The 288,358-nt window shown below is 41.7% G+C and overlaps 1 protein-coding gene across 8 annotated transcripts; it reads right to left on the reverse strand.

The window, feature by feature from the left end:
• Window positions 1-11,375: 11,375 nt before the first annotated feature.
• Window positions 11,376-124,903, reverse strand: ATP11B (ATPase phospholipid transporting 11B (putative)). 8 transcript variants are annotated; one of them, XM_048863072.2, is made up of 32 exons: window positions 124,613-124,903; window positions 90,342-90,458; window positions 89,318-89,407; window positions 86,757-86,837; window positions 79,357-79,464; window positions 79,028-79,156; window positions 77,840-77,943; window positions 76,335-76,382; window positions 73,592-73,656; window positions 72,985-73,066; window positions 70,550-70,700; window positions 67,716-67,913; window positions 67,289-67,447; window positions 66,853-67,028; window positions 65,741-65,809; window positions 64,619-64,692; window positions 64,430-64,533; window positions 61,926-62,107; window positions 60,757-60,960; window positions 60,324-60,477; window positions 54,347-54,449; window positions 51,627-51,772; window positions 45,151-45,210; window positions 39,688-39,815; window positions 35,857-35,995; window positions 32,382-32,405; window positions 30,974-31,039; window positions 30,326-30,429; window positions 28,967-29,132; window positions 23,020-23,105; window positions 16,334-16,467; window positions 11,376-12,527 (listed from the first exon to the last, which is right to left on the reverse strand). In XM_048863072.2, the coding sequence occupies exons 1-31, from the start codon at window positions 124,637-124,639 to the stop codon at window positions 16,365-16,367; spliced, it is 3,447 nt and encodes a 1,148-aa protein (XP_048719029.1). In that variant the 5' UTR covers window positions 124,640-124,903; the 3' UTR covers window positions 11,376-12,527; window positions 16,334-16,364. The 8 variants fall into 8 exon arrangements, with proteins under 8 accessions (XP_048719029.1, XP_048719026.1, XP_048719028.1 ...); XM_048863075.2 differs by lacking the exon at window positions 11,376-12,527 and adding an exon at window positions 19,871-19,996 and having other exon boundaries at window positions 16,336-16,467; XM_048863069.2 differs by lacking the exon at window positions 23,020-23,105.
• Between the last annotated feature and the right edge of the window lie 163,455 nt (window positions 124,904-288,358).

Genomic DNA, 288,358 nt, shown 5'->3' on the forward strand with positions numbered 1-288,358 from the left:
GCATGTGCCAGAGTGCACGGCTTTAACTTCAAGCGTTTTCACGTTGAAGTGTGTTACAGACAAGGCCTTTTCTCGCATGCTTACGTTCCTCATTAGCCCATTCATCTCCTAACTTTGTTTGAACTCACTACTACTAGTAGTAGTAGAACTCACAGTAGTACCTGCTAATCAAGGATCAGGGACCCATGGTGCTAGCCACAATACAGATACAGTAAAAAGAGTATCTCTACCCCCAAAGATCTTGCAGTCTACACCACTTTAAATGCTGAGCTCCCAGGCTGCCTTTGGGCTGTTCAACACAGATTCCACTGTGGTTCTGGGGAGCAGTGTAGACGGCATCGCACTCGTAATCACTTTGATGAAGTTGACTTGTTTTCCTGCTCCTGGATCTTTAAATATATTTTGGACAGTATGAAGCATTTCTACCCCGGGGAGCTAGACAATGGTTTTCCTGGGTGGGACTTTGTGTGGGTGTGTTGTGATCAGACCCACTCAAATAATTAGTAGCTAATATGGAGATGTCTGTAATCCTGTGTCTGGAAAAGTCTCTAGTGCGTGAATAGGGGAGCTACTTCTCCGGCCCTCCTCCTCGGGGAAGTGTCCAGAGCTTTAGGTTAAGTGACATTGTCTAGGGTGCTCTATTGTCTAGCAAAGTCCCATACAGTCATGTCCTGGGTTGAAATATCATGACTAAGGGCTTGTCTACACTGGCACTTCACAGCGTTGCAAATTTCTCGCTCAGGGGAGTGAAAAAACACCCCCCTGAGAGCAGCAAGTTTTGTGCACTGTAAAGCGCCCGTGTAGACAGGGCCCCAGCCCTGGGAGCTATTCCCTTGGGGGAGGTGGCTCTCTCCCAGCACTCGGCTATGACTACCCAAGCCATGTTGAAGTGCTTCCGCGGCAGCCCTTCCCCCTTGCCAGTGTAGACTAGCCCTAAGGCTGCCTGAGTTGCTCAGGTGGCCCCCGGACCCCAGCACACCAGCTGCTGCAGAAGTCACAGAAAGTCATGGAGTCCGTGACCTCCATGAAAAACACAAAGCCTTAATCATGAACACAGTTGATTTTCAAATAGTCTAAAGATTGATTGAAGACGAGCTAGAACATGCAGTGCCTCTGATGTGGGGGAAGGTAATTTTTTTTTCTTCAGTTCTACAACTGTTGCAGTATAGCTGGATTTATGTACGTCCAGCATTTGCTAGCTGGTTGGCTTCCTGACGTGGGGCTCTTAGAGATGTTTTTCTTCCTCTTCTCCCTGCTGGGGTTCTTCTCTTGATGCTGGGCTATAGACCTATAACTCTTCCCCTTGGGGTGCTATACAGGGCCAACCAACAGGTGCAGGGATTGCCTCAATCAGTCATATTGAAGACAAAGAAGTGATGCTGGAGAAGAGTGCGTGTGCATGGGGGAGGGGGAAGAGGGGATCTGAAACTATAGGTCTCTACCTTTGCTTTGCTAAAGTTTTACTGTCAAAAGGAGTTAAAGCTGAGTAAAAATGATGAGAGTTTCTGCCTTATTCTACCATTTGCTAAACAAGAGGGGAGCCATAGCTCAGTGGTTTGCTGGAGCATTGGTCTGCTACCCCCAGGGTTGTGAGTTCAATCCTTGAGGGGGCTATTTAGGGTGCAGGGGCAGGGGCCTGGACTAGATGACCTCCTGATATTCTGTGATGCCGAAGAGGAAGGAGCAAGGTGGTCTCCCCTTCAAGGAGGGTGCAGAAGGGCTAGGACACAGAGCTGAGGGAGAAAGCTTGGCGTAGACATCTCCCAGTTGAACATTCTTCCCCATGCTTCACAATGTTTTCACATTTCACAAGGTACTCACAGATCATGTACCTCCTCCCATTCCATATGTCACGGGGTAGAGGGGGAAAGGGAAATACTTGAATGTTGATGCCCAGTCAAGCAAGAGCCTGCCATCGATGTTGGACTATGAGCCATCCTTCCACCTTGAGGCATGCTTAAAGACCAAACCGTATATACCTTGAGCACACTATTCTCACCGTGGTAAGATACTAGTAAACTGGCCATTTTGTATTGCCTCACGCAGATGCTACGTGCTGTAGTTTCCTGAAAAATCAAGTTTTAAAGCACGGTCTAACTCCCACAGCAAAAAGTTTCCCATACTGATGAGTCAGTAAGAGCGAGGCCCAAAGAAAATGAAAAACTGAGGGGCAAGAATGAGAGACGGTACAAAGTCTTCTTTCATTAAAGACAGTCTTTCTACTGCCTTAGTATCACTTGTCCTGCCTCACAGCACTGTTATTTCTCTAGCCAACCCCCTCACCCCCAATTCGTACACAGCTAATGGGACGCTTTCACAAAAGACTACAGTGAGCCGGCCAGCCTAACCTAACCCAACACAAGTTTGTGACTCCCTGCCATGTGGCCCGCAGCATCCTATGCATTTTCCCTCTACCCCCTCAGAGCTGCTCGTGCTGTCGCATGGGACATGCCATGCCAGCCGTGGCTGGCTTCCACTACACCTGAAAGTAAAGGCTGAGGGGAAAAGGGCTGACAAAGCGCAGACAAGTGGGTCAGCCAAGAGCTGGCCTGGGGCACTCTGCCCATGCTGTCTTTGACCACCTGGGGACACGAACATGGTGGAGGGTCTGAGCCGCCTCCCTCTTGCTGCGCATGTGCAGACTATGTTGGTGGCCTCAGGGCCCTTTCAGCTGGCCCGACTATTGTAAAATACACTTCTTGGCAGCCTTTGAAGGGGAAAAAAAATGCCCTGTGTGTCCCGGCTGGCCCTGCAGCAACCTTAGCCCTGGGTACAGGGATAACTAGAGTCTTTGTGGGCCCCCCCCCCCCGGACTCTCCATTTGACCTGGGGCAGTGACATGAGCTGGGGGGCAGCTCTTGGGCACCCCTGCCCAGGACAGGTGGAGGGTCTGGGGTGCCAACAGTTGCCGCGGCTCCCACTACAACCTAGATTGCCCATAATGTCCCACTTCTGGCCAGGACGGTCCCCTTTTTAAGCTTTGCCCTGACCTCTGAACTTTTTTTTGGTGGAAGTGGGCAGCTGTCCCGTTTGTGCAAAGGAGACAAATGCCCACTTTAGCCAAAATGAGGTGGGGGAGTGGCATGGCTCAGGCCCGCTCCCTCTGAGGGAGGCTGGTGTTGGGTAAAGGTGCCAGCCAGTGGCTCTGGGGGGGGGGGGGGGGGGGGGAGAGGGTGGTTGGTCCAGTGCTGGGGGGGGGAATGTGCTCACCACCAGGCTGGGAGGCTTAGTCCGGAGCGGTGGGTGGCGCTTCAGACGGAAGAGGAGGGCAGAGGGGCCACCTCTGCCCGCCCCCCGGCAGAGCCCCTTTCCTCCTCCAGGTATTAGGTTAACCCCCCCCTTCCCCGCAAGCCTCTGTAGGGAAGGCAGGTAGTGCACGAACTCCGGTGGCAATTCCAGACCGGGGTGGGTAATCGCTGCCTGTGTAAGACAGAGCCCCCAGGATCTGGTCACCCTAGTGCCGGCATGGGAGCCCAGCAATGCCTCTCTTCCCCACCTCCCATGCCCGGCTGTTGCAATCTTAGGTGGGTACTATGGTCTGCTCTGGGCTTGGCCTGTGGGGAAGGGACAGCTAGGGCAAAGCTTTGCTCTCAGGCAGGGGCAGCATTTGATGGCACAGGGCTTAAGGCCATATGCATGGTAAGGGACCAAAGACCTGTGTGACCACTTCCTCTGCTCCCTGCCCAAGCCCCAGCACCCTTGTTTCAGGAGCTCACGTACAGTGCTACCCCAGCAGCTTCACGCCGAGGGGTTACTTAGTGCCAGCCAGCTGTGCGCTGCCCTGTGTGCAGGGGAAAGCAGACCCATGACCTTAGAGGAGCAGCACCCCCCCCCCCCGGCTCCTGGGCTGTTTTGATGCATGCCCGTCTCAACCTTCTGCTTACCCGCAGCATGACCCTGTCCCTTTCCCACCCCGCCTCATTCCTCTACTTCAGACCTTTCCTCTCCCTTTTCTTCCTCACAGTGCCCTCCCTTTCGCTCTCTCAGTAACATATCCCTTACTGGGATCTCACCCTTAAAAATCACCCCCCCCCTTCACCATCCCCCAGGCTCCCACCTCAACAAACCAGGCCCGTCTGTCACTGCTTCTTGGCTGCAGTCACCCCCCTCTTCAGTTTGTCTATTTAGACCATAAGCTGTTCCCAGCCACGTCAATCACTTACAGGGCTCTTCTGCAGAGCTGCTGCTGCACTGGGTTTCCCACTTCTACTTGGGCCTGCTCTGTACTATTGCAATACAAACAAACAACAGGCTGGCCTCCGGAGCCGTATCAGCGCTGAATGCACCTTCGCAGGGGAGATCTCATCTCTCCCACTTCTAATATTGGCTCCCTCCGTCTTCCCTGGTTTCAGAGTAGCAGCTGTGTTAGTCTGTATTCGCAAAAAGAAAAGGAGTACTTGTGGCACCTTAGAGACTGACCAATTTATCTGAGCATAAGCTTTCGTGAGCTACAGCTCACTTCATCGGTTTGAGAGCGTGTGGCACAAGCTGTCAGCATAGGCTGGTCTGTGGATTGTAATGGATTTTTTACCTTCAGTCCTTTTGGTACGATGTCCATCTGTTTGCATTTGGAAAGGAAGATGATGTCTGTCTGTATCTGTACAAGTTTTTTCGTGCAGTTGATAGATTTCCACTCCATACGGCTAAATGCAGTGCCTTGCCCAATGACAGGTTTCAGAGTAACAGCCGCGTTAGAGTGAGCTGTAGCTCACGAAAGCTTATGCTCAAATAAATTGGTTAGTCTCTAAGGTGCCACAAGTCCTCCTGTTCTTTTTTCAGTCTTCCCTGTGAGCTTTAGGGTTTTGTTCACTCTGGAGCAGCCTCTCTCCCAAGGTGGGGTGTGTGTGTGTGGACATCTCCCATTCACTTAACAGCTCAAATGTTGCCATTGGTAATTTGTGTCACATGTGGCCCTGAAGTCTCCTCTCTCTCTCTCTCCAGTTCATTACCATCCAATTTACTACCTCTACTGCTATCTTTATCCACCCCTTTACCTATGCTGCTGGCCTTACCCATACTTCTCCCCTTTATAAAATGAAAGCACATCCTACTTGGATATACCAAGGTTCAAAAGTTTAGGGCACCTGCTCATTAGTATTTGGGTAAGGGAAAAACCCTCACCCTCATTGAGATGGAAGAGTTTATGATTTTTTTTTTTGTCTTTGGTGTATAGTAAGATGCTATTTACATGCAATTCATAGGCTGCCACTTTCACCATTTAGCTCTATTAACATTACAGAAGAACTAGGCTATATTTTGAAGACGCCCTCAGCAGACAATTTCCTCTGCTTTGTTTAAAAAAATGAAGTGCTGGCATTTCCAGAAATTGCAAAATTTATAATACTGTCCAGAGTGGCACCTGCATAATTTGCTTTTATTGAGAGCCTTGCCTACTGTAATGTATCACCAATTCAGGCTCTAATTCACAGTTGGCTTGTTTGCTTTATAAGCCCACCATGTGACTTCATCTAAGCCATCTTGAGTGGTCATCTAGCACTGGTTTTCTCTGTTCCGTTGCACAAGGATTGCAAATAAAGCTTCACCTTCGTTACTCCTGTCAGCTGGAACAGTTTTCATGGATCTCCTCTTCTCCTTCTACGCATCTTAAAATTCAACCTGAAATCAAAGTTTCTATAGGATATACAGTTCTTGAGCAGAGGGATAATTTGCATGAAAGATGCAATACAAAATAAGGCTGAAGTGCACAGCATGTTCTTATTTGAAAGGGTAGGAGATGCCAAGGGACAAAGGAGCTGTTAAATTTTTAATGCAGCCCAGGAGAGTTTTTGAAGTTTTGAGTCCGCTTGCACACTATAAGAAACTTCAGGGAAAGTTTCAGTACAAGAAAACAAAACAATCAAATCAAACTCAACAAAAGCAGCTGCTCTGCTAAATGTAAACTTGTCTTGAAGATAAAGTTAATACAAAATTAATACCAGAGTTTGCAGATGACTTTACTTACTCTAGAATGCTGGCAACAACAAAAAGGACTCAGCTATCAGACAACAAAACTTCTCTTTGTTACAATTCTTGGATGCTGATTTGTGGCTACCAGAAAAATTAGCAGCTCCAAGGTGAAGGATGTACTGAAGATTCCGTTTGCTGTAGGTGCACCAATAGGCTGTTGAGGGATTAAAAACTCCCAAATGTAGACAAGAGAGGACGCTATGGAGCATTAAGATTTTAAAGTAACTTTCACAATAGCTCAAAGGCAATTTAAAGACAGAACTGTGGTTATGAAATCATGCTCATAAATGGTGTAGTATAAATGCATTAAAATATACATAATTCAAAGCTAATTACACAATTAAAAACAAACCAACCCAGCTAAAAGTGAAAGTTTTATTTAATAAATATAATTTCCATGAACTATTTAAAAACAACTTCACTAACAGAACTGTACATTTAACCCCCTGTATTAACTCTGCTGTCAAGCAGGACATTAGAGGCAGCACAGTGTTTGAGGTCTGAAATTTTTTGTACTAATTATCGCTAGTTTCCAGTTGTTAATGCCCATTTCTGTCTAACCGCAGCAATCGCAACACAGCAGCTAGTACTTCTTGCGTGAGTATCATTCAAGTTTTTCCCCCCAAAACAAGCAGCACTTGATCATGCTTTTCTTAAGGGGGGGGGGGGAGTTTATTCACTGTTTCTACATGTGCATAAGAATTGAAGCATTTAATGGGACCATAATTAAGCATTTTTCTTAAAAATATACTCTTTGGTGTAGTAATGACATTTTATTTATACCTGAAAGTCTCATTTTTAAAGTATTCTGCACATATATATTTAAGAAGCATGGGCAACGTATTACGATTTATCCCACGGCCAAGATAAGAAAAATACAATCAACCAGGCTCCTTTGACATACGAAACAATTTCCTTTAAAAATGTTGACTATAAAGAATGGTATTTGCTATTACATTAGATCATGTTTAGACACATTTAAAGAGAGTCTTTTAAATAATTCTGTGTTATAATTAGCAATATTTTTAGGGTGCTCTCAAATACCTTTTTGTACTATATAATCAGATGCCTTTTTGCCCCAAGCCCGTCAGACTTTATTTAAGTTCCATGCATTTATACATACTGGAAACAAACAAACAAACGTCATGTCTATGGTAATGTCAATTGTCTACAATTACTGCAAAACCACTTGCATTATACCATGGTAATAGCTACAGCTAGGTGAATATTTCAAGGAAGTGATGGAGAACATGCGAGTGAAAAGCATGGATTAATGTGGATAGCACCTGGGGTGTATTTTTCATTTGACTGCCTTTGCAATCTGTATGAATGATATTTAGCTGCAGGAATGTTTCCGTGGAAAATGAAAAGACTTGCAAGTACTTTTGTGAATGTGTTTGCAAGAAGATCAGTGGCAGTTGTTTTCACACAGCTATATTAAAATCTCCAATTTCCCTTTCCCTGTTCATGAAAGTTAAGTAACCCAAAAAAGGGAGAAGAAACCAGATAAGTGACTGAGGTGATAAATCACACACCTTAGAAAACAAACAGTAGAAGCAAGGAATTTGCAAACCAGCCGTAGACTGAAATGTTTGCATAAAACACTAATCTGTAAATTGTCTGTCCGTAGATAATTTGTGACGGGAAAAGGGATAACTTAGTCAACTTTTTCATTATGAATGGATCACCCAACTCTAGGAATGTAACTCCATTAGAAACTATGGTGATCATACGATAATGCAGTAACAATTAGTTACTATGGGTTAACTTTTGTTAAATAGCCACATTACTACTGTATATTGTAAAATGAGAAACTAATATAGCAAGATAGAGGATTCTCCTGAACAAATGATTTTGGTAGCATACATGGTAAGTAATTCTGAATACTGCACTTCACAAATACAACTGGAGTACATAAAGCCTAATCTTAAAAGAGAGTTTGTCAGCCAATCAAAATTTCTATGGACTATCCTTGTTTACCAATAGCTTTATGATGCGAGATTTCTCGTACTAGAAATGAGACTTTTCACACACACAACAGTTTTATCCGATTGTAAAAATAAGGGTTTGAAAGAATTACCAATTATTTCTAGTAAGGAGTGACAGTTGGGTCGTTTGTATTGTAAATTGTGTAATCGGTTTTAAATAACCATTTTCCACCAGCAAATGAGATCATTTTGAAACGATAAAGTTTTCAACATTTGCTCTCTTCACTTATGTGGCCTCCCTCTATAATATTATATTTAAATGGATATTTTAAGTAATATTTATATTTTAGCTTGAAGTGTTTTTAATGTAAGCAGACTTATGTCATTTCCAGTTCCCAGTCTCTACACGGTATGCTTTAGACACCAAATGTTGCATGAAAGAATATATGCTCTTGAAAAATTGACTTTTTCCCATACCAGGTATTAAGATCCGCTGAGAATTCTATCTAGTTTTAAAAGGTGGCTATGGAAGTGCTCTCTTCCATCCAGGATATCAAAAATACTGCACAGTAAAATAAGAATGAAAATAATATCACTTGTGTTACTGTGAGTTAAGAATGTTTGGAGCAGCCTTTATTGCACTAAAAGGAAAATCCAGAAGGAATCCTTTGCATGTGCCTTCATTTTGTGGATTTCAAGAATAAAGGTAACTCTACACACATCTCTATACTGTACATTCTTTTTCCTCGTGTTCTCAATCAGAAAGATCAATAGTTACAGTTGGATAATTGAAGACGACAGACTTGGTTAACTTTGCTTTGTGAAAAATTCCACATACTAGCGAATCTAGAACTAGCATATCGCATATACTGTAACAGTTAGAGGTATATACAAAAACAACTTTTCTTGAGTAAAACCAATTCTATATTATTTGTGGTACATTACAAAATATTGTTGTTTTTCCTCCTAAGCATTCATTAGATAAAAATTCTGTATTCTATGCAAACCAATTACATATTTCCATTAATGAGAAATAAGCATTACTGAAATTTTTTTTCTCCAAATAGAGAAGTGTACCTGGGGTAGACATATAAATTCTTAAGCTCTTCCTGAATTGCTTAAATACATATTTCTTCAGTAACCTTAGACACACTGATAAGGGAGGGGAAGCAGGAAGAGGTGGAAGGTTTAATAAACCATAATGGAGGTAAATTACTCTTCAAAAATAAACATTTTGCTTGCTTGGCACAAATGTATTCAACCTTTTATTCATACCACAAAAGTCAAAACATTATATGTGTGGTATGGAATTGTTGTAAATGCTTGGAGCAGGGTTATTTTTCAAAGCATTCCCCCCCCCCTTTTTTTTTACCATTTACCATAATTTAGATTTCAAAACATGACATACTAATCACAAGAACTAATGAAAAACTATATGGCAACACTGAAAACCATTGAGGGCTGGCTAAGGAATGAATGACCTTGACAGACACAGCTACTTTTGAAAAGTGAAGCAGAATGGCTTAACACACAAAGGTAACAGTTGCAAACAACAGATACCTGAGGAGAAGTTGTTTAGAAAATGTGGCCTAAGATTATTTCACAGATAACCATGGCATAAATTTTTTGGGCGTTTCAGGAACAGAAACCACTGACAAAACCCGTGCTAGTATTTAACTCAGACTTCCAAGTATATGTATACAATTGAAAATTGATAAATCCGCCAGTTGCTAAAGAATTTAAACTTTAATTTTTAACGGTTAAGTTTCTAGTCCTTATTGTTGCAAAAATGAAGATTCAAGATGTGAACCAAAATGCTGCATTGCTGGGAAAGCCATGAACAGCAGCAGAGATAGGCACTGGAGTTAGCAGTGAGGATGACCTAAAAATCTGAGAACAGCAGTGGAGACATCTTAACACTTCTTCCCCTATAGTTCACAGAATCCAGGAAAGCTGGGAAGGAGGAGAATAATGGAGACCAATCTCTCTCTTGCAGCAGCCCATGCCCCATAGTGTAGAGGACTTCTAAGGCTGTGTCTACACTATGAAAAAAAAAAAATCAATCATGTAATTCACTGCTAATGCAGCTGTACAGGTGATAGCAATAATGGAAGCTGTAGTGTAGACAGGGGCAGGCACTTAGATCATTGTGTTGTCCACCTTACACACAGGCCCCCCGACAGCAATTCCGGGCCCCAGGGCAGAACGGTCAATAGGCCCCCAGGCCTGGTGGGGTGTCGCCACATGGGCGCGGAGCCGGACCATGTGCGGCAGCTGGTGCACACACGCACAAGCTGCAGTCTGCCTGACATTTGGGTGGTGCTGTGTCTGGGCTGGCTGGGGCCCAGCGAGCTGCCGGGCACGCTCTTCCAGCAGGGCCAGGGCTTCCACATGCTCGCCCACCTTCGCCGGTACCACCCTGCACACACCTAGGAGCCCTGTGGCCCACTGGGTCAATTGCCCCCTTTCCCCCCCCACCTGCCTACACACCTTGTCTACACTACCTTGGATTAGGTAAGAAAGTCTGTGCCCACTGCCTATGCTACAGCATTCGCCTTTGCCACCGCTGGTAGATCATTACAGGTCTGAGTTTTGCCAGTGCGGATGCAGCTTTCCAACACCTCCTTCTCCTTTTCAGGGGGGCAGAAATTTTGTTTATGGGACTTAGCAGCCAGAGGCTGATTTAAAACAGGGGTTCTCAACCTTTTTCTTGCTGAGGCCCCCCTCAACATGCTATGAAAATGCCAGGGCCTGGTGGGGGTGGGAGCAGAGGGCTCTAAGCCAGTGGGGGACCCTGGGGCATGGGCATAGTTGTACTTCTATATGGGGGGTGGGGGGGGGCAAGGGCTGGCAGGGCTTGAGCCAGCTCCGCACAGCATGGTCCTGTGCCACCTCCACCCCCAACTCCCTCAGGAGACCACCCAGCCTGTCTGGGCTGTGGGCGGACGGGAACAAAAAATATAACTCAAAGGGGGGACTCAGTTCAAAAGTTTGAAAATCGCTTAGGGTGCAGGGAGGGGGTAGCTAGGGGCTGTGTTTGGGCAGGGGATAGCTCAGGGTGCAGGCAGGGGGATAGCTAAAGGCTGTGTATGGGCACAAGGGGCTCCCAGTGCAGCTCCCAGGTTAAGCCGGGGGTGGGGGGGAGGGGAGAGTGCACAGGGGCTCCCAGCTTCAGCCCTGCCACTGCTCCTGGGTTCTGGGGGGAGGTTTGCGAGCTTCAGCCCTGCGCCGCTCCTGGCTTCAGTGCTGGGGCCCAGGGCACCAGGTTTCTAGCAACATCCTATTGAGAAGTATCCCATGTATCTCACTGATGGATACCCTGCATCTTTCTTCTTTGTATCTCTCTACTGCCAGTAGATTCAGTCCTACTGCTAGTCTCTCTCTCTTTCTCTCTCTCACACACACACACACGTATTCACAAAAATTCCTACCCAACCCAAGAACTCAGACACATTTATAGCAGAAAATGTAGCTGCAAAATTTATAATTCTGTCCAAAGTAGCATCTCTGCACTTTGTTTTTATTGAGATAATTGTATATCAAACCATTGCCATCAATGTGTCAGATCCTTCAGATATATGAAGATAATGCTTAATTAAATCTTCAAAGTACAGTATGAACAAATATAAATATATTAAAAATAAAACATGCAACCCCGCAACAATGTTAAAAGGATTAAACCCTTAAAATTTTCAATACATATGCTAATGAGACAACTGTACAATCCATTCAACATGCTTTCCACCTATTTTTCCATGTCAGGATCAATAATAGTTATTAAAACATGTAGGATGTAATGGTTATGGACGAGAATGACTGGCTCTTAAATATTACCTGTAAAGAACATGAGATTCTTATTATACCTGAAGGGTGCACAATGCTATGCTTTTGTCACCACTTTGAAAAGGGCTGTGTCATATTTTACTAGTATATTGCCATTTGTACACCAGTACAGATATGCGGATGGTATTTCCATCTCTTAACAGCTAATCCACCAGCTCAGGTTTTTTTAAAGTGATATATTAATTAATTGACTTGCCCAGGGAAAAAACAAGAGTTTTGTTTATTTGTAAACTAAGAAGTTAGCATAACAAGAAGCTTCAATACAAATTTAGAATAAAAAAATTTTCTTCCCCCCAAGGGCGGGGGGGGGGGAAATCAGCTTAATTTACAAAATCAGACTTCAAAATAAGCTCATACCTTCAAATCAATTACTTGGGAACAGAAACATTTGGTCATTGCCTCACCTTGAGATTTCAAATAAAATGTCAAACACAGGATTCCAACCTGTTAGCACGAAGAGGAAATGGGCAGAGAAAAAGCATACAAATATTTGGTTATAAGATTAGAAAAATGTAGTGGAAGAGATTATCCTTCACATGTATGTTTTGCTATGCTACAAGACAGACCACGAGGTTTGTATTTAGATGTTTTTGTTGTGCTAGCACATTTTCTAGGACAGAGGATAATACAGCACTGAACTCATGCATAACCTATTATAAATATGTAAGCACCATATGGCTTCCACCAGGCACTAACAAATGTTCTTGTTAACAAGTGGGTGAGTCCATTGTGGAGAGAGTCAAGATGCTTCTGTCGTTGGTATAGTAGGGATCCGATGAGCTCCATGATCTACAGTAACAATAAAAGAAAAGTTTGGCTGACTAGGAACCTATAATTTTAGGTGAGAGGAGAAAAGGTCTAAGAGCATAAAGCAAATTATTCCTTTCTTTAAAACTGTAGTCCGTTAATTCCATCCTGACACCCGCAATTCCTTCAAACCCTCAAAAATATGCTGTAGCAACTATTTCTTGAATTTTCTGAACAGACTATTTATTTTAAAAATTCACTATACCATGACTAAAAAGATATTTAATCTGCTATAAATTTAAATTATATGGGGCTTCTAGGCTTTTTGAGGTAACTTCAATATTATATATGTAAATCAGGCAGAGTGAATACTACATTTTATTTTTGGCATAGTAAGATCATTCTAACAAATCCTCTCAGTACACAAATAGCTAATTGCAGTATGCTAATATATTGGTGTTTTATTTAAATATTTTAATACTGATGCTGTGAGCAACTTAACTTGGAACAAACTTCATCTAATAGTTTAACTATAGCCATTAAGATGTATTTTACCATTGGCTGTACTAGATTTAAACTAAAATGTATGATAAGTGAAAAAAATATCCAAACTATCATTGCCTTTTGATCTACCAATGTTTTTCACCTAAGAGTAAGTTATTTCCCTAGATGAATAAATCCTATATATAGGCCACTGCTTTGGCAGGATTGTTAAAGTCAACATATTAGATTAAAAGTTGAAAATAAAGGGTAAGAAGGAAGAGGGCCATAAAGTGGAAACAATTTATGCTCCAAAGCCCACCTCTGTCAGAAATCTGCTGTTTCTCCAAAATAGTACACACATGTACCTTGACAAGTGTATTGGCTAATGACAAGTCCAGATCATTCAGTAATGGGTTCTACCATAAGAACTTATGTGATATCCAGAATTTTTAATATTCTATTGGCTGATGAGTAGACAGACAGTTTAATGGAAGAGAGACAGACAGAAATGCATTTTACTGATTTGCAAGAAACATGCAATCTTTCAATTTTATTTTAAATGAATGAAACAATGAAAAATGTATTTTGATTATATTTTAAAAAAACAATAAAACTGCAGTACTTTATGCCAGTTGCCCTCTACTCCAAGCATTTGTACACCTTGAGATCAAAAGAAATGGCTCCCATCCAAAATTTGATAGCATGTCTAATTTCATATCCCATTATCATATTTGACAGAATATTAGGTGCACATATTGTATATAAACACAAGCTATCTATATCAACAGAATTGGAAAAGTGCTTTTCATTACAAAGCACTACAAAGCACTTTTACAAGCTACATATATACAGGTATCACTTAATTCATCAATGATATTCAGCTACCTCTGGGATGGAATAGAACAGTTGGTTCACACCACCAGTAACATTATACAATAGTTATTACATTCGAGATTGCATGCATCTTCTAAAAGACAATAGCTATTTAGTAAAATCTAAATTGCATTTGTACCCAAGCCTCATCTAAGCTTAATACTGAGCAGTAAATATATTTTGGGATTAAAAGTACTTAACTGTACCTTCAGTATTTCACAGCTGGTAGAACTGTTTTATGTGACTTACATAATTAGTATGTTCAACAAAAGTATTCAGCAACTTTCACGTACTGCAAGGGAAGTGAGGGGAAGAACGTAAATACATCCTCCAACCACTTTTAGACTAGATTTTAAATAGAAATGCTGAAGGGAAGGAGCTGGAGTCACTCAGAAGACAAACAGGTAATAAATAAAGCAAGCAGATTCTTTTTCAGTTACTGTCATAAGGTGAAACTGAAAGGGCTGTGAAGTGAGCCACTTCAATATAAACCCTGGAGCTGCAGCAGCAACCATGGAACTCCTAAAGCCCTTTGACTAGCACCTAGATTGTTTTGCATAGTCATTTGTTTGAAGCCATGTTCATTCTAATGCTTTAACAACTCTCTTTCAGGCCCTAAAATTATTCAGTCAGACGGTACAGTCGTTAGGAAAAAAAAGATGACAAGCGTTAACAGACAAGTAACCTGAGAAATAGCACAATATTGAAAAAGTGCTTTATATTCTGTCAAATATGATATTTTATTTTTATTATTAATAGATCTCACTGAAGGAGGAGGGAGGAAATTGTAAAAAAAATCTAGATGCCTAGCAGAATGAAAAAATAATTATACCTACCTTTATGAGATCCTGCACAATAAACAAATTTTTGGCCAAAAACCGTATCACTTATTAGGTGACATCAGAACAAAGAAAGCAGCATGGAAAATAAAAGTTTCTAATTTGCAACACATAGTTTTCATTTGTTACAGAAGATAACAGTAAGTGAAAATATACCTAAAGGAACCACTACAGAAATGTTGATTTTAGACCAATTAAATGCTCATCTTGTAGTTTAAAAATTCTATTCAACTGTTTATTTTACACATCATGCCTGCTTACTATACAGCAAGAGTTTTGATTTAAAAAAATTTACTTGATCATAAACAGTTCCTTCTTATACACAAGATATTTTTGCATAATTATACCCTAGATTTATGGAAATAACGAACAAAATTTCATAAGCAAGCCAGAATAAAGAAGATGATTAGAATCACAGACACTGTTAACACAAGAATTTTAAAACTGAAAATGTACCACATACCAAGTCAACACCTAAAGGTAAAATCATAACTGACAATGCATGTCAGTATAAATTCCCCATAGAAGATTTTATTTTGTATGAATGATATCACATCCTTTAACTTGAAAAGAGACAGCTGTTCACATATTAAAGGAAACCCCATGTAAATGTGAGAAGTGCAATTTTTTTCCAGATTTGGCTTTTGAATAATGGAGGACTATGATATCATTCAGCAAAAGACAGACTATGATGTACAAAAGGTTTTTTATTTTTACCCCCAAATACCTCCATATTTGTTACCTAGTTCTCTGAGTTTTTTTGAAATGGGGAGATGTGAAAGTGTTCACTTCAGTAGATCTCAAAATCACTTTCTAAATTTCTTTCACGGCTATGTTTGTTGCAAGATGTCAGCATTACTTGTTACAAATATTTCTGATAATTCTTATGTTTTTCTTCCACCAATGTGTGTTTTAGTGTATGTAATTCAAGATGATGTTTAGCACATATTTTTAAATGGCACCCATGATTTTGCTGACATTTTTGATACAAACAGAAAAATCCTTAAAACTAAGTCAACTTGAAGGCTTTGTTTTGTAAATTAGCTGGTTTCTAGAAATAGAGTATAAAAGTTATATTACAAAAAAATATTTAATTTTAGTAACCACCAATGGATGAAAAGTCTAAAGACTTTCCTTTTAATGATGGAGTTATTGTCTGGGGGAAATACGACCATTTTGTATATCTTTAGAAGTAACTCAAGCTAATCTAGGACTATTTGGAGGACATACATTAAGTATCAAAGGAAAAGCCTTTTGACTTTACAAATAACACTTGATTTGTGAAGGCAAAAAGCTGGATCAGGAAAACAATCAGCACAGTGAGGTTTGTTCTTCTAAACAGAAGGATGTACAAACCCAGAGAAAATACCATATATACACAACACAAGATCTCATACTAGAAAGACCAAACAAAAAGTTTGAAGAGAGTTCTGTTTCTTGAAAAACCGTTTTCTTCCTTTTTCTAACGAAAGCACTCCCGGTAAGCAAGAAATGGATCTTTTAGGATCAAAAAAGCCTATAAAGAATAACATTTCCTGTTTAATTACGCAAAACCTGCAACTGGTTTGCTAGACATCAATAGCTGCAGGCTCATCAGGTTCCAGTTTATAGGAGAATCGTCTGCAGCAAAGGCTATTGAGAGAAATTCCACACCTGCTGACCCGGGTTGGACTACATCTTCCCATTAGTCGTTCCAACATTCTTCTAACAGATGCACATGCTGTTTCCCCATCTGAGAAGCAGCACATGGAGTCCAAGCAGTTGATACCTGAACCTGTCTCAGTAAGCTGGAGTGAAAAAAGAGAGAAGAATTAGTATTTGTGGATTCTTGTGACAAAAGTGTCCTGCTATCACAGGCAATGCTTAAATAAGGCTAGATTTTAAATTTCAATAGTGTTAATAGAATATGTTTCTATTTTATAGGAAAATCATAATGATACCTTAGATTAGAAAGATTGCTTTCTCCATGTGAAACATACAGATGGAGATCTAGATGCTCTTCGGTGTGGCCAAGGTTTGAACAAATAAATGGCTTATTGAACAAATGGCAATTGTTTAACATTGACCCCACACAAGCACCCAGCAAATAAAAATATGTCCAGTTCCCACCACCGTTGTAACCTGGCTGACAAATCATCTGCTATAATGCTCTACCTGTAATACGCTTATAGGGGCAGATCATCAGTTAGTAGAAACTGTCACATCAATGGAACTATGACAATTTACACTAGCTCAAGATCTGTCCCCATTCAAAATATCTTCCCCCTCCCCAATAATAATTAAAAAAAGGGTTTAGAATAAGTGAGACTGGGGATGTGGCAACCTGCCTAAAAGTAACAGTTTTAACAATTCAAAAAGAACTGCAGAACGCAGTTTTCTGAAGGAAGTCAGGTTCCATGACTCGCAATAGACTTACTATTTTAGGCTAACATTAAATCATGAACAAAAATGTCAGGAGTACATTTTTCTACCTACCCTTCTTGTCTTATTTACATAACTCTGAAATTTTATCCCAGGTTACCATTTATGATGCCAGATAAACCTCCCTTTACAAAATCCAGTATATGGATTGGAATTTGGGAATGCCATTATTAAAGCTTGTGATACAGAGTTGAATTAACCTCTCACTTTTGGAGGGGAAAGGTTGTCTACAGATTTTTATCTGAATTTAAACACAGAATTAACATCAATCATATTCACGTAAGAATAAGGAAAAGCTGAACGTTAGTATAACTATGAATGAACACAACAAGGTTTATTAGTATGCATAAAACAGACTAAAATAAACTGAAAGAGGTTACACTGAGAGTTTAGGAAGATGTTTTTATTACAAATCACCTATTAACAAATTCCTTCACACTACACTTCATCCGAGTATTTTTCCACTGCAGCACACATAAAATTCCAAATATTTAGCACTGCAGAAAAACTGGAGCGAGAGTATTTTGAATGCATTTCTGCTTACCTCTCCCTTCTAAAAGGGTATACAAATCTATTGAGGGTGGTGATGGGGGAAGCTACCTACATAACCCAAATTAAACTATTTGTTAAGCAGTTATACAAATTCAGTGAGGGGGGAAGAACACATTAACTGTATTAGTCACTTAACATCACAGATGCAATGCAATGAGATGAATAATATACAGAAGTGTACCTCCTGACTGGACGATATGTATCGGTTATTCTGAGGCTCCAAAAATTTCAAAAAGGACATTCAAATATTTACAAATTTATGTTGCTCACTTTAGATATAGAAATTAACAGAAGTTAGCAGGAGTTGAGGACAGAGAACCTCTCAGAAGGTGCTTCAGTAAATCACAGGAGAGGGGCTTTAAAAAGTCTCATGAAAGAGATTAAGAGCTGAGATTTCTACTTATAATTGGCTCAAAGTTAAAGGCAAATTGTCTCTCTCATAGAAATTATTGGAAAACATTATATACTATCTGATCACACATGAAAGAGCTCCATTATTACTTATTCATGCATGATACATGTCCCTTTTCTCACTACACTCATGGAGGCATAGGTACCTATATTTTTGTCTCAGTCTCTCCGGAAACAGGTCTTTTATTAGCAATAGATTCATACAACCCCTAATTTTGGGTCAGTGGCAAGCTAACTTCACATTCTATAATCTTGATCTTTATATACAGAATTGATTCTTCCCTTAATATATACTGTATGAAGCAGAACCTGGCCTCTGCGGTATTCTGGGGCCATAAAGTTGACTTCACCAATCAGCTGAGGGAATATCCAGGTGGTGCAGAGCTATGGCCTCCTTAGCCCCTGGCAGAGGGTGCATGTTGGGGAAGTAGTCAGGGTGCAATTGCGCTCTAATGATCCCTAGCTGGCATAATGGCTGGGTATCACTGGAGAATGTTACAAGCTGACACAAAGAGGGAGCAGCCAAGCGGCTGCACAAATTTGCACCTGTGGGATGAAACAGCTGGCACCAGAATTTGGTAGGAAGGGTTGTATAAAAGGTGCATAAAACTATCTTGGTCTCCCTCAATGCCAGAATCCTATGCTCTGTCTGTGCAATCTTTAATTTATAATGCACCCGTATTTCTGAACTGCCTATAATACCTATAAAAAAAGCAATGACTGCAATGGAAAGGGGGGATTTTTGAAAAACAGGCAAAAATAAAATAAAAAAAATCTATTTAAGATGAAAATATTTGATTTCTAATGAGCTTAAAATCAATTTTGCCTTCAGTTTCTGTGCAATACAATAGTGGCTTAATAAGGAGTCAATGTTTTACCATGACTTAAAAGGGTTAATACCACCTATTTGAAAATAGTGACCTTCCAAAATCCGGTATGTAGATAAATGCAAAGAATTAATATTTGCTATTTTAAATCCACAGACCTCCCACTTTAAAGACTAAAAACGGAGTGGAAGCATTATAAGTAGTACTTCCAGAGTAAATAGTGAACATCAGAGATCTCTCTGCAATCCCAAATCCACACCTTCCTTATGTCAGCTGTACCAACTAGCTCTTAGTAACATCAAAAGTAATATTAGGAGTGTAAAGGAGACAATAGAAAAAGAAACTCAATATGATGGCACTGGCTGCCTGGTTTGGGATCCATTCTCTTTATATCCCTTTCCTGAATAAGGATTTTAACTTTAATACAGAATGTCCCCTCACTGCCTATATCTCCTCTAGCCTTCCTCTCCAATTTTATATCTGTGCAAAATTTGATCATAGTTGGGTGTGACACCAAACTAAGACCTGACAAAAACAGGTAAGACAACAATGCAGAATGCTGTGAGGTGGACAGTACTGAGCACAGATAGATTTAAAACAAAAAAGTCTCTGGCAATCCTAAGTGTATCCCTGACTGGGCTGCAACTGGCAGGAAGAGCCATTGCTTAAAGATTGACATATGCAGAGAAAAAACTGAGAACACTAATCTCCAGGCTGCAAAGAAGTTTTGAAAAGGTATGGTTTAGGGCTAAGGATCTTAAATCATTGTAATGCAAATGTTTTCCAGGGGAATGGATAACTTTAATGGAATGAATCAAGAAAAAAATTAAATACTATGTATTACAATTAGTGATTCAATCCGTTAAGCCCAAACAAAAAACATGCCATCATGTAAGTTTCCTTGTAAATATCACAAGTATGGGAATTTCAAAGATGATTCCAAGACTGACTATACATAAGGGTACAGTGGGAGTACTACCTAGTGAATGCAAGCACTGTCCTGCTGGCTAGATGGATCAGCTAGCAGTTGCCTATTGTCCTCCCCTCTGTGCCTGCTTTCAGCAAAGTCATATGCTGAGCTGACTGAACCCTTATCCTCTTCCATCTAGAAGGACAGAAAAGCAACAAATCTTATAAAACACCACAATCAGTTTAATTCAAAACAGTAATCTTTAAACCAATCTTTAATCTACTGACTTGTTCTTGATAGAACAGTGCACATTTGCTTATGCAGGAAGAGATGATCACTTTCTCAAGTTATCAAAGTTATACAAATCACAAATTATTTATTGATGCACATCAGCCCACAGAGTATAGTTTGTCAACAAATTAAAGGCTTACAAAGAATGTAGATGAGTAATTTTCAATTCTGACCCCTTCCTCCCCCAAATAAAGGTCTAAAACTAGCGCTTTTGTCCAAAGGGTCTTTCCAATTCTTTTCCCATTTTGTTGGGTCTTCTGTATGCCAAATGACACCTGCAGGTTTTAGTTCAACAAAGCACTTATATCTCATTGAAGCATATGCTTATGTGCTCTGCTAAAAAGAAATGGATTTAAGTATGTGCTTAAAGTTAAGCAAATGCTTAAGCAGTGCTTCGCTGAAGCCAGGCCCTAGATACCAATATAATCTATGCTATGTAAATAGCTAAAATAGATTATGAGATGGTTATTGCAACACCACAATGAAGCTTTAAAGTAGGTTCCCATTATGAGCCCCATTTTTACCTTCTCCTAGTCACCCCAACAAGAGACTGATTCCCCTGAAATTTCAAATGCCACATCTCATCCTTGGTTAGTTTTTCTAGAAAGTTTTGCAAAATTTAGAAAAAAGGCATTTTGAAGTTTGCCAGGGAGACTTTTGAAATGCCACTTTAAAAAAAAAAAAAAAAAATTTTCCTAAGCTTTTTGCTCAGTTGTACCTCCAAAATGATGGTCTACAAACACCAGATAATTTTTGTTATTTGTATTGTGGCAGCCCACAGGGGCCCCAGTCATGGATCAGGGCCCAATTGTGGTAGGCCTCGTACAAACAAAAAACAAAAAGATCGTCCCTGCCACCAAAGAGCATACAATCTAAGTTTGTCATGCTAAGAAGAGATGCCGTGGTGACCCTTAGTGTGTGTGTGGCGGGGCACTGAAGGGTGAGGAAAAGGCTGGTTTACCAGTGGAATTACAACATATATACAACAATATGTACAATACAAATTTAATAGAAATTGACCTGCTCCTGGCCCCAGGCTTTGCTGCAGCAGCTACTGACCAGAGGCAGACATAATGGTGAATAGGAAAACAAGGATCAGACAGGAGTCAGAAAAACAGTAGCAGTTCAGGTCATTAAAACCTGAGGCTACAGAGGCATACTCTTGTAGTCTTGCAATGGAGGGCTTTAGGAAAGGTAGAAGTGCATGGAGATAGGGGAGAAAACAAGGGGCAACAGCAAAATTGTTTCAGGAGGGTGGGGACAGAGTCATGGAAGGACAGAGCTTTATCCACATTAATAAAAAGTGTTAACATTTAATTCCTAGATTTAAAACTTCACGCATTAGCATTCCGTGTGGATAAAAAAGTCTTTCCTGTCCCTTAGATTCCTCTTCTGCTGTACAAAATCTTAATTTGCCACCCAACTAGAATGTCCCCACTACACACAACTTTCATGTACAGGGTGAAGTCTATAGGAGAGAAGCCACATAGAAGAACTCTTAAGACCTGCTGATGCCTGCGCTACTCATATGGACCATATATACTAACTTACTTTGAACTTTTGCCACCACATTCAAAACACAGGGACATTCCTAAACAAAAACTCTGTTAAAAAAAAAAAAAGCTAGAAAGTGCCAACTTACCTTCCTTCAGAAGTTAATTTTGTACTGAATTTCAACAAGATTAACTCCCTATGATATTCAGAAATCTGAGTTGCAGACTTCCTGGTATTCCTGCTAGAGTGAGTCGTATTACAAGTACCATCACATGGTAATAATGGGAAAGAATGGAATTGTTATTTGAAATTTCTCTTTGTGGTGATGTCACTCACCCGGGCAGACGAACCACAGAGTCTGCAACTGAGATTTCTCAGGTTTTTAAGTGTTAACTGTGGCAATTCTTTGTTTAAAATATAGCATTCATTACCTTGGCATAAGTCACTTTACTCTCTTTTCCCCCCTATTTTGAAGGATGTACATCCATTCCATCAATGTAGGTCCCATGGATGTCCTAGTCCTGATTTACAGGCACCATCCCAGACTTAGACAATCAAATACTATATGAACAAAACTGTGTTTTTAATTTTTTGTTGCTGCAAAAGTTGTATAAGGCTGGGATGAAGGTTTGGCCCTTAATCTTTATTGCAAGCTAAAACATTTATTTTTGTGCATGTTTTATTCTTTCAAAATGTCAAATTGCAGTCCTATAGCATTGCACTCTCTGAGACTGAGTGCATTATAAAAGTTCCAGCATCTTAGTACTTTACCTAGACAACAGACAGGCAAACTTCAGTCTTTTTGAATATTTCATACAATTTACACCCAAATATCTTAAGAGACACAGACATCCATAAGACATTGAAAATAAACATTCACTTGATAGATGCATTAAACTAAAGCAAGAGTCTTAGTTGATGCACAAATGTATATTTACACCCAAGCAAAAGACATGTTCTATGCTCTTATGGCACAAGCGAAAGCAAATTAAAACGGGCGAACAACTGGCAAGAAACTGCTGCCTAAAATACAAAGACCTTTCTGTTGTGGTCTTATGAAGCTGTATTTATCCAACATGCAGAAAGCACTGTTAATTTTGACTACACAAAGCAAGAGCACTGGAACCATGCTAGAAACTGGGGTTATTTTAAAAATGGATGCAAGAAAGACTAGAACTGTGTTCTCCAAATTGAGCATCATGCTAGGGATTTTCTCCTATAAGACTGTCTAGTACATGCTACTTATGAGAAGCAATTGGCCTGAAAAAACACCGAGCAAAGCCAAGAAAGATGCCAAATAGAATGAATCTCCACTATAGATACTGCCTCTCATCCCACGTTAATATTCATGCCTCTTCCCATTTCTCTCAATGCTGGTTAGTTGACCTTCAACATGCATAAGAGTTGATGAGGAATTGTCCCTCCTACTCTACCTAATTCTGCTCAGCTGATTCCTTGCCCTGGATAATGGCTGCAGCGCAATGAACTCATCACTTAAAGCAACTCTGTTGGAGTACATCTATAAGTGGACAGAGAAGGGATGGAACATACAAGTCAGTAAGTAACAGTATTTTTCTAAGAGAAAGATACAGGACAGGATTTTAAAAGACATTCTGTTATTTACTGGAATATACTTCATACACAGAACACACATGAAATGGATACTTGCAAGATTGTTCCCGGCACCAACATCATTTATTTTTCACCGTTGCCATGTTTAAAAAGTGTCCCTTAACTTTCATAATGGGCGAAAAAAATCCTGGAAATACTTGGGGCATACTTCTCCAGCTGTCCTTAGACTCTCCTGACACCCCATTAATATTTTAATTTCTGCTGTTTACCAAAAGATGTATATTTTGACTGGGATTGTCCCCCCACAGTAGCCATTTCTTCCTATGTGATCCCACATAGAGTTATAAATGCAAAAGCTCAAAGCAATTACTTCCATGTCATTTGACAGAAGCCAAACACAGAATTATGATTTCATTGTAGTATCAGGCAGAAAATCCTGGAACATGGCAAAAAGTTATACACATGCAGAGTACACCTGGGGGGGGAAGTCATGATTGTCCCACTATGAAAGCCCAGTGTAAAGCCATACTACATATTTTGCTAAGTTTTTAATTAAATAGGCTTTCAAAATGCAGTAAAACTAAGAGTTTCTTATACAGTAGTTCCCGATTACAATACCTTAACATTTACTTTTAAGACAGCTTTTAGAAACAGTGTATATTATTTTTCAGCTATTTCTCTCATGCAGAAGTTTATCAGATCTTACATGACGTCTAAACAATTAACTACATGCAGAAAATAATTGGTCTTTGGGGAATGATTATTTTGATGATACTAGTATTTATAATTTCCAAAGTAAACTATTATCTCTGTTTAAAAAGATGGAGACAATCTGTTGACTCATTTTCAGAGTTACCAGGACAATTATTATCCCTTGCATACCAAGTTAAGAAAATGTACTTTAAGCTTGCTTATTTCTTCTCCCAGTGAAATATTTTAGAATTTAAAGGTGAAAGACAGCAGGTGATGAAAGCCCTACAGCTCCATTTTTAAAAATTTGTGATTACTGCATATAATCTATTTCCTTGTCCTGACCTAAAACTAGTTTTACTTTGCTGTATCACATAGAGTCTCAGTTATTGGGAGCTAAGTTGTTTTTAAAAGATGCAAGTACACAGGAATTAATTCAGCCACGTGTAAGATGCAGTTGTACTGAGAAAAGTGAGTTTACAATGGAAATGTGGAGTTCCACTTATTCTCTCAATAGCTTCCATACAAAATTTGCTTAGTTTTAAAAACAACAACACTTTTTCTAGTTGTCATCCCTACCAAGTCAACGTGAGATCTGAAAGTCAAACCGGGTTATTTTCTTTGCTTTGAGATCCACAGTAAAAACATTCTGTAATTGGAATTTATTTAACAAACATAGTGATGTACAAACCTGAAACAATCCCATACCGCACCCTTTAATGATAATACAGCTAACTAAAATAAGTAGAAAAAAAATGGTCACCCTTTTACTCATGTTTAGTTCCTTACTCCATAGTAACTCCCATTGATTTCATGATCTCAGACTAGTCCCAAGAACTTGCTCTTAAAGAGTGGCAAAATCTGAACCTTAGATTGCAACTGTTGAAAGAGGTGAGTATATGTATGAATGTATGCAGGAGAAAACCCATGAAATAGTAAGGTCCCGTGTTTGCAAGTTTACTTTTCTGACTATAACTACACCTCTAAAGACACACATGCACACACACAAAAAGCAGCTAGATAGTCATTAAGTTGTTACCACCATTAAAAATTACAGAACAGTTAATGGATTTTATTGCAAAGTTTAGCTGATGGTCTAATGCAGTTGATACCAGAGTTGGGGTTTCCCAGCAAGAGGTACTCCTGCAGAACACAGTGGCACTAATGCAGATGCTGCCAAACTGCCCAGTACTAATGGAGAAAGAGAAATACAATGCACTAACCAAAACACATACCTAGACTATCACAGGAAAAATGTGAGATAGTATCATACTTCTCTCTTAGGTAACATGACAGGCCAGGCCCATAAGCATGCAATCACAATGGCAACAAACATCTTACTGAAAGATTAAGTGAGATTAAAAATAGATTTATTATAATGAAAGGAAATCAGAAGCTACGAACTTCATAAGAGGAGAAAAAAGACATAAGCAGAAATCTATGGCTAGCTGAGTTAAGGAAAATAAGTTTTTTGTTTTGTTTTTTGTGTGTGTATAATGTCTGTTAGGAACTAAAGGAATCCTGTAACAATGTAACTGGTGCATTACTAGATGGAAGTGGTAGAAGTGCCAATAATGCAGAAAGCAGAAGCGTTCAATAAATATTTCTGTTCTGTATTTGGGAAAAAGCCAGATGATGTTGTCATTTGCTGATGAAATATTTTCCATTCCAATAGTAACTGAAGTGGATGTTAAATAGCAGCTACTCAAGTCAGACATTTTAAAACCAGCAGGTCCAAATAACTTGTATCCAAGAGTTCTCTAGACCATTACGGTTGATTTTTATTAAGTCTTAGAATGCTGGCTACGTCTCACAGCACTGGAATAAAGTTAATGTGGTGCCAATATTTTAAAAGGGTCAATGCGACAGCCTGGATAACTATAGGCCTGTGACATCGATCCTAGACAAAATAATGGAGTGGCTGATACAGGACTTGATTAATCAAGAATTAAAGGAGGGCAATATAATTAATGCCAGTCAACACAGGTTTATTGAAAATAGATCTTGTCTAACTAACTTGATTTTTTTAATGAGATTACAAGTTTGGTTGATAAAGATAATAGTGCTCATGTAATATACTTAAACTTCTGTAAGGCATTTGACTTGGTATCGAGACATTTTGAGTAAGAAACCAGAATGATACCAAATCAACATGGAACAGATTAAATGGACTAAAAAACTGGCTAAGAAATAAGTCTCAAAAATGTAATTGTAAATAGAGAATCATCAACAAGTAGGTGTGAATCCATTAGGGTTTTGCAGGGTTCAGTTCTTGTCCCTACACTATTCAACATTTTTATCAATGACATGGAAGAAAATAAAATTGTTACTGATACAGTCTGCAGATGAAAAAAAATTAGGGGAGTGTAAATAAAGACGACCTGTCGCTGATACAAAGTGATCTGGATCACTTGGTAAGCTGGAAGCAAGCAACTAATGTGTGTTTTAATATGGCCAAATGTAAAGTCATACATCTAGGAACAAAGAACTTAGGCCATACTTACAAGATAGGGGACTTTCCTGGAAAGCAAGGAGACTAAAAAAGATTTGGAGGTCATGGTGGATAATCAGCTGAACATGAGCTGGCTAATGTGATTCCTGGATGCAGAAACAGGGGAATCTCAAGTAGGAGTAGAGAGGTTATTTTACCTCTGTATTTTGCACTGGTGCAACTACTGCTGGAATGCTATGTCCAGTTCTGGCATTCACAATTCAAGGATGTTGAGAAATCGTAGAGCGTTAAGAGAAGAGCCACTAGAATGATTAAAGGACTGGAAAACATATCTTACAGTGAAAGAATCACGGAGCTCAGTTCAATCTATTAAGTTTATCAAAGAAAAGATTAAGGGGTGACTAGATCAATCTATCAGTACTTACATGGGGAACACAAATTTGACAACAGAGGGTACCTCAATATATCAGACAAAGGTATAACAAGATCCACTGGCTGGAAGCTGGACAAATTCAGACAAGAAATATGGTGCAAATTGTTAACAATGACAGTAATTAACCATTGGAACAACTTACCAATGGCTAGTGGATTCTCCAGGACTGGAAATTTCTAAATAAAGATAGGATGTTTTTCTAAAAGATGCTCTAGTTCAAATGGGGATTAATTCGGGAAGTCCTATGATCTGTTATTCAGCAAGTCAGACTATATGACAACGGTGGTCCCTTCTAGCATTATAATACAGTTTTATTAAACTCAATAACCTTTAGTCAAATAGTCTATATAAGGCATAAGTCATAACCAAGATTTTATGGAACCCTATTTATATTATGGAGAATGTTTTATCAGCATATAATAGAGAAGTATGTATTTCGGTATAGTAATCTTAATGAATATTTGCTATAAAACTATTTTGCCAAACTACATGCTAGTGAAATCATTTAAACTATTGCACATCATTACATTGTAGCAGCCACTCAAAGGCAATAATATCTCCAGAGACTTTGTTCAGCCTCAGAAAACAACAAGAGTAAATTTCGCAACTAACCTTAAAGCAGCGCACCTCTTTACAAAACATGTATCCTGGCATGCTTTTACAAACGTCGATGCTAAAGACTGAACAGTTTGTGTTCCAGCAAGTCTGTAGGTTCGCTTTATTCAGAAATGGTTTATTAGTTCTAGTACAAAAGTTACCATCCTTTGCAAGAGTAAAATCCTTACTTGTACTTGGATCTCATGATAGCATTAAATAGGTTTACATAATTTAAATTAAATTACCTTTTCATAAGAACATGAGAATGGCCATACTGGGTCAGACCAAAGGTCCATCCAGCCCAGTATCCTGTCTGCCGACAGTGGCCAATACTAGGTGTTCCAGAGGGAATGAACACTACAGGCAATCATCAAGTGATCCATTCCCTGTTGCTCATTCCCAGCCTCTGGCAAACGGAAGCTAGGGACACCATGCCTGCCTATCCTGGCTAATAGCCATTGATTTTATGAATTTATCTAGTTCTTTTTTGAACCCTATCATACTCTTGGCCTTCACAACATCTCCTGGCAAAGGGTTCCACAGGTTGACTTTGTGTTGTGTGAAGAAATACTTCCTTCTGTTGTTTTAAACCTTCTACCTATTAATTTAATTTGGTGACCCCTAGTTCTTATGTTATGAGAAGGAGTAAATAACATTTCCTTATTTGCTTTCTCCACACCAGTCATGATTTTATAAACCTCAATCATATGCCCCCTTAGTCATCTCTTTTCCAAGCTGAAAAGTCCAAGTCTTATTAATCTCGCCTCATACGGAAGCTGTTTCATACTCAATCATTTCTGTTGCCCTTCTCTGAACCATTTCCAATTCCAATATATCTTTTTTGAGATGGGGCGATCACATCTGCATGCAGTATTCAAGATGTGGGCGTACTATGGATTTATATAGAGGCAATATATTTTTTGTCTGATTATCTATCCCTTTCTTAATGATTCCCAACATTCTGTTTGCTTTTTTGACTGCTACTGCATGTTGAGTGGATGTTTTCGAGAACTATCCACAATGACACCAAGATCTCTTTCTTGAGTGGTAACAGCTAATTTAGACCCCATCATTTTATATGTATATTTGGGATTATGTTTTCCAATGTACATTACTTTGCATTTATCAACATTGAATTTCATCTGCTATTTTGTTGCCCAGTCACCTAGTTTTGAGAGATCCTTTTGTAGCTCTTTGCAGACTGCCTGGGACTTAACTACCTTGAGTAGTTTTGGATCGTCTGCATCTAAAAATTTTCCCACCTCACTGTTTACCCCTTTTCCAGATCATTTATGAATATGTTGAATAGGACTGGTCCCACTACAGAGCCCTGGGGGACACCACTATTTACCTCTCTCCATTCTGAAAACTGACCATTTATTCCTACCCTTTGTTTCCTATCTTTTAACCAGTTACCAAACCATGAGAGGACCTTCCCCCTTATCCCATGACAGCTTTCAAATGAAAGCACTATTTTACATACTGAAGCATCACAGCCATTTAAATTCTTGCAGAGGAAGTGATATTTTGACATTTATTCAGAGGAGGATTATTTGGTTATCCGATTACAGGATTGAATTTAATAAAGTTCTTCTTTTAATTATTGACCATGTTCTATATAAAAACATAACGTTACCTGAGCTTTTTCAGTACTTGTTGGTTGTAGATGTCTGCACAGCACTTTCTTCACAACATCAAGAAACAAACAAGTGACAACTATGATGATTATGGCAAACCAAACGGAACCACTTGACAGCAACTGAACAAATACAAAGTACATGTCCTGCGTATGCAAAAATGGCCTGAAAAATCAGAGAAGGATAATTAGAGGAAAATATTAGAAGTACAAATTAAACAAAACTAATTTGCTAAATTCATCTCTGTTTTATGGTATCCACCACAAGAAGTCAGAGTATAGGACCCCAGCACCGGTAAGTCCACTGAGGGGAGTCTAGTAATTGAAAGTGGCATAGGGCAGCTAAAAAGTGAATGGTGTGGGCTGGAGAAGAGTGTGGCTAGGGAAGTTTGGGGATGTGCTGTTTTAATTAATCCCTGCCGCAGCCTCTATAAGAGAAAGGGCTCCTTTGGAGCTCCTGGAATACCTTAAGGCTGCCCCTTAAGAAACATTGCCTCCCCATGTGTCATGGATTTCCCACAGCTGTGTAAGGTTCCATATTGATACAGCTATATGCAATTTGCACATCCCTGTAGAACCAGAAATGAGAACAGTGCAGGATTTTTAAAAGGGACATGATTAACAAGAGTAGTCTTTACAGTATTCTGATTAGTAGTCTTTACAGTACTCTGATAGTCTTTACAGTATTCAACATTATGTAGAAATTATAAAGCCTTAAATTCTATGAAGAACTAATTGGGAAATATTTAATTAGTTCATCTTCCATATTAGATACAGTGAGCCTTGCATTGTGCAGCATGGTGAAGTGAAAATTTGTATTGACCAAGAAAATGGTCCAAATTTTTCAGCATTCGCATGTATGGAAATGGGTGCCAGAAGCTTCTTCAGAAAGAGGTAGATGGCCTTCGAGAGAATGGCATCCATGGAATATTGTAGCAGGCAAAAAAGAGTCTCCAGAAACAGTATGAGGATGCTGAGATTTAGAAAACACAGTCATTCTAAGGGAAAAATTTGGGTTGTTACACAAAATGACTACAGTTTCACTTAACCAGAAAACTAGTAAACTTAGAAAAAACAAAGAATTTCAAGAGTTCTAAAATGCATAAAGATGTGTCTGCTTCAGATGAGGGATAAATACATGCAAGGCTGCAAAGTTACACACTATATGTTAGGAGTAACAGGCTCTAGGTCTGAAGAAAAGGGCAAAAATCCATTGCTGGGATTGGCATTTCCTTTCCTGTTTTAAATGTATGAAGAAATTAATAGCTATAGTGCAGGATCTATCAAACACTAAAAGCAATGTTCTACTTTATCTTCCTGTTTTATGCACATACACAAACAAACGGAAAAATCACTCACCAGATAATTCCCCCATAAAACAAGGAAAATAGAAAATAAAATACAATGGAGCCCCACGTAACAAAATGATTTATCCAAGTCCAGAAATGGGTCTCTAAAGCCATCTAAAAAACAAAGAACATGTTTAGAAAATTAATCTACGTTGTTTTACTTCATTAATATGAAAAGAGAACATTACTTTCAAATTATTTGGATTTACTTTCAAACTTAATCAGTAAACATCGTTCAAGACACACGAAGCTATGAACTGAATCTTTTTAAGCCATGACTGAAACTAACCCTAATGCCCTCTTTACCTCCTGTTTCCTTGAGAGACAAAAATTATTTACCACTCTTCATAAGTATCAAAACCAACTTTAAACTGACAAATTATTCTGTAAAAAGAAAAGGAGTACTTGTGGCACCTTAGAGACTAACCAATTTATTTGAGCGTGAGCTACCGCTCACTTCATCGGATGCATACCCGATGAAGTGAGCTGTAGCTCACGAAAGCTCATGCTCAAATAAATTGGTTAGTCTCTAAGGTGCCACAAGTACTCCTTTTCTTTTTGCGAATACAGACTAACACGGCTGTTACTCTGAAACCTGAAATTATTCTGTATTTGCCTACATTTCCCAAAATGGAGAGTAAATATTATACTACTGTACCTTCACTGTAACAGTTATAACCATAACAGTAAAGACCAAAGTACCGAAAGTCCAGTTTCCAAACATCTAAATAAAATACAAAAACAGAAGTCATTGCACAAAATCATTTTATAGCAGTTGTAATAAATTATAGCTATTTGAAACCAGCTACACTAATGAAACCTGTGATTGTTCACTAAGTATAGTTAGTAGAGCAAGAAGGGTAAAGCACAAACCACAAGCAAAGAAAAAATATAATTCCTATTAAGAGTCACAAAATGTACACCCCACTAGTAAGGAATCTTTTTCCTTACCACCACAAATCTACAGCAGAAGATGACAAAACCAAACCAAAAATGAGATGGTAGGAAAATGAAGTTATTAATCAACCAATTATGTGTGAATATCCAGCTAGCCATGACTATCAATGGGAAGGTATTCCACTTTAGTGTAAAAGCAGTAACTCCTCAATTACGAAGTTTAAACATTAAAGGTTATTTTTAAAATGCAGCATCATTGGAAGGTTTAGTTTTTCCAAACCACAATCTTCATAATTCAAAAATAATGGTGCTGTTATGTTCTTCAAAGAGAACATTAAGAAGAGAGACACTTTTTTCCTCGAAGGCTGATAAAATGAAAACTTAATCCCAACCCTAAAATACTTCTAAAGAATCTACCGCTTTCATCATCCCGTCCCAATATACTAAATTATCAGACCTTGGAACAAATTCTCCAACGTCAAAATCCCAGCTCTAACAATAGGTGAGGATGCTGTGTTTGTTTCAACTGTGTACCCACATGCTTCACAAACACATATCACCCTTCTACTTTGCCTGCCTGTACTATTCTCGTGAACAAGCAGGTACTGAAACTGAAGAGACTCTGCAGCACCTAAAGGCTATGGTGACTGACACTCTAAATACCTTAAGACAGAGAACAGAATTCTTGTCAATTTCACTTCTTTACCATTCATTAGAAGTAGGCAAGCATGGATAGTGCAGGAAGACACTACCTGCAGATATGCAACCAAATTCATCACTTTGGAATTTGATAGTTTAGTTCACCAACTAGAAAGCTAGGATTAACATGGTTGCAGCCCTTGTCATAGAGAACTGATTTTAAAAACAAAACCCCCCCTCAAGTGGACCCCCCTACACCCAGTGCCTTGCTATATGAGGAAGAAAAATAAACTTTCAGCTCGGTAACCATGAGATTAAACTACTGCTATTATGAGTGGCCCATGAAAAAAAGTGTCTTAATTTACACTACCCTTGATGGCTGTATAGCTGCAATGCAAAAAATTAACAAATTCTTGCCACCATTTTTATTTTTGAAAGTATTTAGAGAGTAGATGCTGCATCCTTTAATTTTGTGAAATACCAGATACAATATTTTGTATCACCTTCTCTTCTTCTAACATAAATCTTACCATTTGCCTGTTAGGTTTCAATATCTGACGACATGCACAGCATGAAAAAAGGGGGGAAAAAGTAGAACTAAAAAATCAAGTTGAAGTACAGCGTGTCATGACGTAAGGCTATTAAACCTCAAAACACACATTTACATACTCTGCTCTAGAAGCTAACCATATGTTGTATCTATACGAAGTAAATTGTTCCGTTTGGTGCTGTGAAAGTCTACCATTAAGTCTGTACTTAGGCACTTAGATGTACCAGAACCAATAACTGCTCGGAAATGGATTGATCCAGTGGGGAAAAGCTATACTGAAAAACTTTTTCCATTCAATAAAATTCAACAAAAGCAAGGTCTCTATGAATGCACAAGCAGAAAGTCATATGGTCTTTACTATGTTACACGAGAGGAGAAAATACATCTCAATTAGTAAAGATATTTTGCTCAGAGGTTCAACTATTTTAATGCCTCTGTCAAACATCTCATAAGTGGATGGGTACTCTAGCTAGCTGTATTATCACCACTAACTTTTCAGCCTGCACCCTATCTAAATTCTGCTCTCTCTAAACAGAATTTAGCAATTGTTTCACGTTCTCTCTGACTTTAGCCACACAAAATATTTTTGGCCATTGTCCATTCACCAGAAAATATGTATCATTTGCTTAGGAAGCTGGGGTAGAGCTCACATTCTTACAATAAGGCATCTTTAAGACTATGGGAACATTCAATAACTTTAACAGATGTCTTTTTTCTAGCACCTGACTGCCATAAATGGAAGCTATGGAGGGAAGTTTTACTGAGGTCTGAGCAAGAATGAATGAGAAGTCTATGGCAGACATATACAGAATATAACAGATTGACAATTCCTGCCATCAGTGGCAGCACTCATTTGGAAGACCTAAAAAACCTGCCATACTGCAAGATAAAAGAATATGACTGTATGCACTGAAATTCATTTATTTTACAAAGTATATATGTGAAAGGTGCTCAGTTACAGCCTCACAGACTGAAATCTTCTTTCTTCATAGAACAGGTAGCATGTGGATAGTGGAAATGTGAGTTTCCCCACATCATCACAGAAAGAGACCACCAACTTATTTCACATTGGCCACTGGATGGAAAAAGGTCACTGAGATGGGGAGAATTTGAATCGGTGACATAGAGAAGAGATCTATATTCCATTACAAATTTACTAAGTCGAACAGTCCTCTTTGCTGAAGTTATTTGCTGCAGGGAAAAAAAAAAATCTAACTTCTAGGATAGGACTTAGTTCTCCTGTTATTTGGCATTCGACAATTAAGGTACTCAAGGCATGAATCTCACTGAGGACAAGGTAGTAGGTAATTAAACGTAAGAAATGCCTAATTTGTGCAGCCACCTGTAAAAAAAAACACTACTTTCTGATGCTAAATGCTAGTCCCACAGAAGCAGCAGTTGCCCATTAGTATCAAACACACTGCAAGTTGAGTAATGATGGAGGTAAAGGGACAATGGCCAGTTGACCCTGGACAGATTCTAGAAGAATCTGGTTTTGTTTTTCTTGTTTTGGTCTAGCAGTAAAAAAGAAATCCCAAGAATTGATGTGTTAGTGTCCTGTAATTTAAAAAGGTTAAAGATTAAATACTACTAATTCTACTAAAACAAAAGTTTTAGTCTTCCTGACATATTTTCACTTTTAAGTATTGAAAACTAGACTCTCTTATTCCATTTCATGACCCTGAAGGAGAGTTCATCATTGATACCACAGTCACTTCTTTGCTGAAGATTTAATGTTATTGGAAAACAAACTATTTACACTTCACGCATATAAATTTAACGACAGACTATCAAATCTGTCAAAATGATTTATAAAAGACTAGCTAGAACAGTGAATAAAGAGTTTGAAAAATTGTTTAAATCACCAAACCAGTCTAAAATTTCATTATTTACACAGAACCAAAAGGAGTCCTGTTAGACATTCAGGCCAGAAAGGACCATCATTATCTAGTCTGACCGCCTGCACATTGCAGGCCACAGAACCTTGCCCACCCACTCCTGTAATAGACTCAAAAGCTCTGGCTGAGTTACTGAAGTGCTCAAATCATGATTTAAAGACTTCAAGTTACAGAGATGTTAAACGATGACATTTTGAATCCTAATATGTTGGTTCCGCAACAACTTCAAAAGAAGCCTTTCAGCACATACTTGAGGGGGACAATTTTTTTGGAATAAAGATATACAATTATGCAGAATTACTCTGACAATTAAGAGTTGCACAGGGTTTTTTATTCATTATCTTAATAAATATCAAAATAGGCATACTACATAATTACATTTCAGAGCATACTAAAGGATTGCTCAACATTTTGTTAGTGGCTAAGACAGAAATGCTCATCTGGAAGGATCTCTCTTTTAATGCTTGAATTTCTGTACTTCCGAGAGTGGAGGTATTTATATAATGCTCTGTCATCTTTAGTCATAATTCACTGGTAGTTCAAACACATTTTATTACAGGTTTTCATGTGATATAAAAACTCAGTAATCCATTTAATTTTTCTGTGGGTTTTTGTATGTTTGGGCTTTTATGAACATTTGCTTTATAGAGCAGAACTTCAGAGTTACGAACTGAGCAGTCAACCACACACCTCACTTGGAATGGAAGTATGCAATCAGGCAACAAGAGAGACCCCCTCCTCCCCCCACAAAAAAGCAGCCAATACAGTACATTACTGTTTTAAACGTAAACTACTAAAAAAAATAAAGGGAAAGTTTAAAAAAAGACTTGACAAGGTAAGGAAACTTTCTGTGCTTGTTTCATTTAAATTAAGATAGTTAAAAGCAGCATTTTTCTTCTGCATAGTAAAGTTTCAATGCTGTATTAAGTCAATGTTTAACTGTAAACTTTTGAAAGAACCATAACATTTTTGTTCAGAGTTATGAACATTTCAGAATTACAATCAACCTCCATTCCCAAAGTGTTCATAACTCTGTGATTCTACTGTCACTGGCTTATATAAAGGGAAAGTTAGGTAACCAGAAAGTGTACAGATGTTCAGTAATTAGATAGAACAGCAATGGTTTTTCATAATCACTATCCAAAGATTCAACATTTCAATTATTTACTATATTAGAAATAAAGCAGATAGAATCTAATCCATTAGCAGGGATCTTTCTAGGATATCAGTTTATTTTGGACAAACATTCAGGTATTAGCCAAGGAGCAACAGATCATCATATGAATGATCTGTTCTGCTGCATTTACTTCACTTTAATTTCAGGATCTTTTACTGCCTATAAGGGAATAATGGTAAAGCACATTTTGTATTTATTCAGCGTAGAAGGTATTCTTAAGGTCTAGAAAAAAGAAGTCTACTGGTTTACTGTTTACATTTACTGAATTCAGTGTGACTTTTGCACTGCTAGAATACACTAATTTTACAGAAACCGTGCAGAGTATATTAAATTAAAAAAATCACTGAATACACTGTCTTGCTATTTGTGAACTATTTTACCTGGCCATTTCCCAGCAGAGAAGTGTCTTCTCCCATCAGAAGATATGAGCCGTAGAAGAAAACAAATGCATGGGAGAACCCCAAAATGGTCCAGTAAAGAAACGGTTTAAAGCCCAAGAGTGCATTTTTCCTAATGTCTCTGTGGAAATAAAACAAATTTTAGATTTCAAATTTTCTCCAAATAACCGATCAGCTAGCTACTGAAACTGCAATTTACTCAAAACAATAACATTCATTCTCTAACTTTGCTGAGATGCATTTTTAAAAAATGCAAAGAAATAAAACAATTATTTAAGGGACAGGTAACTGGAAACCTTGAAACCACTGATAGGATTTATTTCCCATCTAGGCAAGAACCTCTAAATCACCTTTACAAACATCCTTGTGAGTGGACTATTATTTTTATCTCAATTTTATGGGAAAACGTAGGCAGAAAGGTTAAATGATATGCTTCAGGCCATAAGAGAAATCAGTGGGAGCTCTCTCACTCCGAGTACCCCGCTTTAACCACTTAGCATTTTTAAAAAAAGTTGGTCTCAGCCCATTTTCTAGTGGACAGGTGTCCAATTAAAAAGTTGCTAACAGGAATGTCAGTGACAATTGTACCTGAATGGCAGACAACGAAGTTCCTCCTTCCCCGGGGTGGCAGGATCTGCCTCCTAGGCCCTGTAACCTTACTATCAAATATTGGCTAAAAGATTTTTTAATCTGCATTGTATTTTCTTTATGGGTACTTATATGCTCCCATTACTGTAGAATCTGAGCATCTATTTTGTCTATATACTTTTATTTCACTTATTACTTGATACAAATAAAAAACGCCACAAAATAAAATTTGACAGATGGTTCTACTTAAAACATCTTTGGAGATGACATGAGTGAATTTAGTTTTCGCTACAGTACATTTTTCTGTCTCCAATACGCAAAACTACCTTCAATAAGTAAATATAATTTAGAAAGTGTCAGCTGATCATTAGAAGCTAAAGGGACTAAGCACCACCAACAATAACACAACTGTGTAATGCGGTTAGTGTGCCGAAGAATGAAGTACCACATGTTTCCACTAGGCGAATTCTAGTCCACAAGCACAAACTGCAGAGAGCAGAGGAATGAGGCACATAGTAACAACTAGATTTGAGGGGGTAGGCTGAGATTGAGAGACAACAGGAAGAGAGTCACACAAGGATAAACACTGTTTTCTCCCAAACTGCCCTTCACTGCAAGGATTGCCACCTGCAGCCCCACCACTGATTTTAGATGTGAGCCGACAATGATTGAGAAGAGGAGGTTACTTACCTGTAACTAGGGATTCTTCAAGACATGTGGTCCCTATCTGAATTGCACTGAGGGCACTTTACATCCGGAGCATCTGAAAGTAGTAGTGTCCGTTGGTCCGTGCATGTGCTTTTGCTTCGCCTCATGGTTTTGTCCAAGGTGATAAAAGATGGGGCGGACCAATCGTGTCTCCAGTTCCTTCACCAACACAAATCCAACAGATCCGCAGCAGAGGGGAAAGAGGGCAGGATGTGGAATATAGAAATGGACCGCACATCTCAAAGAACTTCCAGTTATAGGTAAGTAACCTCCTCGTCTTCAAGTGATGGTCCCTATTCTATTCCACCTCGGGTGACTAACAAGCAGTACCTAATTTGGAGAAGGGTGTGAGGATGAGGATGGAATGGTTGAGTGGAGGACAGCTGTGCTGAACGAAGCATTCACTGCAGAGTTCTACACCAAGGCGTAACATATAGTGAAGGTATGTACCAAACTCCACGTGGCCTCCCTACATATTCTCTAAGTGGCACATTGTGGAGGGTGGCCATGGTGGATGCCAGGGCTCTCATGGAATGGGCCCTCACCCTGAGGAGCGGAGACAGTACTGACAACTGATAGCATAGTATAATGCACCCAGAAATCCATCTGGAAATTCTCTGTGTGCTTGGCCCTTAACTCTCTCTGCTATTGCAACAAACAATCTAGAGGACTTTCTGATCAATCTTGTCCTCTGCAGGTAAAGGCCAAACCCATCGTACGTCAAAGGAGTGAAGTTGTCGTTCCTCTTCTGAGGCATGAGGCTTTGGGAAGAAAGCAGGCAAGCGGATGGTTGGCTTTGGGAAGAAAGCACGCAAGGCTGAGATGAAACAGAGATGAAGTTTGGTAGCAACTCAGGATATAGGCACAGGGAGACTTTGTTTTTATGGGAAGTGGTGAAAGGGGAGTCCACCATCATGGCCCCAAGTTCCTCTACCCTTCTCACTGAAGTGATAGCCACAAGGAAGGTGACTTTCATGGAAAGAAGGGACATAGAGCATGAACCCAGCGGCTCAAAAGATTGTTTCATCAGTGTCAACAGGACAAAGTTGAGGTCCCATTGGGGAGCAATAGGTTGTACAGGTGGAAACGTTCAGAGGAGGCCTTTCCACAACCTAGTAGTTAACAGATGTGTAAATAGGAAGTATCCTTCCCTGGGGGGATGGAAGGTGCTGACTGCCACTAGGTGGACCTTCAGAGAGTTATGGGCAAGCCCTGATATCTTTAAGGATAGGAAGTAATTCAAAAGAAGGGGAATCTCCACTTCCTCTGGGGAAAGCACCTTCGGTTCGGCCAAGGAGGCAAAGCGTTTGTACTTGGCCGGGTAGAAATGCCTAGTGGACTCTTTCCTTCTGCTCGATGTCCTGCACTTCCGACAAGCACTCTTGTTCTAGAGCAGATTCCCGCATCCAAATACCATGCTCTGAGTTTAGGTGTTTGTGGATCGGGATGTCTGATGCTGCCACTGTGTCATGTTAGCAGCTCAGGGAAAGTGGGAATAGGAAGTGGGGCACGAGCTGACATGCAGAGAAGGTTGGAAAACCAGAATCGTCTTGGCCAGAATGGAATGATCAGGATGACTGTGGCTCTTTCCTGCCTGATATTGTGGAGTGTTAGTGGCAGGAGTGGTAAAGGAGGCCAGGCGCAGTTAATTTGGTCCGACCAACGGAGTAACGGGTACAGCTTGGGAAAGACTGGCAGATACCGCACCTGGATGAAATGTGGGCTTCTCTCAAGGAGTAGAGGCAGCACAGATGTTCGTCGCTAATCGAGAAGGCAGGCAGGCAGGAGGCACAGATTTTAAATCCATGAGTCTTTGGCATAATCCAGTACCCACATGTGGGTATGTGGGTGGGAAGGGTAACCAGTAAACAGATTCCCCCAAAGTCTCAGTTCTACTCGAAAACACTACTAAAAAGCTAAAACTATGTTAAAACAGTAAAATCAGCAAATAGTACAAGAAAATCAAATGATATACAACTCTACACTTTTTAAGGTGTGTCACACACGAGAGGACACCAGTAGTTCCAACTTGGACGATGCGATGGTGAGAAGAATCTGGAGATGCAGTCGGTCCGCCCCACCCTTTATCACCTCAGACAAAACCATGAGGAGAAGCAAGAACACATGCACGAACCAATGGACACTTCTGCTTTCAGATTCTCTGGCTCCGGATGCATGGCTCGCATGTGTGAACCCTCAGTAGAATACAATAGGGACCACCATCATTCGAAGAAGAGTTCAGTCTTTTCAAATCTTAACATGGGAATGGATATAACAGATGTGGCTGTTGAATCACAAAACTATTTTTGGAAACTAATCTAATATTGGAAACGTCATTTTTACAAGTTTTTCTTGAAGGCTGTTAAGTTATACAAATACTGGGGAATCTAAGCAAATGCAGTAATTTTAGCACATTAAGCTATAACTACAGAAGACATCACTTTATTTTACTTTATTAGTAAGTTTTACTACTGACATTCTACTAGGTCCACATTTAGTTACAAAGGGTATGCATACCTATAGAGTGTTGGCTTGCTCTGTAACACATGAGGGTGAACATGCTGTTCAAAAAGACTGTACATCAGAATAGGCAAAGAAGTGAAACTAATGTTGTATAAAGTCAGGTACACACTGTCATAGAGCGTCTGTAAATGGAAGTACACTTAATTAGTTTAAGTTTTTAAATACAAAAATGGAAAGAGTGACATGTTTCAGAACAGATATATAAAAGCAACAGTAGCAGCAAATCCACCTAATCTCATGTGAATTTGCACTATTTAAATCTGTTTTAATATACAGTGTATACATGAAAGTGCATTCCACTGTGTGTTAAATCCTATTACAATTATTTTTTATTTGTATTACTGTAGCACCGAGGAGTTCCTGTTATGGACTAGGACCCCATTGTGATAGATACTGTGCAAACAGAACAAAAACTCAGTCCCCTACCCCGAAGAATTAATAATTTAAGCAAGTTCTAGCTTGGACATTTGTGATCATTCTTTCCTATGCAAATGTGAAGTAATCTTCCAAGTTCAGGCAGGTCTATACTTAAAAACGCTTCAGTGGCGCCTCTGCACTGGTGCAGTTGCACCGATGTAGTGCTTGAGTGAAGACGGCGCTACGCCGAAGGGAGAACTTCTCCAATCAGCATAGCTGAGCTGCCTCCATGAGAGGCGGTAGCTATGTTGCTCAGAGAAACCCTCCCATCAAAACAGTGCTGTCTACTCTGGAGGTTAGATCAGCATGACGTTGTATGGAATCTGGGGAACACTTTAGGATATTATGAATACCAATATTGTAAAATTGCAATGAGTTATGCCAGATATGCCATGTAAGATATCTGCAAAGATGTTACAATTTGCCAGATATGATAATCTCATTTGTGTGTTTTGTATCACCTTTGTATTTTGGGTTATGGATAGAAGAACATAAGAACGGCCATACTGGGTCAGACCAAAGGTCCATCTAGCCCAGTATCCTGTCTTCCGACAGTGGCCAATGCCAGGTGCTCCAGCGGGAATGGACAGAACAGGTAATCACCAAGAGATCTATCCCCTGTCCCAGCTTCTGGCAAACAGAGGCTAGGGACACTATCCCTGCCCATCCTGGCTAATAGCCATTGATGGACATATCCTCCATCAATGTATCTAGGTCTTTTTTGAACCCTATTATAGTCTTTGCCTTCACAACATTCTCTGGCAAGAAGTTCCACAGATTGACTGTGCATTATCTGCCACAAGTACTCCTTGTTTTTTTTTGCTGATACAGACTAACATGGCTACCACTCTGATTCCGTTTGTTTTAAACCTGCTGCTTATTAATTTCATATGGTGACCCCTAGTTCTTGTATTATGAGGAATAAATAACATTTCCTTATTTGCTTTCTCCACACCAGTCATGATTTTATAGACTTCTATCATATGCCCCCTTAGTCGTCTCTTTTCCAAGCTGAAAAGTCTTATTAATCTCTCCTCATATGGCAGCTGTTCCATACCCCTAATCATTTTTGTTGCCCTTCTCTGAACCATTTCCAATTCCAATATATCTTTTTTGAGATGGGGCGACCACATCTGCATGCAGTATTCAAGATGTGGGTGTATGATGGATTTATATAGAGGCAATATGATATTTTCTGTCTTATTACCTATTTAATTACCTTATTACCTATTACCTGCCACTGCACATTGAGTGGACGTTTTCAAAGAACTATCCACAATGGCTCCAAGATCTCTTCTTTGAGTGTTAACAGCTAATTTAGACCCCACCATTTTATATGTATAGTTGGGATTATGTTTTCCAATGTGCATTACTTCGCATTTATCAACACTGAATTTCATCTGCTATTTTGTTGCCGAGTCACCTAGTTTTGAGAGATCCTTTTGTAGCTCTTTGCAGTCTGCCTGGGACTTAACTATCTTGAGTAGTTTTGTATCATCTGCAAATTTTGCCACCTCACTGTTTACTCCTTTTTCCAGATCTTTTATGAGTATGTTGTATAGGTCTGGTCCCAATACAGACCCCTAGGGGACACCACTATTTACCTCTCTCCATCCTGAAAACTGACCATTTATTCCTACCCTTTGTTTCCTATTTTTTAACCAGTTACCAATCCATGAGAGAACTTTCCCTCTTATCCCATGACTGCTTACTTCGCTTAAGAGCCTTTAGTGAGGGCTTTCTGAAAATCTACATACACTATATCCACTGGATCCCCCTTGTCCACATGGTTGTTGACCCCCTCAAAGAATTCTAGTAGACTGGTGAGGCATGATTTCCGTTTACAAAAACCATGTTGACTATTCCCCCCAAAAACAATGTGCATCTATGTGTCTGACAATTTTGTTCTTTACTGTAGTTTCAAACAGTTTGCCTGGTACTGAAGTCAGGCTTACCGGCCTGCAATTGCCGGGACCACTTCTGGAGCCCTTTTTAAATATTGGTGTCACCTTAGCTATCTTCCAGTCATTTGGTACAGAAGCGGATTTAAATGATAGCTTACAGACTGTTAGTAGTCTTGCAATTTCACATCTGAGTTCCTTCAGAACTCTTGGGTGAATACCATTTGGTCCTGGTGACTTATTACTGTTTAGCTTATCAATTTTTTCTAAAACCTCTTCTAATAACACCTCAATCTGGGATAGTTCCTCAGATTTGTCACCTAAAAAGAATGGCTCAGGTTTGGAAATATCCCTCACATCCTCAACTGTGAAGACCAACGCAAAGAATTCATTTAGTTTCTCCGCTATGTCCTTATTGTCCTTGAGTGCTCCTTTAGCATCTTGATCGTCCAGTGGCCCCACTAGCAGCCTATTTAGCAGGCTTCCTGCTTCTGATGTACTTAACATTTGTTTTGCTATTACTTTTTGAGTCTTTGGACTTCCTAATTATATTTTTACACTTCATTTGGCAGAGTTTATGCTACTTTCTATTTTCCTCACTAGGATTTAACTTCCACTTTTTAAAGGATGTTTTGCCTCTCACTGCTTCTTTTACTTTGTTGTTTAGCCACAGTGGCTCTTTTCTGGTTCTCTTACTACTTTTTTTTTCATTTGGGGTATACATTTAAGTGGATATGTATGTATGTCTGTATTACAAAACTTGTGCTATGCTTCTGGGTGACATCCCCAGACAATTTGGCATCAGCACTGCATAGCCTGCTTGATGGCACATTAAGGACCATCAGCTATACAACTGACCCATTGAGAGAAGGCAAGGGATACACCTTATGACTCAGCAAGGCATGCCTATGGACAGAACTCTAAGGCTTCCTCGAGCCATGTGCTAGGCAGCTTGTGTTTGTGACAAAGGAAGCACACGCCGCATGGCAAAAGACTATAAAAGGCAGCTGCATCTTCTCCACTTTGTCTTCAGTCCTGCTTCTTACCTCTGGAGTAACTTTTCTACAAATGAAGCTCTAAACAAAGGACTGAATGACCCATCCAAGCTGTTGATGTGCTCCAGAGGGACTTTCAAGCCAGCAAACTCACCAATACTACTAGGAACCTGATATATGGACTTTGAAGTCTTTGTATGTATATGACTGTTTTACCATTTAACAACTCTCTTCTTGTTCTTTCTTTATAATAAATCTTTAGTTTTAGACACTAAAGGATTGGCTGACAATGTGGTATTTTGGGTAAGATCCAAACCTATACTGAGCTGGTAAAGTAGCTGACCCTTTGGGGTCAGCAGAACATTTTGTATATGTGAGCAGAGTTTTTAAAATAACATCTCACTGTACGGGACCTATGTATTAACTGGGAACCGGAGAACTGGAATGCAATAAGGGGGCTGTGCGATTTCTTTTTTTGCTTCTTGATAACCAGTGTGGGGATCAGAAGCACAGTTTGTGACTGGTTGGGAGGTTTAATTTCAGTGTTATCCACCAGTCTTGGGAGTATCTGCGCTCCCTTTTGAAGCCTGCCCTGCCCTTCGCATTTCCAGTGCGGGCTGCCCCAAGTCAGTATAACTGTGTCGCTCAGGTTTGTGGATTTTTCACATCCGAGTAACGCAGTTATACCAATGTAAGTTTATAGTGTAGACCTGGCCTTAGTCTTCAGGATACTAAGGGATGGTGTTTTCAGAATAGAATTTATACTCCCAAGAGGGAACAAGAGAGATTTTTAGCTCTCCTTTGATTCCGTGCCGGGGGGGGGGCGGAGAGGAGGATGAGGATGTGTGTTTTCCCACAATCTCTGATTTGTAACATGACTGGCTTTGACAGATATCCAAACAATCTAATCAAAGATTTGTAAAGTTGAAGACTGTGTGAAACTGGCATAATCTGAAGATTAAATTTACACACAAACTACATGTAAGCAATAAAAGCAGGGACATTCAAATGCAAAAACCAATTACCTAAACAAATCTTGGTGCATAAAGTAAACCATTACATTTTTTAAAAGCCTTATGATTATGTACTAGATATTGGAAGAAAAAAAACAAACAGGCTACTTATGATGTTAACAATAAAATCTGCTATTTGTGCAGGAACTGATGTCAGAGGTGGTGCAGAGCAGACAATGAGACCTCCATCACTGGCCCAGTTTTCTGATCTTCAGCCACTAGTGCCTAATTCTGCTCCACACTGTCCTCCAGACCACTTTCCCATGAGATGAAATCTGCATGGCCCAAAGCTTTAAAAGTTCAGATCCCCAACCTCTAGCAACTGCTATTTTATAAACTCCGTACAGCTATATAATAATTTACAACAGATAAACAGAAGTGACTTAATTGGGGTGGAAAACAGTAACTCACTGACATAATGAACTTTTTAGATTTGTTCTAGAAAATTACCTTGCTTTTTACTGACCATTAACATTAAAATGGAGGCTGGCTATTTTTAAGGTAATACTTAAATGCGTTGTTCACTTGAAGTCAATCATTTGTACAGCAGAAGCTGATTTGTCCATAATGCGGGAAAGGCACTACAAAGAGTTAAAAATGCCCTCAAAAAATGAGATATTTTGGTCAGAGAAAATGGGTTGTCAATAGTGTAATTTTATTCATTCCACAATTATGTTCTCTTTAGACATGGGAAAAACAAGCTCATCAATTCAGTTTAAAGAAGTGACAAACTTTGGAGGTGAAAGAGAAAAATAAAATATCCATGAAGTTGCTCTACTGATTCATACAGTTATTGTGGGAAAGTAGCTGTCACACAGCAGACACTTTTTCTGAAGAGAAAGCTATTTTTTTTTTTTGAAGTGCCATGTTAAGAAACAGGTGGCTGATTATTTTTAAAAGCCAGACATTTTTGATAAAGGAAATAAAATCATATCATTTAATATATTTTTGCATATCTGAAAAAGAATAAAGCAACAAGCTAAAGAATATGCAATTTACAAAAAGAAAAATTCCTACTCAGCTGCCAAATCGTACGAAGTTTCTGCAGAAAGTTTACTGCTTTCCTCCCCATTTATCTAGTCATTTAACATCCCCTCCCATATACAAAGAAGTTAAACATCAAATACTTACTTGTTGTGAAAACAAACAAAAAAACTGATATAAAAATTGTGGTGTAATAAAGCATACATTCTGAAAAACAAAAATGAAAAGGATTGTTAGTCCTAGAATGTATATGCCCCCAACACTCAGACCTGAAAAAAATGACTTCTATGAAGCGGGCATTCCACTTTGGAAAGCAAAGTAATAAGCTTCACCCTGCACCAGATCTTGTTTTTGAATTAAGGTTCAATTTAAACATAATCATCTTACTATCTACTATTCTCACAGTTATCACCTAAGATTCAATATATTTATGAGAATAATTTACACCAATATAAACACCTTTCCCACTGATATAACTGTGTCCAGACTCAGTGGTTGTATTGCTTTAACTATAGGAAAAAAGGTTTAGAAAACCCAGCCTACAAGGAAAGGTTAAAAAAAACTGGGCATGCTTACTTCTGAGAAAAGACGACTTAGGGGGGACCTGATGATACTCTTCAAATATGTTAAGGGCTGTTATAAAGAGGACTGTGATAAATTGTTCTCCATATCCATTTAAGGTAGGACAAGTAGTAATGGGCTTAATCTGCAGCCAGGGAGATTTAGGTTAAATATTAGGAAAAAAACCTTTCTAACTCTAAGGGTACTACTCTAAGGGTAGTTAAGCTCTGGAATAGGTTTCCAAAAGAGGTTGTGGAATCCTCATCATTGGAAGTTTTTAAGAATAGGTTGTACAAATGCTAGACAAGGATGGTCTAGGTTTTCTTGGTTCTACCTAAGCAGAAGGGGTTGGACTTGATGGCTTCTCAAGGTCCCTTTCAGCCCTATATTTCTATGATACAGGTTTCTAAACAGATATAGGTATAGAAGTACAAAAACTGTGTGTGGGCTTGTCTATACTTCCGGCTAAATTGGCACTTCTGTGATCGATGCAGCAGTGTTGATTTAGCGGGTCTGGTCAAAACAAGCTAAGTTGATGGTAGAGCACTCTCCCATCAACATCTGTACTCCACCTCCCCGAGAGGCGGAAGGTAAGTCAGCGGGAGAGTGTCTCTTGTCGACAAAGCGCAGTGTAGACACCACTGTAAGTTGACCTAAGTTACATAACGTATGTAACTGAAGTAGCGTAACTTAGGTTGACTTACAGAATTAGTATAGACCAGCCCTATGTGTAGACAAGCCCTTGTTGAAAGATGTGAGAATAATAATAATAATAAAAAAATCTCAATTTCCATCCCAGCTTGTTTACTTGGGCATTTAACAGCACTTTGTGCAGAGTATTTTCACTCCGACTCCTCTATAGTCAGTGTCCTGTTGGTATGGCATTTTCACACAGCAAGAGAGGAAAGAAGAGGTTACTTATCTGTGAGTGGAGGTTCTTTGAGATATATGGTCCCTATCAGTATTCTTCTGAGGCTTATGCCCATGCACCATGTGCCCAGAGCCAGAGCTTTTCAAAGTAGTATTGCTCAGTGACCTTCACATGTGCCGTTGTATTGCCTTGTTGTTTCGCCTGAGGTGATAAAGGGTGGGGTGGACCGACTGTCTTCAGTTTCTTCTTCACCACAGACCTACAGATCCACAGCAGAGGGGAAGGAGGGTGGGCCTAGAATACAGAGAGGGACCACACATCTCAAAGAACCTTCAGTTACAGGTAGGTAACCTCCTCTTCTTCAAATGCTAGTCCCTATTGTATTCCATTGAAGGTGACTGACCAGGAGTACCTAGAGAGGATGGTGTGAGGAAGACGGTGGAATCATACAGCAGAGGACTGCTGTGCTGAATGAGGTGTCCATCACAGAATCACGTCCCAGAGCATAGCAAGAGGAAAAGGTGTGTACTGAACTCCACGTGGCCACCTTACACATGTCCACAAGAGGCATGTCGTGAGGAGTGGCTGTGGTTGATGCTTGCGCACTCCTGGAATGGGCTCATATCCCATCTCAGGGGAGTGCTCTAACAATTGATAGCAGTGTGCAATGAACCCTGAGACCCACTTAGAGATTCTCTGGGTGGAAATGGCCTGTCCTTTAATTCTCTCTGCTATGGTGACAAATAGCCTGGAAGACTTCTGGAATGGCTTTGTCCTTTGTAGATAAAAAGGTAGGGCTGTACACACATTGAGGGAAGGAAGTTGCCATTACTCATTTGAGGCATGTGGTTTTGGAAAGAAGGTAGTCAGATGTTGAGGTGGAACTGGGAAACCACCTTTGGCAGAAACTTGGGATGCAGTCGCAGTGAGATCTTGTCTTTATGGAACGTGGTGCCATCACAGCTCTCAGTTCACCAACCCTCCTTGTTGAGGTAATAGCAACAAGAAAAGCAACCTTCATGGAGAGGAGAGAGAGAGAGGACAGGAGGCCAGCAGTTCAAAGGGAGCATTCATTAAAGAGATAAGAAATAGGCTGAGGTCCCACTGGGGAACAACAGGCTGAATGAGTGGATATTTACACAAAAGGCCCTTCCAGAATCGGGCAGTCAAGGGGTGGGTAAAAATTGAACGCCCTTCCACTCAAGGATGGAAAGCACTAATGGTGGCTGCATGCACTCTGACAGAGCTGAGAACACATCCCGAGGTTTTCAGGTGGAGGAAACTGTTTAAGAGCACAGGGATGCGCACAGCTTCGGGTGCAAGACCTTACTGTTGGGCCTAGCAGGTGAAGTATGTCCATTTGGCCTGATACGATCACCTTATGGAGTCCTTTCAGCTATTCGAGAGGATGTCTTGCACTGTTAATGACCATTCTCGTGCTAATGGAGGTGTCCATCCAAAACCCATGCTGTCACGTGTAGTATCCATGTATTTTGATGCCTGAGTCAAATGTTGTGTTGTCTCAGCAGTTCTAGAAATGTCTGTAGTAGGAGTGGAGGTTGTTTAGATATGTGGAGAAGAGGGAACCAGAATTAGCGAGGCCAGAACAGAGCGATCAGAATGGCCGACGCTCTCTCCTGCCAGAGTTCATGGAGAATGCGGGATAGGAGTCTGTGTATGGGTGAAGGTGTAGTTCGTCTGGTCTGACCAACTGATGACCAGAGCATTGCCCAGTGAGTGAGCACCGAGTCCTCCCCTGGAGCAATACCAGGTGCACTTAGTGTATTTTGAACCTCAGGAACCTTCTGTGGGTCGCATGTATGCCAATATGGAAGAAGGCATCTTACATGTATAGAGCTGTAAACCAGATGCCTTTTTCCAGTGAGGGAATGATGGCTGCAAGGGTGACCACATGGAATTATGGCTTGCGAATCAAACGGTTGAGGTGTCAGAGATCCAAAATTGGTCTCCATCCACCTTTCTTCTTCAGTACCAGAAAATTGTTGGAATATAATCCTGTGTCCTGAAAGGCTGCAGGGACTGGCTCCACTGCTCCTCTCTGCAGAAGGCAGTCCACCCTCTAGGGTAAGAATACTGTTGTGAGAGAAACCTCTTCTGGGTGGTCAGGGTGGGGGATGTGGAGGAGGTGTCGGCATAAACACCACAGTGTAGCTCCACTGAACGATGTCCAAGACCTGCTTGTCTGTTGTAATAGCTCTCCAAGCTAGTGGAAAGGGTTTGAGACGATCCCTGAAAGGGGTGGAGGGTAAGAGCTCAGTGTACGGAGTGGTTGATGTCTCTCTAGGCGCACTAAGAAATACCGCTTTTGCTATGACTTAGTGTGTTGTGCGGAGGTCTGTGCTGCCAGAACAGTGGATGGGTTCTGGGTACCTTAGGCTGCTTCTGAAAAGGTTCGTAGGCTTGTTGGTGGTAGAAGTGTGGAGTTCTATAGCACTGGGCTGGTGGTAGGTAATAACATTTTCTCTTTGGTGCCAGTGTATATACACCCCAGGATCATAAAGTTGGTTCTTTAAGCGAGCGTAAGAAATCATCAGTTTTCTGGTTGAAGGGGTGTGATTCACCGAAGGGAAGGTCCTTGTTTGTTTTCTGTACCTTTCTAGGCAAACCTGAGGAGGAGTGTTACCAGGATTACCTCTTCATGACAATTCCAGTTGCCAATACAAGAGAGGGTGTGTCTGTTGAATAAACTGCAGCCTGAAGTATGGTCCTGGTCACCAACTTGCCTTCCTGTAAAATTGCTTGGAACTGAGTACGATCCTGCTGAGGTAATTTATCTTCAAATTTCTCCATCCGGCCAGAGTGTATACTTAGCCATCAGTGCCAAGTAGTTAGAGATCCAGAATTGTAGTCCAGTCAAGGAGAAGACCTTCTGACCCATGAGGTCCAGTCTCTTAAGCTCCCAGTCTGCTGGATGGAGCATGGGTGTTGTTGTTTGGTCTACTCCAACACAGTTTGTATTACCATGGAGTTAGGTGGAGGGTGTGAAAATAAAAATTCTGACCCCGGGGGGGGAGGAGGGGGGGAAAATGTAGTACCTTTTCTTGGCCCTCTTTCCGGTCAATGCACATGTGGCCAGGGTATGCCACATGATGTGTGCTGGTTGAAGAAACCCATCAATGATGGATAAGACCACCCTTGCCTGTACTGATGTGTGGAGAATGTCTAGTAACTGGTGGTAAGTGTCCTGCACTTCTTCCAGTGGGGTATCAAGGGTATTGGCTATTCTCCATAGGAGTTCTTGAAACTGACGATAGTCGTCTAGCAGGGAGGTCAGTGTCGACGACACAGCCGCGTCTGGAGACGACAAAGGGAATCTTCCCTGGATCCCCCATTACTGTCAGAGCCGGGCCGATCGGTGCCTTGTCTAATCCCATTTCCAAACATCTACCGGATGAAAGATAGGGCGGTGAAACCGAGGAGTTCTCACAAGCCAGACAAGACTGTTCCGAAGGCGAATACTGGGGCCAGGAGCTCCAATTTGGCCAACCCGATTGATCCTATTGTTGTACTTGTGCCCAAGGAGCTGGATATCTGCTTCTTGGGTAAGGCAAAGGGGGAAACTGCCACGGAGCCATCAGAACCCTCTGGTAGTCATGTTTCTGGAATGGAAGCGGCACACTGTGCCAAACGTCCAGATCCCTCAGATTCAGAGGAGTCGGAATCTTGCACAAATGGGACTACCAACAGAACAAGATGTGTTAAGAGAGGTACGGCCAGCAGACGGGAGATGTTGGGCAGGAGATGGAGCCCTCTGCAGAGGTGAGTGCACTGGAACACGCAGAAACCTCGCTCCTTCCAGAGCCAACAGTTTGTGAGGGCTGGGAACACTTCTGAGTCTCTCCGGAGTCAACGGTATGACCCGTGTATTGATAGGACTGGAACTAGTAAAGGGATCCGTCTCAGGACCAACAATTCACAGGATGCTGGAGGGGTATGTGGATTTGGTGCTGGGACCGGTCGATCTGGCAAGCGGTGTGGCCTCCCGTCTCTCTTCTGCACCGTGGAACGTGTAGCTCCTTCACGCCTGGAACTTGTGGACCATGCAGCGTCCTTCTTGGATTTAAAGGAAGACTTACTACTATGCTTCTCCACATATTTCTGTGGCTGATGGCTAGACCCCGACTTGGAGTCTGTAGCACTGGTAGCGGCAGATCCACACGGAGTTCTGTGGTAGGGGGAGTACCCTTGGATTGTTCAGGCTGATGTACAAAGGGGGATCCCTGGCCAGGTTCTGACTTTGGCCCCATGGCAACCTCCGTGAGGTGTTTCTTGAGGTAGAGAGCTTGGCCCTCCCATGGATAGGCAGGGAAGGAGAGACAGATACTGCACCTGAAGGTGATGTGGACTTCCCCCAAACAGTACAAACAGCACTGGCATTTGTCGCTGATGGAAAATGAGCCAGGGCAGAAAGCACAGACTTTGAATCTTGGCATCTTTGGCATACTCCAGAACCCAGACCTAGGAACTGTGGTGTGGGAAGGAATAATTTGGTGGGAAAAAATGCCAATGTGGTGTCCCAAGGAATTATCAAATTACAACCATAAAAAAAATAAGAAGTATTTTGGTAAAAATTTTCAAAAGTGCATCACTAAGGACAAGAGGTCAGCAGAAGCTCCAACTTGGACCACGTGGCACTGAGAAGGAACTGGAGATGCGGTCGGTCAGGCCTGCCCTTTATTGCCTTGGGCTAAACCACAAGGCAATACAAGGGCACATGCACATATCCCTCATTGGAATACAAAAGGGACAATCGCTTGTAGAAGAATAAACTTTTTTTTTTTTAAAAATAGGAAAAGATGACTGTAGATGACAAAAACTGACAGAGGAACGAACTGGGCTCAGGGTAGTACCCAAGATGACTTTTAACTCATTTTAAAATTTACTTGGATTTCAAGTTGGTAAAGTAACAACAGCTGCACACTGGCCTAGGTGAACTCGGCCACAATATTAAAAGATACTTCCAGTGGGCAGTTTTCCACATGAATTCTGAAGCAAAATGGGTCTCTCATTTCAGGTGTGCTCTGTTGTATAACACCCAGATAGTCCGAAATGGGAGATATTTAATATCCTGATGATTTAACTGCAAGAATTAAAGTCTGAGACACATTTTATGCTAGGAAAAGGAATGCTTAGTTCTACTGAACATCAATGGCACATTGAATAGACTTACCTTATAAAAAAAGTACTGTACAAGGGTTGCTATCCTAATATAGTAAAAGTGGCCATGAACAAGAAGCAACTTGGAGAGGAATTTAAACCTTGCTATTGCATAGTCACTGTTTCTTACAGCTTGCCTTCCTTCTTTCCCCATGATTCCTGTAATATTTAGGACATAAAATATAAATGAAATTAGAGTAAATGCTGCAGAAAAAGTAAATTGATGAAAATATACATCTTCTATACACTTTCACATTTAAAAGACTCCAGTAGCTATTGATACCAATAGGAGGTAACACTTCTGACAACTAGAGAATCAGCTTCACTCAAGGCCCCTGGACCAGTTAGACCAAAATACTACTGTATTTATACTTGAATGACAGTTTATAGCAAAGAAATATGTTAAGGGAACACACAGCAACAATAAAGCATACAGAATCACAAAAACCCTTTTACTTAAAATGTGCAAATCTACCATCTACACTAGAATTTACCTATTATGCTCAGTTTTAGAGAGATGCTTTTTTCTAAAAACAGGTTGTAAAAGGTATCACTGCTAGAATTATTTGCACAAATTACAAATGGAACTTGGACAAGTGTATATCATTTCATGTTCCTTACGTGATTTTTATGTGAACTAACCACATACTATAACAACAGATGACGATCTACTATTTACTTGGTATATTTCTCAAGCAGGCTGTCCTGTGCTCTTCACAGTCACCATAATAAATTAACATTGTGTAGCTTTTTCTAGTCACAGAAAGAGTTGCTACTAGATGAGCATCAGGATATTCAAGACCTTTTGACAATTCTTCCTACAGTTACTCTTAGGGTGGTGGTGCTACAGAAATCCTTAAGAGGCTAGTGGGATTAGTTTATATGAAAAGATTTACAGAATGAAAAGTGGCACATGTATATCACAACCCACTTTCACTCCAGAAAAAGAGGATGGAAGTGAAGGAAAAGAATATTTAAGCTCAGTAAGAGTAAAAAAAAGTCTTAACAGTGAAATCTACAATATTTAAATGTGGATCGGCAACAGACTTTCAAGAGAAAGAGAGAATGCCTCTTCCTTAGAAGCATTTAAAGCTAGACTGGACAAAGTATAATTCTGCACTGGCAGTGGGAAGCGTGGGGTTGAGTATAGTCTAGGGGTCAAACTTTCATTAGTATCCAGCAGTTCCTATTTAGGAATCTTAATGAAGTTTTGAAAATTTGGCTATTTAACCGAGGTGCCTACATTTTACAATTCAAGAGCTCAGCTCCCATATATGCCCCCACTTACGGGTGCTGAGCACCTCTGAGAATCTGGCTGAAGATAATCTTTTCCATTTCTATAACAGCTTGGCAATTTAGTGCCTTAAGTACAATTCCTCAGGTGTGTACAGAGGAGGAAACAAGTTGAAAATAAAACAGAAAGCAGGAATTTAAAAATCTGGGGTTACCAGTTCACGTGTTGCAACAGCCGAAGGAACAGAAAAACTATTATGTTTGGAATGCAAACCTCCATTAATCCATACTGATTTTGAATAGATAGCCTTCTTAATGGATAGATAGCAGAGGTCCCAGTAGGACCTTTCAAAAAGGATTAGAAAAGAAACCAAGTAAAAACCCCCCTGCGAAGAAAGTTTGTTACATTTTGTGAGTTTAGGAATGAAATGAGGAAAGTAAGAGAAATGAGATACAAACCAAGATACCCCAGGAATGGGCTTTTGCATCCTGAACGATGCCTTACAAGAGACTTCCAGATAAAAAATGATTAAAGGATTGTTAGAGTTCTTTTTAAATGGCAAAATCAACCTCTCTTATTCATGCAGAATATAACAGAATGGTCTAGAATGAAAACGAAGGATTTGAAGAAATGACTGCAGAAATAAGATTTTCATTCTTTTCATGTTACTCTTCTTTTTATTATCTTTCATTTTTGTATATGGGCAAGATTAAGGTGCAATTTAGGAAATAAATATAATCAGCACTGAAAATTAAGCACTTTTTGATAAGAAGTGGAAGACAATCAAAAGCAGCATGTAATTATATCCAAATCTAAATCTTAATAGCTTTGCTATTTATATATTGCAAAAAAGTAGAGAGATGGATTAGTAAAATGGGCTGAAGTCTTATTTGATAAAGTATTATTCTATTAGTGAAACATAAAACTAAATGATTTTTAAATTTTTGGATTCTTTTCACTAGACGTTGGGTAAGGCCCCCTTTCAACATGGCGATTCAAGAAAAACAGACATATGGAAAGAAAACATTGGTGTGACTAACCAATGTAAAATTAAAGTTCAATGTGTAGTAACAGAAGAAATGGTGGCAAAACTTTAGCTACCTATATAGAGAGAATAGCTTCAATTCTGTGTCAAGAGACATTTAATAGTGTCTTAAGTAACGACTGGAGATAATTAAGAGAACAATACTTTATGGGGGTCTAGATTCTAATGTGCCATATAACAGACACAAGCTATTGATATTTAAAATATTGTCTTCAGAAGGGAATGGTCTTACATTTTAGATTCCACTGAAATTCTGACATATAACATGCAACTGCAAGTGTGTTTAAAAATGATTGGAAGATTGATGTATTGTTATTTTCAGGTGTAAAAATGGCTAAAGTTTAGCAGTTTAAAAGTACAAGTACAGACTAATTCTACATACAGTAGAATGCTTTATTAAGAACACAAACTTAGTAATTTATATCAAGTGAAAGTTCTGAAAAAGGTCAGGTACCTATGCCAACATGCGCTTCTTGTATCATGCTTACATCATTAGCCCCATCACCAATGGCTAAGGTTATAGGTTTCTCTGGAGATGTTTTTAACAGTCGTACTACCTGGAGGGAGGAGAAAAAAGAAAAAAAAAAAGAGAAGGGAAGGGAAGGGGAGGTTTCAAAATTAGTTTTTCAGGTTATAAATCTGTCACTAATTCATGAGCAGCTTAAATAAATGCACCCACTAGTGAACCCCAGGGATAAGCATGCTTGGATAAGAGTATCTCCAGCACGTCACATAAGTGGACATGTCACAAATTCATAACTCTACTGGAAAAGCCTCTTGCTTTCGAACAACTTTTAAGGTATGTCTACATTGCAATCAAATATGTGAATACAGCTTGGGTAGGCATACCTATGTGAGCTTTAATCCAGCAGTGAAGACCTGGTGACACATGCTTCAGCACAGGCTGTATAAGCTACTTGTAGCTCTGGGTACACACTTGAGTTGCTACACTGTTCATGCTGACACATCTTCACTGCTATTTTAAGCTGTGCTGTCTACATTAAAGCTAACCAAGGCATGCCTACCTGAGCTGCAATCACACCTTCAACTGCAGTGTGGACATACTCTGAAATCAGAAATTACACACACCTCCAGGCTATTACACACAACCGTCACCCCACATAACCATCTGCTCTTTTACAACTATTAACCTAACCAAAATACTGAATTTTACTTCTCATGCAAGTAGGGAGTGGGAGCAACAGATAGACAGTACCTTCAAAGGTTACCTACAGAGTTAACTCTCTTAAAAGTTTTCATGGGGACTATGAAACCAGACTCATTCATCCATCAGATCATGCTGTGTATACATAATACAGGCAAACGAAAAAAAGTCTGAATGCTAAAAAACTTGAAATATAAGAAAAGAAAAAAGACGGGGAAAAAAACCACAACTGTATCCTGGAGTTGAACTGTATAACATAAATCATCCCACACAGCATAAGAAAAGCATATTTTCAATATGGGTGGGAAAAGAATATAGCACAATTTTCCCATATTAATTCACAGGCTACTGATTAAAAAACTATAATATAAAAACATATCTACTATAAAATGGGTATTTTATCACATAAAAAGACATACAAAATAACTAGGATGAACACAGACATTCCATACCTACTGAACAAAGGGAAAATTGAAAATGCAACCAGGGAATAATCCAAAATTTGAATCCCCTGATAATACTGTCTCAAGATCATGCAGAGTAGGTTATGGAGAAAACTTTTATCTGGTGGTATGTACAGATTTAAGGAGAGATTAATTTCTCTGAATTTAGCTTCATATAATTTGACAGGACTGAATGATGTTCCCTCAGCTCTTAAAGCTTAATTACAATACATTTCATCTCTCTGAAAATACAGTATTAACTAAAAAGAAAAGGAGTACTAGTGGCACCTTAGAGACTAACCAATTTATTTGAGCATAAGCTTTCGTGAGCTACAGCTCACTTCATCGGATGCATTCAGTGGAAAATACAGTGAGGAGATTTATATACACATAGAACATGAAAAAATGGGTGTTATCATATACACTGTAAGGAGAGTGATCACTTAAGATGAGCTATTACCAACAAGAGAGTGGGTGGGTGGCGGGGGAGGAGGGGGTGGCAGAGAAAACCTTTTTTAGTGATAATGAAGGTGGGCCATTTCCAGCAGTTAACAGGAACATCCGATCTCCTCACTGTATTTTCCACTGAATGCATCCGATGAAGTGAGCTGTAGCTCATGAAAGCTTATGCTCAAATAAATTGGTTAGTCTCTAAGGTGCCACTAGTACTCCTTTTCTTTTTGCGAATACAGACTAACATGGCTGCTACTCTGAAACCTACAGTATTAACCGGATTCCTTTTCTTGGAGACTATATAGCTGAAGGGAAGTATCCACCAAATAATCACCAGATCATAAAAGGGGCCAGAAATAATCTAAGGATGTTTCTTATAACTCAGAAAATCCTGGAGACTTCCCAAACTTCTTACAACAAACAGGAGAGCATAGGAATACCTGAATAGGTGGTAAACGGCCACAGACATGATCAACACTGCTCAAAATGAAGGCAATAACATATGGCCTGCCCTACATTCCTTTGTATATGATCTTTTTCATTAGTATCAAGTTGAGTAGTAGGGGGTATATACTAAAAAAGTCATCCAAAAGACATGTGTATATATATGTGTGTGTATATATATATATATATATTCTTAAGTGGAAAAGCTAATGGAAAAGGATTAACAAACTCCTTCTTTCCATGTAATTTAGGAGAGAAGTGACTCCTGAAAAGGTCTCTTTTGCAGATGAAGCACCTCTTGATCTTCAGTTTGCTCCAACTGGACTGCTCTACCATTAAGGATTGCAATAGAAAAGGAAGGGGGTGCTAAACTGCTGCTTTGTTTGCACCAATGGAGGCAGAGAGTCAGTCTAGTGTAAGGATAAAGGGTGTGACCAAACCCTCTAGACAAGCTTGAACTGCCTTTGGTTTGTGCAGGAGGAGAGGTGCAGCCCCAATGTCTTTGATTGCAAGGCTAGAACCTAGAAAGGTACTAGTAATGTAACAGGAGACACAGGAAACCTGGAAGGGAATGCTAAAACTTTTGTGAGATACTCCACAGAAGCAACCATGATGAGTACAGCTAAGGAAAGTACACAAATGTACAGATGTGTCCCCAGATTACTTAAGTACAGTGCAATAAAGGAATTGCTAATGTAATCAAATATGTATTTTAGCACAGACAATGGAAAGGATGTGCTGTGCCAGAAGAACATACCATTGCTGTAAGAAAATCTTGCACCCTTCTCACGTACTAGAAGGGATGCAAGAAAGGATAAGTTCATATAAGAAACATACCTTAAAAGGACAGACAGATAACCACCAATATGATCTGAGAAAGTCAAAGAGTCGTCAGGAATGCCAATTAAGAATGACACTAACAAACATAGTTCCTCCTTTTTCAAAGCAAAATAAGTCTACTGGTAGTGAGTGGTCCCAGTTTAGTTACTGGGCAGGACAACTGCAGAACAGGTAAAATGGAGAAACGCTATTGTATCTCTGGATGCAAGAATTACGTGCATTCCTGAGAACAGCGGTCCTCAAAAACCGTTGCTGCACACAGAAAAAACACATTCTGAACAGGAACCCTCTAACCAGAGCTAGGAATACTCCTACTTGAGAAGCATTCCTTGGAACAGACACATTGCCAATAAGAAACAATGAATGATTAATTTCCTGTAGGGGAGAAAGAGTGCTCTAGCTTAGGGGTTTCTCAAATTTCATTGCACTGCGACCCCTTTCTGACAACAAAAATTACTGCACAACCCCACAAGGGGGGGACCGAAGCCTGAGCCTGTCCGAGCCCCACCACCCTGGGCAGGGGGGCCAAAGCCCACGGGCTTCAGCCCCAGGCAGGGGGACTGTAACCTGAGCCCCACCATGCAGGGCTAAAGCCCTTGGGCTTCCGTCCCAGGTACTGGGGCTCAGGCTTCAGATTCAGCCCAGGGCCCCAGCAAGTCTAATGCCAGCCCTGGGGACCCCATTAAAATGGGATTGTAACCCACTTTGGGGTCCCAACCCACAGTTTGAGAACTGCTGCTTTAACTCAAAGGGATAAACCTCACAAACACAATTACAGATGTTCTGAGCCTTCAAGTTGTTGGATGTGGAGACAGAAGCCTTTTCAGAAAATATCTCCCAGCGGAAAATCATACAACTCCCTGATGTATCAATATGCACTCAGGGCAAAAGAAAGCAGAGGAATGGCATGATGAATGAAGGAATATAACCTTAAAGGCCTAGAGTAAGCTGCCACAAAACATGTTTATCCTCATCCTGTACTCATTTCAGAGTAATCTGACTAGTTTCGATGGCTAAGGCAAGTCAGTTCCATCAGAAGATACTTTAACATAGGTTGTGATAAGATGCAGGAAATAAGGAAGTTCTACTTGCAGGAGAAGATAGGAACTAGAGGATGTAAAAAAAATATTCTTGTTGGCTGCCACCTACCTTCTTTGGTAGCCAAGAATAAGTACCTCACAGATACAAAAGCAACTAAACAGGTATTGACCCCAAACTGGAAGATAGCTATGCTCTGAAGATGCAGGCTGGCAACAAAAATTTCAAGTCAAGCAAAATATGTAATATGACTATCATCATCAGGCCAGTGAATAATCTCAGCCAGTGGGGAATCGTATCATCAAGAAACAAACCTCTCCTGAGATTTCAGAAACTTAAATAGAAGAACCCCACTGATTTCACTGGACATTGGAACAGGTCCATAATTAATTGTTTTGATTTCCATGTATCCTTTAATTGGTATAATGTTACACAACGGCCAGAAACTAGTTCCACATTGGAAAGGTGTCTGATGCTCTTTAGACAACGTTTTTTTCTTACATTATACACCCATTTTCAGTCCCATTACGTTAAGCAGAAAAATAATCTCTCTCAGGAGCAACAGGTCTATCATGATGGTTAGCCATGCTCCCATTTACTCAAAGGAATTCCTGAGAGGATCATTTACAAGCCAAGGCCAAACATGACATTTCACCCATGACAGTAATTTTGGAAACATCTGGATTTCTGGGCTGGATAGTGGTAATAAGTTACTAGTACTTCTGCAACCACTTTCTTCTATAGAGTCTGAACAGAATCATAGTAGGTTCAAACTTCATTCATGTGCTTGATAGGACCAAGCCAGCCAGAGAGATGCCACTACCCACTGTTGTAGAATATCCAGCAGCTTATTAAAACTGTGCTGAACAAAATTCAATGAAGACCTAAATATGAGTAGACGTGAAATCAGGACAGCTTCAGAGAAAAAAAGAAAGTCTGAAGGCACATTACCACTAGAGATCTTATTCTTTCAGAAGCTAGTCCTCATTTCCCCCCCCCCAAACACAAACTTCCAGATCTTTTACACCTTTTAACAATTGCAGATGTACTTTCTTCATAAAGCTTCTCCAATTTAATCCAAGAAGAGTTCTCCATTTAGCTACTGAGGTGAGATGGAAATGATTTCCTTGAAGGAGTCTCAACCGTATTACTGGTTAATAGAACTGGCCTCTCTTCCTGTCAGCAGTAACTGAGAAAGTCTTATGTCTTTACTAAAATAGCATTGAAGAGCTGAGATACTCAAAACACTAGTAATTACAAGTATTGCAGGTGTCACAGTCACTTCGATATCCTACAAACACTTCAGAGAAAACAAAAAACACAAGAAAATTTGTAAGAAGACTGTTTCTAGAATGTTTTCCTTTTGTCTTTTGTTGAAACATCTGAAATGAGCAAAACCCAGTACATTATGCTGCTACATGAATTCTAGTGAATAAGTGACCTGTAGTGGCTCCTTGTCCAAATTTAGCTGGGACATTAATTTGATCACGCTTAATTGTCCATGTACTCATTAATTAGCGATACTAGCAACGGCATCCCCCACTGCTCTGCTGTGGCTGCCAGGCTGTTCACATAAGTCCCGCTACTTTGAAGCCACCTACTGGAATATGTCCTGTACAGTATGTAGCACTAAAGCAGCTGCTGCACATGGATCCTTACTAAGAGGTATTTTGTTAAATTAACTGATGTGAATGGTGCACAGATTTAGAAATTAAATTTTACACATAGATTTCATGTTCTCCTTTTTCACTGTGATACAGCTGCCCAAATGACGGAACCACCACTGAAACAGACTTAATAGGTAAATAATAAAGACAATGCTGTTAGATGACCAAACTGCTAAGCCAATGCTTGAGAACCAAACCTTTATTATGCAATATGTCTCTGGTTTCAGGTATACTAACTATTCTTCTGAGAAGAAGTTCACAATACTTAACTTTAGAATAAGCTCTGGAATGCAGGATGTCATCATAATCAATGCAATATAGTTTACAAATTTAAACATTCTTATATTTGAAAACAACCATTAATATTGCATATTGACTTACCTTGGCTTTTTGCAGGGGTGCCATGCGACAACACAGCACTGCAGAACAATTTCTACAAACTTCCATGAACAGTTTTTCATGTTCCCTGAGTGCAAGAGAGAGGCTGGTCCCATCCACAACCAGCCCATGCTGGATTACATGATCATCCTTTATTCTATTCAGAAAAAAGAGGTCATTATTATATTGAAAACAACACTGTATTTTAATTTAGTTACAGTAAGCAAGTACTATATTCACAACAAATAATCACACAAGTTGAGAAAAAGAAGGTCTCTTAGACTTTCAGAAGCAACAGCTTTATTAGTAACAGAGTAAGTTTATATATTAGGCATGTAAATAAACTAAAATGACTAATTGTCATAAAACTTGAGAAATAAAAAATAAATAATCCAGAGTTATAACATCATTCAGATTGCCACATATGGTACTTTACCTCCTGGCTAGCTGCCTCAGCTGCTCTGCACATGTACTGTCTGATTTGTGTTGTACAAGTTCAAGGATGTTCATGGTCCTATGGAAGTGTCCACAAGATAAACTCACACTAACAGCTGTTTCATGCTTATCTCCAGTAAGTACCCACACTTTGATACCAGCCAATCTGAGTGCCTCTATAGTTTCTTGGACTTTATCTTGGAGTCTGAAAATAGAGAACATCTTCACTAACTGGTAGAACACACTACAAAGAAACAGTCCACATTATGATTGGGTTTAATATTTAACCATAACAAAGCGTGTGATAAAAAGGTACACAATCACATCTGAAATAGGCAGTTATGATATGGTAGGATATTTAACCTGTAAATTGGCTTATCTGGATGCAATAAGGGTTTTCCTAACACTATTCACAAATGTATTCAGCCAATTTCATTTCCACCCAGTCTAATCAAGACCTCAGCAAAGTACAATTTAAAGTTTACCTCTACTAAGTGAAATGACTTCAAACTTGCAGCAGTAAAGCCTTTTAAGCTGAGATCTTCTGTATATATTTAAAAAAAATCTTTTATAAGAAAAGTTTTAGTTTCCTATATTCAGTATCTTTTTCTATTTTTCTTTTACTTTTAGCAATATTTCCATAAAATACATGAAAACCTTTCAGAGTTCTATCTGCACCCTGAAATTATAATCTTACACAAATCACAGTACTTTATTCAGCAATCTATTGTTCAAGAGATTATGACCTCAAATTGGGAATCATCAGAATTTATCTTGAGACTAATTAAAACAGTTTTTAAAAAATACAGCATAAAAGTAGAAGGGCCTCAAGAGTATTTACTTTTCAGGTTTTTCCCAGGAGGCATCTGGAAGCCTTACCATACATTTAAGTCAGTCTGACTGTGAATGCACTTCACAAGGTAGACATTTGAAAACTTGTCTGTAAAGGACATAGCACACTATTGGAACTACCAAGTCTCACGTTGCAAAACATGTTTACTACATTTAAGACTTCGTTGAGTGTATGTGTGCATTTATTTAAGTGAAGATAAGTAGCCATCTATTACTCTGTCGGGACAATTTTACAAAGAAGGGTGCACCATCATGGAATTATAAAACAGAAGCTTGCTTTGTTTTTGTAGAGAAATCAGCAGAAGTCCCAAAACATACTTGTCCTCTACTCCTGTAGCCCCAAGTAATTCCAGATCCTTTTCTATGAAGTTGAATACATCTGCCAGTCGTTCTTCTCGTTGCTGTAAGGCAGTTCTAGCCTCATGAAGGCGTCTGTCTATTTCCTGATACTCCTCAGCTGTGAATCTTCTATAGGCTACACATAAAGTTCTTAACCCTTTCTGCAACCAAACAAGATGTCGTACGTTTTCAGGGATAATAATGTTCATAAAATGATTTAAAAGCATATGAAAAGCAGTACAAGTACAATATTTATATCCTATAAAAATACACATAATGGACACCTTAAAAAACTGACCAGTTGCTTTAGATAAGGCAGATTACTACTACCAAGCTAAAATTTGGTTAAGTGCCAAAAATGCGCTCAGCACCATACAAGACAAAAAATAAATAACTAGAAGACATTGAGGGAAGGAAACATAATGGAAAGCCTGGAAGAGGCAGAAGGAATGTATTTGACTTTGAAAGCACCAGCAGGCCAAATGTTGACTAGTGACAGAGCACTGCAGATTATACTCACAGGTATGAGAAAATTGTACATGCATTTTGAGTTGTGTAGTACAGTGTGATGGTAACAAAAGTGTTCAGCTAAGGAAAAGCTGTCATTGGAAAGAATAGGCTAGAGATTCCTAATTAGTCAGTTTCGCAGCCAGCACTATATGAGAGTTCAGTATCCTTGAGGAGTCTAGAAAGACTCAGACTGTGGTCTATTTTGAGGATTTGGGAACAAATTCCCTCAACAGACGATCTCAGTGTGGTTGGAAGCTTTTCTAAGCATTTCCTGTTGCTTGCAAACATAACCTCTACCTTGCTTGGGTATAGCTTCAGTCAAATCTTCCTCTCCTAGATCCTCGGAGAGATGGGGGCAAGGATGACATTGGCATAAAAATGTTAATAATAGAGCTCAGTGTCACCTGCAAATTGCTGGCATTTGAACTCATGGAATCTTAGAATTTCTCCCCATGTAAGTGCCTCTCCACTCTTGACTAGTCCCCCTAAATCAGTGTTCTTTCCTGCACGGCCCGCGAGCCAGTGGTGGCTCCCGTGGACCCTAAGTGAAGTTCACTGTCAAATCGTGCTCTCCGATGGTAGTGAGGCTGCAGCTAAGGCAGGCTCCCTGACTGCCCCAGCCCCACGCCGCTCCCAGAAGTGGCCAGCACGCCCCCCACAGCCCTAGGGGTAAGGAGAGGAGCAGAGGTCTCTGCACGCTGCTCCTGCCTGCAAGCACCGTCCCCATGGCTCCCATTGGCCAGGAACAGGGAACTGTGGCCAATGGAAGTTGTGGACGCGGTGCCTGCAGAGAGGGACAGCGCGCAGAGCCACGTGCCTCTCCAGGGGCCACAAGTGCATGTTGGTCCCTTACTTTGGGCAGCCCCGGCCCCAAGCTGCTCCTGGAAGTGCTGTTCCCCGGGGCAGGTTCTGAATAGCTCTTCCACCACCCAACCTGCAGCCTCCCGGAGCCAGCCGCCCATGCCCCCTCCTATACCCCAAGCCCCTGCCCCAGCCCTGAGCCCCCTCCTGCACCGCAAGCCCCTGCCCCAGCCCTGAGCCCCTTTCCAGAGCCTGCACCCCATGCCCCCTCCTGGAGCCGAACATTCTGCCCCAGGCTGGAGTCCCGTCCTGCACCCAAACTCCCTCCCAGAGTTTGCACCCCTCACCCCCTCCTGCACCCCAAGCCCCTGCCCCAGCCCTGAGCCCCCTCCAAGAGCCAGCCCCCCATACCCTCTCCTGCACTCCAAGCAATATTACCAATAACTATAATATTACCATATCAACCAACAAAGAGTGTTCAACCGTCTGTGTCGAACATGCGTTCAACCATCTGTGTCAGGCTAGTGTGGCTCTCATGTTGAAGGTTTTTCCCCAAAATTGCCCCCACTTCAAAAATAGTGAAGAGCACTGCCCTAAATTATGTTTCCTTGAACATTTTTCCTAGTTTAAACCTACCTAGGGCCTTAAAGCTGCATAAACATCTTAAATTCATCTAAAGCCTTAGATAGAGTGGTTTAATCTGTTCAAGACTAAGGCTTTTGGTTGGTTTAAGCCACTAATGCAGCTTTAAGACCCTACATATTGTAATTGGAAGGAACAAAAAGAGCTGACCAGAGATTCAAGGGGATTGGTTAAAAGACAGCAGCCAGAAAAGGACCGAATGGGTTCCCAACTGGCTTAAGTAACAGTGACTTCTTAGGATGCAATTGCCAAATTTAAATCTGAATGAGTTTTAAACTATAAATCAATTTTTTTTTGTTTTATAAGTTACACTGAGTTATCAATCAAACCAAATTAGAAGACATACTCATTTGTTCTGATTTAGTGGTGTCAGGTTCAGATCTCGCAAAGGCTGTGCCACATACATACAATACCCCTTCCACATAACAGAGGCCCACAGTTCTTTTGTACACGTCCACTATGTTTTCTGAGCAGTAGCACGAGCAACCAAGATCTATTAGTTGGTTTAGATCTTGAACATTTTGACTTACCAAAGCAAATTCATCTACGTGAATCCTTGTTTTGTCTATTTCTCCCCCTCTACTGTGAGGAAGAATGGAAGATTCTGCTCCTTTTGTGAATAAGAGCTTTTCTCCTAAGAAAAAACAGAGTAAAAATTGAGCATATGCACCATTTAGCAGTTTACAAATTACAACTTTGAGCAAGATCTGGCTGCTTACCAGAGGGACTCTCTACGATGACACTCATTCGTCTACGATTTGGATCAAACTCCAAAACATGAAGTAATTTAAACCTGGGGAGACAGAGGGGAAAGGAAAGCAGCTTTTCTTAGAAACAAATGCCAGTAGGAAACAGCTAAATACAAGTTATAAAAATGTCTCCCAAACCCCTATTCTGCTCCAGACATTCTATAAGAACTATACTATGTACAAATGGGGACTATTATACATGCTTTCTCACATGCTATTTTTCAGCAGTGGTGTACTGGTAGCCTCTGTCTGGCGAGAGTTAGATTATCAGGGTTGGAAGGGACCTCAGGAGATCATCTAGTCCAACCCCCTGCTGAAAGCAGGGCCAATTCCCAATTTTTGCCCCAGATTCCTATATGGCTCCTTCAAGGATTGAACTCACAATCCTGGGTTTAGCAGGCCAATGCTCAAACCACTGAGCTATCCCTCCCCGCCATGTTCTTTTTCCCAATGGAAATCTTTGTTTACTGAATACTAGCTTGGGGTCTGGAAATTACTTTCAGCTGCTAGCTTGCTGCCTTATCTTGTATTAACTTAAGGGGTAACATTTGGAAAAGTGCTAAGTCAGTTAGGAACCTAAGGCCCATTTACTTTCAATAAGATTTACGATCCTAAGTGTCTAAGTCACTTTTGAAAATGTTATTTAAGAGCTCCAAAGGAAGTTAAGAGGTTTGAAAACTTTGACTTCAGTCATGTTATTACTAAGATAGATCAGACCAAGAAAAAAAATTCTACGGTATAACGCAGAGAATGCAAATATCCATATATTCTCAACTGCTTGCTGAAAAATTTGAGACATGATCAATATGCACATGTATGACAGTTGCCATCTTCATATATACACACCCACACGCCTTCCATTGTTACATGCATTTAATTCTCATTAAAAAATACTGAATACTACCATTTCAAGGACATCGTATGCAAAGGTTTCAGAAAAAGGGAGTTATGGGGAAAGCAAGAGGAACAAAATATTCTGTGCTTTCCAGCTAGGAAGGATAAAGATAATATAAAGTACAATATTATACTAATCCACATGAATTAATGTTCTGTCCTTTGAGAACCACAATAAATGTGATATGAAAGAAATACCTTTCTGGTTTTCCAAGGCTTTTCACTTCCATACCTTCCCCATTAGTTCCAGTAAATACAACACCAACTCTAAAATGTGCAAAAAAACAACAAAAACAAAAAAACCAGGTTTGCCTACTATTTTCATTAACATGAGAGTCTGTGGAAGAGCCATTTTTTAAATAATGCAAAAGTATTACATATTCTGAAAAAAGATCTAATTTCCAGAAAATTAAAAATACTCTTTACTTCTATGCCTCTTTTGTAGTAAAGATGATGCAACGCTGTATGAAACATAGTAACATGAGGAATATGCCCTCCATTTAAGTTTGATAGAATTAGTTTCTATAAATGTTTTTAACCACCCAATGTTTAACATCGGGTGGGGGTTTCTACATCTTCTACAGATCTAGTCTACTTTAAAGTATACTATGTGCTTTATTATTCTAAACATACACTTTACATATTCCGTAACAGACTAATTTGCTAAGCCTAATTATAACTGCATTTCAGCAATACCAGCATCTTCCTAAATATTAACAAAACACAGATATGATAATTAAAACAGTCTGCTTTGTTTAAGCTTGATCAACTGATTCAAAGTGTTCACAGGTCCTGGTAACGTATCCTAACTTATTTTTAAAATAACTAATGAAAGTATTAAACAGCAATCCAATTTTAAGGTTGGAGTATTATAAACTAGAGAATTAAAACAGACATTTGCAGCCAGAGTATTTAAGTATTTAATTGTAATAGTTATTAAAATATTCTGCAATGTCTCAGTGCCTCATTATTAATCTAGTCTAAGACTGTGCTAGAAGGCTAATAATCATAGTCTACCTGTGAAGGATGTGAGCTGCCTAAGTTTCTAAGTGGCCCAGTGGAACCGCGATGTGTCGAGACCCCATTGACCATGTCCCTGGGCTGCCTACTTTCTATCAATTAATCCAGAAGTAAAACTTTCTCTATATAAAAAAATGCCTGGATGGGGTGTGTGTGGGTGTGTGATATATATAAAACCCCTTTGCAGTAAACTGTAGTAATTAGCCATAGGGCCGTGAAATCTCCCTGTTCACTTTTGAAGCTGCTGTTGGCCATGCTGTGCCGGTCACAATTTTGGCCTTAGAACTCACCTGCTAGCAGCTTCAACTAAAGCCTTCTCATCTGGTGAGGAAGCATAGTACTCCAGCTGAGACACTATTCCATTGGCACGCCAGTGCCCATCACCAATGCCATCGGTTTGGTCTGCACTGATATGCACTGTGTGACAGAGACAGACTGCTTTCAAGAAAAGCTCTTCCTCTTTCATCTATAAAAAGACAGAGCAGTTCATAAGCCAAGTTTATCTTTCTAAAACAAGATGCATTACTCTACAGTACCACAGAATAAGGTATTTAAAAAAATCAAATTTCTCAAACTGCCTTACATCTACCACTCTTTCTGTAACCATTTTTACTACCAGAAATCCTTCCAGAAATTTTTCTTCTTCTACGTAACACACCAAGAAATAATATTTAAACTGAAATATTCATCAGCATTTATTCAGTTTGAAGAAAAATAAAATCTTACAAGACTCAGTCTAATTCCATCTGGGGAATCCTCAGTCAACCCCTCTGGAACTAGTTTGCCATTGATCTCTTGGTATTTGATGCCATTAATAGAGCATTCCCGAAACTGCATTTCATTTTCAGTTAGTGTACCAGTTTTATCTGTAAACACATACTCCACCTAGGGTAATATAAAAGAAAACAAATTGGAATAAAGTACATTTAATACAGAAAAATTATTACCATCTCCCCATATATCACAAACTTATTTTGCTAACATTAAAAGAGACTTCAAATATGTATTTCTGCCATCATGTCAGATATGCAGATCTTATTTTCAAACTCCTATGAGTTGCTCAAAATAGAGTCAATATGAAGTCACTAATACTTTTCCTTACTGTTAAACACTGATATTTAAACAAAAAGTAAAAAATGAACATTACTGTTACCTGTCCTAACTCCTCATTGAGATCTGAAGTATTTACTTGTGCTCTCTGGTTTGTTTCTTCATGATAGAGGTCAAGATCCCAGCCAATAAAAAAAGATCCAAGAAATTTCTGCATCTCAACAGTCACATAAAGCGAAATAGGGATGATAAAATTGTAAAGTACCAGAAAAGCAAGAAAATCTGAAATAAATCTCAGAATCTATGAGAGAGAGAGAGAAGGAAAGGATTATCAGAGTCATTAAGCGGAACTTGGTCACTTAAGTGTGTTTCAGCATTATGAAAGGTATCAGATTGTCTGTACTGGAGGAGACTGAAGTCCTCTATATATACACAGAAGAGGTACAACACAAGTAGCAACAATGCAGACTTCACCACAGTGCCCCAGCAATGTGTCTTTAAGACTGATGCAGACAGACTGCCTTTAGTGATGAGAGGATATTTCAGTTCTCAAGCCCATCAATCCATGTCTTCTCTGCTGAGACTGTAAAGGAGGGTGCAATATTAAGTGTGCTGATGATTCTGTAATGCAAACACTTTTTTTTTAGGAATTGGATTGAGGTGACCAACTCACATCACATACTGCACAAAACAGCCAATCACAAACTTTAACAATCCACAAGTTACGAAGGCAAAACAAGTTAAAAGCAACAGATATTCCACAGTTACCCATTTATCTATAGTATTCATGATTTACACTTGATATTGAAGATCACATTAAAGTAGCTTTAAAAAGTAACAGAAGCTAGAAATTTCTATATTAAAGGATGACAACACAGTTCAGTCATACTTTGAAAAAGGTGTGAATCAAGGATGAAATGCAATTTTAGTTTCTTTGAGTATTATCTTGATAATTAGTGTGACAATCTCAGCAATAAACTTATCTTTGAGGAAATTCCTACCAATGTCTGAAAACTTAAAAAGGGATATTTGAGACAAGAAGAACTGAAACATACCTTTTAACTCCATTGAAATATACTGGAGTAGGAGAACAATGTGCAGGAATAGAGTGGAAATGTAGTAGATATTTTGCTAATAAAAAAAAGTGTTCTTCCTAACGAGGGAATGTTGGCATAACTATTTAATCAGCACTGTAAGTTTACATGGTGATTTACAAAACAGAGGCTCCCTGCCCTAAAGATTTTCAAATCTAAGAAACACGATAAACAAAGTCATGGTACAGTGTAGTAGCTCAGAAAATGGAGGGTGTGAAGATATTTTGGGGGAAAAGGCAGCGGCAGAAGCTAGAAGGAATTCTTAAAAAACTTCATATTTAATGGAGATATAAAGGGGCGGGTGGCTGATAAGAACTGAAGAAAGATAAAGGGATCAACAAAGTGAAAAAGAGATGATTAAGAGGGAAAAGTAGGAGGAAATGACATCAAAGAAAGGGGCAAGGTTACATATAGCCTTGAAGGGGAGGATGAGGGGATCGAATGGCTTAGTAAATACTTATCCCCAACACACTACAATGGCTCCAGAAGTTCTTCTCATTTATATTGCAACTACTTTATACAAATTAAGAAAAAAAATACACCTTTACTTGACTGACTACTTCAAAAAACTTGAGATTCTTTAAGTAGTTTTAGATCCTAAGATGATGGTCACTAAGCAATTTTGAAACATCTTCATTAATACTTTGCAAAATTAAAATTTAAAATAAGATTGTTTTAAAGCTAGTACAAGAGCATTTGATAAGTTTAACACTCAACTTAACAGTAAATGTAATTTACAAAAAAGTGACATCCAGGAAGAGATGATGTTTATGTTTTTCCAGTTCAATCTGGAAGAACATTCACATCATAAACCCATGGGAAAGTCACGTGTTATAATAAAGGTACCAATACAACATTAGCTGTAGGTTCCTGAATGAGAGCTCCTCATATCTTCTTCCATTTTATTTTACAGCAGCAGTGTGAAACTTGGGAGAACTCTCTTCAATCCAACAATTTGGTTCCTTTTACATATTTGTATGATGACTAGTCAGCACACACCAACTGCCACTGCCTTAGAGTCTAGAGGGGAGATTTCCAAAGTTACAAAGGCAAGTTAGGTGCCTAACTCCCAAAGTAAGTAAGTGGGAAATGAGCATTTAACTCCAGTTTGTACCTCTGAAAATTTCAACCCCTCTCAAACTTTCCTATAAGCTTCTGAACTGCATGGGAAGCAGGAGGCCCCCCAAAACAAGTCAGAAATTTAAAATAAAAGTAAAGTAAAAAAATGACGAAGTAAGGATATCCTCCAGAGATGTAAACTATAAGATCCAATGGAACATCTCTTCAAAGAATTCCTTCAAACTCTAAAGGGAAGAGAATTCTGTCTGGCAATGTCTTCAAAGCAGTGAAATTACAGGCAAAGGGAAGTTACTTGAAGAATACCAGCATGACAGGATTTCCCAAAGTAAAAAATATAATAAAAATCACAGGAACAGGCAGTGCACAAAATAGGCAAAATCCCAAAAATGCCTTTGTTTTAACATAAAAGGATGGGCAAGATACCATCAAACAATGTGAGATGAACACACAGAACCCTGTGACAGAGCCTTGTGAATATACCCTACGAAAAACCAAAACGATCAAAAACTAGGCCTTGCCAAAAGAAACAAAAAGTCTAGGAAATGACAGTTTGTGCTCCCCCACTTCAGAAACAGGACTAAAACTAAAGCTGGATTCCTCCAAAGGCTAAATTAAAGCAATACTGATTTCCAACTATATCTATGAAAGACTATGCAGCTGCCATGCCTAAATCCAAGAATGGCAGTATTCTCAGGTTCAGACATACTATTAGTATCTATGGGTGTATTTACTCAATATGTAGTTTTACATAACCACATATTACCTTACTGCTGTTTCTTTCATGTTCAGTTTTCTGATCATACCAAGGTTCATCCCATTTTTCTTCAGCTTGCCATGCATATTTTAAGATTGTACTCAGGACTGCTTCAAAAAGGAGGATTATTAGATAGATAATCAAAAATGAGTTCATAGACCTAGGAGGACACAAAAATACTATTTCAGTGTATTCTGTTCTGTTTTTTCCTTAATGTATGAAAGCAATGTTAAATTTTAACTATAACAAAATGTTTTGTTGGCAAATATTTTCAGTGTGTCTGTTTCAAAGAACAGAAAAGTTTTTATGTGACAAATGGAAACAATGGCAAACAGGAATGGAATACTACATTTGACTAGAATGTATACTAAATTACAGTAGATTTCTGCAGTTATTGTAAATTGAAGGTTAGATTAAGGTGTAACACTATCAAAATCTGTCTCCTGAAACAGGTGCTGTTTGGAGTTTTGGGAATTAACTTTTATTATCCTTGTTCCAAGGACACCCTCTCCTCCGAATACCACTTCAGAATATGAAGGAAGTGAGGAAGACCAATACAGAAATCCAATCCAAGGCCACTCCCTTTTTGCTACCTGAAAACGCAGTTCCACGGCATTGCCTGTCAGTACCTTGACTGGACAGTGACCACCTTTCAACCCTGTCAATACTCATTAAGGTCAGAGCTGATGTCAGTGCATGGGAAATGTTAAACGACGGGAGGGAAAGATACAGCAGCTTCTTGTGCATCCCACAGATTTGTTTGTGTCTGACTACATTAGTACACCGTATATACTCGTTCATAAGCTGAATTTTTTAAGTAAAAAAGGGAACCACCAGAGAAGGGGGTTGGCTTATGAACGGGTACAGGGGGGAGAGGTGGGACACAGCCCCTCCCCCGAACAGAGGGGGCAAGGAGAGGCAGCACAGCCAGCAGAGCCAGAAGAGAAGAGGCGGGGCCAGAGCCTCTCTGCTTCTGGCTACGCTGCTCTCCCCCCAGCCTCTGAAGCAGCTGCAGCTCTGGGGCTGGCAGGCTGTGGCACCCGGCCTGCCGGAGCAGCTCCAGCCAGGCCAGAGACATCCTCCCCTGGCCCTCCCCAGATAAGGTGGGAAGGGATGGAATGGGGAGAGTGTGGGGGTCCTAGGCAGCACTCCCCTAATCCCCAGTTTCTCCCCCTCAAAAAATTTCCCCACCAGTTGCTGTCCTGGCCCATCAAGGTAAGCAGCTGGCACACCGGGACACCTTGTTTACTTAGGTTTACCTCCGTGCCTGCACACCCTCGAGGTAAACAAACCATGTTGACCCACCAGCAGCTTATCCTGATGGCCCGAGAGCCAAAGTTTGCTGACCCCTGAATTATAGGGTCGGCTTATGAATCGGTCATAAAAAATTTCCATTTTTACTTATTCATCTTGGGGTGGTCGGCTTATAAATGAACCGGCTTATGATAGAGTATATATGGTAATTAACTCTTTGGTTGTAAAAGAATGTCAGCAGGACAGCCTGCACTTTTAACAACTTGCACAGACAAAACAAATTAAATATTTTTAAGAGACAAATTTGGAATAATGAGTTCCATTTGTAGAGTTATGTCAAAACAGTACATTTAACAGCCTTTTAGACTGGAAAGGCAACAAGCCAAGAATTAAAAATAGAACTTGCAATCTGTATAAGGAGTTAATATCCCTCACATAATGTTTCTGGGTAAATTATTTTTTCCAGAAATTAAACAAAAAATACTTTTTTCATGGCAAACTGCATTTTCCAGTATCTTCAGATAGTTAGTGCTCCATATACACCTGAGGAGACATTCTTTTCAGAGTCTGCATCTTCTCTAATAATACCGCAGACCATGTAACAGGGACAAGCACCCACACAGAACAAGAAGGGGAGAAAATCAGAATTCAGGAGATAGAAATTAAGACTTCGACTGAGTTCATCCCACTGCAAGCGCAGGATGCAACCTCCTAATAAAGGATGTGTCAAGAGAGTGACAACGGTTGGGACTACTGTAAAACACAGACTCCAAACCCCCGGTGAAAGGAGCACCTCACATCTCTTGAATAATCTCCTCCTGCCTACTCTGGAGTAGCATTATGGCCTTAGATAGTCTCTGTGTGAGGACTGCCCAACACAGCCTTAGAGGAAAAACTGACTTATTTTTATTATTCTAATCCTTCCTTGTAAGAGCGAGCAATCAAACTAGTTTTGCACACTATTGCAAAATGAAGTTGTAAGTAATGAAGTGATGAAATTAGATAACCAGTATTAAAAAATGAAATTTAAATTACAATTACACCAGCCTGCAGAAGGCCTAGCATTTACAATAGCTCTCTTTGTCTATGTACTGACAAAAACATAGGCAATTAATTTTTTTAATTACTGCTGAAACACCGAGTTTAGATTCTACACATAAATAAGACAGTATAACACATACAGTACATACTTTTCTACTGCTGATCGTTTCTGAGATTTACTCTTGTAATTTAATGCCATCTTTGTCTCCATACCCGTATACACAGCAACACCTGAAAAAAACAGAATACTTCAGTTTCTGTTCAGGTACAGCTTGGTATTTTCTACAAAAATTAGAGGGGTTGCTACTTGTAATGTGCACTCAGACAGCATGGTGAGGCTAGTTAGACTTTTCGGTGGCATTCTGTGATGATAAAGCAGAGTTTTGGAATTAATTTTAGCACTTGCTAATACTGCTCAACGTTAGGTCTGTACTGTTCCCTGATATATAATTAAGGGTATAGAGGTCAGAATATAAATGCCCTAGAGTAGGTCTTAAACACTGGAAACAGACAGCAGTGTCAGAGCCACCTATCTAATGGACTCATTACTCCATTATTAAACCCAAAGACAGAATTTGATATCCCACAGGGCTCTCTGGTCATAGTCTCCTCCCCTTCAGCCATAATCATACCCCATCTACAGGTAACCCCCAGTAGGACTGTTAAAATATCTTCAATATGAGGGAGAAAATTAGGCCACAATTCATCAACATGTTTTAAGAAGACACTGTTAAAAATGTTTCGATGTCTACAAACCAAAAATTTCTTTTGTGTTTTTTAATCTTGCTCCTCGAAGTAACAGACTTTCAGGCCCAAGAGGTCTAAAAAGAAATAGATACATCAGCATTTTTTTTTAAAAGCACAATATTTAAGAATGGCTATTTTTAAAATCTAGGACATCAACACATTTTGAATTCTAAGGATCCCTTTAAATTAATTTGTATTAGCTGAAACTGGTGCTGTGGAAAGCACAGCTGTAGTTATCAGGAAGGTTAATTTAAGGTAAGAGTGGTATGTATATGTTCCATCCCAGTGTTTGGACCATCTTTGGAAATTGTCAAAAAAGTTAGCTTAAAGTCAAGCAAAAAAAGTAAAATTTCCTTATTTTGCCTGAAGTGGTTCCAACAGAAATTGAAATGGAAAAAAACTCCAGTGGAGAGGCAGACACCAGAATTAAAAACTAAACACTAAAATGTACAGCTTATTAGCCTCCTGTACAGTTTAGTGTTGATTTTTCACTTTCATAACCAGTAGCAACGATAGCTCATGACTACCATTTACATAAACAAAGTACCTGATCCTTCAAGTTCAGTTGAAAACATAACCCAGATTTAAAAAACTGTGTTCTCAAAAGACAGACTTTTATGCTAGACTAACTGTAGCTACACAAGCAATTGCCATAGTTGCATCTACAACTACAGTAACTGTATGTGCAAATTATGCACTTGAGCGTGTGACATTTGCTTTAATTTTTTTCCAGTATAAAATCACTGTTAGAAAGAATTCAACCCAAACCTGAGTAAAATTTCTTATAATGTAAATATTTCTTAGGCGATTTGCAAAGTTTTAATGGAAAAAAAAAAGCAATATAGTACACTTGAAGAAGAGAAGATTTTACATGTTCAGGTAAATTATGTTCTCCTAAGAAGCCGTACCCATATTGCTGGACTCAAATGGTTTTACAGTCAATAAAAGCAGTTTAGCTAGCTCAGAATACATAGTTCAATCAGTGCAGTACAAGCAAACCTGGTTTCTTTTTGATGGTAAAGAGATATGAGCTCTGTCTACTGGTGGAGCTGTAAGTGTGTCATCACACATGGTTTAAACTGGTTCTGCTATACTTTTCAACTGAATTAATTTTGAGATTAATCCTGGAGCTGAACATGAAAAGCTTGGCAATAATATATTCTGAAGACCTGCAAATGTGGTAGCAACCGAAAGAAAACCTTTGGGAATGCCCTGTTTTTGTTGTTCAGGCATAGGCTCTGGGGCTGAAAGATGTGTCTTCTGTCTCCACACTTCATGCAAGACCTTTGAAAAGAGCTCAGGCAAATCATTTATTCACCCTTTATTCAAACGTACTCATCTTTAAAACTGACATAATATTTACCTACCTCACAGAGGTATTGAGAGCATCACTTCATTCACATTTATAATGATTTTTATAATTTTCCAATAAAAGGCACTATATAAGTGCTGAAATATAAACTTGTTTCAGAGGTTATTCAGTTAGTGGAAAAAGGGCCTTAAAAAAATAAATAAAAAAAAAATCAGAACCAGTCCAAGAAGTTCATTCTTAACGGGTTCTGATTTTTTTAAGGTCCTTTTCCCACTTAACTGAATAATCTCTTTAACAAGTTTATAATTGAGCACTTATATAGTGCCTTCTATCTGAAGATATAAAAATTTATTTAAACGTTAATTAAGTAAGCTTCCCAATTTGGTTGTGAGCTCAGTAAACATGTCAGTTTTAAAGATGAGTAAATTGAAGTACAGGGTGAATAAATGATTTGACCAAAGTCTCAAATGAAGTGTGGAGACAGAAGATAGATCTTTCATCCCTAAGGCCTATGCCTGAACAACAAAAACAATTAAAAATGAACTTCTTGGGCATTAAAATATCAAACAAGTCACAGGAAAGAACTGGTTTGTTAATGAATACATCTATTATGTATGAAAGCACATTTTAAAGATAGAGAGGACCAACTTTTCAAGAGGTCTCAACACCTACCAGCTCTACTCTCAATCTGGGCGCTAAGTACTCTTGAAACTCTGGGCACTTCTTTTAGGTGCCTAAATGGGAGCTAATATCAGTTGAAAATCCAGTCTTAAATCTCTGAACTTCTTTACTACTTGACCCTTTTGATAATTTTTGCCGCATTTTAAATGCATATTCCATTTATTTCAATGGACAGGAAAACCTCTTACACCAGGCATGTTCACTACCACAGGTGTTGTGCATTTATATGCTCTGCAACATTTAAGTAGTTAAATACCTAGTGATAGTGCACATTTATTAAATGTTAAAAAAAAAAAAAAAGCCCCAGCAGGGTAATAAGCCAGTAGTTCCCACTGATTGCAACAGGAGCGGAGAGTGCTCCGTGCCTCTGATCATCAAGCCATGGGTATCTACTGCATTACAAGACATAGAATTGTAAGTTACAACACTTCTCACAAATATGACATGCTAACTTCATACACACATTTTAAAAACATTCAAATGCCAACTTTACAAAAAGCAAGTTAATTCAAGTGGTGAAACTAACACTTAAAATTACTATAAACTAAACTTTGGAAAACAAGTAAGTTTAGGTTTAACTACTTCAACTGTCTAATCTAGTTTTACTTGACTCAACCTTTACTATGGAGTTGAAGTAGCATCTGGATAATAAACTATTACCCTTTTCCATTCCATGATAATTTTATGATGGTCATGTTCGATCACCTTAGCTTAGCTTTTAAAGTTTTATTAAGTTAGCTTTACAAACATTTTACTTACCGCACAATTTCCTCAATTTGATGACTTATAGTTATTCTTCCAACAAATCTATGAAAAAAGGTCATATGCCAGAATGTTGGTGTACAAACTCCAATATAAAAAAAGTCTTTATTTCATTAATGCAAGGAAAGCATGACATAAATGCGGTATGCGCCAGATGGAATATCCCATCCTTGATTTACAGTCTGTTTTATTAATGGGCAATACATTAAACTTGGTGATAATTTTGAGGTATGCTTCAAGAAGTCATCAACAAGAGCTATGAATCATCCCCCCCTCAAGAAAATGAACTGAGTGATTTTAGAAATAACCCATACAACTCAATTTATGAAATCAGATAAAAAATATCTTTTGTTAAGTTGGTTGAACCTCCCCCTACCAAATGATTACATGTTCCAATCAAGAAATATAATTCCTTTAAAAAAAAAAAAAAAAAAAGCAAAGTTACCAGTACATTTTTCATCTGAAATGAATAGTAATTTCACATCTAACAAAGTAGATGAATAAACTATCCAGTTACTTTCAAATTCTTTGGTGACTGAAATGTCAAAAATATTTTGTATGCCTTATAACACCCTGATATGAAATGACTGTAAAAGTTCACTATCATTGGTTTACTAGTTCTTTACTGACATCACTAATTCTATGACCTTTACAATCCACTTGAGATTCAGTGTTCAATAACTAGTTAAGCAAATATACATTCATGTTTTGAATCTGAAATTCCACAAGGATCCAAATACTCAGTTAAAATAAGCTACTGTCCACATAATATGATTACTAAAATGAATATACATGAAAGTTATCAGCTTCTATTAAAGCTAGTCATTAATACAAAAATCATGCAATGTTACTATTATGCTATGAGTAAGAAATATTTACAGGGTCATAGACCTACACATAGCATACATTTGTTAGGAAAACACCCTTTTAAAAAGTCTATTACACTGCTTGCTGACAGTAGCTTTTAAATGAGACATGTTGGTGTAGTAAGGGTTTACTAAACTACTCTTTTGCTACTGGGAAACAGTTCAAATCTTGCTTAGGCTGTAAATGAAAGTAAATTTTGGGGTATATGGTCTTAGTAGAAAATCAAAACAAAATCACACAATTTGAGACACTTTAATTTAGAACTAAAGAAAGGGGAGTTAAATATTCAGGACTGAAGTGTTTTGGCAGAACCATGTACAGCTCGTCTTTTTCCACAATTCCTGCTCAAGCACCATTACTTTTAAAAGTTGTGAACAAATTTACTGCTTAACAAGCAATGTAGAACCATGCTGGAGTTAAAATGTAAACAATAAAAATCAGAAGGCTCTTTCCCTTTTTGCAGCTTTAAGCAGCATAGGGATTTACATACAAACTCCGACATTTGTTTAATAAAACCTGAAATGTACAACAATACACAGAGAGAAACTTTCCTCTCAGCAAGATCCATATAATTAACCACCATTAGAAATTTTGCGTTTAAATCAACTTCAAAATTATGAAGAATAAAATGACACCTGTATAGGTCTGCTTCTGGCTGTTGACATTCTATAACAGCTACGAGCGTGTCCAGGTTGGCAACTGACTGTAATACTGCTGTTTCTGGGACTGCAACATGAGTCTGAAAAAACACACATCTCTATATATGAGAATTTCTCAATGATACAGAAAGGTACTAGTTTGTTGGCATTTCTTTGGTCAAGGAAAGCCTCTGGAACCCTGAAAAGGGTCATGGATTTTGTATATGAAAGCATCACATCTTGTACACTGACAGATGTTTCACCATTATGACACTGCAAACTACCATTTAAAGTACTGCAATAATGTTCCTTAAAAGTGATTAATGTGGGTTTTTTCTGGCCAAGTTAATTACCATTTATAACATTTCTTACATTACCAGATCAAGCAAGGTTCTTGGTCCTATTAATATACTGCAGCTCAAACCAAAAAATAAAATAAACAGGGATATTACAGTTCTGATATATTAAGATACACCTAATAACTAAAGGTCAGATTCTGCTATTCTTACTCTCACTGAGTAAGTACTGAGTAGTACACCTTACTTAAAAAGTAAGCCCACTGATTTCAAGGGGGGTTGGGTGCTACTCAGTTTGAGTAAGGGTGGCAGAATAAGATCTTATGTGTAGCACAAGAAGGTAAAACAGCAGATTATGACGTATCGTGATATTAAAAATAGCCTTGCTATGTGCTCAAATAAGTTAAGATAAAAATTAACTATATTTTGATAAGTACAGAACCTAGACACTCTCTTTACTTTTAGTAAAACTGCTAGCACATTAACAACAAGGAGTCTGGTGGCACCTTAAAGGCTAACAGATTTATTTGGGCATAAGCTTTCGTGGGTAAACCATCACTTCTTCAGATGTGAAGAAGTGGTGTTTTACTCACAAAAGCTTATGCCCAAATAAATCTGATAGTCTTTAAAGGTGCCACCAGACTCCTTGTTGTTTTTGTGGATACAGACTAACACAGCTACCCCCTGATACTTGCTAGCACATTGTGGGAGCTGTGAGAAATGTTTAAAAAAAGTAAAATTAGACACACAAAACCTCCCATTTGAGTCATTAACAGAGAAATTTAAGGACGCTGGCCTTTACTAAGTTAGCAAAGGCTGTAAGTTGATTTGACTCTTATTTCTACGTTGCATTTCATACTAGAAAACTGCATATGTTTAGATTACCAACCTTAAGATTAGTTTCTCCATCCAAGCTAGCAGTAGTAACATGACACGAACCATCCACTCTATCGGAGGACAGAAGTACAAGATCAACAGGGAAAGTCTCATCTTTGGCTACTCTGACAATATCACCCACCTGAAAGATAAACAAAAATGAGAGTATGCTTTTGAAAAAGAATAGATTAAGAATTAATTTTAACAGTTATTCAAAATTATAATGCAATAGACCACCATAAAATTGCAATGCAGCAAATGAGCATTTTGCTGAAATGAACTGGCATAACTATAGTTCTAAAGAAGAAATACACTGTTTTCTGCTAGTTACTAGATACATACCCTAATGTTTTTTGATCTAGTTTTTACAAGGCCACCACTTCGAACAACATAAACTGGAGCTCCATTTACTTCATTGTCTGCTTTATGTCGTAACCAGTCTTCATACCCCTGCAGAAATACAAGATTGAATGTTATATTTTAAACAGCTATATACTTTTCTAAGAGTAACAAAGTAGTTTGAGGCACCATAGCTTTGCAAACAAGCAACCAGCTGTGTGACCAAAAGCATGTCACCAGACCTCTGTTCTATTCAGGTTCGACTGCACCCATCACTGTGCAGTCGAAGCACCCTCTGTTTTCACTAGTTTCAGATTTGTTAAATAAAGATAAAAAAAATAGCACATGTAATGTAGAATTATGGAATCTTATTACTATTTTAAAACAAATATCTGCGGTGAAGGTTCCATAAGAAGAGTTAAAACAACTGCTCATGCAACCTGAGAGCCTCACAATGTCTAAGTGGATTAAGGCAACTGAGTAGGGAATAGAAACAATCATTCCCAGTGTCTCATTTACTGATTTATTAAAATAACCCCCTTTTCTGTTGAACTATGCAATTCCCAGAGAGCTTGCTCTAGCATCTTTCTGAGCAACAGCCGAGGCACCTGTTCTTGCAAAGAGATTTTAAACTTCTATGGTGTGGAGTTGACATTCATGTTTTGTTGAGCAAGTGGAAATGACAGCGTATGTGAGAAAAACAGTCAGGTACAAAGTCTTAATTCATCCAGAGTGTACCAGGGCAAAGGTTTAGAGTGACTAATCAACCTGGATTTTTAATAGAGAAGACAATCCAACATTTTCCCCTCCAGATATTCAAAAAATCAAAGGAGGGTACATGTCCTGTTTTATATTTTCTTTGTACATCAGTTAATATATTACTTGTTTACTTGTACATCTCCCAATAAATTTGTGGACAGACAGTAATAGGTATATTCTGGAAGATACTTTTGATATGCAGGAGGCAATGGATTGTCCAGCATTCATATGAATTAAACGGCTATCTGTATTCTTGAAACTAAGATTAATGTTAATATTATTTGTATTATTGTACTGCCTAGGAGTCCCAGTCATGCACCAGGACCCCATTGTGCTAAGGGTGCTCAAACACAGAACAAAAAGACAGTCCTTGTGCCAAGAAGCTTAAAATCTAAGTATATAACAGAGAAGTTCTTGAGCCAGTAATTCTTAGCAGCAATGTATTTTGCTGTTTCTTGGTTAACTCTGGCTATGGTTCACTGTTAAATAATTTTTCTACCAATGTTTCATTCACAAGTCTATGTGTCTTGTACTCTCAATTCAAAGTAGGCCTGGTGAGCGAGTAAGCAAGCTCACAGATGTGCATAAAATTCAGATGTGAACATTTAAAAAAGTTTGACTTGATAAAAAGCGAAGCCTGCAGCAGATTTACCATTTCTATATAAAAAGCTGAATGCTACTCAAAGTACTAAAAGTGTGTTCATCAACTACTTCTAAAGATTACAGCAAAGGTCACAGTTTTCTGTGAAGATCTAGGGTACTTTTGATAACATAGTAAATTCAGTGAGACAAATATTCAAGGGCATTTTCATTTAATATGGAGAAGTCACTTTCCACTGACCCTTGAGAAACAGATTCATTACCTTACTTTGCCTCAAATGGACAAAACAGCCAACCAACTCTAAAGTACTACCTCCAGTATCTTTATAAATTTATACCACATCTTATACACCATCATATATTCTATACTTGTCATATGCAATATTACAGAAATCTGCTTTAGAGATGTTTTAGAGGATTTTTTAGAAGCCTTATTGTGTGTATTTTCATCTTTCTCTCTCCACCTGCAAAGCTGCGGAGATTAGTTACCATGATTCCAACTGTACAGAGGTCAGAAGCAACCATAAAAAAACCTGGAAAGCTATTTTTATTGCTTTTCCGTACATAAAAATATGACAAAGCAGTCTGCTTTCTTGGAACCTTGCAGACCTAGAAGGGAGTATGGGGTCTCACTGAAATGCTGGGAATATCACAACCCCAATGAGATTGTTTCTGGCCTTGGAATGCCACAAGATATTGGACCTGAATGTTTTGATATTCACATATAGAAAAGTTGTTACTGATACAGAACTAAATCTTGCTTGTCCTGAACCTTGGACTAGGGTTAATTTGGGGGGGGTTGACAGAGGAAATATTTCTATGGAAAGTTTATTGAGGCAGTCAAAGGGGTATGATAGGTTTATCGTCTATCAACTGGTTCTTAATTTATAAAATTGATATCACCTCCATACATGGTGTTTATTACACATAAAATATAAGCATTTTGCCCAATTATATTCTTAATTCAGCCACTGAGATTTTTCTTCTTTCGGGTTAAAGAGTGTCCTGGAAACAGAACACTTTATTTAAAAAATGACCTGATATTGGACGATCCCACACATGACTAATGAATGGAGAAAAAAACCCGAAGTACCGTATTCTGTGTTTCCAAGTTTACAGTCTTATGTTACTAATACTCAGAAGGCTAACCCAATTCTTTGAGGGTGTGGAACAATGACCTAGACAAATTGGAGGACTGGGCCAAAAGAAATCTGATGAGGTTCAACAAGGACAAGTGCAGAGTCTTGCACTTAGGAAGGAAGAATCCCATGCAGGGGACCGACTGGCTAAGCAGTTCTGCAGAAAAGGACCTGCAGAGTGGACGAGAAGCTGGATATGAGTCAGCAGTGTGCCCTTGTTGCCAAGAAGGCCAACGGCATATTGGGCTGTATTAGTAGGAGCACTGCCAGCAGATCAAGGGAAGTGATTATTCCCCTCTATTTGGCACTGGTGAGGCCACACCTGGAGTATTGTGTCCAGTTTTGGTCCCCCCACTACAGAAGAGATGTGGACAAATTGGAGAGAGTCCAGCGGAGGGCAACAAAAATGATTAGGGGGCTGGAGCACATGACTTATAAGGAGAGGTTGAGGGAACTGGGGTTATTTAGTCTGCAGAAGAGAAGGGGGGTTGGGAGGGGGGATTTGATAGCTTTCAAATACCTGAAGAGGGGTTCCAAAGAAGATGGAGCTAGGCTGTTCTCAGTGGTGGCATATGACAGAAGCAGCAGCAATGGTCTCAGGTTGCAGTGGGGGAGGTCTAGGTTGGACATTAGGAAACACTATTTCACTAGGAGGGTGGTGAAGCACTGGAATGCGTTACCTAGGGAGGTGGTGGAATCTCCATCCTTAGCGGTTTTTAAGGCCTGGCTAGACAAAGCCCTGGCTGGGAATGATTTAGTTGGGGTTGGCCCTGCTTTGAGCAGGGGATTGGACTAGATGACCTCCTGAGGTCTCTTCCAACCCTAATATTCTATGATTCTAACGAAGAAGAAAGAAGAGAAGGCTTATTTGGGTCATGTAAATCCCAGTGCCATTAAAATTCTCTTGTTTCTGAGCAACACAACTGCTAAAAAGAATACACATTAGGAACTAGGGCTGTCAAGTGAAGAAAAAAAACTACTCATGATTAATTGGGCAATTAAAAAAATTAGTCACAATTAATTGTGCTGTTAAACAATAATAGAATACCATTTATTTAAATATTTTTGGATTTTTTCTACATTTTCAACTATATTGATTTCAATTGCAACACCGAATACAAAGTGTACAGTGCTTACTTTATATTTATTTTTGATTACAAATATTTGCACTGTAAAAAACAAAAGAAATCGTATTTTTCAATTCACCTAATACACGTACTGTAGTACAGTCTCTATCATGAAAGTTGAACTTACAAATGTAGAATTATGTACAAAAATAACTGCAATCAAAAATAAAACAATGTAAAACTTTAGAGCCTACAAGTCCACTCAGTCCTACTTCTTGTTCAGCCAATCACGCAGACAAACAAGTTTGTTTACATTTGCAGGAAATAATGCTGCCTGCTTCTTGTTTACAATGTCACCTCAAAGTGAGAACAGGTGTTCACATGGCACTGTTGTAGCCAGCATTGCAAGGTATTTATGTGCCAGATTTGCTGAAGATTCATATATCCCTTCACGCTTCAATCACCATTCCAGAGGACATGCATCCATGCTGATGATGGGTTCTGCTGGATAGTGATCCAAAAGCAGTGCGAACCAACGTATGTTCATTTTCATCATCTGAGTCAGATGCCACCAGCAGAAGGTTGATTTTCGTTTTTGGTGGTTCCGGTTTTAAGGCTTCTGAAAGCATGGTCCACACCTCATCCCTCTCAGATTTTGGAAGGCACTTCAGATTCTTAAACCTTGGGTCAAGTGCTGTAGCTATCTTTAGAAATTTCACACTGGTACCTTCTTAGCGTTTTGTCAAATCTGCAGTGAAGGTGTTCTTAAAGCGAACACATGTGCTAGGTCATCATCCGACACTGCTATAACATGAAATATATGGCAGAATGCAGGTAAAACACAGCAGAAGATATACAATTCTCCCCCAAGGAGCTGAGTCATAAATTTAATTAATGCCTTATTTTTTTTTTAACGATCATCATCAGCATGTCCTCTGGAATGGTGACCGAAGCATGAAGGGGCATACAAATGTTTAGCATACCTGGCACATAAATATCTTACAATGCTGACTACAAACGTGCCATGCAAACACCTGTTCTCACCTTCAAGTGACATTGTAAATAAGAAGCGGGCATCATTATCTCCTGGAAATGTAATACCAACTTGTTTGTCTTAGTAATTAGCTGAACAAGAAGTAGGCCTGAGTGGACTTGTAGGCTCTGAAGTTTTAGATTGTTTTGGTTTTGAGTGCAGTTATGTAACAAAAATGTTTTTACATTGTAAGTTGCATTTTCATGATAAAGAGCTTGCTCTACAGTACTTCACCACAACATGCTGGTGATGCCTCACACACTATGGAATCCTGCTACAGACTGGAGACAGCCTACAGTGGTCACAAAACTTACTGGATTTAAAATATCATACCATCTTGAAGTATTTTAATACCCTAATTTTAAGAGGCACTATTTCTCTTCCCTCTACTCCCTCCACTGCAACGTTGCAACTGATTAGCTCCAGTCTAACAGAGTTATGTGATGTGTCTTGAAACGGGTGCAGCAAATGGTGGGGAGTCACACAAACAGAAAAAGATCACTTCAGTATTTCATAACCTGAATGACCGTCTTACCCTTGCCATTTGGGGAATTCCGCATATAATTCTGAAGTTCACAGAATCGTAGAACTGGAAGGGACCTTAAGAGGTCATCTAGTCCAGTCCCCTGCACTCGTGGCAGGACTAAGTATTATCTAGACCATCCCTGACAGGTGTTTGTCTAACCCGCTCTTAAAAATCTCCAAAAATCTTTCCACAACCTCCCTAGGCAATTTATTCCAGTGTTTAACCATCCTGACAGGAAGTTTTTTCTAATGTCCAACCTAAACCTCCCTTGCTGCAATTTAAAGCCCATTGCTTCTTGTTCTATCCTCAGAGGTAAAGAACAATTTTTCTTCCTCACCCTTGTAACAACCGTTCACATACTTGAAAACTGTTTTCATGTCCCCTCTCAGTCTTCTCTTTTCCAAACTAAACAAACCCAATTTTTTCAGTCTTCCCTCATAGGTCATGTTTTTTAGACCTTTTTTGGTTGCTCTTCTCTGGACTCTCTCCAATTTGTCCACACCCTTCCTGAAATGTGGCGCACAGAACTGGACACAATACTCCAGTTGATGCCTAATCAGAGCAGAACAGAGTGGATGAATTACTTCTCATGTCTTGCTTACAACACTCCTGCTAATACATCCCAGAATTATGGTGGGGTTTTTTTTTTGTTTTTTTTTGTCTTTTGCAACAGTGTTATACTGTTGACTCATATTTAGCTTGCGGTCCACTATGACCGCCAGATCCCTTTCCACAGTACTCCTTCCTAGGCAGTCATTTCTCATTTTTATGTGTGTAACCGATTGTTCCTTCCTAAATGGAGTACTTTGCATTTGTCCTTATTGAATTTCATCCTGTTTACTTCAGACCATTTCTCCAGTTTGTCCAGATCATTTTGAATTTTAATCCTATCCTCCAAAGCACTTGCAACCTCTTCCAGCTTGGTATCATCTGCAAACTTTATAGTACTCTGTATGCCATTATCTAAATCATTGATGAAAATATTGAACAGAACCAGACCCAGAACTGATCCCTGCGGGACCCCACTCGTTATGCCCTTCCAGCATGACTCTGAACCACTGGTAACTACTCTCTGGGACCGGTTTTCCAACCAGTTTTGCACTCGCCTTATAGTAGCTCCCTCTAGGTTGCATTTTCCTAGTTTATTTATGAGAAGGTCATGTGGGACAGTATGAAAAGCTTTAGTAAAATCAAGATATACCACGTCTACCGCTTCACCCCTAGCCATAAGGCTTGTTACCCTGCCAAAGAAAGCTATCAGGTTGGTTTGACATGATTTGTTTTTGACAAATCCATGCTGTTACTTATCACCTTATTATCTTCTAGATATTTGCAAATTGATTGCTTAATTATTTGCTTTATTATCTTTCCAGGTATAGAAGTTACGCTGATTGGTCTGTAATTCTCCAGATTGTCCCTATTTCTCCTTCTTATAGATGGGTACTATATATTTGCCCTTTTCCAGTCTTCTGGAATCTCTCCCATCTTCCATGACTTCTCAAAGATAATCAGTAATGGCTCAGATATCTCGAGTTGTTGAATTTTAATCCTATTTTGCAGGTAACAATTAAGCCTTGCCAAAAGTCCTACCAGCATTAATATACTTCAGGGATAGTGAAATATAGTCAGATCTCTTTGTTTAGGTTACAAACAATATTTTTGTAAGGTTAGGATATTAATTGATTTTCTGCCTCTATTCAATATGTAACTGTAAAGTGATTACCTCCAATCATCTGACAGCTGTGTGAATGCCTAGATTTCTGCCCCAGAGGAGGACTTAAGCTTTTCCTGCCTAGGGCACCATTCTACACTGGCAAGAAAAGCTCTCTATGCTGCTCTTGGGGCTCTCTTAACTGCTGCCAAACAACATGCAGGTACTTTTAATGCATCACCCACCCCAAGTCTCTTTCCTGGTCTGTATTATGTACGAGGATTCCTTTATAATGTGTACTGAGGTGTGCCAAGGGAATAAGTGAGAGGCATTAGGAAACGGTCTTATAACAATTGATATACAAAGTCTAGACAAAAATGTCTTTTGACAGTCATTCCTGTGCATTTAAGGATGTTACAATGAGTCATTGGGTGCCTGACAGCTAAGCAGAGCTCCCCAGTTTAAGCTTCTGGCGGGCAACATTTTAAACACATTTACTGATTTCTTTCTAGAAACCGTGTGTGCGCTTTACCGCTTAGAGTGTCTAACAAATCCTGACTACACTATTTAAAGAAAAGATTAAGAAACTGTTTAAAAAGGAATCATGCTATTTAGGCTAATTTCATACCTGTTTTATGGCTGTTACAGTTATGACAAAGAACAATGGCAATCCGCTTGTAATAGGACTGGTCGGTGTATCTATCATAAGCTATAGGAAAAGAGAATGAGGATAATGTTAGTACCAGATTATTCTTAAAATCTTACAAAACCAAAGGCAATAACATTTTACACCACATGAGCAAAATTATGTAAGTCAGAGAGGCTCTTTATTACATATTCTATAGTCATTCTAGTGCAAAACTCCCCTTGATGTCAGAAGCAGTTCTCCTAAAAGGTGGCAATACTGACATACAGTGCAGACAGAAAATCTATGGATCACAGAAGAGAATTTCTCTTGCAGTTGGTAGTGTGAATCACATTTTGATTTTAAGATTCTTAACCAACGAAAACAAGAATTTATTTTCTCCTACCAAGTTGAGTTAAGATATATATTATATGAAACTGCTTTTTTACACCATACAAAGAACTAGCTTACAACAAAAAAAAGTAGGATAAAAGACATCTTAAATTCAGACTGAAAACTGAAAGCACAAATTTCCTAAGGCTTTATCTCTGGCACATAAATTAAAGAATCCCCTTGCACATAGTACTGCTTTCTGTCTTCCATAAGAGAACCTTGCAGATTTTACAATTTTTGCTACCACTGTTGTGGTGCCAACTTCAATGCAAACACTAAACATGTGTGCACGAGCCTGTATGGGTTTTTCTCTACTGCAGGAACAGTGCTACTTTACAGGATAAACTAACTGTATTAAAGGGCTGCAGAGAAAGGATACAGAGGGAAAACAGTTATTGAAAACATTAATATTAATTTAAGAAATTTATTAGGTTTACCTGAAATTTAACTCATTGCCTTGGGAAGCACTACCAAATAAATCTTGCATAGAGAGTTTTAAAAAGTTAAAGGTTAGAGAAAATAGCTTGGGCAACAGCAGGGCCTTGATCTTTTTACTGATCTTTTTACTCTCAAATTTACCAGAGTTAAAAAAATATGGCAAATTCCAGTCTGAGCGAGAGAACTTGTGTTCTGCTATTACACAGCCAGACAGGATTTCAGCCTTGAAACATATCTTACACCAAGAAGAATACTATAACATAGACAAAGATTGTGCAGAACCAAGTGGACCATGAACAGTAGTAAATAAAAATCTACTTTGATAAAGCAGATAGGAAAAGAAATGATGCTCTCAAGTTTCCAAGAGGATAAAGGATGGGCATATTGGGTCAGACCAATGGGTCATTTAGCCCAGTTCTCTGTCTTCCGACAGTGGCCAATGTCAGGTGTTTCAGAGGGAATGAACAGAACAGGCCATCATCAAGTGATCCAACCCCTGTTGTCCACTCTCAGCTTCTGGCAGTCAGAGGCTAGCGACACCCAAAGCATGGGATTACATCCCAAACCATCTTGGCTAATAGACACTGACAGACCTATCTTCCATGAATTTATCTAATTCTTTTTTTAATCCCATTATAGTTTTGGCCTTCACTATATCCACCGACAACGAGTTCCACAGATTGACCATGCACTGTATGAAGAAGTAGTTCCTTATGTTTTAAACCTGCTGCCTATTAAATTTCCTTTGACCACCCATGGTTCTTGCGTTATGTGAAGCAGTAAATAAAATTTCCTTATTCACTTTTTCCACACCATTCATAATTTTATAAATCTCTGTCATGCTGCCCCCAGCCAGTTCTCTTTTCCAAGCTGAACAGTCCCAGTCTTTTTATTCCTGCCTCATATGGAAGCTGCTCCATACCCCTAATCGTTTTTGCTGCCCTTCTCTGTACCTTTTCCAATGCCAATATATCTTTTTGAGATGGAGAAACCAGAACTGCATGCAGTATTCAAGATGTGACCGTACCATGGATTTATATAGTGGCATTATGATATTTTCTGTCTTATTATCTATCCCTTTCCTAATGGTTCCTAACATTGTTCGCTTTTTTCACTGCTGCTGCATACTGAGCAGATGTTTTCAGAGAACTATCCACAATAACTCCATGATCTTTTTTTTGAGTGGCAACAGCTAATTTAGACACCATCATTTTGTATGTATAGTTCGGATTATGTTTTCCAATGTGCATTACTTTGCATTTATCAACACTTATCATTTGCCATTTTGTTGCCCAGTCACCCAGTTTTGTGAGATCCCTTTGTAACTCTAGTCATCAGAGGAGTGAAGTTCTGGAACAGCCTTCCAAGAAGTAGTGGGGCAAAAAAACCCTAACTGTCTTCAAGACCGAGCTTGATAAATTTATGGGGGAGGATGGTATGAGGAGACTGCCTACAAGGGCATGTAGCTGCAAATACTCAAAATAGTATTTCAAATTTGAGCCTAAATTCATTCAGTGCAGTCCAAGTAGTTAAGACTCCAACACCCTTGTGAAATAGTTACTGTGCCTTTAAAAAAAAAATAGATGAAAAAACTGAGACAGAGTTTAAGTGATTTGCACAAGGCAGAGAATGAGTAGCAGAACTGAGAATATAACCCAGAAAATCCTGGTTTCCAGCTCTATATTCCGACTATGGAGTCTCTCTCATTAAATTATAAGTTTTATTCAACTTACCTGAACCAAAAATATAATAAGAAAATAAAAATTGGCTACTCTTCTGAACTGCTCAAATAAATTTTTCGGAATAAAATTCCACACTGTATACTGAAAAGAAAAGAGAAGTGGGGTTATATAACATGACATTGCACAAATTTTCCATAAAAAACTTTTCAATCTCTTCCCAGTCTCTCCCCAACAAATCCCTCAAAACCGTCTCATTCTCCTCTTCCCAAAGTGCTGTAACCTCTTCTCTGTCTTTGGGGTGAGGCAGAGCCAAGGCTTGTCCCTTCTTGTAGACAAGCCAGGAGCTAGGAGAAGCCCAGGCATCGAGGTAGCTGTGCTGGCTGCAGCAGTGCCAGCTGAAGATACCTTCCTACCTATCAGTGTGCGCGCACATGCATGGGTGGGTGGGAGGGCGGGAGAGGTGTCAGAGTGGTTCCCCTGGGGACTGCTTTCTCCCTTCCGCTGAGCCAATCAGCTGGTTGCAAGATGGCTATTGGGAAGGGGGAAAGATTTACTGAGGCTGCTGCAGCAGCAGACATTGCTTTCTTACCATCCAGTCAACTAAGATATTTATTCTGACCAATTAGGTCCATTCACCCCACCAACGGCCAGACTGCGCACCAGAAAGGAAACTCTGTGGGCAGCTCAATGTTCTTTACACTAACATGCTCTTTTTCACATAACAGGCTTGACAATTTGAGAGATGCCCTCTCTAAGTACAGATGTAAATATCTGGAGGTGATGCAGGGAATTGCCACTGGATCTCATGGTTCAAGACCCATCTTCTTTCTGAGGAATTTTACCTGAGACGGTCGGTCAGTGTGCAATCAGGCTTTCGTATTTTGAAGGGCAGGGTGATGGGAGCAGAGAGGAGGAGGAGAAGGGGCCTCACTTTTTAAACATTGGTTTTGAAGTCATTTGCTATTTTAAATGATGTGAAAACACATCACACTACCAGATGCACAGATACTCCACAACATCCTAAGTGATGTTTACTTTTTATCAAATATTTTTGACAAAGTACATGGATCCTTACCTTAGATGAAATGATTCTGTTCTCTGCAAATTTCTGAGGAATATAATGGCCATTCTGGGGGAAACGATTTGCTATGTAAATAGTTCGTGTATCACTTTGATGTGGTGGGTCAAAACCCTGAAAGGTAAAAGTAAAAATCAGTTGTACAACAGGCAGGACATTTTACATCAAAACTATCGTTTCAGATCACAGATGGCACACAAAATTCTGCTAATCTTTAAACTGAAATTGTGATCCAAATTTTAACAAGAGTCTTAGAATAGCAGATTATGAATTGGACACAAAGATGAACACATCTGGGCCAAAAAGTATATATTTTTTTGCTGTTAGGAGGCTTGCTTTTTAATGTCATTTAAATGCATTTTGATTAATTTGTGTTTTTTTTAATTTCCTATTGTGTTTAAAATTTGACATGGTCAACTGAAAACAACCTTAATTTATGTGGAGTGTGTTCATTCCTTACGGGGGACACATCACAAAAAAATCTTAAGAATCAGAAGAAAGAGCACATACAGGCTATGAAAAATGAGGGTAAAAGTTACTGTCTCACAGTAAAACCAGAAAAAAACAAAACAGAGAAATGGCAGTTTGGCTGAGGGAATCATAGAATATAAGGGTTGGAAGGGACCCCAGAAGGTCATCTAGTCCAACCCCCTGCTCGAAGCAGGACCAAATCCCAGTTAAATCATCCCAGCCAGGGCTTTGTCAAGCCTGACCTTAAAAACCTCTAAGGAAGGAGATTCTACCACCTCCCTAGGTAACGCATTCCAGTGTTTCACCACCCTCTTAGTGAAAAAGTTTTTCCTAATAGAGGGAGGGAGGGTATGAGTAAGGCAGAGAGAAGCAAAAATGGAAACCAAAATACAGGAGGAAATTAAAGATATTCAAAGCCGTACTTTTAAAAGCCATACTAATGTTGATCATAATTGAATCATATAAGAAAGTTTAAACAAACAGAAGAGAGTCACACTAACAATGCTACGGTTCAAGTTTGAAAAAAATAATCTGACCAGTGGAAAAATCAAGAAATTGGCCAAACATTATTTTCCCTCTTTCCCAAGTAAGTAAATGATTTCCTGCCTCAAAGAACATAAAAGCCTTGCTTACATTCAGAGACTTTATCTTCTAAAATTTCCCACTGTTACCACCAATTCAGGTCCACCAATGATAACAGTGGGAGCACTGTGTTTTGTAGACTTGCTGAGCAGGGTTAGACAAATCTTAGAAGTGAAAAGTAATCCCATAGTGCTGCCTCCTCTACAAAGCCTCTTCAAAGAGCAGATACTCCACCTGGGAGCTTGATCCTACTTCTGGTGCTGCTGTAGCCTACACTGGCAGCTGCTCTGGAATCAGATCCAGCAAAGCCACACCAATATCTGTTGCTGCCCTAGTTTTGGTAGTAGGTCAGGAAGACTCACTATCAAAACAGTGGGTGGAGGGGGACAGGACAGCAGTGCCTGAGTGCAATGGCTGCTCCAACAGCTGAGCAGGGACAAGTACCAGGAGTCTGCTATGAGACTGCTCTTGGCCATCTGAAATATTGAAGGAGACCCAGTCTGTTCCTGCATGCCACAACCATTTCCCTCCTTGCAGGGATTAAGCTTGCTTTTCGCCTGCTCTGTCATTTTTGCCTGTTCTCACAAGGAAACAGCAAGCATTATGCGTCAAGAAAGTTAAATTTGGTGGCCAAATCCTACAATTTGAAAGGTGACCAAATTATTTTGGGGACACATCCTGACCAAAATTGCAAGGCAGGGATGGGGGTGAGAGGGGACTCACAGTGGCACAGGTGCCATTTGTGCCACTGAGGTCAGACCATTCTGGTCAATTTTCCAGAGGGCTGGTCATTACCTCCCAAGCTCAGCAAGGCTGTGTAACGTAACCTACCTACAAGTGCTATGGAAAGAAAGACACTCCGGGAGACAACTACTTGACAAGAAGGGGAAAGAACTACTCTTACTGGTAACAAATCTCTCTCCCTCAATAACTGCCTTTATGCATCTCCACTCTTGGGAAATGCTTAGGTGAGTCTGCCCTGCGGAAGAAGAATCTCAGCACTGAGCGGCTGATTACAAGTCACAGCTCCATGTCTTCTTAGCAAGGCTTACTACTGAGGAAGTCTCAGCACCAAGAACTTCTTTTCCACCATATTTTCAGACTTCATACAATTCTGATCCTACAAATTTGGCATTGGGCTTAACTAGACGAGTGATATCTAAGAGTTCCTTTATGGCTCCCTTACCAGATCCTCAGCACTGGACTGCAGAGTGGGGGAGTAGATTTTTAAAGCCAACAGAGGGAGTCTGAGGTAGCCCTTACACTTCCTTTGGGTCTGATGGAAAGCAAATATCAGTTTAGATCAGCAGTTCTCAAACTGTGGGTCGGGACCCCAAGTGGATCACAACCCCATTGTAATGGGGTTGTCATGGCTGGCATTAGACTTGCTGGGGCCCAGGGTTGAAGCCAAAACCTAAGCCCCACTGCCCAGGGCCAAAGCTGAAGCCTGAGGGCATCAGCCCCGGTTGGTGGGGCTCAGGTTACAGACTCCCTGCCTGAGGCTGAAGCCCTTGGGCTTTGGCTGTGCCCCCCTGCCTGACTGGGGCTCAGGCTTCGGTCCCCCGTCCTGGAGTCGTGTAGTAATTTTTTTTTTTTTTTTTTTTTGTCAGAAGGGGATGGCGGTGCAATAAAGTTTAAGAACCCTTGGTTTAGACTGCCCTTCAGCGGATGACGGGAGACATCTCATGTGGACGTTAGTAACAAACAACAAGGTATCACAGAATACACATAGCCTAACGCTAGCTTTTTTATCTGCAAAAGTCATGGAATAAACTGGGTAAAGAAATGAAGGCAACAATTAATTAGTCCAAATCCAGCAGAAATAACCACAAACCAACACCAAATGAGAACTGGAGAAATAAGGGGACAATCTGACAAGACTAAACCTGAATAAAGCCACAGAAGTGTTGAATTTAAAAACCCAACAAGGTAAAACAAGCAACAGAGCAAAATATAAGCATATGCTCTAAGTTTTTCATTATTTCTTCTTTGTAGTATTCCACAGATTCCCAGTTTAGGTAAGATTTTTTTCACCTTTCTGGTAGGCTCATTCCAGTAAATTTGGGTATGTTTTTCAAGGCCTCACTAGTAATATAGATAGGGTTGAAAAGTTCAATTCTTCTGCTTTATAAACTGTAGCGGGAATATAGAGGCCTTTTGCAATAAAACAACTCGAAGAGGATTCCTTACTGATTAAAAACTATAATCATAGGTAATAAAGGCATCAGACCTTAAAATTAAAGAAGCAATGTCAAGTACTCTGAAAACTGTCATATTAAAATTTCTTTCAGTGCTTTACAAAACCAATTAGAGCTCTATCCCTTCATACTCAATTTGTAAGCATGAAATTGATTGCCAGCAAAAATATGTGATGGACAATGTGATAAATATAAATGCAACAAAACATGGATAAAAATCAAAATACTTCAATCCTGAGTGTTTTGTCATACACTTACACAGTGCTTTTCATTCATTGATCTGAAAAGCACTATACACAAAGATGGGTAAGTACTGCAGAACTTAATTTACTTCAGAAAACATGAAGGAAGCTAATGCAGAAAGAAAGGAGCAAGAACAATTTAGGAAGATTTTACAAAGAGATTTGAAGAATAAACTTTTGGCAGACAAGAAGTGAGAGTCTGTTCTATGTACAGTGGCAAGAAAGAAGGTATGAAGATAAAACTAGGACAAGAACACAAAGGGTATGTCTACACGGGGGGGGGGAAGGGGGAGGGAGGAGTCTGTGGCAGCGAGTCTCATAGCCCAGGTCAGCTGACTCATGGGGCTAGTGCTGTGGGGCTAAAAATAGCAGTGTAGATGTTCGGGCTCAGGCTGGAGCCTGGGGTCTGAATCCTTGTGAGGGTGGCAGGCCCCAGAGCCTGGGCTCCAGCCTGAGCCTAAAACATCTACACTGCTATTTTTAGCCCTGTAGCACAAGCACAAGTCAGTTTACGCAGCCTCCGAGACTCACTGCCATGGGTTCTTTTTTTACAGTGTAGACATACACAAAGGGATTAGTCCTGGGAAAGGACTAGAAACATATACAGGAAACAAAAGAGAGGAAGAAGCTGTTCAGAGCTTTGTAAGGGACAAGTTTAAAAAGCATGAATTTGAGATGGTAAAATACAGAATGATAATGAAAGGATTTTTGTTTGAATGCTGACAGAGAACAAAAGATAGAAGAATGTTTTTAATACCAATATTTTGGATAACTGGAGCTTGTGAATGAATACTTCTTAAACTATTTCTAAAACTATACTAAAGTATACTAAACTATATTAAGTACTGAAATATTTGGGAGTAAGAAAGCATATGTACCTGGTAGATATGAAAAACGTACACAGATTTTTCTTCTTTTTTTTGTTTTGTTTGGAAGGTGCATGGCAACCACAAAATGCTAGGCACTTTCCACACATAAAGCCCTGGTCTCTAGTCTGAAGAAGTTATATTCGAAAGAAAGAAAGAAAAGATGAGAGTAGCAAAAGCAGAATAAGCAAACTCCCAAAGTAGATAACAACTGGTGACATTCTGATAATAAAATGGTCTCACCATGCCATTACTTGGTTTTGTTTTTTTTAAAACTACGGACATTAAAAAATACACAGAGGAATATTCAAAGCCACAAGGGAAGTTAGACACCCAGCTTCCCATAGTGCTTTTAATAATCTCCCCCACAATACTTGGATCCTGCAGGATCCAAGTGTGGAGAGGCTTAGTGTGGGAGGATCCAGGTGTGGGGTGAGAGGGTTCTGTGTGGTGCAATGTGGTTGAATGGGGCTTGATGGGATAGGGTTCCGTGTGAAGCTGGTTGGGGCTCAGTGAGGCAGGGGGCTCTTCCGGGTGGTTTATGTGTAGGGTGGGTGGGACTCTTTGGAGTGAGGGTTCAAGTGGGGGAGGTCTCACTGGGAAATGGTTTGGGTGCAGGGGCTCGCTGAGGGTCTGAGTGCAGGAGGGTTCCAGATGCAGGGGGTGAGGCTCGACAGTGGGGTCTGGGTATGGCAGGGGATGCACAGGGGTTGGGCTGTCAGGGGAGCAGCTCCCCATACAGTGACCCCCTCCCCAAGTGGCTGAGGAGCGATGGGGGCAGGAAGCAGGAAGGGAGGGCGTGGAGCTTCCTGCAGCTGGGGCAGGTTTCTGGGGGTGAATCGGACCTGGCCATTCCTTGCAGGGGAAGAGCAAATCCCTAGTCCTGCTGGAGTTAGCAGCTGAGCCCAGTGCAGGGTAGAAGCCACTGGCCTGGGTGTCCCTAGCCCCTCCCTCCCCCCTACAGTGATTTACTTCCCCAGTGGCTGCTCTAGGTGCCCAAAACAACATGCCCACACTGCTGGGGAGGGGCGCGTGACTGCTCTTGTGGCTTCCTTTTGCTTCCCCATCAGAAAGTAATTTTTATGCGGGGAAGCAAAAAAAAATCTGCAGGGGACATGAATTCTGTGTGCACGTAATGGCACAGAATTCACCCAGGAGTAGATGATGTATCATTTGCCTCTGGAATACAGGTCACTGATTTTTTTTCTTCCATGGACAGAACTTGAATTCAACTAAGTAATACAGAAAATTCTCAGAAAGACATAGAAATAAACAGAATAAATAATATTGTCATTAAACTACACAGCAAAACATAAGTAACCATTAACACTGATCTCTGAAGGAGGAGCCAAAGACATACAATTTTTAAAACAAACAGGAATGGTATCTGGTTATTACTTTTACATTTTACATTTTTACATTTATGTGTTACATAATTTTAAACACCTCCACAAAAGGGAACTGTATACTGCTTTCACCAAACTATTCAGCTGTGGTTTTGTAGATCTTGAAGTTTAGAAACTAAAGTTTCTTCTTTAGCAACACTTGCCAAGACTCTAATAAGCACTGTGAAACAAAAGCTAACCCATGAAGAAAATGTAACCTTTTTAACACAACAAATGATAATATATAAAATTCATCACACAAAAGCTTCGTTAAGGTTAAGGTGCAGACTCAGTGGTTTAACTGAATATTACCTGTCAAGAATGTTAAAGTTTACAAAAACAGAACTAAAAACTGTATAAACCCTTTGGCCATTACCCTGCAATGAACTCTGTGCAAGTGGATCCCTGTGGCTGTGCAGAAGTCATTCTAGGATTAGGGCCTTAATCAGCTAGTCACTATGCCTCCGGATAACCAAAGTACTCACCCATAGCCCTGTGTAGGGGAGCCCTGAAACTGTAGGCTACTTAAGGTCCTCAAAACGGCCCATCTTGCCAAACTCTGCAGATCCTCAAGAGACTGCAGAGACTAGGTGCTAAGGGCTCCTCTCCTGTTGACTTCTGATGTATAAAGGAATGGAGGAAAATGTAACTGGGAAAGGGTGCTGGTGAAAAAAATCTCACTGCTTCTCTTGCTACTTCTCAGTCCACACTGAGAAGGTCATGAAGAGTGAACTCCTCCCCCACCCCCCATCCTTACTCTACTATGGCCCAATGTAGGAATCGCCAAGGAGTGAAGACTCCCTCACCTGCTCCCAACTTCCCCATGACCCTTAGAGGCTCTTCAACTCCGTAACAACCGCCACCCCAGCAACCCAAAACAGGCTCACTAAGAAATAATAAGCCTGCTAAGGTTTGTGGAGGGTTGGAGGAGGGGAAAGAGGAAGAAGCACTTGATAAGTATCATTGGGCCCACTGGGGACCAGCACTCCCTCTCAGCATTAGGTTCATAAGGGGTCAGGGTAACCCCCCCACAAGCTCAGGTGGATGTGGCAGGCTCCAGTGAGCCAAAGACTTGGAGTTGGCTCCCAGTGAGCCTCTTAATGCTTGCTGGGACTCGTCCCCACCTGCAGACCTCAGAAGATCCACAAGAAGGGAAGAACACCATTAAGGATATTATCCCCTCTTCTCAGCCATCTGCAGATCTCCTAAATTATGCATGAGCAGGGTACCCATCATTATAAATCCCAGGAGAGCCTCAGGAAGACGGGACTGGATGAGAACTGGATTCTTTGGGGAAAGAGATAAGGGGAGCATAATCCCCCTTCTATTAGACCTCCTAAGGAGGCCCCACTAAGCATTAAGAAACATGTCAGTTTCCCATGTACGCCTCGGGGGGCGGGGAAATCTCATGTCTCCTATTGATAAGCCTGTCTGGCGTTCATGAATCATTTCCGAGGTGTCTTTCTACAAGAACAACAACTAGATTCATTTTAAAAAATTGTAAACTTAGTATATGATATCAAAGCACTCTTGCAAATCTAAGTTCAGACTCCCTAGTGTCATTACCAAAGAAAATGTTAACTTCAGTAATTTGACTTTAAAAATCGATTAAATTTAGGTCCTAAGCACTATAACTGTTAGAAGAGTCCAATAAAGTGGATTTCATCTCTCCTTTGTTTTCACTTCAAAGTAGCAGAAAAAAACCCTCTCTGAACTGTTTTACAGCTCTATTTTTAGGGTGGTATAGCTGAGGAAACCTTTGTCTGAGTCATTTACTTTTTTCCAGGAACAATTCAGCCAAGTCCTACATCCAGCCTTCCAATATAGGGTTTGTTTTTTTGTAGATTTTAGAATGGGTAGTGAGCTTGTATGGAAGCCCAGCTGCAACCTTAACTATGAAGCCAATGCCTTCAATCCATAATAAAGGCAGTATATATGTAGTAGTGTTCCGTTTGCTGGTGGTTGTTTCTTTCCTTAAGCTCTTTAAGTCATACAGTAAAAAGATTTGTGTTTAAAATGGACTGAAGTATGATTTTCAATTGAAAATGTTTTGCATAGGGATTTAAAAGTGAATGTAGGATCAGGAATTCAAAGTTTCTGGTGTACCATTCTGCATATTTAAAAAGTTAACCAAGCATGAAAATCCCACAAAATTTCTCATCTGTCAGCTGGGTCATGTGTTTATGCATATTAATACTTCTATAGCAGTACAAAAGGTCACAGCACAATAAATTTATAAGAAGAAATAAGAGTAATACCTGGACTCAAATAGGACCTTTCATTGAGGCTCTTAGAGCCCTTCACAAAGGTGGCTATCAACCATATTTCAACAGAAATGGAAACAGAAAGAGAAGAGAGTTTTTGTTTTTAAATGAAAGAGGTTACTAGCGTTTCTCCTTCCACCCCGATCTTATCTTTCCTCTCCCTATTCTACAGGATGCCAAAAATATGATTCCCTCCAAAATAAGAAGTAGGGTCCTGTTTCTTTTCTCCATCCCATCTCACACATACTCCCCCACTAGTTCACACACTTCAAAGCTATTTTCTCCAGCCAGTTACTGCACTCCTAGGGCTATGTCTACACTACAAGCGCTCTAGCAACACAAATGCTTCCTACATCTACAGAAGTGTTTTTTTCTGTAGTTCAGTGTAGTTAATCCACCTCTCTTGAGACATGATAACTAGGTCAACAGAAGAATTCTTCCATCAATCTAACTGCATCTATAGTGGGGGTCAGGTGGACCTAAGTATAGTGCAACATTTTTCACATCCCCCGTGACATGGCCAGGTCAATCTAATTTTTAAGTGCAGACCAGGCCCTAGTTTCACTTTAGAGGAGTGCATGTTTTCTCGGGACCAACAGGATACAAGATCTCACCCTTCCTGATTTAGACCAGTGGTTTTCAAACTGCGGGTCGCGGAATGTAAGGCACTGGGTCATGGCGGCTCTAGTCAGCACCACCAACCGGGGGCTATTAAAAATCCCATCGGCGGTGCGGCCCAGCTAAGGCAGGCTAGTCCCTACCTGTTCCAACACGATGCTGCGCCCCGTAAGCGGCCAGCAGCAGGTCTGGCTCCTGGGTGCAGGGGCCACGAGGCTCCGGACACTGACCCGACCACTGGTTCTGCACTCCCATTGGCCGGGAACCGACCAATGGGAGCCGAGGGGTTGGTGCCTGAGGGCGAGAGCCACACAGAGCCACTTGAGCGCCTCCGCCTAAGAGCTGGACCTGCTGCTGGCCACTTCTAGGACGCAGCATAGTCCAAGGACAGGCGGGAAGCCTGCCTCTGCACCCCGGCTACACCGCTGCCCAGGAGCTGCCTGAGGTAAGCCTAGACCCCAATCCCCTGCCCCAGCCCTGAGCCCCCCACCAAATCCAGAGTCCCTTTCTGTACCCCAATCCCCTCATCCCCAGCACCGTCCCAGAACCTGCACCCCCAGCCCAGAGCCCTGACCCCCTGCCACAGGCCAGAGCCCCCTTCCACACCCTGAACTCCTCATTCCCAGCCCCACCCTGCAGCCCTCAACCACGCACCCTAACCCTCTGGCCCAGCCCTGACCCCTCCCACACCCCAAACCCCTCATCCCCAGCTCCACTGGGTCATTGGCATCAACAATTTTCTTCAACTAGGTTGCCAGAAAAAAAGTTTTTAAAACACTGATTTAGACAAGTCACAAGATCTCTGATGCCTCTATTTCACCATCACTAAAAATGGACATTATGAAGCCTATTTACCTTTGTAAAGCATTAAGCCCAAAGTACTATTGTTCCCAAGCTACTCTCTGCCTTCTCGCTGAGGAGCCACTATTCACCTCCCTCTCTCTTTCCTAGCACTGCTATGGTAGGAGAGACAGCTTTATTAGAAAGAAAGAAAGAGGTGTTACTCTAGCAGTTGTTATTTTAGGACTCAAGCAGCTTACTCTTTGAAAAACCCAAGAGCCTTCCTCCCCCCCCCACCACCACCACCAATGAGAGGATACTGGGGGCTGACAGTGGTTAAAAAAGAGATTCCTCACTGCATCTATCCTCTTCTGCCAAAGAGAAAGGAGGTAAAGGATCTCAAGTCCCCCTTCCAGACCATCAATCAGTCTATTTGTCAAAAGCCAAGTAGTGCAGAGGCGAAACATTCTACTCAGCAAGCAGCTGACACGTGGAGAGTGGGATTTTAACTGTGCTGTTTACATCAGGCAGAAGCTGAGCCCACAATCATCCACTGAATTTAAAAATCATGGGGGGAAATTTTAAGTAGCTTAGCCAAAGTCAGAGTACTCAATGACAGTCAGGAACAGATCTGAGAACTTGACCTCCCACTGGGGTTCTCCCCCACTTGCCTCATGCAAGTTTCACACTACTGCTGAGGAAGTACTATTGGGGATACATGTATGTTAACCCGAAAGAGAAAAAGGAGGAAAAGGTACCTACAATAGAACTGTGCAACTGATCCCCCCAAAATGCAAGCCAAGAAAAAAAGCCAACTGAATTAAAGTCATGCTAGCTCAACAGCCAAAGTTTTTTGGGGAAGGTGGATGTTATCCACTGCTAAGCTATCACACTTTTTATCCTTACCATCTACTATTATTTAAAGAAGCATTAAGTTTAACAAATTGCAACACTTATCAATTAAGTCAACACACACATTTTACAACACTGCCAACTGAAACAGCAGCACAAGCCCTGAAACAAAAAATCTGTCATGATCCTCTCAACTAAGACTGATTAAATATGAAACTCTTTGCCAGCGTACAACACACCAGCAGCCATGTTTCAAACTTTATAATAGAATACACAAAGGAATATTTACGGATCTGCTGTTGAACAGTAAATTTATCATTTGCATACTATCTGCCATCATGTGATGTACAAATATTATGCACTATGACAGAGTACTGGCTAGGAAACCCTGAGCCAGCCCTCTGTCATGCCAGCTCCAATCAGGAAAGGGGAATTGGAGCTGGCTGAGTGAGCCCAGACCTAAGTGGCAAGCGGGGAACAGCTGCTGGCCTGCTTAGCCAGGAGCTACATAAAGGCTGGCAGGAAGGAAGCTGGGGAGAGGAAAGGGAGGAGCCAGGGAGTTAAAGGCCGTTCTCCTCTGCTGGCTGCAAGCCTGACGCTGTCTGTAGCTACAAGGTGGTGGGAACTTGTACTGTAAATAAAAAGCACAGGTGATTGCACTAAAGCAGAGGTCTCTGACTGGTTTGTGGGAGCAGAAGTGGCAGAAGATAGAGGAGACCATCTCTGGGGGCTTGTGCGGGATCCTGAGCCAATGGATGTGGTTGGCAGCCCAGAGATGGAGGAGACCTTGCAATGGCTCGTCAAACAGCAGGAGCAGATGCAGAAGGCCCTGGAAGGCTTTCAGCAGTCCCACCAGGCCGAGAGACAGGCCTTGCTAACCTGGCAGGCAAAACAGCAGAAAAGCCTACAGGACTTTATAAGAGAGCAGGCCAGCATGCGGCAGCAACTCCCGCAACAAATGGTGAGTCCCGCAGCAGGGGATGGCACCCAGCCACCAGGCTTAGAACTCTATAAAATAGGCCCGGCAGATGACCCGGATGCTTTCCTCAGTACATTCAATCAGATAGCCATAGGCACCAGAAGGGATAGGGCAACCTGGGCCTACGGCTGGCTCCCTACCAGGCGGGAGAAGCTCAAGCAGCCTACATGGCCTTGAGTAAGGAACAGGCCTGGAATTATGAGATGGTGAGGATGGCCATCCTAGACTGGGTGGGCCTGTCGGCGGAAAAATACCACCAAACGTTCAGGTCTGCCCAATGGACGGGGGCTGTGTGGCCCCAGGCATTAGCCCAGAAACTGATGGACTTGGCCTCCCGCTGGCTGAGGCCCAAGGCGCAAACGGTGGGGAAGATAATGGACGCCCTCATCCTAGAACAATTGCTACAGGGCCTCCCCGAGAATATCCGAGTCAGGTGACATCAGCCAAGTACGGTCAATGCAGCAGTCAAGCTGACTGAGGACTACACAGAGGCAGACGTTTCCCGAAGGGAGGGCCGACCCTATAAAGACAGAGAGTTGGGGAAGAAGATGAAAGGCCCCGAGAGGAAGGAGGAACCCCGAGGAGCTCCCAGTAGAGCCAGCGTGATTGTCTGCTGGCTGTGCAAGCAACCAGGACACAAAAAGGGGGAATGCCCAGATATGGAATATAGGTGGGCCGAATTTTGTGGCTGGACCAATACTGGAGGATGGACAAGGAGACAGAGGCTGTCCACCTTCCCGGGGAGGGTGGGGAGGAAACCATACAGGGGCCTGGTGGATACAGCTTCAGCCTGTTTGCTCGTCCAGAGGGGGCTGATAAAACCGCACTGGATAATTCCAGGTGCACAGATGGCCCTGGAATGTTTCCACAGGGACAGGAGATACTGCCTGGTGGCCCAGGTGCCCCTAGAAGTGCGGGGCAGCTTTACATGGAAGCAGGTCGGAGTAGTAGGGGGGTTACCCTACCCCACTGTGTTAGGTATGGACTGGGGCCCTCCCCTGGGAGGCAAAAAGAAAGGTTCCCCAAGGAAGGGGGCAGGGACCCCTAAACTGAGAAGCCCCGGGGCGGAAGAGGAGCAAGGTCCACAGGGTAATGAACATGAGAACTCTAGACACCAGAGCCCAGATAGGGTAGACAGAGGGGAAGGAGGTACTGGGGAGATGGCCAGCCAAAGTCCCTTAGAGGGGAAAAAAGGGGCAACGGGAGCTCCCTGCAACACAGCTCCCAGGAGAAGAGACAGGGACCCCACTTGGTGGCTTGGGAGAACCTGAGGCCCAGGGTGCCCAGCAGGAGGTCAGGATTGGCCTACCGGAAGAAAAAGGGATAAGGGAGAAGGGATGCTTGCAGGGGTGCGACTGGTGTGAGGACCTGTGGGTGGCAGCAGAGCTATGGGGACATCCACCCCCCAACCAGTGTACTTTTTGCGGGTGGGGGTGAAGAAACCCACTGGGAGATGATGCAGATGATCACCCGAAAGAGGGGAAGCGATTTCCGCAGATGAACCCCACCGGAAGGGGGGGGGCGGAAAGGCCGACGAAAGACGAACGTGGCAGTTCATAAGGGGAGAGGCGTGTGACAGGGTGCTGGCTAGGAAACCCTGAACCAGCTCTCTGTCATGCCAGCTCCAATCAGGAAAGGGGAATTGGAGCTGGCTGAGTCCAGGCCTAAGTGGCAAATGGGGAACAGCTGCCAGCCTCCTTAGCCAGGGGCTACATAAAGGCTGTCAGGAAGGAAACCAGGGGACAGGAAAGGGAGTTAGAAGCCACTCTCCCTGGCTGGCTGCAGAAGCTAGCAGTCCCTGAGGCTGTAAGCCTGATGCTGTCTGTGGCTACAAGGTGGTGGGAACTTGTACTGTAAATAAAGAGCACAGGTGACTGCACCAAAGCAGAGGTCTCCAGCTGGTTTGTGGGTGCAGAAGTGGCAGAAGATAGAGGGGCCAACCTGGGCCCTGTTACATGCACCTTATATTATCTCCCACCTTCCATCAGTAATTCTCCTACTGATGATCATTCAAACTCCTGTGAGAAAGGTGTGAGACTCTCCAATTTGTTATGGAAAAGAAACAAGGCAATTTCAGAATTTCATGTGTAAGTGGATGGGGCGAAAAAAGAAGAGGGCAAAGTCTTATCTGGAAACTCTTCCTTTACTCAGAAGACATGCACAACAGCAACACTAACTGAGGAAAGAGAGCTCCTTCAGGAGCCCTTCAACACCACTATGTATTAACAAAAAGAGAATAAACTTGAGACCATTGCAAGAGGTCACTTCCCTAAGGAGGGGAGGAATTCTGACCCAAGATGCATGGGATCTGAACTCTTGCCCTCTGGGAAACAGTCCACTGATCTGCCTATAGATTGCTGAACCTATTCAGATTTTTTAAAAATTAAAAAAAAAAACTGAGTAAGAAAATCCATCTTCTGAAAACTATTTTATTTAGATGACTAGTTTTCCTATATCAGGAAAGGATCTGCTCACATATACTCAGTCTATACAGATTTGTACTCACATAGCCAGCTAATAATTTTTCTAGGCATATTGGTGTACTAAAGTCAAACAAAATTTGTCAGATCAAAGATTACTATAGAGGAGGGAAAAACCTTTCTTGCAGCAATTTTAAGCACAGCGTCAAGAACTAGAAAAAGTTTCAGAGGGGTAGCTGTGTTAGTCTGTATCAGCAAAAATAACTATGAGTCCTTGTGGCACCTCAGAGACTAACAAATTTATTTGGGCATAAGCTTTCGTGGGCTGTAACCCACTTTATCAGATGCATGGAGTGGAAAATACAGTAGGCAGATATAAATATACAGCACATGAAAAGATGGGAGTTGGTTTACCAAGTGCGGGGGGGTGGGGGGGGTGCTAACGAGGCCAATTCAATCATGGTGGATTTGGCCAATTCCCAACAGTTGACAAGAAGGTGTGAGTATCAACAGAGGGAAAATTATTTTTTGTAGTGACTCAGTGGCTCCATGCATAGAATTTTTCACTCCATGCAACTGATGAAGTGGGTTACAGCTCATGATAGCTTATGCTCGTTTTTTCAGAAAAAAGAGTGAAGAACCCCAGGTACCCTCAGGCTTATGTGTTTCCATTCAAATTTGTTCCTGTTCTTTTAAAGAACTACTGCTATATTCCTTCCTGTTCTAAAGATCCACAGCAGCAATCTTGCACTATTTCTGCAATTTCCTCTTCCTCCTCATCTCTATCACTGCTGTTTACCACATTCTGTAACCAATTCACATTGTATCTCATAAGATCAGATGACATTTTGGAGGGCAACACAGGTGTTCCAAGAAGTGAGGCTGAAAATTCAGTAGGCAGTACTCTATTCTGAAAAAGAGAACAATAACTCAGCACGCTGTTTGGGAAACCGTACTGCTATCTATGATGATGTTTAGTAGACTCTCTTTTTTTAAAAATTTTTTTAAAAGAAGAGTAAGGCTGTTAACCAAAATGACCTGGATGAATTCCAGTTTAAGCAGCACTCCACTGCATGTCTAAATTACCCCTGTAAGGCTTCTTCTGGATCCACCCTTCTTTCTTCAGGGTCATTCAATGATGCTGCACTTTACTCTGGCAGCTTTGCCATGGAAATAATTTTGATGTCAAACAATGGATTTCTGACATCACTAAAAACAAAAACAACAACAAAAAAGCAATCTTAGCAGGGAGACTGCTTCTGTTTACACAAAAAGAAAAGGAGTACTTGTGGCACCTTAGAGACTAACCAATTTATTTGAGCATGAGCTTTCGTGAGCTACAGCTCACTTCATCAGATGTATGTATGAGCACGAAAGCTCATGCTCAAATAAATTGGTTAGTCTCTAAGGTGCCACAAGTACTCCTTTTCTTTTTGCGAATACAGACTAACACGGCTGTTCCTCTGAAATCTGTTTACACAGACCTCTTGGTAACCAGGACTGATTGTAAAGTATGCATAAAAAGTCATAATTTAAAATAAAACAAAACTGTATTTCTAAAACTCTATAGAGCATTAAGTCATTTAAACTCCTCTGCAGCAATAGTAAAAAAAGTTTTTACCTTAATCAATATGGCAGTGAAAATACCAGGAGAACAAACCCCCAAGGTCCCAGCTATTCGACCTCATACACATTGCGCGGAAGTGGTTACAGCCTGAGGTGTGCAGGCTAGAGGAGATTTTGGAGACCCTGGTCATAGACCATTACATGCGGGGACTGCCGCCAGATCTCCGCAAATGGGTAGGCCAGAACGATGCATCCACGGACGACGAGATGATCGAAGATGACGATGATGGTAGAAAGACGAGATGATGGTAGAAAGACAGATGACAGCCAGGGAACTGACCTGACTACCCAAGGAAGGCCCCTTTTGAAGCAAGCACCCAACCCCAACCCTGGAAGGTTGGGCAGCCAAACCCCCGGGGAGTCCTAGGTGGAAGAAGGGGAAGGGGGGGCTGAAAACCAGCAGGGACCCCAGAAGGAAGGGATTGGCCTGAGTGGGGAGAACCCTGGGACTAAACCCCTTAACCCCCAGGACAGGGGAGTGATTAAAAGCAATTATAGATGTTATGCATGTGGGGAGTGGGGACACATAGCAGCACAGTGTCTCAGCACCAAGGAGCCTATGCAAAGTAACTTGGGGGATTGGGAGGTCCCATGCTCCCTTACCCACTTCGCGGGGGTCGCATTAGCCCCGCATAATTACACCAGGCCCATGAGGATAAATGGAGCAGAGACTACAGCGCTTGTGGACTCTGGGAGTGCTATCACCCTCATATTGGGTAAGCTGGTAAAAAGTAGTCAGCTGCTACAAGCCAAATGCGTAGCAGTGATGTGAGTGCATGGGGCCGTGAGCCACTACCCCACCATCCCAGTGGAGACAGAGGTTCAGGGAAACCCCATTGAGGTGACCGTGGGCGTAGTTCCTAAACTCCCATATCCTGTAGTCATTGCGAGGGACTATCCAAAGTTTGATAATTTACTCCCCCCAGAGAGGCTGGAGGGAGGTGGGGACCCCAAGGACAGCAACTCATCACTGAGGGAATGTCAACCCCCCGATGTTCGCTGAGATTTCTCAGGATCTGTTCTCAGCCCCACGAAAAACCCAAAAGACAAAAAAAGAAAGGAAGGCTGCGAAGGCCTTGGGAACCTGGATCCTGACCCAGGGCCAGAAGACCTCCCCAGTAGGCAGATGGACGCGAGCAGGCAACAGAGAAATTTCCACCACAGAAGGTGAGCCAGAGGCTGCCCCCAGCCATGATGGCGACGAGCCGCTGGAATAAGCAGAAGCCGGCCCCTGGGAGCTTGGGCAGGTTAGTCCTGGGAGAAAGACTTTTGGGCGGGACCAGGCAGAGGACCCCAGATACGACAACGCCAGGAAAGAGGTGGCAGAAATCTATCGGATACCCGTGGATGGGAAGGTCCGGGGTCCCAGACCTTACTTTATAGTGAAGAAAGATCTCCTGTACCATGTGGTGCAAATGCAGGAGCAAGAGATAGAACAACTTCTGGTGCCACGAAAACATCAAAAAGCCATATTGAGTCCCACCCACAGTCACCTGTTTGGAGGACACGTAGGGGTAGAGAAAACCCAGGCATGGATCCTGCAGAGGTTCTTTTGGCCAGGAGTACATGAAGATGTCCAGCGATACTGCACCTCTTGTCCGGAGTGTCAGTTACATAGCCCTCGTCCACACTTGCAGGCTCCTTTGATACCTCTTCCAATAACAGAGGTTCCTTTCGAACGGATAGCCATGGATCTGGTAGGGCCCCTAGAGATGACAGCTCGGGGCCACCAACCTGGTACCCGGAAGCTGTTCCCCTGCGCAACACAGCTTCCAAGACAATAGCTAAGGAGCTAGTACAGATCTTTGCCTGGGTTGGGCTACCCAAGGAGATATTGACCAAGGGACACCTTTTGTGTCCAAGTTGATGAAAGATCTCTGTTCATTGATCCATGTACAAGCCCTATGGACCTCTGTATACCACCCGCAAATAGATGGCCTTGTGGAAAGGTTCAATGGGACCCTCAAGGCCATGATTAGGAAAGTGGTGAGCCGGGATGGGAAAGATTGGGATACCCTATTGCCTTACCTCATGTTCGCCATCCGGGAGGTTCCGCAAGCCTCCACGGGTTTCTCTCCATTCGAACTACTATAAGGGCGCCACCCTTGGGGCACATTGGATATAACCAGAGAAGCCTGGGAAGAGGAGCCAAATCCCGGAAGGAACATAGTTGAACATGTACTGCAGATGAGAGATCGGATAGCCCAAGTTACGCCCATTGTACGGAAACACTTGGAGAGAGCACAGGAGACCCAATGAACCCATTATAACCACCAAGCGAAGCTTCGACGGTTCCAACCAGGGGATGCGGCAATGGTACTGGTGCCCACAGCAGAATGTAAACTGTTGGCCCAGTGGCAGGGACCCTACGAAGTAATTGAAGCCGTGGGAGAGGTGAACTATAAGGTGCCGCAGCCAGGCCGCCGGAAATCAGAGCAAATTTACCACATCAATCTTCTAAAACCTTGGCACGATCAAGAGGCATGCTTAGTCATGCAGGAGACCCTTCCCCAGGAGGATAACTTACACGAGCAAGTGAAGCTATCATCCAACTTGACGCCGATCCAAAAGATCGAGGCAGCCGACATGATTAATCGCAACCGAGATGTGTTCTCTACAAAACCAGGGCGGACGACTGAGACCTATCACCATATCCGCACGACCCCCGGAGCCAAAGTAACACTGACATGCTCCCAAATCCCAGCAGCCAAAAGAGAAGAAATCAAGGCCGAAGTAAAAAAAATGTCAGAATGAGGGGTTATTGAAGAGTCTTACAGTCAGTGGTCCAGTCCAATTGTTCTAGTGCCTAAACCTGACAGTACCATGAGATTCTGTAACGACTTTCGCCGACTGAATGAAATATCCCAGTTTGATGCATACCCCATACCACGCATCAACGAACTGGTTGACCGACTGGGTAGTGCCCGATTCTTGCCTACACTGGATCTGACAAAAGAAGATTCCTCTGACCAAAGAAAAGACAGCATTCTCCACCCCGGATGGGCTATTCCAGTACACTGTCCTCCCTTTTAGGCTACATGGGGCCCCAGCCACATTCCAGTGCCTCACGGATAAGCTGCTGTGCCCCCATACTAGTTATGCAGCTGCATACCTAGACAATGTCATCATCCATACGCTAGACTGGGGAACCCACTTGGAGAAAGTTGAGGCAGTACTGCGCACCTTAAAGTGGGCTGGCCTCACTGCTAATCCCGCTGAATGCGCCATAGGGCTAGCAGAGGCTAGGTACCTGGGATATATTGTGGGAACGGGCATAGTGAAGCCCCAAACGAATAAGCTAGAGGCAATTCAAAACTGGCTCCGGCCGACCCGAAAGAAGCATGTCCGTGCGTTCCTAGGTGTGGTAGGCTACTACCAACTTTTTATTCCCCACTTCACCACTAGGGCAAGTCCCCTAATGGACCTGGTGAAGGCCTGAGGACCAGACATGGTAAAGTGGACCGACGCAGCAGAGAGGGCATTCACAGACCTTCGGACGGCCCTCTGTAATGTCCCCATACTCATAGCCCCGGACTTTAACAGGGAATTTATTTTACAAACAGATGCTTCTGAGGTGGGGTTGGGGGCAGTTCTGTTGCAAATGGTGGGAGAAGAGGAACACCCGATCCTCTCTACCTAAGCAGAAAGCTTCTCCCAAGAGAACAGAAATACACAGTAGTTGAGAGAGAATGCCTTGCTGTCAAATGGGCTATGGAGACACTGCGTTATTACCTCTTAGGCCAGCGATTTACTCTTGTGACAGACCATGCACCCCTCCAGTGGATGCAGCAGAATAAGGAAAAGAATGCAAGGGTCACCAGGTGGTTCTTATCCCTCCAACCATTCCAGTTCTGCATATGGCACAGGGCTGAATGCCACCATGGCAACACTGACTGACTGTCACGAGCATACTGCCTGGCATCCCAAGTTGCCTAACTCTATGGTGTTGACCCCGGGGGGGTGGAGAATATATGTATTGTGACGTGGCTAGATGGCTATAGAAAAGTCGTGGGAGATAGATATATTAGCTCCAGGCTAAACAAATCCCTGGTACCAGGATAAGTGAAATGGCAGCTGCTCCAGGTCAATTAAGACACCTGGGGCCAATTAAGAACTTTCCAGAAGGCAGGGAGAAGGCTAGGTTGATTGGGACACCTGAAGCCAATCAGGAGCTGGCTGAAACTAGTTAAAAGCCTTCCAGGTAGTCAGGTGGGCGTGCATGTCAGGAGCTGCAGGAGGAAGTTGTACTGTTGGAGAGACTGAGTAGTACACACCATATCAGGCACAAGGAAGGAGGCCCTGAGGTAAGGGTGAAGTGGAGCTTGAGGAAGGGTGGGCTGCTGTGGGGTAAGTAGCCCAGGGAACTGTACATGTCATGTTTCTAAAAGATCAGCTACCACACCTGATGTTATTAGGGTCCCTGGGCTGGAGCCTGGAATAGAGGGTGGGCCCAGGCTCCCCCTCCCCCCGGCTTTGCCCCCTGATTAATCACTGAGACTGTGAGACAACAGAGACTGTGCAAGGAAGGATAACTTCCCCTCATCTCCCTCGCTGGCTTATGATGAAAATGGCTCAGTAGACTGTGACCCTTGTCTCTAGGGAGAGAAGGGTTACATGGAGGGTCACAGTGAGCCTCTGAGGATAGCAAAATCTGCCAGGAAACATGGGACCCATGGAGGTAAGGACAGAGCTTTGTCACAGTATTTACTTGTAATGTTGATAACACCAACTAAAGAACAATTTTGCCCTATTCACTTCTGAATGACATCCCAGACAAATCCTCTAAGTGTGCAGCCCAGTGTTACTCAACAAGCTTATTACTATATGTCCCTATGGGTCATTCAAACAGACACTTATGAATGGCTCACCAAAAACATTTTATAGTTCTCATTTCCAATATTTTGTCTTAATTTAGTAGATAAGTAAAGCAGTTCCTACTCTCCCCCAAAATCTATTCAGATTTTCCCTCATTCACAGAAAGGGAGAGCTGAAGATTTTACCCTGATTAAAATTCCTAGACACAGTCACAAGAAATGAAGAGCTTTCAAATTTAGGCCAAATTATAGTGGCAACTGCACTTATGGTTATTGCTCAACAAATTTCAAAGGAAAATAATTTAGTTAGTAGTTCAAACTGCCTAGTTCTTCCTTTTAATATACTTTGATAAAGGATGCACTGTCACCTAACATTTAGCTCAGAGCCTATTCTGTTCTTTTATCAACATGCCACTTTTGTCTCAGTTTTTAATTCAGCATTTCAACCATGATTATTTAAATATCAGTACAATGTGCTACTTTCAGACATGTCTGTGAACAATTTCCTCCCCAAGGCTTGCTAAACCTTAACTTTCCTTGGCATTTTGTGACTACTCTTTTTTTTCCAAGTTGATATTTAAATATCTTGAGAAATTAACAGTTCTGGGTAGAAAGCTTAAACTCAAATAAATTGGTTAGTCTCTAAGGTGCCACAAGTACTCCTTTTCTTTTCACCAGAATAAAGTTATACATGCATAAAAAGAGGGAGGAACATGCCTCGGACAATAATAAACTGAAGACTTAGTTGCAAAAAAACCACCAAAATTAAATTCCAGCTCTATGAAATGAAAGTTACTCAGCAATTGTCTATTACAGGGGTGGCCAACCTGTGGCCCCGGAGCCACATGCAGCTCTTCAGAAGTTAATATGCGGCTCCTTGTACAGGCACCGATTCCGGGGCTGGAGCTACAGGCGCCAACTTCCAATGTGCTGGGGGGTGCTCACTGCTCAACCCCTGGCTCTGCCCCGACTCCACCCCTTCCCCTGAGCCTGCTACTCCCTCGCTCCTCCCCCTCCTCCAAACCTCCCGCATGCCACAAAACAGCTGATCGGGAGGTGCGGGGAGGCGCTGATTGGCAGGGCTGCTGGTGAGCAGGAGGCGCTGGGAGCAGGGGGAAGCTGATGCGGGGCTGCTGACGTATTACTGTGACTCTTTGGCAATGTACATTGGTAAACTCTGGCTCCTTCTCAGGCTCAGGTTGGCCACCCCGGTCTATTATTACATTGAAGTTCAGATGTTGCATAGACAAAAGGCAATACTAATTTTAGTCTTCAATATACAATGCACTAATATCAGATGGAGCGCTGTTCTCTGAGGGTTAGACACTACCTAATAAGAATTATAATTTTTAAAATATTTTAAGCTTCCTGGTAGTATAGGAACAAATATCTTTTCCCATTTTCTTCATAAAAAACAAAACATTTCAGACGATAAATATGTAACATGCTGAAGGTATACCCCCTCTCAATGTCCCTAAATCGCTGGTTTTCTTACTTCATTTACAGGAAAATTCCCCCTAGCTGATCCTAAAGAAAAAACAAACAAAAAAAATCCTGTTCAATTTTGGAGGCCAGATAAGTTTAGACTTTTTTTAAAAAACGATACTGTTGCTGTTATTCCTATTATTCATTCTCACTACAGTTTCAGTTTTTCCCTAAAATCCTTTCAATGGAAGAGAGGCAAGAAAAGAAAAATTTACAGAAAACAATGTAGCCTAGTTGCAAATCTGTCACCTGTACTTTGCTAGCAGAAATGACCTTGTATTTCCAGAACTGCTTTGTCAGATCAACTCTTACCGCTCTTATCTGCTGGCTCTCAAGTCTTCATGCAAGCAACTAAAGGATTTTGTGTGCCTTTTCAAGGCATTGATATCAATGCCAGGTTCCTACAGAATTAGTTAAATGGTGTCAAAACTATACAGGACACAACAGCAGAGTTAAGAGAAACCAGACACAAATAATTCACTATTGACTGCTGCAAGTTAGGATTCTTTCAATTTAATTAAAATAACAAAGGAATTGTTTCATTTTCCAGTGGAGGTGGGAGGAAGATGCAGAATATGAAATAAGAATTTAAGTTGCAAGCATATTCGACTAAATGATAGGGGGAAAATAATACAAAGAACACCTGCCTGTAATTTCAAAGAAAAAAAATTAAATTGTAATCCAGACTGCAGTAACATTGAATTAAGCTAATACATGTTTTGCATGATTTGGGTCATACCTTCACATTTTTGAAAGATATTCCCTTGGCCTTGTATTTAAAGATACTTAAGGAATATATAACAGCCTAGTAAAACAAAGTTTTGTCTTAACATATTTGTTCTAAGTGTCAGTTAGGATTCATTGTGTCAATCCATATAAAAAAAGAAAAGGGTTCATTGCTAGACCTGGACTTTAAAATACTTTTATCTTCATCCAAAAAACACTATCTAGGCTTTCTAACTGCAGGATAAATACCCTACCTGCACACTAGAACAAAACGGACTGACCAAGTATAGTAGGTATTTGTTTGTATATGCTAGAGTATACTATATGTATAGTTCTTTTTATCTTCCAGTGATTTTATAGAACAGTAAACTCCAGTGCCCTAGTTTGTCACCATATACTCACCTAGTTGGGTACATGGCGTTTTTCATACATCACACCTTCCATTCTGAGAACTAATATAATAGTCCAGGTACAGTAGTACAAAAGAAAACATGCTATTTTAAAGGAAGATTATACTTTAGGACTGCTCACCTTAACAGTGATCCTTTAATTATTTTTCTGCTTTCTATGGTTTTTTTAGTGCAGTTATTAATTTTTACTTTCGAAGTGTATAATGGATTTTTTGTTCGAACCTCACATGATTAGGTGTAGGGACTTCAACTACTCATTTTTCAAGAATTTGAAATTCTTGGGACCCTCAAGAATTTAGCTTCTATTTAAAGCCTGTCATCCAGGCAAAATAAGCCAGTGCATTGTGTCTCCACCTTCTCCTTCAAGTCCCACCTTAAAAATCATTCTTCCATGAAGCCTCTAATCCCTAGGACTCCTTTCAAAAAAGAAAAAAACAGAATGTTTCACCAAAAAGATCCTCAAGAACAAAAGAAAAAACTGATAAGCTTAACAAATTAACTTGATTTTTATTATATTGCATCTCTCATCTACAAGTAATCTGTTTAGACTAAGCTCCTTGTGACAAACACATTGTCCTGTAACTTGACTATAAAGTGTCTAACACGTCTGATGCTGCCTATGTGTTTCTACATGATTGTACTCACCTAGGACACTGGAACCTTGATCCAGATTGAGGCCTTCTGGCACTACCCCATACGATTAATCACTAGAAATACGTTATAACAGTAACAGAAACCTATTAAAAACTGATCTGTGGTTCAAATATTTTGACTTATTAAGAGGGTGCTTTTCCCCCATCCCAGGCTGGGTACTCTTAAATAATCTATTAAAGCTAAGTTTTAAAATTAAAACTTACTGGAAACTGCAGCTGCAACAATAACAAGCTTCTCCAAGTTCTGGAAGTTAGTTGCAAATCTGATTTAAAATCATGTACTGGCACTACCTTAAATTATTCAAGCTTTACAAAACTGAAAACTAGCTCCTCCCTTGTAAGCAAATTTACATAGTAGAACAACCATTTACTGTAACTTATTTTTACTGGTATAGTGTGCATAGGCCAGAATGTACAAGAAATTCTTCATTTTTATCAGAGTAACATTTTTGGTGAATACTTTAGCCAACAACATAATATAAACTTAAGAGTGGACACCTACTTGATAGGATTGGGTTAATGCAGGAGTCTTGCGCATAGAGCCACGCAATCTATGTAATGGTCACAGTCTATAGTCACTGGTTTAAGTATCCATCATTTAAGTTACAAAAATCAAAACCAAAGAAGTTTGACACAATTAGAGATTGATGTTTAGAAGAGGCTCATGACTAGAGCAAAAGATGAGACAAGATACAAGTGGAAAAAAAACAAACCCAAAGTATATAATTAAAATGCCAAACCCTATCCAGAATCTCCAATCTCAGTTTTGAAACTCCTCTTTAACAATAATCTCATCAAAAATCACACTGCTCTGCAAGTCAATTTAAAATTTAGAGTGTTATGAAATGGGATACAAGTCATATATGAGGCAGGCAACTGATGTTTCTCTGTGGAGCAGATAGCTGGTTGAATATAGGACCATTGCTACATGCTTCTGGAACACTCTGTACTGAAAAAAACCCTGGCCAGCAGTTAAAACAGAAAATAAAAGAGAAATTAAAAGGAGAAAATACTCAGCAAGTTCAACTTTTGTAACATGATTAAAAGACAACATATTCACTGGGTGACAGAATGTGCCCATTCAAAGACACAGGGCCAGATTCTCTCCTGTGTGGAGATCCACGAAGGAGACTGTTTGCATTGGTTATAGCCCCTGATTCTCATGCTGCCTGTGTCCCAACACAAGTTAGAGGAGCCGAGAAGCTGCTGTAACTTTCAACACTATAATCTGTGAGGGATTGATCATACACCAGCTATGAATTGGTGAAGCTGAGCCAAGGGAATACTCAGCTAAGCAGGGGTGGCAAGATTCTTCCACTTTTGCATTGCTCAGGCAATGCGAAGAAGCCGCTTATGCCCAAATGAATTTGTTAGTCTCTAAAGTGCCACAAGGACGACTCCGTTGTTTTTGCTGATACAGACTAACACGGCTACCACTCTGAAACCTGAGCAATCAGACATTTTGTTGATGACTTCAGAAATTAAGAATCCTTAATAATAATGTTTTAGTTCAAAATATAGCACTTACACTACAATACAGAAAAACAAGAGCAATGTATAAAAAATAAAAGCAGTGAAATTACTAAGTGACAAAATGAAACTACTATGAAAGGCCTTTAGTGCCAAAATAGGCAATATGGCCAAATGCTATTCAACTTGCTAAGGTTGTACAAAAAATGCGAATTACCTCATAACTCCTTCCACCCTACTCAAAAAGTCTAAATAGAGTCCAACACATAGATTTCCCCCCTCCCCCCCATCTCCTACCAGCAAGTCAGGCTTTGCTCGTTGTATGTATGGTACTAGATGAAAGCCCATTTAATGATATATTAAGAAAACCTTTGCTAAGCAGCAACTAAAATTTAGAAAGTAATAATCACTAAATTGAGATGCTAGATGAAAAAGTTTACTAAAATTAAATTAGATAACTAAATAGTACAGGTGGTAGGGGAAAAATAATCTCCTCCCCATGTAGGGATACAGGAAATAAAGCATAGATGTATATTACAGCACCCTTTTCAAGGAACGATGTCACGAAGGTTTAGGGGTTTTCCCTTTCTTGTGTCCGTCTGCTAGGAGAAAAATATAAAACTCCTAGTTTGGACTGGCCTGCTAGGAATGTCAATTACCAATATGAAAAGAGTCTTCAATCACCCTGCAACTCCCATTCTCAAAAGTATGGAATGTGTTACAATATCTAACACACAACACTGACTTATTCCTAAGGATTGCGCCATAAATTTTGTCCATTTTCTAGATAAGCCCACTAGGGCAGGTACTGTCTTGATTCATGTCTTGCACAGTGTCAAATGCATTGTCAGTGCATGATAATATTCAGGTTTGCTGGACACAGGAAGAAGACACACTGCCAACTGCAGCACGCTGGTACTCTTGGATTATTGCTTGCGAAAGTTTAGAGTCCAGGTAGCTCTCAGCGTCTTCCCTGGATCTGCTCCTAGGTAGATTTTTTTTTTTTTAATTCATTTGAATAGTGGAAGAATATAATAGCTTGAGACGCTCAAGAACTCCCCAGAACAGCAGCTAGCAAAGAGATCCAGAGAGCTTTTCTCACTCGACAGGGGTTTTCAAAAGGACTTCTTGCAGGGCAGTTTAATGAAAGTATCACAAGTTTGCCATTCTTTTCAGCTGCTCACATTGCAATGACTTATCAAAACAAACATGCATAAACACTGCCCAAATAGCATTATGGCCAAATCAGGCCACACACAGTTATAAATAGTTATAAATATTCATAAAACCAATAAACACTGATAAAACACCCCTGATTTAACAAAAATTAAATTGGTGTTTACCCAACAAACACCGGAAAAACAGCAGAAATAGTGACTTGTATCTAAGGCAGTGGTTTTCAATCTTTGTTCCACAGACTATTTCTAAGATTTCCAAAGGGGTCCGCCCCTCCATCTGAAATTTTTTAGTAGCCCGTAAATGAAAAAAGGTTGAAAACAACTGATCTAAAGGTTTGTCTCTACATAGAGCAGCAATGTGGATTATGGGGGTGTGATTTCTACAACAGACTGATGTGTTATGCATTAATTTGTCCATGTAGAAACTGCTGGTAAGCACTGAAGGCTCCCTAGTAGGTTTGCCAGGTGTCCAATTTTTAACTGGAATGCCCGGTCAAAAAGGGACCCTGGTGACTCCGGTCAGCGCTAAAAATCCAGTCGGTGGTGCAGCTGGGCTAAGGTAGGCTTCCTGCCAACCCTGGCTCCCAGAAGCAACTGGCATGTCCAGCTCCTAGGCGCAAGGGTGCCCACGGGGGCTCCACATGCTGCCCCCGCCCCGATCGCTGGTCTGCAGCTCCCACTGTCTGCGAACCACGGCCCATGGGAATTGCAGGGGCGGCGCCTGCGGGCAGCATGTGGAGCCAGGATAGGTAGGGAGCCTGACTTAGGCCCGCAGACCAGGAGACACCTGAGGTAAGCACCACCTGCATCCAGAGCCCACACTCCAAACCCCCTCCCACACCCCAACCCCCTGCCCTAGCCCTGAGCTGCCCTCCTGCACCCAAACTCCCTCCCTGCACCCACACCCTTCCTGCATCCCTGCCCCATTCCAGAGCCCACACCTCCTCCCTCACCCCAACCCCAGCCCTGAACCCCCTCCTGCACTCTGGAGCCTGGAGAGCCCTCCTGCACCCCAAACTCCTTGTCCCCAGAGCTTGCGCCGTGCCGCCCCCCCCCCCAGCCAGAGCTCTCACCCCCTCCCACAGACTGGTGAAAGTGAGTGAGGGTGGGGGACAGCAAGCAAGCAGAGGGAGGGTAGATGCAGTGCGTGGGGTGCGGGGCCTCGGAGAAGGGGCAGGGACGGCGTAAGGGTGTTCAGTTTTGTGTGATTAGAAAGTTGGCAACCCTACCTTGTGCACTTCAGTATAGCGCTGTTTGAAACAGTACTACATTAAAGTGCATGAGAGAACATTAGAAAAAGATTACTCATTACACTATACTCAAAGACAAAGCCCCCAAGCCCCCTAATTTTTGGACTTCTACATAAAACTCAAAATTGTGAAAAATAAACCTGAAAAACTAAATTAACGAACCCTGAAAAAACATAAACATTGCTATAAATGGATTAACATTTCTACAACTTTATATTCAAAGCCACAGCTTCATGACAGCTTGTTTATCCAGACTGGATCAGGCGAACTACAGTAGTACATCGCTGTAGAGACAAGCATAATATAATGATTATTGAATAAGACATCCCATGCCTTATAAATGCCTGATATGCACCAGTTAATCTCAGGCATACCACAAAGAAGAAATATCATGGAAAATAATATTCCTGGTTGCTTTTTTGGAAGGTTTTTGTTTGTTTTTTAAAACAGGGTTTTCTTTTCAAAACTAGACAGTTAACTCCAAATTGGCAACATGATGGCTATAACCTTGGCTATGTCCTTCTGGCAGGGGTGGGAAAACTTTTTGGCCCAAGGGACACATTTGGGTATGGAAATTGTATGGCAGGCCATAAATGCTCACTAAATTGGGGTTGGGGTGAAGAGGGGGGTGAGGGCTCTGGCTGGGGGTGCAGGTTCTGGGGTGGAGCCAGAAATGAGGAGTTCAGGATGCAGGACGGAGCTCTGGGCTGGGGCTCCAGGCTCTGGGGTGGGACTTGGGATGGGGGTTTGGGGTGCGGAAAGGTGTTCTGGGTTGGGATTGAAGGGTTTGGAGGGCAGGAGAGGGATCAGGGCTGGGGCAGGGAGTTGGGGTGCAGGCTCCCGGAGGTGCTTACCTCAAGCAGCTCCCGGAAGTAGCATTGTATCCCCACTCTGGGTCCTGTGCGGAGGCGCGGCCAGGCGGCTCTATGCGCTGCCCCATCCGCCAGCACCGCCCCTGCAGCTCCCATTGGCTGGGAACTGCGGCCAATGGGAGCTGCTGGGATGGCGCTTGGGGAGGGGGCAGCGTGCAAAGCCCTCTGGCTGCCCCTAAACATAGGAGCCAGAGAGGGGCCATGCCACTGCTTCTGGTAGTGGCGCAGAGCAGCTGCTGACTCTGCTCCCCGGCTGGCGCACAGGAGCGGGACAAGCCCCAGACCACTCTCCCCAGCAAGAGTTTGAGGGCCAGATTAAATCAATTGGTGGGCCAGATGTGGCCCGCAGGCCCTTGTTTGCCCACTCCTGTCCTAGGGCATCCCCTCTCAACCACATTTTTAGTTCAAAATCATGATTAAGAACATCTTAGGGCAGATCTACATCATAGCACTTCAGTGAAGATGCTACTATGCAGATGGGAAAGCTTCTCCCCATCAGCATAGTTAATCTATCTCCGTGAGAGGCAGTAGCTATGTTGATAGGAGAAGCCCTCCTGTCGACTTAGCGCTATCTACAGTGGAGGTAGGTCGGTATAACTGCATCACTCAGGCATGTGGATTTTTCACGCCCCTGAGCAACACACTTATACTGATGTACATTTACAATGTAGACCTGGTCTTGGAACATAATTAATATACAAAAAGAAAAGGAGTACTTGTGGCACCTTAGAGATTAACCAATTTATTTGAGCATAAGCTTTCGTGAGCTACAGCTCACTTCATCGGATGCATACTGTGGAAAGTCAATCCGATGAAGTGAGCTGTAGCTCACGAAAGCTTATGCTCAAATAAATTGGTTAGTCTCTAAGGTGCCACAAGTACTCCTTTTCTTTTTGCGAATACAGACTAACATGGCTGTTACTCTGAAACCAATTAATATACATTTATTAGGAATCTGACTCCGCATACTGCACCTATATGCTTGGGTAGATCCTCTATTCACTTCTGGATAAAAGAGAAACAAGTATCCTAGATGACAAACTTATATTTATGCTTCACTTAGATGCAACAGAGTGGTCAATCACATATAAACCAAAGAATAGGCAATTCTAGAGCCTGCCAGAAAGGAAACAGTTGCAGGCTCATAGCATCTACTGAATAACCCAATGGGAAATATTCAAATTATTCACATACTCTTAAAAAAAAAAATCTTTTAGCCAGTTACACCAAAATCAGAGTAATTTCTGACAGGCTACGTGTCTGATTTTTCACATCTAAATACTCAAAGATATGCAAGATTTGAACTACAACGCTTTGTTTAATATATTATAAATTATTACTAACTAAACTGCTTTCAAATTTGACATATTTCACTCCAGAACACTAGCATTTCAAATGAAGTATGTAGAACTTTAAAAATGTATTGTCTTAAAGTACCATCATTACTGTTTAAAAGCAAAGTGACACTTTTCATTTTGTGTTAATGCAGTGTTCTATTAACTGCTCTTTACCAGCCTGGCTGCATTTTTCTGCAGAGTTCGTTGCACCTATGAAATTAACGAATCCTCAACAAATCCACCCACGGACTGTGTGTGTAATCAAAAGATTAGATATTGTGAGGGCACCAGCATCTTTGCTGCTGCTTCCAAGATAGAAAAGCACATTCCACGCTCCATAGCCCATTCCTATCACTATTGACTGCGCTGGTCTCACCTCCACCTCCTCTCCCACACACCCAGTATATACATTAACTGGCAGCTAGTAGCGTAATCTAGTTAGAAACCTACTTCATGACTTGTTGAATGTTGGCATTATGTAAATGAAAACAACTGAAGATGCTGCATTTTTTAAAGTTTTACTAATTAGGCTAACAACGCAGAGAGTTATTAATGTAATATGCAGAAATTTAGCACAGTACCGAACAGAACTTAGTGATTGGTATTACAGGTTCATGTGTGTACACTGAACACTGACCTCTAGTCTTACCAACATTATCTTGCTCTGTGTTCATCAATAATATCTCTAAGAACACTGTTATCTTATAGGACTAGTTAATTGGAAAACATATTCAAAACAATGTATAAATATTAATGCAGATATAGGTACAGTTCTGCAATTCTGTAAAGTGTTTATAGGCTTGTGAGAAATACTGTATAGCAATATTAACATTATCTTGAAGGAAAACTATTTTAAAACAATAGTTTTAGATTACATCTCGACAACAAAAGTGTTTTCAAATTGGATTGTTCTCTCCTTTTCTGCAAAACAGTTCTCCAAATTATTCTGTTTATACCCCCTCATGCTTGTTGTTCATGTGCATTAGAAAGGTAACATACATGTTCATACACCATAATGAAAAACTAGTGTGTGTATATATATATACACACACACACACAAACAAACCTTGAAAGACCAGAGGGACAGAGTAGAACAATTACTCTCTTCATGGTGATGAATGCTAATAAGTTCATCATACATTGTACTGTGTTCATTTTTTAAAGTTGTTGCTTCTCCTGCTTCTTTTATATGCTTCCTTTTTTTTTTAAAAAAAACACACACTACATTTTCAGTCTCTTCAAATCCAGTCCTCCTGAGAAGCTACTGCTAATTTCTATTTATGGCCTTCCCAGTCATGAGGGCTCCACAGCCCTCCCAACACGAGAGATCTAGGCCAATGACTTAGCTGTACAAAACTAGAGGTTTGCATAGACCTTCACAGACAAAAATGAGGCAAAGTCACCACTCTGAGGAATTTACTATCTAATTCTTCAGCTAAGAATCAGGTTCTATCAGTAACCCATTTCCCCTACCATCCTTCCTACATCTCAGGGCACACCAGTCTTCCTGCTGTTCTCCTTGTGCACACAGGTGTTCAGGTACTACGGTGATCCTATTTCTGCATATTTCACCAGTAACAATAGGCAGTACTGGACTGTCAGTAAAACAAAAATTGTTAACTTTATATTCACATAAAATCTACACAGATGCAGCCTTAGCAGGATATCTGCCCTGCCCACTGATACCCATTCCCACACTGCTTCCCTGCTATTTTCCACACTCTTATTTCAGTACTCCTACTCACTGAAATAAGGCTCACTCAGACACTCAAGGTTCCAAACTTCCCATCTACAGGCATACTTTGTTTCAAGACCCATTGCCACACCCAACACATGTGCAGCAGATAGCCAAAACAAAGTATATTTCCTCCTACCCACATCAAATTAGATTCTGCCTCTACCTCCCCACAATAGCCCCAGTTCTCCTTGAACCTCTATGCCATCCATGGCACAATCAAAACTATTTCTCTTGCAGCTCACCTGTTTCCCTAATACCTTCTCACTATTTCACCCCAGCTATTCAGCACTACTATGTTCTCTTCTAATACAACTGTTTGCTGAACCTTTATTAACATTAAAAAGTTAGATCAATATGTATGTACGGGCACCAGTGAGGGAGCGAGCTGTGAGAGAACGCAGACTGGCAGCTTGCATATACTGAATTTCAATGTAAGGAGTTTTTATGAAACCTCATGCGGAGGTTAAAAACAAAAGAAAAAGAAACATGACTCATCCTTCCCATCATTCAGGTTTGCTTTCTTAGCACCCTTTTTCAACCCAATCCTTTTCCCCTTGCATCATGATTCCTCTTTTCCTGATTTCCTCCACTGTTAAAGCAACTTTGACCAGCCACCCCTTCTTTTCTTCAGAACATTCTTTAAAACATAACTGTTTAGCTGAATTTTGTGGTATAGATGTTTGTACTTTTAGAGTAAAGTTTTACAGTGACATAGTAACATTGACAAAAACTACAAATAAAATGAATCTTATGGGCCATTTATTATTTTTATAGAAATGAGAGATCACAGCTTCATCTTCAGATAATCTGAAAAAATACCTTTAATTCACCTGATTTTTTTTTAGTTTACAGTATTTTAAATATTAAGGACCTTCTTAAGAAAACTGCCATTGTCAGCTTGCAACATGAAGTTCAATACCTGCAGTGACTGAGCTGTGGGCTCAGACAACCCAACGTCTAACTTTAAAAATAAACAGCAGGTTAAGTAATTAAAAATCTAGGATAGCGCTATAATTTTTGCATATAAAGTCACTTTTTAGCCACACTTTAAGCAGTTATCTTAAATGTACTGGATCATCTTGAGCATGCAGACTATGACAATTTACCTTTCTACTCCAAGACTAAAAATCTTTGAAGAACTGCTCAGTATTACAGTGCACCTGAAGAACAAAGAAAACCATATCTTATATATTAATATCCAGAACTGATATTTCAAGGTACACTTAGTGTGAAAGAGACTAGACATTTTAAAAAAACCCCAACCTATTTACAGGCAGGCTCTACAGTAATCCCATCGTCACAGTAAACATGAAAGACAACTGCACTACATCAAAGTCTTCATTCTTGATGAGACAAACAGACTAGTAAACCTTTTGTGTGTGGATGCAATAAAACAAAAAAGTGTATAGCCAGAACTGAGATAAAACAATTAATTTCCAGGGACATAAAACTTCAGCATCACACCAAAGCAATAAAAACAGTCAAAACTGGCAATCATAGTGTCACTGGCTGCTCTATGCTTCAAATAATTAAATCAGAAATAATCTAAAATATAGGTCTCTTCATGACTATCAACTAGTTCAAAAAAAGCAAATGATGTCCACAAACAACCCAGTCTTGGCGTTGTTTTTCTTTACATCATAAAAAAGCGACAGCTTGCAATTAAACAAACTAGAATAAATAAATAAGAGAAGCTCTAGCCACACTAACATGTTGTATAAAGCATGCCATCCATAAGATAAGTGCAATGAAATAAGTGTTTAAAAATAATAGAAGCATCTATCCACAGGACACTCCAAAAACATTTCTTTAATTGGGAGTTTGCATTTCACTTTGCATTATGAATTGGAAGGCATTCAAGGGCTGCTGACTTATTTTATTGACAAATGATTTAAAGGGAGACAGCAAACATCAATTTATGTTTATTTCTGAACTGGCAGAGAATGTGTGTATTACTGTACAGTTGCCTTGTGTTCCTATCAGAGTACTGTGCAACAGGCATACCAACTCTTGCTCATTTGAAGGAGTCTCTCTACACTAGTCTGTCATAATGCAGTTTTTAATCAAGAGTGTCCGACTTAAAATGGAAGATTTTGTTTTATGTTAGGTTACCAATCAGGTTTAAAATCTTATTCATTCAGTTATCTCAGCTTCTAAGAGCCCATGTATTGAGAACTGGGACAGGCAAGGATTCAAAAGAGAAGACTCAAAGGTTTTGTGCTAGGAAAGGAGAGTCCCAGAATTTGTCCAGCCACTGAAAATGACATTTTTCAGAGTAGCAGCCGTGTTATTCGTACTTTGCATCCAGTGAACTGAGCTGTAGCTCACGAAAGCTCATGCTCAAATAAATTGGTTAGTCTCTACGGTGCCACAAGTACTCCTTTTCTTTTTGCGAATACAGACTAACACGGCTGTTACTCTGAAAGCTGCAGGAACATATCTTATTCAAGACAAAACAAAAATCCACCCCGATTTCAGCCGCCCTGCCACATTTCACTCCTCTGAGCCCTATTTTATACACATCCCGCATTCAGGAGGAAAGACTCGCTCGTTTCCTTAACCACCGTCAAACTGCACCACGCCTGCCATGGTGGGAGGGGGAGCCCGCCTCTGACTTCCTTCGCTGTGAGACAGGCTGAGGAGCGAGAGTCCCGGACTACTTCAGCCCTGCCTCAAGTCACCCTCGCTCGCCGCGGGAGACGCCTGGATTCGGCGCGGCCCCGCTTGGGGCGGAAGGGCTCGGGCCGGGCGCGCTTCAGACGGAACAGGGGATTGCGGGACCTGAGGTGAGGCTCCCCGCGGGCCAGCCGCCCCGGAGGCCCGGCGGGGGTCCAGGCACACGGGGCAAGCGTGGGGGTGGGGCTGGTGGAGGGGCGAGGCGGGAAAGTTCCGCCCTCAGGAGCGGCTCTGAGGTGAGGGCAAAAGGCGGCCGCCCCCGCCGCCTACCAGTGGGCGGGGCGGCCCCCCTCGCCCTACGGCCGCTCCCCTCCGCTGCCCCGGGCGAGGCCTCGCGCTGCTCGGCCCCTCTCGCTCCGGCCGGCCCGGAACCTACCAGCTGCTGGCGGATCCACCGTAACATCCCCCCGGCCTTGCAGGTCCCGGAGTGGGGTTTCCCCTCGAAAGTGCCGCTCGGTCCCGCCGCCTCAGTGCAGCCGCCCGCCGCTGCTCCGCCTCCCCATGGCGCAGAGACGCGGCGCCTGCTTAGGCGCGGCGCAGCCCGCCCAGCACCCGGAGCCGGCGGGGCCGCGGCCGCCCGACAGCCGCCATCAAAGAGCCGCTGTGGTCGCCGAGGCAGGTTCTCCCTGCGGTCCGCCCCGCCTCCAGGAAATGACGCGGGAGCAGCAACACGGAGCGAGGGGCGGGGCCTGAAGAGGGGCGGGGCGGGGCGGGAAAGTCGGTCCCGAAGGAGGTGGCGGGAGCTGAAGCTGAGGAGGGGGCGGGAAGAAGCTGGAGTGGGGGTCGCTGGGGGAGGAACAGGGGTTGCTGAGGAACATGTTCAAACCAGTACGTTTGTGCTGCCCCTCACGCTCCCTTTCAACGTCTTGAAAAATCAACTCCTCTTGCTTCAAAACCCCCTTTGGGGTGATGCCTACAAAACCCTCAACCAGAAGTAAGCAGCTGCTGTGCTGAGACCACTGCTTATCATGCTGACGGAAACTGTCTCATTGTTTCCATGTACTCCCCCCCCCCCCATGCATCCAGCTGTTGTCCGCTCTCTCAAACTTAATTGTATAGTCTGGGGCAGGGACTGTGGTTTTGTGCTATGTTTGTACAGGGCCTACACAATGGGGTCCGTGTCCACTACTAGGGCTCTTAAACACTACAGTACCATAAGTAATAAAGCTGGGAAGAAGCTGGCCAAAAGCAGAGGAAGCAGTTAGGCAAAGTATAGCAACCTCCAGGGAGCAAACCATGGGGAAGAGAGAAAGAAGCGGGGACCAGAAGTTAAATGGAGAAAAGAGAAAGTTACATCTGTACAATGTGCTGCGGCAAAATAAAACATTCGGCTTTGCTGGAGTAGAAATGCCAGCCTGTGTGTTTGATTTTTTTTTTTTTTTTTATTAAATGTGTGTTTTGCAGAATTCTGGGAATTATTCAAACTAAAATAGCAATGTTTAAAAGGTTTCAGAGTAGCAGCCGTGTTCGTCTGTATTCGCAAAAAGAAAAGGAGTACTTGTGGCACCTTAGAGACTGACAGATTTATTTGAGCATAAGCTTTCATGAGCTACAGCTCACTTCATCGGATGTTTAAAAGCAAATTGAAAGTCTTTAGGCCTGTGTCTCCTTTTTGTTGTACTACCTGGTATAAAGTAGTGTAATGCAGTGGAGAGTTTGACTGGTTCGTCATCTTAATCTGTACTGAAACATTTATAGAAGCCTGTTTAAAAAAAAAATTACTGTTTGATTAAAAGTGGATATTAACACATTTTCATAAAATGTAATGTTCTCCATGAAATCTCTGTTTTGTTCTATTAAAAATAGAACTTCTAGTTGTGAAAATTAAATACAGTATTCAGCCCCGGGCCTCCAAATACTTACATGTTTAACCATACGCACATACGTATTTGTAGGATGAGGGACTTGCTCCAACGCTCTTTACTGCAAACAGTTAAAAGAGGATTATTTTAAGTAGTAAAAGCCTGGGCTTTTGGGACCTGATCCAGCTCCCATTAAAGTCAAGGAGAGCTTTGTCATTGATTAAAATAGAAAAAGGTTCTCTGTGAAGGAAGATCTGAATTCTATCCCTGCTGCTACCCTGAAGTTCCAAATTACTATAATAGAAATGTAGGGATGGAAGGGACCTTGAGAGATCATCTAGTCCAGTTGTGCTGAGGCAGGAGTAATGTAGTCCTGCCTACCACTTTAGTCCAACACAATAATGTGCAGTATTGCATGATGACTGTATTTGTCACAGATCTTTTGTGTAGGTTTCAGCGTTTGATTAGAGATTTAGGCAGAATACAACTTATTTTGGACATTTAGTGTGGCTGATGGATGGTTTGAGTAGTGAGATCTCTCCTCTCCCATGCAGTTTTAAGGATATGAATTTATAATTAGAAAAATATTTATCCTTAACTTTTATTAGAGGCACCTCAAACTTTGTAAAGTTCTATATTAAATGCTAGGTATTATTGAAAAGATTCAAATACAGCAAAGTTGAATTTCAAACAGTATTACAAACTAAATTAATGTTAAATCAATCCACTTCTGAACTACCAAAGTGATTTCACAGCTGTGGAACATTGCCCAGATAGCAGTCGTATTGGAAAGCTTCCAGCCAAAAGCTTAACTGATCTGATCAGCATTCTTGTGCTGGTGTCTTTCAGGGAAGAAGTAAAAACAAGGTCCTGACCACTAGTTATTAAAGATCATAGTGTTTTTCTGAAGAATGAGAGCGTTAGTTATATCCTTAGCAAATTCAAATAAGAGTAGTAACATTCTGAAAGCCTACATTTCAACCTGCAGTTTCGGTTAGATGAAGATATTCTTCACTTCCTGTTAGGTTACTCTAGCGGTGCACTGCATCAAAAATAACTTGAAAGCACCTGACAAACTAATTGATTCCAATATCACTTATATATATTTTGCTTAAAAATGGAGTAAAAATTAGTGGAAGAAAGTGCATTAGTGGAATTAAGTTATTAATTACCATAACAGGCTCTGAACACTCTACCTTTTACAATATTAAGCAAACACTTGATCCATCATAATAATTTTACCCTTGAGAAAAATAAAACTTTGTACTTCTGGAGTGTCCCTTCTGAGTTGTTCAAAAGCAATGTGCAAATCTTAATGAATTAAGCTTCACAATACCACTTGTGTGGCTCACATTTTACCAAAGAGGAAAACTGAAGTAAAACAAGATCTGCAGCAGAATTTTCAAAAGCGGAGCCTGAGATTTCAGGTCATAATTTTTTGGGGTTCTCAACTTAGACACTAAAGGCCTGACTTGCAGAAGGCAGTGAGTCTTCAGCACTTCTGATAATGAAGCCTCAGCTGTCTGGATGTGGGCACCCAAAAACTGAGGCTACGTCTACACAACCGCTGGATCAATGCTCCAGCAATTGATGCACCGGGGGTTGATAGACCCGCCAAATTGACCGCAGATTGCTTTCTGGTCAACCCCGGTACTCCACCCCAAGCGAGAAGAATAAGGTAAGTCGAAGGGAGAGTGTCTCCCATCAACCCAGCGCAGTGTAGACACTGCAGTAAGTCTACCTAAGCTATGTCGACTCCAGCTACATTATTCATGTAGCTGAAACTGCATAACTTAGGTCGACTTACCAGGGTAGTGTAGATATAGCCTGAGAACAAAAGTGGCCTCTGATTTTGTAACATTTTGATCTGAAGACTTGCTCAACTTTGCACAGTAAATCTGTGTTGAAGTAAGAAATAGAACAAAGGTCCCACCCACCTTGACTTCAACATGAGTAACTATCCTGAAGGGAAAGAATAAGATCACAGATACTCTGAACCTCAGTCATATGCTTTAGCCGCTTGACTAGGCTTCCCAATCCATGGGGAAGATGCTTTCAATTGTTTACTTAGTAACAGAGGACTTCACTGTCCGCTGATATTAACAAAAATGTATAATGATAAAAGGACACTTTCAAAAATTAAATATAAGAAGTTAGAGTTCAGATACACAATCCTGCAAACCTTTATGCACATTAGCAGTCCCAGTGAAGTCAATGGTACTACTCATGTATAAAATTAAGCATGCATAAAAACTTGCAGGACACAGCCCTGAGTGATGCGGGCCCCGGTATCAGGGGCAGCAAAGATTCCTTAGGATCCAATGTTTTCCCACTGGAAAATGCTTGTTTTTTTCATTTTAAAATTAATAACTTTGTAATTCTTGAAAATGTTAATCTGCAAAATTTATATTGGCAACTAAGATGCCAATTGAAAAAAAAAAACCTATGTACTAAATATATAGAACACTAGTGATTTCATTTCCAGATCCACAGGTCAAACTGTCTTGAGTGGCTCATGACCATGAGTGACAACCTCAGGGTAGACTGTTAATAAACAGGCCACAAACCCCAATCTGGCTGTGTGTTCTATACTTAGATTTCACCAATCAAGTATCAAGCGTGAGCTCCTCAAGCATTACAACAGCCTTAATATGGAGTCACAGACAGTCCCCTTGGGTACTCTGGTCTATCTTGCCACCTAGGCAAGCTTGCTTCCATGACAGATGGCTCCTTCCACCAAAAATCACAACAATATTCAGGTTACGGCCAGTCCCAAAGGACCAGTTACCTACCCTAGGTCAATTGTACCCCAGATCTCAAACTAAAGATGCTTGTAGCCAATCCTATAATACTCAGAAAAAAATTAGTGTTATGTACAAAATAAAAGCGGGTAAACATATGCAAATGAGTTTACAGTCTTCGGTTCCAAAAAGTGGTAATAGTTGCTATATATGCAAGTTCTATGTGTCCTTCAGGGCTAACCCAATCTAAGCAGCTTGGGGATCCCTTGTTTATGCTTAGAAGTATTGCCCTCTCCAAATTCCAAGCAGCATAGCAATACAGGTCCTTGGTCTCAAGTATTTATATCAGGAGTGGGCAAACTACGGCCCGCGGGATTGCCCCCTGTGGTGCCGCAGGCTCCACGCCACTCTCAGAAGTGGCTGGTACCACGTCCCTGCGCCCGGGGGGGAGGGGGAGAGCAGAGGGCTCCATGCGTTGCCCTTGCCTCCAGGTGCTGCCCCCTGCAGCTCCCATTGGCCGGGAACGGGGAACCGCGGCCAATGAGAGCTTCAGGGGAGGTACCTAGCGGTGTGGCAAGGGCAGCACGAGGAGCTCTATGCCCCCCTCCCCCAGGGGCCATGCAGGGACGTGGTGCCAGTCACTTCCTGGAGTGGCAAGTTGTGCGACCAGGGCAGGCAGGGAGCCTGCCCTGTCCCCAGTACACGCTGCTGCCACCCCGGAGTCACTTTAGGTAAGTGGCGCTGGGCCGGAGCCCGAACCCCTCCTGCATCCTGCCCCCCAACTCCCTGCCCTAAGCCTCCTGCCTGCACCTCGCACCCCTCCTGCACCCCATCCCCCTGCCCTCAGCTCCCTCCCACAGTCCGCACCCCCTCCTGCACCCCTGCCCTGAGTCCCCTCCTGCACTCTGCACTCCTCCTGCACCCAATCCCCCTTCTCTGAGCCCCCTCATACACCCTACACCCCTCCTCTGCCCCAATCCCTTGCCCTGAGCCCTTTCCTGCACCCCCTCCCACACCCCGCACTCCCTCCCGCACCCCAACCACGTGCCCTGGCCCTGCGTACAATTTCCCCACCCAGATGTGGTCCTCGGTCCAAAAAGTTTGACCACCCCTGATTTATATTCTGTTCCCCCAGAGTTCAAGTTTATGGGATGAGTTCACGTGCATGTCCCTTCTGCATGGGTGTGTGCGGGAGCAATAAACAAAGTCTTTGTCCTTCAATGTTTTGCAATGGCTCATGTGGTTTCAGTGGGTGTTCTTGTGTGCAAGACCAGCCCTTTACATTCATGCTTCTTTCCTGTTTGGTGAGTTACACAATTACAGAGATTTACAGTGCAATCAATATAACTTTATATCATGGGTTACAGAGATTATGAGATCAATATATGCACCATCCTGGAATCAGTTCATCAAGTCTAAAGACAGTCTTATCAACTTAACATCTGTTTTAACAATGCTAACACATAGCAGGAAACCAGTCTGCCTCACCTATGTATTTGTCAGTGTTCAGTGAGGCCTAGGGTCCTTGGAATGAGCTGGCACCTAGTCTGCCAGCATCACAGCATAGTCAAAAAGTCTGCATCAGAGATACAGGGTTACTTTAACACATCCTTATTCTGCAAAAAGAAAAGGAGTACTTGTGGCACCTTAGAGACTAACCAATTTATTTGAGCATGAGCTCTCGTGAGCTACAGCTCACTTCATCAGATGTTTACCATGGAAACTGCAGCAGACTTTATATACACACAGAGAATATGAAACAATACCTCCTCCCACCCCACTGTCCTGCTGGTAATAGCTTATCTAAAGTGATCAACAGGTGGGCCATTTCCAGCACAAATCCAGGTTTTCTCACCCTCCACCCCCCCACACAAATTCACTCTCCTGCTGGTGCTAGCCCATCCAAAGTGACAACTCTTTACATAATCAAGTCGGGCTATTTCCTGCATAGATCCAGGTTTTCTCACATCCCCCCCACCCCCATACACACACAAACTCACTCTCCTGCTGGTAATAGCTCATCTAAACTGACCACTCTCCAAGTTTAAATCCAAGTTAAACCAGAACATCTGGGGGGGGGGGGGGTAGGAAAAAACAAGAGGAAACAGGCTACCTTGCATAATGACTTAGCCACTCCCAGTCTCTATTTAAGCTTATTCTGCAGGCTTTCAATTACCTGGCTGGAGCACCAATTATATAGATAATCAGTGGCTGATTTCCAGTCACAAGGCCCTGAATCTAAATACACATGCAGACCGTTGCCTAGGGCAATCAATCTTCAGGAAGAAGTACAAAGAGACTCTTATCAAATGAATAGAGCTTTTAAAAAAGAAAATCTTCTGTCCAGCTTGTTGTTGCTTTTTTGCTGCTTGCAAGAAATAAGATCTGATAAACAAAAGTAATATGTGTTTTAAATAGCAACATTTACAAGATTATATAAATGCAACAGAGTTTATCTTTTCATTTCTTTTTGCTACATCTGCTCTTGTATATTGGAAGCTGGATCCTTTGCTTTACCCCACCCCCTACTACTGCTTTTAGACTTGAAAAATCTGTTTTACAGTGTAAAGCTTCAACTGCTATCCCGACACAACATATATATACTTTTATCTGCTCAATTTGATTTAATAACAAGGCAAATTGAGGAGATTAATTTATTACTAGCAAACAAAAGGAGAGTCACAGATCTTTGGGATTAACAGAACTCTCACCCAGCCTGGTAACAGTTCAATAAAACCTTATTAAAATTAAAATGCTGTGGGCCTCAGACTGTCAGTTGTGATCACTAAGGGCCCTAATCCTAGAAGTTGTTCCCTTCAGGCATGGGTGAAGGAGTTCATCTGTACAGAGCTCATGGCAGAACTGGGGTACTATTGGTCACACAATAGGAAATTTGTAACAGATAAGTAACAGCCACTTTCAATTAATATTCGTGGGCATGGGATGGGGGTTCTATATTCTAGTTAAATCCCAGCTACCAGAATGGCCCCTAAGGGTCATAGGCAGCTGAGTGCACATCAGAGCACTTTCGGCTTTGTCCTAAGGCTGTTCCTATGTCAGTTGAAGAACCTCAGAATAGAGGCAATGGAAAGATAGGTTAGAGCACTCTTCTCCCTGCATTTCTACATTAGGTATAGTTCTGCCAGAACAGAGAATCAAGCTCTAGCTCTTTAAAGAAACATTTACCCATCTTTAATAATTTTGGGCCCAGTTCTGTAAGGTGCTGAGCCTCTCAACACTCATTGATTTGTGGAACTGAGGGCACCCAGCACCTTGCAAGATAGGACTCTGTAAATGGTTATATTAGTATTTGGCAATTAATTGCCATCTATGCTACTTAATATTGTTTTTCAATTATACACTGTACATACAGATATCTAACTTATATGCAGAACAGGAAAGGCATGGACTAAATGGAGAGAAGTAGCAGACTGATCTGTGATAGGAAAATGTCTTTCAAATTGAAAAGTAAGATCTACAAGATGATAGTTACAAAAGTGCATGCCTATAGCTCTGATTGCTGGTTACTGAGGAAGACACAGGAGCAGATCTTGAATACAGCGGAAAGAAAAAAGTTAAAAATGGATGTTTTGCAAGAATGGACCATGTTTGGAACAAATGAATTAGAGTAAGTGTGAAGATGGTATCAATTATAGAAAAGATCAGAGAATCCAGGATTAGATGTTTGGGCATGTGAAAAGAAGTTTGAAAGAGTATTTAGGAAACAGGGTGTTCAACTGAGAAGTGGAGGGTAAAGGAAAGGTTGGGTGACCCAAAACTAGATGGATGGATGTCATAGAAAAGGATTTGATTAGCTGCAGAATTTCCAAGGAACCGTTTCAATACAAATGGGAATGGAGAAGAAAAACTCAAAGAGTTGACCCCATGTAGATGGAACTAAGGCTAGAAGAAGAAGAAATACAGATATCTATATGAAATATGGGTTAATCTTCAGATTCTTTAATGATTTGTAAGAATATAGGTGTCATAGTGGTACAATTTTATAATTGCCCTCCTGTAAATTTTATAATCTGATAATTAGCACCAGTTAGTAGATGAATGTGTCATACAGTATTTTACAGTCAGCCCCTATTCTTATGCAAAACAGCATAGGACATAGCTCAGTATTCTGATTGCTTAATGAAAGCTCATATCATAATATATTCTTGCAAGGAGGTCTTTCCATACTGTAGCATCTCAGTTAAGGTTGCTATGTGGATAATCCTTAACATTTGAAAAGAGGACAGCACCTTTGCATCAGCATTCTGAATGGATAGGAATGGGGCAAGATTGCATTTGTCAAGACCAGACAGAAGATGTGACACTGCACCCCATATTCGTCATAAAAAGTATTGCTATGATAAGAATATGACATAACTAAGATATGTTTTATGCAAGATGCGTCATGTGAGGTATCATTGGAAAGGTTATGATTTACTGAATGTGATTATCAAATTTGTAAGCATGTATCATTTCTGTATGTGAAATTAGGAATACTGACTATGTAGCAATACAACTGTGTGTGCGCTTGGGGGAATTCCCACCAGACAGTAGGCAATCAGCCTGGATGGGCCATTAAGAAGGACAACAGAACTTTGAAGATACTAATCTCTCACCTTCCTGAGACACTTCCTGGGATGCTACTTTAATACTGCAAGGTCATGTGATCATGTCACCTGGTACAGGGGCCGATCTTGAGCTGGTATTTTTCCACTGGAAGGGGTGGGCTAGGAAATAAAAGATTGCCGCCATATGTGAATCCTATTTAAGGTTGGGGAGTGAGTTAATCTAGGCTCTTCTCAACTGTTTCTCTGCACAAGAAGGAAGACTGCTGAAAACACCTGAAAAAACAAAAGGAACTAAGCTGCGGGAGGTAGGGAGTGAGCCCAGGTGAGACAGATCAACCTGTAAAAGGAATACCTGGAGATTCAAGCTGCAAGCAGTGCAGTTTACCTTCAAGAAACTCTGCAACCTGCTTGAAACAACATTTAGGGTGAGAAATTATTATTTGTAGCCAGTATTCTTTAGTGTATTAAGCTTAGTTTATGTGTTTTTGTTTTATTTGCTCAGTAATCTGCTTTGTTCTGTTTGCTATCTCTTATAGTCACATAACATTTACCTTTTGTAGTTAATAAACTTGTTCTTTGTTTATTCCAAAACCCAGTTTCTGCAATCCATAAAGGGGCGGGGGGAAAGCTGTGTATATCTTCCTCCACATTGAGGGAGGGGGCAATTTTCATGAGCTTACGCTGTATAGATCTCTATACAGTGCAAGACCATATAATTTTGGGTTGACATCTCAAAGGAGGTGTACACTTGAGTGCTGGGCAATCCCTGATCTGATTCTTCCCACACAGAACTGATCTCAGTGTCTGTGTCCATTTGCAGCTGGGTGTATCCCTACCAGTGTGTCTGTCCTGGAGAAGGCTTGAGGGCCTGGCACAGCGGAACATGGTGAGGGAGCCCAGGCTGGTGGAACGGGTGGGCTCAGCACATCAGGTGGCACCCCAAAAAGGGGTACAACCCATCACAGAAGGATGTTGCAGTAATCTAGATGTGAGTTGATGAGAGCTTGGAGCAGAGTTTTAGCTGTGTGGATGGATAAGAAAAGCTGTATCTTAGACATGTTATGCAGAAAGATTGGCAAGACTTAGACACAGCTTGGATATGAGGACCTAGAAAATAGATCTGAGTTGAAAATCTGATGTGCAGGTCATGACCCTAAGTGTCTGGCATGATGGTGGTGTCCATAGCAATCAAGCAAGGAGGTTGCGAGGAGGGGAAGATTAGGATCTCTGTTCTAGCTATGTTGATCTTGAGCTGTTGACTAGACAGTCACAAGGAGATGTCAGAAAGGCAGACTGAGAGTTGTTCAGATAGAAGGAGACAGGTCTGTGAGTCATCAGCATAGAGATGGTAATTTAATTTGGTTTGTGGAAGACATTACTCAAAGATAAGGTGTATGGGGAGAACAGGAAGGACCAAGGACTGAGCCCTGAGGAACCCCCACAGAAAGTTGGTCCTCCTAAGGACATGCTAAAGGAGCAATCAGAGACATAGGAGGAGAACCAGGACCCAGAGTCATGGAAATCAAGAGAGGACAAGATTTCAAGAAGAAGAGCATGGTTAACAGCGTCAAAGGTAGCTGACAGCTCAAGGGGGATGAGGATGGAGTACTGGTTCTGATCTTTAGGTAGAAAAAGAGACTTTGGTGAGAGCAGTTTCAGTTGAGTGCAAGAGCCAGAAGCCAGACTGGAGAGAATGTAGGATGGAATTGGAGGAGAGGAACTTCAGACAGTGATTGTAATCAATGTGCAATGAATTTAGAGATGAAAGGGAGATGGGGCAGTAGTTGGAGAAGCAAGTGAGGTCAAGAGTGGGTGTGGTGCTTTCCAGGGGTACCCAAGGTTGTGAGGCACCTTGGTACCACCTGCCCTCAGTGTGAGGAAGCGTTGTCTGTGCCTGCTGTGGGTCATCTCCCTAGTGTCAATGGCCAAAGGCAACACAAGCACTCTCCTTTAGGCCTTGCAGGTCCCACTGTCACTCTACAGATTAGTGATAGACACACTCCAACCCTTGAGCCATCTGAGCATCTCCCTGGAGCATGCAACCTCTGGTTCACTGGACACTTGCAGTATTTACTGATCTACTGTTTCCAAAGAAGCATTATACCCCAGCTTACCAGTTTTACCAAATCATCACTCTGCTTAATTCACAGCACATACGTTTGTTTATACTGAAATCAAGTAGAAGTTTATTTAACAAAGCATAGAGATTCAAATTGCAGGAAGTGGAAGTATAGGAAACAAATGGTTACATATAAAATAAAAATCACAACACATTCTAGAGCCTAGACTTAATTAACAAGATACTCATGTCTGAAAGTATTGCTCACCCACAATCCCTGCAGTACTTTACAGCCAGGCAGGCTGTGATCCTTCTTTCATGAGACATACACACGGTCAGTTTGCCTCCCTAGCAAAGGATTCAGTGTGTTTCTTTGCACTCTAAGATATACCAGATCAATTCCTTGTCTTTATTCATAAACACGACACTGCTGTTGGTTTCTTCCTGTAGATTTCCTCTCTTGTAGGTTTCACAATCTCTCAATTTGTGCCTGGCTCAGTATCCAAACACGCAAACTATGTGAAGTATAAAATACACAAATGGCCAGACAGGGAGATAAGTGTCAGTTACCTTGGAAATGTGCCTCTCAGGCAGGAGGTCTGTCATCTCCTGGTGACCTACCTTAACTCCAAAACTGTAAGAACATACTTTTTAGTATAGATACATAACTCCTTAAATATTATCTAAGTATATTTTGCAAAGATTATGACCAGCAGTGAGCTTCTGGCTCTCTCACATGCCAGCTTTTTATGAACTATTATGCAGATCCCTGTAAAACCCTATGCACCCCCCTCTGCCAGTTGGCACCAATGGGTCCCTGGATTCCAGTGCGTTTTTTAAGATCAGAGAAACGTAAGCATGCTTGTATTGTGACTGGAAAGAGTCAGAGGAGAATGAGAGGTCAAGGAGAAGAGTAAGGGAGGGGATGAGAGTGGGCACAAGGAAGATCAGGAGATAGGATGGGGTAACTGGGACAATGGAGGGTTAGATGAGGAGAGCAGATGAAAAACATCTGTGACAGGAGAAAGAGGCAAGAGCTGTTGAAGAGGAAGAAAGAAAGGAAGACAAGCTGTGGGGAAGGTGAAGCTCATGTCATATTTTGTTCCCTTTTTAGGGGGTGCAAAAGATGTAGTTGGTATACAGTGGCTGTTGCCCTGTACCAGCTTCTCAAAACTGGCACAAAGGATTGCAGCCACTCCATTGTGCTAGCTGCACCGTGCGCATTCCAGGAGGAGGCTCCAGAGCGTCACGACTTAATCGAATAACTGGCCAGCCAGGGCAGAGCAATGAAGGAAAAGATAAGATTAAAAAAAACAAATTTCAGTGCCTCCACTAAAACGGACACAGAGCCACCACTGTCCAGCGCTCTTTGCCAGAGAATTTGCGATAAAGACAGGTTTCAGATTAAGCGGTGTGAAAAGATGTAAGCAATCTAGTTTTAATTTGTAAGTAAGTTAGCAATGTGTACCTCAGACATTTGAATATGAAATTTTTTACCTCCCACTACTTGGTTCAGTTGAAGGTCATAGGTATCTCCCCCATCAGTACATTTTGTGTCGTCATGTTTTCTCAGAGCTGCTGTTGCACGTATGTCACGGAGTCCTGCACCCCCACTTCCTGCGATTCACTGTGACTGTCAGCCAGTCAGTAAAATAGAAGGTTTATTAGATGACAGGAACATGGTCTAAAACAGAGCTTGTAGGTGCAAGAAACAGGACCCCTCAGTCAGGTCCAACTTGGGGGGGCAGGGAGCCCAGCGCCCCGCCTGGGCCTGGGCCTCCCTCCATATCCCCAGCCAGCTCCAAACATGGGGCAGGGAGGTCAGACTATGTCTGCGCCTCCCCACACATCCCCAGCCAGCTCCAAACTCACTCTCCAGGTTCCTCCTCTGGCCTTTGAGTCTACCTGGGGCCAGGAGGTCATCTGATCTCTTTGTTCTCCAACACCTTCAGTTGGCACCTTTGCAGGGAAGCAGGGCCAAGGCCATCAGTTGCCAGGAGACAAGGTGTGGCCATTCTCCGTGCAGCCCCCTGAACAAACTGCCCTCTAGGGCTCTGCAACAATCATACACCCCTTATCCCACCACCTAGATACTTAAGAACTGCAAAGGGAAACTGAGGCACCCACACAGTACTCAGAAAAACCATTAAGAACATTCCCACTTCGTCACAACATGCATACAAAGTCTCTTCTGAAGTTGCCTGCATACAGGCAACGACCAGACATTCCACACCCTTCCACAGACACTGTATGCCACCTTTCTTTACGTATAATTATTTTCTGAGCTACTGAAACCTTTTAATAACACCCAGTAAATGGGCTATTTTTCTGGCTCATATTCTTGGTGTCAGCATAATTAATGTAATTGTGAGGAATGTGATCTTACTGGCCTTTAGCACAGATGACCGTAATTAATGAGTGACTTTTAGCTCAGTGTTTCTGTATATAAAGGGTCAGTTTCCAGGAGAGGCTGTATTATCTAATAAGCAGGGCACTCCTGATCCTATTCCTATTCTTGACTATCTAAGTGGCTTGGAAAAGTCATTCGCCCAGATTTTTTTTTTTAAATTGTCTCTAATTTTGGGTGCCAAACTTTAGAGATATGGAAGCTGTTTTTAAGAGATGACGAACATCAGTAGCTTCAAGTGAAATCAATAGGAACGGCAGGTGCTCAGCACCTCTTAAAGACAAACCCTATATATCTAAAATTGGATTCCCAAAATTAAAGGCCACTGTTCTGGACCTTAAACTATGTGTGCCTTGGTGTACCCATTGATAAACGGAGTATAATACTGTATTGCCCATGCAGACACGTAAGGCTTAAACAAACTGTAATGCAGGGTGGGATTTTTACAGGAATGTTGCTCTGTATGTGAAAATTATTATTATTGCCATTGCAGAAATACAAAACAAACGTTACTGCTACTATGTGGCATGTATGCAATGCTTTACATCTTCAAAGTGCAGCACAAACATTACCTAATTAAACATTTTACAATTGCTGCTGAATTAGTTATGCAACCGTGTGGCATGATTCCGATGCAGATTAATTTCTTTTGCTGTACATGGTGGATACTGATTTTACTGAGTACTGTAATCAAATTTAGGCCAAACATTATGTAAGTACATAAGCAATCCTAATCCCTTTTCTGCCATCTCACTTTCTCCATCGAGTCCTGCTACAGCACTAAAGCTACAGCTCTCCCATATTTGATTTCCCTGGATATTTTTATTTTCTTATCCGAACTGATCACCTTTGTCTGGAAGCCTGCATGTTCAACTGATACTGGGTTTAATTAAATGAGGGGTCCTGTTATCATTCGGGAGTAGCTTTCTGTCCTGCTTCCCTAGTGTCCTGGAAACTGAAACAGGGCAATGGTATTCTACTGAAGCTATTGCTATATTAGGATCTGATCCAATGAGATTTTAAGCCCCAGTAGCTGAAGTGCCCATTGGCACAAACCCAGAGGCCCTTACACAGTTTTGACTCAGTACTTAGTCAAATTCCAGTTGACTTCAAACTCCTATTGATATCAACAGGAGTTTGATTAAGTAAGGATCTTAAGATTTGTCCCACTGACACGGTGGGAGTTGATTTTATTGATTCACTGAGCAATGGCCAGGAGGGGCTCAGGACTGTGCAAGATCAGACACTACATGCTGAATTCCAAATCAACAAGAGACTAGTGAATAACTTTCCAGGTATCACCACTGAGTATTTTGGAATTTACCTGCTTTGTAAATGTCTCCTATTACTCAAAAATATATATATAAGAAGTAGTTTTTACTTTCTTATAGCAATTTTTATACCTTTGGATCATACTTATGTGAGGAAGTCTCTTTTTTTAACAATAAAATGGAGTATTTTATGATGACTGATTACAAAGGGTGTGAAGGAGCATAAGACAGGAACTAATGAGCAGAGTTAAGTAAATGGGTTCACAATAAATAACTTATTCAATTAATTTAGCTTCTTTCTGTTTGCAGATTGTGCACAAACAGCATATGATTTTCGCATATGGTAGTTATTTGAGCTTATTTGCCAAACTACTTGTGAGGTCTGTTCACTTCCCATTGAGAGCAGTGGGATGATTCTCATTAGCCTCAATGGGAGTTGGTGTTGAACCACTGGTGAATAATTCTTGTGCTGTAAGTTCACTGCAAGTATTCAAAATATGAGCTGTATTGGTTCCTTTAGACACATGGTTCTTCTGTTCCCTAGCTGCATAAACATAACTCCTACAAACAGTTTTCTGCTGTGAATACTCACGTTTATGAATTTTCGAATGTATGAGTCCTGTGAATATTCTCCAACACTTGTTTAAAACTTTGCTGTTTTCTGCGGTCAATTTGTTTGCTAGAACATGTTGGAAAAGGAACACAAAAGGGAACAAACACAGTCAACACACATTTATTTTAAAAAATTCATGCAAATATTTATGGACTTTTTTGTGGTATTCACCCATCTCTAGTAGCTATGTCACCTTGCATAAATAGCCCCTTGAAGCATGATGTGTAGTATTATCTTGTCTTATGCTCATTTAACAAGCAGAGCCACAAAATACAGGCTGAAGGATTAAACAGTGACACTATTACATATATCAAGGGATTATGAAGACATAAGTCAATTAAGCAATTGTATTTAATAATGAAACCTTCTGAATAAATAGTTCTCGAGTATTTTGGTTTTGGATTTTATACTTGTTTGTAAAACACCTACCGCTCAGTAGAGACAAGGTCCCTGCCACAAAGAGCTTAAAAACGAAGGCACCCATTCAGGAAAACATACCTATTTAAAGGATAGCACTTAAACATATGCTTATGTTCCACTGACTTCAGCAGGACTGCTGTCCTAAAAAAGGGTGGATGTAAGCATGTGCTTCAGTGCTGACATAAATACAGATATGCAATTGAGGCCTATATTTACAATTTACAGCTGAAAGATATTTAAGCCCCTTTATTTTCAGTTTAAAACTATTTTTACTGAAAAATTCCTGGGTTTTACAAAAAGTATTATTCAGTTTTTTCTGATTTTCACCCTACATTTGTATCATTATTCATATCTATTTTAAAAAGCTTGTTTTATTAGGGAAATGCAATACATTGCATGAGATCTATATATTACGATAATGCATTAGTCTGTGTGTATATGCAAAGCTGTCTGTTGAAGTAAGGTTATGTATTAGTCTAGAAGATACACACAATAAACAAACAGGCACGCACACAAGCTCTGAAGTGTGTGCGTATCTGAACATACTGATGAATCTCACACCCACCACATACACATTTCAAGCTGTTCACAGATAACAGTTTCAAGCTTTGACACACTAAAATGGGAAGAAAATGATAATCTGTAACAGAAAAAGTTTCAGAAGACAAGGAAGCAGTTGAAAGTTTTAAAAAACAAAAACAGGAGAAAAAGGATGAAGTTGAATGTATACACTTCAAATGGTATGGGCCAATTAGTAAATGTAAATATTTATAGGCTAATAGTTCTAAGTCTACAACAGTAAACTATTTATTCAAATGAAAAGTTTTACGTGGGGATTAGAGATGTATTGTTTTCTTAAACTCAGAGATGGCATTGTGGTTTGAGTTCTTAGTTCTGCAGCAAACCACATTGATGAATGGATTTCAAAGCATTAATCTACTGAATGCTTCCCCCACCCCAGTCTTTCCTTCCACCAAAATAAACCCCAGTATTTAGCCAGAAAAATTATGAATAGTTTATTGCACTGATTTTCACCTGTTTTTGTTGTTGTGGTAATAACGATAAATTCCCAGGGAAAATTAAATAAAATAAAAACTGAAAATGAAGGCCCTACAGATATTGAAAGGGGAACAGCAGCTGACAGAATGAAAGAGTAGTGTGATTCACGCACCTTGTTGGTTTCATGGTTTTTAAGGCTTTTCTGTTTTCTTGTATTTTGTTTATGTTCTTAAAAAACACAGAGAGTTATCAATATAATGGACTAAGTAACCTTCAAAAGTAAGCTCAGTGCTTTCTGAGGTACATGGGATTTTAGTTTGGGAAAGGAATGCATCAATCCCAATGAATAATATGGACGATGCCATTGTTGATTCGCTGTGTTACCCTTTGTTTGGATTTTGGACGGGTGCCATATGAAAAACCTGCAACTGATATAGTCAAAATGAATTCTCTATCTTGTACATTTTTAATGATGTCCTTTCAGCTCCATTTGTGCGGTGCCAATTGAGTTAGTCTTTTTGAATATTGCCAGAAATATACCTGGGGTGACCTAGTTTGTATACGAGTTTAGATTTCACATACAGTAGCTGAGATATGAACTAAGGTAATAATATTTACAATCTTTCCTTCTTTTGCTAACTTTATTTTTTGTTGTTGTTGGTGTTTTTAGCAGAAATAGTATCAGATTGAGGGCCCCGGAGTTCAGAGTCTTCTCTTTCCCAGAACAGAAGCCTAGCACAGAGAATGACAGTGCAGGCTCCCTCATAGAGGCACTTTGGTAGAACACTATCAGATTTTGTAGAGCCTGGACCTGATGAGAAATTAGTAAATATTTTCCATGGAAACTTACAGAAAAAACAAAAATTTGGGGTCCAGTTTCAAAAAATTTCATGGACATTTTGTTTTTTTCTATTGAAACTAACAATTTTAGAATAAAACAAAAATTTTCATTTAGAAAACCCCCCTTTTTCATCAGAATAAAATGCACTATTTCCAACTTGCTTTATTAGGGACCATCTTTATTGGTGAAGGAGTTGTTTAGTCTACTCCCATTCAGCTATTAGCCTCTCTGCAGAGAGACCAATAAAGGTACAAGAAATAATTGTGACGATCACTTTTGTGAAATAGATACCTATAAACTGGAAACTTTAGCACGTTCATGTAACAGCCATTTTATGCCAAAACCTTTTAGACATTACTGGCATGAGCTGGGTTAGAATCAGTAACCTATAGGTTAATGTCTTGTGTCCTGCTACTTGATTTTTTGGACTATTGGAAATTACAACACAGTTCTGTAAGAACTATGGGTGCAGTCCTGAAACCTGTATTCATGTGAATAATTGAGTATCGACTAGTTGTCTGGGACTATTCATGTGAATAAGAGTTGAAGGTTGAGGACCATATCATGAAATCCTTCTTCAAGTAAAACTGCTGTTTAAGTGAATGGGTGGTTTGCCAAAGGAATGAATGCAGCATATAATCTGCATTTTAACAAATAGATGGGTTTCTTTTCCTGTTGAAAGTTGTTGGCTAAACAACTATATATAAAGGGAAAGCATTCATTATTATTATTATTTCATTTCATGTGAGGACTGAATTTTTATACTGAGATTCAGCTAATAAGAATGCAATTTACACTTTAATTTGGCTATCGGGTTTACCAGCTCCTTCCTGCTGTCAATGTATATTATGTTCTACAGTTCTAGTGTTGACTGCCAACCTATTTAAATATTCACCAACAGATTGTCAAGGTAGATTAATTCACAGGATCATGTTCCAGTCGAGATGTCAAATTGTCAGAATTATTTTAATTGCCAGTGCCCTTTAAGGTGATGTCCTGCACCTGGGAAACAGTTCTGCTGGTTTCTTCCATCACGGGAATATTCTTGAGTAAACTTTAGAGTAGATGAATGGTGCTGGGTTGGCAGCACTGGGGAGTGAAGTCCTTTGTAACCACAAAGCAAGTAAAGCACATTATAGGCAGCAGAAGTACAGACTTGCTTACACTGGGGCACTCTAGGACTAACTGAGCTGGAAGGACTATACCTCTAGGGCTAAAGAGGTTAGTCCAGCTCTTCGTGTCCATTCCATTCTTGGTCTCTTTTAGGACGGTGTAGAAAAATATGTCAATCATTGCTAATTTTAGTGATCAAATATGGATACCAGTCCACCGAGGACCACACCAAAATTCATTTCACATACCACAAGCCACTCATCTTCAGATGGCAACACTTTTGATCATGAACTGAGTCCTGATTTGAACAAATGATCTAGAGATTCCATTACTGGGGTTAAAGAAATGCAAGTATTTCAGTCCAGAACTGTGGACATCCAGATTGTAATTAAAACCTGTTGTTGTAATGTATACAGAACAGTTCCTTGTTCTGGTTTTAGCCAAGTGCCAATGTCTTTAAAAAGCAGATTTACTTTAACATGTCTTTACTTTTAGAATACCTTGTTGAGCTACTTAAATCAGAAACAATCAAGATGTAATTCTGCAACAGATTAATTAATTTTTCATGATATGGATACAGCTGCATCAGTTGGAGTTGAGAGCAGAGGTACTTACAGATGCCAAGGGAGTACTAAAGACACAAATTAAATAGAAGTGGTTTGCAATAGTAAGTAAGCATGGCTGAAGTCCATAGAGAGAGAAATACATTACGCATGCTTTATATAATTTTTGATGGACTTTTTAATAAAAGTTATTTGGTCCAATTCTTTTCACACCAATGTAAATCAGGTGTAACTCTATGAATGTCAATGGCGTTACACCAATGCAAAATAAATATAAATGAGGTATAAATGAGATCAGAATCCGAGTCTTTGACTTCCATAACTTATAGTAGGTTTCAGACATATATTTTTTATTAATCTAACTGTATTGATTTTATTAGAGATAGGCTTGAATCCAAACACCATATCCTGATACATCTGAAACAGCAGAAGTTCAGATCCAGGTCTAAATTTTGCATCTGGCTCCTATATAAAGGGCCAAATCAAAAAGCATGATTCTGAATATCCACAAACTTTGGGACAGTTTGCATCCAAACACTATGACATGATACTAAACTTTAAATCTTATAATAAAAAACACAAACTAAAACAGAAAAGAAGAGCATTCTATACACTTTAAAAGTCCCTAGACTTTCAACAGAACCAAAATCAATCAAAATTAGTAAATAAATTAGAGAAATAAAATAACCACAAACATACATAATTAAAGTTATATCACTACTAGTCCCACCACAGATAAGGTGGGTAGATGTCATATCCCATTTTTCAGAAGAAGGTCATTCATTTTAATGTATTCTGCAGTTCCTTATGGTATGTACTGTATTAGTAGATCTATCATTAAATGTCAGGCATGTAATTCTACACTTGAGAAAGCTTCTGCAAGAATACATAGCTTTGGAAATGTTATAAATTAATACACAGATAGACTGTACCTTCTACTGGCAGGTTAAGAATGACATTACCATATTTAAAGTCCCAACGACAGACAGATAACCATAGCTTTGGTACTAGATTAGCTTCTAAAAATTGTTTCTGTATTAATGAAGGCCAGATCATACCGTTTGGATCTGTGTTCAGAGAGACAGAGCAACCACCCTGTGCAGATGGGGTGTGTGAGGGGGCTCAGCGTCTGTGGCCTCATTTGCTGGGTCCCATGGAGGGTTCTGTGTGGGTTCAGGGAGATATGGATGGTGAGGGGCTAGGAAAGAGTGTGCAGGCATAGATCAGGGCCAGTGGGGGATATGCACCTTCAACCTGATATTCAGCACAAATCCCAGCAGAAAGATAATGCAAGCAGAAGTTATGTCAACTTTCCTGAGGAACCCTGGCTGCGCTGGGGAGCCCCCTTAATGAGAGGTTTCCAGTGGTAGATGCCAGCTGGGGAGTTCTTGGCTGCACAGCTCCAGTGAAGCTTCAGTGCCAGGTTGTGAGTACAGAACTGCGGGGGGTCAGAGCATATGTGAAGGTTCAGGGTTTCCAGGTTGATGATCCACAAGGATTGCGAGCAGGCTGAACCATGGGTTTGTTCTATGCAGGAGACAAAATCCCCGTCAGCCCCAGTGGAAGAATTCAAAGGAAACTGTTGGGGAACCTCATGGAATTTCCTGCCCCCACACGAGTATTTCTATGAGGATATGATCTGGCCTCAAATTATTTTTACCTTATACTGCTGCTTGTTTATGTTTTTGCTTTTCACTCAGCTTGAATTTTAAATCTGTGTTGTGACATCACTGATACCATTAGCCCCACTGGCCAAGCTGTGTCAGAGGTGCCATAAAAAGATGGCATACTTAGGTGTCTCTAACAAGTCAGGAAGTGCCAGAGGATTTCACAGAATGGGGGGTGAAAAATAGTTCTTAATTTATTTTGTGTTGAGCTTCTCCACAGCCTGCTGAGTAAAGAAATTTGGCCCTTATTTCTCATCTTAATTCTACTTTTATTTTAGCTCTGCAGTTCACCTTTTAATATTCTTTTAAAGATGTATTATAGAATTACTATGTTAGTTTTTCAAACAGTTGTTTTGGTAGCTGTACATAATATTATAGATTCCTAGCTTGCAAAGCCATAATGACATAGGAGGTCACATCAGATGATCTCACATGCCACAGAATTTTACTCCGTGATTCCTACATCAAGCCCATATCCTGTGGTTGAGCTAGAACATATTTAAGAGAGACACATTTTGATTTAAAGACTTCAAGTGATAGAGAATTTACCCCATCCTTTAGTAACTTGTTCCAATTGTTAATTACCCTGTTTAAAATGTGCACCTTATCTAACTTCAGCTTCCAGTCATTTGGCCTTATAATCCCTTGGTTTTTTACCTAGAGAGGCCTTCTTCCCATATAGGTACTTATAACTATGCCAAGCCTAATAAAATTTTTATTTTATAATTTTGATGGATAAAATCAATTTTAAGCATTTTTTTCAACTTTTAATCAACTGAAATTTTCCCAGTTGTGAAACATGATGGGTTTAAGCATTTTTAATTTTTATAAATTTAAATTTTCACAGTTATGGGAAATTATGCGGGGGAGGGGCAGACAACAGTTAATGACAGTAGAGGCTGAGATTCAAAAAAGTTAAAGCTTTATAATCATTAGGACAAACCATCAACATTCTATGTCAAAATATACAAAGCAAATATCCTTAAAATCAAACTCTCATAGGTTCACAAGTAGCATTTGTCTTCCTTTGCCTATCTGTAAATTTCAGTTATCGATGGAAATTGTTTTGCATTGGTTTGTGTGTATATGGTGAAATTGATGTTTACCGATAAAAATCTAATCCTTCCAAGCCTGTTTATAGACCATGCTCAAGTCACTTCTTAACCTTCTCTTTAATCAGCTAAATAGATTGAGCTTTCTAAATCTTTCACCGTAAAGCAGGTTTTCCAGACCTCGGATTATTCTCACAGCTTTAATTTCTTGATTAGTTGTTTCACAGTAGCAGCCGTGTTAGTCTGTATTTGCAAAAAGAAAAGGAGTACTTGTGGCACCTTAGAGACTAACCAATTTATTTGAGCATAAGCTTTCGTGAGCTACAGCTCACTTCATCGGATGCATTCAGGCGGAAAAAAAATTAGTTGTATGTCTTGAAAAGGAGCAGTGTTTAAAGGAAGAGTGAGTAGCAATAAATAAATAAACAGATGATCAAGTCATTGAAAAATCTGTAAAGGTGCCACAATTGTTTTCTGGGTGTAATCATCGATACTTCAGAATGGTAATGTAATATAACAGTTTCCATCAAAGCATAGTTTCATCACATGACATGACCGGATCACATGATGCCTATGTTACGGACTAGATTGTGTGATTTACATACAACCCTAAATAGAGGGTGGTGTAAATGTTCACCTCTCCTGACAGTGCACCAGGAGAGACTCTGGCTCTTGAGGTATTCTGTGCCTGGCAGAAGAGAATATTCTACCTTTTAATGAGGATGATGCAGATTGTTCTCTCTCGTGTGCTAGCTCCATTCCATAAACTACTGTGGAAGGAGGCAGGGCCATGGTTTTGTCTTCTCCTCATTTCTCCCTTTCCCTTCTCGGGCAGTGTGTTTGGGAAGTGGCAGGGGAAGAAAGTAGTTTACAGTAAGCAGAGGTTTGTGGGGACAGCTATTGTGATCTGCACCTGTGCAGGCTATACAAGAGGTGTGGGAAGGCTGCACGTGTGCTCCCTTATTGTGCTTATTCAAGGGCCAGTCTAACATGGCCCTGGGTTTTGACACTCGTGTGAAGAAAGAATGCTGTATTAAAGAAAAAAAAAATTTGGTAATTGCAATCGTGGTTACTTGCTTAGCTTCCCAATGTTGGCACAACTGAATTATCAACAGGATGACAGACACCTCTGAAAACATTAGGCTACGTTTTGAAACACAGATTACTGAATGCTTAAGCATGCTACCAATGATAAACAAACAATAGCATTTTGCACTTCATTTGTCATCCTGCAGAGTATTTCCACTGATGTATATATGCTCAGTTTATATACCCATTTTACACTGTGCTGTCATGCAACGTGCTGTGTATATTTTGCTTGAGCAGTAATTAGAAGCACAAATACACCACTGAGTAAATTATATAGTCACTTGCCATTTCCCCCAAGAGTCATGTTAGTGCTAATTGTTCAAGTTCTTCTGCAGATTTTGCACCTGCTGTAAGGATGGTATTAAATCCAGCAAGGATATATAATCAGAAGCAGGCTGAATAGTTCAACAGGACTGTGGTTAGTGGTAAAGTGTAAAAACTACAGTATTACAAGTAGAGCTGGCCAGTTTTTCAAAATGGCCTTAACATTTTCTTTAAAAATCGTGACTTTTTTTATGATTAAACTGGCAAACAAACAAAAGCATTCTTTTAGTTTATGGTTTTCCCTATTTTCATCTTTTATTTCCTTCTTGTCCTTTTTTTAAAGGGTAAAATGGGGGGAGGAAAATGGGGGGAGGCGATGGCAACAAAAAAAGAAGACCCCCCCCATTTTTTTTTTAAACTGAAAATTTTTGATAAAAAGTTCACAAAATTTTTTGAATACATGACGATGGTTCTTTTTGCAACCTGTGGACTAAAAAGAACTTCAAAATTGTCTAAGTTTTTCAAAGATATTTTCCATTTTTTGACCAGCTCTAATCACAAGTGACTAAAATAGTCATTAACTGTTTGTCCTGCAGTTTGTCTGCTCCTTCAGAGGGACCTAACCCAGGTAGGTGAATGAAGCTCACAACAGCAGAGGAAATTCAATTTGCTAAGTGCAAAGTAACGCACATTGGAGGGGAACAAAATTAGCTACTCATACAGTTAATTGAGAACAGAGGTGACGTGTGGGGGCCATCTGGGGTTATGTGCTCCCCCAGATTTTGGCCTTCCATTTAGCGCAGAAGTTTTCAAACCATTATGCTCACAAGAGAATTCTATAATTCTGTCAGGTCTTTGTTACTGGTGTCTGAACACAATTTATCAGTCCCATTTTTTACAGGCTTTTGGGTATATAGTTCCTCAAAAACCTCCACAAAGTAGCTGTACTCTGTACAGTATTTATAAATAACGAGGATGGAGCTATTCCAGGAACTGTGCCTGGCTCAGAGGCCCAGTGAAGGTGATAAACGAGGGCACTTCTACAGGAGTGAGCTTATAATTATACTAAAACTATAGCATTGATGACACAAGCAAATGATGGGCTAAGTTCTCTGTAGACCCAGATACAGACTCTCACTAGCGAAAAGCTCACCAGGAAGAGAGATTACATTGGGGGAAAGTGACCATGGCCTCTTGGTTTAGCTACAGGCAGCCAGCTGCGTCTCCAAAAGTGGGCACCATAGGCTGGGGAAGGAGTACAAGTTGGACAGCCAGGGAACGCGCCAGATGAGCTCATCTTCAACGCAGCCTCTAGCAACAGGCTCCAGTGGAGATCCTCACAGAACTTAAGACCCTCTTCCCCTGCTTGTTTGCAGTGGTGTTGTAGCCCTGGTGGTTCCACGATCTGAGACACACAACGTGGGTGAGGTAATGTCTTTTACTGGACCAACTTGTGTTGGTGAAAGAGACAAGCTTTTGAGTTTCACAGGGCTTGTCTCTTTCACCAACAGAAGCTGGTTCAACAAAAGAGGTTGCCTCACCCACCTGGTTTTCCCCAGCTTATTGTTCTGGTGTATTTGGCAACGTTCTCTGCTCTCTCCCGGCAGAATCTCTCCCTGCCCCACAATGCGGAAGCCATATCTGGCACGATGAGGTGCATACTGGATTTCCTTTTGCCAGACTAGCTCCATGTTTGTTTCATATAATACTCCTGTCATTGTGCAAAACAGAATTCATCTTGAAACTAAAAGGCCAAATTCTGTCTGCTCCTTGTGAAAACTTCCATAGCAGGCCAGGAACTGTCTTTTTTGTTATATGTTTGTACAGTGTCTAGCATAACCATTCTGCAATCTCTTAGTGCTACCTCAATACACATAATAAATGATAATCCCCCAAAGGTTTCAGTCATATATGCACCTAATGTCACTTGGTTAGGCCAAATATTTGTCTATGTCTAAATACCCACCTCTGCTACAGGGCTCCAAAGTCTAATTACCAGGTCTGTGAAACAGGTGAGTGCATGTTCCAATACACATTTGCTACTATTTCAACTCAGAGACAGAGTAGTTTAGTCATATCCCAACCACAGAACTTTAAGTTGATTCTTCCCCCTTGAGAAACTCTTGTTCTTATACTGAAACCTCACGTGCAGCTGTGTTTCACCCCCACCCCCAAGTTAGCAGTACAATGATTATCAAGTGCTCAGCTGTTTTCCTCCATCTTTTTAACCCTTTTGGGCCTACACCTGTGTGAACCCCTGCCAGAACTCAGCCACATGTGAACAGAGGTAATTCTAATGTAAATAATCCTTTCATTTCCAAACCAGCACACACACGTAATAATTTAACATCACAGTTTTGAAGGATCTCAACATCCTGTAACACACAGGGCCTGGCTCTCTTCCCATTCTAACATGGCTGCTACTCTGAAACTTCCCTTTCTTGTGTAAATCAGGAGTAATTCCACTGAAGCCCATGGAGTTATACTGGTGTAAAACCTGTGGATGGCAGAGCAGAATCAAGTCCACAAAGTTACATGGTTCTCTGTTCTGTTACACTCAGTCTGCTGTGAGGCTGAGGGAAACACTTTCTTACTGCACTGAACTCTCTCTTACTCTCAATGCATCACTTATTTATATCACGCAAAGCACTTTGCTCATTAGACTGGTATTATAATGGGAGTGGACTGGAGTTTATTTTATTTACTGTTTGATAACTGGATTGGAAAAAAAAAGTTTAAATTTGTCTGAATTTGCATGAATCTACAGTGTAATCTGAGTGCTGAGCAAAATAAATTGAAGGTTTTAAAAGCATTTATCATTCATGTGAACAACAAGATGACAAATCATTCTGAATACAAATAAAATCAAAGTGCACAGACCTCTCTGGGCAAGCTTTTAAAGTGGCTAATCAGTTAAAATAATGAGTCAATTAAAAGGATACAGAATCAACCATTTTCTTTTAAGAGCACTGATGATGAGAGATGTGTCAGAGCACTGAATCAGCAGACACTCAGTGCTTTGGCTACAATTACTTTTCGGCCTGTGCTGGCTTATTACAGCTCCCAGTGACTGAGGTTTCAGCCACTTCACATCACTGTAGTTTAGTCTTCTGGAATGCGTTCCATCAACAGGATCTAGGGTTGATGTTAACATAAGCATATGTACAATCTCAGGTTACTCACCACTCTCTGCCTCAATTTCCCCATCTGTAAAATAGGGATATGATACTGACCACCTCTATAAAGCACTTTGAGATCCACTGATGAAAAGTTTTATATAAGAGGTTGGTCTTAATTATTATTAATTTAGATACCTAAATATGGATTTAAGGCCCTGATTCAGTAAAGTGAATGACTTTCAGCACATGGTTAAATACCACTGACTTTGACTTTAAGTACATGATTAAGTGCTTTGCTGAATTGGGGCCTGTGTGCTTAATTTTAAAATTTTAGCTTATGTACCTTTGGCCCTTATTTTCTTACAATGATCTCCAGATAAAAAAAGAGCCCATTTTACAAAGCAAAAGCTGTTTATTGTAATCACCAGACCTGTAAACTCAGTGTTCAGACTATCTATAGTGAGAGGCGGGCTTCATAAGTACCTATTAGAGACAGAGAAGGTAGCTCCATCAATTAAGGTTTGCCCGACACTTCCCATTATAAAACCCTGTTTACAGTTGCTTATTACTTTGCCAAACTTTAACAGTTTGAGGATGAACTTCCTGTGCCAGGTGTCTGTTTCATGCTGAAATTTTTGGAAAATTTCAGCCAAACAGTTCAGCTGTTTCCAAGAAAAAGCTAAGAAAAATACATTGTTTTTCCTTTGTTAAAAATTTCTGGTGACCTTTTTGTTCCTGTGCTCTGAATGAGGCTGGGGTCCTGTGATCATGTACTTAAAGATCACATCATAATCCATATACACAAGAGACCAAACGAAGGTTACACAGGCAACCTGAATTCTGCCATTTCCTAACTTTTGAGGGCTTGGCTTCATAAACTTAATAATGTTCTTTTTGTGTTTGTATGTTTAAATATAGATAGGAATTCAGCCTGGGGATCTGAAAATTGAGTGGTGTTCTGTCATACTAATAAGAAAAGGAGTACTTGTGGCACCTTAGAGACTAACCAATTTATTTGAGCATAAGCTTTCGTGAGCTACAGCTCACTTCATCGGATGCATAAAGTGGAAAATACAGTGAGGAGATTTATATACACACAGACCATGAAAAAATGTGTGTTTATCATACACATTGTAAGGAGAGTGATCACTTAAGATGAGCTATTACCAGCAGGAGAGTGGGGTGGGGGGAGAGGAAACCTTTTGAAGTGATAATCAAGGTGGGCCATTTCCAGCACATTTCCAGGACTTAACAAGAACGTCTGAGGAACAGTGGGGGGGGGGGGGGGGGAGAGGAATAAACAAGGGGAAATAGTTTTACTTTGTATAATGACTCAACCACTCCCAGTCTCTATTCAAGCCTAAGTTAATTGTATCCAATTTGCAAATTAATTCCAATTCAGCAGTGTCAAGGTTCCTTCCCCACACTGAACGCTAGGATACAGATGTGGGGACCTGCATGAAAAACCTCCTAAGCTTCTCTTTACCAGCTTAGGTCAAAACTTCCCCAAGGTACAAAATATTCCACCCTTTGTCCTTGGATTGGCCGCTACCACCACCAAACAAATACTGGTTACTGGGGAAGAGCTGTTTGGAAACGTCTTTCCTCCCAAAATACTTCCCAAAACGTTGCACCCCACTTCCTGGACAAGGTTTGGTAAAAAGCCTCACCCATTTGCCTAGGTGACTACAGACCCAGACCCTTGGATCTGAGAACAATGAAAAAGCATTCAGTTTTCTTACAAGAAGACTTTTAATAGAAATAGAAGTAAATAGAAATCACCTCTGTAAAGTCAGGATGGTAGATACCTTACAGGGTAATTAGATTCAAAACATAGAGAATCCCTCTAGGCAAAACCTTAAGTTACAAAAAAGATACACAGACAGAAATAGTTATTCTATTCAGCACAATTCTTTTCTCAGCCATTTAAAGAAATCATAATCTAACACATACCTAGCTAGATTACTTACTAAAAGTTCTAAGACTCCATTCCTGGTCTATCCCCAGTAAAGACCAGCATATAGACAGACCCACAGACCCTTTGTTTCTCTCCCTCCTCCCAGCTTTTGAAAGTATCTTGTCTCCTCATTGGTCATTTTGGTCAGGTGCCAGCAAGGTTACCTTTAGCTTTTTAACCCTTTACAGGTGAGAGGAGTTTTTTTCCTCTGGCCAGGAGGGATTTCAAAGGGGTTTACCCTTCCCTTTATATTTATGACATGCAGTCTTTCATTGGACTCTGTTTTTGAAGGTTTTTTTTGTTGAAGAATAGTCACTTTTAGGTCAGAAATCGAGTGACCAGAGAGATTGAAGTGTTCTCCAACTGGTTTATGAATGTTATAATACTAAGACTGGGAGTGGTTGAGTCATTATACAAAGTAAAACTATTTCCCCTTGTTTATTCCTCCCCTCCCTTCCTCCCCCCCCCCCCCCCACTGTTCCTCCGACGTTCTTGTTAACTCCTGGAAATGTGCTGGAAATGGCTCACCTTGATTATCACTTCAAAAGGTTTCCTCTCCCCCCACCCCAATCTCCTGCTGGTAATAGCTCATCTTAAGTGATCACTCTCCTTACAATGTGTATGATAAACACACATTTTTTCATGGTCTGTGTGTATATAAATCTCCTCACTGTATTTTCCACTTTATGCATCCGATGAAGTGAACTGTAGTTCACGAAGGCTTATGCTCAAAATAAATTGGTTAGTCTCTAAGGTGCCACAAGTCCTCCTCTTCTTTTTGCGAATACAGACTAACACGGCTGCTACTCTGCAACCTGTCTTGCTAATATTTCTTCAATTTACCAATGACTTCAGCAAATGCAGGATCAAGATCCAGCTTTACAAAAGTATTTAGAAGCCTAAAGATGCCTAGTAGGGTTTACAGAGCACCAAAGCAGGCTAGGCACATAACTTCTATTGACAGGTTTCAGAGTAGCAGCCATGTTAGTCTGTATTCGCAAAAAGAAAAGGAATACTTGTGGCACCTTAGAGACTAACCAATTTATTTGAGCATAAGCTTTCGTGAGCTACAGCTCACTTCATCGGATGCATACTGTGGAAAATACAGATGATGTTTTTATACACACAGACCATGAAAAAAAATGGGTGTTTATCACTAGAAAAGGTTTTGTCTCCCTCCACCCCACTCTCCTGCTGGTAATAATTGAAAGTCCCTTTTTGGCAATTCAGTGAACGATTCAGAAGGTACAACAGAATCCAGAGTGCGCCGACATCTGTGCTGGCTTTGCAGTCTGACATTTGTCATCTTGCATTTTTCAGGAAAGTAAGAAGATGTGGCAGGCAGGGATCCGCTCTGTTAGCTGAGGTACTATTTTTGAATATGCACCTTTCTTACTCTTTCTTCTGCACTTCAAACAACATACAGTGAAGGTGGTTAGAAGCAATAAATCTAAGAGAGAGACAAGATGGGTGAAGTAGTATCTTTTATTGGACCACGTCTTTATTCTTTGTTGGTCCAGTAAAATATTACTTCACCCACTTTGTCTCTCTAGTATCCTCGGACTAACACGCCTATAACAACACTGCATATAAACATTAAGGTGTATTATTGCAATGGGGAGTTTGTTAGTTTGTTTTTATTCCCGAGTTATGCAACACAATGTAACATTATCCAAAGTTGCATATGACAAGTTTAACAACCACAGATGAAGAAGATGGTTGCTCACTGGTCAACTATCTGATCGGCTGTGCATGTGTTATTACACACGATACTGCTTTATGGATTATGCTGTGTAATTGCACATCTGATTGAATTATTTTATCAAAGCACTGTAAACAGAGTGACAATACAGGTAGGTCAGGATAAACTAAAAATAACTCTAGATCAAGTAATTGGAAAGTTAATTAGATTTAGGGCCTAATCATGTATTCCTTGCACACCCAGAAGTCCCACAAAAATAATCAATGGGAGGTTTTGGTGTCCAAGGAATGAGGTATCAGGCCCAATTCTAGTCTCAGTTACACCAATATAAATCCAGTGTAGTTTCACTGTGTAATGAAACTGGCATCAGAATCTGGCCCTCTGCACAAGAGTCCATTTCAAACATCAGTTTATGGGTTACAATTCACAAGCAAAACCAAGTCTATTATTTTATACAAACATCAGAGATCTATACAGTCATAAGCAAAAAGAAGTAAACACCTACGGCTGCCTCTGTGTCCTTAGATTACACTGCTGTGTCATGGAGGCATCTTTCCAACTCAGGGGAAGTTAACGACAATGTTAACTCTGAACTTCCTTGCTTTTGTCAGTTAGGTTCACAACCTTAATGCTATTTAAACTAGACAAAGAGGGTATTAAAATACCTGTTTGAGTAATTCAAGAAGAGTGTGAATTACTCCCTAATCTTGTGGGTGTCAATGCTGACTGTATTCAGGGGCTTGATTCTCCTCTCACAATGGTATTGCACAGGTGTAATGCTGTCGGGCCAGATCTTCAGCTATTGTAAACTAGCATACCTCAAAACAAAAGACAAAATAAAAACACCAAAAAACAGAGCTCCGCTGATTTACACCAGTTGAGGATCTGCTTCATTGGTTTAGATGGAGCTACTCTGGATTTATACCAGTGGAAATGAGAGGAGAATCAGTTCATAAAGATCAATTAGTAATGATTTACAAAAAACTGAATAATAAAAAGTTTGAGCTTGTAAGAATATTTTTCATAATATGAAGAACCTATACAAATAGTACAGTTGCTTTTTGTGTGACTCACTGGGTCTCTAGTATGGATGCAACAACAACTTCTGAAGTAGATTGTAATGGTCTTTCAAATCAGAAAAGCAGAACACATAAGAAATTAGAAATGCTTGACTTATTGCAAATTCATTCTTCATTTCTGTGATCTATTAGCGTGGAGAACAGCCTCATAACAGCGAAAGGCTGGAAGAATAGATGGCTCAGAGAACTGGTAATGGGATCCAGACCCTTTCATGTCCTGGTTAAGGGTATGAATCCAGCTGAGGTTGTAGGCCAGTAAGTAGTTCCATTCAGTTCCATGGGAATATTCAAGCGAACAAGGGTTTGCAGCGTCATGTCCTAGGTTCAGTCCCACGTCCTTGTTACAACTGGCACTCCCATCAAAGAGATACAAGCATGAATGAAAGGTTTCAGAGTAGCAGCCGTGTTAGTCTGTATTTGCAAAAAGAAAAGGAGTACTTGTGACACCTTCGAGACTAAGCATCCGACGAAGCGAGCTGTAGCTCACGAACGCTTATGCTCAAATAAATTTGTTAGTCTCTACGGTGCCACAAGTCCTCCTTTGCTTTACGCATGAATGAAGAGTATCAAGACACCTCATGGCTGGGAGGCTCCACTGCACAGTTGAGGCACATTGGTTAAGGCAGCATGGAGAAGCTTGCACTGTCGCTGCTCCCCATCTGTCTGTTAGATCCACCTTTTGTCTAATTCTTAGACTGTAAGATCTTTGGGGCAGGGACTGTGTGTTATATATTTGTACATTGCTTAGCACAATTGTCTGGTGTAAGTGTTACTGTAATACAAATACATAATGTTTTCAATGTTACTTCAATGTGTTGAGCACTTAAGGTGGAACCATGTAGCACTTTTTATAAAAGGTATAACCTAGAAGATACATCATTGGATTTAATCTAATTCTCTGTCCTCTATACAGCTAGTTTGTTTGCAATGGAATGGGTATACAGGGACTGATCCCCATGTAATAAAAATGTAATTACTCCAGTATTTCAGACCGGAGAATATCCTTTTATTTTTTCCAATATAAACTATTGTGTGGTAAAAAGCAACGAGTAGCAGCTTTGTATTAACTGAATTATGGAAAAGATGACCTGCGTCAGTGGTTAATCTTGCTTCTTGATTAGTCTGAGCCCTAAAGCTCCTAAACTGTATTTTGCACTAAGATAGATGTTTAATAGCAATGATAATTAGCTAGCAGAATGCAGTTTGATGTTGCTGAAATCTACCTGGGGCCATCATAACCAAATTTACAGGTACTATTGTTTTCCTTTATCTGTATGTATATAAGACCTTTAAAACATGGCTTTTTTGGTACAAAAATGGGAAGTTTTTAAAAATTACTTTGATATTATATGCATTTTCTCCGGCTAGATTGTACAACATTTAGCAATAACCACTATTCTGGTAGAGGGTCCAGATCCTATAAATTAAGGGTTGCCCTCACTCCAGGTTTTGCAAGTGACCATACCAAACCTGGTGGTTTACAAGTCTCAAGGTCACTTTTGTCACACATAAATAGCACCCCATTGGAACTGCCCATCATCAATATGGTAATATCTTGAGATGATGTGACAATGTAAGCATCAGGACATGCTGATGACCATTGACAATACTCATCTTACAATTATATGGCAGATTGATATTTTTCAAACTATGCCCTTGCACAGAGGGGTTGGGAGAAAGAGGAACCATGTGGCTTTGTTTGTATTTGTCCCTCTTACTATAGTTATGTCCTCTTCACTTGCATGGAATATTCCCTCCCTCCTCAAGTAAGAGATTGTCACAGCCCTTACCTGGTTGCACAAGGCAGTAAGGCCCTGCCTTATTCCTCTGATTGGATGTGCTCATATTGTGACTCTGCAGTGGGAAAAGCATAGGCTATTTGACTGATACAAGTAAGTCAGAGGAAGAAAGGGAGGAGCCCTGGCTCTGCTCATCTGACCTTCCAGCCCCAGGAGCTGGCTGGGTGCACAAGGGGAAGTAGGTGGCTCCATGAAAGAGGGCAAAGTAACTTGGGGCCAGAAATTTAGGTGTCTAAAGATGAAGTTGGATACTTTTGAAAATCCCCCTAGGTGCCTCTATCCATCTTTAGTTGCCTAAATACATTTACAAATGCAACCCTTACTTCCTCCAAGATCAAGGTGGGGAGAGCAGGCAAGGAATTGTAACGCAGACTCAATTAGTGCTCCGATCTGTTCTTGCACAAGTGCAGTTCCTCATCATCCTTTACTCTGGGCAGGCAGTCCCTTTTGTCAGTTTGCTTGGGGCTTTTGGAGGAATCTCCATTCTAGGAAAAAAAATTCTCAAAAAAGGAGAAGGGTTCAGCAAGTCAACTTCAGGGGGATAAAAAAAGCTGGTGAAACCTAGTGCCCTCCAAGCCTATTTCTCATATTCACTGCAGCTGCCCATCAGAACACAACTGAATAGCTTGGAAACAGTTACCAGCTATAACCAGCTCACAAGAATGAACTAACATATAAGGTAATTAGCTGTACCACAAAGGCTGTGTTACTCACTTATTCATCCTTAACCAGGTGGCAGAGCAGAGGAAACGCTATCAAATATCCCTCCTTCCAGGTAGATGACTGGAAGCAATTCTATCCTTTCAAGTCCAGATCTTTGATTTAGGTCCCTTCAGTTCTGTTTATTTTCATGGGTTGTTTGCAACAAAATTGACACATCCTAAATGTTTTAAATAATTTCCATGCCGTAAATTGACAATCTTTTGGGAAATTATCACTGGTTCAGAAAGGCAGGCAACGGATGTAAAATACAATTGTAGCTTGGTGGATATTAGTGATGCTATCGGGAGATAATGGAAGATTTGTTTAAAAGAATAAAAATATTTTCTTGTGAGAAGGAGTGATGTGCAAGGATTATATCAGGGAACAAAGTGAGAACCCGTGGGTTCCGTTCTATCTATGCCACTGACTTTGTGTGTGACCATAGGCAAATCATTGGGCCTACGTGCCTCAGTTTCCCCATCTGTAAAACAGATCTGGCAATCCCTACCTATCTCATTGTTGGGGAGTGTTAAGGACCAGGCTGTCAGTGGCCTTGCCTAATGCTCAAGATAGGAGGGTGGCCTACTGGTTGGAACAGGGGTGACCAGGCCTAGTGGCCCAAACCCAAATCGGGATTGGAGTTACTAAACCCAGGGAATGAGCCAGAGTCAAGAGCTGGAAAGCAGAAGCCACAGGTCTGGAAACAAATACCAAGTCCAGGGAGGAAGCCAGAGCTAAGACTCAAAACCAGAGAATCAGCCAGAGCCGGGGCAGGAGCCAGGAACAAGAACTGGGAGCAAGGAGGAAACAGGAACAAGACCAGAAACATAGCTGGAGGCATAGAATGCCATTGAGTAGCCAGGGATCCAGGCTTGCTGCAGGCCCTTAAGAATGGCTGAGGACTCCAGCAGGCACAACCAGGAGGCTAGGTTCATTTGCTGAATCAGCTGGGGGCAATGAACTGTGTCTGGTTTTGGCTGTGGGTCCCTGATAGGAAGGTTGTGAGACTGAGGGTGGGATTTTCAGAAGTGCTTAAGCCCCATTGACTTTCCATGGGTGTTTGGCACATAACCACTGAGGTGCTTTTGAAAAATCCCACCCTGAATCAAGATTGTTCAAGTATTTTTCCCTGGGAAGTGGGTTCTATAAATGCAAAGCAGCCACTTTAAAGAATGTCCCTGAAACTGTGATACATGTTTGTTTCTGAATTACCTTGGGATAACTTTCCTCTCTCCTTTCCGGTGCAGCAACCAACTCTGCAGGTGCCCTTGACAAAGGAGCTATGACAATGTAAGCAAGAGGTCAGTCAGATCTTTACATTATAGGCTTCCAATCAACCTTTCCCCCCTATACAACAATGATCCATATTAGAAATCACCCCTTTATCAATACTGCATTGCTTTCCTCAAGTGACATTGTTTTCTGTTCCTTCAGTCCAGCTGCAAAGTTATACTTTTCCAGAACAGTTTAGGAGACACTGGAAACTGGCAGTCTATTAGTTATAAATCAGCTGATCAATGAGCGAGCAATACCATCGTTAGCTTTTATGACCAAATAAATGATTTCAATATGAGACGAGAAAATAAGAGGGGGAAAAAAAAGCCACAGAGGAGAACTTGCTTGACTAAAGATCAGGGCAGAGGCTGGATTTTAAAGGCTCATCCATCAGTTTGGGCAGTTCCCAGAATACATTATTAATCACTGTAAATCAGTACATCCAAGAAGCTCATGTAATGGAAGCCATTTAATTGAGAATGCCCTTAACTGGGAAGAGTTGCACAAAGCAGGCAGATCATTTCAGGCTCAACAAGCACAAATAAGCATTTTGCAAGCAGAGTCTGAAAAATGACACCCAAGTTGAGCTATGCTGGTATACACAGAAGGAACAAAGGTGAACAGCTTACAAATCTCAGACGCTCTGGTGCTCTCAAGGATGTCAGACGTTATTTTGGACGATAAATCTTAGATGCAGTCTTAGGCAGAATATACAACCCTCTCTTACAACAGAATGTTCACTGCATTCACCTGAGGCCTTAACATTTCACCTGTTCGGTAGGAAGGCAGGGTCTTTCTGTTTAAAACAAAAACAAAAACACACCTCATGAAAGTCTGGAATTCAGCTTGAAGGGCAGGTTGAATTTTGGCTGTTGGGCTGTCTAGTGTCTGTAGCTTAAATTTAGAACAAAATAGACTGGAAATATTATTTGCCGTCTCAGATTTCCTGAAGAAATATACTTGACCTGTGCACTGTCTAGTTATTTTGTTATTATTTATCATTTGTATTACTATAATAAAGTTAGGTCATGGTCCCGTTGAACTGGGCACTGGACAGACTCTTTTATGGGTCTTCTGTGACAATCGGTCACGTACAATTGATTCTAGAACACCTAGTGCTCAGTTTGTAAGGAAAGAGGGGCCGGGGCTCAAGCAATTAGGTGCCGAGCCTGAAGTAATTTTTTTACTTTCATAACGGATGCGGCAAGCCCAGAGGTGCCAGGGCTATGAACTGCCGAGCCATGAGGTGCTGGGGCTATGAACTGCCACAAATTAAGCACTGTCAACACCACCACATAATATCATCATCATCTCTCTGCAGTGTTAAAACAAAAGTGCCTTTCCCAAGCTGTTTAGCTGTGCCGCATATGGGGGGGAAAACAACTTCTTGAGCAGAAGGAAGTTTTAATTGGGTAAACAGGCTCTTAAATGTCACCCACATCAGACTGCAGCGGTCACATTTTTCACCCGTGTAAGTTCATTAGGAAATGTGGCGTTCAATTCTCATCCCCAACCCCATCCCCACCCACGTGGTACCTGAAGTGTAGATTTGGTAGAATGAGTCTATTTTTCCCTCCATTACACTGAAGTCCCTCTGCAGCTCAGGATTTCTCATCTATCACTGATAGAAACACTAACTGTGTATTCACCCTTCTGCAGTCCCCGTTTCTCCTTCTAGAACACTATGGAATTATGCTCTTGGAAATGCATAGAAGCTATGGGGGAAACATTGGCAGTTTTGACAGCTGGAGCGGGGACCGGAAGGTGTGGATCTACGTTTTGGTTTTTGGCACTTGAGAAAGGGGTGATTTTTCTTTCTCCATTTATGGGCAATTGTAGGTGTGACTTTAAATATGACGTAGTAGTTGAATCCCTCATTCCCTCTCCCTGCAGCAAAACGTGACCGTGACCAGTTATTCTGATACACCTCGCCAGAACATCCAGACTTAATGGGGAAATTTGTTACCCTCATGAGTCTGCTAAAATGATCAGCTTTGAAACTGCTGAGAATGTTAACATCTGGAGTGCCATCATTAGGCCTCAGCATCAACACACATCAAGATGAATCGTAGGAGTTCATATTTCTTTCACTGCTGTTGTTTCAAGCTGTCTGTAGTCTCAGTCATCAGTTTATATTCTGTTCATATTTTGGAAGTTCTTGTGATGGGGTTCCCCCATCACCTGCCAGAGAAGGGAAAACTGTGCAGTGACTGATAGATGATGAGAAACCTGGGCCTCATAAGAAAGGCTAAGATTTTGTCATGGGTATTTTTAGTAAAAGTCACAGACAGGACGCAGGCAACAAAGGGGCAGAAGGATATTTTTTGTTTATGGTTGATTGGAATGTATTACATTAGACTTTTGATACCCCAGAAGGGGATGGGTCTGGAGAAGTGTTCTGGCTGGAGGGGTAGGTCACAGAACACATTGACAAAAGGACAAGTGGAGAGAAAGCAGGGGTGCCAGAGGTGCAGATCAGTGCAGCGCTGTCTCCAGATACCATGGAGGTGCTATGTCTGTGAGTAGGAATGCTGATAATTCTCTTATCAACCATAAGGGCTGGAAGTTATTCTGGAGCACAGATATCCTGCAAACTTAAAAATCAGGGACAGTATGTTGCCACAAACTGCTTCATAACACGTGCTTTGGCTATACTCCAAGAATAAATACATGAGTTCAGGAATTCTTCTATGAGTTTTCATTAGCATATATAGGAATTTCCCCTTCCACCCAGCTAGGACAACGGTTGTTGCTCTGGGCTGTTGCCATTTTCAGTAAAGCAAAATAATATTATTAGCAGAGGCCACGGAGACTTACTGCTGTAGAAGTAGTTGAGCTGCTCACTTCTTTCTAAGTGTGACTGAATTTCCATCTTAAAAAAAAATCCAAAAAGCACTGTCATTCAGTAAAGAGATATTAAAGCACCATCTAGTGAAAAATCAGAGAAATTTCTTCCAGGCAAAAATCCCCCAATACATCGAATACAGGGTTAGAAAGTATGGTAGTAAAGATACTTTCACTGCACTGGAAATGGTATTTAGTGAAGAAAAAATTAGTACATCTGAGCTGGATTTATTCACACGCAGGGGAATACTCTGTTCTTTCTGTGGGGAAATCTATACAGGCATTTCTGACAGAACCAAATCTTAACCAAGAAGCAGGACAGTTTCCCACAGCAGGCAGTGTTGCCTACTGGATCTATTCAACAAGGGATCTATACTCAAATTAACATCCCCCCCACCTCCCCACCGCATTATGGCTTCTAGAACAATTCCTAAGATCTCAGAGCCTAAAGAGTGAAAATATTTGTCAACAGGAGAGATCCTACAGCTAATCCTGCTGGGCTATGTGAAATATTTTAAACAAAATCATTACAATATTTGGGGTGTAGATTGGAGTTGAATTACATTTTGACTCAGACACTGGTGGAATTGTATGAAAAATCTGGAGTTTTGCAGATTTTTGCCTGAAAATAAAAGATCATTTATAATAATAATCTTCCCAATGCACAGCATGCAGCATCTGGAATTCTAGTTCCAGATTCAGCAAATCATTTAATCACAGGCTTAAGTCCTGCAGAGGGCAATTTATGTGTATGCTTAAGCGCTTTACTAAACTGGGGCCCATACAAACACTGGCCAGGCAGATGTGCTCCTGAACTGGCTGGTATCAATTATCCCCACAACCCAAAAGGGTTTGTGGTTTAACAAGTAAGGGGAATGGCTGACCCCTAGCCAGCTAGTGGCACATGCTGCTGCTTGTGGCATGCAATAGCCATGGCTGCTTCCTGCTCTTTTGCAACGGATCAGCGGTGTATTCTGCAGTATGGCTTCCTGCCCAGAGCTATCCTGTCAGGCACCAGCAGGATGGCCCATTTGAATGATTCCTTCCATGGACTGTCATGGGGTCTTTCAGTTTCTCATGTGTTCTCCTCCTTGCTGCCGCCACTCCCTAAGAGAGTGACAGATACAGGATGCCATGTGGCCATTGCTGGCCATACAAGCAGTGACAAATGGGTTTGAGGAAGAAGAAAGCATTTGTTCATTCTGTTTGATGTTCCCATTTCAAAGCTGGGCAGAGAGCAGTATTTTCATTTACACTGAACTTGTCCCCCTGGGCCTTGTTTGGCCGTCACATCCATCTATAAAGAGTACAGTGCTCCGCAGTGCAACGTTACGGTGACTCTAGAAATTCATCCTTTCACAGCCAGACCTTCCACATCAAGAGCAGCATAGCTCTGGAAGTAGTTACCATCCAAGAGCAGCACAGATACCTATGTGAAATGAGGCATGAATCCCAGTGCCCTTCCTAGTAGACAAGTGTCCATGGACAACCACTTCCACAACTAGCACCCTGCTTGGTTGTTTCAGCAAAGTGGTCAAGGATGGAAACTGAATTATCATCCCATCCCTACCGGTGTTCCCTGCAGTTCAGGGTTGTGGCATATTGGTGGGCCAATGCTGGGGAAGCTCTGTGCTGTGTGTGTTGAGAGGATAAATAGAGTTCTTCATTCTGCAGGGCTGTTGACCCAATGACCCATGTCCCCCTTACTGATCTTCACTTTTTGCCCCCCAGACTTGGGTAAGTTCTGGGTTCTGTGGGTTCGCCCTCCTCTGAGGGAGCGAGCCTTTCTTTGTTGAGTCCACCCACCATCCCAGAATTTAAAAAGGTTGCCACCTTTCAGAAGATCTATATTCATTTTAAAAAGCAAGAAATTTAACAGGCGTTTTACTTGCCCAAACTTATGAATTTAGAATGTTGGTTCCTTTATGGGGGGAAGGGGAGGATTTAGAGAAAACTCATCTGCGATACCCTTTTTCTTGTTAAGTCTGAGTGCATATATCCTGCTAGGGAGCTCTGAGCAGTTCGTTTCAATACTGTGTCATGAAACCTTGGGTTTTCACTGAGCATCTTTCCCTTCACTAAGGAACCCCTGTGATGGGGAGCCCACCTAGGTAGCTTTTTCAGGGGCGGTTCTGACATCATAGATTCCATGATGTGAAAAGCATGAGTTATATCTACTTTAGTGCCTATGTCAGTGTGAGCACTGCTGCTGGAACATAATGAACATTTCCTAAAGTATCTGCAGCTCCTCAGGACAGCTACTAAAGGGAGACATTATATATATTACGTGAATTTCACACCTGAGGTAAGCACTTCTTATTGGTGATTGTTTTTCTGGGCCTTCCCTCTGCTGTCCTTCTCAGGATTTGGCCTCATAGCAACAGATCAATAGTAACTGGAGTCTACCACTAACAAATTCTAATTAAAGATGGGCCCAAGCTGTGACATTCTCGTTCTGGATTCACATGCAGATCAAAACTGCCCCAGAGTTTGAGGGTATCAGGAGTCTTTGGTGTATAATACACCTAGGCCCAAGCTACTGTCTGGATCCAGATCTGGATTAAGATTTGAATAAGAGTTTCCCCCAAATTTAAAAGCATTTGAACTTGGTTTCTGGTTTTGCCAGTTACAGAGATAGGTCTGAGTCACACAGTTGGGATCTCGAATTGGAGCTGGATCTGGATTTCTTCAGTCTCTAGGCAGCTTCTAAGCCAGTGGCAGTTTGTTGATTCTATTAGTGGAAGATGTGTGTCCAAATCCCTTCAACTGCTTTATAATTCTCAGTCAAAAGCTTTAGATATACGGAGACATAAACTGAGTAAGTTCCTTATGCTATTAAAACCCTGGTACATCCTTTATTGCAGCAGCCTTTTGACAAAATCCACTAATCTTCTTCCCCCATAAGACTCTGCATCCTGTTTCACAATATATTTTACTGTTTTCATGCTAATAATCTTCGAACTTGTACATGTTCTTTACTAGACAAACTAACAGATGCACCATAAGAATGTTAAACCCTCTCTCTCCCCCTCGCACACAGTCCAATTCATTCTGCAGATTGTAGGACATTCTTTGAACAGTGAACCAATTTTGTAATCTCTGCTTTTCAGGAACCAAAGAGTCAGTTGTTAAAAAGGTAAATATGGGTCCATGTTACAAAGTTCAGATACAGATCTGGATTTTTAATGCTTTATTTCTAAGACTTTCATGTTTGCAGGTGTTTGGTTCTGTGGTTTTGGTTTAGGTTCAGGCTTCATGATTAATCCTAGAACTGGGTGAAAAAAACAAAACAACAGGATCTTTCCTATGAAAACTCCAGTTTATCTGCAAGAAGTTTTTGAAACAGATAAATTATTTTTTCCCCTACACTTTTCCCAGTTGAGAAACAGTCAGTGTGGAAAACACAAAATGTTTTGTTTCCACATTGTGGGATACATTTACCGGAAGTGTTTAAAAGCTTTTTTTTTTTAGAAAAAAGAGAAAATTGTGTAGAAAATTGAGGAAATTGTCAAAAATTAATATTTTCCTGTATAAAATGTAGTTTTCAAATAAACCCTATTTTTCTATGAGAAAACTTTGTCAGAAAAATTTTGACCAGCTCTATCTTAAACAGAAATGTGTAATCAATACACGTACAAGTCAGATTATGATTTTTTAGGCTAACATTGTTGGAAAGGATTGTATAGAATGGCTACACTAGTAAATATGCAATATGTATTTCTGGGCAGTTAAGAAAAAATCCAGAAACCAAAACTCCACTCACTAAACACACCTAACCAGTGAGATACAAGATAGGAGGTGTAACACCATCAGAAAAAGCTCTTATTAGCTGACCAGATCGTGAGGTTAGAAAACTGCTCCTAAACAGATTAATCCTTTAATAATCACCACAGTTCTTACATATACAAAAAGCTGCCAACCGTAAACTATGTGTGGCTAATGGTAGAAGGCCTTGAAGTTAATGGGAATTCTGAGGTGGGCAAAGAATGCAAGATCAGTTGTTGGTAATACTCCACTGCAGGTCTGACCCGGCGAGGGGAAATAGCTAAGGGAGCTTCTGTTGTGCTGCAGGGCAGATTTGGGCTGTGGCATGGAAAAGGACAATGTTGATGGGAGTTCTGATGGTTAGGCCAGCATTTCTCAAATGCAGCCACCGTGGCTGCATGCAGCCACCAGGGGCTTTTCTTGCGGCCACAGCCACATGGGCAGTGACTGGGGCGGCAAAGCAGCTGTCCCTCCCCCTCTCTGTTACTCCCGGATGTGCCGCCTGGTTGTTGGTTGCTGGGGCTGCCAGCAGGGGTTGGGCCCTGCCCCTGCCCCACAATGCTGGAGGAGCAGACAGACAGCAAGTTCCCCACCTTCCGGGGGGTGGTGGGGCTCGGGCTTCAAGCTTTGTTTTGGGCTCCATCCCTGAGCCCTGGCCGTGGGGCTTCAGGCTCTGGCCCCGTCCCCTGGCCGCAGGGCCCCATCCCCTGGCCACAGGGCTTTGGGCTACAGCTCCAGGGCTTCAAGCTCCTTCCTGGGGCCTGTCCCCAAGGCTTCAGGCTCTGACTCGGTCTCCCCACTGCCTCCCCCACCCCTGATCGCCCCCGGCTCCTGCAGCCTATCCAGCTACCTCCCTATCCAGGGCTTAATTTGTCCCCGGGCTTTCCAGGGCTAAGTAAGTCTGCTGTGAAAAGTGATACTTGTATGTTTGTTAATATCACTTTTCCCAGCAGACTTAGTAGCTAGCTGGGAGGCTGTGAAAAATATTAACATACAAACAAATATCACTTTTCACAGCAGCAGACTACCTAGCGAGCAATAAAATAAATTACCATGATTTTGATGGGCCTATTTATTTGTTTTTCCTAAAGCTAATTAAGTATTTTAGGAAAAATACTCTGAGGCCACCAAAAAAATCTGTCGTGAGAACTCCTGGGTTTGGCCCACCAAACCCTCAAATTAGCTATTTTCTGCTCCCCCTCCCCCCCGCCTTGAGTCTGTTGCTGCTCCCACTGAAGTTAATAGTAGAATTGAATCCACTTGGGACAGGAAAAGGCCCTTCATTCTTTCTATCACTGCATCATTTTCTCCTGTTCAAAGAGACTCTTTCCCCTTTGTTTCCCCTCAGCAGTCCTGCCAGAGCTCACCTCCTCCACCAGACTAAATGCTGCCAGAGCTTGTCTTCCATTCAGCCTGCTGTCACTGCTGCATAATCATAAGCACGATAGAGGGCCTTCAGAATGCTTCCCCAGCACTTTTATTTGTTGTACCATAGTGTGGCTGGTATAGGCGCTGAATATGTAGATTCAGAAGTAAGTTTTTAAAGCAGTGCTCAGGAGGTATGCGTGCTAATCCCATTATCTGATAACAGGATTTGCGAGCACACCTCCCACCATCCTGCATTAACAACACACACCTTAGCCTGGCTATGAAATGCAATTTAAATGCCTATGAAAAGTTGATAGAACATATATTCAAACTGTGGAATTAAACAAAACAAGTTTATCAAAAGTAGTGACGTTGCCAAGATCTTATCCTCCCTCCCTCGAAACCACCCCCACCCTTCAAAATCACCTGCTCAGTCAGACTTTAGCTGCTACTAATTTTCTGCATGTTTGTCAAAAATATGCTTTTGCCATGCAAATGGCCTTTCTAGAGATGGGCTGGGAGGGAAACCCTAGATCTGGCTATTCCCGGGTATTGGGGAATTTAGACTCCAATCCAAATCTAGACCTTAGGTTTGGGCCTCAGGGAGGCCGCTAATTTATTTTAGATTTCACTCCTAAAAAGGGACCTAATTCAATATTGCCACTATTTCAGATAAAATTGATGTTTACTCTTACTTCACTACCTAAATCCTAACAGTAGGTCTCATCATATGGGCACAGATTGTTTTGGGAAAGAGGATCACGTTGAAGAGTTAGAGGGGACTGGATAGTTTAGGGAATTGGGAATGGGGCATGGTGTAATTGCATGTAGGTCACTGGTCCAAATTCAGTCTAGGTTGGCAGGGAGTGAGCATCATAGCTACTCGGTCACCCATATGACATTAGGTGGTGGAATCGTACATATAACTGGGTGCCTTGCATAGCAAACCCAACACAATTATAGCTCCAAAGAGAAGACCAGTACTGAATGGGCATGGAGACCAAACCTACATCCTCCCTACCAGAACCTGGAGATACACAGGCAGGGAAGCTTGCACTACCCTGGGCATAGATCTCTCTGTCTCTCTCATATCTTGTGCATATTCAACTCCTACAAAGTTTATAGGTTAGTGGGAATCCTGAATTTCCACAGAACAAGTCTGATGACAATGAACTCTCTTTTATCTCTAAGTTGATGCCCATCTGTTAATATGCCATCAATCCCATTTACAAGTTGTTTGAGCCAGGCCTGTTTGGACACAAGTTCCAAGACATGGCCAGACTGAATAGAATCATCTCTTCTTCTGGAAGTTCTTCCTTCATGCAACACTGTAATACAGATGTGTGTCTTATCATACCTACTGCTGCTATGCTACCACTGGACACAGTTGCCAATTTTCAAGTGGTAAATAAGCACTGCGACTTTCACAATAAGCCAAAAATCAAGCGAATCCCATTTCAAAACAAGGCCAAAATAAGCCAATCCCTAAGAACCCCAATACTCTATGTGAGTAATATTCCCCCGGCATGCAGTCTGGGACTGTGATGGGCCCAATGTGCACCCCTGACTCTCTCCATCCCCTTGCCCCTGCTTGCCGGGAGCCAATCAAAAAAAAGAAACAACAAGCTATAACAAGCAACAAGCTAAAAACTAGCCAACAAGCAACTCACAAGCCAATTAAGCCAGAAACAAGCCCAATTTCTGTGTTTTTTTTCACAGGTTTGGCATGTCTGCCACTGGATCTCCAGCTCACAATACTTAAACAATGCAGAAAGGGAAGATATAGTGCAAGCAGAGTGCCAACTAATAACAAAAAGGGGACCCAATCCTGTGAGATAATAAACAGCTCCTGTGACGTGCTGAGCTACCCGTGTTCCTCACTGAAGTCCACACGGCAGGTGTTCATCACCTCACAGGATGGAGGCCAATGCTGTGCCTCGGATACACAAAGACAACCCAACACTGGAGGAGTCAAATCTGTAAAAATAAACCATTTCCTCTGGATACTGTGCATGAAAATAGATCCTGTAGAAGATAAGGCACAGTGAAACAATCTGAATAATTCAAAAGAAAGAACTGACAGAGGCCATGAGCTACATCTCTTCACTTGTCCAGGAAAATTATATGTAATTTGAGACTCAAGATGTGTGGGCTACTTCAGATTATAAACTCATCAGGGAAGGGACTATCGTCTTGTCCCGTGTTTGTATCGTGTCTAGCACAAGGGGTGCCCTGGTCTATGACTCTAAGTGCTACTGCAGTACAAATAAAGAACAAAAGTTTTGACTGGACGTACAAATCAGAGTGTGCTTCTGTGCCCCGATTGGATGAGTAATGGATGAGTTTTCCATTGTAAATACTTGAATAGTTCAGTTCACTCAGGTAAAAAATACTTAGCTCTTTCATATCACTTTTCATCCCCGGGTTTCGTGCTTGTGACAGAGGCCTGGGCAACAGCAGCAGATCCAGCACTCTAGTCACTGCAACTCTACTGAATTGCTCCAGAGCAGACCTCAGTAAGAAGAGCTGTGCCTCACTGATGGGCTGAGGAGAACTAAGAGGCTAATTAGGCAGCTGACTCGGCAGGTGACATAAGAGGCACAGAAAGGAAGTGGGAAAGGTGGGGAAGCAGGAAAAGAGAGACTGCTCTTCCGGTAGTTATATAGTGTATAAGGATGGTGGAAACTAATATGGTAACTAGATTGCATGGGGTGTGTTTTACCAGTAAAAGGGTCTCGCCGCTGTTTGTGGACTCGAGCAGAGACAGGAGTGAGTACTCTGAAAGCATTAGGTCAAGCCTTTTTTTTTTTTCCCCCCTAGAAAGGGTGACTCCTGTGGAAATTGCCAGATGTTCAGCATTTTTGAAAATCAGACCACTTACTGAGGTGCCTAATAAACTATGTTTATTAATTAAGCTTTACCTCCTGTGAGGTAGCTAAATTATACCCATTTTACACATGGAATGGCGAGGCACAATGAGGTTTAGAGATTTTAACCAGGATAACAGCGAGTCATTTGGCAAACCAGGAATAAAATGCAGAAGCCCTGACTCCCAGTCCCATGCTCTAATCGCTAGGCCATGCAATAGAATCTAGTCAGTGTCTATTCTATAACCCCTATGCATTTTTCCCTACAAGAGTCATTTTCTACATTGCTGTGGTCACTCTGCTTCTGAGAGATCGCTCGCAAGTGTTCATGTTCTGCTCGTTCAGTCAAGTCAGTAGCACATCATCTTAGCTATGAGTTTAAATCACAGCCAGTGGAGAGCTGTGACAGTGAGGATAACAGAAATTGCCTCGCTTTGACAGAGAGCACTCCACGCATCTGAGTCCAGCACTTGCTTGCACTCTCTGCTGGCTTCTGTGGGGCAGATTTGACTTTGTAAATCTACTGGCAAAGGAGAGAGCTGTCACTGGTGCCAATAGCACCAACTGCATAAGCATAATGTAGGAAGGCAACTGGGCTTCTGAATCAAGCATGAGAACCAAAGCAGTTGAAATGGGCAGGTCTCTGACCTACGGCCAATATAGAAATCTAAGTTGTTGCTGAACAGAGACTTGTGTTGGAGGAACTGTTGGTCTTGTGGCTAAATGATGGAAGTAGCAGTCAAGAGAGGTAGGATCTGTTCCTCAGCTCTGACAGAAACTTCATGTAAGAAACCTCAGTTTCCCTATCTGTAAAATGGGGCTTATATTAACAACCCAGTATTGCTAGGGAAATGGATTGGATAATCAAATTGGTCATTTCTGTCTCTAATAGCTAGCTGTGATCTTAGGTCCTTAGAAGCAATATATTTAATAAACTGCATGCACAGCTCAGTCCACTAAGGGGAGCTCTAGGCTCAGAACTAGACATTGGCTCCTTATATTATGTAAATTATAGCAAAAAAGCTTCTAAAGTATGTTGTGATAAAAAGGTACATATAATTAATGGAATATTTACAGTGGTGTTTGTGAGCAAAAGTCAGTTCAGATAATGTTCCTGATGGCACTTGCAAAAGGGTAGTAAACAGATCCTTTTTTGGAACTTCGCAGTTTTATGGCAGAAATGGAAGTTTACAGAAAATTTCATTCAGACCCTCAATACTTTCCCAGGACCACAGAACTCTTGCAGGGTGAATTTAGCTTTTACAATGTACATGGATTAGTACTTCATTATAAAATACCTACAGTCTAAATCTATTAGCATATGGCGTAAAAAACTCCCCCAAAACCCAACCCATACCTCCTGAGCCTAAAGACTAGTGTTTTAAAGCCCCGGCTTACAGCAATATAGCATCATTTATAACATAGATAAGGAGTTTGCTCACATTTTAGTGGTGTGGCTTCCAAAGCATTTGCAATGTTCACCTATAAGAGATGAATATGAGGAATTTGAAAGCTACAGAGTCAGTGTAAATAAAATTTCAGATCAGACTGTTGCACAGTTTGCAGCATGAAGCACTTGCAATCTGATCAATGCTCATTGGGTAGTGTAAACACATTGCAACAGGTATGCAGCTCCGGGAGGAGCATACACTGGAATTTCACGTAACCAGGAAAACAAAACAGCTCTAATTGGTTTGCAATTTGAGAATGAAGCATTACAAACCTGAGGGAGCAGCAGTCCATGGTGCATGACAAGTATAACCTCATGATTTAACTGTCCCCCAGGTGAAATCAAAAGGTGTTTAACAGCCAGAAAGGTCCTCCACAGCCACATTGACAGTTGTGAGGGGCTTATGTCCAGGGCTCTAATGTGGTTAGTTTGGGGTGTAAATATTTTCCCACTTGGCTTGTTTTATTCTGGGTGACAGAGCTTTACCAGGAGCTGTTCTCATGGCATGAAAAGTGGTGTCTTTCCAACATTTTCTGACCCTCCTGGAGTATCACTGATTAGTCAGTTTTGTTTGGCCATGGCTGGAGTTGGCTGTTTTTAAGGGAAACTGTCTCATCTATCCCCTCTTCCTGCAAGTCTCCTCAAACTTCTCTATGGACTGGTTAAGAACCGGTCACCTTAAACCAAATGTTTATATATTTTTTGGTCTTAGGCAGGCCCGTGAATAGATGGGGATTTTTTTTTCATTCTGGACTCCACAGTCCCTACTGCACGACGCAATAAGAATGCATCAGCATTATTAATGGCAGTTCTGTCAAGCTCAAGAGCAAAGCAATTCCCATTTATGGTTCCGCTGCCACACCAATCCAACTGTTGTATTTAGAGACAAAGCTGCAGGTACATTCGATTGTCTGTGCTTCCCTTCTCTTCTTTTGATCACTAAGGGAATTTGTAGGAAAACAGGAGCTTTGTTTCTGTAGGGTTCATTTACCCCAGTGCTAGTTCCCCCCAGTGAAGTCATAATCCTCTCTCTAATCCTTGGAGGCATTGCAACTGATTGCTGCAGACATCATTGCAAAGTCAGAAGCAAGATGACACCTGCAAGTGGGGAATCAACGCTGGGTAAAGGGCCTGATTGTACATTACTTGAACATTCAGCGTGCCCCTGGGTGTTCACTTGTAAAAAGGCAGCCTGGTCATCTCAACATATTTATAGAGCACTTCTCATTTTCAAAGCACTATCTAATTAATCCTAACTACTATGTATGCAGTTAGTAACGGCCATTAACCCATTTTACAGATGGGGATGCTGAAGTTAAGGGACTTACTCAAAGCTAGCAAGAGAATCAAGATTAAGATTCAGGAGTTTATGGCACCCATTCTAGTGCTCCAACCGTGCCTCTCTCTCTCACCGACGGCTACAGTAACACAGAACTAAGGGAGACACCCCTGTGGAAAACATGACACAGGGAACTCCACTTCACTGGAGTTACAGCAGCCGAGAATCTGAGCCAATGGTTTTTCAGATTGCCACCACACATCAGCAGGTCTTTCTAACCTGAGACAGTAGAAATATTATCCCAGCCTCTGCACTGCTGCACATATTCCATGCAAGTTTTAAACCCAGGGCTCCAAAAGCATCTGATGTGCCTGTTCAATATCAGTATACAGCACTCAGCCTCTTCATGATGCATAATCATGGGCTACATTGTGACCCACAAATTCACAAAGTCTCCCCCTGGGGGGAAAAATAAGTCCCTGCACTTCTGTGTGTGGAGCTACATACTCCTCATCATGGGCCCAGCAAGCTACTATGGGGTGGCCAGACCCAGGGCTCCTCCCTTTGCCCACCCTATTCTATCCCCTCCCCTCCTCCTTGCTTGCTGGGGACAGTATCAGATGAGCATCCCCAGATCTCCCCCAGTCAGTTGCAATGTGAGCAGGGGGAATAAGGGTGGCACTGGACTCCTGTTTGTCGCAAAGTGAGGTCTGTGGCAATCTACTCCTAAACATTTTCTTTTCGTTACTTTTCAGCACCCAGCCAGGAGCATGCTAGGTGTCTTCAAGTACAGATAAAAAGCCATGGCCCGCGCCCAAGGAGCTTCCAATTTAATTTCAGATTTGACAACAGGAGTAACAAAATGATAGTGAGGAGATGGGAAAGGCGGAGTTCAGCCAGGATTAAATTGTCAACGCTTCTACTCCTAGCTCTGTGGCTAGATATTTCACCTGTGTTTTCTATGCGCAAGTTCAGGGCCATTAAAAATCAGGTATGAGCTAGAAGACCCTGTTATAAATCATATTCTAAGCACATGTTATATTAACTCAGGGCTCAACTGTACAGCCTTTAAATTGGTAGGATTACTTGTGTCATCACCAATGCAAGGGTTGCACCAGCAGGCCCTCAGCTTTTGTAGCAGCACTATGTACATACCGTAGCTGAGCACTATCGGCCTAATCTTCAGCAGTGCTAAGTGCCTACAGCTTAGCGTGGAGTTCATGGGACTTGTGGGTTCCCAGCCACTTCTTAAAAAAAAAAAAAATAAAAAGAAAGAAAGAAACAAATCCCTACATTTAAGATTGTTGTCCTTTACTGCTTATCCTGACGGCATCACTTGCCACAGTGGCATAGGTAGATCGCACCTAGGAAGAGAGGCAAAGATCTCTCAGTTTTCACACCAGTGAAGCAGAAATCATTATGAGTATGTCTACTCTGAAGCTGGGAGCATGCCTTCTAGCCCAAGTAGACAAATGCACTAGCTCTGCTCAGCTAGTGTGCTAAAAATAGCACTGTGGATGTTGTGGCACGGGCTAGCCACCCAAGTCCACCCAACCCCTCAGGTTCATATTCAGGCGGCTAGCCAGAGTAGTCGCCCAGGCCACAATGTCCACACCTCTATTTTTAGGGTGCTAGCTTGAGCAGAGCTAGCGGGTGTGTCTGTCTGGGCGGGGAGGCATGCTCCCAGCTGCAGGGTAGACAGCTCTCTTGTAGCGATAGGCATAAGGGTCACATAGGGTTTCAAATGTTTCTCTTTTTGTTTCTGCGGCCCTAATGCACTCGTGTCTTTCTGATTCTATTGATTTTGAACCATTTGAAGCAGCAACAATCAACCATGTGGAGTGTCGTCTCTAGTAAAGTGTACTAAGGGACACATGCATGCATGAAAATATGTTGCAGTCACTACCCAAAAAACCCTACTACATCAACAGCTACTTGCAGTTGAAGAAACAACGAGGAGGACTTGTGGCACTTTCGAGACGAACACATTTATTTGGACATCAGCTTTTGTGGGTTGAAACCACGAAAGCTGATGCCCAAATAAACGTGTTCGTCTCGAAGGTGCCACAAGGACTCCTCGTTGTTTTTGCGGATACAGACTAACACGGCTACCACACTGAAACCTTGCATTTGAAGGACACCTGGTTCAACTCCTGGTCCATGGTTTCCAGACTACAGGCCAGTAAGAGCCTTCGGTGCCAGTTAGTAACTTTCCTTTGAGAATATTGAGTCCTGAAGGAGTTTCTGTGAGGTTAATCAGTTCTGCTCAGTGCTCTCTCAGGAAATTCTTGCACAAAGCAATACGATAAAAAGCCATAAGAGATTTTCATGCAATTGTAATGGTGTCTAGATCTGTTTGATGTCTATTGGATTTTTCTCATAACCTTAACCCTCCTGAGAAAAAACACTTTTAAGTATTCAGATTCTTAAAAAAAAATGTGGACACTTAGTTCTCTTAAAGCTAAGACCTGCACTCCATCCTAAAAGCTATTTAACAAGGCACAGTACAACTCTGCATTATTTAACCAAGCTGTTCAAGATGGCATCTTGTCTAAAAATTGCATAAACCTGTGAAAGAGGCTTACTGTTTATATGCTGGCATCCAGAAAGGATTGAGTAAAGGGAAGCTAGTTCATGTGGATACGAAAGCTGGAGGTTGAAGTCCCGCTTGCCGCATTAAACACTGACCTATATAGCCATCATAGAACGATATCAAGGGTATTGCATACACTGATCTCCTCAGCCCTCGTCTCCATGGTCACTGACACAGCGATTACATGTGCAGTCCTGTATTCTGTAGCTTGGTCACTTATTTTTGTTTAATTGCCTCAGTGCCAGGCCTCCACTCTACCACATTGCAGCTGCTACCGCTCTCCTTGCTGATACTTGGGCAGCTGAGGACCTGCCCCTTTCCTGACTGGAGCTGCTTGCCAGCTTCCAAACTTTCCTGACAGTCCTCCCACTGGTGACTCTGTGGCTGCACAGGCATATACCTACTCTTGTGCCATACACAGAGGTAGGCCTAAAGGGTAGTTGTCCCAGGAGACTGATCTCTTGGCCTCAATTTCTGGCCACACTTCAAAGACTTTACTACACGCTCAGGGGCTAGAGCACAAAATATCACTAAGCAACAGACTTTTCTTTTTGTTCCTCAAACATCCACCTTCCTAGCCCCATCTCTTCCCTTTGATCACTGCTGCATTTTCATCAGAATTATCTGGTTTTAAATGCCTCCTACCTACCTCACTTCCAGACCCACAAAGAAAATCCACATGGGATAATGGGGCAAGTACTTCTGGCACAAATCACCGTGTTCTCATGCAACATGCCTATTCACACAAACCCATGCTCTGCCCCATGCATCTGTACAGACAAAAGCTGCTTAACATAAACTTTTGGGTATTGGAGAATAAAAGGGGCGGGAATGTATTTGAACCAAGATGCAATTTCTAACTTGCAAAATGATCACAATTTTTTTTTGTCATTGTTCAAACAGTTGTTGCAATAGGTCTGCCTGCAATAAGATGCAATAATACCTAAGAAATGTTACACAAACCTCACATAAAAGGCTTCAATTCAAACCATTAAATCAGCAAAATGGATGTCCAAAAAAACTTTGAGCAGTTTTCTTTCTATTCATTCAGCTTAAAAAAAAAAAAAAACATAAAATTTTTCTTTTGTATCACAGACATACAGGGAGAGTGCTACATAATCTTTGGGTTCATCTGTCTGACAATTAACTCTCTAATTAATTAATCATCTGATAATTCAAATGACCTCTTTGGGGCTGATACCTGATCTGAGAAAGGTTCCAAAGAAACTAGACACATCATGTTTTGTGTCATGCTCCAGCGTGAGCCACAACAGGCTTGTTATGTTATGTCACAGCTGGTTTTCCGAGAGCAAAATGAGTCAAGATATAAATTAAAGGGGAAAACCAGTTGTACAGGGTTAGCGTGTCTCTCCAGTCTGAAACTTGGCAGATTCTAGGAGAAAGTGAACGTCAGCAGCATCAATAAGCTCTCACTGAGCTTGGAATGGCAAGTGTTCAAGGTATTGTTGGGTACATCCCCATCAGTTTGAGGGCACCATACTCTGAAAGTACCATGTTCTCCATGCATTCCTTGCTGGAGAGGGGAATCAAAATGGAGGATAGTCTGCCCAAACATGGATAAATTGGGAAAAGGGTAAAGCATGGCTCTCTAAAAAATGCTCTGCCTCCAAAGGGAGCCTATGCACACTGAGGCTGGGGAACTGCAGGTTTTGGGCTAGAGTGATGGGTTATGGGGATAGAGAGAAGGGGAAGCAGCCATTCTACACACTGTGTGCTCCTCACACACAGATTTCTATTACGATATCTACATGGGAGCTGGTATTGGGCAGACCAGCACCAGCTACCTTCTGTTCATATCAGGGGTGGAAAGAGGCCCACACAGAGCAGGGTGAACCAATGGCAGCATCAGAGTAACGGCCGTGTTAGTCTGTATTCGCAAAAAGAAAAGGAGGACTTGTGGCACCTTAGAGCCACAAGTACTCCTTTTCTTCTTGCAATGGCAGCATGGCTCCTGCCAGGGAGGAGGACTCCCTGCAGAGGGTCTGAGCTGTCTCTATGGATGTCCTGGAATTCACAGGGCTGAGTCTATGGCTATCCTTTAGGACAAGCGGATCTGTAGCGTTTCAGTGCTCCTGCTGTCTCCTCCTGGGGGCTCCCAACTCCAATTCATGAAGCGATGCAACAAGTTATTTCCCCTCTGATGGGATTTCAGAAAGGTGGCATATGGCCCTGAGTTTGTAGGTATTTAAAGGCAGTATTTGTGCTTCTTTTGCTGATCAAGTTTGCATGAAGGAGCCTTAGGATCTAGACAAATCAATCAGCCTGCACTCCAAAATAGAACAAGAAACCAGAGCCAGGTGGGTTTTAGGCCACTCACAGTGCAATTTCACAACCAAGCAAGACAGAAACAGAGTAAATTGGAGCTTGGAGGGGGGAAAAAAATATAGGAAAGCTGAAGTCTAGTTCTTTTTTCTTGTTTTCTTATGACCTATTGCTGGAGATGGTCCTTGGCTGGTATTAGTGAATTTATATAGTGTATTGACTGGTATAGAAATTAACAGAGGGTCTTAGGTTTGATCTTAAAACGGACTGTTTGTTAAAATTTGTGTTGTACACTATTTCATCAGTTTCCAAGGTGTTGCTGCCGCCAAATGGATAACTGTAAATTCAGGGAGAAAATAGATTGTGAATGTATGAAACTAACTGAATAATCCATAATGTTGGAGTCCAATCTTACTCCTCCCACTTACAATGGTAGAAACTGGGAGTAGGTCCACTGAACTCAGAGTTAACTGGCCAGAGCAGAAATTACATTTTTTTAAAGCCAACACTGAATAGAAGCTTTTGTAAATCATGAATTACCAGTAAACTGGGCAGCTCAGGTTTAGGAGCAGAAGATCTGCATAACTCTAATGGATATGCTGGATCTTTTATATATTGTGGGTGACACTGGTTTCTTCCCATGGGGATATTGGTTTTCTGTATATAATTAATAACAAGAAAACTGTATCCTGAGTGTAGGGTCCTCATGAGCATCCTGGAACAAAAAGGGCCATAAATTAACATCAATTATGTATTAAAGTTCCAATTAACCTGGCTGACACTGATATACTTTAACAAGGTACACTTAGATAAAAGAAGCAACTCTCTAATTACTTGGAACAGGACCTCCTGACCCATTCTACTCTTTTATCCGAACACCAACCTAATGAGGAAGGAAGTGAGAGATAGGAAACTGTGCATAAGGCAAGATTACAGCACCACAAGATACCCCCGGGGAAAATGCTTTTACCTTCTTAAAACTGTCAGTGATGAATATTTTATTGCTCTGAGCCTTTTAACCCTTTGAGGAAGAAATTTCTTTTAAGGATGATATTGCTAGCATCCGTTTTAATGCTGAGGGCTGCCATCTATTTTACATACCAACCATACATAACTCTACCCCCCTCGCCCCCCACCACAGTCACACATTTCCAGAGTATTCATCTCCAGGGTACCTAGACACCTTTACCTAGACTTAAAATGTATACTTTGACTCAAAATAGTCCCCATGAGGAAAAAGAAAAGAAGGCACAGTGGATTTCAAACATTTAAAACAAAACAATCGTGTAGACACATTTTGCAGTGTTAAGAGTTGTATGATAAAACTTATGGATCAAAAGGGGTGTTTGTGTATGCGCAAGTGTGCGTGTAAAACATATATAGTTCGTGAGGGAGGGTTTATATGTAGAAAGATGATTTAATCTGTTAAATACATATGGAATGATCTAAAAATCTAGTAAGTTAGTTTTTTTCTGACTAGATTGTGTGAAACAGATGGTGCAATATTTTCAGTACCCTGGAAGAAAAAAGAGAAAGACTTTTTTTTAGTTAAACATGAATAAGACCTAGCTATTGGTACTGTCTAAAAAATAAAATAAAAAAGGCTCTGGCAGAGATTCTAAGTGTGTAATTATAATGAATCAAACATAAGAGGAAAGAATTGGGTAAAAGTACATCCCGGAAGTATGGTTTGGTTAATGGTTTTATTAAAAAGAAAAGGAGTACTTGTGGCACCTTAGAGACTAACCAATTTATTTGAGCATGAGCTTTCGTGAGTTGATGAGCTCACGAAAGCTCATGCTCAAATAAATTGGTTAGTCTCTAAGGTGCCACAAGTACTCCTTTTCTTTTTGCGAATACAGACTAACACGGCTGTTACTCTGAAACCTGGTTTTATTAAATTCTTCCCAGTGCTTGCACCTTTTACCCCACTCCCTTCCTCAACCGCTAAAACATTATAAGAGTTGTGACAAAGCTCTGTCCTTGCCTCCATGGGTCCCGCATTTCCTGGTGGATTTTGCTAGCCTCAGAGGCTCACTGTAACCCTCCACGTAACCCTTCTCTCTCTAGAGACGAGGGTCTCAGTCTACTGTGCCATTTTCATCATAAGCCAGCAAGGGAGGTGAGGGGAAGTTATCCTTCCTTGCACAGTCTCTGTTGTCTCCCAGTCTCAGTGATTAATCGGGGGCAAAGGTGAGTGTGTGTGTGTGGGAGCCTGGGCCCACCCTCTACTCTGGGCTCCAGCCCAGGGACCCTAATAGCATCAGCTATGGTAGCTGACCTTTTAGAAACTCGACATGTACAATTCCCTGGGCTACTTCCCCCACAGCAGCCCTCACTTCCTCAAGCTCCACTTCACCCTTACCTCAGGGCCTCCTTTCTTGTGCCTGATATGGTGTGTACTACTCAGTCTCTCCAACAGCACAACTTCCTCCCACAGCTCCTGACATGCACGCCCACCTGACTACCTGGGAGGCTTTTAACTAGTTTCAGCCAGCCCCTGATTGGCTTCAGGTGTCCCAATCAACCTAGCCTTCTCCTGCCTTCTGGAAATTAATTGGCCCCAGGTGTCTTAATTGACCTGGAACAGCTGCCATTTCACTTATCCTGGTACCAGGAATTTGTTTAGCCTGTAGCTAATATATCTATCTCCCACTACTTTTCTATAGCCATCTGGCCTTGCCCCATCACAGTGGATAAAGGGTTTTATAACTTGCCATTTGAAACTCTGATCTACTTTGGAGAGCCCGCCACTCTTCTTGTGCCTTTCCCAAAATAGCAACAGTGATTTCTGGAATGAGGATTTTGCAAAGACTGGCTTGTTTGTGCCAAGTGATCCATTCCTCGCTCAGTGCTGTGTGGTCAGTTAAATTCGAGAGCAGTGTAAATCATTCAGAAATTGTGATGGTATTTTCAATTGCTATTGGTTTGCCAGTGCAGAATCGCCAGTTCTGTAACTGCTGGTGTCTCACAACTTTCACATTTGATCTCCCACTACCTACTAACCCAGAGGTGGGCAAACTACAGCCTGCACGCCACATCCGGCCGTGGGACCGTCCTGCCTGGCCCCCGAGCTCCTGGCCGGGGAGGCTTACCCCCGGCCCCTCCCTCGCTGTTCCCCCTCCCCCGCAGCCTGAGTGTGCCGTGCTGCACTGCCAGGCTCTGGCCAGCCGCTCTTGCCAGGCAGCGCAACGGCGTGGCTGGCTCTGGCATGGTAAGGGGGTGGGGAGCAGGGGGTCCTGGGGTGGCAGTCAGGGGACAGGGAGCAGGGGGGAGTGGATGAGTCAGGGGATCTAGGGGAGGTAGTCGGGACAGGGAGCAGGGGGCGGTTAGATGGGGCAGAGGTTTTGGGGGGGCGGTCAGGGTATGGGGAACAGAGGGGGTTGGATAGGGCATGGGAGACCCAGGGGGCCTGTCAGGGGTGTGGATAGGGGTTGGGGCACTCAGGGGACAGGGAGCAGGGGGGGTTGGATGTCCCAGGGGGCAGTCGGGGCGGGGGTCCCAGGAGGGGGCAGTCAGGGGATAAGGAGTGGGGGGGTTGGATGGGTCAGGTATTCTAAGGGGGGCAGGGGCCAGACTGTTTGGGGAGGCACAGCCTTCCCTACCTGGCCCTCCATATAGTTTTGCAACCCTGATGTGGCCCTCGGGCCAAAAAGTTTGCCCACCCCTGTACTAACCCGACGCGTGTCTTCTGGGAGAAAAGGCATTAGTCAATTCCATCAAAAGCACCTCCTAATTATAGTCTTAGTCTTCAAAACTCAAAGGCAAATATACTAGACTTTAGGGTCTTGGCTGCACAACTCCTGTGGAGAAAGCCCCCTCAGTTCTCAGCAGTCAAAGGTCATCTCACATGGAGAACGTGAGACATGTCAGAGTTTAAGTTTAAACACTTCGAGTCATGCTCTTCCCTACATGGGATTTTCTCCTGCATGAGGGGAGTGCAGTGCTGGGTGAGGGCAGAGAACAGCATGAGAAGCCTTCCCACTGCTACAGCCCTGAGATACTGATCAGGGCTTCAGTTCCCTTGGATGGTGTTCCAAAGCTAGGACTGTCGGGGCTCAACTGGACTATTGGAAGCTACACGCCATTAGCGGAAACAGTGAACAGAGTATTGTCCTTAGACCAGGCTCCCTAACAAGACTTTCAGTACTTCCTTGGTTGAATTAGACATACTGCAGTCACCAGCTCCCTCACGTTTTTGGGGTACCTCCACTTGCCATCCCACAGACTAGGAAATGTACCAGGAGGAAGAGAGTGAAATACAAATCTAAAAAAAAGTTCTGTGCTTTCTTCACAGCCTCTACAAAGGGATTGGAGTCAGTTCCTATGCAGATTTTCAGTCACTTTTTATTTGTCCCAAAGTAGTTTTCCCACTTCCGTTATTCCCTCCATTCTCCTCAGTTTCTAGAGCATATTCTCTACAAAGACATTAAGAAATATCTCTGGATCATGCAGCTGAAATTGAGCAGCTAGAATCAAATCCTGCCGTTATGCCTTCAGCTACCCCCAATAAGTACTTGGGGGAAAGGACATATATATTTCATGTATTATACACAGGTCTTGATCCAGATCTATCTAAATCAAGACCTAGTTTTAACATCCATGGGAGTTAGAGCAGACCTCTAGCCAGTATGTCGTATGTACATGGACTGTAATATACAGAATGGACCATTATTCATATTATGAACTGAACTCATAAGTCCTTTATGAAACTCACATGCTACTTAAACAGTATGGCATTCACATAAATTCCCTATTATTTGTATTACCGTACCAGCTAGAAACCCTAATCACAGACCATGTTGCTTGTCTGAACCAGGAATCCATCGTGATGCCTTTGGTTCCACATGGTAAGCTGTTATGGAGGGCAGAACGTGATCCTTGCTGTTCTGCTTTGTGTAAGCGTTAGTCTTTGGGTAAAATGAGGGGAAAGTCTGTCATTGGTATGATAAAGGAGAACCATACACATTATGGGTGGGATTTTCCAAAGCATCCAGCACCGGCCTAACTCTGTTGCCCCTGAAAGCAATGGTTAGGCCAATACTGAACACTTGAAATTTTGCCCTACGTATATGAATACACAAAGAACTTTGTTGTGAAGCAGTTTGGGCTGCTATCCCCACACCCTACCTGACACAAACCCACAAGAGCAAGGAAGTGAAAAATAAATCCATCTACCAGCCCAACCCTGCTACTCCTCCACACACAAGCACACACCTTTTCACCACAACTACTGTGCACCGCAGACAGTGTTGGATTTCCGCCAAGGCTAAACCCCGGCACCTCTGGGTTCGGCCGTTCATAGCCCTGGCACCTGTGGGCTTGCTGCATCCATTATAAATGTAAAAAAAAATTACTTGAGCCCCGGCACCTCTTTCATGACAGATTAAGCACTCACTGCAGACCATACACTGCAACCTTCGCCATGTCCCCCTTTCGCCCTTCTGCACACGCCTCTTTACCCGAAAGTTTTTCACACCCTCCCCACCCACTGTTAGTAGTAGTTGATGTTTGGTATATACTTGCCTGTGCTGGAAGACGGTTGTTTAGCAGAAGGTTGTGTGCAGAAGGGCAGTTAAGGGGGTGATGGAAAGCTGGCAGAGCTAAGGGGGGGATGGGTTGCATGGTCTGCGGTGTATGATAAAGGGGAGAGTGCTTGTTTGTGTAGCTTTTAAATCCATTCAAGTGCAGAGTACATGCAGGAGAGAGAAAACATGGCACCAGACTGCTGCATTCACAGGAAAACAGACATTTAATGAAGATCCAGTCCGTTCTGTTCCACTGGGGGAAAGGTTCCACATACCTGTCCATATGGAGATTCAACAGTTATTTGCTACTATTCAGCTAGGGGCAAATAGCAAGTACGACTGCCATCTTGATTTGCTAAATCTGAAAACAAAACAAAACCCCACACCCAAGGGGCTTCTAATGGAATTGCACCAGTGTAAATGGTATACATAGTGGAGTAAAGCAGTGAAGAATCAGACCTCAACTATACACATTTTTTCCCTTTGATAAATCAGATCCATTGTCCTCACTCTAGCAGATTTCACTCAGTATTTCAATCTTTTGAGCAGCCTCAGGGTATAGTAAGTGAAGCATGAGACATAACGTAATGGATGTGAAATCCAGTATCTAGCCAAACTAAAAATACATCTTTTTAGAATAACTCCTACTGGAAAAAGAAAGAATAATGAATAAAAAGAGTCATTCTTGAGATCTCATCCATTTCTGCTGGCGTTTCCTATAAGTATTGTTATTTAAATAGAAGTATTAGCATATTCAATTTTAGTCCAGGATGAAGGAAGAACCATCCTGTTCCTCTTTGCCAAAGAAACAGGGGTATATTTATTTAGATTATGTAAACAAACACACATATCCACCACCTAATTAGGAGAACTTTGCCCAGTGGAAAGCAGCATATGAAGACTCTCTCTCCATATCAAAGTCATCCCAGTGGCCTAGAGCAGCAGTTTACTCAATCTTTGTATAACTCAGCTGACTCTGTCTTGTTCAGAGAAAAGAGTTTTTCCTTCCCCACTTCTAGAGGGCAGAGATAAAAATATAAGTGCCCCATTTTGATACTCAGCTCGCTGCTGTCTGGCAGTCAGGCAGGCTGTGGTGCCTTCCCTGATCTCAGTTGCATTGTCAATAGGGTTCTTCTTTTGCCGAGACAAAGTTTATAGAATAGATTTGTCAAGTCAGTAAGCCCTTTCTCTTTAGAAATGCAGGGATTCAGCCAAAAAGAGGATTACTGATAACATGCAATATCTTTATTATAGCGGCGACTGCTGGCGCTGCTGTAGTTAAGGGCCTGTCAGCATTTCCATTATAAGATTTTTGCAAGGGTTTATAGCTTGGCCGTAAAAATTTAAATATACTCAGGTCTGAAACTTGGCATGCAAGGATTCAGGCTGGGAGGGAGTTTGACTTGTGGTTTTACTTTTTTAAAATTCTTGTCAATTAAAATCAAATTTGGTTTGACTTGAATGCTTGCACATTAAGGCACCCATCTTGCAATCAGATCTGTGTGAGACAACGCCTGTTCCCCTGAGCAGCAAGGTGCAGAACCAGGACTTTTAAAGGAGTACCATAGAAATTCAAAGAGGCAAATTCTGCTCTCATTTGCAATGGTGCAACAACTAATGTAACCATGGGGAAAATGTGGCCACCAACTATATACAGGAACCTTGCATTTTTAGTTTCTTGGGGGGTTCTTTTTTGGGGGAAGCACTCAAAAGATGTCCTTTTTTAAAAGTTGTATCTTAATTGGCTATATATCCCCCTTCCCCCATGATATAGACTAGGGCGGCAGGGTGATATAGGAGTTAGATAAAAGGACCAGGAGTCACTGCTTATGGGTTTTCTCCAGCTTTTCCACAACTCACTGTCTGACAGTGGGCAATCACTTAATCTTCTCTGTGCCTCACTTGCAGCATCTTGGATGAAAAATGCTAAAATCATACAAGTATGTGACTTTTGTTAGACTTTGTGAATTTGAACCAAGAATGAGTTTTGTTCAGCTCAAACACCACCTGTCATATTCCCAGAGGCAGGGTATGATCTTGCTCCCATTGATTTCAGTAATAGTTGGCTTGAGCCCCAAATCATGTATTATTGTCCTCAATCCTGCAACCACCTATGCACATGCTTAACTTTATGGAGTGAGCTGTCCTAATGATGGGGCTGCTGGCATATTACAGATGAGCATGTGCATATATATTTGCAGAATCAGGGCTATCATTCGTTTTCGGCAGCACCCAGAATCACAGTGTGCCAGATGCTGACGTTTGTCAGTTTGGTTCTTGGTAAAAGGTCACCACTTTTACAAAGTAATAATGCTGTTTTCTCATTGGAAAAACAATGACCCAAATTTGTGTTATTTACCTGTGCTTCTTTACTTTTATGGGTGGGAAAAAAGCTGATGAAAAAATTGTTTTTCTGCAAAACCAGTGGAAAAATGTAGTTTTTGCCAGTAAGAATTATTTTCATACATGGCTGTAGTGCAATAGCAAACAAGCCATCCCAATGGGCTGATGTACAGAGGCACAACGGGACAGATATTTTGCCTTTGAACTCTGAATTCCTTTGCTCTTAAAGGCTGAAGTCAAACCCTTAATGTTAACAGAACATATTTTTTGGATAGTTTAAGCCCAGTGTAAGTTATTTAAAGTCCTTTCCACACACTGTACAGTTTATTCTTCGGCTCGTGTCTCTTGGCATTTCTATTTGTGGTCAACTGAGCTGTAATCTTTTTTGTGCTGAATCCTACACAAAAGGATAATACTCTTCCGTTTTGTCTGTTGACAAGATCTTCAAATCCTACTGCCCTTCTGACACATAATCGAAATTTAAGAGAGAATGTTTCTGTCTACTTTTTTTTATGATATAAGGATTTAGCTAAGACTTTGACACCATGGAAACTAGGCACTAGGATATGATCCTGTTCCATCTAAATATATCCCCCGACTTTCAATCACACTTGCCTCTTTTATATTTCATGAAACCTGCTCTTTAACTTCCTCCATCTGTGCAACTTTTTTGGCCAGCAGGATCACCTTGAGTCCATCCCATAGCTTTCATCACCAGCCATTACCACTTCAAGAGAAATTCACATATATGAGTGCAGAGGAGGCAATCCAAGAAACTAGGCCCTTATGAAACTTTGATGTTGAATAGCATTAGGGTAATTCTAAAAAAAAAAAAAATTAAACATTAAATGCCTGGCAACTTTTCACCTTCCCACTTCAGCATGAAATGCAGCTTTAATAGGAAAGCAACTCTGCTTTCTCCTTCCCGTCATAATGAAAACTGGCTGTCCATCTTTCAGTCCATTAGTTTGATTACTGATCTCTCTCTGTTATACCATAGATTTTTATATTCCATAGAGACTTTGCTTATTATCTACTTCCTATGGTGGTTTGTTGCATTTGTGCTCGTTGTATACAATCATAACACTCATTTACACCTATTCTTTATCTCAAGGGCTAAAATGCCATCTGCATCTCGTGTCGCCAATACCTGTCAGTCCTGCACTCATTAAAAATTGTGCTTGAGTGAAGAGCATTTGGAAGGGTGTGGGTGTAAAGATTAAAATGATAAAAAAAACTCATGTTAAAATTGAGTGTTAGCTTAGCTATCTACCGTTTCTAGGAATGAAAATACTGGATCTGTTTCTTAGCACTAACTTCATGTATGCAGTAAAGAGAAGGGGGATGCTGGTCTGTGTTTTAGTAGAACTGAGGTATATATATGGCATGCAAAAATTAAGGCCAGAATTGACAAGAAATGTAATGCAGTCATGGGGCAAAAGTTTGGTTCAGATAAATACACTGGATGTTCAGAATGGAGAACTGGGGTGCATTTCAACCCTCCACAGAGATAGGAAATACAGCCTAGCCCTAATAAAGGAGGCAAAAATAAACAAACAAAATCCCTACCCTCAAAAATTAATTTCTCTCCCTCCAGGGGATCAGTTTGCTATTTTTAAACAGCTTATTTTTATTTTTAAGTGCCAACATGTGTTATTTTGCCTGCACAAGACAACCGAGCTTAAAGCTTAATGAAATAGGCAAGGCATTCAGGAGGGTTTGGAACTAATGTCTTGTATTTTTGAACCTGTCTGTTCTGCCAGTGACCCATATAGTGAGTAGCTGTGTCAGCTAATCACTTAGCTGGCCATTGCTGACAGACAAATACCTTGTGGTGAAGCCTGATGGAATTGTTACAAAAGCATCAACCTTTAGGAGGCCTGCACAATCTCCGAGAGTTGTAGGCATGCACACGTGTTTGTCATTTGGGGGAGCTCTGCAGAGACAGGGAGACATGCACCACATCTGTAAGAACCAGAAAGACGACAACGAAAACCAAATACAACCAAAACAAAACACAAAAGAGTTCAAATACATTCCTTACAGAAAAGGCATTTGTTTACTTGGGCATTTTATTTTAATTCAGTGATGATAATTAACTGATTAATAATATCACAGTAATCAAAAGAGAGCATGTTTTCAAAGAGCATGCAACAATAGCTCGCCCCTTATATGGATTTAATTGTAAAAGCAAATAATTATATCCTTTTCAAGACTTAGAGAATTGCTTTCAACTGTAAACACAAACTACAGAAAAGAAAATTCTCCAACATAATACCAGTCTTTAGATGGCTACTTTCCCAAAAGCAGCTGTTGGGAGCTTTCTTTCAGGTGCATAATAAGCACCAGCCTGATCACAGAAATCAAAGATGCACAGAAAAGGCAAATGAGGCTCAATTCATGCATGGAGTAACACCACTGAAGTTACACTTGGGATGAATTTGGCCCAGATCATTTTTACTGAGGTGTCTTGCAATTGAAAGGTTGCACTTGCAGTGTTACAGATCTTGTGATATTTGGTTGTTCTCTTGAAGCTCCTGCTCCTGGAGTTATGTGAATATGTAAAAATTGCAGCTTTCATTAAAAAAAAAATGTTCCTAGCTCTCAGGGTTACAGAGAAAAGTTGACCCATTTAAACCCCAAAAATTTAAAAACCAGAAAGCAAGAAAACCCGAAAACCCAAAATGTATTTTTATTAAGAAAAGTCTCATGAGTTTTAATCCAATCTCATGATTTGTTGGAAATAATGCACTTGCTAGCAATAGGAATTCTGCAGGCTTTGGAGCTACCATCACCATTTGCATGCTGTGGCATAGCAGAACATGAATTTTAGCCCTCGATTTCACCTGCATCCCCTGACCTGCAAGCTCAAGCCATATATCCCCTGTGGCCACATGGAAAAAGCAGAATATATGGAAAAAGACAATCCACTGTGCATGCTCAGTGTATTGACTGTTGCTATCAGGTTGGGGAGCAAAGAGAAGGGTTTGTCTGGGCTGATGATAGCAATCCCCTACCTGTGAAAATCTTAAAAATAAGTGTTGATATAGGGGCTGGCATTTTTTTTTGCCTAGAAGGCCAGTCAGGTGATGGCTACAAAACAGATCAATATATATTTGTTTCTCCCAAGCATAAACCTTTGTCTTTGGATTCCAGCTATAAGCATCAGTTAGCTGGGACAATGTGTTTTAAAATTACATTCTCTCCAACACTGGGCTTATTAAATTGTGGTTCCTGTTGCTTATTCCTGTGCGCCACCCACGCCTCAATCTGCTGCGGCTCAGATGTAGGACATCATGCATGACAAAAACCCAAAATGAGAAACACAGAACAATCATCTACGGAAACTTAAGGAACGAGTCCCATAGTTCTTCAGTGCAAGTAACATTTTGTACCTCCAGTTTCATGAGTCTATTTCCAATGTAAATGATTTTCAAGCATTAAGAGGGAAGGGGATACCAAATCTGTGTGGAACGTAGGTATTCCTATGAATGACATCTTTCAACATGAGGGACGTGGTCCTCCAACTAGTCCTTAGTAGAGCTAGTCAGGAATTTGCGAAAACAAACACTTTTTGTTGAAAAATGCTGATCTGTCAAAACCAAAACTTTTTGTGGAAAAGGGTGGATTTCAACAAATTTCTTGACTCAAAACAATTTTGAAAGAACTTTCAAAATTGTTGAAGTATCCCACTTCAACATTTTGGAAATGTCTTTTCATTTGAAAATTTTTCGAAGGACCCGATGCAAATATTGTTGGATGTTTGCGATAAAGTCTCAAGCGTTGGCAGTACTGCAAGTATAACCCTTCAGTCGCAATACAGCTCAGAAACAATGATCTGGGCCAAATTAATCCCTCATGTAACGCCAGTGGCATTCCCCAGGAATGAACTGAATCTTTTCTGCGCATTTTTGATTACTGTGATCAGGTTGGTGCTTAATAAGCATCTGAAAGAAAGCTCCCAACAGCTGCTTTTGGGAAAGGAGCCATCTAACGACTGGTGTTATATTAGAGAACTTTCTTTTCTGTAGTTTGTGTGTACAGTTGAAAGCGATTCTCTTCAAGAATGAAGAGCTGGATGATGCGGAGATGAAAAGGTTGCTGACTGAGCAGACCAAGAGGAGTAAAAAAAGGTTTCATCCTGATCTGAAATCTCAGATTTTCATGGGATGGGAAGGTCATTTCCTGCTCAGCTCTACTTTTTAGTGTACTTCGGCCATTGCTTTCTTTTTTCTTCTCCCTAAGTCTGCTTTGCTCTCTCCTATACAGCACCCTTTTCTACAGATAGCATGAAGATCTGGAGACTGAGTTCTTTAGTTAGATGTGAGCCCAACCTAAACTCTAGATCTCCACCTTGGGAAAAATGAGATCTGAGCTTTGCAGCTCAAGCCCATTTCATTATTACTTATTATTTGTATTCTGGTAGTGCCAAGGAGCCTCAGTCATGGATCAGAACCCCACTGTGCTAGGCCCTGTACAAACAGATGGTCCCTATCCCAAAGGCCTTCCAATCTAAGTGTAAGGGAACTGTTGCCCCCTTATGAACATTTAGTGGGAGTGTTTTGGTTGGCTAGCTCCCGGTACTAAACCAGGACCCTGAGACTGATAATCCCCAGGAACAATGGGGAGAGGCCAATGCTCCAGGTAAGCCTGAATGACAGGGTGGGCAGGCTAATCAGACAGTCAGGAGGCCAAGGAGGTCCCGTCCTCCGCGTGAGCTGGATTTGCCTGGGTCAGACAGAGTGGGGCTGAGCTAAGGAGAAAGCAGGGGCCCAAGCTGAGCTGGGGGGCAGAGCTGGGCCAGATTCAGAGGGACCAGAAAAGCAGCCTAGAGAGAGCAGACCCTGTCCTGGGAGCAGAGCTGCAGCCCCAAAGCCAGAGGCACAGCCCAGAGAGAGCAGACTTGTCCTGGGAGCAGAGCTGCAGCAACCAGAGCCAGAGGGGCCAAAGAAGCAGCCCAGGGAGCTGGAGGCAGAGCAGCAGCAGCAGTGTAGAGACAGAGTGGTGGAGCTGGGGCTGGAGCAGTCCAGAGCTGGGTGTGGTGAGCAGCTGGGGAGACCAAGGGGGACCCTGGGCAGCAGGCCCAGCACAGGGAGACGCCTCAGCCAGGGGGCTCTGCAGGCCAGGCTTGGATCGTAACCCCGACAGGGCGGGAGCGACACTGGGCAGAAGGGTCCTACCACTTAGTGCCTGAGAGCGTGTGGCCACCACCAGAGCAAGTGTCCAACCCACAGCATCCCTGCAGCACAGCCAGGGCTGAGAAGGGGCCTGGGACTTACAAGGAGCAGACTGTGGACTGCCCTGACATTTCAGAGATGCTGTTTGTGATGTTCCCAGCCACAGAGCGGGCTGACGTGTTTCTTTTAACCTTTCCCATTTTTCCCTATTCTTTTTAAAACTAATTGTGGATTAAATAACTTGCATTTGCTTTAACTTGTATGTAATGGTCAGTGGGTCAGAGAAGTGCCCAGTGCAGAGAGAGTACCCCGGAGTGGGGACACCCTAGCCCCTGTCTTAGGTGACCACAGCAGGGTTGGGGGTCGAGCCCCCCAGGAATCCTGGGCCCAGCCTTGTTGGGGTTACGAGGACAGGAGAGTGGAAGGGGAGTCCTCAAGGGCAGGGAGGCCACTGGGTAAAGGAAGTGGGAGCGAGAGCTCAGATCCTTTTGCTAGCCCACTTCACTGGGATAGTGCAGAAGCCAGGAAAGTTCCCCACAAGAGCGGGACTATCCCCCCGCTTACATAAGCCACCCATCTGTCTTCATTTTCTCCTCTTGGGCTGCTCAGGCACCCAACTCTTTTATTTCAGCGTTGCTTCATTCCCATTTCCTTTCTCTGTCCCCCTCCTACAACCCACTTGATATTCTCATTAAGGTCCTGATCCAACTCCCACTGAAATCAATAGAAAGACTCCTACTGAAACCACTGGGAGTTGGATAGAGCTCTACAAGCCAGTAACATCCCATTTTAGAAGACAACAACGCTGAATGTTGAAACACAGGCACATCCATAGCCTGCATTCAGATGCTTCAATTGACACAGGACTGCAAATATGAGTATCTGCGTGTGCTAAAAATACGGGACTTGGGCAACAGGCCATTTCACCTCTGCTGTCTTGAGCATCCAGCACTGAAAACCATTGCTTTGGCCCCTCCTGGATTTTTCCAGCTCCTGAAGCAATCCCACCCGGAGTTACTGATAAAAGGATAATTTCATCAACACATGGTTGATCACGGCGTCCAATCTCACCAGTGTGAAGCAGCCCCACGCGCACACTAGCATTTCTGTGTATGAGTGGAACACGTGCAGCAGCAGAGCAATGTAACCTTGGTTCATTTATTTTAACGTCAAAATCAGACGCTTCTTAAATTCTAACTGACATGCTCCCCATTGCAGAGTTGGCTCTACAAGTTAGGAGAAACAGGAGTGTAATTCTTAGCACAGAGTGAGAAAGGTCTACCGACAAAATGGGAAAAAATAATTCTCCACTCTCATAACCTTATTGATCATTTTGAGCGTAATCAAAACATGTTTGTTTCCCTTAGCCTTTTTGTTGTACTGATTTTCCATTTAAAACAAAGAACAATGGTGCTGTTATTCGATACTATTAACCGTTATGTTAAATTATTATTATTACAGTAATACCTTGAGGGCCTAACCAAGACTTGGACTCCATTATGCAAAGCACTGCACAAACATAGCAAGAGACTTTTCCCCAAATTGTTTATAAACTAAATAGACAGGACACAATGGATAGGAGAGGAAACCAGAGATAGGAATCAGAGGAACAGCCGTGTTAGTAAGTGAGCTGTAGCTCACGAAAGCTCATGCTCAAATAAATTGGTTAGTCTCTAAGGTGCCACAAGTACTCCTTTTCTTTTTTCAGAGATAGGAAGTGACTTGTCCAAGATCAAACAGCAGGTCCATGGTAGAGCCCAGCACACTGTACAGTTGACCACGCTGCCTCTAAAAGATTCTTTTGGGAAAAACTCTTAGACAAGTTACCCACCACTGCAATAAGGAGAAGCAATATCCAAGTCCTGCATCTCCCCCATCAGTATCCCACACTTTATAATCCAAGCTCCGTACAAGAGGAAACAGTAAGATTGTGTGACTCAGCTCAGTCAAACAGCATCGTGACTAGAGCTGGGTGAAGTTTTTCAGAGGACTAGTTTATTCACTAAAGCGAGGTGGGCGGGGGGAGGGAAATGCAGTTTTGATCAACTTGCAACTATTTGCAAATTGGACATGAATCCCTCCAGCCATTTAAAAGCTGGGGGTGGTGGAAAGGGAAGGAGGAAGGTGGCTATGGTGATGCCACCACATTCCCTTTTTATAACCTTTAGCCCAGTGGTTAGAGCAACCACCTGAGATGTGGTAGACCCAGGTACAAATCCCCACTCTGGAACAGCTCTAAACCCCAGAGCTTTTTGATTCACCAAAAATTCTGAAAAAATTCAGATTCACTTTGACCTGAACATTTGTATTTTTATTTTTCAGAGCTGCCACTGAGCCTAAACATAAAACTTATTCACCCAGCTCTACCCCTGACTTCTGATCATAATATAATTGCTTAACAAGACACTTATAATGGAGGTTAATGTATTTGTGTTCTGGGTAGAGTTTGGAATGTTATAAATAGGAGAGGAGACAGGGAGTGATGGGAGAGCGCACGCTACAGAAAGTGCCATTAGGTTGCAGTGTTTATGCCATGGGCAGAAGCTGTCAGTGCTTCTAGTGGTCACTTAGGTCTGAAATCCAAGGTCTTGTTGATTTCAACTGAATGCATTTGCTGAGCACTGGATGACATTTACCTACATAGGCAGCCTCTAGGATTTCAACAGAAGCTAATCTACCATCCTCCAACATCTGTCATTTCAAATGACCCAAACTAAAGAGCAGCATGCATACCCCATGTACTCTGACACTCAGTGGGGCATCAGATGGCAATTAAGACTCTTCATCCCAGTGCATTCTATCTAGTAAGAGGAGAGGGTGACCAACACTCTGCACACATTGTCAAACAAAGAAAACTTGGAGCATGACAAGCACAACCACAGAAATCCCCAGCTCGCTAGCAGTCAAGTCTGGACTTGAAAAATAAAGACGGGGAAAGAAAAAAATGTCCATGATGCTTAAGAAAACACATTTGGAATGGGGCTGAGCTGCCAAGATTGCTCCAGGCATCAAGCGTTCTTTATTTTTTTTGTCATGTTAGCAAACTGTTGATGGCTGTGGGAATGGAGGCCTAATGACAGGAGACCAACAGGAAGCAGACGAGATGCAAAAGGGTTTTTTGGGGGGGGGGGGTCACTTTGTGATGGAGAGCATGTAAAGGAATCTGCATCTTATTTGTCCCTTTGTTTTCCTGCCGTGCTTGACTGGCAAATCCTGTTGCACTAAGATTGCAGGTTGCAGATATCCTAAATCAAAACCAAGACACCCCACGCTCACAGACATGCTTTCGGGGATACAGTAGTTCAACATCAGGATGGCAAAAAGTGATGGAGTCTAAAAAAAATGTAAGCTTTGAAGAGGTGTCTTGCATAATACAATAGATATATTTCTTTAACAAGACACACAAGTCAAATGTAGTCATAAAACACCTATGTCCTGTATACCATTTTTCATCCTTAGATCTCAGATAACCTCACAAGGGAGGCAAGTAACATCCCCATTTTATGGATGGGGAAATTGAGGCACAGAGAATGCAATGGACCTGCCCAAGGTCACCCAGCAGTCCAGTGGGAGAGCAGGCAATTGAATAAAGGGCTTCTAAATCCCAGTCCAGTGCCTGATCCACTGAGCTACTGCAACATGTCTAGAACCCTCTAGAAACATCACTCTTGCCAATATGTTGCATATCTTGACCATGAAGGCAGAATTCAGAACCTCCTGTTCCAAAAGCACTGCCCTTTGTCCCTTGAGCAGAAGAAGAAAGATATCAGCATACTTAATCAAATGTTAGTTATCATTCCTGAGGAACAATTCCTTCCTGATTCCTGCGGGGTATCAATTTACATTCTGAGCTAGGAGATTAGATTGGATTACCTTTACGTAAACCAAGATACAATATCAAATCATATTTACCACTTTTGACACAATGTCCTTCTGCAGCAGTGAATTCCGCAGACTGACTACTTACTTGAAGCATTTCTTTTCATTGGTTATAATTTTCCTGGCCATTAGTTCTGCCTTATAAAACAAAGAGTATTTATTTTAAGATATAGGCACCCTGGAAAAACTTGAGCTCTCCCCAGCCATGCAAGCCAGGGGCAACAAAGGGTTAACAAACTTCAGGCTATTACAACCCAAGATGGAGGGAGCAAATTCCAGAAGGAGCAGAGCTCTAAATGGGAAATACCCTGCCAAAACCCCCCTTGTCTTTTATATCAATGAGGGTATAGCAGGGTGCCTATGCTGACCACAACTGTGGCTGTACTGTATGGGGATAGAGATAGGTATGTCCCAGGCCTTTTAGGGATATATAAGTCAAAACTGACACCTTAAAATAAACCAGGAAAATAGACAGCTAGTGTAGATGATGGCTCACCAGTGCACTGAGAAAACCCTGTTTAACAAGCAGTCTGGCGAACACTGCACCAGCTGTAGTTTCTGGATGGATTTAAGATGCACATGAAAATAAAATCTCAGGAAACAGTTGATTGCATCCTGATGGGCAGATAGCAGGTTTCCTTCCCATGTTGTTACCAAGAGGATGTTACCACGACAGAGTCAGAGAGTTAAAGCATCATATGTATGAACAGTAAATAAGGTCAAAAGGGTAGATGGTTTCCCTTAGGTGTCCTGTGTAAATTTACGGTGAGCTAAGCAGGAAAGGTGGCCTTAGGTGAATGGTAATCCAGGCCAAAAGCAGTAAATCGTGGGATTAAAAGTGGGTGGTCAAATCACTCATTCGACATCCGGAAAAAAAAGATACTTTCTGGTGGATGGCAGGCAGGTCTGCAGGGAACAAAGAAGTCTTTTTCTCTCTCACACACACAGTCTGCTAGGGACTAGACACATCTGTCTCTCCTCTCCTCCCGCCTCGATCCCTCCCTCCCTAGGGATCTTTTTGGGATTCAAGGAATATGTGTGTGTGTGTTTATAGAATAGTTCCATTCAATTAAGACCCAGAGTACAGTAGCTTTATATCAGAGGCAACCTAAAGAGAGAGCTCCGGGGAAGTGAGGGTACCTGGTAATGATAACAACCGTGCACTGGTTGTAAGTGTCATCACCTCTTATTCTTAATCAAAAGGCTTCCAATCCCTTCTCAACACATGTACTCCAAAATGAAGGGACTGCTGGAGAATCATTTGAATGTGGCAGCCCTAGATAATGATGAAATGAATAAAAGGCTCACTGTTTTATTTGGGTGAGGAGGAATTCAGTGCTCCTCTCATGAAAAGGTAGTGGTTTAATGGCACGCAGGGAGAAGGCCTTCTAGTTATCCACATGCTGCTGTCATTGCTACGCTAATAGCTACAATATGGGCTTCCCCAGTCTGGTAGGGTGAAAGGATGCTGTTTCATAAGTCCCTGCACTTGTAGGGCAAAGCCCTCAGAAACAGAGCTGAGCCTGAATAAAGGGCTTTGCTTTGAGGAAAATGCTCTGAAAGACAGGAGGGCTGAGGACAGGAATCTTCAGCCCCAACAAGTGATTCAAAGTGATCAAACCCACATAACCAGTATGGCAGGCGGTGTAAGCATGATATATTGGCACCCATGCCCTCCTCATGCCACCCTGCTCCTTCCCTGGGAGTGGCAACATGGGAAGCCTGTGGTGGGGAGGCCACCACTTAGGGCTGTGCAGTGTCCACTTCTGTGGACCCTTCATAGTGGAGTAGAAGTGAGTGATTTCCATGGTGTGTGGGCCTTACACAGGCATGTAGGAGCATCTTATCTCTAGTGAAGGGGGCACTCACTGCTCTAGCACCTCCTCGTGACTTGGCGTGGTGTAGCAGCTCTGTCCCTCTCTGGCACCCCCTCCTGACAGCTGTTCTGGTCCTCCAGTGGTCCACCTCTTCCCATGACTCAACCCTCCGGTCAGGACATGATTTATGTCTACCCATTTTGAGATAACAGTCCAACAAGCTAGAGTCCAAGACCCTGTATTAAGTCTTTGGCTCCAACTCTGGGCCCTCACACCTTTCTCCCTGGGTTTCACTTGTCCTTATACCCATCTCAGGGGCTTCAAGCAACCTACTTCAGTGCCGAGTAGGGTGACCTGAACCCTCCCATTACACCAGGTTCTAGCCAAAGGTCCCTATAACCAGCAGCCAAGGACTGGGGCTTCATCCAGTTCCTTGCTGCTGTCTTCCTGGGCTTCTTCCTGCTCAGCCTATCTGGCCTTCTCCCCAGCTGCCTCTCTAGGTTCCCTCTTGAGGACTTCAGTAACTCAGCCAGAGGTTATGTACCTATTACAGGAGTGAGTGGGTGAGATTCTGTGGCCTGTGATGTGTAGGAGGTCAGACTAGATGGTCCCTTATGGCCCTAAAGTCTATGAGTAGAGTCTTTGAGTAAATCCTCTCAGGGCTGGGACTCTCAAGGACTTCCCTTAGAAGCCCTTAACAAACCCAAACCCAAAGGCACAAAGTAAAATCAACTTCCATGTTCCTTGGGCGTGGCTTCATAAACCCCCTTGCTGTTCTTCCACTGAGCACCTCCCAGGGCTCTCTCCCTGGAGGTCCTTATCATGCCCTTTAATCATGAATACCAGTGGTGCCAGCTCCACTCCCAGTGGCTGCTTCATCTCTCTCCTGGTCTCCTAACGGAGACCTCTGAGCTTGTGTGAGAGACACTCTCCACCGCACACTTAGACAACAGCTTACTATTAACACATATCCTTGAATATTTCTTCTCATTCACATTTTGTCTCGGGGCTAAATTTTATTTTGGATCAGAGGTGAAGTCAATCCCAAGTCCTCCAGATTTCTTTCCTTAATAATTATTTGCAGACATGCTCACAGGCCAGTCTTCCTTTCGAGTACCTTAAAAATCACCACGCACAGCATATAATTTTGTAGCGCCAGAAGTTGACAGTGGTAACTCACAGTCCTCATTTCTGGGATGTCAAGAACCTCTGCTTTAATAACTTGACCATGTGTTACCATACTTGTTCCATTCAGTGAACACTGAAGCCATGTCAGACCAAATGAAAAGTAATTAGAGAGTTTAAAAAATGCCTTATGCCACAAGAAGAAATTCAAAAAGCAAAGGGGCTATTTCAGTGAATATAAAAGCTGGGGGGATAATTGCCACTTTTCTTCATCTTTTCTGTCAAAACCTGAAATTTTGATGAAGATTTTCACTGGAATTTGGAAGTTTGAGACCAGCTCTGGTGAACACCTAATACAGGAAATGAGTGGGTAAAAAAACCCATTTCCCACATATCTAAGGCAAATCCCAGGCAGAAAACAACCCTTTGTTCAATGCTAGTTAAGGTTCTTACATTCTGCTATTGTAACATTTTCCTCAGATGCTGAAAGGTATCAAACACACAGTTAAGGTCAAACCCTCCACTTCTGTTTCTCAGGCTTTACCTACATCAACATAAAATTTATCAACCCTTACTTATTACTGTAAAACTTCCACAACACATTGCTAACACCCAAAGCTTCGTAAAGCCATGCAGCCTTGGTCTTTACCACCATACAAAAACAAGGCACGTTAGAAGTTGTTATTTTTTTCAGAAAGCCCAAAAGAAAGTTATATCTTCTAAAAGAAGAATACTTTTAACATAGGTTAACCAACAAATATCAAATCTCCACGAAATCCTCCACATTAAAGCACCTCATACCACCGTTTCTACAGCAGGCAAAATGAAAGAGTTAAAGATTTAAAGGCAAATTACCTGGAATCAATATATGTCCTCACAGTTATGTAGCCATATATGCTACACCCATTGCTGGCTTAACTCCACTGCCTTCAATTTGACCCACTATGTCCATGAGTGTCATCATATATACAAAGCTACAGAAGGACCAGATTATCATCAATGAACCATGCCTCTACTCATTGAACATGACAAGGTTTGGGACGAAGTGGCCAGTGGTGATGTAAAAATCCAAGGACATTATGAGGAGAATTCACTTGTATGGTGACCCTGGTTTAAATGAATACCTAATAAAAGAACAGATTAGTTAGAAGAATGAACTTGCTTGGAAAATGCAATACATAAAGCTTAACTGGACAGAAGAACAGATCAGATGAAGTGAGCTGTAGCTCACGAAAGCTCATGCCCAAATAAATTTGTTAGTCTCCAAGGTGCCACAAGTACTCCTTTTCTTTTTACTCTTTTTCCTGTTCACCAAACCAAAATATATTGCAAGGGAGAGTCTCTTTCCCAATGAGCCATAATTAATAATAAATAATAATAAAATAATAATAATTAATAAGGGATCATCACACATTTGGGGGAATCAGAATCTATTTCAGAAATCTATCCATGGAGAAAGAACCTGAGCAGTGGCCAAAAAATAGGGGAACAAAATTATGAACCCAGTTACAATTTATTTCCTTATCTCAAGCTGGGTGAATCATCTATCCCTTATCACTCTTGCTACCTGAACTGACTTCCCTGGAGGCAATCCTTCCAGTCTGTGACTGACAAGAGGTGCTGCTTAGCTGACAGGATACCTTTCATCTGTTTTTCCTCTTCTTCCTGTTGTCTTTGCTCTCTTCTTTTTCACCATTCCATCTGGTGCACCTTGATGAGTTGGGAGGTACTCCACCTGTAAGTTAGCAAGCACAATGAGCCTCATTCTTGATTGCTCTGTATCTTCTGCAGTCATTTACAGCAGATCAGAACTGTAGCATTTTTTTTACCCACTTTGCAGTGGTGTAAATGACTGCACAAGACAGAGAGCAATGGAGAATCAGACCCTGTCTACACCCAAATTGAAACCTGTGCAAATCCCTGTATGGACCCTCTTACTTTGTTTTGAGTAACTTACTTTGGTTCATCTTACACCTGTTCCTAATCAATTTAATCTAAATCAGAATAAGCCTGCTTTAAGACAAAATAAGTGTCCACACAGACTTTTGCACCAATTTAATGAAACCAGTTTAAGATAAGGTGTTAAGTTCAACCATTACAATTCTGCATGTAAAACAGCCCAAACTGTAGGCACAGGAGAGAATCCTGGAGTCCCAGATCCTCAAAGGTATTTAGGCCCCTATCTGCCAAAATCTGGCCCTCAGTAAAATCAAACACTGCAGGCCTTGGGTTCACTAGGAAAAAAGGTGGAACTAACATGTAGTAACTAACATCCTACTGAGGACAAGGCAGTTGTAGGTTTAGATAGAATTTGCCTCAGCCTTCTAACCTTTTTCCTAGTGTGGATACGCTCACAGACTCAAAGGGTAGGTCTATGCTACAGTGTAAGCCCAGGGTTAGTAGAACTCGAGTTAGCAGACCCTAAGTCTTGAGCACCTTTTTTAACCTAGGTTTCAAGCACCTAAGGTTATTTGTAACCCCAGATTCAGAGTTGCTGAACCCTGGATCCCACCTTGGAGTCCCAGAGTCTATACTGTATTATATGGATCTGAGTCCAAGCACCCTTATCCAGACTTCCTAGTCCCCTCCCAAAATGTGGCCACTCTAGCCCTTTGTGGTGCAATGTGGGAAAATGTAACTGTCCAGAAGACAAAGAGCAGTCGGTCCATGGGATTGTGGGATACTTTAGGCAGACTCCTAAAGCAGAAGTCCCATGGGGCTGCATCTACATTGCAAAGCAGTAGGGCTTGAACCTTGGATCCCGGCTTGAGTCAAGCTTGGACTCTTCATCTCCAGGGGGTCCTAGGTCCCTAGGTCTGAGCCCTGGCTTAGCAGATTCATGTGTAGATAGAAGGGGGCTTAGGCTGGAGCCTGAGTGTGAAATCTGCACCTACATTGCAGTATAGACATACCTAATGAGACTAGACAACAGACAAGAACAGGATGTGGTCCACAGTCTGTCAAGCACTCTGACATCCTTCTGCATGAAAGCATAGATAAGAATTATTGCTCTTGGTTAAGGAGCACTCTAATTAAGTGTGAATTGCTTTATCTGTACATTATTGAGCAGACTGCTTACCTGTGGCTTACAAAGTGCCCTATTTAATTATGTTGCTTTACCTAAGAGTTAATGAGTAACTCATTTAACTGCAGCTTCCTTACATGTGAGTTAATAAGAGCCTTGTTGCATTTAGTGCTAACCAAGCTGACTGCAGCGCACTGGGCCCATGCAGATTTCAGTAGCCATGGCTTGGTGGGGATGGAAAAAGAGAACTTTGGGCCTCTGAGCAATCTGAGGCTTTAATATAATTCCCTCATGATCTCTTTCCTGTAGACTTCTTTATGCTCCCTTTTCCCAACTCAGATGTTCCAGATATTTGGCTATTTTACTCCCACCTGCAATGAACTAGTATACAAGCATGACCAGACCAATCACCATAGAAATTACTGGCATGCCTAAATTTGGGAGAAAAAGGAAACCCCAGGTGATAAGCAAATTAGGCCTCACCACAACTTTCAGAGAAGAGCTTAACTTGCTGCTGTTTTCAAATAGCCCTGATCCTGCTTTACCGGGCAACACTGATTTGGAGAAAGACTTGACAGGAGAGTGCCAGGAGTTTTTATAAAAAGCATCTTTTTGCTCCATTTTGAGAAAGCATTTCACAGGCAATCTGTCACTTGAGCTGAAAGTCACCTTCATGTTAATATTACTGATTGATCTGTAAAAATATGCACTAACCCATTGCTTCTGACTCATGTGCATTAAAAGCATTTATCAAACTTATCAGTGAACAATCGAATTATGATAGCTGTTGATTCCTTCAGCATGGCAGCAGAGTTACAAATATAGTGCTCAGTATTATGCCTGGTCTTGTACCAGTATAACTATGTTAGTTAGGGGTGTGACTTTTTTTATAGTGAAATAGTTTTGCTTAGTGTGGATGCAGTTATACTTGTATATAGGTGCTTTGTATCAGTATAGCTTATTTCCCTTCCCACACAAGAATAGACTGTACTGATATTAGTACGGTTGTACTCCTTTAACGATCCTGGTCAGGGCCGGCTCCAGGCACCAGCGAAGGAAGCAGGTGCCTGGGGCGGCCAATAGAAAAAGGCAGCACTCTGCCCGTGATTGGGGCAGCACGTCGGCATCTTTGGCGGCAATTCGGCGGCGGGTGCTTCACTCCTTCTCTCCTTCCTCGGCGGCAGGCCCTGCTTCTTTTTTTTTCTTTGCCGCTTGGGGTGGCAAAAAAGCTGGAGCCGGCCCTGATCCTGGTAGAGTTTTTGTGTGTAGACAAGCACTCAATCTTGCTGAGAGATAGATAAAGCTAAAGGGAGTAAGCAACAATGGTGAAGACGTCCAGAAAGGTTTGTCTACTGACAGTCAAAAACTCTAGTGAAGATTTTCAGAAGTGTGTCCCCTACAATTGCGGTTCTCAAAGCTGGTCCACCGCTTGTTCAGGGAAAGCCCCGGCGGCCTGGGCTGGTTTATTTACCTGCCGCATCCGCAGGTTCGGCCCATTGCGGCTCCCACTGGCTGGGGTTCGCTGCTCCAGGCCAGTAGGGGCTGCGGGAAGGGCGGTCAGCACATCCCTCGACCTGCGCTGCTTCCCGCAGCCCCCATTGCCCTGGAGTGGCGAACCGCGGCCAGTGGGAGCCACAATCGGCTGAACCTGCGGATGCGGCAAGTAAACAAACCAGCCTGGCCCGCCAGGGGCTTTCCCTGAACAAGTGGCGGACCAGCTTGGAGAACCACTGCCCTACAACATTACCTTGCCTTGCCTCACTTTCTGACCTTCCAATTGCAATCACCAACCTTTGATCCAATACGGACTGGATGGAGATTCCCTTTGAAGCCCCTCAACACCACAGTGGCAGGAGGAGTTCACTGTCAGTGATACAAAGTACTCTCTCCACCCAGCAATGCAGAATGCTCTCTCCATACTGTTCCAAGCCCGAGGTCAGCAAGCGATTTGGAGAGGCAACCAAACCCCCATCTCCTGCATGGAAGACTAGCTCACTCGGCTGAAGCTCTAGTTTTGGGATAGTTCTGAAGATTTGGTGAAAAGCAGCGAGCAGGGCTACACAGCACATGCACCTGTGTTTGGAGTATCAGCACCACATCCTGCAGCCCTTGCACAAGCAAAACGCTCAGTGGAGCTAACAGAGCTGAGTCATGTGGCCTTCCCCCATTCACTCCAATGGGGTGTTAATGCTCCAGCTCAGTGACAACAACTTAAATGGTAATGTTAAATCTTTCATTGCTGATCATTTTAGCAGAAATATCTAGCTATCCTAGGTTGTGGGCAGAGCTGCAATAAGGGGTCCCACTCAGTCCTGGAGGGCAAGTTAGGATCTGTCCTGTAGTGAAACATCATTCAGGTCTTCTAGATGTAATTGCCTAAGACCTGTTCCTGGTTGTAAACTTTTTCACTATTTAAGTGGGTGGTGAAAAAATCTTCCTGGAAAAGGCCTTGTGTTTTCCATTCTAGCGGGGCACAACCGACATACAGGGTAAGCTCCAGGCCTTGGACTGCAGTGAACAGAGAATGTACTGTACCTGAGTCAGTGTAGTTTAGTCATAGTCTGTCCTAAGCATCCACTACTGTTTTTAACAATGTGACAGTACTTGATTGATACCTGAGAAATGAGGGGGGATAAAATCAGCCCTGGAGCAAGCGGGCTTCACTGGCGTCAAGAGTTGAGTCTGTTTACACTAGGGCTATATTTGACTCAAAGAATCAAATCCCATGAAATGCCTTAAAAAAAATCAACCCAAAACCAACAGCCCGCTCAGCAGGTGGCGCTATCATAACGGTGTCACGTTGAATTGATGGTGACTGACCAAAGATCATGGTATTTTGTCTGCTCAAGCGCTTTGCTACAATCTGATGATAATCTCCAACCTGACTGTAGGTTTCAGAAAGGCTGGTGGTAAAATTTCCTGTCACAATTGTCAAAAAAAAGTTGTTTTTGCGAGGCTATCGTGGACCTCCTATGTTGGCCAAATGTACTTTCAAACTTCTCTCGCTCTCTCTCGTCTGTTAGTGCCTGTATATGACTTAATCTGCTACCTTTTTGTTTTCTTTCTGCTTAAGTGAAAACCAAGAATGCTGATGTGTTATCAGAACACACCTGTGCATCTGTTGCATAGCAGCTGAGCCTTAGGAAATCCCGGCCTCACAGCCCTGGCTGTGGAATCTGAAGCTCAAACAGGCTTCCAAAGAATCTTAAAGACGGAAAACAAAACATGCCCAAGTTCCACTGATCAGAAGTTCTCTAATGGCTCTCAGAGGCCCAAAGTAGAATTAAGCCAGCAAAACTGTATAGCAATTTTTTTTTTTAAAATCCACCGTAAGGTGCACATTTAAATTCAGCGAGGTCTGCCATCTACACAGCACTTTTCCTGCTAGTTGTGGGAGAAATGCCTAAAATCCCCCAGGTTTCTGAACCAGAGAGATTGATGCATTTAGCCATTACTATTAATTATTATTATTGATTTATATTACCATAGCACCTAGGAGCCCTAGTCATGGAGCAGGACCCCATTGTGATAGGCGCTGTGAACTCACCTAACAATAAGATGGTCCCTGTCCCAGAGAAATTACAAGCTAAGTGTAAAACAAGAGCCGGACTCAAACAGCTGAGGGTGTATGCCTTTGGAACTGTGCCAGAGAGTACATGACCTCAAATTTTCCCCAGTAAATGCGTGGCCCTTCTTGCTCTCAGTTGTCGAATACCCTATCTCACAGCACCCTGATTCCTCTTCTAGAGTCAACGTCTGTAGCAGTGGCTGGAACGCTGGATGTGCGGCACTCTGCCGTGTTTTAGACGTTTGCTACATCAGCTGCTGCAGGGGAAATACAGAGCACTGAAGCTAGGTGTTGGCAGATTAAAAGCCTCTTTTTATTCCCCTCCAGCTACTGCTGAATGGGTTAGTCTTGCTGATGAAATATGTTTGCCATAGTTGTTAATTACACTTTAGGGCAATATATTTTTTATGACCACTATAGTAGCATCTCACTGGTGCGCGTTCTCCTAGTCTGCACATCCTCTAATTTGTTCACCACAGTGGTCTCCTTTCTATAATTCTCGTGGGACTTGGGCTTTTGGAGCAGTAGGGTTGGGATTTCAGTCCTGGCTGCCAGTGGCCAGTTGAGTGGGCATGGTATGTCGCATAGTGACAACTAGAAGGTTTATGTGAGTATGGCTTTGTTAAAATACAGTGGGGAAAGAGAAGGCTCCATATCCCCGGGGATGTCATTAAAATGTCATTGTTAGGGATAAGAAATTTATATGGCAGGGAAAGCGGGTAATAGAGGAGCGAGAGGAAGGATGGCACTGGACTCAGAAGCTCTGGGTTAAATTCCCAGCTCTGCTTTCTGTGTGATCTTGTGCACATTACTTAATCTCTGCGCCACAGCTCCCTACCCATAAAATAATGCTTTCCTTTTTTCCAACCTTTATCTCTCTTGTCTATTTAGATTGTAAACTCTTTGAAGAGACCACAATTGCTATGGTATTATACAGCACCTAGCACAACAGGGTTACAATGTCAGTTGGGGACGGTTGGCAATATGTAATATATTAAGAGAATATAATATAGCTGTCTAAATTCCTTTCCCTGCCCTTTCTGTCAGAGAGCACTGGTGCTGTGCATTTGAAGATTTTTCAGTCTTTTGTATCTTTATTTTGCACTCAGACTTAGAACTTACCATGTGAAAATGCCCCGGCTAATGAATTTTAGGATGTGATATGGTCCCTTTTGCATCTCTGTATCATTAACTGGGGGGAAAGGGACGTGGGGCAGCACCCTTGTGTAACTAAAAAATCTCTCCGCAGGATTTGTTTAGCGTGAGAGAATGATTAGTAATTTTTAGTGATTAGCAATTTTCTCCCTCAGGTGGTATTTCAGCATTCCAGTAGTGCTCACATACACAACTGACCTGCCAAATGGGAGGAAACGGTTGAGACAGAAAACACTGCACACTAGAGAAAACTCTGGCAGTCTTTTTAAAAAATAAATATTATTATTTCTAGCCAACTGGTCTAAATCAACCTGACAAATAAAAACTTTAATTTCCAATCATTTTGTCATGTATAAAATCCACACTAAAGCTTTTCGGTGCTCACCCTGGTGACATGATCAACTTAGGAAAAAAAAACCCCTCCCACACACACTTTATGCCCCCTCACTTCCCCTGTATTATATATAAATGAGCAGAGATGAAAGAAATCCCTGAGTTTTGCCCATTTGTTTTTCATGACATGCTGTGGAGATTGTACCGTGGTATCTAGCAGAACTGGTTTTATCTGTCCCCATTGTGCAACTAAAAATGATTATTTTTAATGTGGGTTAGAAGGAAGCACATTTTCCCCCTCTCTCCCTTTTCCAATTGATTCTGCTGCAGGAGGAAGCTTCCTTTATTTTATGAGGGATGAACACGGGGCCAGATTCGTCATGGGTTTAGTGCCATTGAAATTGGTGGAGCTGCACCAGGGATGAATGTGACTCACGTTCTGTTATTTTTTCTTTAACTGCTGCTCCGCAGCAAAACCTCAGTCATTGCACAGGTTAGACTAGAGAGTTGGCCACCTGTGTGGCCTCAGTGTTTCCTTGTCTGACTCATCCTCTGACTCATATAAAGACATCTAAGACAAGGAGAGCATGACTGCCTAGTTCGATGGCAATCACACACTTTGCCCACCACAGAGCCATGTGGCTAACCTTTCCAGGAGCCAGCAACATGGCTTAAAACATCATGTTTAAGGCTACCTCTAGAACACGAACAAGAATATCCACTATCTATCAATCTATACATAGTGAATTTAGTGTGGGGAAAGGTGCTGGACTGGAAATTGAGTCCTATATTTATCTACAGAATAGGCAGAAGCAGAGGAAGCTGTTCCAGCCTCATTAGTGTGACTCTATATGGGTCCACCTCTAGGAATGAGGAGGTAGATTGGTGCCCAGACAGCTTCATGCCACTACCCTGCTGTAGTGGTGATTTGTGATGTGGAGACTTCTTTTTGACAAAGTGGCCTGAGATCCACTAACCCATTTTACAGAGGCCACTAAACAGCTACTGACTCGGGGCCCCTAAGATTAGTATGTGGAGAGATCTAACCACACGAGGATCTGCCCTTGATGATGCAATAGGAGTTTTGGGAGTGAGACAGACTTCGGTGCACTGTCCCCATCCTTTCCCCGAACCTCTGTGAAGGGGAGTTCCATGGGCTTGGGATCCTACGAAAACGGTCATGCTGACAGCAGGCAGTTAGGGGCCTGAGGCACGTGCATCATCTTCTTAACCCAAGCCCGACAGTGAACATGTCGCCTGAAGCTGCATTGACTATGCTGAAGCCCCTTCAATTGCTTCGCAGGTTCAGGGGCAGCCATCTACAGCAGAGTGGATGCACTGTAACCACCCTACCCAGTAGGTGGGGAGGAGGGGAACACAGGGCCAGTACAGAGGCACAGAAGCCTCTGTTTTTCCTTGGGGAAGTGGTGGCAGGCTGAGGAGGCAAAGCTGTCCACTGACAGAATGCTATGAGTCCATCTCCAGGAAGGAAACCTTGCCAAGCTTTTCTCCAGCCCCCAACTCACAGAGTTGAAGGCGGTGTTCGAGCGCTGGGGCTGGATATGAACTGGAGGCCAAGAAGGGAAAAGCTTGTTCCATGACAATCAGGGACAAATTCAAACCAGTGACCTGGAGTGGAGGATGAAGGGCTCTGTACCCCTTCAGCCTCCATATCCCCCACATCTTCATCCTTCCATTCCTGCTCCCTGGAGCCATCAGGGGCCTTACTCACAATTAGCCTTGGAAAAGTGGTTTTTTTTTAAATAACGGAAATCAGACCCATTCTCCCACGACAAGTTCATTAGTACTTTGATAATAAATACCCCACCCAGCAACTGCAGAGCCTTTTCCTCTTTTTCTTTTTTCCTGTTAAGTAAAACACATGCTGGTCAAAAAGTAAAAGATGTTTTCTTCTGTGTCTCTGACAATTTTTTATTTTCTGAAATTTTCCTTGTTGTTCGGTTTGATTCATAGGCCTCAGGAGCGCCCTCACTTCTTACCAAACGAAGACACATGAAAGGTGTGCTGTAAATAGTTTGTATCTGTTGCGACTTGTTTTTCTACATACTCAGGGTGACCAGATAGCAAGTGTGAAAAACTGGGATGGGGGATAATAGGTGCCTATATAAGACTAAGCCCCAAATATCAGGACTGTCCCTATAAAATCGGGACATCTGGTCACCCTATTTTCCTGCACCCTTGGAGAATGGAGAAATGACAAATGTACAGGCAGCTTCCATTTTGTGTTCGGTCAGCAGCCTAGTGCGCAGAAGATACACACCATCAGGTGGTCTTCCTCTCTCCTAGAGACCTATTTTGTTCTCTTACTACAAGTGATCCTGCACACTCCATTCCCCTCTTACCACTTCTCCTTTGACCTTCGCTCGCATTTCCCTCCCCAGCAGCTTGGACCTATTGGCACAGGTAAGGGGGATTCTCATTTCCCAGTCTGGGGAAATAGCAACCCATTGGTCCAGTCTCCCTGGTTACCTAGCAACCATCACTCAGTAAAGGCTTTTGGTTACTACCACATTCAGAGCCATAACCCAGACAGAGTTAACAGCAAAAGGGTCAACAGCTGCAGATCTCTCCTACTGACAAACACATTTCTTAGTTTTGCCTGTTCTTTGGTTATTCTCTTCCTATCAGGCATCTCCACTCAGAGGGCCATATTTTCACCTGGTGTAAATCAGCAGAGCTCTGTTCACTTCAGGGGAGTTACACTAATTTACACAAGTTGAAGATCTGACCCAGAGGCTTAAGCAACAAGCCAGCTGTGTTTATCTACCTCAGTCATCGCTACAATGCTGATCAGGGGCTAGGTGACTCGGCTGTCTCTTGAGCTTCACCTAAGGCTCACTCCTTATGCTTTTTTATGTTTGCCTCCCCTCATGCACAGTAGGCATTGCAAACCACTGGATGAGGTCCTGTGGTCTAATAGATAGAGCAGAGGACTAGGAACGAGGACTGCAGTGTATTTAACATAATCATTAATGATCTGGAAGACAGAATACAGTACAGGAAGCACTGCTCTGCTTTGGGGCTCGCTCTTTAGCATAATTTCTGCCCCCAGTACACCTGTGCAGCTTCATGAATGTCAGTAGGAGAGCTAGTTCGAAAATGGTTATTTTCCCCCAGTCAATTTAGATGAAAATTAATTTTCTTCATTTGCATCAAAAATGTCAGTGGGAAAATCAGCCTTTTTGTTGAAAAAACCCCCATACTGGAAAATTTATGCTTTTTGACCACCAATGTCTGTAAATATTCATCTGAAACCCAAATATTTTCAGCCAAAAATTGAAAAGTATTTGATTTCTGATATGCCAATGAAAAACAGGAGGAGATTTTCCTGAGGAAAGCTAGACACTTTTGCCCAAAACTTTAGTTTAGTCCAAAACCCAATTTTCCATCCAAAAGAAGAGTGGATGGAAAAGTTCCGGCGAGCCCCTCGGCATTAGGATTGCATGCATGGAGGCCAGGCCACTTGACATTCAGCTTGTGTCCTGAACCTTCTGCCTGCGCTGGATCTTCATACATATAGACTACCTGAGGGATGGACTCAAATGCGGTTATACGTTTCTACACCCTATCCCTGGCTGTAATAGGTACCTGCAGCTACATAATCTATTTGGCAACCAGGATTACCCAGGAGCAACTTGTCTTCTACCATTGCTCTGTTGGCCCATACGTGTGTTAATGAGTCCGAGGGGGCTTTGTGGCACCAGTGTGGTGCTGCTATCACAATGGAAGTGAATGTCACACATAAGTGATACCACTTCGAGCGTTAGGCAGGTTACCCAGCAAACCTCCCCTTCTTTGTGTGGTATCTATACCCCCAGCGAAACTGGCATGCCACCTTGTGATTGGGCACGATGCCATCAAAGCACATGGATATATGAGCATAAGCAGCCAGGAGGCCATGTAAGAACATCCAATACATTTGTTAAGGGCAGGATTCCAAGTCATGAACATTAAGCTGCCTGAGTCTATTTTGGGCTTTCATTACTCATAGTTAAGGGGATATGCCAGCCCTCCTCGACCTCCAAACTAGATTAATTACGATTCTGTTGAATGAAATTGGTATTTTCTCAATGAGGTGAAGATTTAGTGGCACTTTTTAAAAAAAAAAAAATAGAATCTCTGCAGTATTTTAGGTGTCCATGGAAAGAAGTCGAAAAATGATTCCGCAGGGGAGTTCAATTTCTATGAAATAGATAGAAAGACGATATGTGACTAATATTGGGGTTTGCAGGGAGTATCTTTTTCTTGCAGGATTGTCAGTCCAGACATCTTATTTCTAAGTTTAAAAAATTCCACCAGGGTAGAATCTTTGATACAGTCCTGTTTTTCCACCATTTTATTTCCATTAAAAGTTGATGTGAACAGTATAAACGGATGGGCCTGATTCTAAGTTCCCATATTCTTTTTTTACACTATTGTAACTCCACTGGCTTTAAAAGAGTTCCTTTTCATTTACATCTGTCTGAGTGAGAAGATAACCTGCCCCTGTAGCTGTGTAATTTACTGTAAATTCAAGTGTTTTGGAGGCACGGAAAAATGTTCTATTTAGTAATAAGAATATTTTTCTCTTCCATAGCACCTTTCCCCCAAGGATCTCTGATCCTTCAACTATTACCTATGTATTACAATACCCCCATTATTGTTTGCCATGTTGTAGCCATGTTGGTCCCAGGATGTTGGAGAGACAAGGTGGGTGAGATAATATCTTTGATAAGACCAACTTCTGCTGGTAAGAGAGACATTGTCTCTCTAACACCTCCATTAGGTAAGTATTTTTAAATCCATGTTATAGACAGATAAACTGAGGTGCAGAGCAGTTAAGGAATTTGCTCAAAGTTATGCAGTGAGCCCTTGGCAGAGCCAGAAATAGTATCCTTACCCCAGACACTAGCACGAGGAAATACTCACTTCCAGTGACTATTCCATGATAACTAGGGAACTGTCCAAAAGTATATTTGAAAAAGAAATATAAAATAGCTCGAGGGAAGCCTGCATTAAATATAGGGTAGATACTGTTTCACAAGTGTTTGTTTTGCAAACACAACCATATTCAAATGAGAATGTGTCCCAACTTGCAGTGTGAAGTCACCCTAGACTACTCACATATAGAGTTCCATTTGGCTTTTGACAGGCAATAAGTCCTCACATGATTGTTTGGTTTGGTTTGGTTTAATGAGGGACACCTCTGTTTGACAGCTGGAAAGTAAAATATCAGAGGCCTTGAATCAGCTTACCAGTAAAAATAATGCCTTACCAATCAAATCTCAGAATATTCTTCATTTGGAAAATAGCTTTTCATTCGTAAAAACAACAGTGAAAAAAAAATCCCTGAAATTCGAAGACTAGATAATATCAAGTTGACTAATAGAACATTGACTCCTGCAGTATCTGTTACACTTCAGGGCAACTGCACCTGTATTTCAGCTCAGTGGTTCAGCAAGGGCACCCACTCTCAGGCTTCCAGCTCCCCAGGCTTCTGCCTTTCTTGAGTGGAGACCTGCATCTCACTCCCTTCTGACTGAAGTACCTCCAAGCTGCACAGTTCCCTGCCTTCACTGCGTTATTCCCAGCAGAGATAGGCTGCCCAAGCAGGCCTGCTTGCTTGCTCTTCAGGAATGGTTCATAGCCTGATTGCCCACAGTTATAGTTACCATGCAATTCTTTTATGCAAGGCTATTTTATTCTTAAGGTAAAAGCATTACAGAGAAAACACATTAAAAACAATAAAAGAACCAGAGATCACCCCAACCCTCATGTAGGGCGCTAGAAGGAGCAGGCCTTCAACACCCAACCCAAAGGGATTCCTTGTGGTTTCAAGTTCATTGCAGCTTCAACTCAGAACAAGCATCCAGTCTTATGGGGCCTCTGTTGGCTCTGTTCTTCCAACCCTTCCCTAAGAATTGGGGCCTTCTGCAAACCATGAGGTGCTAATACCTTGGACCTGAGCCTGTGTAAAATCAGGCTATTTATCCAAAACTCCTTTCTTTGTCTGTTGGTCCCTGGAGAATCCAGCTGGAACTAGCATGGGCAGTGCGTGAACCCCCTGTTCGCAAAGGCTAGCCTCTAGCCCCACCCCTTCCTCCCAAGGCCCCGCCCTACCTCTCCCCTTCCTCACTCCTTACCCCACCGGAGCCCCGAGTCCTCCACCGTGCCTGGAGGAGCCCAGCTCCAGCTGCCCCAAGTCTTGGCCCACTGGCCACCATGAATCTTGGCCCACCAGCCAGCCCAGGCTGCTGGCCAACCCGCCCTGAGTCCCGGCCTGCTGGCCAGCCAGCCCAAGCACTAGCCGGCCTGAGCACTGACCCACCAGCTACCCTGAGCTGCTGGCCGGACCACCCTAGCCTCAGCCCCAGACCCCGCCAGCTTCAGGGGAGAGGCCGAGGGAGAGCGGGAAGACGAGCAGTGTGGACAGGGCCACGGGGGAAGGGGGGTATGCAGGAGTGGGGCCTCAGGGCAGAGCGTGGGCAGGGCCATGCCTGGCTGTTTGGGGAGGCATAGCCTTCCCTGGCCTGTGGATACCCCATGCCCATGGGAACTAGTACATGCGCACCTGGAGGGTGGCCTCACAGGGCTGATAACAGAGGAAGGACATTACCATCCCCCACCTACTAGAGGAGTTACATAAAATGCCACAACAGACAACTGCATTTTTAAAAATACAATGGACCCCAAAGGTATTAAACCCAATTCAATAAGGTTTAACTTAATTCAGTAAAATTTGTCTTAATTCCATAAAGCTTGTCCAGGATATTGTCAGTCTGTCACAATATCAACATCCCCTTCTCTGGCCTTGACAAATCTCATCTTGCCTTGCTCCTATCTGTCCCAAATGCTGCTTCAGAGATCCCTAGCTTGTTGTTTGACCATGTTACACTTTTCTTTGCACTTCTTCACAGACTCCCTCTTCTCCATCCCATCAAACAGAAACTACCTGGCTTTATTTTCAAGGCCCTTCACAGTCTATCCCCATGCAACCCATCATCTCTCAGAGGCTATCGTGATTTTGCCTCCTGCCTCTGATTCGCCAGTGATGCCAGCCTTCATCGCCCACTTGTTAAACTTTCAAACAAGCACATTGGTGCTTTCTCCCATGCTGCCACTGGTGCATGGCAGGAGCTCCCTGTAAATACTGTGACAAAGTTCCTCCTCTACCTTGGTGGGTCTAGTGCTTATTGGCGGATTTGCTCGCCTCGGAGATTCACGGCAGCCCTCAGTTTGGCCGTTTTTGTGAACCCACAGTCCAGGTCAACTTCTCCAGTGTCTGACCAGGAATTGGGATGTTTGGGGGGAACCCGGGCCCGCCCTCTACTCCGGGTTCCAGCCCAGGGCCCTGTGGAATGCAGCTGTCTAGAGTGCCTGCTGGAACAGCTGTGTGACAGCTACAACTCCCTGGGCTACTTCCCCATGGCCTCCTCCCAACACCTTCTTTATCCTCACCATAGGACCTTCCTCCTGGTGTCTGATAATGCTTGTACTCCTCAGTCCTCCAACAGTATGTGTTCTCACTCTCAGCTCCTAGCGTCTCTTGCTCCCAGCTCCTCACACACACACTACAAACTGAAGTGACCTCCTTTTTAAACCCAGGTGCCCTGATTAGCCTGCCATAACTGATTCTGGCAGCTTGATTGGCTGCAGGTGTTCTAATCAGCCTGTCTGTCTTAATTGTTTCCAGAAGGTTCCTGATTGTTCTGGAAACTTCCCTGTTACCTTACCCAGGGAAAAGGGACCTATTTAGCCTGGGGCTAATATATCTGCCTTCTATCGCTCTCCTGTAGCCATCTGGCCCAACTCTGTCACATAACCTACAGAGACTCCTCATTGTCCTCCTTCAGATCCCCCCTTAAAACTCTTCTTTGCTGTGATGCACAATGCAAATAAATAATAAACAAGTAAGTTTAAAAACGGACATTTTGCAAGAACCCTGACTGGCAGAAACATAGGCCCCAATTCTTCTCTCGGTTATCCTTGTGTATGTAAATCAGGAGTCAATCTGCTGAAGTCACACTTACACCTTTGTCAAACAAGCATTACTGATGCTGGAATCAGACTCCTAGAGCACCACTGACAAACTATGGGCATGATCCTGAAAGGAGCTTCCACAGAAGAAGCAAAACATGAAATGATCATCAAGGGACTTGCTGGGCATTAGCTGATGCTCACATAAACAAGGGCTCTAGATGGGTCAGTATAAACCTACTGCCCATTACTACAGTTCTGCCTGCAAAGAGTGCAGAACTTTCACAAGGTTTTCCATTCAAGTAACGATATGTTTCTTGACTTTAGCAAAGCTTTTGACACAGTCTCCCACAGTATTCTTGTCAGCAAGTTAAGGAAGTATGGGCTGGATGAATGCACTATAAGGTGGGTAGAAAGCTGGCTAGATTGTCAGGCTCAACGGGTAGTGATCAATGGCTCCATGTCTAGTTGGCAGCCGGTATCAAGTGGAGTGCCCCAAGGGTCGGTCCTGGGGCCGGTTTTGTTCAATATCTTCATAAATGATCTGGAGGATGGTGTGGATTGCACTCTCAGCAAATTTGCGGATGATACTAAACTGAGAGGAGTGGTAGATACGCTGGAGGGGAGGGATAGGATACAGAAGGACCTAGACAAATTGGAGGATTGGGCCAAAAGAAATCTGATGAGGTTCAATAAGGATAAGTGCAGGGTCCTGCACTTAGGACGGAAGAACCCAATGCACAGCTACAGACTAGGGACCGAATGGCTAGGCAGCAGTTCTGCGGAAAAGGACCTAGGGGTGACAGTGGACGAGAAGCTGGATATGAGTCAGCAGTGTGCCCTTGTTGCCAAGAAGGCCAATAGCATTTTGGGATGTATAAGTAGGGGCATAGCGAGCAGATTGAGGGACGTGATCGTTCCCCTCTATTCGACATTGGTGAGGCCTCATCTGGAGTACTGTGTCCAGTTTTGGGCCCCACACTACAAGAAGGATGTGGATAAATTGGAGAGAGTCCAGCGAAGGGCAACAAAAATGATTAGGGGTCTGGAACACATGACTTATGAGGAGAGGCTGAGGGAGCTGGGATTGTTTAGCCTGCAGAAGAGAAGAATGAGGGGGGATTTGATAGCTGCTTTCAACTACCTGAAAGGGGGTTCCAAAGAGGATGGCTCTAGACTGTTCTCAATGGTAGCAGATGACAGAACGAGGAGTAATGGTCTCAAGTTGCAGTGGGGGAGGTTTAGATTGGATATTAGGAAAAACTTTTTCACTAAGAGGGTGGTGAAACACTGGAATGCGTTACCTAGGGAGGTGGTAGAATCTCCTTCCTTAGAGGTTTTTAAGGTCAGGCTTGACAAAGCCCTGGCTGGGATGATTTAACTGGGAATTGGTCCTGCTTCGAGCAGGGGGTTGGACTAGATGACCTTCTGGGGTCCCTTCCAACCCTGATATTCTATGATTCTATGATTCTATGTCCACATCTCTCACTAAGGCAGGTTGGATTTGGAGCTTTGCAGCTCTAGTCTGTGTTAAAGAGAGGGTTTAGGAGAGCTGGCTGAACATGAAAGAAACCCTGATTCACAAATATTTTTGTGCAAGAACACTAAATTCAGTTTGCCATGATTGTAAGGTCCTATTATTAGTGTGTGAGTATCTGGACAGCCACTTGATATAATTGACGAAGTCTAAGAATCATGAAAGCTTCATGAATTTCAGCACAAATAATTATTCCCTCCACAAAAACGCTAGAGAGCCTGTTATGCCTCCGTTGCTGGCTTGAAAGGTTTTAGTCAGGGAGCAGAAACAATACTTATTACACGTAGCAAAGAGAAGAAATGAATGGTAGCATGAGATGAACATAGTTTGTTCATTCGGGATGGTGAACACTCAGCTTAGTATTGATGCATGTACAGGATAAAGGGCCAAACTTATAACAAATATTCTTCTCAACATATCAGTTGCTCAGAGCTAGTAGTTCATTTTAACCTGACTTGGTGAGAGATGTGGCCATACCATTACTTGTATGGAAGTCCTCATGAGACTTCTACACTCTTTATAGGCAGACCTGTACTAATGGATGGTAGTTTCATTTTGACCGATCTGGTACTGAGCCCTTGTTTATGTGAGCATCTGCTAGTGCCCAGCAAGTCCCTTGATAAGCATTTCTATAGCTCGTCATGTTTTGCCTCTTTACGTTTTGAATTTCAGGTGCTGCACTTGAGAGTCTATTCTCCCCTCATCATCTCCCCTGACATTATTTGGAGCTGTGTCCATGCTCAGAGCTTAGAATAATCCAGATCCCCTATCTGTATTGGCCACTGCTTTGGGCACCTTCACTTTTGCAGAATTGTGGAAATAAGACTCTTTCTTGATACTACCATGAACCAAAACATATGGCACATTTAATTCGTTCCATTTGAAATTTGATTTTTCTAGGACAGAGGGTAAAGTATAGAAATATCATGTCGACAAGCCTTTTCCATATTTTGGAAAAGCTGATATACTTTGTCCACAAGGTGTCGCTGTTTACTTATGTATCTTGTTCGGTGTAGCAGCTTCCTACAAATCCTGATTCAAAAGTAACATACAACATTTTGCTCTTACGGGGGGGGGGGGGGGGGGGCGGGGGGGGGTTGGGGGAGTTGGGGAAGAAAATGAAAATGGGCTGCCAGCGACAAACCAAATTAGGACAAGCCTACAGTTACAAGAGACTTCGTGGTCTGGTTTCAAACTATTTACTAAAATCATTTTAAAAGCTGTTTGTGATCAGACAGCCTTCTATACTCAGGAAACATTTAAAAAAAAAAAAATAGAAAAAAACCCCGCTTGCCATTCACACAAAACTCAGAGTCTGGCTCAGATTTGGTCTTGGAAAGCAGCACGAAGAAAACTGCAATGGTATGAAATCAGCGGCAGTCAAAAAAGCTAACAGAATGTTAGGCACCATTAGGAAAGGGCTAGATAATAAAACAGAAAATATAATAATCCCACTACATAAATCCATGGTATGCCCACACCTTGTTTACTACATGCAGTTCTGGTTGTCCCATCTCAAAAAAACATAGATCAGAATTGATACAGAAGGACAACAAAAATGATTAGGGATACGGAACAGTTTCCATATGAGGAGAGATTAAAAAGACTTGGACTGTTCACCTTAGAAAAGAGACAACTAAGGGACATATGATAGAAGTCTATAAAATCGTGAATGATGTGGAGAAAGTGCATAGGGAAGTGTTACTTACCCTTTTACATAACACAAGAACCGGGGGTCACCCAATGAAATTAATAGGTAGTAGGTTTAAAACAAACAGAAGGAAGTACCTCTTCACACAATGCACAGTCAACTTGTGGAATATGTTACCACGGTATGTTGTGAAGGCCAAAAATATAGGTTCAGAAAAGAATTAGATAAGTTCCTGGAGTATAAATCCATTAATGGCTATTAGCCAAGATGGTCAGGGATGAAACCTCATGATCAGGGTGTCCCTAAACCTCAGACTGTCAGAAGCTAGGACTGGACAACAGAGGATGGATCGCTTTATAGTTGCCATCCCATTCATTCCCTTTGAAGCATCTGTTGCTGGCCTGTGTCAGAAGACAGGATACTGGGCTAGATGGACAATTGGTCTGATCTAGCATGGCCGTACTTCAGTGGGACCAAGAAGAGAACAAAAGAATTTCCTTGGTCTCTTCTGAGTAGAGCCAGATGGGAAATGAAATCAAAAAATTGATCTTGAAAAATTTCACAAACAAATAATCTGAAAGATTTTTGAAATTGGCTCAAACAACACATTTCAGTTTGATAATTTTGAAATATTTCACTGCAATTTTGATGGTTTAGAAAAAAACCCTTTTTAGAATAAATTAAAATTTCAAAACAAAGAAGCATTTAGAATACATGCATGAAACTTTTTGTTTCAAAACTATCATATTCGGACATTTTGACAAGTTGAAAAAAAAATCAATTTTTTTTAATAGAATCAGGAGATTCGTTGAAACCAGCCCTCTGTCTCAAACAATTTCAGTTTCTACAAATCAAATTTTTTTCAGTGAAACAACACTTTGTTGGGAAATTCCCAACCAGCTCTACTTTTGAGTCCAGGTCATGAAGTGCTCAGTGCTGTCATTCTCACTGAAAAATGTGGACCAAACAGTAGTATCTTTCCATTTACAAATACTCTATTATTCTATAGCAACAGCACCAAACACTGCTGCATCACTACCCCAAGCCATAGGGTTTGCGACCCTTTCTGCACAATATTTTAAATATTTTTTAAGAACGGCTGCTACTCTCTCTTCCTATAAATCTACTGACATCTCCTTACTTGTTTCTAAAATCGACTGCTAGCCATATTAAGGTTTCGTCAAGATAACTTTCTGGAAAAACATCCTAAGGCCCAACCAGGGTTAAAAAGAATCAAATGTATTAAAAAGCAAACAGAGTCTGGCACCGGAGATGTCTACATAGTTATTTTTACTGCCATGATGCAAGCTCCGTAAGCCTGAGTCTATAGACATGCGCTCTGAGATTCTCTGCCAGGTTCTCTCTAAGGATTTCTGCTTGCTGTGTAGACCTACCCACTGAATCCCCAGGCCCAGGTCCAACAGACCCAGGTTTACAATTCAGTGCAGACAGACCGTTAGGCTCCACTGTTATAATCCTACTAATAATACATTGTTAGAGACGCTGCCTGCCCAAGGAATTTGCCATCCAAGTAGACAAGACGGCCATGAGGATTATCATTATCCTCATTTTGCAGATATGGAAGTGAGGCATGACGAGATTAAAGCGCCTTGCCCATGTTCATATAGGAAGTTTGCAGCAGAGTCAGGAACTGAACCTACATCTTCTGAATCTCAACCCAGTGGTTCAACCACAGGATCATCCTTCTCTGCAACCTTTTCCATTGTCTTATTTTTATGCTCCATTTTGGGCAAATAACAAATAAAAGTACTGCTAAGAGGACTACTTAGTTGGGAATTTAGTTAGGATTGGTCCTGCTCTGGGCAGAGGGTTGGACTAGATGGCCTCCAGAGGTCCCTTCCAACTCTGTTATTCTATGATTCTATACTTCTCCATATTGAGCATTCTTTCCTGAGATGTGGCCTCTGTGTTTCAGACTGCATTTTGAAATCCACCCGACATAATTGATAATTGCATAAAAAGCTCCGGAGGTTGGACAAGATAATAGCAGTTTTACAAGAACTGAGAAGACACTGAAAACTTTTACAGGGTTTTTTTTTATGTATAATTATTATTTTTCCCCAGTGTTTCATGTTCTCAGTTGTTGCTGGCAGAGTTTCAATTGTAGGGTGGACAAGGGTGTTATACTAGCATTTCTTGATGTGGATTTGGGGCTGGGCTCCTAGGCAGATTGTACCTCGGGGGACCCCGCTAACAACAAGGCAATCCCCCAACATGGTCTTGCAGTGTAGATGGGATGGAACCATGTTTAAACTGTGTCCCCACATGAAGCTACAGCTCTGCTCTACTTTCTCCAAAATATAACTGGGTCCTCCTGCCACAGCGGTTAACACAACATAGACGGGCCATTGGGATCTTTGGGTATAGCGCTTTTCCATCCTTAATTTCTATGGCTCAGTAGGAGGACCAGCAAAAAGCTCACCACCATTCACTCCAAGTGCAAGGCGCATTTCTTTGACTTTGCCTTCTGCAACATAAACATGGAGCAACGCAGGGTATAGTTAAATAAAAACCCTGCCAAAGCACGACACTCCACTGCACACACTTCTCCCCCGGGAAGAGGATAAGAGAACACGTGATTGTTGTGTAGTCACGTTTCTTACTGGAAGGCGATCAGATGCTATGGTGATGAGTGTGATATAAAAATCTATACAGAATCTAAGGGTGAGATTACTAGCCCTGGTTTAAGATAGGCATAGGGCAGAGTAACAAGGTGGCTTGCGCCATGGGCTGGGGTTAAGCCAACCCTGATTACAGGATGCGCCCCACCTGAGTAGGATCAGGAACTTCCCTATAAAGGGCAGCAGGTGGCCACAGTAAGGTGGGGGATGCTCTGGAGGCAGAGATCTGCAGCAGCAAGGTTAGCTTTCGCACAGGCTTTTAACTGTGCCCAACTCTGAGAAAGAGGGCTGGGAACCTCTCAACTAACGGGAGAGAGATATTGAACAGGGGTTGGGGGCTAGAGGGCCAGTGTGTACTTAAAGAGTGAATAACTTGGACCACAGGATGGGAATGTTTTAATTTCCTTTGAACTATCGGGAGTTTGGTTAAGGAATGCTGTGAAGGAGAAAATAGGAGGAGGGGAGTGCTGCAGAGCTACCTCTGGCCATGAGGCGGCACTTGGGTGGTAGCCAACCCTGTTACAAGCAGACCGGGACTGCAGCTGTTTCCCCTGCTAATATACCTTGGTCCTGACCTGAAACACCCCTGAGCTCTCCTCAGCCACAAACGCCAGTTAGACGCCAAACATCTCAAACTGGGCAATGTTGTTGTGAGACAGAAAAAAAAAAAAAAAAAAAAACTTCCCCAGACACCTGGACTGAGGCCAACAAACTCATTTCACTTATGATGTGATCCAGATTTGAAACCGCGGCTCTAGAGGTGAAAGGTGGCTGCTAGTTTGTTTAATTCCGAATATTTGCATATCTCTTTCTCTTGCTGCATTGATATCAAATCTGCAACAATCTATTAAAGCTTTCATTTGAATAGCCATTATGCTTCCGAGACTGGATACTGGTCCCCTTAGGGGCTACGAGTAATAAACAAATCATTTGTGGCACATGTGTTGTTCAAGCTTCAAGCAAGGTAAATGAAAAATATAGATTACAGTGCCTCAAGTCCTATCCATTTTCCTCTCTTGTCAAACATTCTTAGATTCTTCAAAAGAATAATCTAGCCATATTATTAGCAATAAAATGGCTTATTGCTGAAATTTTGAAAAGATTTAACAATGTCCTTTGCAAGAATTGTATTTCTCGTTACATAAATCTACAGGCTTTCAGGCAAGCCACCATCACAGCAATCCATTATTTCCTGCTGTGGCGGCATCTCCATGTTAAAAAGATAGAGATTCAGGGTTTTTTCCTTTCTTTTCTCCTTCTCTCTCTCTCTTTAAAAGCCCAGTACAGTCACCATGAAAAATGTTATAGACTCTCACTCTATCAGACTCATTTCATGCACTGGGGCCAGATTCACTCCTGTTTAGGCCAGTAGGTTGGCCAACGGCAACTGAAAGTCCACTGGATTGAGGGCGAAGGTTCTAACAGTACCGGAGGATGACAAGGTCCCCTCCACCGGGGGAGCTCTAAGAGAGACAGCCCAGCCTCAAAGAAAAGAGGTAGTGCTCGCCGTTGATTCAATGTATCTCCTCTTTCAGCCACGCTTCGAGAGTCCCATAGAGTTCTAGAGAATGAAGCTGACTTTGATTGGTCGAATTTCCAAAAGAAGGGCAGCAATGGTAACTATCCTTCCCTGAGGGCTGAATCCCTCCTGTGGTGCAGCAGGCCTGCCGTGCAAGCATATAGGCCCAGATCCCCAGCTGGTTTAAATCACTATAGCTCTACTGATGTTAACAGTGTGACGCTGATTTTCGAGACCTAAGGATCTGGCCCGTAGTTTTGACCTCTCTCCTGCTAGTGGGGTGATTCTGGTCCATTGCGTCTTGCCTTTCAGGAGACCTGAGAAGTGTTGAGTAAACAGGGAATGGCACATTCCCAAACTAACATGGGCTATCTGGGAAGATACAGACTTAAAAAAAAAATAATGGAACATTAGCAATTGAAACTCTGTGCTGACGCAACCAGTGTTAAAATCCTGTGTTGAAAAATATGTTGTCAATTGCAGAGCAAGTTTCTCAGGTTGATATGGCAACTGGAAACAATGGAAATCAAAGCAGAGCAAATATTCTTAAAGGAAGAAAATAAACATTTTGAGGCACAGTCTTGTTCCTGCTCAGCAGGGATTTAACGTGCTCAGCTATCAGTGTTCCCTTTTTTTAATCTAGAAGCTAAGGAAAGAGCAGTGTCATGCCATGGCTATTGATTTTATTGCCATAGTCATGGACTGTTTCTTTAAGGTTCTGCAATAGCAGCTTTGGGATTTGTGTGTTACAGATCTATAGTCACACCACTGTTCTTTTGGACTTTTGACTCCCATCTTGGAGCCTCTCTATTGGCACCAGGACTCCTGAGGCAGCCTGGAAGAAGGAGATGAGCTAGAGAGCTGGGACAAATTAAATCCATCCTCAGGCATGGCTCAGGATCCATGAAATTGTGATCTCTTCTCCAGGTGGATGTCCCCTGAGGGCAGAAAGGCCTTATGGCCACCATCCAGGAAAATACTTAACCACACGCTTAATTAACTTTAAGCATGTGAGTAGTCCCAGCAAAGTCAATGGGATTACTCATGTGTTTAAAGTTAAGCATGTGCTCAGTTGCTTTGCTGGATCAGAGCTTCCATGTATATATACCCTGTTTGGCCCTTACCATGGGGTTTAAGTGGTGCATATGTTCCTATGCAGGCCATCTGCACTGGGGTTAACTTCACTTTAGGAAATTATTGGTATCCTCGGTATTATTTATAAGCTTGGAACCTCTCTCTTAAAACCCACAGCTCCCTGTGCTATTTCACTTCACCATTATTTTAGGAATCAGCTTTTCACTCCTTCCGGTCGTCCTCACATTGTGAGCAGTATTGCTTGCCCGATGTCTGGGGTGTGGTATGTGATTATTGTGAGCGTTACAATGAAGCCAGCATCACGTTAGCACAGAACACCTGGAAGAACCTGCTTTATGCTATGTAATGAAGAGGACATAGCCTTTTGTGCTTCTCCCCTCCAATAAATGCTGAAAGGAGACCTTTTTGACAATATTTTCAACAAAATCTCTCAGATCTGACTGGAAAATTTCTTCTCAAGTCATGGTCCCATGAATCAAACCAGGCAATCAACTAATATTTAGATTTCTACCTGGAATTAGAAGACTTTAAATCAGCCTCCTCAAGAAACTAAAGGGGCAATCAGCTCTTATTTTATATTTATTTTATTTTTCCTTTAAACAAAAAGGGTTGCTATTCTTTTCTCCTTCTGCAATGAAGTTAATAGATTTATTCATCAAGTTTTCTAAATTTAGACATCAAACTGCTGTTTCTCTCCCACTGCTAATTTTATTCTTAGCAGCACTTACATAAAGGCAAGCATTGCAAGATATGACAAAAACACTAACCTGCTGTGACCTGGAATGCAGTGGCATGTAAAATACAATGAGAAAGACTGATGTACTACAGAACTTTTATACCAAGTGTTCCCCATAAACTATATGTTTTACATGAGACTTTGATTTTTAATACTGTTTCTTACCCCATAAGGGTCTGATCAAGCTTCCCTTGGAGTTTTGCCATTAACTTCAAGAGGAGAAGGAGCAGATTAATAGGAGCTCCCTTGGCATTAATTTGAGTGGTAAGCTTGGTCTTCAAGTCAATTGGAAGAAGACCAAGCTGATGGTGGACCTCTACTCCTACCCATTGTAACTGATGGACGAGAAGTTGAATCTGTTAACTCATTTGAGTATCTTGGCTCTGTTGTCACCAAGGAGAAAGGTTGCCTTGCTGATATGACACATCGCATCAGCAAGGCTCTGGGTGTTATGCACGTTCTTGACACCTCTGTGGCATCAACGCTACATATCAACTTGGACTAAGATGCACATCTATCAAGCAGCAGTGACTTCTATCCTTCTGTATGGCTCTGAAACCTGGGCCACCACAGAGACTCAAATGTGTCAGCTGGACACTTACAACATGAACCAGCGAGGATGAATTGAAGGCATACATACATGGTGGTTTCATCACATTCTGAACAAGGATGTCAGGTGTCAGACTAACCAGCCTCCAATGTCTTCCCAAATGACTCAACATGAGCTCAGGATGCTTGGACTTCTGCTCTGTATGCTGGAGTCCATGCAGGTCCGCCAGCTTTATGCACTTGATCCAATAAAAGCTGGATGGAGAAGACCTCGTGGATGGCCGCACAAATACTGGAGGGATGTTGTGGCTTCCGACCTTGCCTACCTCAGCCTTAATACAGAGCAGGCTGCAACACTGGCAGGAGACTAGGCTCTGGACATGGGTGATCCAAAGAGTGCACTCTACACTCCATGAGCAGGAGAATCAATGAATAAATGAATGAACAATGGCACTTACCACCTTGCAGAAGTGTTGACCTCCCTTCAGGACCAGGTTGGTGGATAGTACTCCATGACAATGCCAGGTACTTGTCAGTACACGACCAGTGTCCACTGCATGGGTCACTGGCTTTTCACAGATTTCACAGGTTCCTGCTTGCCAAATTATCAGTGTTTTATGTTGGAAAGAGCTGGTCATTCTTGCTTGCCTAATGCCAACTGGGAAAGCAACCTCCAAGCTCCTGGCCTATGAAGAGGAAGAGCAGATGAGTGGAGAGCTGACATCAAATCTTGCAAAACCTTAAACTTCCCAGGAATTTGAAACCATCTCCTATGTCATTGTTATTATTATTTATATTGCAGGAGCACCAGCCAAGGATCAGGGCCCCATTGTGCACTGTACACATGTTCAAGGAAGAGAGTACTTGCTCCTAAGTGTGTACTTTTTTCTTGCCGTCACTTTCCACTGGTCTCTCTCAGGATGAGGGTGAAGCCCTCCTGGTGTGTCTGATTGGAAAACACCACTGTAAACTCTGCACTACAGCCTTTCAGAGGGCATGAGTCCTACGCATTTCCACTGGTTCTAGTTGTGCCTCATTAGTTTAGGTTAATCAAGTGTCGAGCATCACTCAAGTCCAGGGAGCTACGATAGTCAATGGGATCTATTGTCTTCTGGATACCCGCATGTCACACCCATTAGCATCAATGGGAGTTACAAATGCTCTTTGGAGAGAGACCCCAATGTGTACAACAGTGACAGATTAAAAAGAAATAATGGGGCCAGTTCAGCCCTGGGGTGATTAGAGGCAGTTCTATTTTTAAATCCTGTCGCTTTCACCAGAGTTGAATTTTACCCAGTGTGTTGTAAAACTGGCCCAGGTTGGCAGTGACCAAAAAGTCGCCATCACCCTGGAGGTGCTTGGGATCCTATGCGAAGTGAGTTTGGTGTTCTCAATGCTGGACACCTGTCCACTGAAAACAACAAAACCCACCAATCGTAGCTGAGGCTCTTGGCTCAGCAGAAAGGCCAAGAACTGAATGAGCATAGAGACTGAACCACCCTAATGATGGTCATGCCAAATTATGGTTGAAGCCTATAGGCAAAAAAGTGTCCAACATTGCCTGGTAGGTCCAATTTCGTGATACTTGTACTGTGGATAAGAGGACTTCACTCTTCAGGGTTGTCAACGTGATACTTTTCAACAGCTCTAAATTCACTTAAACTGGGGACAGTGTGGAAACTCTGGGAATAGGCTTAGAAAAGGCCAAACTGAATGATGGTTCAAGGTGTGGAAACTGCAAGAACTCTGGAGGGTGGATGTTTGAGTATGTTACGTATTGTGGACCTGAGCCTCAGCCGGTGTAAACTGATGTCATTGTAGCTGGCTGATTTACCCCAGCTGGGGATCTAACTGTAGGAGAACTATAGATGGTACATCCTATATGAAAGATAACATATTGAAACATATCCTTGGGGTTTCCAGGCTTGGGTGTTTATTTTTAGGGGAAAGTATTGATTTTTACTTCAAAAGAGAACAAGCAATAAAACTGATCTGTTGAAAAATTATTTCATTGAATTTTAACTCAAATTGGAGTGCTCTGAAACACTTTTACACCTGCCAATCAGCTCCCCCTGAATATGGACTATTTTAGCATCTGTTGGTCCACTAACAATTTTCAATGCTGAAGACATTGAAAATGGGAGGGATTTCCGATGTACAGATGATAAAAACCTACATTTAGGTTTTTGCTTGGGTGAAGGTTTGTCATTATTTAACCTAACTCCAGAAATTGTAACATTAGTTACACTGGGTCAAATTTATTCTTAATGTCACTGTTTTGCAATGGAAGAATCTGCATTTTATTATACTGGACAATGGGCCCAATTCTCCACATTTATACTAGTTTTACACTGCAGTAACTCCAGTGATTTCAGAGGAATTGCTTTGGATGTACGCTATTGTGAGAAGAGAATCAAGTCCAAAGTGTTTATCTCCAGATATTAGAATATGGTAATTACACTGGTATCCTCAGAGTTAATAGCCACAATGTATATACCAAATAATTGTCTTTAGCTTTCTCCACATGTTAATTCTCCTTAATCCTGTTATCAGTACAGCTAGTTGGACAAACTGTGTGATAATAAACTAGTATTTATCATACACTTCTTTCAGTTCCAGATTAACCAGGAGATTTCCCAAATACTAAGGGGATTTGCTTTATCTACAGTGTGAAAATTGCCAGATAAAACTGTATGTGTGTGCTGGGAGGAGGGACCCCCAACAACCCACACCACACACACATGGAAAGATATTTATGCCCAGGAAGTGTTGTGTTTTTCCTCTCAAATCTGGGAGGCTCACGTATCCTCTCCTTCAGAGTTTGCAGCCAAAGGCAAACCGATGCAGGAGCCTGTGTATTGGAGACAGAGACAACCTGTCCATGTGTCTGATCTGTGGAATTTATTTCTCTACTTATGGCTAGTTTAATGCAAGCCTCAAATATCTGGGACACCATTAACACACAGAGCTAAGTTTTCTGAAAGGGCAGCAGATGCCTCCTCATGCTTGCTACAGTCCCCAGATGCTGGACCCTTTATCATCATCCGGATATTTGTCAAAAGATATTTTCCTTATTATTGCTACAGGTGCTTACTTAGTTCTAGATAAAGACAGCCTCCCCCTACCCCATACACCACTTCCCCCCCACCCCCTCTCGACGTGTCGTAGCTTTATATGAGGCTAATGGAGCAAGGCAATGCTCAAACGTCAAATTAAACTGCACGGCTCTGTAATCACTCAGACTGACATGGCATAAAAGGATAATTAGTAGTTCATTACATGGAACATTGTTTGTTCAGCTAAATTGATTTCTCTCAGCTGCCCCTGTTTTCTGTTTACTTAGTGAGCGCTCAACTGCACATGTTTATTTGTGACCTAGGAAATCCCTTCCTCTGAACTTTTCTTTTCTTTTTTTTTTTTTTATCAGCGTTGAGTTTTTAAATATAGCTTGCTTGAGGTGGGTGAACCTCTGAAATTACAGACAGGTGCACAGTAACAATTGCCAGTGTGGAGTGATGTGCAGTACAAAACAAGCTGCGGTTAAGGAGACCTGCCCAGCTCCCTCAAGAAAGGCCATGCGCATCCATCTGCTTTGTACATGGAAAGTCTTTGCTTGGTTGTTTGCTTTTCAGCTTACAGTGAACTTCCCAAATTTTTTTAAAAAGGGGGGGGGAGGGAGCTGTAACCTCCCCCCCAGCATTGCAAATGGAAATTGGCAAACAAAGTCTTCAAGCCTCCCTTTTGCACACTGGGAGGCATAGAAAGGAGGTGGTTGTTATTATAAGCATGCTTTTCTTTCCACTTGCAATTAGGGTTTAAATGCAAATCGCCACCTTCAAAGCTTTCCAAACTTGCTACCTCATGAAAATCTAAATATTGATCCAGGTGACTTTCAAAATCTTGTCAGTGTCTGTGTTGCCAACTCCAACACTTTTATCATGACTCTCACTTTATTTGGGGGATTTTTTTAAGAGCCCCAGCTTCTGGAATCATGTGATCACATGAGACTCTCAGTTTGCTTTTTTTTTAATGCAAGTTTCTAGCTGTCATGGCTGCAGAGAAAAGCTTGAATCAGTGACTCTAAAGGCTCAGAACCAGAAAGAAAACAAACCTAAACCAAAATCAAAACCAAAAAATGATACACTTTTAAGTCTAATGGTTTTTCAGCCTCTCTCAAGTCTGGGGACCTGTTTGAATGTTTGAGGTTAGTAATACTGCCTATGCCATGCCAACTAGGGAAGGAAGGGGAGTGTTTGTTCCCACAGGGGCAAACAGGGGAAAGACAGGATTACTTCACTGACATCAGTGAAGTCACATCATATTTCCACCGGTATAAATGCAATCAGAATCTCGTGTAACATCTCCCATTATGAATTTGTGAGAGTGGAGATGGGGGATTAGAGAATGGAGAATTCCTGTTACACAGGAGGAAGGGGGAACCATGATGTGTTCTGGCCAGGGCTAGACAGTAAGGGAAATGTTCCAGCTCCACATAGGGCTAAAGTTGTTATCACAGTTCAGTCATCTAAAATCTGCTGATACTCTACATTACATGTCACTGGAACGCAAATGGCAAACGCTTCAGTAGTATTTTACCCTGTCCCTGGTGGGGCAGGGCCTCCTTTTCCTGGAAGTCCCCTGCAAAGACACATGTGGCAGCATGTGTGAACTGGCTTTGATGTGGCGAACTTTTGGGTCTGGAACTTAGTTTTGTGACTAATCCCTAGCTGTATAATGTATAGCTATACACTTTGACAATACCATCTCTGGTGATGGTTTCCTGGATCAAGAAATAGCAGACAGACTACGAAAGGCAAGCCAGGCCTTCAGAAGATTTCACCACAGGATACTCAACCAGCACGCCATCAAACAGCCAATAAGACTGATTATGGGCATGATACATGTATAGTTTGCCACCGACCCATTAAACAACTTGAAAAACGCCACATGCTCTGTTCTGAAGGTCCGTTGTCAAGACAAAGTATCCATCATTAACATTGCTGAAAGATCAAAAACCACCAGCAATGATCATTAAAGCTCAATTTAGAGGGACAGGACATTATCAGAATTGGTGAGGAGAGACTCCTGAAAGAAGTTCTCTGTGGCGAGCTGAAACCTGGAATGTGCGGTGGACAACAAAAACACTTCAAAGACACCCTTAACATAATCTGCCCTTATGCAGCATACATATTGATAACTTTGAAGACTGAGCCATGGACAGACACGCATGGCAATTAACAATAAAGGCTGTAAACACTTTGAGGAAGATAGACGCAAAAAACTGATTGAAAAAAAGGGCCACATATGATGCCATGTCTTCTGTGGGAGCCTGCACATTCCTATGTGATGTCAGTTTGCAATCTTGCTCATCATGGATTGAACTGTATTAGCCACATGAGAACAGATGTCGCTGTCATGTCATGCAACGGAGAAACGTACAATGGACTGAAAAGTGTTCCCCCTCCTTGAAGCATAAGCAATTGAAGCCCAGCTACAAATCCATGTTTAGTGGTTTGGTTGCGCCCTTTTCTGTTATCTCCACCTTTTGACTGTTGGTGTTTGTAGGGCACAGAAACATTTTGCTCAGAGCAGTTCAGGGGCAGGACTGGATTGTTTTTAATCTGCAAAAAAATGGAAGTTTAGATGCACAGTTTATCCCAGCTACCGAATCTGTCTCATGAGCAAACGTTGCTGTTGTAGCAGAATGTTGGCACCATTAAACTGTCAGTACCACAAGAGAAGCTGGGGGAAAAAAAAACATTCTAAAATGAGCTCATGAATGGGGCATTCAATGAAATGTAAACCCAGGAAGAGAGTTCCTTCAAAAAGATGCGTTTTCCCACAAGATTCAGAACATAATTAGGTTCCTCAGCTCCTTGGAGGAACCTGGAGTTACAAAGATAAAATTAAAAAATTCATCCTTGGAAGGCCATCTACTGACATTTTTGGGCTTTGGATCAGGACCAAACTTTTTTACTTTAAGAGAAAGCTTAGACTCTGGAGCAAAAGATGACAGCCAGCGGGAAAAAGTGCTTACTTGCAAGTTATTGTTTGCATTGGTGTAGCATCTAAGAGCCCCTGTAATGAGCCAGCCCCCACTCCCATTGTGCTAGGTGCTTGCAAAGAACAAAACAATGGTCCTGCCCCCACAAATGTGCCCAATAAGATTCACCGATTGCAGCATTAAACCATGAGAACAGGGGAGTGCAATTGCCTGGAAACCAGTCGTAAGCAAAAGTGAGCAGAACACTTGTCTGGTTTCACTGTTCATGCTTACACAAATGAAAAAGGAAACAAAGGCCAAAGAATACATTAATCTACCAGTAATAATCTAAGGTGGTGTTTGCAATAAAGAGAAGAACGTTTTTAATCCAGCGGTGTTCTTTAGGCATTTTTTCTGGCTCCTGTAGATTTGCCAAAACTTTTCCATCTGTATAACATGTTTAAAATAATTATATAATTGATGTATTTCTTTTCAAATGTAATGGAAGGTTATAAGATGTGTATTATTTATTCCAGAAAACAGAACTGCTATGTTGGAGACTGAGTAAATGTGTATTCAGGAAGTTAATAAAAACACAAAAAACAAAACAAAACAAAAAAACACACCATGCGTTTTGTACCCAAGAGAACAAAACTGCTTCTTCTGAGCCATTCCAGTCTGTCAGGCAAATACATATTAAAAAGAAAAATGTGAAAGATATATTATTACTTACCAAATAGACCAGAATAAGCTCCTTTCGTGCCGTTCAGTCTGTCATGTAAATACTGGCTGACCTAAAACATTTTCCCTGTTAGCAGATGCTAAGTGATAAAAAGAACAGTTCACATATTGATGTAAAGCTGCTCTGATGGCAGTTTAGTCAGTCACCCTCTGTAATGGCTCCTACATAGGGTGTGGCCAGAGCTTTCTTATTCCATGGTAATTCTCACCTGCTATGCCAAGGATGGGGAAGATGCTTAAAGCCATCCTCCATTCTGAGCTACACCAAGCTCACATGGGCCACTCAAGATCTAGACTGGGATATCTGTAAGTACAGCCAGAGTGGAAAAGCATTAGTCGTTTAAATGGTTAAAACAAGACAGTTGTTGCATGTACCTTGTGCTGGGTAATAACATGAGAAGACCCCCTGTTTCTAAAACTACACTGACTCTTCGTTGAGGACAGTATTTTCAGAGATGCTGCAACTGCTACTAGCATTCAAGCCACATGCACAAAGACTTGTCTCCTGGCATCTCCTTCACACTCTTCCCTCCTGCAACCTGTGCTCCCCCCTCCAAGACCTACTCAGGTTTCTACATCTTTCATCAATTTTTGTTGTTGTGTCTTCTGTGCCAGTGTTTACTGACTTGGTCAGGCCAGAGGCTGCTAGTACACAGCCCACCCTAGGGATGTGGCCTTTACCACCAGACTATCATGCCCTCTGCTAGGCCTGATCGTCTTCTAGGGATGCTGGTCTTAGAACCTGTCTGCCACTTCTGGTTTGTGTTGCTGCTGTTGGTGAGGAACTTGCTTCCATTCCACTGCTGTAATTCAGGAGGGTGTTGTCCTGTTGTATTGCTCACATACAGTCAGAAGAAATGAGGTATGTCAGTCCATATGGTTCTCCTGGTTCTGGCCTTGATCCCGTGGGTCTACTGTCTGTCACTACTCCACAGTTGTCTTCGGTTTCATCTCCACTGCCGTCCTGAATCTGTACCTACCTCAATATGACCTGCTTTCCACTGCAGATGGGACTGTGGCTTTTTGCCATTGCTTTGTGTAACTATTTGATGGTGGGACCCAGAGCTCATCTATGTGTAGTGGCTTCAGGTCATTGGCTGCTTTGTTGTAGCAGATTGCCTGTCTAGCCTGACATTTTCTTAACTGCTTCTGTGTACTGTCTCTCGGTTCTTCAGCCCATCAGTCCCTGTGCCGGGCTACTGTTTAGTCCCTGGGAGAGTGTATTGCAATGGTCCAACATTGCCTGGTAGGTCCAACATCGCCTTCTTGTCTATTTTGCCTCCGCCATCAGACTCTTGGCTGTCTTTACTGCCAGCTCTGTCTTCCCATTGGTTGGTAGGTACCTTGGATCCCATTTGGCCGTGGATTGTTTGAATTCTGCTGCAGCGTACTGCGGCTCATTGTCTGAGCCCAGCGTGTCAAGTATGACATATGTTGCAAAATGTGCCTTCAGTTTCCTGATCACAATTCTTGCCTGAGTGTCCTCTAGATAGTCCACCTCCCACAAACTGGAGTAGTAATTTACTGTGACCACGTAGTTATTATCATTACAAGTGAACAGATCTGTTCTGACCTTTTTCCAGGGTCGGGTTGGGATTTCATTAGGCTGTAGAGGATTTCATTCCTTCTGCTGTTGGCCACTATACTTTTTTCACACCATGCACCACTCCATGCATGGGCGGCGGGTAACATAGTCTGGGAGAGGCTGTGCCTCCCCAAACAGCCAAGCGTGGCCATGCCCATGCTCCGCCCCCATCCTGCTTTCACTTGACGTGGCTCCAGTGACCAGTTTCCCTGTGGGGTGGCCCCGGCTCAGGCTGTGCCACCTGCCCTCCTGGCGCTTCGGGGCTGGGGTCATGCCACCTGACCTCCCAGTGCTCCGGGGCTGGGGTGGAAGGGGCGGGGCCTCTGGTGGAAGGGGCGGGACTGGGGGCTACCCTCCCCCAGCTGGCAGTTCATGCGCCTCCCATGACTCTCTGTATGCTTTCAACTTGGCATTTGTGCCTGGCTGGCAGATATACTCCCTCGCTCATCTCAGGCGTGCTTCCGTCCCCAGGTGTGAAGCGTATATCAGTCTCATTATGTCAGCTCTTAAATCTCCCAGGATTACACTTTAGCCCCTTTAAATAAAAATCCCACATTCCTGACCTGGCAGTAGGGGGTAGATCAGACTGCACATCCATCTTGTGTCCAACTGATGGAACTGTTCCAATCAAAAGCGCACAGCCAATAGCTCCTCTTCCATCTGAGCATATCCCCTTTCTGTGTCGGTCAGGGCTTTACTAGCAAATGCAACGGGTCGCTGGACTTTGCATCAGTGCTGCTCTTAGGTCTCCTTCTCAGGCATCACACTGTAGCCTTGGCTGTTAGCCCCATGATTGTAGTACTTTAGGACGAGTGCTTGTTTCATGGGTTTCTTATGGAGGGCCTGCATTTGTGCACTGGCCTCAGAATGGTTTTATTGTGCATCACCAGCACTTGGTCACATCTCACCCTTGCTATTTGGAGGCATTTCTCCAGGGTTAGATATGTTTCTCACATCTGCTGTAAGATGGAATTACATGTCTCACAAATGATCCTGTCTTTAATTAGGGCATTTTTAATGTCTCCAAAGTTTCATATTGATGCCACAGTTTGCAGCTCTGTAACATGAGTATCTGTTCCCTCTTCTGCTTCTTGGTTTTGGGTAAAAAAATAGTCTCTCTACAATCTTATTCTGTCTGGGGTCACAGTACTCATCAGTCGCCTTTATCAGCTGTTTCAATGTTTCACGCATTATTCTGGCAACAGTGTCTCATTCACTTCTCAGCCTTTCCCCCCCAAATGAGATAGGCAGAAAGCTTTAGCTTCATTGTCCCAACTTTGTCTCCCATGGTCACCTCTGTATATTGGCTCAATTCTTGCTTCCACTGCTTTCATACTTCTATAAGATTTTTTTGTATACCAGTCAAGCTTTCCCAGTGGTCTGAGTCCCTTCATGCTGCCTATTTGGTCTGTTGTTAGGTTTCTCTTTGTTATCCTATTAATCACACTCTTCTCTTTACTGTGGGTCACACTAGACTGACTACTGCCACCAGGTTTTATGTATGGCATCCTGGGTAATAACATGAGAAGGCTCCATGTTTTTAAAATTAAACTGGATCTTTAAGGAAACTATTGACAGAGATGTTGCAACTGCCACGAACATTTAAGTCATGTGCACACAGACTGGCTCCTGGTACCTCCTCTATATGTTTCCCTCCTGCAACCTATGATCCTCCTTCCAAGTTCCATGCAGGTTGCTACAAACAATGAATGCAAGTTGGCCCAGAGAGCTGGTAAAAGTCTTCACAACTGGCCTCATCTTGTAGGTCCAGTGCGTGAGAGAGGAGAAGAACATAAAGAAAGAGAAGGTCCCTGCCCCTAGAGAGCTGACAATCAAATACAGAAGTGTGCCAAATGGGTTTATTTTAGTTGTCACTGCTGTATCAACTTCCATTGGCTCAGATCCTGTGAGTTAGGATTAAGATTTAGGAGCCTAAAATTAGGTACCTAAATCCAATTTAACTAATGCCTGGATTTTTCAAAAGTGCTTATCACCCATTGACTTCAATAGGTGTAGCTGGGTGTTCGACAGAGTCGATAAAAACCAAAACAAAATTTCCATCCTGTGAGAAATTCCAATAATATGACATTTGTTTTTGTCTCAAATCAGGAAGAAAAGTCAAAATATCAAAACTTTTCATGGACGAAGCAGTTCAAAAATTTTTTGATCACCACATTTTGTTGCAGGTTAAATCAACCTTAATTTCTGCATCTACTTGAGGTGCCACAGTGCCTCATGGGAGTTGTAGTTCCATGTCCCTATTGCCGCCATTCACTCCAGCAGGGGAGTAGGGCTCATAGGACTATATCTCCCATGATGCTTTGCAGTCTCTCCTGTGGCTTATGATATTCTTGATGAAAAATTCTGCCAAAAATCAATCTTTTCCTATGGAAAATTTCAACAAAAGCCTATTTTCCAATGGGCCTAGTACTCAGCACTTTTGTAATTGAAGCCATTTATCTAGGAGCCTAACTATGGCCTTGGGAGCGTAAAGTTAGACTCCAACCTTTGAAAACCTTGGCCCCCAAGGGATGGATCTAGAAACCATGAAGTAATATCCTGATAATAAGCTAACCTTAGCTAACCATTCCCAAGTTCTACAGACCCCCCTAACTTAATGACAAGTATATTGCCGAGAAGAGCAATGCTGTAATTAATGTTAAATTTTTTATGATGTTATGTAACATGTAATCATGAAATCAATTTGTCTTTATGCCTTTCAGCTCTGCAGTCCAATATGAAGATATAAAATGAATGAAGTGTGGGGAGCATGGATCTGTTCAACATGTTATGTATTCACCCATTCTTGCTTCACACATTTAGCACCAAAATTGTTCTTATTTTTTTTAAATAATGTAACCCATAAAGGTTATGCTAACAAGCTCTTTTGGCAAAAAGCACAGGAAGACTTTTGGTACCGCTCGGAGTGCAGCTGTAGTGAAAAAGCTGCTCACTTATGCCACCCCCCACTCCTCTAAATTACTATTTACTGATGTGAGAGCGTACAACTTCTGCCATCTCTCAATAATTAATGAAGTGTTAAAGTGACTCTGCTAAAGTTTGTGCATCTGCTGGGGGGAAACTACACACAGATAAGAAACGAGTTCTGTAGCAGAGCCAAACCCACATTCATCCCACTCCTCCAAGGACAGGAAACTCAGCACAAATTCTGATGTTTGTTCATTTTCTGGTTTCAGACCCTGACTTCCGCACATGCTGAATTTCATGCATGCAAGTGGTCTCATTGAAATAATTATATAGCTGTTTAACTCATGTACGTAGAGTTAAACAGCTATATCATCTCTGAAGGACTGGGGCCTAAGATTGTAAGGTTCTTGAACCACATCTTCCTCTATGCTTGTACAGCACCAAACACACCCCGGGGGAAGAAAGCTGCACTTTTAAAACACCCAATCCTGCAAGTTGCTGAGCATCTCCTTGGAGGTGGGATTTAAGGACTCTGCACTTAGCACATTGTAGGCTCAAGCCCTATGAGCTAGATTATAACTGGATGCTATCAAGGTCAGTAGTCCAAATTCTTGGCTGAAAATGTGGGTAACTCCACGAATATCAACAGAGTTGCATTTTTGTATGACTGTGGCAAATTTGGGCCACTGTTTATTTTTGTCCAAATCTGCCACACAAAACGGCTGTTCCTACAGTATGTTTACAACATATCGCATAACAGAGCAAAGATTTAAAAAGAAGTCTACAGTAAAGCAGAAAAAAAAGGTAAATAATTGCATCTAACTGTATGGTATTTAGCCATATACTATTATGTTTACTTTGCTGGCATCATGTCTAGAGAATAAGACATCAAAAGTACCTCCATAGATACAAAATGTACAATGTCTTGAATAAATATTTTGTCTTCCTTCACAGACCCAGTTTGGAAATAGCCCAAGAATTAACTCTTTTTGCTACCATCTGATTTCACAGTGTCTCGCCTCTAGAACTTTACATCATTAATCACTGACATGCTACCAGGCCTCAGACAAGCCTAAGGGCTTTCCCAGGATTCCCTGCTGCTTGGCAGGTGAAGGAGTCACAGCCAAGGACTTTTTGAAATACAGCCCAGGTACAAGACATATTGAGCTGGAATGGCCATTCCCAGGAGCAATGGAACTAACTCCCTAATCTGTTGTAACCTGTAAACCCCACTCCAATCACATTGAATAATTAAAAATCTGATTATTTTTTTAACCTGAAATTAAAGTAAAAACAAAGAGACACCATAAATCACTGGGCATTTGTAAAAGTCACTATATTTCATGTGCAGCAAGATTAATGTTCCTCCCTCCCCCGCTTTACTTATAAAATGGAAATGTTTTCTAGTGGCTCCAACTTCTGGATAGCAGAGCTGAGGGTGTGTGCACGGGTGGGGGAAAGGGAACTACAGGGGGTAGAAAACAGAAGTTAAAGAAGCAAGATGGCCTATTTTTATGCTATTTAATATGAAGACTTTTTTTTAAACCGCTCAGCAGGAATAGCAAAGTTTTCCAAGTCATCACCTAGCAACAAACCCAGCAAAACATTGGCAAAGCAGTTTTGCATCACTGCCATCATTGGAAGCACTGACTTGTTGAAGGCTGAATTTGCTATGGAGAGGAACTGAATGCTCTGCACTTATTCAGAGTGCTGAGACATGCAGTCTTCTTCCACTGAGAAGATAATTCATTAATGTATGATAAAAAATAAGCTATAACACACATTACATGTGGCTTGATAAGAGGTCTCAGTCAAATTTTTGACTAAGGGTCTATATTTTTAATTGAAAAAAAAAATGAAATTCAACTTCTCAAGCAGTTGTTTTCAAATGTATCATCCAAGGTTAGATATTTTGGCTCCAGGCACACTGTGAGAAATGTTAGGTAATACGCTCAAAATTCAGCTGAAGACTATTTAACCTTAAGAAAAAATAATATTGATGGAAAATCCCTCTTCGTGAGCAAAGCAAATCTTATTTGCCAGGTCTTGGCTTTGACTCAGAGTTAACAGCTTAGTTTAATACATATTCGTCTCATGAAAATATACTGCCCCAAACTAAACAATTTTTCATGACAGTATCTTTAATGCCAATGAAAAGGTTATTTAAGATGATCTTTTAAATATAAGATCCTCAAAGCAGATGGTATGGGGTTGAAACGATCAAACTTTCCAAAACATCATCGATGTGAGATGTTGCCCACCTTGGATTTTAATTACATCACCCAATAGCTTAACCAAAATACACCATGGAATCAGAAGTGATCTTGCTGATGGTTTTCAAGAGTGATTACATCATGAACTGTTCCAACAATGCAACTGGAAAAATTACTTATGGAGTCAGTGTAGTGGGTTAGCAGTGGTCCCTCCCCGTCTGGGTCAGTGGGAGCCCACTCCGTCTCACTACATCACTGGGCATCACCCACAGTCAGGGAATTAGCAGAGCACTGAACAGCCTATGGCTCTGGCATGCAGTCCGGCCAGTGCCGCAAACAAGTCTCTGGGTCCCAGGTCCTCAAGCAGGGCTAGGCATTAAACAGTCTATCATTCCAGCCTGCAGTCAGGGCAGAGCAGCAAAGAGTTCGGTGCTCTGGGTTGAAATCAAGGCCAAGCAGCAAAAGTTTATGAGCTCACTCCTCAGTCAGGGCAGGGCAGCAAATGGTCTATGGCTCTGGCCTGTGCTCAGGACAGAGCAGCAAAGAGGTCTGACATCCTAGCTCCAGAGGACGGCCAACAAATACAGGCCTCTTGGCCTAGAGAGGGGAGGCTGCCACCCCAGGGGAGGGGAGGCAGGGGGTAAGGGGACATGGGCCTAGCTGACTTGACTGGGCCCCAGCCCAGGGCTCTAACAGAGGTGGAGTGTTCTGCCCCTGGGTTAGCAGGGAATCCAGCTGCAACACACTGACCATGTTTTAGGCAGCGATGTAGCCAGACTGAGGTCAGCTACCCATGGGCCACTTCCTCCCCTCCCCCCGGGATGTACGTGGTCCTCAGCTCAGCAGGGCTCCACTATGGTCTCGCGGCTCAGGAGCAGGCAGGAGGCATCTGTCTCCTCCGGTGGCTGAAGCCCAACTGAGTTCCGGGACCTGCCTTTTATACTTCCTGTCCCTCCTCTTGACTTCCGGTGGGGGGGCATGCATGGCCCTCTTCCGCCCACCTGGGTTCAGAGAGTGGTCCCTCCCCTTCTGGCTCAGTGGGAGGCCACTCAACCTCACTACAGTCAGCTAATAAAAACATTGTCCAATTTCATTGACAGAAGGGCTCCAAATTAATCTTATTGGACTAGAAAAAGGTATCCAATAGTTAAGACGACTAGTGGTATTGTCACTTACATTATGCAATATAGAAAACAATGCTTTTAGACATCCATCTCTCCCTGTCTTTTGGGAGGCTTGGGCCCTGTATATTAATTAAACACTTACTTTATATATATATATATAGTAAAGCTGTGTAAAATAATCAATCTCAAATTCACTCAACTGAAACTTGGGTTCAAGGTTCAGTGGGTGAAAGTCTGTCCCTGTTGAGTCAATGGGAGTTTGACTTCGGTGAGGCCAGGATTTAATCCAGTGAGCCTGCGATCCTTGACCGAGGCTGTTTGTATAGCTACAAAACCTGTGTAAACTGGCTTCTCTGTTCCTTCCCAGGACTCCTCTTCTTACTGTACCTTAGCTGTCTTCAGGGGAGGTTGGTGGCTTTCCCCCACCCTGCTCCACTCTCCTGGAGTCAGATGGCTCAATCCCTTGCCTGGGGCTATGAGATTGATATGTGGCCGCTTCCAACAGCCTGGTCACCTAGAACCACAAAAGGAGGAAATGATGCTAATCCAAGGCCAAAATAAACTCGTCTAGAAGTGTAGTATGCAGCAAAAGCACTCCTAACTCCTACTGCCAAATTCCTCTAGAGTTCCCCTAATTCTGAAAAAAGAAAAGGAGTACTTGTGGCACCTTAGAGACTAACCAATTTATTTGCACATAAGCTTTCGTGAGCTACAGCTCACTTCATCGGATGCATTCAGTGGAAAATACAGTGAGGAGATTTATATACACACAGAACATGAAAAAATGGGTGTTTATCATGCACACTGTAAGGAGAGTGATCATTTAAGATGAGCTATTACCAGCAGGAGAGTTGATTATCACTACAAAAGGTTTTCTTCCCCCACCCCACTCTCCTGCTGGTAATAGCTCATCTTAAGTGATCACTCTGCTTACAGTGTGCATGATAAACATCCATTTTTTCATGTTCTGTGTGTATATAAATCTCCTCACTGTATTTTCCACTGAATGCATCCGATGAAGTGAGCTGTAGCTCACGAAAGCTTATGCTCAAATAAATTGGTTAGTCTCTAAGTGCCACAAGTACTCCTTTTCTTTTGCGAATACAGACTAATACGGCTGCTACTCTGAAACCTAATCCTGAACATATTCACTAGAGAACCCTAATAATATGCAGCCACAGTGCTAAACATTACACAGGATCTCTCAGCTCCAGCTCACTAGAGCCAGCCGGCAGCTGAGCTAGAAATTTGTTTCCCTTTTCTCGTTCCATATTCCACTTGCCATCCAAGACAGCCGTTATGATAGGGGAAGGCACCAGCCCTTATTGGATGCTGCTACCGGGGTGAGCAGCTCCCTGCCTCCAGCTAGTGATGAACACTTGAACTTCTTTTACAACAACATGTCATGTCACACAAGACATCTTTACGATTATGCACAATCAGGCATAGGTTTTCTTGCCTACATACTCATGCAAGAAGTTAGGACTCACATCCTGTGCTCATTACTACATCCAGTAGGGTTTGTGGGATGTGGGAGAGGCCATCAGTTTGAAAAAGAAAAGGAAGGGGTGAAAAGTAGAGCTCGCTGTATAACTGATTTTTCAGGTTGCCAGCAGTTTAAAACAAACAAACAAAGAAAGAACTTTTGGTTCAGGCCGAACCAAATCTAAATTTTTTCTGAATCTTCAATGAATCAAAAATGTTCATTTGGGGTTGAACTAAAATGTTTAGTGAAAATGAAACATTTTGCTTCCTGGGGCATTTTTAAAGGGCTAGAATTACAAAACAGGAGAAGGAGCTGGTGATATCCCCTTTATCACTTTTATCCCAGTAGTTAGGGCACTCACCCAAAATGTGGGAAATGTAGGTTTAATTTCCCTCTTTTCCTGATGTGGAGCAAGGATTTGAACTTGGTCTCCCATCCCACCTCACAGGTGGGTGCCCTCTCCACTGGGCTATTCTCTCTGGCCTAATGACTCTTGAGGTATGTTATACAAAGTGGAACAACATCAACAGGAGAAATTGAGAGAGAGACCTGCCCCAGAATACCCCATAAGCCCAGTGCTTAAGCACTCTCTTGGGAGATGGGAGACCAAAGACCAAAACACTGCTCCACATCGGGTGTGTGTGTGTGTGTTTGTGTGCTGGGATGGAATTGAACCTGTGTCTCCCACATCCTAGGGAGTGTCCCAACCATGGGGCTAAAAGTTGTAAGGGGAGGAACACCTCCACCTCTAGCCACTTTGTGAATGGTGCCAAAGTCCTTTGTGAATCTAACCCGAACAAAAAATCATAGAATCCTAGAAGATTAGGGTTGGAAGAGACCTCAGGAGGTCATCTAGTCCAACCCCCTGCTCAAAGTAGGACCAATGGGCCAAAACTATTTGGTGAATTCTTGTCAAATTTGTAAATAGGTTTAGGGCATCCCAAACTGCATTTTCTAGTGAATAAACAATTGTCCAGTTTTCTTGCCCAGTTCTAATGTAAAGGTCACTGTGTCTCCCTGCAAAGGCATATAAGGAAAGAAAGGTGGGTAACAGGACTTGCTGTTGGGAGGGGTAGTGGGTGCTTGGGGAAATACTAAAAAAAGACCGTACGTCACTTCAGAACTAATCATGTTGATTATATACATGAACTACAGCTTAGCAAGGTACATTTAAAGTAGACCAAGTTTCAGGGAAAAAAGATCAATTCTTTTCATAAGTACAGTTTGCTACAGATACACATTATGGAACCTGCAAGCTACTGTATATCTGAGGAAATATCAGCCAGACTGATTAAATGTGCATGAAACAACCTGCATCAGTAACTGACTAGAGACTGGTAGTAGGAAGAACCACATGACATGGTATTAGTACAAGGACATACATGAATACTTACCAGGCACAGAGGAAGCCAGGCGAAGGATACATTTGTGAAGTTTCTATGCAGTAACCTTGATCAGTTTTGTCCAGGGTTTATACAAAGGAGAACAAACCAGAGAAGAATGCTTGGTCCTATCTCCACCCCTTATTGCGTCTATATAATTGGTATCTATTCCTATGTCTAGTCTTTCTGTTGCATGATTGGCTATTTGCACTATCATTGTGGTTTTGTTTCTTATGAAATTCTGTTCTATACATTTTCATGATCATAGTAGTTTGTCTCTGAAAACATGGAATTTCACAACGAAAACCATTTTGTTCCAAGAGCTCATTTTATTGTGAAGTTGCTGCAAAAACAGGGCCTTTTTTATATTTGCAACCAAATGTGAAAGTCCTCAAGTGTTGAACATTAAGAATCTTGACCAAAAATTGGGTGCACTCCAATGACCAATGAGCCATCAGTAATTATCTTCAAAAAGTCATGGAACACGGGTGAGATTCTAGAGGACTGGAAAAGGGCAAATATAGGGCCAGTCTATAAAAAGGGCAATAAGGACAACCTGGGCTATTACAGATCAGTCAACTTAACTTCAGTAATGCAGCAAATAATTAAGCAATTTGCAAGAACCTAGAAGATAATAAGGTGATAAGTAACAATGAGCATGGATTTGTCAAGAATAAATCATGTCAAACCAACCTAATAGCTTTCGTTGACAGGGTAACAAGCTTTATGGATAGGAGGGAAGTGGTAAATGTGGTATATCTTGACTTTAATAAGGCTTTTGATATTCTCTCACATGATCTTCTCATAAACAAACGAGGGAAATACAACCTAGATGGAGCGACAAAAAGGTGGGTGTACAACTGGTTGGAAAACTGTTCCCAGAGGGTAGTTATCAATGGTTCATAGTCAAGCTGGAAGGGCATAGCAAGTGGGGTCCCTCAGGGATCAGTTCTGGGTCCAATTCTGTTCAATATCTTCATCAATTATTTAGATAATGGCATAGAGTGTACACTTATAAATTTTGTGGCTGATACCATCCTGGGAGGGGTTGCAAGTGCTTTGGAGGATAGGATTAAAATTCAAAATGATCTGGACAAACTGGAGAAATGATCTGAAGTAAATAGGATGAAATTCAATAAGGACAAATGCAAAGTACTCCACTTAGGAAGGAACAATCAGTTGCACACATACAAAATGGAAGGAGTACTGTGGAAAGGGATCTGGGGGTCAAAGTGGATCACAAACTAAATATATATCAACAGCGTAACACTGTTACAAAAAAACCCAAACATTCTGAGATGTATTAGCAGGAGTGTTGTAGGCAAGACAGGAGAAGTAATTCTTCTGCTCTACTCTATGCTGATTAGGCCTCAGCTGGAGTATTGTGTCCAGTTCTGGGTGCCACATTTCAGGAAAGATGTGGACAAATTGGAGAAAGTCCAGAGAAGAGCAACAAAAATGATTAAAGGTCTAGAAAACATGCCCTATGAGGGAAGATTGAAAAAATTAGGTTTGTTTAGTCTGGAGAAGAGAAAACTGAGAGGGGACATGATAACTGTTTTCAAGTACATAAAAGGTATTACAAGGAGGAGAGAGAAAGATTGTTTTTCTTAACCTCTGAGGACAGGACAAGAAGCAATGGGCTTAAACTGCAGCAAGTGTGGTTTAGGTTAGACATTAGGAAAAACTTCCTGTCACAGTGGTTAAGCACTGGAATAAATTGCCTAGGGAGGTTGTGGAATCTCCATCATTGGAAGTTTTTAAGAGCAGGTTAGACAAACACCTGTCAGGGATGGTCTAGATAATACTTAGTCCTGCCATGAGTGCAGGGGACTGGACTAGATCGACTGTCGAGGTCCCTTCCAGTCTTGCAATTCTATGATTCCAGGAGATCATAGCACTATTACTGTTCCGCACCATAGCCCACATGGTTTGGGCTCTATACTGTTATACCATTTGTTCAAACTAGGAGCTGAATCACTACTGTATTACACCAGTTTTCTGCACGGACGTCAGAGTTATACCAGTCTAAACTGGTATAATGGAGCAGCGAATCAGGCCCTGCATCTCTAGGTCATCCATTGAACTCTGCTTTTTCCCTTGTGGCTCTTGCACAAGCCAGTACCTGAACTTGCAAGTGTAAGAGGAAGGAATGACTCTTATAGTTCTCATTTCTCTTGTTTGATCTCAGCAAACCTTTCATCCTGTCACTGCTTCCTGTGTTGCGTCTCATCTTTTTAGCATCTCTGTCTTGCGTTGACTTATCCTCCTTTCACAAGGACAGCAAGGGAATATGGAATCTATTTAGGGGTTGGTTTTTCCTCCTGGCTCATCTTAAGCATTACCCCTCTGTCACACTTCCCTTCTCTGTTCCTCTTGCTCTGATTTCTTATATTCATTTTCTTCCAACTTGTCGATGGTGGATTACAGTTGTTAGGCTGAAATGAGAAGATGTGTCTATTTCCGAGGTTGATATTTGTGCTGAGCAGCTGCCGCTTTCATTCAAGGAATACAAATTCATTCTTGGATGAGTTACACTGTTTATATAAATGAAAATAGTGCTTTGGAGTGTCCACCACCTGCAAGTCATAAAGGCAAGCAAATACATACAATTGCTGTAATTCCCCCTGATGCCCCCTTCCTCACTACCAACACTGTATTCCATCATTATGAGCAGATATGTTCTATGGTGAAAATGTGGCCTTAGGACAAAAGAATCCATTTGGAATGGAATTTGTCCTTCAGGAGAGCATGCCAAGCTCTTAGAATCTCATTTTGAGGATGCTGTCTGATGGTTACAACAGGGGCTTTTGGTTCTCATACTGGCCCCCTTAACCTCTCTGTATCTCATTTTACTCATCTGGAAAATGGGAATAATGTTGCCATTTATATACTTTACAGCGCATTGTGCAGTTCATTTCATGTTTACAAAACAAACTCACATTCTCCATATGTGCTGCCTTGGTGGAAGCTGCTGCTCATTGGTGGATCTAATTAGTGGATCTCTCTGAGCAAAATTCTCTTCTCCAATCCACAGTCCAGATCCCTGATTCGTTCTATTGATATGATGTCAGCTGCAACTCTGGGTGTTTTTTCAGATTTGCGGTGGGAGACTGTGAATGTTAGTTTCACTCCTGGACTTGTTTGCCTGGTCTTGGTCTCAGTATGTTGTTTTGCGGGAGTCATTTTTTCTTTTATTGAATATCAATAGTGATGGTCAACGTGGCTGGCTTCTGACCAAACTAAGCAGCATAACATGGGACAGCGAAGTGGTCCCAGCTTTGCTGGGCAATAATAGCATTTATCAGACTAAAGATTCAATCCTCACTAATGGAAATAAGGGCTGCAGAATTGGGCCTTTGGACCTTAGCCGAATAAATCTCCCAGTTATGTGTACTCTAACCCGCAATGGGACTGCCCCAAACCCAATTCTGTGAGTAGCTCAGACACTAGTGACTGGTTGACTGGATACAATTGCATGAAAGGCAGCCATGCTTGTGAACCAGAGTACATCACAGAGGCTCATCAGGACAGATATCAAGTTACTACCATGGGCTCAACTTTGAAAAACAAGATGATGTAATTCTAATATGGAACCAACTATTTGAGCGTACTCGGCATGAACTATGGCTTCAGAAGCCTGAGCAGACTCAGAATGAGCTAAGTGCTAATGAATTTAATAAGGAAATGCTGTATCTTCTCTCCTGACTAACATGACTGCTTCCTTCATGCTAAACATTGCAGTCCCTAAGGGCATAATTCTGCTGATCTTACTCATGTGAGGAAGGGCTGTAGGAATAGTCTTCTGAGGCGCAGTTCAATTCCCCATTGAAGTCAATAGGAGTCTTTTCACTGACTTCAGTGGAAGCTGAATCAGCCCCTACAGTAGGAACACCTAATTCACACTCCATATGTTCTTAGAGCCTGCTATCAGTCTTAAGCGTCCTCTTTTATTGCATAATAAACGATTTACACATTGTTCTCCACAGTGCCCAGTTTACAACGATGACAATGGTGCCATCACACTGGGCACACACTCAGAGGGGACCCATTATGGTTGCCAGACAGGAGTGCCGGAATCTCCCTAGGGGTTGGGGGGGGGCATCGGTGATTGGACGGTGGCCCCACCAGCGCTCTGCCCTGAGGCCCTGCCCCGCTTTGCCTCTTCCCCCGAGACCTCACCCACTGCTTGCTCCTCTCTGCCCCTTCCCCTCATCTCTCACCCTTAAGGAGAGAAAAAAGTGTTGGGGCCATGACCCCTGGCCCCCCCGTTCAGTACCTGTGGCCAGGTGTCTGGTTTTTTACCAGAAAGTCCAGTCGAAAAGCGGACACTAAAAGTCCAGTTACAGAAGTAACTGCAATCAACCTTCCTGCCAGGAGGGCAGGAAGAGCAGCTGCTGGTGCCTTGAAGAGCTGTAGCTCAGCTGGAGAGAGAGAACTGGCTGCTAAGGACCCAGCTCCAGCGGAGAGAGGTAGGTACCAGCTGCTCCCCACCCCGGGGGGATCTTGTCTGCTTCCCCGCCCCGCTGTGCTTGTCCCTAGCCCCTGCCTCGCTCCCGTGACCGACCCTCCCTGCACCATGGGAGCCCACAAATAGTTTGGTGTTGGGCCCACAAAATGTTAATCTGGCCCTGGTTCCCCACACTAGTTACTTTAAAATTCAAATAGTTTTAAGGAGAACTTCAGACAAACACCTCATTGTGCAGACTCATATGCTGCCGTACCTCCCCAAATAGAACAGGGTCTTTAGAGTACTGAGTCCCTTTCAACACAATGGTGAGTTATAAAAAGAAGAAAGAAAAGGAACAAAGAATTGCCCCAGCAGAGATTTTGGCCCACTATTTTCTGCTAGGTTCATGGCTGGATTTCGGCATGTCTTTTATGAACCAAATCTCTCTCTCTCTCTCACACAGACTTTTACAATGTCCTTTTTATATCTCCACTCCGGTAGTGGAGTCAGGTCTTGCCAGTCCTCTTGTATTGTTCAGGAGAACATGTTTTATTGTTTTCTCAGGAATCTCTCTGTCCTCTTATGTAGTGACATTTAAGGTGCCAATCTCATTATTTTAAATTAATAAGTAATATGTTCCTCCATAATACTTCCAAAATCTGGCCTTTTCTCTCAGGCCATACCTCATTTGTCATCTTGACTACTGCAGCCCCCTCCTTTCACTTTCCTAGTACCCACTTCCCTCTCATCAGATTCATGCACGTCACTGCTGCTAACTTAAAATTTCTAGGCTGTCATTCTGACCGTTCCAACTCCCAACCCTTAGAATCATCCACTAGTTTCCTCCCACTTCTCCATCTTATCAACTGCCCACTTTCTTCTCCTTATCTTTAAGGCCCTTCACAATTTAGCCTCTCCTGTTTATATCTTATCACATTGCTACCTCGTCCAGCAATGGCAGCCCCATTTGCTGTTTGTCCATTTATCCCACTGGGGCTTTCGCATGGCACATCCTCCCCAAATTAGTCCATGAAGACACTACCTTGTCCTCCTTCAGATCTCTCGTTAAGACCCACTTCCACTGGAACTTTCCAACCAACAACAGCTGGATGCATGTCTAGTCAGGTACTTCTGATATTTATATTATTTTTAACATCTAGTTCACAAAATAACCACCTCAAAACATGCATAGTGCCGGCCCATACAAATCAATGTTTTTATGACTCCTTTGCTAGTCTTCTTTCCTTTATTCCTTCTGATTGCTGCACACAGTTGGTGGGTCTTAACTTATCTACATGAGAAACTTGCAACAGTTTTTAAACCAGTTTAGTTAAAACAATGCAAACCCCTGTGTGGACAGTTATTTGTTTTAAAAGTGGCTCTTCAGGTTTAGCTTCAACTAGTTCCTTAGTGATTTATGCTAAACCAAAATAGGCCTAGTTTAAACAGAAATAACAGTATGCTCTCAGCCTTTTGCACCAGTTTAACTACATCAGTTTTAAGAAAATCACACTGTTAATTAATCTGGTGCCACTTCCTCATACACATATACCCAGAGACTGTAAGACCTTTGAGTCAGGAACCTGTCTCTCTATGGCTCTAGCCCAATGAGGCCCCAATCAAGATTACAGTAACAAGATAAATATAACACAGATAAGAGTCTCAGCTGGTGTAAATTGATATATTTACACTGGGTTCAATGACACTACACTGGATTTATATCAGCCAAGGATGTAGCCCAACAATAGCGGAAACTTTAGTAATATAAACTTCAGCCATTACTTACTAACAGTATGGATTTCTATGGCACACCACTGGTTTTTCCGATTATTTTTATTCCTGCACTGACAATTGCTGACTGTGTGCCACTCATCTTCCCTCTTTGTGTTGTCTTTCCACTCGTCTCTGCACCTTCCATGCAGTCCCACGTACCTGAGAATCCTTCCCTCACCTTGTCCAGTGCCTCCACCCTTCAAATTCCTCCTTGATGTGCAGATTTATCCTTAAAAAAATGGACTATTCAAAAATGGCACTTTAATCAGAGCTGATCCTTATGCCATAAGCGCAACTTTGGGTTCAGAGGCATGTCTGCCAACTTCACATACTAAAATAAGTTCTCATTACTTTTTGCTATTGTTAGCAGGTGCAGAACTTGATTCCCTTTTATCTTGTCCATCCTCAACAGAATTGTTAACTAAGTTCTGATCATAGAATTCTTATTGCTGAAGATATATGAACCAAAAAGAACTCCATGTAACCTTCAGGACTTCAGTGACTTTCTGAGGCTACTCAGGACCTCACAGAAGTCCCCACAGGAGTAGACACAAATATGGTTTGCGGCACATACTGTTAGATTTGTCTGTGTTGGCTCAATAGGAAGGTGAAATTATTTCTTCTTTTGGCAAAGGCAACATTCCCAGGGGAGGAAAGTATCACTCTGCCATGGATGTGGTCCTAGTCCACAGTCACTTTTATCCCAAACAAAATTGGCTTAGGTTTTCCTGCAACATGCTGAATGCCCTGAACTCAGTGGGGGGTCAAGAATAGTTAGTAAATCTCAGAACATTGCAGGATTGGCCCTTTTAATTAATACTTCACTTCTGATTTAGACTCATAGACATTAAGGTCAGAAGGGACCATTATGATCATCTAGTCTGACCTCCTGCACAATGCAGACCACAGCATCTCACCCACCCACTCCTGAAATAAACCTCTCACCTATGTCTGAGCTATTGAAGTCCTCAAATGATGGTTTAGAGACTTCATGGATTTACACCAATGCCTCACAGGAATAGGGTAAATTTTGTCTGAGGTTACATGTACAACTCCCATTAAAGTTTGTAGGAGTGGTGCTTGGGAATCTGTAGGTAGAATTTGGCTCTATGTTTAGAGGTGACCATTTTCCTTCCAATTTGCAGGGTTTCTGATTGCATCCGAATAAACCTTGACTTAGACATTTTATCCCAAATTCAAATTTTCAGTTTTTTTAATGGTTCAAATCCTGGAAGTTGTTTCATTGTCCCAAAGACTCTTAAATGGGGTGGGGGAGGGGTGGGGGAGAAAAATCAAACGATATTCCAGCATGAAAATAGGCGGCTATGTATATGCTATTAATTTCCTACTTTACCCAACTAATTGAATACACTAAAAACCCAGTAAGAAGCTTTAAAGTGGTAAATTACCATGTTCTGTTGTTAAATCAGCTACTATGCTTATCATAGAATCATAGAATATAAGGGTTGGAAGGGACCCCAGAAGGTCATCTAGTCCAACCCCCTGCTCGAAGCAGGACCAATTCCCAGTTAAATCATCCCAGCCAGGGCTTTGTCAAGCCTGACCTTAAAAACCTCTAAGGAAGGAGATTCTACCACCTCCCTAGGTAACGCATTCCAGTGTTTCACCACCCTCTTAGTGAAAAAGTTTTTCCTAATATCCAATCTAAACCTCCCCCACTGCAACTTGAGACCATTACTCCTCGTTCTGTCATCTGCTACCATTGAGAACAGTCTAGAGCCATCCTCTTTGGAACCCCCTTTCAGGTAGTTGAAAGCAGCTATCAAATCCCCCCTCATTCTTCTCTTCTGCAGGCTAAACAATCCCAGCTCCCTCAGCCTCTCCTCATAACACATGTGTTCCAGACCCCTAATCATTTTTGTTGCCCTTCGCTGGACTCTCTCCAATTTATCCACATCCTTCTTGTAGTGTGGGGCCCAAAACTGGACACAGTACTCCAGATGAGGCCTCACCAATGTTGAATAGAGGGGAATGATCACGTCCCTCGATCTGCTCGCTATGCCCCTACTTATACATCCCAAAATGCCATTGGCCTTCTTGGCAACAAGGGCACACTGCTGACTCATATCCAGCTTCTTGTCCACTGTCACCCCTAGGTCCTTTTCCGCAGAACTGCTGCCTAGCCATTCGGTCCCTAGTCTGTAGCTGTGCATTGGGTTCTTCCGTCCTAAGTGCAGGACCCTGCACTTATCCTTATTGAACCTCATCAGATTTCTTTTGGCCCAATCCTCCAATTTGTCTAGGTCCTTCTGTATTCTATCCCTCCCCTCCAGCGTATCTACCACTCCTCCCAGTTTAGTATCATCCGCAAATTTGCTGAGAGTGCAATCCACACCATCCTCCAGATCATTTATGAAGATATTGAACAAAACCGGCCCCAGGACCGACCCTTGGGGCACTCCACTTGATACCGGCTGCCAACTAGACATGGAACCATTGATAACTACCCGTTGAGCCCGACAATCTAGCCAGCTTTCTACCCACCTTATAGTGCATTCTTCCAGCCCATACTTCCTTAACTTGCTGGCAAGAATACTGTGGGAGACCGTGTCAAAAGCTTTGCTAAAGTCAAGAAACAATACATCCACTGCTTTCCCTTCATCCACAGAACCAGTAATCTCATCATAAAAGGCGATTAGATTAGTCAGGCATGACCTTCCCTTGGTGAATCCACGCTGGCTGTTCCTGATCACTTTCCTCTCATGCAAGTGCTTCAGGATTGATTCTTTGAGTACCTGCTCCATGATTTTTCCAGGGACTGAGGTGAGGCTGACTGGCCTGTAGTTCCCAGGATCCTCCTTCTTCCCTTTTTTAAAGATTATGCTCCTCCATAGACATATACTATGTGATAGGGTTTGTTTTCATCTCTATAAAAGCCAGGATGGACCAATGTCCTAACAGATAAAGCACAAGATGGGATATTAGTTGGTGTTTGCTACAGAATGCCAGATCACACTAGGGAACAGGATGACTGACTCCTTACACATCTATCTATTCATAGGTAGCGGGTGAAGCCCCCTTTCGGGGAGGCTAGCCCCCGTTCCTTCCGCCTGAGGCCCTGCCTGCCAGAACCCCAAACCCCTCCCCTCTGGCTGGAACCCTGAGCCTCTCTTGGCCAGAGGAGCCTTGGCCCACCTGTGCCAAGCTGAGCCACTGGCCTGCCCTTCCGAGCCATGCTGGCCCGATCCCCAGGCTGGCTCGTGCATCAGCCCAAGCACTGAGAACCGGGCCACTGGCCAGCCCAGGCTGCTGGCCCAACCCCCGGGGCTGACACAAGCTGCCCCTGGCCGCCAGCTGGAGCAGAGCCCCCCCCAACTTTTGGGGTAAGGGGGAGCGAGGGTGGGGCCTTGGGGAAAAGTCTGGGTGGAGGCGATGGCCTGGTTTAGGGTTCAAAGAAGAGCCACAGGAATGATTAAGGAATTAGAGAACATGCCTTGTATGGATAGTCTCTGAGTCTATTTATCTTAACAAGGACAAGGTTAAGGGGTTAAAAGGTGACAAAACTACAGTTTGTAATCATAGAAGATTAGAGCTGGAAGAGATCTCAGGAAGTCATCTAGTCCAACCCGCTACTCAGAATACCTTCATGGGGAATACATATTTAATAATAAGCTGTTCAATTGAGCAGAGAAAGGTGTAACACAATCCCACCTGGAAGCTGAAGCTAGACACATTCAGACTGGAAATAAGGTGTGAATTTTTAACGGTGAAAGTAATTAATCATTGGGACAACTTAACAAGTGTCGTGAGGGTTTCTCCATCACTGCGAATTTTCAAATCACAAAGTGATGTTTTTCTAAAAGAATATTCTCTAGGAATGATTTTGGGAAGTTCTATGGCCTGTGTTATACAGGAAGTCATATGAGATGATCATAATGGTCCCTTCTGGCCTTGGAATCTATGAATTAGCAAAGAGAGTATGGTATGTATCACGACCCCCTTCAAAAGTGATGGTAGCAGATAAACTGTGTTCACTATTTTGAATTTCTGCTAAGTGATGGTACCTGCTGTTCTGCATAATTTCCAGTTAATCCCTAAATACCTGCATCTGTGTGGGTAACCCCACCCACTAATTAGCTGCAAAAAAAAAAATCACAGGTCAGATGTTCTCTATCTAGTAATACCTGGAAGCAAACACAAAACCTACATTGTTTTCTGACAAGCTGTTCATGACACATCATGTTGCAGTTTGATGGAACAAGACATTTTTCCATGTGTGCCACCCACTGTTAAATGTGCATAAGGCATGCTTTCTCTGACTTTGCTAAACAGACAGCAGCTGTTTGGAGCTTAATACACTTACTGTTGTCCGAACATTTTCGGAAATGTGGCGAGTGCTCCCTTAGAAAAATAGATTAAAGGTCTCAGAAATAAACATCCCACCTAAAATATTTCCTCAAGTTCCAGTAGTTAAAGGCATCCTTTCCATCCACCCATTAAGTGTTATTTTCACAGCCACATATGAAGTACAGCATCGCTGACTCCCAGCAAATCCCCCAATGTTGTCCTTTCAGGATCCCCATCATACAGGTTTTTCAAGTCTACTTATTGAGATCCAGGCCACTTTCAACCTCATAATTGCCTGGCAGAATGCAGCAGATGAGTCTTTGTACATCTTTGCATCCGATGAAGCGAGCTGTAGCTCACGAAAGCTCATGCTCAAATAAATTGTTAGTCTCTAAGGTGCCACAAGTCCTCCTTTTCTTTGTACTTCAGACACCTGAAAATTATATCAATTGTTCTTAAAGAGTCTACAGAACTGCATTCAGACCCATGGTTTTCTGCAGTATTCAAGCTTTTAGCAACTGTTGCAATTTTACAAGAGGTATTGTTCAGCTAGGGTCATTCTGCTTTGGCTTTTAGTAAAAACACTGCAAGGATATTACAAAATTCATAATGCCTATTGAACTACATCTTTAGGGTGGCAAGGAGAGTGAACTTATCGCCCCCTACATTTTTAAATTAGAATTCTTTTCTATTTCGTAAGTATTAGCAGCAAACATGGGGTGATGAAACTTTCAAAATCCTGAATTTTGGTGGGTGTATCTTTGATTTTTGTTTAGCTTGAATCAAAAGCAAAGGCTGAATAATGTTTGACCACTCAAAAGGGAATTGGAAATTGCATACTTCAAGCACACCTTTGAACAATCTTCTTCTGTTATTACGGCATTAACAAAAGGCTCCGGGATACCTATGGTTATCGCTACCTACTTTCTTGGGAAGAGAAACTGAAAAAATGAAAAGACCCAACAAAAGACTAGATATGATGGAAGGAGATTGTTGTGAAGGAGATGTCCTGGATTTCTTTTCTTGTTTTTTTTTTTTTAAATCTGTTGCCAAGAAACCTAGGACCTACTTTACACAAGAAACTTTCCTGGATCCATTTCTTGTAATGATCCTAATTGCAGCTCAATTGGTGTGTGGACAAAAAATCCTTCTCCACGTTTAGTAAAATGAAAGGTTCCATCAGAATGAGCACATCTGCATGTGCTAAAAATGGAAATGTGAGAGCAGTGACAATCTATTAGACAAATATTTCTTTTTTGGAGGGGAGAAAAATCTAGAAGCACAAGGGCTGGCCCACATAAAATGGAGTAGATAAAAGAATGCATCAGAAGTTTTCTTTGCAAAAGACGTGCACAATAGTTGAAAGCATATTTTATGCTGCATTGTTGTACTGTAGATCTGGCATTATAAAAGTCTCCGTTAGCTATTCTGTTTGAAAGAACATGCACGTGGATCAGGTTAAAGTTGATATGGAAATGTCAAAATAGCCACATGCGTTGTCCAATATTGATTAGAGGATGGTGGCAAGGAAGGAGGGGTTGGGGCAAACTGAAATCCACATTTTATTAAATATATTTGCCATAAGGGTTAGTTAGCAGTCATCTCTGAACCTGTCAATCACTTTCCTTTAGAAACCTACACTGTTGCCCTCTCTCTGGGAGGCCCAATCACTTTCTTCAGTTAGATATGACTAACGCATGCTATTGGTTGGATTTTATGGACTTTGAGAACAACTGTTCTCAGAATTCCTTAAGATTCTCCAGTGCTCAAAAACCTTAACTAGATTCAATTAGAGAAAACTAGGGTAAGAGTTACGTTATATGCAGCTTAAAAGATTTTTGAATTTGTACTGCACCTTTAAACAGAGAACATTCCCGCTCGTTGCTTCAGAGGCTACCATTATGTGTCCAGAGTCAGCCTATTACAGAGGAGACTCTCTCTCTCTCTCTCTCTCTCTCTCTCTCTCATAGAAATCTTACATTTGTTCTCTCGATGATGGTGTTCTCTTAATACAAAATACGACCCATTATCACCAAAATTAGAGCACAGCTCTTTGTGTATGGGAAAACATAACTAAAGTTAGATTTTTTTAAACACCCAGACTGTACCTATTCTAGGGTTGGGAGGAAACACTTAGGGATATAAGAGAAAGCCAGGCTGCAAAGTTCCAAACTAATTTCTCCTAGAGTTCAAAGAGTTTTGGATCTTAAAAACAAAACAGAAAACCCCAAAATTGTTGCACAGTTTGAAGCCCTAAGCACAATATACATTTTCTCAGATCCCTCCAATCACTTCCTCTTCACTCAAAGCCCAGTGGGAGTCCTCAAAGGACTTGAAAAGGACTGGTCTTAATATTTTGGTGGCTTTCCTTCTTCCTGATTTATAGTCTTACTCTCTTCAACGGCTTGATTTTTATTAAATATCATATCCCAAATCACTAAAGGCCAGAGCTTCAGCTGGTATAAATCACTGCAGTTCCTTTCACTGAAGCTGAGGATGTGGCCCAGCCTTTAAATGCAATAAGAGCAGGTACCCTGCTATATGCATGTACTTAGAACAGCAGTGGCTGCTTTTCGTAGACTGACTGTTACATACTTTACTCTACAGTTCATTCAAAAAGTGTGGTTGCCTTAGAAACCACTACAGTACAGGATAATTCTGAGATATTAGGGTCCTAACTGACAGAATCACTCATTAATGGCTTGTGTGAACGTAGTATTTCCATAAATCCAAAAAGATATATTGCGGGGCAGGTTTCTAATTTGAAATTGGGGTGTGGAGAAAGGTGACAGATTAGTCTTTTGACAACTACAGAGATCTATGTCACATTAAGTATTAATTCAGCCAGCATTGTAAGGGTTAAAGCTATGGGAGGAGAAAAACTGTAGGTGATTGGAGGATCTGAGACCCTGAGGTGGCAATGGTCTTCTGGGTCAGAATTTAGTTGCAGCTCTGCCAGCATGAAGCAAAGCAATATGCATGTCTCGAATTCCAGATGCCTGCATGGTGGGCATTTCCCCATTTGTGTAAAGTGCTTCATTTACACCAATAAATCAGCTTTTGCCTAATGCGAGCCTTCCAGAAACATTGCTACTTGCCTGCATAAAGGTGATGATTTCCTATGCTAAATGCATAACACGAGCTCCTGCATGGAATGTGCCCTATTCCAGCTAGTAAAAGCTTGAAAACTGGAGACAAAAAACAACACCCTTGAGCCAAATTCTCAGCTGATGTAAATCAGCATTAGCTGCATTGTCTCCAGTGCTGCTAACCTAGTTTACACCAGAGAAAGACTGGGCTGTTTCAGTACATTTCAGATACATGTATAGTGTGTTCACTGAATACTTTAAAGCAACTAAAACATTAATTATATTGGAGAGCAAGGCAAATCTTACCCCCTCTTTCACCCCTCTGCTCCCCCAAGGCCTACTTCAAGAATAATATCTACAGGGAATCACCACAAAGAGAGGCCATTTGGATGGCTAGTAGGGATGGCAGATATTTACTTAGCTACTTTTTTTTATTTTGAACTGTAGAAAGTCATTTAGAACCATAAGTTTATGTCCCTAGTTGGCCTAAGTGCATATTTTTAATACTGATCCCCTCATACTCTTTCCATCCCTGCACTTCACTGCTTGTACACTCAGTTGTTTCATCTTCTAGGAACATAAACCGTCCAGGATCCAACCAGTGGTTCATCTGGCCTACAATACTGTTCCAGGTGCTACAGAGGAAAGTGCAAGAAGCCCTGGAGCAGTTAGTTATGAGGTAATCTGTCCCTGGGGATGATTTATGTTTTAACCTCTTTTGTTTATTTATTTTTAGTATTTACTATTGTGATTCTGAATATTCTTGTTATTCACATCAATGTCGAATCCAATTTGGCTCTGCGGTCCACAGGCTAACTGTACATGGTGTCAAATGGATTTCCTTTTATCAGTTTTCAATTTGCCATTATCAGAAATTATATTGCAAGATCTTCCTGGCAGAGCTTTCTGGTATGTTTGAGCAGTGCTTACCACAATTGGTCCACACTGCAAGTAATCAACATTAATAACAACTTTAGCCCCATTCACACTACCTGTGTGTTTGCTTCCTGCAAACACTTGACAGATTATGTTTTACTTGCATCAGCCCTTGCAGAAACTGAGTTTTAAGCAGACTTGGGTGAGCATTTGCAAGGGAAATAGTATATTTTATATGGGCTGTGAAACTCCCTAATATAGCAGGGCAACAGAGTCCTCAAAAACGCCTCACTTGATCCCTGGCAAAGTGGGAGTTGAATGAGCCAGACTAAGATCTGTCTGACTGCACCCTTTAAAACTAGCACCTTGCAGACGCATGGGTGGGAGCACACATTAAGACTTGTAATGGCTGGGTGCAGGATTGTAAATAGTAGATATGTGTATGCTGTGATAAAAAATCTGAGTCACAGAGACGAGTCTAGGTTAGCTGACTTTGGCTGGCAAGGCTTGGGCTGCGGGGGGTAAAAATTGCCATGTTGATGCATGGGCTTGGCCTGGAGGGAGCCCAAGCTCTGAGACCCTCCCCCTCGAGGGGTTTCAGAGCCGGGGTTCTAGCCCGAGCACCAACATTGCAATTTAGGGTCCCTCAGCCCAAAGCCCAGTCAGCTGGTCCTGGCCAGCCACGGCCGTGCCATGGGTCTTCTATTGCAGTGGGGATGTACCCTTAGAATCCCTTAATTTTGTTAGGAATGCTGCCTCAGGCAAGCCCTATGTAGCTCAGTAAGCAGAAGTTTTTTCCCTTGAATTTCAAAACTTTGATGAAAAAATCAAAATGAATTTTTTTATGAACGTTTTAATGAAAGTTTCCTTTTGTTTTCAATCAACTCTATCCGCTCCCTCACCCTGAGAGATTCCAAGCCCCATTGGATTCTTTAAGCTGCCCACCTCCATTATAAGAGTGACGCTCGTCCAGTCGGAACTGCTCGAACACCATGCTACAGAGAGATGGGGTGGATTCTCCATCATTTGAAGTCTTTACTGGACGTCTTTCTAAGACATATGCTGGAGCTCAAACAGAAATGGTGGGCTTGAGGCAGCGGTTATTAGGTGAGGTCGATGGTCCACATTATGCAGGAGGTCGGACAAAATGACCATAATGGTCTTTTCTGGCCTTTAAATATCTATGAATCTATGTGAATCATGACTGATACAACTAATATATGCAGCAATTATGAGTTTTGAGTATTGGTAAGTGCAGCAAATTCAAAGCAATTCACAAAGTTTAAAAAAACACTTAAGAAGATTGAATAGTTCTTTTAAAAAATGGCTTAGTTCATGAAAAACCATAATTGGTGTCAGATTTCAGAGTAACAGCCGTGTTAGTCTGTGTTCGCAAAAAGAAAAGGAGTACTTGTGGCACCTTAGAGACTAACCAATTTATTTGAGCATGAGCTTTCGTGAGCTACAGCTCACTTCATCGGATGCATACCGTGGAAACTGCAGCAGACTTTATATACACACAGAGAATATGAAACAATACCTCCTCCCACCCCACTGTCCTGCTGGTAATAGCTTATCTAAAGTGATCATCAGGTTGGGCCATTTCCAGCACAAATCCAGGTTTTCTCACCCTCCACCCCCCCACACAAATTCACTCTCCTGCTGGTGATAGCCCATCCAAAGTGACAACTCTTTACACAATGTGCATGATAATCAAGTTGGGCCATTTCCTGCACAAATCCAGGTTCTCTCACCCCCTCACCCCCCTCCCAAAAACCACACACACAAACTCACTATCCTGCTGGTAATAGCTCATCCAAAGTGACCACTCTCCCTACAATGTGCATGATAATCAAGGTGGGCCATTTCCAGCACAAATCCAGGTTTTCTCACACCCCCCCCCCCCCCACCCCCATACACACACAAACTCACTCTCCTGCTGGTAATAGCTCATCCAAACTGACCACTCTCCAAGTTTAAATCCAAGTTAAACCAGAACATCTGGGGGGGGGGGGGTAGGAAAAAACAAGAGGAAATAGGCTACCTTGCATAATGACTTAGCCACTCCCAGTCTCTATTTAAGCCTAAATTAATAGTATCCAATTTGCAAATGAATTCCAATTCAGCAGTTTCTCGCTGGAGTCTGGACTTGAAGTTTTTTTGTTTTAAGATAGCGACCTTCATGTCTGTGATTGCGTGACCAGAGAGATTGAAGTGTTCTCCGACTGGTTTATGAATGTTATAATTCTTGACATCTGATTTGTGTCCATTTATTCTTTTACGTAGAGACTGTCCAGTTTGACCAATGTACATGGCAGAGGGGCATTGCTGGCACATGATGGCATATATCACATTGGTGGATGTGCAGGTGAACGAGCCTCTGATAGTGTGGCTGATGTTATTAGGCCCTGTGATGGTGTCCCCTGAATAGATATGTGGGCACAATTGGCAACGGGCTTTGTTGCAAGGATAAGTTCCTGGGTTAGTGGTTCTGTTGTGTGGTATGTGGTTGTTGGTGAGTATTTGCTTCAGGTTGCGGGGCTGTCTGTAGGCAAGGACTGGCCTGTCTCCTAAGATTTGTGAGAGTGTTGGGTCATCCTTTAGGATAGGTTGTAGATCCTTAATAATGCGTTGGAGGGGTTTTAGTTGGGGGCTGAAGGTGACGGCTAGTGGCGGTCTGTTATTTTCTTTGTTAGGCCTGTCCTGTAGTAGGTAGCTTCTGGGAACTCTTCTGGCTCTATCAATCTGTTTCTTTACTTCTGCAGGTGGGTATTGTAGTTGTAAGAAAGCTTGACAGAGATCTTGTAGGTGTTTGTCTCTGTCTGAGGGGTTGGAGCAAATGCGGTTGTATCGCAGAGCTTGGCTGTAGACGATGGATCGTGTGGTGTGGTCAGGGTTAAAGCTGGAGGCATGCAGGTAGGAATAGCGGTCAGTAGGTTTCCGGTATAGGGTGGTGTTTATGTGACCATTGTTTATTAGCACTGTAGTGTCCAGGAAGTGGATCTCTTGTGTGGACTGGACCAGGCTGAGGTTGGTGGTGGGATGGAAATTGTTGAAATCATGGTGGAATTCCTCAAGGGCTTCTTTTCCATGGGTCCAGATGATGAAGATGTCATCAATATAGCGCAAGTAGAGTAGGGGCTTTAGGGGACGAGAGCTGAGGAAGCGTTGTTCTAAATCAGCCATAAAAATGTTGGCATACTGTGGGGCCATGCGGGTACCCATAGCAGTGCCGCTGATCTGAAGGTATACATTGTCCCCAAATGTGAAATAGTTATGGGTAAGGACAAAGTCACAAAGTTCAGCCACCAGGTTAGCCGTGACATTATCGGGGATAGTGTTCTTGACGGCTTGTAGTCCATCTTTGTGTGGAATGTTGGTGTAGAGGGCTTCTACATCCATAGTGGCCAGGATGGTGTTATCAGGAAGATCACCGATGGATTGAAGTTTCCTCAGGAAGTCAGTGGTGTCTCGAAGGTAGCTGGGAGTGCTGGTAGCGTAGGGCCTGAGGAGGGAGTCTACATAGCCAGACAATCCTGCTATCAGGGTGCCAATGCCAGACTCCAGCGAGAAACTGCTGAATTGGAATTCATTTGCAAATTGGATACTATTAATTTAGGCTTAAATAGAGACTGGGAGTGGCTAAGTCATTATGCAAGGTAGCCTATTTCCTCTTGTTTTTTCCTACCCCCTCCCCCCAGATGTTCTGGTTTAACTTGGATTTAAACTTGGAGAGTGGTCAGTTTGGATGAGCTATTACCAGCAGGAGAGTGAGTTTGTGTGTGTATGGGGGTGGGGGGGGGGGTGTGAGAAAACCTGGATTTGTGCTGGAAATGGCCCACCTTGATTATCATGCACATTGTAGGGAGAGTGGTCACTTTGGATGAGCTATTACCAGCAGGATAGTGAGTTTGTGTGTGTGGTTTTTGGGAGGGGGGTGAGGGGGTGAGAGAACCTGGATTTGTGCAGGAAATGGCCCAACTTGATTATCATACACATTGTGTAAAGAGTTGTCACTTTGGATGGGCTATCACCAGCAGGAGAGTGAATTTGTGTGGGGGGGTGGAGGGTGAGAAAACCTGGATTTGTGCTGGAAATGGCCCAACCTGATGATCACTTTAGATAAGCTATTACCAGCAGGACAGTGGGGTGGGAGGAGGTATTGTTTCATATTCTCTGTGTGTATATAAAGTCTGCTGCAGTTTCCACGGTATGCATCCGATGAAGTGAGCTGTAGCTCACGAAAGCTCATGCTCAAATAAATTGGTTAGTCTCTAAGGTGCCACAAGTACTCCTTTTCTTTTTGCATAATTGGTGTGGCAATCTCACAAACAGAATAAGCAGCTAAATCACCCACATTATTCCCTAAGTGGTATTTGCTTAGCAGTACAATCATGCATAACACTGGGTGTAGAACCTCTCATTTTATATTGCCAAAGGATCCCAAAACATTTTCCAAATTGTCTGCAGAAATCACTTCCCATGCCATGAACTGCAGCCAGTTCTGTGAGTGGCACACACTTATACCTAGTCTGAATTTGGCTCAGAGAGAAAGGCGTTCCTGAAATCTGAACAGAAAGGTAAAGGCTGAAATAGAGAGGCCTTAAGATAAGAGACATCTGGAGCAGAGGGAGTGCTCCCTAGAAAAGAGAGAGCCTCAAAGGATACATAATGTCATGGGATCCCCTGGTGTATATGGCCCTTTAGCTGCCAATTAGATTTGTAGCCGGTGGTACAATTTGCTGCTGTGGGGGCATTTGGTTTCATGCAACAAGATCAATGAATTTGTTTTTTTACCACAATACATCCAGTATCTGAAGATCAAAGTTCTGTAGAAAGTTGGTAAATAGTATATTCTCGCTTTGATGCATGCTTAACTCCCATGAATGTGTACACATCAAGAGGAGAATGCATCCTTTATGCAACACAAACCATGCTGTTCTGACCACTTACATTGCTGGCAAAGGGGAACAGATTTAAGGGCAGATTTAGTCAAATATTTTACCTTTGTTCTTTCACTCAACTATTACAGTGCATTTCCGTGGGTGATGAAGGATCTATTCCCCCATCAACATCTCCCTTCTCAGCTCAAAAGCGTCCCAAACCAGGTAATATATAACTACATTCATTGTGATGCTAAATACAGTTAAATAGAACTCTTTAACTGGATATCATGACTCCATGAGATGACCTTTCGCTCCTGGGAAGTAGTTTTAAATTCAATCCACTGCAAAAGAAAATCCTTCCAATTCATTGGCTGTGAAAGGTCACAAGTGAAATGTGTTTTGATGATATCTGCTTAGTGGTTTAGTTCTCAGTATGTGAGAGCATCAAGCTGGTCTGAATTGCCTTTTGTCTTCCAGTCTGAGTTCCAAGAAGCCTGAGAAAGCAGTGTGGAAAAGATAGCCAAATAGCTGGCAATGGCAAGGTGCTGTGGCCAGAACTGGGAGAGGAGATACCATGTTGATCCCAACCATTACTGCATTGAATTAAAAAATGAAGGGCTTCTCCCCAAACTTGACTGGGCATTTTGAGGTTTAAGTTATTAGGGTTTTTAGACATTAAAATATAAAGCAAACATTAGCTCAGCTTCCTGCAGACTCAGAGGATTATCTCATATGCAAAACCTTTAATTGGACAGCTGATTTAGGGTAGATTGGAGCAGATCTGCAGAGTCAAATTTCAGGATATAAACTGACGCAGAGGACAAAAGTAAAGCTGTATACTGCCTGCAGTATGATATATTATTGGTATAATAGTTCTTTCTCTCTTTTTCCCTTTGGATACCAAGCAGTTATTGTAAATCATCAACCTGACACACTGAAATAAAACCTCACGATGGGAATTACTCTTTTCTTTTCTCTCCTGCTTGGTCATTCCCCATACAGCAGGCTCTGTACCTGGTTACTCACAATATTCATCCTAGTGGTGCTGAGGTATCTTGAAAGAACTAAAATAAATGATAGGAATGAGACCTGTTTCTCTCTCTCCTTTCCTAATTTATTACTACAGCATTTAATATTTGTATTACAGTACTGCCTAAGGGAGGGAACCAAGATGGGGAGCCTCATTGCATTAAGCATTGTAAATCCATGTGATAAGAGGCAGCCCCTGATCCAGAACACTTACAATCTAAATAGGTAATAGAAACAAAGGAAATATTAACCCCATTTTACAGACGATAAATGCAGGCACAGAGGGATGAAGTGACTTGATTAAGGTCCCATAGGAAAATGGTGCCAAATCTGGGAATTAAACCCAGGTCAGTGCCTTAGCCACAAGACCATCAAAGGATTTTTTTTTAAACTGCATAATAGTGGGAAAGCTGACGCATTACAACGGAGAAGTGCTTTCTGCAGCAAGTTCTGTAGTCATTCTAATCTCTCCCAGGACAGAGTTGCACAGTTGTGCAGCAGCTGAGCTGGGTTGAGGTCAGGTTTGGCTTTAGCTAAAGCGTTCACTAAAAACTAGATAAAGCTGAATCTGAGGCCATGTCTTGATGCCCCACACCATGTTACCTCAGTTGACTTAGCTTAACATGATTGAAAAGCCCTGTTAATACACAGGCTAGTGTATCTAAAGCCATGTTAGCCAACTCAGATGAGCTAACACAACTGAAAAGAACACCTGTTTTGTCTGTCAAGACATAGAATCATAGACTATTAGGGTTGGAAGGGATCTCAGGAAGTCATCTAGTCCAATCCCCTGCTCAAAGCAGGACCAACACCAACTAAATCATCCCAGCCAGGGCTTCATCATGCCCTTACTGTTTGGCTAAATTAAACCATGATTAGAAAGTGTAATATTGTGACTAACTGAAAACTTTGCTAAGTCCTGACTATTCCAATGCAGTGAGAAAGCTGAGGCATATGGTCACATCGACCAGTTTCACAATTCAGACTAAGTGTTGTTCTCTTTAAGACAACACAATTCTTCCCTCCTTCGATTACCGCATGAAACTATGCTCAGACAAGGAAATAATGGCATGTTAGTTTGTAACGTGCCTTATGAGATCTCTGCTTCTGAACTCTTGAGCGTTTGGTCAACCTCAACTGATAACAGTGCTTTAGCTATTCCATCCTAGATGGGAATGGGTAATGAATGCTGAATAAAATAAAATAAAATGAAATAAAAAATAAAAGATCAATATGGTGCACTAGTGCTACTGGGTAAGAAAACTTTCTAACTATAGTAATTTATGGGGAACCCCCCCCTCACAAGTTAAAACCTCACACATACTACTAGCAAATATATTGCAGTGAACAATGCATCTACATCAGACAGATGCAACTATATATATATTAGATACCTATTTATATGCATTTTAAAGATATATCTATCTATCTATCTATCTATATATAGTGTATTGTGATATCCCAGTAACAGCATAAAGTAATAATAATGGAACCTAATTCCAATGATAATATCCATTGTGCATATAGGTCATAGTAGGAAGAGACCAACTAGTTCAGTTAAAATAAATCATTCATCGAACTGAATCCAAATCTTTGAGATTCCAGAGTCTAGCTGAGGACTGAGATGATGCAGGATTAAGGAGTAGGGAGGTGATTCCCAGAGCAAGCACTGTCCTCAGGCTTCAAATAACCATACTTAGCACTTCATGTTCAAAGCATTTTACAAACATTGGGACTGAATTCAATGGGACTTTTGCAATTGGTTTCACTGGGAGCAGGATTGGGCCAAATATCAAATCTAAATCTGTGTTAATGTAAGGGTCAGATTCTGTTAAGCAACTAAACTCCACTCAGCACAGGAGAACAGGGATGGGGCAGTTTCAGGGAATCATATTGTGGGGAATAGTTAGCTCAGGTTCTGTGTGAGCAGTCTAGGGGTTGCTCTATGTTATGTCACTAGTGTAGGTACAGAGGAGTAGGGAAGCAGAGAATTGCACTCTGTCCTTGGCATGTTTCTTCCCTGTCCTCGCACACTCCATATGCTTGAGGAGGAGTATGTGTCAGGGGGAGGTACTGGACAGAAAGGGGCAGCTGGTGTAAGATCTTGCATGACTGCTTTATACCGGCTGAGAGCTCCTCACCACTTAAGAGAGATCTCACCTGGCCAAATCTCAGCCCTTTGGTGCTGTCAGAGAAGTGCAAAGGGGCTGGTCTAAAAATATACATGAGGAGTGAATGGGGAATACAATTAAGTAAGCATATATGTAGTATCTGCTTTTTGAAACATTACCCTGGTGCCTTTCCTGATTCCCTTCCCCACTGCCATAAAATACCGCAAAGTATCAATCGTTGCAAACTAACAGACAGCAACATTTCTGTTTAAAAATCCCAGCTGGGTTTGCTTTAGAAGAGAACAAAAAATACCTTGGTGTACAATTTTTTTTAGAAACAGTCGGACGTCTTATAAACCTGTCAAACTGCATTTTTAAAAATTTCATTAAAAGATATGCTCCTGTGTCCTTGTGTGTCAAACTTTGGCCGCCAGCTAAAGTTTAGGATAGAAATTCCAACACATCTTTAAGAATAGGGCTGCAAGTGGGTGCCACTAAAATATTAAAATATATGTATCAGCTGAAATTTTTTGCATTGTTAAAATGTCACTAAAGATTCTGTTACATGATTGATATCATTATGTTTTTATGTTATTGATCAGACATACATTTTCTGATCCAAAGCTTACATGGACCAAAAGGAAAGGTATCATAGTATGTCCTTATCTTTCGGACCTCAGGAAGTGGCCAGGCCTCAGTTTCCCCTTTACTCGGGTAAATTGATAAAGTGTAGCTCTCTGGCCAAACCATAATCCTTCCCTTCCTGGGGAAAAGAAGTCCAAATATAAACATACACCCTTAGCCCCCCCAGCCCACTGCAGGCCACAGCCTTTGTTGATATAGAGTTGATCAATACCAACTGTAGCTTTGTAGTTCGCCTTTGCGCTCTCTGGACTAATCAGTTCTATCATCCTTTCCCCCACGTGTTCTCTGGTCTTTCTCCTGTCAATACTGGGGAACTTCCTCCTACCCTCCCTCTCATCTCCAGCCATGCACTGCCCAAACAGGAAGCTAGTGCTCAATTCTTATCCCAAGCCCTCTCCCCTTACCCATATCCTCTTCCTTATCTCACTTCTCCCCAACCTAGGATCTTTCCATAACCTGTTTCTAGGCCTCTTCCCAAATCTCCTTAAAGCCCCTTGAGCGACTTACCCACACCTGGGGTTCTTCCCTCTCCAGGTTCCTTGAAAAGGATCCCAAATCTTGCCTCACCTCTAGTCTCCCACCCTTCTAAGGGGAAGCTGCTCCTTATATTCCTTGGCACTTCAGGACAGAAAATTGTAGGTTGGTGCTTTGGGGGATTGGCAATTCACTTTTACTTTATAAAGAGCCCATGAGTCCATACTACACTGTTCTGGCAGTTCATTCGTGCATAAAGATGTCCCCTGTAAGACTGGTAAGTTCAGTCAGGCGTTGGGTTTCCTGACAAACAAATGCCACTTGACGAAATTCTAGCTGCCTGAGGCAAGCTTCAATTTGCACATTCAGCTTTTTTCTTTTTTCTTTTTTAAATATTCTACGGTAAATTTTGCACTCATAAACTGATGTTCTTCTTTGGCTTGCTTCTCTGCCCTCTGTGACTTCTGCCCCCTCTCCTCAGATACCAAAAGAGTGTCCCATTGTGTGCAAAAATGCTCAACAATTCCTGTAAGTTAACGAGAAAAGACACATTCAGCCACTTTCTATAGGAATGGCTCTTTAGATTTGGAAAGCCATAATCTAGCGCGCTCACACACACACACACACACTTTTACTACTCACTTGAATTCCTGCCCAGCAGCAATGCAAAAAAATCTCTGGCTTTTGCTTTGTTACAGTTTTGTTGAACTTGACTATGAAAAATTTGCAAATTTTGGTCAGTGCAAAATCTTGCTCATTTCCACTGTTTTTGCAAAATACACATTCAGATCACAACATTTTCCATTTTTTATCTAGATTTGGTTTTTCCACGGTTTGATTCCATTCATTACATCTAATGGGTCTGTCCCACCTGTGAATCCTCATGTGTTGTTAGAGGCAGGTCACGTCACGCATGCAGACACTAAGGCAGAAAACCATAGAATACTCTATACCCATGTCTAGCCAGCCAGATTCTCAACCCAGAGTCTCAGTATATTATGAATAAAGATAACTTCAGACTAAAAGCTAGGAAAAAAAAGCATAACACGATTGGATTTGAAAACCAAAACTGATAAACTAAAACCAGTGATAGAAGTACAAACCACATAATTTACATCTGGATCAAACATCCAAGCATTTATTGGTGCCTAGACCACTGTAAAAATGGGGGCCAGATGCAAAATTTGGACCTCCATCCAGGTTTTAATTTTAAACATCCTCAAAATCCTTGGATTTTGGTCCAAACCCATCTCCAGTTAAAATAATATTAAGGATCTGATTTCATCCAATTAAACCCTGACACTTTCAGCTGACTGCTAACCAAGCTTTACAGCTGTGACCTGGTTTTTGTGTGTGTGTGTCACATAAAATATATTTTTGGGGAGGGGTCGGGAAATAGGGACAGTGAAGGGTAATGGGTTTTGAATCAATGGGTATGAATCAAATCCAATGTTAGCCGTTCAATTTCTTTTGGGATTCCCTCATGAAAAAATAGAGGAGTTCTGTCCCGTTTACATCAGATGGTTATAAATTGTTAGACGTTTTACACCAGGATGGCCTCTTTGGAATTTGTAGCTATGTATTTTTAATACTGTCAATAAACTACTTCCTCAAGACATAGAAGGGCAATAATGGAAGCTGTTAACAAAGTGTGAAAAGAAATGGGCTAGCAAAGGTTAATCACATGGCTGTCCACTAATGACCTCTCCAGCCCTGAGTTTAAACCCTCCACTACTTGTAAAGACCAATCACGTGAATAATTTCCTGTCTGAGGTAGCCTTTATGGCTAAGAATAAAAGCTGAGCTTATTGTGAAAAGAAAGCTCTCAGCAGGGGAGGAGGTTATTATTTTTAAGCTGATCTAAACACCTGGGTTTCCCAGTAGACCCTATTAAACTTCCTCCATTATGTCTAAATATTTCAATCATTCCTACCACAGTAGTGAATTAGTGTATTACTGCTTAAAGCATATAAGCCCTGGTGATGGGGACATCAGAAGCTGACACCAGTCACCCGTGCTGAAGAGGTGCACATTGCAGACAGGCGTCACTGTCGTCCCTTTCCCCTGTGAGTACACTGCTAAGGGCAGATACTAATGAAAGGTCCCAGCCGTATGTTCCCACTCACGTGAAAAGGTGAGCGAGAGGAACATTCACCTCAAAACCTGGTATGGAGATAGAGGAACAGGAATCCTCTACTACATTGGGCAGGGCTGCTGGAACAATTTGTATAGTGGGGGTGCTGAGAGCCATTGAACCAAACTGTAAACCCTGTATATGATGGAAACCATTTCAAGCCAGGGGGTGCGGTAGCACCCCCAGCACCCCTAGTTCCAGCACCTGTGACACTGGGCCAGAAAAGGTGTATCCCAGGCACGGTGGGCACGTGAAGGGTGGGCATCCACAGAGCAACCTTTGCTTCCTTCTTGCAAGTAGATGGAAGGTCTCACCTTGCCTGTTCCCCGTGGCCCCCTGGGTGATATGCCTCCTATGATGGAGGGTAGGGAAAGCACATAGGATACATTGAGATAGTAAACGATGCTGGTTAACACTGAGAAATGTGGCTTTGACATCCCACAGGGGGGTGAGGGGTGGGGATGTGTGGGTAAATATGTTGCACAATCCTCCTTCTGACCCTTCTCACTCCCCCTGTGGCTTATCCATGCTCTCTTTTCCTGCATAGTTACAGGTCACAGGTCACCAGGATAATTTGAACTGGGGCTGCATGCAACTGTATAGAAATGGGGTACATGCCACATATTCCTCCCCAGTGGTGCTGGAACTAGGGTGCTGCCTCACTCCCTGGCTTGAAGTAGTAATAACAAACACCAAATACATGGTTTCCATGATCAGCACCCCCACTTTAAAAATCGGTCCAGCACTCCTGCTCCCCCTCTGCTTGGCTTCGGCCATTTTTCTCCACATAGTACTTCATTAGCTTACAAATCAATCACGATCAAAAGGAACCAGCACCAAAATTCCTTTCCAATTCCCCCAAGCCGATCAGAGCTATTATTTTCCAGGAGAGTTTCCCTAGTTTTGGTCCGTTTTGCTTAATGAAGAGTGCCAGAGAGGCCTAAGTAATTGAACCTTTGCAATGCTTCACAGAATAAATGTACCCAGCTTTGAATATATTTGGTTTCCTGGTCAGCATACAATGAGGGACAGATCCTCAATTGGAAAACTGGGTTTATTCCATTGACTTCAATGGGGTTACCTTGATTTACACCTGCTAAGACACACTTTTTCCTCTGCTAAGACTCTAATCTGTCATGCCTTGTCTAAAGCTAGGTGACCGTGCAAGATTTCCAAAATCAACATAACCTGAAGTTTACATAATAAATGCCTAACGTTTTCAACTTCAGTCTCTCAAGGAATTGATATCATCATTCATTATTAACCCGTTCAAAATGCTTTCCAGGGAGCCACTTGATATTATACAGACAGCAGCAAAGTCTACTTAGTATACTGCAGCCCTGATTTTCCAAAACACAGAAGCTGTCCAGGTCTGTAAGCAGTTGTGTGTCTAGTCTGCATGGACAGATACCTGATTTGTGCATGCAGCTGCAGTTATTGTGCATTCAGTTTAGGCCCACAGTTGCTCACGGGGCTGGGTTCCTTGCCATTTTGGAAGTCAGGCCTTGTGTATGTGGAAAGAAAACAAAGTATTTAATCGTATCTAATAATGCACATGGCCTTGTGTATCCAAAGTTCCCAAAGCCATTTACAAATGGTAAGCCTCACAGCATCTCTGGGAGGGAGGGAATATTTTTATCTAATTTTTGCAGTTGGAGGAAACAAAGGTTACGGGTTTAAAAACTGGAGAGAAAAAAAGGAACCCAATCTTAACACTTCCACATCAGGGGTGAAAATTTCCTGTCAAAGAAAAAATTGTCACCAAAGCCAGCAAGGAAGGATTCAAAAATATGTTTCACAATTCAATACAAACGTATCCTTGTCAGTCTAATTCTTTTAAACAAAAATGAAGGCAGTAGCACACCCTGGTGTGATTGGGCAGTTAAGCTGTCAGAGAGCTTGAGTTTTCCCTCTAAACCTTCAGGAGGAGAAGACAGCACGGGCCATAGGCAGACAAAAATCTCATTACTTCAGGGGCAGTTCTGCCTAGCAGGTAAGGGGTGCCGCTTAAGGACTCTCTGTGTGTGCATGTGTCTGGAAAGAGAAGGAGCGGGAGACTCTACACTCTCATACCAGAACACACTATGGAAGACTTATAGGGTGAAACCTTGACCCCAGTGAAGTCAACGGAAAAACTTTCATTGGCTTCAATGGGGCCCAGATTTCACTCATTTTTATTTTATATTTTTATAGCCAACAGAAGTTCACTATCATCAAAGGTTTCAGAGTAGCAGCCGTGTCAGTCTGTATTTGCAAAAAGAAAAGGAGGACTTGTGGCACCTTAGAGACTAACCAATTTATTTGAGCATAAACTTTCGTGAGCTACAGCATCCGATGAAGTGAGCTGTAGCTCACAAAAGCTTATGCTCAAATAAATTGGTTAGTCTCTAAGGTGCCACACGTACTCCTTTTCTTTTTATCATCAAAGGTTCACTCTGACTGGTATTGCCGGTTGCAATGCACTACAGTTATACAGGACTTTCATTCAGTTCCACTTTTACTATATCAGAGTGTACATATTCCTCTGTATAACTACATATATATGGAGATTAAACACAAACACCCAGAGAAACCTGACATGTTAAAAATATGGGACAACTATTCTATGGCCTTGGAACACATTCCTGGTTCACAATATATTTTTTAAAAGCCTTAAAGGAAGCCTGTCTTATTTTGAACAACTTGACAAATTACAGCCGAGTTCCATTTGCTTAAAAAAAAAAAAGAAATAAAGCTGTATGGGGAAAATCCAGGTTGCGGCAAAACGTTAAGAACAAACTGTCCAGGTTCTTCTTTCAGAACAATCCCGTGACCTTACAACTCTCACTTTAGAGTAAAGTGGTAATGCAAATACCTAATTAAAAAAACGGCTTGTATTTGGAGTTACTAATTAAAAATCCTCATGCTCCCCCGACTTTTTTTTTTCCTGTGGAAATCGGCAAGGTTATTTAATTGAAGTCCCATTTTGTTGGTGCAGATGCACCAAGTGTCTGAATCATCAAACGGATTTAGTGTGTTTTGATTGTTGTGTGTGCCTCATTGCTATTCCCAGAATGTCGAGCTGAGCTTATGCTGATCGGCAGGATTTAGAAGCATGAAACAGTAAAAGAGTCCTTTCTTCTCTCCCCAGCCCCCTCCCCCTCCTTGCCCCCCTGGATTTACATTGAAACTTTGCCAATATCAGATCACACTCTGTCTGCTGCCTCTGCCCCGCTTCTTTGGCCCCAAACTTCATCTCTAGATTTCCCTTTACTGACTTGAGAAGTTTCTTGCTGTTTCAGTGGAACTCCTTTAAGGTTTTAGGAGGGCAATTTGATTATTTTTCTATTCCCCTTTTCTGTTTTCAGATTGGGAAGTTGTGTGAAAAGAAGTGAGAGAGAGAGACAGAGAGGCTGCTTTTCGTCTAGAGGTGAAAACAGCCTGGTAACCAGCAGGTGCAAAGCCCCAAAGCAGCTGCTTGCTGCTCTCAAGCTGAAGCGTCTTGGTTCCCCACCCTCCAAGCCAAGAGCACTTCATATAATCCTCTCATGCAATTCACACTGTAATTGCAGAGATCCAGGCTGCCAGGGCTCATTTTATTATTATTTTTACTGATAAGATCTTCCGCAAACAGGGGACCAGTTGGATTAATTATTTTTACGTAGCTCTGCAGCTTCTGCAGAAGCAAGTTGGCTTGTTATTTTTCTTTTTTTGGTCCTGCTTTTCTCCCGCTCCCCACCTCATACCCTCTTGAAGGCCACTCACAAAGTAGCACATGTGGAACGTTCATGCCGGCTCTGTAAGTCCCTTTATTGACTGGCCCGCTTCATTCACTTCTCAAGACGAAGCCTGGCGGTTGGGTTCTAGCAGTGGAGATTAGTGTCTTGAGAGCCAGCTTGTTTTCTCAAGGCTCTGCTTGTTACATTGGTAATTATGGGTCTAAGGGATCCGTTTCTGGTATTTGACTAAGTGGCATGGATTACTGTGCAATCATTTCTCACTTGGGGGGGGGGGAAATCTTATTTTTTTATTATATGCCTCAGGACAACTTTTCAGCAGCTTTTATATAAGTAATTGCTCTTCCCTGTTATCTGTGTACAGGTATTTTTTATCACATGATGAAATGTATCAAACCAATAGTTAAAGCATTAAGGACTGGTAAATACACAGTGCTGTTCTCTTTTCCAGCCTGAATGCTGATCCAATGAATATGTTGTGCCTCTTATACAGGTTCCTTATTTGCTGTTGCAGTCTAATATGCCAATAAGTTGTTTATTGAGTGAAAATGTTAAATATTTGGTTCTAATCCTTGGTTCTTAAGGGTGGGATTCACAAAGGTGGAGATGTAACTTCCATTGATTTCCAGGAGAGTTCGGCACCTAAGTACCTTTATGAATCCTATTATAAGATTTCATTTGTACTCAGTTTGGTTTTCAGTAAACAAAAACAAAAACAACCCCCAAAACCCCAAAAGCAAAAAAATCAGTTTGCCTAGATTATTATTTTTTTTTATTTTATTTTATGAATTAATATTTTGCTGCTCAAAGGTGACATGTTAATATCTGGAAGCTGAAATCCTCTGTTTAGGCACAAATGGCCTGACCCAGTTCCCACTGAAATCAGTACAAAACTCCCATCGAACGTCAATGGGACAGGCTCAATACACGTTTCCCCCATAGTGCTCCAGTAACGTACCTCAACTCTGTACTGAAGGGACCATACTTTTAGGGAGAGATCAGTTGTTTTGTCCATTCCTGCAACTGGTTAAAAAAAATTGGAAAAAGCATTCCATGATACATGGTCCAAGTTGATTTCATTTCTCAGGGTTCAAAATTGACCCTTTATTTGTTTTTCATAAAAAATGCACATTTTAAAATTTAAATGGTTATTGAAATTTTTCATTTATTGAAAGCCTGTAAACAAAATATATCAATAAACTTTTTGATTTAAAAAACCATGAAAATGTTCAGTTTTGACAATATTTCCCCCAAAGCTTTGGATTAGAAAAAAGAGCATTTTTGTCAAACCATTATTCATATATTTATTGTTATTAGACCAGATGGGCCATTCAGTGCTTGATGCCTTCATCAACAAGCGTGTCACTTAGTCCAAGTTGTGGTGACTTTTGTGATGTCAGCACCTTTCCAATGCACACTGGATTAAAATCACCAACCCATTTCTCATACGCCACAGAATAACCTTTCGGTTGTAAGCTCCTTGGGGCAGGCACCATCCTTTGTTCTGTGATTGTGCAGGTAGTACAATGTCCCTAATTATGGTTTCTACACATTACCACAATACAATTAATAATAATAGGTTATAATGCATATCAATCTCTTTGGACCTGAATCAGTTTCAAAGCAGGACTTACAGAAGAAAAACTTGATTATGCCAGAGTTGTATAAAAGTGACCTTTCATGTGAGAGTTTGTATAGTTTTGTCCTGGGCAATTTCATGATGCCAAAATCTATTTTTCATAAAATAGTCATTTTTACATTGAAAACAATTCAAAATATTTTGAAATTTTGCAGGTTTTAGTATGAATACTGATTTTTATCTCAGATAAATATGCACATTTATAGGGATGGTTTTGAGTGAACTTGGAACAAAAGTAGGTCCATTTTCAACTGAAAAAATCCACAAAATTATACAGGATGTTTGTGAAATTGAACAATTTTGGGAAACTTAAAATGAAGTGTGACTGTTGAGGTGTTTGATTTTTTTTTCATGCGCCTCTTTTTGAGATCTACAGGTAAAAGCTTCACAGAATCACAGAGAGGTAGGGCTGGAAGGGACCTGGAAAAGTCACCTAGCCCAGCCACCTGCAGTGACGCAAGACCAAGTATACCTAGACCATGCCTCACAGGTGTTTATCTAACTTGTTCTTAAAAACCTCCACTGATGAGGATTCCCACAACCTTACTTGGAAGGCTATTCCAGTACTTAACTATTCTTATAGTTAGAAAGTTTTCCCTACTATCTAACCACAATCTCCCTTGCTGCAAATCAAGCCCATTACTTCTTGTCCTACCTTCAGTGGACATGGAGGATAATTGATCACCATCCTTTTAATAACAGCTCTTCACATATTTGGAGACTCATCTGGTCCCCTCCCGCTCAGTCTTCTTTTCTCAGGACTAAATGTGCCTAGTTTATTTAACTTTTCCTCACTGATCAGGTTTTCTAAACCTTTTATCATTTTTGTTGCTCTCCTCTGGACTCTCCAATTTATCCACATCTTTCTTAAAGTGTGGTGCCCAGAGCTGGACACTGTATTCCAGCTGAGGTCTCACCAGTGCCACATAAAATGAGACAATTCTCTCCTGTATGTTATATATGACGTTCTTGTTAATACACTCCAGAATGAGATTTGCCTTTTTGCAACTGCATCACAGAGTTGACTCATATTCAATTTGTGATCCGCTATAATCCGCCCCCCTTCCTTTTCAACAGTACTGCCACCTAACCAGTTAGGTCCCATTTTGTAGTTGTACTTTTGATTTATTTCTTTGTAGTGTAGTATTTTGAACTTATCTTTACTGAATTTCATTCTGTTGATTTCAGACCAATTCTCTAATTTGTCAAGGTTGTTTTGAATTCTAATCCTATCCTCCAAAGTGCTTGCAACCTCTCCCATCTTGGTGTCATCTGCAAATTTTATAAGCACACTTACCACTCCGTCATTCAAGTCATTAATGAAAATATTGAATACCAGACCCAGGACAGACCCTGGTGGGATCCCCTTAGATATATCTCCCCCCGCCCCCAGTTTGACAGTGAACCATAGATAACTACTCTTTGAGTACAGTCTTTCAACCAGTTTTGTACCCTTCTTATCGTAATTTCATGTAGACCATACTTACCTAGTGTGCTTATGAAAATGTCCCATGGGGCTATGTCGAAAGCCTTACTAAAATCAAAATATACCATGTTAACAGTTTTCCCCCTAACCACCAAGCCAATAACCCTATTAATGAAGGACATTAGGTTGGCTTGACATAATTTGTTCTTGATAAATCCATGTTTGCTATTACTTACAACCCTATTATCCTCTAGGTGCTTACAAATTGATTGTTCAATAAATTGTTCAGGTATCTTTCTAGGCATCAAAGTTAGTCTGACTGGTCTATAATTCTCTGGGTCCTCTTTGTTCCCGTTTTTAAAGACAGGTGCTATATTTGCCCTTCTCCAGTCCTCTGGGACCTCACCCACCCTCCAGGAGTTCTCAAAGATAATTGCAAATGGTTCCAAGATTGCTTCAGCTAGTTCCTTAAGTACCCTAGGGTGAATTTCAACAGGTCCTACTGACTTGAATACATCTAACTATTCTTTAACCTGTTCTTTTCCTGTTTTGGCTTGCATTCTTTCCCCCAGGTGTTAATATTAATTGTGTTACATATTGGCCACAATTTACTGGTCACAATTTACATTTTAGTGAAAACTAAAGCAAAACAGGCATTAAATACCTCAGCCTTCTTGACGTTGCCTATTATCCACCCTCCTTCCCTGCTAAGTAGAGGAACCATACTTTCCTTCATCTTTCTCATGCTCCTAATGCATTTATTGCCTTTTATGTCTCTTGCTAGGTGTAACTCATTTTGTCCCTACATGTTTGAACAATTCTTTTGTATTCATCCTGAGCAATTTGCACATTTTCACTTTTTGTTGGATTCCTTTTTGATTTTCAGGCTATTAAAGAGCTCCTGATAGAGCATGTCAGCCTCTTACTATTCTTCCTATCTATCTTTCCTTTGCATCAGGATAGTTTGCTATTGTACCCTTAATATTGTCTCTTTGAGAAACTGCCAGCTCTCCTGAACTCTTTCCCCCGCAGAATTTTCTTCCTATGGGATCTTACCTACCAGTTCTCTGTGTTGGCTAAAGTCTGCTTTTTTGAAATCCATTATCCTTATTTTGCTGCTTACTCCTTCCTTTCCTCAGAATCATGAAATCTATCATTCTATGATCACCTCAATTGCCTTCAACCTTCAGATTTGTAACCAATTCCTCCCCGTTAGTCAGAATCAAGTACAAAATGGCTGTTCACCTAAGAGTACGTCTACACAGCCTGCAGCAGCGAGCCTCCCAGCCTGAGTGGACAGACTTGGTGTAGCAGAGCTTATGTTAGTGCCCTAAAATTAGCTGTGTAGACCGCTCTTTGAAGTTGTGACTTGGGCTGGAACTCGGACTCTGAAGTCCACCCCCGCCTGCACAGGCTTCAAAGCCTGCGCTCCAGACCAAGCCTCAATTCAAAGTGCTGTCTACACAGCTAAGGGGTGTCAGGTTCTGTGCCAAGTAAATATGTGGGTCCAGTGAAATCAGGCAAGGGGCACTTCTCTACTGGGTGAAGAGGGAGTGTGAACAGGTTTTCAAATCGTGCATAATTAAAGGTCGAGGCAGCTGGGTGACTTTCAAAGTGTACATGGGGAAGAAGGCTACTGCACGCCAGTGGGGTGGGAGAGAACAGGCAGAATGCATCTCCCATAAAAGTACCTGGGCTCATGCTCACAGCTGGCCATGCCTGCTCTTAGTTACAGTATGTGAACAGAGATTTCCTTGAAAAATCAGTTACTTCATTGGCATGTGCAATGACAAAATACACTGACATTGGCTGATGCAAGTCTGAGGATTAAATACAGGTTTTTGGAGCGAATTATAAAGCCACATATGCACTGCTATTAATTATTATGGGACAGATTTTTCACTACTTTGTCTCTTGAGTCATCATTTGTACCTGCATGAAGTGGGTATAAAATGCTGCCATTCCAATTTATTATGATCCTACACCCAATTTTCACAGGTGTAAACCATGACTCAAGGTACGAGGAATTAAGCCCTATTTTTAATCATCTGTAGTAAGGAAGATAACTTGGCCCAAATTCATCCCGATCTCCTTCCTCTCTTTCCTTCACCTTCCTTTTCAATGGCAAAATGGAAAAAGGAAAATAAGGGAATCATAGAACTGGAAGGGACCTTGAGAGGTCATCTAGTCCAGTCCCCTGCACTCATGGCAGGACTAAGTATTATCTAGACCATCCCTGACAGGTGTTTGTCCAACCTGCTCTTAAAAATCCCCAATGATGGAGATTCCACAACCTCCCTTGGCAATTTATTCCAGTGCTTAACCACTCTGACAATTAGGAAGTTTTTCCTAATGTCCAACCTAAACCGCTCGTGCTGCAATTTAAGCCCATTGCTTCTTGTCCAATCCTCAGAGGTTAAGAACAACAATTTTTATCCCTCCTCCTTGTAACAACCTTTTATGTACTTGAAAACAGTTATCATGTCCCCTCTCAGTCTTCTCTTCTCCAGACTAAACAAACCTAATTTTTTCAATCTTCCCTCACAGGTCATGTTTTCTAGACCTTTAATCATTTTTGTTGCTCTTCTCTGGACTTTCTCCAATTTGTCCACATCTTTCCTGAAATGTGGCGCCCAGAACTGGACACAATACTCCAGCTGAGGCCTAATCAGCATGGAATAGAGCGGAAGAATTACTTCTTGTGTCTTGCTTACAATAATCCTGCTAATACATCCTAGAATGATGTTTCCTTTTTTTGCAACAGCATTACATTGTTGACTCATATTTAGCTTGTGATCCGCTATGACCCCCAGATCCCTTTCTGCAGTACTCCTTCCTAGGCTGTCAGTTCCTATTTTGTATGTGTGCAACTGATTATTCCTTCCTAAGTGGAGTACTTTGCATTTGTCCTTATTGAATTTCAACCTATTTACTTCAGACCATTTCTCCAGTTCTCTCCAAGTGAAAGAAAGGAAGAAAAACCAAAATGTTTTCATTTTTGGTTTTTAAAAAAATCAGTTTTTTTCTTCTTTCCTATTTTGATTTTTTTCATCTAAAATATCTGAAAATTTGAAAAAAAAGTGACATTTTCAGAGAAAAAACATTTTCAAAACTTTTTGCAAAACATGCCATTTTCAGTCAGCTCTGATCCCCGATATGACTCAGAAGTGATGTCAGTTTTACCCAAGGGATGAATAACATTTACTCCATAATGTTAAAAAGGGTTTTTATACTATACATTTACCCACCTGCACCTTTCTGAACAGATAAGATTTAGTAGACTTAAAAAATTTAGAACCCTTGCACATTTCCTTGAAAGATTTAATATTCCATTTAATCTAACAGTAAAACATAACAAGTAAAACTATTATGAAGGCTGGAAAACTCCATCCTTTGCCCATCCAATTATACTTAGTTAGAGCAGCTTGTACAATTTTCCATTAGAGATCTTAAGAGGTGTGGGTGGTCTTACACGCTGGGGCACAAAAAGGTTCATTAAATTGTCAGCTGTATTTTATAATTTCCTTGCTTTTGTTAGTCGAAACGAGGTCCCCATATATTTGAGAGATGGACCTGGACCAAAAGCTTGGATCCAAACACACCAAGACCTTGGAGAAATTCAGCTCCAGATCATTACATTATGATTTATCCTTATCTCCGTAAGTCCTAACTTGGTGTTTAAGGCACATGTGTTTATCTATATGTGAGTGTGTGTTTATCTTTCTGTACACACACATGCTTTATACAGCATCCATCTATATTACATTAAGATTACTTTGCTATAATTATTCTGTTTGCTGGTTTAATGCTGCTGGAATATAATATAACATTTCCTTAAGTACCAGAATCTTTGTATGGTGTCTTTTTATTATTTAAATCTAAAGAAATACCTCCCCCCCCAGCACTTTACGGTAGTCATAGAACTTTATATCAACACACTGATAAAGAATTAATATTTTCATCTTAACATTTTAGTTCTTACCAAATGCATATTTAGCAGTTCAGATGCACTGGAATATTGATATTGTAACTGTAAAGCTGCACATTAGCCCACAGAGCTGAGATTTGCTAGTTAGTTGTTTATATGTTATAACACAGATGCTAAATAAGCTAGAGAAACAAAGAGAAGTACTTAATTAAGAGAATTCAGTACCTTGGATTTCACCAAGAGTGAATGAATAACAGTGGTACTTTTTGAAAGCATAGACAGCATCTATATTGAAACAAAACTAATTATAGCTATTGACGACATTTTTGGAAGAAGAATTAATTCACAATATATGGGCCTTTGGACTCAACCTTTACATTTGGGCATGCAGACAACTTCTGGTTACCTCATGTGCACACAAATCCAGAGAGAGAGAGAGAGAGAGAGAGAGAGCACACGCACGCACGCAAAAGCTGTTTACATTTAGAGGCTGATTTTGAAACTGAGGTCACTGGCGTTGCTGAAAAGATTTGAAAAGAGACAAAAAATAGTAATCAATTAAACAGAAGCTTTGCAGATTTTTACCTAAGAATAATAATTTAAAATGCCATGGGCCAAGTTCTGTGCAGACTGATACTCCTCTGATTTTGGTGGGATTATGTTATATTATGACTATTATTGTTATTTGCATAATAGTAGCACCAAAGGCTCCAGCAAAGATTGAGGCCTCATTGTGCTAGGTGCGATACAAACAAACACATACTAAGCAACAGTAGTCTCTGCCCCAAAGAGTTTAGATAGACCTAAAAAGACAAAGAATGGGAGAGGAAACAAAGCGAGGTGAAGTGACTTGCCCAAAGTCACACAGCAGGTCAGTGGCAGAGCCAGGAATAAAGCCAAGGTCTCCTGATACCTGGCCCAGTCCCCTATCTATCAGATCATGCTGCCTTTCCTAGGGTACAAATCCACACAGGATTTGGTCTGATGAGTTTACATGAAACCAGATTCACAAAATTCTATTTGTCCATTTGCCAGGGGCAAGTAAATAAAAAAAAAATCTGTTATTCTCAATCATTATGGCAAATGGCAGGTGAGTAGATTTTGTGCCTCAGCTGTTGGTAACTTCATAACAATTTTGGAAGGCTGAATCCTGGACGTTATATTTGGAGAGTTAAAGTTCATATGTTGAAGTGCTCAGCACTCCCAATTGGGGTCAGATTTTCAAAAGTGGGCAGCACCCAGCAATTCCTCTTGTGCCACTTACAGCCAGATTGTCAAAAGACATCAGCGCCCAGTATGCTGAGATCTTTGGAAACCGTGGCTGCTTATTTTGGTGCCTAAATGGGAGCCGAGCTCTTTAAAAAAACAAAACAAAACTATTCCTAAGTGGACCCTACAGCAAACTTTTAAGCCTGGTAGAGATGGTCTCAAGCCTTAGTTCTGAGATCCAAATCTCATATCCTGTATGGTTTAGGGATAGATCAGATCTGAAGATTTTGGTTCACCCCATTACAAAGACAGAGGACTTTATAGCAAAATACAGATCTTGGTGTATCTCTGACAATAAATTTTAAAAAACAAATTCACAGGTGGGGATGGCAAGCAAGTGCCACGTACTCAGTTAAGACTCTGCTAGCAAAAAAGTGCAGTTCTGTGGCTCTCTCTCAGCCTGGATGAAAAGTAACAGGTCTTCTTACCAAATACAAACTCTTAAATATCACAAAAGAGGGGACAGAGTTTGTAAACAGCAGCAATTTTTGAGCTTCTAAGTTAAGCAGGAAAAAGAATGATTTTTTTTGAGTTTTCACAAGAATCTTCTGCTCTCTACATTGATCTCATTCTTGCAAAACATAAAAAAAACCCAAAATGTGTGGATCCCAGTCTTCCTTTTCACCCCCATCCCAAGTTTAATGGGCAGTTGGCTTGCGAGCTCTTTTATATTATTAACAAGCGAAGAGGGCTTGTTGATCAGAGTTCACCACAGCTCTATTTTCTCCCCTCTCTAATTTTAAGAGCAGACCAGCCCCAATATTTGAAACTCCTCCTGCCCCTCTTCTTTTCATTCTCGGTTTCTTCCTTCCTTTCTCCCCCCACGGCCCCCCCACTCTGTCCCCTTCAGAAGCCCCCGGGATGACACAGCTCATTGATGCATCTCCTTCATTAGCATTTCAGCAGCTTGGCTCAGTAGTTTCAGAGACAATCCGTCATGAGAAAACTGAAGAATGTGCCCCATTTGCATGATTCTGTGCCAGAATGCAACTTTTTCTCAGCTGTTCATTGTGCAATTTCCCCCTGAGCCTTCAACTTTCCCATGAAGTCCCAGAAATCATATTATTAGATTTCCAGCCCAAATGAAATGGCTCCAAAGTTTGATTTTATGCACATTTTTACCTAACCTCACTGCTATACATAAACAGAGAATTCAAGTACATAAGAAACATGGGTTTACTTTTTGTTGCTATGAAAGGGAATATGCATTAGCTGAATGAAGTCGCTTTGAAACTACAAGGGGAATTTATGTTCCATGATCAGAACAATCCAATAACACTAGTGAATCCTTAGGCAAATTTTGAACTTCCATTTGTCCTTGCTTAACTATTTTATGCCTGTCACAATTAAATGTTTGTAATCCATTTTGAGTGTCTTTCTGAAATGAATGGATATGCAAACAACTTGATTGAAATGCTCAGTGCATATGTCTAAAAGTTACTGGCCCTCACACATAAGCAGAACAAATCAAGCTTTTGGTTAGTTTGTTTTAGAAATCAAAATGCTGTTTATAGAAAGTTGGACATATAAAACCTGCTCCTAATCACATTCCGGAGGGTATCTGCGTCTGTGGAAATAAAGAGCTTGTTATAGTAAAAGTGAACAAAAAAAATTAAAATTGGTGTAAAGCAACCAAACTACTCAATTAAAATGTATCCCAGTAGGAGAATTAGGCACCTGTTCTATAAAGTTATACAATAGGGCATCAGAGAACCACAGTGCATTTTCACAAGCAAAGGAGCTTTTAACAATCTAGTTGTTCATTATAGTCTTTATTTGGGTCTATATACACCAGTAATTATATTTTCCTTTGTCTTTTTTTTTCAAACCCAGTATCAGCAGAACAAATAATATTGTTTTCATTCTTGTGCGGCTAAAAGATTTCAACTCAGCTTGTTTCCTCAGCTTTCTTCTCTACTTTCTCAGTTACTCCTAATGAATATAGCTCTACATTAGGCTACTAAAATATTTTCTCTGCCGCTTGGTGGGCTGGGGAAGGGGCACCATGACCAATTTAATCAAGTGTATTGAACAAAATGTAATTTCTTGATCTATATATATGCAAAATGACACATAATTAAAACCTGCTCGGTTTGGAAGAAAACCTAAACAAGAGAGAAATTGGTTGCCAGATAATTTCATGCACAAACAGATAAATTAGAGCCCTTAAGTTGCAGAAGTTTGGTTGATGGTGGGAAGCTCACACGGTGATTAGAATTAGGTTGTGGAAGATTTCATTAATTATAGGTGACTGGTTTCCCCCTCAGAGGACAGCTCAGGTCCCCTTGTTCCCCCTCCCTGGCTCATCTTAAACTGTTGTCTAACCTTTCCCTTAATCCATCTCATCTTGAGCTGATGGGAACTGCTTTCATTCCACCTTATGTGGAGGTAATGAAACAATCTTCTTATTCACTTGGTTTCTCTGAGCCGGTGACACACAACAAAAAAAATGAGAGCTCTGATTAATGGCCGCTAATTAGCAATGTTAATGACCAGGTGTCCAAGAGCATGGCCAGCTCCTCTCAGCATGGAGTGATCTCTCAATGAGGGCCCTGCAAATCCATCCCCAGTGACCCTTCCCCTCAGCTGCCAGTAATGAAGCTGAGCTCTCTCATTACACCCAAGAGAGGCTCAGGGGGAGGCCAAGGCCTTGAGAGCCAAACTTTTCCTTTGGGTCTAGTGGGTCTCCATTAATTAAGGTCAGCATTTTTGGGCCCCCCCTCCTCCACCTCTTAAAAACCCTCCAATGGTAAAAGATTTGAGAAAAAGGAAGCTTAACTCTAACTCATTTGCCATTCTGAGCTTTCCTAGTGATGAAGATGCCTTTTCCCAACAGTCCAGGTTGCTAGTTAAAACTCTTCGCCCCGCCACCTCTGGGTTTCAGTCTTGTATAAATATAACTGTATGAAATGAGTGGGAGAAAAAAATATATATCATCAGCACAGCCTCCTCCCTTCACATACTGCCTAGATGTCTGAAGTTACAGAGTGCTATAGAAGTGAAGAGTTATTTTAGAATGTGATGTTCTGTCTTTGAATCAGTAATGATAAAAACTTAACATGTATTAAAAAGCTAATGTGCATTTCCATACAGGTTGCGGTGGGTGAGATGTAGTTTGTTAATTCATTGATTTTTTTTTCCCCAGATGTATAAAATGTGTCCTTCCATGTATACATAATGTTAACAAAAACACCCACATGGCATGTTGGTAATTCTGGAGAAGTTGGCAGCTCACTTGATCTGACAACATGCATCACAGAAGAATTTTAGCTAAACACTGAAGCTGATCTTTGCCTCTGCACAGAGGTTTGATAAAACAGAAACTGGAATTTGCCTTCCCTCCAGTGTGGCCTCAGTTTGAACTATGGTAAAACTAACCAGGCTGCCAGCTGTCAGCTCCAGTCTGAGCCTGTGATGATCATAACATGAACCTGTATCTTTCAGTACAGATTGTGTATGTCTACAATAGTTGATAAGCTATAGAAATCTACCTTGTTTTTCAAATTAGTTTTTTTTTTCCAATGTGGAGGTAAAAATCAAAATGTTTAAAGACAGAAGAATTTTGGCTTCATCAGTGTGGCAAGTAGCTACTGTTGGTGTAAACTTTAGCAGCTATAAAAAATAAATAAATAGTGCGGTGGAAATATCTATGGCGTTTGTATTAAAACACGATTTTGTGTAACTTCATTTAACCTGATTAATTTGACAGTATAAATGCTTTCTTTTTCTTGGAAATAAATCTATTAGCAATCTACTGTTTTTCAGAGGTGCATTGCAATCGAACTGCACAGGTCAGAACTAAGATGCTTTTCAGGACTCAAGCAGCTAAGGGGATTGGTAATGAGATATGCAGCCTTTCACCTCTAGGTCACCAGATCCAATACATCTTGAGCTGGTAGTGGCAGAAAGTTATCACTGTCAGATAACTACCACTATTCAGTGGTTGATCTGGGATGAAGAGGAGCTCTGATTTCATTTTCTAGTGGACAGGTGTTTTCATAAGGGTGTCCCCAGTACATCTACATGGGCCGAGATACCGTACAATAATAAGTGTTGTCCCATAAATACTTAAATGAGATATTCCTAAACTTTTTCATATCACGAACTGCATCTTGACAGAAAGATTGTCTCAGGGACTCCTGCCTTCTGAATCATGACCACCTGGATACCCTCATTTTCTACTGGCCATTGAATAATGTTTCCGCAGGATCTAAATAATTGCTTACATGGAAAATTAATATTAGAACAGTATTTAATGCCATTTTTTACTTTTCTTAATGCAATTGCAGGTGGAATAAAGGAGAAGCTAGTACCCTCTGACTAGTTCTCTGTGGAGCATTGGTAGTTCATTGCCACAGTTTGGGAACTACTTCCCTAAGGGATACCACCATGCCATTTGGCTTTCTAATGAGAAGTTTCATTGGTGAGATTGAGAATTGAATAGGGGTCCTCACCAGGCCAAGATTGGAGCTTCTTAGTGCGGCGCTGTGGGAAGCTTGCATCACAGTTGCTGGGCTTCTTTTGTGGATATATAATTAACTGTGATTTCCAGTGCTGTCCATCAGCAATCTTTTACCCGCACTAAATGCACTTTCAAAAAAACCTAGTAAGATTTACTGGTTCAGTCCACAGTTACGTAGTGACTTGTTTCCCACAGAAACATTAGAGATTCTAAAGAGACACAGCAAGTATCTGAGTCAGCATTGCATATGCCTTTGCTCATGTACCACCAGTGGTATATGTATCGCAGTTTGGGAACCCCTGTCCTAGAGTATGGGACTTGGTGTCATGCTGTAGACCAGGGGTTCCTAAACTTTCGGACATGTACCACTGGTGGTACATGAGCCTGATGTTCCATCAATTCACTCCACAACACTCTTTTGAGAAGATCATACAGGAACCAATAAACTTCGGTTGCTGCTGCTCTAAATATGTAATTCTTGGGTTCTGTTCTGGGCTGAGCCACTGTTTTGCTTAGTGACCTTAGTCTGTCTAGGTTTTTATACAGATGCTTATCCCTCTTGTATCCAACCACCTCACAAAGCCACTCTGTGCTTCAGTTTATCCACCTGTAAAATGGACACATGAATACCTTCCTGACAGGCTACAGTGAGGCTTAATTCATTAACGTTTGTACAGCACTGTAGCACTTGGATGAAAGAAGTCATGCAAGTGCAAAGCATTATTAATACGCTAATTGAATAAAAATGTGTGTTGATAACACTTTAGGAAGGAAATACGTGACTATTAATGACAGGCAACTGGAAATAAAGCAGGAACTCTGCCCTTATTTAGAGTAACCTAGATGCATAGACAACTTAAAACAGGTGCTCTGTCCTCAGTTTTAGGCAATCCAGGCTCCATAATTGACTTGAGAAGAGCTACTCCAGGCTACTGTGTAATTGCAGAAGTATTCTCTCTTCTGGCTCCCAGTCTCCTCATCATGTTCTAACTCACTGCTCTTTACGCTAAAGCCTTTGTTGATGAGAGGCCGGAAGCAGTAAGTACAAATAAAGCAATGAGCAGGTGGGGGGAAGGTTACCACTGCTTAAGGCTAAAGTACGCAGTCTTTATTGGGACACTAAGTAAATGGAAGTCTAGAGCTTGGAAGACAAGGAAGAAACACAGCAATAATCCAGAAAAATAGATGAAGGAAATACATTGCAAACACACTCTCTCTAACACTGTATTCAGAAAAGATTGGCTCCAAGGGTATATTGGTAAATAGCTTGAATCCCAGATTTGTTTGTTTCATTTTACAGGATTATATTTTGATGGGGAATTTCCCTCAGATTTTTTAAAAAAGAAAAATCCTATATTGTCCTCTTTCTTGTTTACATTTTTAACAACAACAAAAGCTGTAATTTTTGTAGGGCTAACAATATTTGGTGCTAGACTGCTGCAGAGCCAGCCAGCAGAGGGAGCCAAGGTTATGAACAAACCTTTGTTCTTGCGGCTCTGCTGACACATACCCTGGCAGAAGGAAGAAGAGCCATCTTGGCTGGTACTTCTTGAGAAACACTGACTAATATTAATGTATATGACAGGAAACAGACAAAAATACCCCAAATAACACATGGTCTTTCCAGGCTTCTAATACTAGATTACAAATAATGGTGATCAAAAGAGAAAAACAAGGTTATTGTGCTTTCCCTTTGGGATTGTCTCCATTGCTGCTGGACAAGTTGGTTTAAGCTATGAAGTATTCCTGGGATCTGTTCCTAAGCTGCTTTTACTTTAATTAGAGATACTCATGAACAAAAGTCCTGGATTTTAACACTCAGAAATGTTGGACACAGAGACTATGTCAGAACCTGAACGAGGATCAGGATTAGGATTTCAGGGCCCTATAATGAATGAAAACAGGGTCTCAGAAGAAACCCAAACTTTTCGCAAGGGGATGTTTCTGGAATCTAAACTCTGACCCCACTCAAAAGGTCAGAGCTGCTCCCTATCTCTAAAATAGACCAAATCAAAATGCCAGATGCAAACATGGCCAGACTTTTAGATGATTTAAAATCCAGATCCAGATATGAGCTGTGCAGGGTTGGGCCATCTGTACATGTAAACGCTTTCTGCCTCAGTTTACTCATTTGTAAAATGCGGCTGAGGCTTAACTCAATCATGTTTGCAAAGCACTGAGATTCTCACAGGAAAGGTACTATAGAAATACAGTATATTTTTTAATGCTAGAATCAACACCATTCCCAGTAGATCCACCAGTATTATTTCCAGTAGATATAATTTCTAGTCTCAGTAGATAGCTGAAAAACTGTAAATCATGTATAGAAGAATCATACGTTTATAAACATTGGCCAAGGAGTGAAAGGAAATAAGAATAAATCATTTTTAGAGCTGACTGAAGACTATTTTATTTCCCCATAAAATTTTTTCATTTGAAATTTTCCACTCAAAATTGTTTGCTGTTCATGGGAAATTTTGAATAAGAATATTTTGGTTTTGTTTCAGTTCAAATCAAAATGTTTATTTGACTTCAAATACAAAATTTCATTGCAGTGTTTGAAACCTGAAAAATGTAGGGTTTCGATTTTCAGTTTGTGTATTTTTGATTTTCTTCTCCATTATCTTTCATTTCCTATTTCCTGGAAAAAGGAGAAAAAATGGTAAAAAACCAGAGACAAGGTGGGAAAACCCCACTTTCACTTGTTTACTTTTTTCAAGTGCAAAAGTGTAAAAGATAGATTTAAAAAGTTTAAAAAGTGAGAGTTTGCTCTTTAATACCTTTCTAGTTGAAAAACATGTGAAAAAGTAGAGGAAATGTTCTTCCCCTTTACCACACTTTTAAAAATCTTTTTTCTAACTTTTCCCAAGTGAGTCAAAAATAAAAACAAGGTTTTCTGCACTTTGTCTCAGTTTTTTCCCCTCCCCTCACTCCTTTTCTTCCAGTGGAAAAAATAACAAGGAGTAGAAAGGGAGGGTGGGGGTGTCAAAAAAACCTCAATATCAAAAAAGTCTGTTTTCAAAAAGTGAATGAAAAATGGAATTTGAACTGAACTAAAACAAAAATATTCATTTTGTATCATTTTGAAACTTCTCACTGCAAAAAATCAAAATTTGTTGACGATGACATCATCCTGTGAAAACTCCTGTTTTTGATGAAATCTGATTTTTGGTAGGAAGATGTTTTGATCAAAAAAATGCAATTGGGTCTAATCATTGTTGATCTTAATGCTGTATTAAGAGACACAATATGTCTTACTGTGGACTGTTACTATCAATTTGACCATAACTATATATAGCTCCACAATCACAAATTAGTTCCTTACTACTGACTTTAATTTTTGCCTACATTACTTTGAACCTCTTTTCCCCAGTGTGCAGATACCAACTTCTTAGTTATGCACCCAAAAGGCCTCTCAGCCATGAATTAGTAATGGAACGGACAAATTTAAAGAGCCCCTTCACTTCTTTTCTTTAAAGAACAAAGTATCTGGTCTGGAGAGAAACACACTGGACATTTAACAAGAAAAATCTTATAGAAGTTACCTATGAGATTAACATTTTGATCATAATCTGGAGATGCACTATTCTATGAGATTTGTTACAGAATGCACTCAGCTGCCATTGGATGGATACCACAGTATCCATTTGTGCTATCCTGACTGAATGGGCATGAAGATAAAACTACATTTCACTCCTAGTTGTTGTCTCTCCAGATCGGAATTGAGGCACATTATTAATACCTAGCTCTTAGAAAGTGCTTTTCATCAGTAGAGCTCCAAGTACTTTACAAAGGAGGTCAGTATCACTATCCCCATTTTACAGAAGGAGAAACAGACAAAGAGAGCTGTGAAGTGACTTGCCCAAGGTCGCCCAGCAAGGAACTGACAGAGCAGGATTCCCAGTCAAATGCTCTCTCCACTAGGCCACATAGTGCAGCAGTGTTGGAAGACTGGAACTTCTGCTATGCTTGTTCTGTGGATAAACAGAGGAATTCATTTCCCTGGCCGTCAGTTGGGCAGCTTCCATCAGCACTAAATTAACTAATTTTCTTTAAAGAAATGAAGACAAAACACTGATCAAGAGTACTATGTGCCCAAATACCATATGAAGCGAGAGGGTTTTAGAGTAACGTCTCTAGCCATTACATGAATCCTCAGTCCACCCTGTAAACCCCGATTAAAGTCAAAGGGAGTTTCACATGTGACACTTAGGGGATGTCTACACTAGCACTTATTCTGGCAAAACTTTTGTTGCTCGGGGTGTGAAAAAACGTGCCCTGAGCAACATAAGTTTTGCTGGCATAAGCGCTTGTGTGCACAGTGCTACGTCAGTGGGAGACGCTCTCCCGCCGACATGGCTACCACTGCTCACGGAGCTGGTTTTATTATGTCGACCAGAGAGCTCTTTCCTGTGGGCATTACATGGCTACACGAGCGATCTTGCAGTACTACAGCTGTGCTGCTGTAAGCTTGTAAGTGCAGACATAACCTTAGTGACCGGCCACACACGTCAAATAACAAAGAGCAAATCCATGAAGGCGTCGTTTGAAGACAAGAGGCTGTGACCAATGTATAGACTGAAATATGTTTGTGAAAAGTGTGCATGGAATGATTTGAATAATGAAGAAATTTGGAAAAATCAAAGTCTATCTGCAGATAATTAAAACAGAAAAAAAGGCAGAATTGGTTGGAGATGTCACTATGAATAGCGTAACAAGCTCTGAGCTATATAAAGAGAATGATCCCATTGTACATAACCTAAACATTCAATATTTATGCAGCACTAGTAGACTGGAAAGCGTGAAATGATCACTAACTATTCAGACAAGTCCCTTCGGGTAGTGTTCTGTTGAAAGTAGATTTGTTACAATGTAACAAACACAAAAATCTACACAGCCAGTCTGATGGATCTGCACTCCTCGTTCAGGACTCAATCTTACATGGTGCTGAGTCCCTGTGAGAGGGGATGAGTTTGAATCAGGCCATATTTATCAGGTCAGGGTATGTCTATACCACAAGTGATACAGTGGCACGGCTGCAGCTACATTACTATAGCGTTATAATGTAGACATTTTTTTATAGTGAAGGAAGGGTTTTTTTTTTAGTTGCTATAGTAAATCTGTCCCCTCAAAGGGCAGGAGCTAGACTGATGGTAGAATTCTTCCATCAACACAGCTGCATCTGCAGTATGGGTTAGGTCAACTTAACTACATTGTACAGGGCACAAAGTTTTTCATAACCCTGATCAACATTACTA

This window comes from Caretta caretta, chromosome 9 (genome assembly GCF_965140235.1).
Source record: "Caretta caretta isolate rCarCar2 chromosome 9, rCarCar1.hap1, whole genome shotgun sequence".
NCBI lineage: Eukaryota > Metazoa > Chordata > Testudines > Cheloniidae > Caretta > Caretta caretta.

Bases quoted from the DNA above. Each gene is read 5' to 3' on its own strand.
- ATP11B (XM_048863068.2), bottom strand. From the start codon at position 124,639: ATGTTACGGTGGATCCGCCAGCAGCTG. The intron at 76,383-77,839 runs GTGTCATTTTAT...CTTTTTTCATAG, and splicing joins CCAGAAGCAGACCTATACAG to ATTTGTTGGAAGAATAACTA. The intron at 70,701-72,984 runs GTATGTACTGTA...GTGTCCTCCTAG, and splicing joins AAACGATCAGCAGTAGAAAA to GTCTATGAACTCATTTTTGA.